The sequence below is a fragment of the Phyllostomus hastatus genome, unplaced genomic scaffold, assembly GCF_019186645.2.
Source record: "Phyllostomus hastatus isolate PE091 unplaced genomic scaffold, TTU_PhHast_1.1 phas_contig_283, whole genome shotgun sequence".
Lineage (NCBI taxonomy): Eukaryota > Metazoa > Chordata > Mammalia > Chiroptera > Phyllostomidae > Phyllostomus > Phyllostomus hastatus.
In genome coordinates, this window is record NW_025333833.1 from 13,783,497 (window position 1) to 14,071,854 (window position 288,358).

A 288,358-nucleotide genomic window follows, 5' to 3' on the forward strand; every position below is an offset into this window, starting at 1 on the left:
AGTTGTCTCTGAGATAAAAAGAAGTCATATCCTTTCTAGATAAAGAATGAGGAAGAAAGATAGCTGGGGAGGGGGTAGATATGGACATTTTAACATTAGTCAGCACATAATTTAATACCAAGTTTATAAAGAGTATGAGAGAGGGGATCCCCTTGACTAAACCTGCCATCTTTTGGGACGTGCTAGATTGAGGGCCTAGACCCTATCATAGATGGTTTAGATCTTTCCGAGACTTCTTGAAGTTTTGAGGAGAGAAGTCACCTGATAGTTTTAAAATGGATTTACTACTTGAAAGTATATATTCTTATCTCTACATTAAATCAGTATAGTAATTTTTAACAGTTGATGTTGATGGACAACAGAGAATCAAAGATTTGAGCCCTCTGTAAAGAAAGCTGTTTTTCAGGTTATCACCATCCCCAAGAATCCAACAGTTTAATATGAAAATTTAGATTGGTCAAAACTTTTTGAGAAACTTCCTGTAAGTTTCATACCTACTTTAAAACAAAGTCTAGATGGCAGAACTGATTAGAATAAGTCACAATTAGAGAAATATTGAGAATACCTTTAAGGTCTATGTGGCTCAACTGATAGGCACTAATTTCCTATGACTTAGTTTGTCTTCTTTAGAGAACTCAATGTGTGTTTTCCTCAGTGTGATTGTCTAATGGGACATTAATCTCAAGATAAAATTACGTGTAAAAATATAACTCATCAGAAATAATGAAACAGAGAGGAAGAAGCTGGTAAGGGGAATAAAAGAAAACATCGTGCATACACTAAAATGATGATAGATCATTGTTGAAAGATATAACATTATAACACTGAATAGTAAAGCTGAGGTGGATATTTTTCTTACAGTGCCTAAAGTTTTATTAAAAGGTGATTAAGTATAAAATATTTTGTCTCATTAGCTTCACTCCTTAATATTTATTAAATGCTCACTAATCTGGGTTTTAACTTCTGAGAGTTTTTCATTGTCTAAGTAAATCTATCTTCCTTAAAATGTCTTAGAGGATAGTAAAAAATACTAATTTTAAAAATAGCACTTTGCATTGTGTATGAGGTTTAGAGTGAGTTTTATTTTGGCATATGGGAAAGGGAGATGCTATGCTTCTACTAGAAGCACTAATAACAAAAATAAATCTTTAGGCAAGGTGTGATGCCCAATGTGTAAGTTATCAGAACACAGCTTTTTGGGGGAACAGTAATAGTTTCAAACCCCAGATCCTAATGAATGAGGAGTGAATAATGAGAGAGAACTCTAAGGGATACTGTGTTTGAAAGGTCTGTTTCCTAGCAATTTGGTTGTGCAGGAAAATCAGAAAGCAAGAAGTAGGGTTTTCATTCATTTAGAGGACAATCTCTCAGGACCACAACACTCTGAGGAGGGGCATGGTTAGCAAGAAGAAAGTAGAACCTCAGACTTATGATTGGAAGGTTCTGGATAATTTTTTTATTATTAGAAGACAGATTCTGGTCCAAAGAAAAGTTTCACTCTAAAACCTTGGGCACAAGTTTAGTTACAGATTACCATGAAGAATGGAGTGATGCGAAAGCCAACTGTGTGTTGAACTTTTCTAACATGACAAGACCTGGTTTTGAACCTTGGCTCTACCAGGTCAACACTGGTCATCTAGGACTAGTGCCTTATTCTTTTTTCGCTTTATTTTATTCACTCGAATTCTTAACGGTACATTTAAATAAATAACTATTAATTTATCATTTTCTTTGCAAAAATGAAGATTATACCTTAAGTTACAGGAATATTTTGAGTATTAAATGTCATAATATATGAAGAATGACTGGTACAAAATAGAAAGTCAATGAATAGAAATACCTGCCCTCTTTTATGAAATACTACTTGACCTAGACAGCTTAGTCCTCAGGAGTGGAGAATGGGACCAACCAGAGAGCCTCATATTCTAAAGCCTCTACCATCAAGACCTGTGTAGGCCAATTCATGAAATAAAGACTTCCAAAGAAACACTGAAGCAGCAAGTTGCTGCCCTGGTGACTTGTTATAAGAAACAACACGCCATCTCAACCTCAGATTCCTACACAGCCCTGATCCTTGCCTTCCCTGTGCTTACATTTGTTTTTGTTTCCCACCATCAGATGTAGTGCTATTCTGTACCTTCATTCCATAGAATTGGTGTTGGCTCTTGATCTATCCTTTTTTTCTTTTTCAACTTGAACCTGTTTCTCTTTTTGAAATTCCTCTCACCTCCCTATTCCCTGGACAGGAGTTAGCAGAGTGGGTAAACTTCTCCCGGATTCTCCCCAAACCCTTAGTACGTGCCTGTCACTGACACAAGAAAGTACTCTACACAGCCCTACTGTGTTCCGAAGGGCTGTGTGGAAGACATTTTCTAGGACATTGGTTCTCATTCCCAACATAAAGTGGCATTTGGGAACTATACTTAAGACTAAGTTCTAGGAAAAGATTGTCTAAAATATTGCAATGTTTTCTCCATTTGCTAACAAAAGAGCTGATGTTTATGGTCTATCCTTGTCCTTTTTGTTTGCTAGTAACTTTAACATCAAATCTGAAAAATGTATGACTTACACATTTAAATTTCTGATTTTGACATACTAATTTAATTTAAATGTACTTGATTCTGATTTTTAATGCATATTTAATTTTTTTGCTTTTATTCTAGTTTTGTTTTGTTTTGTTTTTTGCTTTAATTCCATTTGGATCATTTGCAGGAAGAAGCAGGAGATAAGCGAACAAATTGTTACATCCTACTATCATTCTTATTGCTTTAGTAGTAATTTTTAATGTGTTATTTCCTCCACAAGGCCTTAAATCTATTTGAAAATTTATCTTTATAGTCTCTGACTTACTTATTACAAGCCAATACCATGCATATGTTTGTGCATGAAAGAATGATAAAATAGCCCCAACATGGGGAGAGGCAGATCCTGGGCCGTCGGCTCCAATCACTCATTTATTTTCTTAAACTATGAAATAACCACAGCCTGTCAGACACTCCTCTAAGTGCTGGGGCATATTGATGTAATAAAGTACTGGAAAGATTATTCGGACTTCTAGGACAGGCTGAATGTCTTTTAATGGTAGGTGGGAAATCCAGGACGGGAAATCGGGGCAAGGGGGGCCTGATTGCAGCATGCAAAGGTGAGAACGGGTAGGCCGATACACATTGAGAGTGGGTTCACTAAGGAGCACAGGCAACGTCAAACCTTCCAGCCTCTTGTGTCATACGCAAGAATACAAATGATCACAAAGAGCCAAGATTCGTAATGTAGAAAGAATTCTTAAACATCAAAAAGAAAAAGACTAGGGACTCAATAAACATATGGACAGATAGGCATCCACAAAAGAAATACAAATAACCCATAAAAATATGGGAAGCTCCACATGCTTAGTTATCAGGTATGTGCAAATTGCAAACCCAGTATTCTATCATTTATATCCATCAGGTTGTCAAAAATTAAAAAGTCAGTATCTTGAGGGTATAGAAAAAAAATCTGTGGTTAGATAATCTATCTCTCTAAGTTTAATAAAAACTACTGAAACAGTGAAAGGCAACATGGACTTAGGATTTGAAATAAGTAGTTTTGAAAACAACTGTGAGACACATTTATCAGACCGTTTTTGCCACAAGAGTAAGATATTGGTCTATTTTATGTTCATTTCACTGTTTTATCCTTATCATTTAGTACAATCCATACACAAATAGAGTCCTGAATAATCTTTGTTGAATTATAATGAACAAAAATTAACTTCAAATGAAAGAAGTCCAACTTTATACATTTTCAATGAGAGTGCATTATCTCTTTGAAGAGGTTTATAGCATAATCTGTGTTTTTCCATTCCTACTTTAACATGGTAAGAACTTGGCAAGTGGAAAATTCCAGATCCTTAGGGATGGTTTTTTATAAAAATTAGTTGATTAATAAAATAGTGTGCTTTTAACCATTCCATTCAGAGATTTACTGCTACTAAAATGTTCTATCTGTTCTTGCATTATAAATTGTGGAGGGAAAATTTAAAGGTTAGTGTAACACAGTGATTGCACAAAGAAAGTGGTTTTAATGAAGCTCTACACAAACTGTTCCTCCTGCGATATTTTGGTTTATTCAGTTGGAATAGTTGATGCAGCACTGAATTGTATCTTACTTACTTGCCCCTGCCACCAAGTTCGGTGTAATTTTGTTTCCTTAACTTTCTCTGGGTCTTTGTTTCCTCATGGTCAAGGTAAAGACTCTCATGGCCTTTTAAGTCTGTACAAAGGCAAGGAATTGACTTTTCTACAAGGCTGTGCTGGTGAAAAAAAAATTATTTATTGTATGCATATTGTATAAATTGAATTTAGGTGGGATTTTTGGGTCCTTAAGATAACATTGCAATAATCAAAGGTGTCCCAAATTATAATTTAAATAATAGGATTTTATCTTTAGTGCACCCATTCCTTCCCAGGGTCCTTCCTGAGCTTCTACTCTGCTTTAGATCATCTTATTGAGTCATTGGTCAGACATTTGAGGGACTTTTCCTTCCTAACTTTTCTCTGAAGTTAAAAACAATCCTGTAATAAAAATCGTATTGGAGTCAAAATGTAAATTTCCAGTTTATTCATTGATGACACATCAATGAATAAACACTTTGCATGGCATTACCAATGCCCTTTCCCTCAACTTTCTGCAAATCCCCAAGTATTCCTCTTTTAAAGTTCAACTCAAATGTCACATCCTTCTGAAATCTCTGTCTCCCTAAGCCTTCTGTTTTTATATTTCTTATTTCTCTTCTCTTTCCTTCCTGTCACCTGACCAGTTAGCCATCACCGGATTGTTAACTTCATGAAGGACAGATACCATACTTTTTCACCGGTCAATTTCCAAACTGAACACATTATGACATTAAAAATAAGTACTCAAAACTATGAAATGAATGAATGAATGAATGAATTAGTGAATTGAAAAAGCAAATTGAGTTTTTTTGTCTCAAAGAGTTTTTCTTGGGTACTTTTCCCTTTTTAGATACTTATCCAATGTACTCTTTATTTCTAGTAGGCCCTTTAATAATTTGTACCTGTTGAAAAGACAAATCTGCTGACATTGAAAGGCAAAAGTTATGCTCCTGCTCAAGATGTTTACTGAGTGAATAAATGAATGAATGGATAAAACAATCAAATCTTTATCTAGATATTTATGAAGACTTTTTAAATTCTTTTGCACTCCACTTGTATGTCTATTATTCAGTTACAAGCAAATGATGCTGGGATGAGCATGGTCTTCTCTAAGTACAATGAGAATTGGGAATCTATTTTGGTAGAGCATGTGTTAATAAATGCTCTGACTTTCCCTGGGGAGCTCAGGGAAACAGCTTCTGCTGGGTCTAGAGCTTTTGGTGAGGGTAGTGAAGAAATTGTAAAAAGAACTGAGTTGAGGACCTTTCCAACCTTTCTCTTGCACTTTTGTCTCATGGAATTCTTGTGGAATTGTAGGCAGCCTATGGGAAAGTTTCTACTCAGAGGAACCATTTCTGTTCTTGCAAAACTGGGAAGGAAGTGGATCTAAGACTTGAGCTCAAAATAAAGAATAGGATACATTCCATTGGTTTGTATGACATGTTTCTTAGCTATCTAGCTGTGGTATCTTTCACTTTTGCAATTGGCTAGTCAAGGATTGTTGGATTTGTGCTTAATTACTTCTTCCAGGAGATATTGCTATTAGTAGGATGCACTCTTTTTTTTCTGGGGGGTGGGGGGCATTAAGGAATGACATGAAAACAGTGTGTTGTGAAGATTAGTCTTGTAACAGTGTTCAGGGACAGTTGAAAAAGGCTAACACCAAAGCTGAAAATCAACCAAGAAGTTGTTTTGTTGATGCAGACTGTGGTAATGAGAAATCAAACCAGTGAGTTTATGGGAATGTAGATAAGAAGAGAAATTAAAGGGAGGGGCACTGTAATTGCATAGATACAAGGAAATAAACACATTGACAAAAATTACTGGTGTAATTTACCCATTATGCAATGATTTAGACTGCAGGCATAAAATTTACTTTCATTGTAAGGAAAAGTTTAAAGTTTCAAAATATATGCTATTTCTAAGTAAAATACATAAAACATATGTCTTAGTTTACCATGTTTCTTAATTTTATATTCCTTCTATATTTTCTTATTTCTTAATTCTTTTATTCAATATTAAGATATATATTAAATACATATATTAAAAACATATGTTAATATGAATTTTAATCAACCATCAGTGCAGCTTCACAAAGCTGTAATTGGTTGGTCAGAAAATTTTATAAAGTAATTAGACTAGGAGCTGGCATGGAGTAAGTAATATGTAATCATTCATTCGCTTCATGCTTTGTGCCTTTAAAAGCACTGTATCTTGGGACTTGATACGTCTCCATTTAGGCTAAGACTTCAAGCAGTAGGGGCCAACTAACCGCAAATTCCAAAATGAAGAGTTGATGGCCTTTTGCAGGACTTCAAAGAAGATGGCATGAAGTAGTTTCCTGTCCTTAGCTCCTCACACGCACTCAGATATAACATGGTGGAAAGTGAAGTCACTTGGAGTTGACATTGAGCCTTTGTCTGAGGCAAATTCTTATTATGAAGACCTCTATGCCAAGATGCACGAGAGTCTTTTCCCCTCACTTTAAGCACGGCCAGAGAGGATTTGTGAAGATCGCTTGAAGAACTTCGTGCGCATCTCTAGGGTGAAAGGGACATAGAGACTTATGTTTGATAAATTCATAAAAAAGGAAGTTCAGAAGACAGCAGCTGGCTAAAAGCCTCCATGCAAGAGGAGCTGAGGAGTGTTTGAGAACTGTATCCCCCTCAGATGAGGTCAAAGATTGATGGATTTTAAGGATCAGGTATGGAGTCTACAGAAGAAATTTTATCCTAGAATTGTTTTGAGAGAGATCCACTAAAGAAAGTGTCTTATAAAGAGCCAGGCAAACTCAGCAGGAAGATCCTGAAATGAGCCTTCGGTTGCAGAAGGAAGCCATATGTTAGCAGATGAAGTGTGTTGCCTGCATCAAAGCAGGTGCAACATGATAAGCCCTCCCAGAGTGCTCAGCGGGGAAAGACAGTTTTTAACTCTTGTATCAGAGAGAAACAGCCAATAGCAGACTATATTGGTGTCAGTTAAGTGGGACTTTTCTTACCTCTTACCTCTGCTATCTTCCCATCCATTCTGTAGCCCCAGGCCTACTGAATAGAAGAAAGAAAATACAAGTTCTATTGGGGTTTTTACTTCCAGTAACATTGGACTAGGAAATGGAACTAATCCTCCCACTGAGAATGAGAAAGCCTGGTCAAAATATTACAATATGATCTGCTTAATGCCATGAGAAAACTAACAAGGCACTGAAGATGTATAGGGCCAACACCAGGGAGAAGCAAAAACCAGACAAATAAGCCCAGCACTTGGGGCTGCTTTTCTCTTAGAGGTACCTGCTAATTCCAGAAGAGGTGACTGAGAGGATAAGAAGATGAAAAATAGATATGGATAGTCTCTCGGAAAGATCTAGATCTAGATATATAGTTATAGACACAGATACATAGATATATTAATATATTATCAATATATAATGGAAATTGACAAGCTGATTTTATAATTTACCCCAGAATACAAAAGACCAAGAAAAGGCAAAACAAGCATGAAGAAGAATAAAGTTGAAAATTATTTTCAGCCCTGGCTGGGTTGCTCAGTTAGTTGGAGTGTCATCCCATAAACCAAAATATTGCAGGCTTGATTCCTGGTTGGGCACATACCTAAGCTGTGGGTTCAGTTCTCCAGTCCGGGTGTGTATGGGAGGCAACCAATCGATGTTTCTCTTTCACTTGTATGTCTCTCTCTCTCTCTGTCCCTTCCCCTCTCTCTAAAATCAATAAACATATCCTCAGGTGAGGGTTAATTAAAAAAAGATTAAAAAAATGAAATTATTTTCAGACTTATAGAGTGTTTGGTTTTGGCTTATATATATAAAAACAGATCAATGAAACAGAACAAAGAGCCCAGAAATGGACTCACACATCACTTGACATTTTCACAAAGGTGCCAATATAATTTAATAATGCTGGAACAAATGGACACCCCATGAAATCTTATACATGATAGACCTAAATGTGAGGGTTAGAACTCTGAAGCTCTTGATAAAAAAAAACAGAATGTCTTCTTGACTATGCAGTGGACAAAGACTTTTTGTCAGGGGGAGAATTATCCCAGATCTAAAGACAGGGGCATTAGCAGAATGAAAGTAAAGAAAATGATAAATCTAGGGACAACCTAAATGGAAAATAACTGCATAAAACAACAACAACAAATGTATTAGGGAGCATATAATATTTGAGTTAAAATATAAGATAACAATTGTATAAGTTAGGAGGAGAGTCAATAGAGTTAAGGATTCAGATTTATATTAAACTTTAATGATACAAGAGTAACTCCAGTTTATCGCTGAAACTATAATAAAAGAGCTGATAGTGGGGAAAGAAATGGAATAATATTTCAAAATTCATTCTTAAAAAAGGACAATAAATGATTCTTTTAAAGTAAACACACTGCTGCCATTCTGAGTACACAGCATTCCTGAAGCTGGGTCCCATAGGAGAGAGTTATGTGTGTAACGTGCCATGAAAATTATTAACCAGGGACCACTTAATGTAAAAACTCCTTTCTACCAACATTTATTTGACATAAATAGAATAAATTATGCTGAGAGAAGCTCCCAAAAGACAATAAATGAGGAGTATATAAAAGAGACAGAACAAGTATAAAACCAATAAAAAGGAGATTTAACACACATATTACACTATACAGTAATTACACTATAACACACACAGTAATTGCACTATAGTTAAATCAAAAACTCCAACTGAATGAAAGACAGAGAATGTCAGATTAGATAAAAATTCAAAACTTAATTACTGTTTATAATGCAAACACTTAAAATATGAAGTTATGGAAGTATCAAGAGTAAAATGATAGAATTAGATTATTCTATAAAAAACCAAAAAAATTATTATAGCTATATTATTAAATTAAGTGAAATTTATGGCAAAATTTATCATAAAGAGGATCAGTTCATATTGATAAAAGGCTCTGTTGATTAAGATAGTGTAACTCTAAATTTGAATGCACCTAGCAATGTACTTCAAAATAGATAAAGCAAACATTTGCAGCAGTATAAGGAGAAATAGGCAAATGTACAGTATTGTAAGAAACTTAACACATCTCTGTTAATAACCAGAAGATGGAGCAGGCATAAAAAGTAGAAAAGAGATCAAAGATTTGAACAACACGTTTACAAACTCAGCCTAACTGACATATGTAGAAGACAGCACCTAGCAGTTGCAGAATATACATCATTTCCTAGTACAGAAGGAATATTTGCAAACATTGACATTGTCCTGGGCCATCCACAAGTTGTGACAGATTTTCAAGATCCAAGTTATTTAGAGAATGTTCTCCGAGCACAGTGCAGAGAAACTTTACGGCGTAGCACAAAGCAGAAAGATTGCTGGAAACTCTGGGTAGAGAAACAGAAGGAAGGGGAACCTGCCCCCTCTTCGCATTTCTTCCCCAACTTTGAGGCCGCAGGTTCACAACCTGAGGTGAGGAAGGAGTTTGGAGAAGGAACGAATTTTAGCTTTAAAGTCTTTTGGCCTTTTGTCTATTCAGTTCTGGACATGTTCATTATTAAAATAAAACTATTCTAGGTAGTAAAAATTATCCTTACTATAAGAAGAAAGAGAGAAATTATAGTACCTGCTGGATTCCAGCCAATTGGGTAGAGCAAAAGGAGGAGGCAATATATAAAGCAACAATGGGACAACTGGGGGGAAATGGAATGCCATTTCTTTAGCACAGAACCATTTGAAACTTGCTGGCCCAAAGTAACAGGTACAGTATGGCTCTCTACAGCTTTACCAACAAATATGCTAAATGAGAAACTAAAGTAAAGCAGTTTTCTCTCTCTATATATATATATATTTTTTCCAACACTGACAATTCATACTACTTTGGAAGTCACCATTTGATAGCCTGGTATTTAATGCTGGCATGGTGACATTTGGTAGTAAAATGTGATGAGCAGCCACACAGAGATTTTAGCAAACCCATCCTTTGATTGGACAAACAGCATAGTTAAGTGAGTAGTGGGTAAAATACAGATTTCTTGTGTTCAAATCCTGGTTCTGCCACTTACTATGTGTGTGACCTTGGGCAAATTTCTTAACTTTTGTGTGCCTTGGTTTCTCAATTTAAAATGAGATAATAACAATAGGATTCAGTTGATGATTTTAAACAAGATAATATCTAAAAATGCTGCCATACACAAAACACTCAATTCATTTTTAACATTTTTTACCTATCTCACCTTGAGCAAATCCCTCTAAATCAATTTGGATAGCTCTAAATTTTAAATTTATTGGCTTCATATTAGACCATTGTGTGGCATATCCTCTGCTGATGCAAACCCTCAGTTCTTTGCAATCCTCTCATTGATCATGAAATGAGTTGCTATGACTCATATACTGAATCATTGAGATGAGTCCTGTCATGTAGGTACTGTGATGATTTAGAAAATTAATGTATATTAGGCAAGAGAAAGGAGACGTATAGTAGCCCCTCCCAACCACACCTTTGGCAGTATCTTCTGGGTGATTCGTGACAGTCCCTGTAGGTCGTCTACTGCTTTGGAGGATGAAAATGAGGAGAGGGGACAGCGGATCAATACTTGGCCAATAGGAGAAGTAGGGTATCTTTAATGCCAAGACCTCAATTTGCAAAGTAGAAAAATAAACCATGTTTTTGGCATTAAACCTACTTATTTTTCCTCGATTGAATTTGAAGGATTTTTCTCTCTTCTTCAACTCTTGTTTTCTATTGCCCAGACTCAAAATTCTATTGCATAGTATTCAAATAATCAAATCTATGGGCCAAATCTGTCTTCCAAATCTTCTGTTTTCTCTTATGTCCTTGCCCCTGGAACACTTCATCTCTTCCTGACATGTTCTTTCCTCAGCTTGGGGCGTCCTCTCATCTATGTCCTTTGATATGGACTCGAAGGCCAGCTTCTTCAATACCTTTTCTGTTTCCTGTTTCACTCTCAGTAGAGATCTTCCCCTCCTCTCAACTCATTTCCTACATGTAATCTCTTGTATGACTTACCAAATGCTATCTTTGGGCTTTGTGACAATGTGATTGCATGTCTTATCCTCTCAGATAAGTTATAAACTTGTTAAAAGCTAGGCATCTCTTATTCTTTAAGTAGGATTAGCATACTGCCTTTCATATATTTTATGCTCAGTAATGTTGTTTAAATAAATGACTTAGGATCATAAACTAAAAAGGGTGTAAGGTAGTCACACTTTTAGGTTAATAAATAAGAACACAAATAGGAGGAACGCCATCACCCTGCCGAATTGATTGTGAATTTATGGCTAATTAGCTGTAGTGACTAGTAACCATAGAAAATGCAAAAGGTTATTTGAATTTCTGATATTCAAAAAATGCTCAAGTTAACTAATTCACTTAGAGAACCAAACATCAAAATAAATGTATTTAGGTTAAATAAATTAATTAATTGATGTGTTCTTTTTATGGTAAAAATTTTCAGAAAAAATTCCTAGGAATAGAGTAGAGCACTAAGGCCATTTTATTTCTGGATCTGCTAAAACCATTCATGTAATTCTTTCTTTGTTCCCATATTTTAACTGTTCATTAAGCATCTTATACATAAGAGATTAGCCTCATACCTAAAATAATTCATATGCACAATTCCCAGTAGGTTATGTATTTCTTTTTGGAAAAAGAAGTAAATGTCTTTTGATTAAGTATACAGTCATTGAAAGAGCAGCACCCTTTTTCCATCCTCACCTGAGGATGTTTTTTTTCATTGCTTTTAGAGACAGAAGAGAGAGAGGAAGGGAGAGAGAGAAACATCAAGGCGAGAGAGAAGCATTGATGATTGCTTCTGGTTCGTGCCCAAACAAGGGGGCATATGGCACCCAGACAAGCGATTGAATCCTCAACCTCAGTATGTGCCCTCCCTGGGAATCAAACCTGCAACCCTTCAGTGAGGGCCCGACACTCCAACCAGCTGAGCCACACTGACCAGGGCGAGCAGCACCCTTTTTTAAAAAATGCACATTTTACATTTGCTTTTCATTTTAAGGTCTTAAGTATCTTATTACTCGAACTATTTGATTTATTGTATTTTTATATTACCATTTAGTCCCCTTATACCTCCTCCCTCTACAGTCACCCCACTGTTGTCCATGTCCATGAGTCCTTTTGCTTTGTGTTCAGTCCCTCCACCCCCTAGCCTCCTCCCCCACTGTAGCTGTCATCTTTCTATCTATGAGTCTGTCTCTATTTTGCTTCAGTTTGTTCCTTAGATTCCATATATGAGTGAAATTATATGGTATTTATCTTTCTCTGACTGGCTTATTTAAGATGCCTTTTCTAATACATGTTGAAAGAACAGGTGAGCACTCCTTGGAAGACATCTGTGCCCTTCTCTCAGGTATGTACTTTAAAAAAGAAAGCTCTAGGAGTCCCCGTGGCACTTGCAGCCAGGAGAACAGCAGGCAGCAAAATCCCTGAACCTGTCTTCAAGGCCCCTTCCTGTGACTTCCCAAGGAGCCAATAGCAACCCTGCTTTGCTCATTTCTTTGCTGCAACACTTCTAGAAAGCCAAAGCAGCCCCGCCCAGGCTCTCTCCTGTAGCTGCTTCTGTCCTAAGCCCTTCCTTGTTTCAGTGTCTTCAGGTTTCATAAATGTACTCTCAAAATTAAAAAAAAATATATATATATATATTAACAGAACCGGAAAGTTGGAGAATTGTATTAAGTATACAAACTCAGAACAATATATAGATATTACTTAAATGACTACTATTCAATTAAAAAAATCATTCACAACTGGAATGTGAGGTACTAGGCTGGACTGTGAAGTGCTTGAAGGCAAAGGTCGTGTTCGTATTTGTCTGAATTCCTGGTTTCTGATGTAATATTGCTGTTCAGCAAATGCTTGCTGACTCAATAATGCATGATTGATTAAGCAAATGAATGAATGGTATTCTTCCTGCCAGCTCTAGAATCGGACGTAACATACCTGTCAGTAGAGCGGAATAAGCTTCATCTTCAATTGTTAGACGAAAGTTAAATTTAGAATAGGAGCTGCTTCAGTTAATTATCCAATGACATTTTATGCTGTACAATTAGTTCTAATAGGGAGAAATTTCACTCTTCTGCTGTATCTATCTTTCACTCCCACCTATCCTAGCTGTTTAAAGACTTGTTTCTACTTGGGCATACATTGACTTTTGGTCAACGATGATTCAGTTGGGCACCCTCAGGTGATTCAGAGGCATGTGCTGTGCCTATGTAACCTATCATTTTTAGAATACCTTTTCCAGTTCTGACAGTGCCCAGCTTTGTCTAGAATGTGAATCTCCTTAACATACACTTATTTATTGCACATGTAAAATTAATTTATAAAATTCTAACCTTTGTGTGAAAACCCCAGAATTGTTGTTAAACATGATGAGGGTCAGTAATAAGCATTTCTTCTCTGTTCCTTCATGCCAGATAAAGACAGTGTATGAAGTCTGTTGTATTTTTATGCTAGAACTCTCCTTATCACTGTCACTCATTAGATGACACTTACTAGCTATCCACTATTTACGTAGTCTTATATAAGGGATTGACAAAATAGAAGTCCTACTTCTGAGGGCATTAAAATATCATCCAGAATACGTGACACAACACGAAAAAGTGAAAATGGCGTACATTTCCCTTTGTATGAAGTTCTAAATGAATGTGCCTCAACTATTACCTGTAATAAGGCAGTCACTGGGATGTGAGGTGCTGCATTCAAGTGGGATCAATCTTACTAGTATTGTGGACATTTTTATGAGCAGTTGTTAAAAAAATGTAATAGAATTTATTGGGCTGATATCAGTTTAAAAATGATACAGGTTTTAGGTGTACAATTCTATCATGCATCATCTGTATATTGTATCGTGTTCACTATCTCAAGTCAAGTCTCCTTCTATCGCAATTTATCCCCCTTTTATCCTCTCCTACCACCCTGAGCAGTCTTAATAGATTGTCACAGTACTTTCTGACCAAGCCTAGGAAAAGTCCTGCCACCTTGAATATTGGCCCCTGGATGCAGGAAGGGCCGTTGGATAGAAGCCACCTCAAAATCTTACCGTTATATTTACAAACTCTTTTTTTCATTTTTAAAAGGTTTATTGTTTAGTTACAGTTGCCCAGACTTTTCCCCTTTGCTTAGCCTTACCCCCACCCCACCCCCACTCCCACAGCCAATCCTCCCACATTGTCTGTGCCCATGAGTCCCCGATTCATGGTCCATGTTCCTTTGCTTGCCCCTCCCCCTTCTTTCCCCTGTTACCTCCTCTCCCCTCCCCTCTAGTCGCTGTCAGTTTGTTCTTTATTTCCAAGTCTCTGGTTCTATTTTGCACATTTTTTTTGTTTTGTTGATTAGGTTTCACTTATAGGTGAAATCATAGTATTCGTTTTTCACAGCCTGGCTTATTTCACTTAACATAATACTCTCCATTTCTGTCCATGCTGTCGTGAAGGGTAGGAGCTCCTTCTTTCTTTCTGCTCTATAGTATTCCATTATGTAAAGGCACCACAGTTTTTTATTCACTTTCTTAAATCTATATATATTTTCCTTTATTTCTTCTCATATCAATGGAAGAAGTAAGCTCCTGATATTTATTTCCTCCACTTGTATTTTAGATCCCAGAATCTTCTTTCTTACGAAGATGTGGAAGCAAGCAACCATGTCAAGGATGCTGATAGGTTAAGTAAGATGAAGACTGAGAATTGACTGTAAGGTGAAGCACCATGGAGTACAATGGTGATCTACGCTAGTTAAATTCTACTTACTTTAAGGTCTTATTTTAGGTTACTTCCTTTGGGAAGTCTTCCAGGACCCTACAAAGGTGGATTAAGAGCCTCTCAATATACACCATGCCACACCTGTCATTTTGCACTCATCCTAAGATTTTGAGATTGCCCTTGTACTTTTCTGTCTTCTTCTCTAAATTATACAAGCCTCAAAGGCAAAGATTTGAGTGTGATCATCATTATGCCCTTGCATAAAAACTGGCAGAGAGAAGAGACAGTATTTGCCAAATGAAACCTAATTGAATTGTCTATTATTTGTGCCAAAAAGCCATCCCTGCCACGGTTTTTTTTGTTTGTTTGTTTTTTAAAGAGAGTGGATAACAGGGAGTGGTCAGACCTGGCATGTGTAGTGACACATCCTTGGATGACAAAGACTCATATTTTTTACAACATTTGGCTTAATTTTTATTCAGAGTAGCTTGTTTCAGAGAAGCTTGTTAGTATAATCTAAAGTGAGTTTCTAGTGGAATATTTAGGTGTGCCCATTACCTGGGGGTAGGAGAGAAACCCAAAGCCAGCAAAGGAAATTACTGAGCAGCTGTCATTAGTCAGCCATGCCTACCTCAACAATACCTTATCAATGGAGAGCTTGTAATTTTCCTAAAGTTTTCATGGAAGAGCTGTTAACCAAGGAAATGAGATGTGCAGAGTTCAGTTTCACACATCTACTAACTGAAAAGCTGTCCAAGGCTTCTTCGAAACCAAATGTTTTAGTTAAAATCAAGACTTATAAATTGGTTATCTTATTATTTATAAAAATTTATATAATTTTAAAAATATTTCCTTTGGAGTAGAAATATTTATAAAATAGTCTCTAGAACTATTACAATAGTACTTTAATTAGCAATTATGTGAGAATGTTACTGATAATTTCAAGATTAAGTAGTAACTATAGTGGTCTTAAATGACACACTAGATCAGATGAATTTAACTGACATCTTATGAGCATTTCACACCAAAGCAGCAGAATGTACATACTTTTCAAGTGCACATGAAACATTTTCTAGGATAGACCACATGTTAGGACACAAAACAAGTCTCAATAAATTTAAGAAGATTGAAATCACAGCAAACATCTTCTCTGGCCACAATGGCATGAAACTAGAAATCAATCACAATAAAAAACTGAAAAACACAAAATGAGATCAAGAATGAAACCAAAAGTTACCTTAAAACAAATAAAAATGAGAAAACAACAATCCAAAATCTATGGGACACAGTGAAAGTAGCCTTAAGAGGGAGATTTGGTGCATTACAAGCTTGTCTCAAGAAACTAGAAAAATATCTCACATAAGTTATCTAACTTTACACTAAAGGGGCTAGAAAAAGAATAACAAAACTCAAAGTGAGTGGAAGAAAGGAAACAATAAAGATCAGAGCAGAAATAAATTAAATAGTCTGAGAAAAACAACACAAAAGATCAATCAAACCAACAGCTGGTTCTCAGAAAAGAGAAACAAGACTGGCAAACATTTAACCAGACTCATCAAGAAAAAAAGAGAGAAGGCCCAAATAAAATCAGAAATGAAAGAGAAGTAACAGCTTATACCAAAGAAATACAAAAAGTTGTGAGAAAATATTATGAACAACTATTGGACAATCTGAAAAAAAAAGGATAAATTCCTAGAAATGTACAATCTTTTAAAAGTGAATCAGGAAGAATCAGATCATTGGAACTGAGAGACTACAACTAATGAAACTGAAATAGTAATTAAAAAACTAATAACATCTCCTTTCAGATCAGGAACAAGACAGGGATGTTCACTTTCACCACTCTATCCAATACAGTACTGGATGTCCTAGCCATAGCAATCAGACAAGAAGAAGAAATAAAAGGCGTTTGAATTAGAAAAGAATATGTAAACTGTCATTATTTGCAGATGACATGATACTGTATTTAGAGAATCCTAAAGATTCCACCAAAAAGCTACTAGTGCTGATTAATGAATTCAATAAAGTAGCAGGATACAATATGAATATCCAGGAGTCAGTTGCATTTTTATACCCCAATAATGAACTATCAGAAAGGGAAACTAAGAAAATAATCTCATTTACAACTATGTAAAAATACCTAGGAATACATTTAAGCAAGGGTGTAAAAGAACTGTATCTGGAAAATTATAAGACACTGAAAAAAGAAATTGAAGAAGACACAAGTAAGTAGGAGCATATACTGTATTTATGGGTAGGAAGAATTAACATCATTAAAATGTCCATACTACCCAAAGCAATATATAGATTCAAGGCAATTTCTATCAAGATACCAATGGTGTATGTCACAGAAGTAGAAAATATACTCCAAAATGTATATGGAATGACAAAAAACCCCGAGTAGTCACAGTAATCTTGAGAAAGAATAATGAAGTTGGAGGAATCATGATAACTGACATCAAACTATACTACAAGGCCACAGTAGGCAAAACAGCATGATACTGGCATAAAAGCAGACACATAGATGAATGAAACAGAACAGAGGACTCAGATATAAACCCATGTCTACATGGTCAATTAATACTTGACCAAAGAGGCAAACACATACAATGGGGTAAAGATAGTCTATTCAATAATAGTGTTGGGAGAATTGAACAGATATGTACAAAAAATGAAACTAGACCACCTGTAACAGGGTGCAGCCAAGAGGGGGGACCCCAAATAAGGATTTGGAATGGGGTCCAGAACTCAAGGTATTCAGGAAATATTAGGATGTCCTCACCCCCACCCCCCAGGTGTGAGTTAGGGGAAGGGACAAGTGGAGCAGGACCATCGAGAGCTGTTTTGCATAGCAACAGCTTTGCAGCTAACCTCTGGTGTGGTCATTTAACATATCTATAACCTTTAACTGGTTACATAGAAATGTTAAATAGCTATGGCCATGCTCTGAGCCAGGGGAATGGAAGTAACTTCCCCATCAAGATGTAACTGGGAGGCAGGTCCCCCGAGTTATAGCGCCTGCATGGGAGCTTGGAGAAGATTGGCTCCATGGCATGGGGCCACCCCTGCCCAGACTCATGATGGCAGCCCAGTAAAGCTGGAAGGATATGAGTGCTGGCAGGTGTAACTGATTGTAAGAGGAGTCGGAAATGGGGCTGCAGAGGAAGATTGGCGCAGGGATTTAAACCCAGGCGCGGCAGCCATTGAGGGGAGAAATCATGGCTTTGGCAGAGTGGGGACTCCCACAGCCCTTGTGCAGAGAGGACCACGCGGCTGGGGCAGTGGAGGGAGAACCTCATGGCCTTACCAGAGTGGGGACCCCTGCAGCTCTAGAAGGGGGAACCACCACCTGGCTTTAGCAGAGATCCTGGCGACACAGCCGATGGTACTGGGAACCTAAGGAAGCCTACCAGCCGAGATGGATTACTTAGAAGAACAGGGGGCTGCCTGAGCCACGGACTTCTATTTCTTTTCCTGAGATATGGTACCCCAGACTGGGCAAAGGGGGAAGGAAGGACTGTGTGTGTTTGTGGGTGTTTTAAGGGACTTTGGGATTTTGGTGAAGACATTAGGCCACTACTTTAAGTTTGTATAGCATTAAATAAACATTTCCTTTCCTTTTCACAAATCTCTGGCATTGAGAGATGTCTTTCCTTTGGCGGCAGACATAACGAATCTGGGGTGTTCCTTTCGGTAATAGTATATTGCCCTTGGCCCCCCCCTTGTTGTTCTGTAACACACCTTCTTACACCATACAGAAAAATAAACCCAAAATGGATTAAAGATGTAAATGTAAGACTCATAACCATAAATATCCTAGAAGAAAACATAGGCAATAAAATCTCAGTTATATCTTGTAGCAATATTTTTTTCTGATACATTTCCTCACTCAAGGGAAACAAAAGAAAAAATAAACAAATGGGGCTACATCAAATTAAAAATATTTTGCACAGCAAAGGAAACCATCAACAAAATGAAAAGATAGCCCACTGAATGGGAGAACATGTTTGCCAATGATATATCTGATAAGGGGTTAATATCCAGAATTTATAAAAACTTATAAAACTCAATACCAAAAATCAAACAATCAAATGGAAAAATGGGCTTGGGACTTGAATAGACACTTCTTTAAAGAGGACATACAGATGACCAATAGACATACCAGAAAGTTGCTCAATGTCAATAATCATCAAAAATGTAAATGAAACACCGAGATATCACTTCACATCTTTCAGAATGGCTATTAACAATAAATCAACAAACAACAAGTGTTGGCAAAGATGTGGAGAAAAAGGAACCCTTATGCACTGTTGGTGGGAAGGCAGATTGGTTCAGCCACTGTGGAAAATAATATGAAGTTTCTTCAAAAGATTAAAAATAGAACTGCCTTATGACCCAGCAATTCCAGTTCTAGGTATATAGCCAAAAAAAACACAACAAACAAACCCCAAAACAACCGCAAACCCAAAGCACTAATTTGAAAGAACATATGCACCCTTATGTTCACTGCAGTGTTATTTACAAAATGTAAGATCTGGAAGCACCCAAGGGTCCATCAGTAGGTGAGTGAATAAAAAAAGCTGTGGTACATTTACACACTGGAATCCTACTCAGTCATAAAAAAGGAAATCCTACATTTTGTGACAGTATGGACAAACTTACAGATCTCCATGCTAAGTGGAATAAAGCAGTCAGGGCAAGACAAATCCCATATGATTTCACTCATGTGTGGCATCTAATGAACACAATGAATGAACAGACTCACAGATACAGAGAATGGACTGACAGCTTTCAGAGGAAAGGGGCTTTGGGGGTGGGCTGGGTGGAAAAGGTGAAAAAATTAAGCAAAGGAAAGAAGCTCAGAAAAAACAACAAAAATAGTGATTATCGTAGGTCACTTTATTTTATTTTACTTTTTATAAGGATCGGTTATAGGTCATGTTAATTTCAAGAAAAGGAAATGCTATATGCTAATAATGAAAACTGTTCTGACTCTGGCTTTTTTAATAACACTGATTGAAGATTGGTTACGTTTATTTCTATAGATGAGAGCAGACCTTTAATTTTTAACTTTTATATAAGTTCACTTTTATTTATTTATTTGGCTTTATTGTAGGCCCTTGTTATTGATCACATCATTTCTCTACATGCTTTATTTTTATTTTTCTATTATAGCTAATTTTTAAAATTTTATTTTGCAGTTATAATTTATATAATTATATATAAATTCAAAATTACTTTTTATTAGTTTTCGGTATAGGGCACAGTGGTTAGATGACCATACATTTTATAAAGTGTTCCCTTTGCTATTTCCAGTACCCACCTGGCACCACACATAGTTATTACGACATTACTGACTACATTTTCTAGGCTGTACTTTACATCCCCGTGACTATTTTGTAACTGCCGATTTGTACTTCTACTCTTGTCATCTCCTTTACCCAGTCCCTCACCCCCTTCCTCTCTAACAGCTGTCAGTCTGTTCTCTGTGTCTATGAATCTGTTTCAGTTTTGTTTCATTCCGTAGATTCCACATATAAGTAAAATCATATGGTATTTACTGTTAATTTTTAATAGGCTAAGTCCCTCTCTTAAAAAAAGCATCTTTATCATACTGAGGTTTACATTACAAATCCATTCAATTATACCAATTTCTCTTGCTGATATCTCTCATATACAGACATGATGTATATATAAGATCTAACATATATCTCATATATATGATATATAAGGCCTAATATGTATTATATAATGATTATGTTATTATGTTATTACATATGAGTAACTTATATATAATTTATATCTCTATATACATACCCCCCCAACACAATTGTTGGGTGTTGTCAAAGAATTCCAGGGACCACTCCAAAAGGAGAGCCTGGAGCAAAGGGGAGAGACCAGATGGAGGTATACACGTACATCAAAGCTATAAGACTTGCTAGGTTGATCATAACCATATAGTGTGACAAAAATAATAAACTATAAAAGCAAAAGTTCTCTAAAACTATTAAACAGTGGTTTGTAGAAGAACATCAGGAGTTACTACAAAGTACGAAGGTTCATTTTTCAAAACCAAATTGCCAGAAATTATCATCTGCCTGAATATTGGGCACTTCAGAGAAATAACTTTGGCAGCTATGTAGTTCGATAGTTCACTCATTGTTTGTTCAACATTATCTGACTTCTTTGGGAAATCTGAGTAGGGCAGTATCATTTTAGTTATTTTTTTAATATACTAAGGGAATTAATGTACTAGAAAATATTCATTTAAATGCATTGGTATGAGTGCTAAAAATTCTTTTATATCTTTGTATTTATGTAGACTTCCTTAAAGATCTCTGTAGTAGGGTTCTGGCTTGAAAATATGAATGGACCAAAAAACTGTGGTACATTTACACAATGGAATTCTATGCAGCAGAAAGAAAGAAGGAGCTCCTACCATTTGCAACAGCATGGATGGAACTGGAAAGCATTATGCTAAGCGAAATAAGCCAGGTATTGAAAGACAAATGCCATATGATCTCACTTTTAACAGGAATCTAATCAACAAAACAAACAAACAAGCAAAATATAACCAAGGACACTGAAATAGAGAACAGGCTGACAGTGACCAGAGGAGTGAGGGGAGGGAATTTCAGTGGAAGCGGGGAAGGGTTTGTGGGAACAAGTATAAAGAACACATGGACAATAACAAGGGGGGAGGTGGAGATTGCAGGGAGGAGGGGGTGGGCTGGGCTGGGGGTAAAGGACAGAAAACTGTACTTGAACAACAATTAAAATAAAAAATAAAAAAGAATATGCTAAAAAAAAGAAAATAGAATCTTTGATCATTCTACTTGGATGAGATTGGGAAACACTATCAGTAGAGTTCACTTTAGGGTACACTCTGCTTACATTGCTTTTCCCTGCTCCCCACGCCTTGGGCCCAGGACTCATGCCATAGAGACAAGAATGGCAACATCCACAAACCAAAACACAGGCAGACAAACCAAAACACCAGCAATGACAACACAAACTATGACCTTATTATCAGAGTTTATACTGCCCAGCATAAAGTAGCCTCTCTCTACACCCATCCCTGTTTTATTTTCTGTAGTTTTCTCTCAGGCTTGCTCCATCAAAATTATCTCCTTGTCTCTGTGATCCTGCTACTTTCCTTTTCCCCAAGGATTGTTGCTTCTTATGAAGATGTGACTTGTTCACTCCTTTATCTTGTGTGACCAGAATAATGCTTAGCATACACTGAGTGTTCAGCGAATATGAGTTGAATAGATGAGGAAATAAATCAGTAACTAAATAAATATAGTGCTATTTACATTATTGCTTCTTTCAAAATGCAGTTGGCTTCTGAGACAATACTAGAGACCAGTAAGATTTTGTAGTCACTTCCATAGCAACCTCAAGGATTTTCACTTTTATATCAGGTTATGCTCACCTTCCCCTACCTCCATTCCCAAATACCTCCCCAGTTCCTTTTTGAACACACTCTCTAATAATCACGTCTTCATACTAAGGTTTACATTACAAAGCTGTAAAATTAGACTAGTATCTCAATTTTTCTTCCCCTGTTTCTCTTTCCTCTCTGCCTTTCCTCCATCCCTACATGCTCCTGCGTCATCTTTCTTCCATAGCAGGTAGCAACTAAATACATATCTAAACAAACTTTTCAGAAAGGTACTAAATCCCACCCTGTCCCCACTTCCTCTTTGAGTGTGGGCTGCACTCACCGACTGGCTTCCAAAGAATGAAACTTGGGAAGAGGGGAAAGCAACATTGGAGTGGAAGAAATTGGCGAAGGCTATGCTAAGGTTAATGTCAAGGCTAACGTCCTCCCTGATGTTGATGCTGATAGTGTGCACTCTTGTTATGTGATCAGGGTGGCCCTTCACCTCTGTGGCAGTCTTCCCCAAAACCCGTAGCCCCAATCTCACAGTGAAAAAACTGCGGTCCCTCCAGAGTGAGGGACATTCTGTAAAATATCTCAGTTTCGTCTCCAAACTGCCCAGGTCATCAGAAATAAGGCAAGACAAGTTGCCACCTACTAGAGAAAACTAAGGAGGGATAATGACCCAATGTAATGTGGGACCCTGGATGGGATCCTAAAACAAACAAACGAACAGAAAAAAAAATTAGGAAAAAAAACTAGTGAAATCTGAATGAAGTCTGGAGTGTAGTGGTAGCAGTGGTAGCAGTGTATCAGTGCTGGTTCTCGTGGCAAATATACCATCATAATCTAGGATGTTAACAACTGGGGAAACTGGATGTGGTATAGGTGGAAACTCTCTGTACTATCTTTGCAATTTTTATGTAAATTAAAACTATTCTGTAGTTTTAAAAAGATTATGTTAAATAAAAGCTACTGAATTCTAGCTTGATGTCTCCTACAAGTTTGCAGACATATATGGCAAAATAATACAACTTTTTACAACCCTGTTTCTGTGGTAAATATAATGTAAAAGTCTGTTTTCTGGGGAGGTAATAACTAATATAAGAATCTGGTACACATACCACAGCAAATGTCCTCCAAAAATCAGCAAATTAAAAAATTCTACAAGGACTGTGATTTCTATGATTCAAGGTCTTGTATATTTAGCTGATTGTTGCCCTTTCTCTAGGAGCTCTTAGGACATCAATAAAATCCCAAGTTAACATGCCATTTTAATATATCTGATACTTTCATATGTTAATCCGTCATGCAGAGTGTTAAATCAATGACTACATCTATTGATGGAGAAAGAAGAAGGAGGAAATTGTTAGCTTTTCTTTACTGACTTCTTATTCAATTTTCTACATAAACTTGTATTCTTTATGGAATATTTTTAATTGATAAAAGTAATATAGAATGATTATAGAAATGTCAATCCAGACAAATTGATCATGAATAGCTCTATCCTATTAATGCAAATTAACTGTAGCCTGTTTTTAAAGGGAATTCCATAAGAAATTAATATTATAAAAAGAAAAGAAAAAATATTGTTGATGGAAAAGAAGCAATTGCTTAAAACTTGCATTTATATTTAAAGCTCCATCTGTGAATTAATTGACTGCATTTATAGTATCCTAGGATGACACAAGTTTGTAAGGTTTTGGACCTCTACTTTGGTCTTAGTTAATCAGTAATTTTTTTTGCTACGTTAGTTCTTTTTCAGTTATATTTTTTCCATTAGCAGGAGCTCTCCAAGGAATAATTATTTACGGTTTTGAAAATTGCTGGCTTGGTACTATTTGTATTCATTAACTGCTAAACACCCAGGGAATAGGTGCCCCAGGGAACTGGGGGTAATTGTCCATGCCGACCAAGAGCAGCGATAAAATGTTTGACAAATAGAAGTTTCCACTTCTGCTTCCCTGGTAGGAAGTTTATTAGCATTTACAACCACCATGATGTTAGGAACCAGCACTTATTAAAAACCACTTTGTGTAGAGACACTGCCAACTTCACGCCGGCCGAAGACTGAAGCAATTCGTTTGCGCTGAGCACGAGTGTGCTTTGTCCTCAGTGAAGACACCTTTAGGTTTGAGCTTAGGAGTGACTACACTCGTTAACTAGTTCACCAGAGAGCTAAGGCGGGCAGCCAGGACTGGCGAGACATTTCAGGGGCGTTTGAGAGTCTTGGCGAAAGGCTTTGCTCATCACAGGGTATTTCAGAAATGAGAGGTATTGACAATATCATACAACGGCCAGGCTTCGATCTGAGAGCAAATGGTACTGTGTTTCCTCTGGCAGAAATGAAAATGTATTATTTCTCTAGATGTCTGTTATAAGGAAGTTGTATACATCACATAGCTATAAAATGGACTATATTTGAGCTTAAACATTGCAGTAATTGGGGGACATCATTAATGCCTTTTAAGTTTCATTTACCTTATCTCTAGTAAATGGGGAAAACAGCACATCTCACAGATCTCTGTAAGGGAAATAAAAAATGATGTATATTAAAATTCTTTTAAAAATGTAAAATGCATGTTGAATCTTTTTCCTGAAATATTATCTGGTAGGTACAGGAGAAGGAGAGAAGACTGCTTTTTCATCTTCTCTTTTCCCTGCTTTTGCCACCTGAGCCACGTGTATAATACCAGATTGCTGATTTGTCTTAATCATGAACAAAACCATCCATCCATTGTTAGCCTCTGCTAAGAAAACTGAAACAAATGACTCAGTAGAAACCCCTATGTTTTCATTATTTCCTTTGGTATACAAAACCTGTGGGTTTGCAAAGACCCTGGATTCTAAATATTTAACTTAATACAAGGCATTTGGATTGGTATTCCATTAAACACATCTGCAAGATTAGTGCCAAACTGGACTTCTTATTACACATTTATTTTTTCCATTTGGATCTCAGAAAAAAACCCCAAACTCCTGTTTTTGTTGTATTTATGCATGTTTGTGTATGTCTGTGTGGGTTTGAGTGTTTTAAAAATATTTGATACTTAGCAGATTTTTTTTTTACCAAGCAGATGTTCATCAACCACGTCCAATAATTTGTACTTATCATGATTAAACTAGCTTAAAGAACATCATGTATGATGGGAAACAGGTATCTTTACTATAAGAAGAAATGTATAAATTCGCTTCAAAAAATATAATTCTTTAGACCTGATGAGAACTTACAGACTTTATAGAGGGTTATGCTAGTCAACACTTCTGGTGGCTTTATTAAGCAAAAGTTTCAGGTAAGTAAAATGTTCGAATGTGAATTAACTCAGAGTTTGTCTGCATCATGCCATTATACATGAGTGACTTTTTCCTCTCGAGTTGAATACTGCTGAGGAAAGAGTGAAAATAGGGAAGGGCAAGATGGAGTCACTTTCACCACGCTGCTGAAATTACTCACATCATGAAGGCTGAGACATGAGGAAAGACTCTGGCCTGAGAACTGAACCTTTTTGAACTTTTCAGTCCGTGTCAGCACATGGATATACATCTGGACATGTGCTAGGCCTCCAGACAGCCCTCTAAGCAGCCAGTTGAGAGACTCACATGGCCAGACAGCCTGACACCCATTACCCAGACTGCTTGACGTGTGACTGATAACAATCTCGGTTATCAGTCAGCATGCTGGGCCGGTTATTCTCAAGGATGCGCTTTTGACTGTAAGAACTTTGAACTGTTCTGTCTTCTTGGGAACACTTCTGTGTCTGTGCCTAGCTGTGTTCCAAGTTCGTGAATTTTAAGACCCTTCCGTGTACCTGTATCAGTCATTTCCAGCCAAAGCCTCCAACTCTTTTTGAGTGCTTTCCACCCAGTCCATTTGTCAGTCACAGACAGACCAAATCCTTACATTCCTTTTGTTTGTGCCTCGCCTTTCCAATGGAGATGAGGTGTGTGCGTTTTTTCTTGTTGAGAACAATAGAGAAAGGAAATTTCAAAACGTCAGAGTCCTGCAAAATATGTAGCAGAAATATGTGTGTAAAGCACTGCACTAAAATTGTTCACAGTCATTAGTAAATGTGTATTTATTAACTGCTAAGTTACCAGATTCATGCCACTCAGCTTACTGACTAATAAGAAATCAGCACTTTTAATAAGCATTATGGCATTTTCTGATGTGGTCATAAAAGAGTCAGGTGTCCACACGCCCAAGGTGAGTGCTCGTGGGCACCTCCCAAATTCTTGCACCACCTTTCCTTCCCCTGGGAAAGGGTGAGTTAAGGGTTAGAAATATAGAGGATAGCAATGTCATTGGAATTTCGAATCTCCCTGCTTTGTCTCTCCAGAAATTGACACCAGGCTGTTGCTTCTCATTTGAGAAGTTGAATGATGCCTTTCAGGGAACTGACCATGAGCGTGGTATCAAAGCCACATTCCAGTTTAAATCCAAGATTTTAAAACTAGGAGCTACTTGAGAAAATTACTTGCCCACTGCAGCACACTGAAAGTTTCAAGCGATTTATTGGTTTCCTAAGATCCACTACTGAATAGCGTGTGGCAAACCTGGCTTAAGAAACATGATATTTCAACTTAAAATCCATACCCTTTAGTTTGGAGTATTCGAATTTAGGCTCAGCACTGTTCTCCTCTCCCCCAGGAAAGCAGAGTTATGTAAAGCATGAATCCTATCCTTAAAGGCCAGCTTCAAACAGAACACATCCATGAGTGCTACAAGAAAGTAGTTAAGACTAAAATTACATACTCATCTCTTAAGAACAAGCAGGTTTTAAGAAACTGAAAGATACATATGGGAGAGGATCAAAAAGAGTTTCCTGAAAAAGTAGAGCCTTACAGAGGGTATTACAGAGTGAATAAAAGTCAGTAGTTCTTAACTCTGGCTATACTTGGAGTTGCCTAAGGATCTTTTAGAAACTAGTTGTGCCCTACCCTCAGAAATTCTGATTTAATTGTCCTGGGGTGGGGCCCAGGATAGTTTAATAAAGCTCGCAGGTGATTGTAAGGTGCTTGTAGGGTTGAGAACCTTGGAGTAGGAAGAAAAAAGGAAAAGGGAAAGTAAAAGTTTAAGACCAGGTGTCAATGGGTTCACCTTTACTCACGTAATGAAAACATTTATTGAATGTCTACTCAATGCTAGTTATTGAACTAGGTGATGGGTCAAACTGAAATGATCGGGAAATGATGCTTGGAATTTTTCATCTAGTAAAGAGATTCATGTATAAAGAAGTTATTACAATATTATCTGAGAGATATGTATGTATACATATAATCTCTCTCTCTCTCTATATATATATATGATCTCTCCCTCTATATATATAAAATCACATCCTGTGCTTCAAGCACCTTATAGGAGAATGATTTTGTTGTTGTCATCGTCACTTAGAGTTCTGCTTCTTAAATTTGTATGCAAATTGGGATCATCTGAGGAACTTTATAAAATATTTCTTTATTGCATTCTGGGTTCCACACCCAGATATTCTGATTTGATTGGCTTTGGAATCAGAATTCAAAGCAAAACAAGACAAAACCCAAACCCAAAAACCTCCCTAGGTCATTTCAATGCACAGAACGGAAATGGGAGGACTGGCCTAACAGAAGTCAAAGGCGCATTTGGGAGTCAGGTTGAACGGCTGGGCAAACCAAGACTTGGTGAAGCCTTGAATTCTAGGCTGAGGATCTGGGAATCACTACACTGAATGATTGGCTGTCTTTGAAGGTTCTCTGTGATCCAATGAAAGGGAAAGTTTTAGAACTGTGGTCTGGCTTGTGCGCGTGCGCACACCGCCCCCCCCCCCCCCAAACAAAACAGAATGGAATATGGGAGAAGGTTCCTGAGGGTAGGTTATCATTAGGCAGAGTAGCCACAGAGCTTAGGGTCCGAAGAACATATTTCAATTTCTTTTAAAACTTAGGTCAAAGAAAAAGTTTTAATATGAGTAAAGACCAAAGCTAGGGACTACATACATAGAATGGAGTCATTTTAGCCAAGCTGCTAAAATTCATGAAGTTTGAAGTGTGACAACAGACTGTACTCTTATCTAACTAGCCTGGGAACATTAACTTTTAAAAAATGTTCCATCCTGTATCAATACCTGGATACGTCTGGACCTCTAACTAACCTTCAGATTATCCCCTGAGGCAAACAACCAACCCAAAGGACTCAAAAGTACATCCACCTGACGTTCATTATCCAAACCACGGGGACAGATTGGGTCTCCTGGCACCGTCTCCCACACCACCTGGCTGCCTGATGTCTGACTGAAGACCGTCTGGACCCATCTCAGGGCTAAGAATGCAGAACCAATTATCCTCCAGAATGCACTTTTTTCTATACGAACTTTTACCATTTTTCCCTACCTCTTTGGAACACTCCTGTGTTTTCGCCTAAGCCATGTTCCCAGTTACCCACTGAGCCACACCAGCCAGGGCTGCTCTGAGACCTCGAGTATACCTCTCTCGTTTATTTCTAGCAAAGCTTCCAGACTCTTCTTTTCAGTTTGCCTGAAAAATATGACTGTTAAGGAAAACACAAAGGCCCCAGCAAGGACCCATCATTCCCTGAACTCTTATCTTGAACATGACTTTGCATAATCCGGCACATGCTGAACCTATTCGCCTGCCGGAGTTGGAAGAAGTGTACACCAGCACTGGCCACACACCTAAAGAAACATGAAGAACATAAATGAATCATTCTCAAACCTATGTTAACTGCTGTTCATAAATTTTTCTGCTCACTGATTCATCTGTTTATATTTAAAATATTTGTTCTTTATCTCCAGGCTGATCGGACTAAATATTTGGTGGGTCATTTGTATTTTCCAGGAAGCACCAAGTTCCAAAATGCTATTTCAGCTGGGGAACTTGTGTACAGGCTGGTTCTATTAAAGAAAGAGGAATATTTGAGTTATTTTTAACCCAGGAGCTAGTTATTTTGAATCTAGCCCCTAAGGAGAGATGACATTCATTGTAAAATGGTCCACTTCACTTGAATGTTGTCATCAGTTTGCTAGTGTCACCTGTCCAGAAGTTAGGCTGTAGCTTTGTGACAGTGGATACAGCTTTGGGTCAAAAGTGATCACCTCAGAAAAGTGGTTACTAAACTGAGATTGAGAAGAAAGGCAGGAGAATTTGTTCATCTGAGTTGAGAGTTTTGTGCTTGCTGTAGAAAGGTCTAGAGAAGGAAATAATGGAAGAATAGATCAGGTAAAAAGGCATAGAAGGAAAAAGTGAAAAACGTAAGGAACAAATCGTGTGGCAGGTGGTGTGTCAGTGTGTCGTCATAGAATTAGTGGACCTTTAGGTTCCAGTGGGAATTCGGTATCACATCAGCTCTGAGAATGCTAGAACGTTTTTAGGCTGACTTGAAATAAGTACGTAAGGGCATTTTTTGAAGTAAGATCCAGGGAAGATTGAAAACAGTCCATGGTCACAAGAGATACGGTGTGATGAAAGGCCCCAGGAGAGACAGGGGGAGAGTGGCGGGTGTCACGTGTTCGTTGGCACAATATTGTGTATCAGTCTGGTGAGAAACCAGGGTATTCTTCATGTTAAAGGGACATTATTAACTTTCTGTGTTCATAGCAAGGGAATGAGACAGAGATGTAGGCAGAGAATTCGAGCTGAAAGTTACCCTGGAGGTCATGACACCAGGCATCTCGTTGTCCACGTGGACAAAGAAGCACGGTGCAGTGGTTACGAGCACAGACTCTGCAGGCAGACTACCTGGATTCAAATTTGAGTTTTACTATTTATTGAGTTACTTAACCCTTCCCCAGTGTCTCCAATAGTGGCACGGGGATGACAAGCAGGGTCTGCCTTCATGTTAGAATGAAACGAGTCAACGCAAACAAAATGCTGAGAACAATTGGCTGGCCCCTACAAACTGCTCACTAAATGCTAGCGATGTTCATTTTCGTTGCAGAAACTCGGGTGTGCATTAGCAGGTATGCGCGGACTGATCTCCCAATTTCCACTGCCGCCCCACGCGGACCTTACTGGTGTTGACGCACCAGTTAAGTAACAGAGCTTCCAGTCTTTGTCCCATTTTTGCTTTTTACATTTTGGGGGGTTTTGGTGGTTTTCTGGTTCCTTGTATCGTTTTATTAAATCATTTATTAGAAAAATAGTTGGATTCTTGTTTGACAAACTCTTAACTTTATTTTAAAGACTCTGTAGAAGTTATTATATTTGTATTAGTGGCAAAATCAACCAAAGCAACCAGTGCACTGAAATCCCTACATGTGACATGGTCTTGACAACTAGCTTTCTTTATTTGGGTCCCCTGGCAACTGGCAGCCCTAGGGCCCCTTGCAGGAGCAACCTGGGCTGAAAAACCCCTCTGTAGAGGCAGAGTCCAGCTGAGAACTCCAACCGGCCAGCTCCTAACCCCTGGGCTTAGAATCTCCTGCTCTTTGGGAAATGAAGAACCTGAATATTGCCAGGGCCACAAGCCACACACACATGCACACACGCACACACACACACATACCACACAGCCACACAAATACATACTCCCTTATACCTGTGAGTAAACTGTGTGTAGGAATTGTCATTAAGGACACACAACTATAATCTGTATATCAGCTGGGGCCCAATAAGAAATACTGCACAATCAAGTTGAGTGACTTAATGAGACTTTATTTAACAAAGGATTTATTTAGGGATTATGTATGTATTTATTTTTAGAGAGGGGAAGCAAAGGAGAAAGAGAGGAAGAGAAACATCCATGTGTGGTTGCCTCTTGCATGTGCTCTGCTGGGTACCTGGCTTGCAACCCCGGCATGTGCCCTGACTGGGAATCGAAGCGGCGACCCTTTCGTTTGCAGGCCGGTGCTCAATCCATTGAGCCACGCCAGCCAGGGCTACCCTGTGCTCTTTGAACAAGTGATTTTATTTTTCCAACAACTCTCAGGTTTCCATTTCACCGAAGAAGGAACTGAGCCATGCTGGTGGAATGGCTTCTACAGCAGGCCGCTGGAAGCTCAGCTGGCAAGCCGCAGAGTTGGATTTGAACGTGGGTTTATCTGATGACAGATCCCTAGATCTCAGTGAATGCACCACCCTGCCTCTCCGGGGAAATAGATAGTACTATTGGACAGGGGGAGCTCTGGGATAGTGGAAAGTGCTATTTTCAATGTAAGAAATAGATTTACCTTCTAGTGTGGATCTTGGTTTTTGTAGTGTGCCCTGTACTTTTCAGGGGGAAAAAAGAAAAAAAATTAAAGCCCTGTGTTATGATACATCTATTGATTTATACTGTTACTAATAGGATGCTGACCTATCTGCCTACTACCTACTAGATGCGACTCTTCATTTTGTGTAGGAAACACCCCACAGACAGTCTCATGACGTTGTGGGCTCCCTAGACCTGACATTGTGTCCAAACTCACCTGTTGCAAGGGTACGATGTGCGCCTCTCTCCAGTAAGAATAAACCACTGATCTGCTCTTACGTATCTTATAGTCAAATGATTAATTCTATAAACTCTGTCTTCCACACTGATGTTCCCTCAGGGTTGTTCTTGGTGGACCAAGTATCAAAATATAGACAGCAGGAAATTCTGCAGAAACAAATTTCAGTACTCTAATATTTTAAAATGTAAGAGGCTGTATGATCGATTCATGCTCTCTTTAAGTGTGACTAACATTTATTGCTGTGCTGTTTTTGCTGAACTCTTATTGGATCTTATTCTGTTTGGACTTGACAATTTGATCAGGGCGCTGTCTCCCTTTTGCTATGAAATGAATATATATCTTGACCATTGTACAAATGCTTAAAAATAGACCCTACATATCAGAGTTTGAGTTTTGTCTTGGAATACCTTGTAAAGGTTGTATGATATGTCAAAAAATATAAGTGGAAAGATGAAACTTTAGAAATCAGTTAGCTAAGTGAATAATTGAGATTCCTGCTTTTTTTGATGTCTGCTCTATAACAGATTTAAACACATATGTTCTATAGTTATATCTGGAAACAAAGACTATTCATTGAGTCTGTTGACGAAAGAGACCTGGTTCTTCTTGCTGACACATGTAAAGAATTATATATCAGCAAATCTAGTAGTATGTAGTCAGTTTATTAGTGGTCCACTTCCATGGAAGAGAACAGGACTGGGTAGAGTAGGGGGTGAAAAGCAAAGTTTCAGGGCAAAGCAGGGTGAGAAAAGCAAGAGGGGCTGAAGACCAGGGTGGCAAGCCCCTGGGCAGCCTAAGGCCGGGTGACCACAGGATCTGTGGCCCAAGAGCCAAGAGCCCCCTGAGCTCCCGAGAGAGAGACAGAGTCCTTTGTTCTCAGGACATATATAGCTGGTGGGATAGGAGGGAAAAAAAGTTACATATTGATTAATGGGTAAACGTGGCGCCAGTTTTCTTGGGGAAATGTGACTACCCAAATTTAGGGATGAATGGGGATCTGCCCGCCCAAATTCTTATCTTGCTCCAGACCCTATTTGGTCATCCTGTTGTAAAACAAATACGTGACAGGAGGCAGTTAATTAAAATAGGGGCAATTTCCAAAGTTATTTATGGGCTCTTTCTGTAAGCATCAGGGACTTTCTTGTAAGACAAATAGTGACCAGAGGTAGGCAATTAACCAAACTCGATTTATGGGCTCTTTCTTGCTAAGACAGTGTTTCTTGTGATATTGAAACACCTGGCAATATTATCACAACAGGCTCAGGACTGCTGAGTTAGCATGTGAGACTTGTCTCCTTCCTCCTCCCTGCCTTGGTTTACCATTTATTCTACCTAACTGGTAAAGGGAGTTTCCTGGCAACCAGAGTGCTAAATGCTGGCCAGTGACAATATTGCAGTCTCAGAGTTCTTCCTATGCTCTCTCCTGCTTCAAGTCCTCTACCATTTGTCACTGATCAATCGTATGTCTATTTTCTTCTTTTGTAAAGCAGCTTACAGGTTAAAAAAAGGCTGCACAATATTATTCATTCACATTTAATCATAGTTAAAACCAATTTAGACTAGCTTGGATACCAAGGAAAGTCACTGATTTTTATTATGCTGGAGCAACCCCACATAAAAAAAATGTATCAAACCAAGAAGCACGCAAATAACCTTGCCACCAGCATGGGGAATCCTGTAAGATTCAGGAAACCTGAGCTGATGTCTTAGTAACCACAGCAGTGTTATCGAATGTAAACACACCAGGCATTCTCCTGCCGGTGAGTCTGGGGACACTGGGATTTCCTACCCAAGGCTATATTCACTGCAGCCAGCGTTAGCAGGGGTGAAAAGTTCAAACAGTAAGGAGCACTGCAGAATAGGACTCTGAAGTCTCCGAGTCTCATCCTCTTTTCTCTTTTCTTATTGTCATTGGTGTTTCTGACATAGAGGCTCACGTGGCCTCCTCATGCCTTGGTTTACAAAGCAAACTTGTAAGAAATTACTGAACTATTTTTGAGTTATGTCTTAGTTCATTTTTGAGGTTCACTGCTGGAGCCCAAGTACTAAAAAAAGCCATATTAAATATGATATGACTTTGTTATTGTCTGATTACGTTTACGAGAAACCTTTAGAAAAGGTAAAACCCCAGAGAGGGAACACCCCTTCCAGGGTGCCTGGGGCTGGGGGTGATGCAGGATTTAGTGCAAAAAGGAAGCGGGGACCTTTCTCAGGGGCCAGAAGTGTTCCAGCAGGAGTGCGGTGATATTTGCACTGCACGACGGCCTGTTGGTACCTAAAGCCATTGAACTCTATACTAACAATGGTACCTTAATTATAGAGCAGTGAAGGGGTAGTTCTCCTGCAGCTCCTGCTTCCCTTAAAGGAAAGGCAAAGTCTTCGTCGTGGTCCCGAAGGCCTGGGTGATCTGGTCCCTTCCCTGCGTCTCTCCCCTCACTTACCTGCTCTAGGCACATGGGCCTCCTCACTGCTTTCATCATATCACCTACCTGCCACCTCAGGGCCTTTGCACTGGCTGTTCCCTTTACCCGCAACACTGTTCTCCCAGGTACAGGTGTGATTCTCACCTCCTTCGGGTCTTTGCTCAGACATCGTCTCCTCAGGGCACTCTATTTAAATGACAGCCCTCCAGCTCATTTCCCCTTACTCCCTATTCCCCTCCACAGTTTTATTTCTTTTTTTTCCCCTTTTTATTGAATTTATTGGTGGGGGGTGACACTGGTTAACAAAGTTATACAGGTTTCAGGTGCGCTACTCTACAACGCATCATGTGCACTCCCCATTGTATGCCCACCTCCCCAAGTCAGGTCTCCATTGACCCTCCTCTACCTCCCCATTCGCCCCTTTCCCTGTCAATCACCTCACTATTATCCTTTGTCCATGCATTTCTCTCCCTCTTTTTTCTCAATCCCTCCAACCCCTCCAGCCGCCCTGCCTCCGCCCCCAATTTATATTGTTTATCAGTACTTACTGTCATCTGACCTGCTATACATTTTCCTTACGTACTTTGTTCACTGTTTGTCTCTGTCCACCCTCTCCCCACCATCCCACCCCTGCCTTCAACTAGACTAAAACTCCAAAAGGGCTGGGTCCCCATTTTATCGCAGCCGTATCTCCAGCATTAGCCCTGGGGCAGGGCCTCCACACACATGTGCTGAGGAAATGAGTGGCAGCACCAGCCCCTGGCCACTGAAGGAGCAGGCTGGCTGGGGCGTGAGCCTGGGCCACGAGCCTGCTCCATGAGCCTGGGCCATGAGCCTCGATCACGAGACGCGGCCGTGAGACGGGGCCACGGTCCACCTCCTCTGTGCAAGGCCCCACAGGTGGGAGAGGGCGGCGGTAGCTATGGGCGCAAGGGTGACTAAGACAGAGTTCTTGTTTTGGACACACCTGTCTCATCCTACATGCAGTCTCTAGGAAAATCTGTTAAAGGGCCTGAGGGCTGAGAAGCAGAGGAGAAACACATGAGACCCCAAGGGCTGGGCGAGAAGCCAGGTTGTCTAGTACCTCCCTCTGACCACCAGGTCCAGACCCAGAGACACGGGATTCCACCCCAGCCCAGCCTCGTTTCACACAAACACCCAGCTCCGGTGCAGGGTGGCTCCCAGGCCAGCGGGGAAGACTCACAAACTGAAGGTGTGTGTTCGCGCACCTGGGTCAGCCTGAGAGGGTCAGAGTGGGCTTCCCAGGGGAGGGAACTTCTGAGGTCGGCGGGACTAGTGGGATCCATGGGGGAAAGGGGGAAACGTGAAAGGCTGTGCAAGGAAAGGGAAAGGAAGGCACACTCCTGGACAAAAAAGAGGTTCAGGGCGGCTGATCCTCCCCTAATCCAGTGGTTCTCCAGCGGGGGTGACTTTGCCCCCCAGGGTTCACTCGGCAATGTCTGCAGACTTCTTTTTTTTGTAGTTTTATACCTTGGTTTCACAACCAGCAGTTAGTCCTCATTCACATCCACTGTCTGTAGACGTCAAAAAGTGGTGACAGGTACAATACCTAAGTCACCAACGCATAGAGCTTCCCTGGTGAATCTGCATCCTCATTACATTTTCTGAACAATAGCACCTGGGTGCCGGATGGGGCCTTCTGCTACTCCTTAGGTCCAGATGGTTTTGTCCAACCTGGTGCCCATGTGGACACTGGGGGTTCCCATCGCCTTCACGGCCAATCTCCGCATCTCCCTGAGTACCTGGGGAGCATGCTCCTGGAAACCCTGTCCATGGGTGCGCTTGTGAATGTGGACGGTGCATTCTCTGCTCACTACCTCACCGATGGCTGAACGTCCCTTCTTCTTCTCTCCACCCTTCGCTGCGGGGTCCATGACGCTGAGCCCAAGCTGGAAGAGTGGTGGGATGCAGAGGCCGGGGATGCTGCCATACAACCTATTGGACCATGCACAGGACAGCCTCTGATGACGAGAATTATCCAACCCAAAGTGTCAATAGTGCCAAGGCTGGGAAAGGCTAGTCTAGTCTGAAGAAGAATCAGACCAGACAAGGCCTTGACCTGCTAAGGAGTTTATACTTTATCCCGCAGGCAAAGCGATAAGGATTGGAAAGTTTGGAGCAGAGCTGAAATGAGAGATGATCTGTTTGTGTCTGGAAGCTCAGGGCCGTCTGGGTAGACTGTCTTCGTCTCTGACCCACCACCACCCAGCCACCCAATAATCCACAAAAATTCAGAGGGAAACTTCCTTTTAGCAAGACTGGGAAGCCCCTGAAGGCAAAGTCTGAGTCTTCATTCCAGCACTGATTCAAAATGTTTCTTGACCTGCCTCAGGGACAGGCTCGGGTTGGGGCTGTGACGAGATGCAGACCAGGTGTGTTAGGCATCATCACACCAACCTCACGCTGTGTCCTCCCCACGTGACATTATTGGCCCCTTGTCTCGACTCCCTCGGCCCCTAGAACAGACCTTTGTCACCACCCTAGTCATCTAGAACGGCAACTCTGTTTTTACATCAGTCTCTGCTCCCACTCCTCTGAAGGCAGGAACAAGACTGGAACCATCTTTGTGGTCTGTCCTGGTTCAATCCCTCCATTTACCACTGCAGAAACGAAGCCCCAAAGAGGGAAAGGACTTGCCCAAGGTCACACAGACAGTCAGGTTCATCCTCCCTGTCCCCAGTCCTCTTCCCTGTGCTGGTGTTGACATCCCCGTGGGGGTGTCCATAGCACTTTGCCGCACTCCATGGGTTCCCCAAAGGCTAGAAGGTGACTGCTGAACTGAGTGGTATGTATGCTCTGCAGCTCCAGTTTAGTCGAGGAGGTGGGGCGTCAGAAGTCACCAGCACCTGGACAAACTCCTCCATAAGACTAGTTTACGCTAAAAGCGCACCCATCCTGGACTTGACCACCCTGGGCCAGCAATGTCCGGTGACTTCTACATGGGGTGGATCCAAAACTGGGTGACTTTCTGCAAGTATCTTACCTTGATCTCACTGTTCCTGGGATTCCCATCTGTAAAATGGGTCTGTGGGCCTCCATGAGTATGCCCTGACCCACAGTGACTACCTACTTTCTGCAGAGCTAGAACACTCCCAAAGAATTATCGCCTACACCACAGGACACCACACACACTAAGTGTGAGCTTGAATGTCACGCCACTCTAAGAACGGTTTTGGAATCTGGAACTTTTGAGTCAAGAAGCCAGGACATCTGGGTACAAGTCTGTGCCCCTCTGTGCCCCTGTGTCCTCAGCTCAGCAAAGAGTGTAGTGGCCACAGACACAAGTCCGTAGGGGACCCAACGTGCAACAAGGTCCTGCTCCCAGCACTGTCTGTCTTCCCAGGGATGAAAGGTCCCTCTGGGCGAGGGAACCCCCTGCCTGGGGTTCTGAGGAAAGGGGCAGGACATGACTTGTGGAAGGTCCCCTGCTTGGGGAAGAACCCCACTTCTGCCTTTGTACCTGACCAGCGCCACTTCTGGGCCGTGTCCTGCACCACTGACTTCTGGATTTCTCATCATATTCCTTTTAATGAACCTAAGACCCTCACTGTAGCTTGAAACATTGTAGTATGGTATGCATTGCTGTTCTAATTTTCCAAATTTCCCCTAAATCAGTAGAAATCCACACATAAGGGTAAATCCCTCCCTTATCTCAGGATAATACAAGGTATGGTCTCCCAGCTGGGCATATGGCCACCGGCGGTGTCGGCCGATGGAGTCTTCGCTGACACAGTGGAAAAAGGGCTATAGACACTTCGTGGGATTTTCTCTCTCACAGCACTTCTGACCGCGATGCCAAGTCATCTCACCTCGGAGGGAAGGCTGTGGTGGGCCCGAGTTACAAGTGCTAAGGGTGTGGAAACTATATAGGTCACCGGAGGTTATTCAAGGGTGTGGGTCCAGGTGTGCTGATTTAGAAATTTCCTCTTGAGACGACCTCCTGCTGCGTTAGAGAACAGTGACTGATTTCCTTCTGTTTCTGTTCTCATGCTTGAGCTCGAGTAGGAGGAAGGTTGAGCTGAGAGCTTCAGATTCATTTTGACTAGGTGCTTGAGAGCACTTTACTTATTCATAAACTCTTTTGCTTTCTTATTTCTTTCATAAAAACACCTCATTTCTATTCCTGATGACTATACTCTGAAACTTGTCGTCATCCTCCAGGTCTGCTGACTTACCTGAAAACTTCAATTCACTCACTCCACCCTCTGACCGCAACCTCTTAATCAGTTACACACTCACCATCTGTTCTATGACCTCATGGGAACTTGTAATTCTAGGACCCCTTTACCTACCAGGTATTTACCTACCAGGTGTTTCCCCCCCCACCCCCAAAATTCACCCTTTCTTTCCAGCTATGATTTCATGGGGGTTCACATTCTAACCTCTCCTGTCCCCACTATTTTTGATTCCAGTCCATTATCATCACTTCCTTGTAAGCCTCCAAATGTGAATGAATCCCATGTTCCCAGAATTACACAGAGGAAACTTCTACCTGATGCCTCCCCGACTTTCTCCTGGTTCTTAGAACACTGTAGTACTTATCTCTTAGTTGGCACACAGGGTATCACATAAGAGCCCTCTCAGTATCTGTCTCTAAATCTAGAGATTCACCTGCATCCTTGCTTACTTTTCTTTTAAAAGTAGTGGTGCTCCTCCTCCTAAAGTTAATCTTCCTGCCTGAGCTCTGCATTTCCATTCCACCTACCCTCTCGGGGACTTACCTGTTAATGATCCCACCTGTCTCCTATATTCTCAAACTCACATTTTTATTTGCTCCTTCCCGTCAGCATCAAGCTTTCTTCCATCTCTCCTCGTGCTGGATGTTTCGGCATGCCTCTACTCCTGTCTTTCTTTCCCACTAAGGTCACGTCTTTGAATGAGTTATCTGCTCACGGTTCTCCGCTTCCCCCAAAACGCTTCAGGCTTTCTACATTTCTATGTGGTTTCTGTCTTTACAAGTCTATTACAATGATTTCTTAGAGTGAAATCCAGTGGATAAATATTATTCCTTGTAACATTTTCTAGTATCCAACATGGCTCCTCACTTCCTTTCTCCCCAAATCTTTCCTCCCGTGGTGTTTGTAACACTATATACTCTTGTGTTTTGTTTTGGTTTCTTTCTCTTTTTCCTTGCTAACTACTCTTAGTCTTTTTTTTTTTTTTTGGTAGAGTGACTTCCTTTGCCCATTTTTCACTGATGTTGATGTTTCTATGGGCTTCATTCTCCGCCCTCTTCTCTTGATTATAGATACTCTTTCCAGTCAACCCCATTTAGTTCCATAGTTTGATTTTTCACCCATGTCCTGAAGACTCCCAAATCTGTATTTCCATTCCAGTGGCTCTTCTGAGTAATAGATTCATACGTGCAGTGCCTCTGAGTCTGCTCGGGCCACCGCGACAAGACCATAGGCTAGATGGTTTAAATAATAAAAATTTATTTCTTGGTTATGGAGACTAGAATTCTGAGACCAGGGTCCAGCATGGTTGGGTTCTGGGGAGGCCTGCTTGCTGATTTGCTCTTGCAGAAGGTCATGTTGTCACTGTGTCCTCATGTGAGGAGGGGCTAGGGGGAGATCTTTGTATACAAGGCCACAGTCCTGTCAGGCTAGGGCCCCACCCTTATGATCTCATTTACCTTTGAATATCTCCACAAAGGCCCTCTATCCAGATGCAGTCCCATTGGAGGTCAGAGCTTCAACATACAGATTCTGGGCGGGGGGTGGGTGCAGAGAGAGGGACATGATGCAGTCCAAAGCAATGGCCAAGACTGAATTCATCGGCTTCTTCCTAAAACTCCATTTGCCCAATTTTAGTGAATGGCACCAGAGACAGTAAAATATAGCAGTAAAGAAAACAGGTGTCCTTGGGCTCAAATCCAGTTTTCTATCTTTTACTATTGATTTGCTTTCGGGCCTCAGTTTCTTTTTTTCATTTGTAAATAGGTCTATTATATGGCATCTATCTCAAATGAGTGTTGTTAGCATTAAATGGGTTGATATAATTCCAACCATGCCAGGCACATGGATATAATTAGTAAAACAGTGTTCAATGGACATCAGCTACCATTTGGTTCTACCATGGTTGAACCAAATGTCTGCCAGCCACCCTTGATACTTATGTCTCCTTCTGTTTTGGCATTTACTTCATTATCTCTAATACTCTGGGGCCGATTCCCACTCCCTATCCCTACCTTTTTCCCGGGCTCATTTGACCACTGCTCTGTTCTGGATTGCTACAGTAACAGATTAATGAGTCTCCCTAGCCCCTGGGCTGACCTGCTTCCCATCTATTCTCACACCACATCCAGAGTAATTTTCCAAAAATGCAAGTCTTTTCGGTTGTCTGCCCAAATCCACTGAATGGCTCCCCTACGTCTCAACAGTGGTTTACAAGTTTCTCTATGGTTTTTCTGTGCTTACCTTTACATCTTCATTTCTCTTCTCTCACCAGTTTCCACTCGATGTGCTGTGCACATCCACTACTTTACTTACTATGAGGCACTGCTTGCCAACATGTGGAAATGACGATCTGTTCATGGCCCACTGGAGTAAACCAACGAGTGTGCTTGTGTCTGGGGGCAATGGACCCGAGATCTTAACTCATCCCTCCTCCACAGAGTAAGAGAATCAAGATTTAAACATATTTGTAACTCTTTAGGCATATAACTAGGGCACATTAGCTTGAATGCTCTAATCTACCAGATGCCCTCAATTACAGATTGCCACAACGATGCCATGACCCGCACTGTCCCTTTCTACAGTGGCTGGAACCTCTATCAAAACTCCTCTGAAGAACAAATGAATCCTTCACATCGCAGTTTAGAGGTCGCTTCCTCCAGAAGCTTTCACTCACCCTTCGTGTCTGGGTCAGATTTTTCTCCTATGTGCTCAAAATAACAGCTTAGAACTCCCCTTTCGTAGCTTACATAAAAACATGCTCCTAAGGGAACTTTCTGTATATGCTGGTAATATAACAGTAGATTAATACATACAGGAACTAATGCAGGCATAGAAAAAGGTCTTCAGAGAGTTTACAAGAATCTAATACTAGTATAAAATTAGTTTTCCAGAGTGCCTAAAAATTCTGGCCATGTTGTGATTTCCTGTACTTAATTAGGAAGAGTCTTCATTGACATAATAAAACAACTTTAGCATAATAAACCAAGTCCCTTTTTAGCTAATGCAACTGCCTGCCTTAGGTCCCAAAATAAACTAGCAAGGTAACTGCTTCTCTGAAATAAGGGAGATGTAACTCTGGATATGCTTGGCTCTTGGCCACAGCACCAGATTAAATCTGACGAAATGGTAGCTATTTAAATTGTGGGTTCATTTTGGAAAATATGTAAATGCTCCCAGGCATCAGAATCTACATATACAGATATACATGTACTAAATCTTCTAGAAACAAATAGATCATAAATGCATGATTAACTTACCCTTTTGGATTCTTCCTTCAGGTCTATTACAAACTGTGAATAATTGATGATTAGCTTGGCATCAAAACATCTCTATTCTTGAAATAACAATGCTTACACTAACGCCATGGTGCTTTTCAAAGATAAACTCACTTTATTTACCTTTAAGATCCTGTTGTATCTTTGGGGCTTAAGATATATGCGAATCCCTGTTCCTCCTTTGAGCTAATATATCTGATTTTGAATTACCACCTACTTTTAAACAAGACTTTTACTTGAGAGAAACATATCAGGTATGAGAAAAGTAGTTTTGGAAATTTAGAATTGTAAAATAAATTCTTCCAAATAGGAAATTTGGGGGTTTTCTACTAATAAAAATAAGAAATCTCATAAATTGAATTACTCATTATATAAATAATGTCAAAGGAAATTTTAGAAAAAATTTCTTAGGTAAGACCCTAAAGCCAGCTCACTAATGAACAAAGTCACTTTGAAACCTACTATTACACTAAAAATTTGGCTTCTAGTGTCGCAGGTTCGATTCCCAGTCAGGGCACATGCCTGGGTTGCAGGCCGTGACCCCCAGCAACCGCACATTGATGTTTCTCTCTCTATCTCCCTCCCTTCCCTCTCTAAAAAAGAAAATAAATAAAATCTAAAAAAAAAAAAGAATTTGGCTTCTTATTCTTGGAACAAGAGGGGACTGACCAGATGATGCTTTGAGGTTCTGCCGAAGGTGTGTTCTTGCTGTTTATGTCCGTTTAGCTTCCTTTCCCACCCACTCATCCCCTCTTCCTCTGCACTGCCCTTTTTTTTGCTTCTTTCTCCTTAGCTGCTAACATGTTTAAATGACCCACACATCAAGTAACAATAACAACAAACAGACATTCCTTGGTCCTGCTTCTCCTCTGTCCCAGCTTATGTCCCTGCTCTCTTCGGTCAAAATTATTTACACGGCAACATTTTCCAAGCGTTTATATGTCTTCAACTTTTATGCACGCTTCCACATTACAGTCTGCACTTTACCGATCTTTCTGAGAACCTTTGTTATTACATCTAGGCCTGTCTTCCAAAGTCCAGGCCCACGGAGCCCACTAACTGTTGACACATCCACCTGGATGCCCAGGAGACCCCTCAAGTAAATGTGGCCAAGAGTGACTTCCGGTAGTTCTGTTTCTGGTGACATAGCAGACCGAGTTAGCGGGGAGCCCTCCCAATGATTAGAGGAATACAAAGCAGCTATGGCCTCACACCTCTAGGAAGCAAGCAGATGAAACCAGGACACCCCAGTAAAGCTGGGCACTGGGCAGGCCAGCCACTCACCAGTTGGGGGATGGAGCACCGGAAGGAAAAAGGAGACACACCCGGGAAATCAACACTTGCAGTTTGTGCCTCCAAAGATCTGGAGCCCAAATGGTGCAGTGGCACCTTAGCTGGAAAGCAAGTAAAAACCAGCTTTAGGACAATAAAATAAGGATAATAGTGCACAATTTCAAAAACTTGGGTACCTTGGGTTCCTTAAAAAACAATCCCTTGTAAAATCAATTTCACAGTAAAGGGAGTAAATCACAAATTGGTGACTCAGGGGCTCAAGCTTCGTGGATCTCACAAAATGTCATCTTGGAATCCTTTTTTTTTTTTCCCTGAACTGTGTGGAGTGGAGAGAGTATAGCTGCTTTTTGCTGCCTTGGACTGGAACCGACACATAACCTTTGCTCACCTCCCATTGGTGAGAATTTGTCAACGGCACCGCCTACATACATGGGGTTGGGCAGCATGGTCTATCAGTTTTCCCAGAAGAAGGTAACAGTTTTTTGAGCATATAGCAATTATCTTTGCTACTTTGTCTTATCAAATACATTAGTGAAAGTTATTGATTCTTCCTTAGATGGCATTCATTAATCCATCTTCTCCTTCCCAAGTTCTTTACACTAGCTTAGTTCTTTCCATTGAAACACTGCAACAGCCTCCTGAGAAACACGCTATTTCCCCCTACCACCGTTAGACTCCTTTGGTTGAGAGTAACACTAGCTCTAGCTAACTTAGGAAAACTTGGGACATTAATATACAGGAAGGTCTCGGAAAACGAGACTGAGAGAGTATCAGGACTGCAGCCAACTGTCAGGTATCCACAGTTGGCCCTTCTCTTCCTTGGCTTCTATGCAAGAGAATGTGTTTCTCCTCTGATTCTCAGTGGTGTGTTTTATACTAAAGTTGCAGTAGTATTCAGTTGCTTTTCCTCTAATTCATCGGTAGGCTTGGTATGCAGGTAATTTCTAGATTTCTCTTCTCTCTGTAAGGGCCAGGATCCCACTAAGTCATCTACTTCTTTTTATTCTAACAGATCCGAACTTGAAATTTGATACAATGCAGACAAAGTACTCAGCAGTATTGAACAAATCAGCGAAGAGCCAACAGGAGGCCAATTTAAGCCACTGTGAGCATGTTGTTAAGCACCTCTGATCCCAGAGTTCTTGTGCCCATTTAGACCAGAGCATCCTTTCTCCTGTAAGAAAGTATCTCATGATGTCTACGTCTCTAAACAGAGAGAGCGTTGACCCTTTATTTTCTTGATGTTATGCTCCACCAGCTGCCTTAACTGGTTGTGGCATCACGCCTTGGCTACATCCTGTCCTGTGTTTAATCCCTGAAGAGAGTTCTGTGTATTTGTCCTTCTGCAGGTCTCTGTTAACTCTGAGCTTGCCAAGTGTTTTCATAGGCACTCATTATGCAGACTCAAATTTTTCTTGTAAAAATTAGATATTATTAATAAAATTTAGCTTAATAACTAATTAGATATCGTGTTTTAGAAACGGCTTTACATGTGTTAATACGTGATTTATTTTTTTGGTCTTATAGCAATCAGTTAAGTAGATAAGGAGAGAACTAGTATTTTCCCCAATTCATTTTCCACTGACGTTTTCTCAGAGCTCAAACATGATCAATGATTTTGTTACCAAATCCCACATCATACCACTGTCCGACACAGCAGGAGTGGAATAGTTCTCTTGCCAGAAGAGTATGTCATCAACAAAAAGGAGAAAACGATCAGGAGGCAAAGTAGAGGGGTGGTAACAAGTGTGAGCTCTAAAACCACGTGCAGGGGACCAAATCTGAGCTTCCCAGCTCATTAGCTGTGGTACTTTAGGTAGGCTAATGTACCCATAAACACAGACATAATAACGGCACCAACCTCAGAGTTTCAAAGTTTGCCGGCAGGACTATATTAGGTAATGAATGAGAAGTATTTGGTACAGTGTGCAGAGACACGGGAAGCACACGATGCCCATCGGGAAGGCTGTACGGGCTGCCGGTGCAGAGCCTACCTCTGGACCCATGACACGAAGGTCCAATGCCCAGCTCTAACTTTTCCTACCTGTGTGACCCTGGGCAAGTTACTCACGTCCTCCGTGCTTTAGTCTCCTCATCTATCAAAAGTGGAATCACAGTAGCACCCACCTCACAGAGTTGTTGCACAGAATACATAAGCTCATGCCTGTAAAATGCTCTGTAAACTTGTTAATTGAAAATTGTTTCCTGTGAGGGGAGACCCTCAAGATTTTTTCCAGTGTTGAATACTCCGTGTAGTTAAGCCTGAGTAATTTTGTTATGTATTTTTTTTTGCAGTTGGCAAGTTGATGCCTGTGTGTTTGAATGAACTCCAATGTTTCCAAGTATATTTATCATTTTTATTGTTGACTTTTATTACATTCCAGTTAAAGTTATTATGCTCACTCTAAGCAAGGAGAAGCAGCCGAGGGAGACCACCTACTGCCTAAACTAGCATTACAGATACAGCTACGCACCCACTCACTAGGAAGAGGGTCTTTGCTTCTGGAAACTGACACTTCCTATTCTCGACATTGATATTTTGGTTGCTGGGGTGTCTGTTTCCTCCCAACTGCTCCAGCTCTCTGGTGTTTTGTTTGCATCCAGCCTTCTGCAATGTGCCAGGCGGGTGTTGCCGTGAGGAATTGCACACACACAGGGTCTGGCAGAAGTAATGCCTGCTTGAGTGTGGTTGGTAGGGGAATAACATGGTGTAATAACTTAGAGTTTTAATTTGAACATTTCACCTAAAATGTTATATGGTGTGCTTGAGTGTGATGTTGTTATGTTATAGAATTTCATGCTTAGGATTTTGTAATAAAAGATTTTTGTAATAAAAAAGGGGTGTTATTTGTGCTGGGCCCTGTATGTTTATTATTTTATATACATATATAAAATATATATGTGTATATATATATAATGATGCAGGAAGTAGAAACAGCTGCCATCTGCAAGATGTCTTTTACTTGAAAATGTCTCATTATATTATTCAATATCAGTTGAAAATAATTATCAAAATACAGAGACATTTGAAATTAAAATCTCCAGGAGAAATGAGGAAATTTAGGCAGCACCTTTGAAAAAAGTAAGGAAATATTTTCTCTTTGGAAAACCAAAGCAATGAAACTGTCTCTGTATTGGGAGTTGACTCTGCTCTCAAATGTCCTGGGTGCTTTAAAAATTCTCATTAGACTCCCTGTTGGCTGGGCCAAAGAGAAGACCCCTTGGTCTTCTGCGCAAGCTCTCCCTGCTTTATCTGTGCTGCTGCAGCAGACCCCTTCATGTAGTCCCAGGCCGAGTTCCTGGGAGAAGTCTCCTAAAAAAATAGTGCAAGTCTTCCTTCTGCAAGGGCCCTGAAGCCCTCCTTTGACATAGGAGAGGCTTGGACTAGGTGATCCCCCATTTCCAGCTGTAGTGATCTCCGATTCAATGCGTGTGCATATGCTTATCCTCAGTCCATACTATGTGCTTTCTTTAAAACTTCTTACCGTGTTTTAGAACATAACACTTACTTTACTATACATTTTATAACTGCCTTATGAATTTAAAAATCTGTTATTTATGTTACAATTTCATGAGAATTCCCACAAAATGCATAACCAAAAACAGGCAGTGGCTATGCAATGACAACCCCTTTGCATGAGAAGACCCCCGTGCTGACAAATGCAGCTCGTGACTTGGAGAAGAGGTCAGAAGTTGGTTGTTACATATTTCTTGTCAATTGTCGCAGGCTGATTGTAACCACAAAGCTTATGTGACAGGCTACACCTTGTCCTGGCTTTCTTGCCCCATGGCTCACCCCTCTGTACCTGAGGAATTTGGGAGCTGCAGAAACTGCTAGGGAACAGGCCGAGACTTCAATGCAGAGAGCAGGTGCAATGAGACCCTGTGTTTCAGAGCTAGGGAGGAATCTTAGTGGTCGTGTAGTAAAGATGTCCCGTTTTTCAGATAAGGATACCGAGATGCAGAGAAAGGAGTGAGTTGCTCAAGGCTATGTGGAACGCACGTGGCAAATGCAGCCATCTGAGACTAGAGAGAGGCCTGCTTTCTCTCCCAGAAGCTACTGCTTCTACACGGCAAGTTTTTGTCAGCCTTCCACTGCAAGGATTCACCATCTGCTGGCTTCACAGTTCTGGGAGATGGAGCTCTGGGGTCAGCGATCATTGTTTTATCAGTTGGAAATTCAGATTTGCAGCCAGACTGGCAGAGTGGAAACTGTACGAATTCTAAAGGAAAATCCCAGGGCTGCTACATACTAGCTGGGTGAGCTTTGTTTGCTAAATAACATTACCACTTTGGGTTCAGTTTCATCATATACAAAATACAGATGTCAGAAAGTTACTATATTTTTTTAAATTGCTGAGTATATGACTAGTCTATTTTTTAAGATTTTTTATTTATTTATTTTTAGAGAGGGAAGGGAGGGAGAAAGAGAGAGAGAGAGAGAGAGAGAAATATCAATGTGCGGTTTCTGGGGGCCGTGGCCTGCAACCCAGGCATGTGCCCTGACTGGGAATTGAACCTGTGATGCTTTGGTTCGCAGCCCGCGCTCAGTCCACTGAGCTACGCCAGCCAGGGCTCAGAAAGTTACTATATTTTTTAAAATTTTTATTTACTTATTTTTAGAGAGAGGGGAAGGGAAGGAGAGAGGGAAACATTAACGTGTGGTGGCCTCTTGAGCGCCCCTACCGGGGATCTGGAGAGAAACTCAGGAATGTGCTCTGACTGGGATTTGATAGGGTGAAGGTTTGATTCATAGGCGGGCATTCAATCTTCTGAGCCACACCAGCCAGGGCTGAAAGTTACTATATCATACCTAGGACTGAATACTCAATGTCTTTTGGCTGGTTCCCTCCCTTTGTTTTTTCCCCTTGGGCTTCCATGTCTTTTGTCACAGCTTCTTGAAACAAAATGAAACTAGATCAGCTAACTAGTATGCATGCATGGTTTTAAATGACTACCCTTAGGAGAAGTACTTATATCACTCATTTAATAAGTAATGCCCATGTCCATTTTAGGCTGGGCTGAAAGAAAGCATTGCTGCTTTATCTTTTACTTGAAATTACAGTGTGAGCAACCCTGAGTTTGGAACAGTGTGATTATTCAGATAAGAGATTTTTTAAATTTCTTTAATAACCTCTCGAGTTTGGTTCATCCTGTTCCTGTCCCCAGGAAAAAAGGAAAAGGTAAACAAGTTGAAACAAGTCTCTCCTCGCACCCGCAAGCATAGTTATACTGGCCTTAGTATTTCTTGGTCCGGAAGGGACTTCCACAGTACACCCCTCCCCTTTTCCTGCCCAGTTGCTGCTTCTTAGGGGACCAGCCCCACTGGTCTTGAGGCATCTCTCTCCCTTGCCCCCAAGACTGGCCTGTTTTCGTCTTCCTGCTCCCCCTTTGTCTATAAACATGTTAACATCTTTCTCAATATAAACAAAGATAAAATTAGTCTCTGCTTACTCGTTCACAAATCTTTCATACTCTTGTTTTGTGTCCCTCATAGCCAATTAAAAAATGATTTGTTTTTCCTACTCTGAGGTCCGTTATAATCTAACCTCAGCTTCACACACTTTCTTGAAACTATCCTTGATAACGCTGTGTAAGACCTTGCTATTGCCAAAGCCAGAAGTTCTCTCCAGTCCAGATAGAACTTGGTTTCTGTTTTTGCATTTGATACCCTTCCCCGTTTCTTAAACTTTTAAAAACATTTTTTTGTTGGGAACCGCCCTGATTGGTATCAGGAGCTGAAACCCCCGCCTAGGCTAAGGCTAAGGGAATGCCCTTGGAACCGTAAGCCAGCAAGGAGACAAAAGCTTATCTCCCTGGCAGGAATGCTGCTTCTGCTGCTTCATTCATAACTGAACCCCAAAAAGCTTGGTTGGTTAGCCAAAGACGGGTAAGATTCCCCACGGGGGGAACGACCTAAGCCAGGCACGATCACTTTGGGAGGCCCCCCAAAAGAAGGACTTGGGGGGCTGCAGCAAAAGGGGGTGATGAACCCTCGCTCCTCGGCTTTGACGTAGCCTGAGTTCTCATCATCTGGGAGAAAATCTCCTTATCTCTTGGTTGCCTTAGTTCCCTTGCTCCACCTAAGCCTGAAACAATGACAGGGTGGTGCAGCTCTGTGCTGAGAAGTGCGGATTCCTCGGGTGATCAGGCCTAAGAAAGAATATGTAAATTACTGTGAAACCTTCTTTGTTTAGAATGCTCTCAGTTGAATGAGAAGGGTCTTAGGAGGAAGTTATTTTGTTCCTCAGTCTTACAGCTATTTGACCCTGACTCAATAGACCGGCAGAGTTCCTTGTTTTCTATGGTCCCTTACTTCCCCCTAATGAGTACTGTACTTTACCTGAATTATTATGCAGAATGAGCCCAATAAAAGCAGGTATGGACGGTAAATCAGCACGCTCCCCACTAGGAGGGGTGGCCATTTCGTCCCTACTTTCCCACAGAAACTAGTTTGTCTCTGCATGTTTTTTCTCGCGTGTTTTCGGTGAGCCATCCGCAGTGTTCCGTGGTCACTGCTGGCCGGAGACCCACACATCATTTTTTAATAAACACAAACTAGAATCCTATTTTAGAAAATCAGAAAACACAGAGAAGCAAAAGAAAGAAAAAATCAGCAACATTCCATTACTTAGGACTAACTACTCGGAATAGGTGGGTGTTTAGCTTTAACCTAAAATATACACTCACTATGAACACACACACACACACACACACACACTCCCCCTCACACAAAAGATTGTAGTTGATATTCTGTTTGCTCATTGATGCATTGTGAACTTTACTTCCCATGTCAGAAGACATAATTATACTTTTTCCAATGTTTGAGAAGTTATTTTTAAATTTATAACTCTTAGGTGTATAGCTTAGGAATCTTTTCTAACCAATTGTATATCATGCATACGACAATAAAAATAAAGCACATATAGCTGTATTAATATTATACCAGATAAAATTGTAAGCAAAAACATTTACAAAATATTATTTATGGCCAAAGAAATGGCCAATAAGCACATGAAAATGTGTTCAAGATTCTTAATTATTAGACAAAAAGCAAATTAAAACTACCAGGTGAAATCACTACATAGCCATTAAAAAGAAGACTTGTAATTAAAATTTTCAATTTTAATTTCATTAAAGTGAAAAGACTTGTAATCAAGTGCTGATAAATGTTTAATGAAAAGGGAACTCATACATTGTTGGAAGGAACGTAAAATGGTACCTATTTTGGAAAAGTGGTAGTTTTTGAAAGATTAAGATATATGAGTGCATCTGCTTTATGATTCAGCAAGTGCATTTTTCTTAAGGCCTGTCTACTTCACTGCAATGAAATCTACCTCCATAGAAGCTTTTTAAAAAATGGCACAAAGCACATGCTAATGGGGAATTAGCATTTACAACGTTAGAAATTTCATTTTTCTTTAGATATTCTATCAGGCAGACAGACTGTTGTAAAGGACTACCCTCTCCCCTCACCACCTGAAATCCTTCAAGATCTCAAGTTTTCCCCTCCTCTTACCCAGCAGGAGGTCAACGCGCAGCAGAGAGTGACCGACACCCAACACCCACGCTGGAGTTTGGAACACACAGGCACGGTTTACCCTGGCGAGTTCCGAGGAAACGTGGGGATCACCTCCATGCACACTGCTCTCTGGTTTCCCTGATCCACTGTCATTGGGCTAACCTCGACTGTGACTCAGTGTGTTTCTGTTACGTTACAGCTGATTTCCCCATATCACCCACCCAGGGATTGGTCGCTGAGTCTTGCTAAGACACACTTCTTTCTGGTTCATTGATTACTATTATTTTTTTTGTGGTCACAGCGGTCTTTGACGTGGCATTTCTCCTGGCAGAAATTTTAAGGTCCTAAGATTCGTGTATAATTTGTGACACAGGTTTTTGTTACAATCCATTCTTATCACTTTCACTTTTTTTAATTTAAAAAATTTTATTTATTTATTTTTAGAGAGAGGGGAAGGGAGGGAGAAAGAGAGGGATTGCCTCTCAATGTGTGGTTGCCTCTCATGCCCCACTACTGGAAACCTGGCTGCAATCCAGGCATGTGCCCTGACTGGGAATTGAACCAGTGACGCTTTGGTTCACAGGCCCACGCTCAGTCCACTGAGCTACACCAGCCAGGGCATCACTTTCGCTTTGATCTACTGGTTCCCAAGGAGAGATGTAACTTTTAGTTTCCTAGGCTACATTGAAATTCTACTGTAGTATACTATTGTGTTTTGCATTATGGTTTCTATGTTATTATTTACCCATCGTATGGGGTTGACAAAATGGCACTAATAAGTAAGTAGTTATACTGTAAACATTGTGCCCTAGGTTAATGTTAAATATGAACTCTGAGACCTACAGTCTAAAACAATTTCTGTTTGTTTGACACAGATATAGTTTATAGAGAGAAGATAAGGCATCTGAAATTCTTTTTGCTATAATTTCTAAGTATGTGCATTGATAAAAAGAGAGATGTTTTCTTACTGGGGAAGTTTGACTATGGTAGCGACGTGCTGAGTGTTTCAGGAGGTACTTCCTCGCTGTGGTGTGCTGCTTCGCGTTGTTTGGGGTTTTTAGCACTTGAGCAAACACTGGGAGACCAGCACTGTTCTGGTTACGCAGGGAACAAACCGATGAATGAAGTGGGTTCTAAAATCCACTCATTCAACATCCTGTGAGAATGAAACGTTTGAGGGGTTCTTTGTTTCCTGGCCCTTCTTGCACTTGTGAGTCTTTGAATAGAAAAGAAATGCGTCAATGAATAAACTCCAGTGTAGCTGAACTGCGGTAATGACCTCTATTAGAGACCTGGCGGTGGAAGATTGGAGTTGCCTGCAGCTTAACCTCTGGGATTTACATGCTTGAGAGTTCTGGAACATGTTTTCCATTCAGAACTGAATGCGGTTGTTATTCTTTAATATTTATGTATCTGGGCAGCCAGAGCCTGATGGAACGGCCTCCCAGCGCGCCCACAGGTCCGGCTGGCTGAGAGACGAGTAAGTCACAGATTTAACGTCACCTCTCCCACAGAGCCTTCTCCGTTGCACCCTTTTCCTCAGTTTACACCAACCCTGTGTTTTGTACATCATGTCAGATTTACACTTATTAATACACTGCATTTATATTTGTAATAGTGTTTTTGAGATATAATGCATACGCTATAAAGTTCACCCCTTTCAAGTATAAGCATTGGTAGTTTTTAATACATTCCTGGAGATGTGTAACAATTACTACAATCTCATCTTAGAACATTTGAACACCCCCCACCCCAAAGAAACTCCGTAATCATTTAGTAGTCTCTCTCCATCGTCCTCCTGGCCCCAGCTCTGGGACCACGAGTCTCACTTTAGTCTCTGTGGACTGGCCTCTCTCGGACATTTCTTACAGATGACATCATGCCATGTGTGGTCTTTCGTGACCAGCATCTCTCATTAATATCATGTTTTCAAGATTCATCTGTGTTGTAGCATTTAGCACTTCATCCTCTATTATTGCTGAATAATATTTTGCTATAGTTATATATGACATTTTGTTTATTCATTTATCAGTGGATGGTTTTTTAGGTTATTTTCAGTTTTTGACTGTAAAGGGTACAATGGCTAGGAATATTTGCGTACAAGTCTTTTTGTGAACATGTGTTTTCATTTCTCTTGGGTAGATACGTAGAAAGAAAATTACTGGGAAATATGGTAACTCTATGTTTAACATTTTGAGGAACTGTCGAACTGTTTTCCAAAGTGACTGCATCGCTTTCCATTTCCAAGAGCAGCACTGTCTGAGGGTACCAGTTCCTCCACGTCCTTGCCAACACTTATTAGTGTCTGTCATTTTGATGAGAGCCATCCTACTGTGCATGAAGTGGCAGCTCATTGTCACTGTGACTTGTGTTTCCTTAGTGACTGACAATTTCGAGCAGCTTTCCATGCATTTATTGATCATTTGTATATTTTCTCTGGAGGAATGTCTCTTCAGTTCCTTTGCCCATTTTTAAATTGGTTTATTTGACTTTTATTATTGAATTGTGAGAAGTGTTTTTATTGCGTTTTGGATAAAAGTCCCTTATGAGTTACTTGATTTACAAGCACATCACATTTAAAATATTGTGCCCACTCACAACTATGACCTCCTGGGAGATTAGGGTGACTTCTTGCTTCCCCAACATTCTCCATAATTAAGCACTAAACTTGTTATGAAATATGTGCCATTCATAAAAAAATTGAGTTGCCATAGAAACAAGTGAAAGTTGGAATCAATCCTGTATGTTGTCACCACATCTGCCACTGAGTTTGTATTTTTCTGCTTTTCTAAACATTGCCATTTCTGGAATAACAACTTTAATGCCTCTCACACAATGCTTATGGTTTCTTCTCTACCACTTTTTCTCACTGGTTCTCTCTTATCTCTAGGATGGCAGATATCTCCCGGTGTTTGTCCCCCTTTAAAAACTGTCCATCGAGAGTAGCAATCATGTTTTGTTCATTTCATTTCCACAACAGCAAATGTGTGTTGAATGCCGCACACTATTTCTCAGACTTCCAGAGAGCACCGTGGTGCAGGGCCTCTTAACTGTAAGCGTCATAGCCCCTGGTAGCGAGAAACAGAAACAGATTCTGGTTAAATGAGGCCGGGAGAAATTCACTGTAAGGCTAGGCAACACTCCCCCAGTCATTCATCAGAGATGGACAATCAGCCTCCCAGATACACATTCCCACAAAACCACACACAGAGGAGGAAGGAGAACTTCCCCCAATAAGACGATTCCTGTAGGAAAGATGAATACATTCGGAACAGCAGGAAGTAACTGTAAATATTCCCGGTGATTCACTTTCTATTCTCTCCTTTACCATGGCACCAATGCCATTTCTCCGGAACTCTCTTTCTTCTTGGGAACAGATAAGACCCCGCCACAGATCAGTCCGTTATCAACAGACCTGATGATGGAGATGCCGGAGATAAGAGGTCAAGGATGGCAATCAAGTGTATGTGTCATTCCCTGAAAGAGGGGACACCAGGAGAGGATCGGGGATGGCGTAAAGGTTGTGGGTTTAACTGTTAGTGACCTTGAACTTCGGGGCTTTTAAGACAGATAAGTGGAAATGTGAAGAAAAGAGTAACCTAGAATTTTTAAAAGCTTGGAAAGCTAATGAGAGGAAAGAATTTTAGCCTACTAAATGTTATAAAGGAGGAAAACAACTCCTGCTTATGACAAGGAGCATTTTATCAAAATTAAATTTGATACTCACCCCCTAGACTCATTCACGAAGTTATAATAAATTTCCCAAACTTTCCAGAGCATGTTAAGAGTGCAATAAGAACAGTTCAAATCAATAGTCAACTTCTTCATGAAGCCTGGTCAGACTTGTCTCTCTTGGCCTGGTCACTTCGGTCTCTGCAGCAGAGAATTTCTTCAGCGTCTATTCCCACCCTGCTAGTTCTTTCCCTTTCCGATCGTCCAGCATTGTTATGATGTGTGATGTATTCACTCCAGAGCTTTAGTCATTGATGAGTTTGCACTTGGGTCAGAAGTGTTTCTATGTACTTGTGTTTTTCTATACTTTTTTTTCCTATGTTATAAACTGTTTGTGGAGTAGACAAGGCTGTTGCTCTTTACTTCAGTAACTACATAATTATAAAGACGCAACAGACCCTTGAGTAAAAATTTAGAATTCCTCAAAGAAAGTAAAAGAAGGAAACAGAAAATTCAATAGGTCGTGTATCTCAAAAGCCTAAATAGCCATATCACTATAATGCCCATGCGAAGTCTGCCTACTTGCTAGGTTCAGTTTGCTTTCTGGTTTCCAAAGCATAAGTAACTATTTTCTTACCTTATTCCTCTTTGTTGGGTTTGAAATCCCTTGGAAAGAGGAATAGTCCCATTCAAACAATTCTTTACCAACCCAGAGACGATGTGGGAATTTGAGTAGGAATCATAACTCATTGTAAATGCAATATTTGGACTTAAAAATGGAACTTCTGACAGTATTCAATAGTGGGAAATTTTACAGGGGCAGGCTCGGAAGTCAAAATTTTAATTTAGGCAGGAGGAGCTAGTATCATATTCTCTTAAACTTTGACGAGGCTCAGAAGAGGCCCCCCTACCAGATGTGCTGCTTTGGCATGCAAATTACTGTGAGCTAGAGGTAATCAAGACCTCCAGGCTTCAGCACAAACTTTTACCACTTCCCTAAACAATTTGAATGGAGTAAAGTACATTATCTCCAGAAATAACATTTTATGGCCTACCTACAGGGCAAAGCTAACATCTGGTCTCTGGACACCTGCTCTTTTATTGTCTGTCCTACAAATGACCTTCCACCCGCTGAAGCCCCAAGTTGTCTGACCTCATCCTTAGCTCAGACCGTCCTATTCCCACATTTCCCTGTCTGTCTCTGAACCTCACCTGTATGTAGGGGGTCCCCTATGTATGTATGTAACTCACTTTGGTTATTTTCTCATGTTAATGTAATCTGTCTCACGTAGATTTAACTGTTAAATCAGCTGGAAGAACCAAGAAGGGCAGGGGAAAGTTTCTTCCTCCTTCCCAACTTTAATATTTTTTATTGTAGAATAATACTTTTATTTTACACAGCATACACTACCTCAATTTCTAGGGTTTCTCTCTCTCCTCTCTCTCTCTCTCTCTCTCTCTCTCTCTCTCTCTCTCTCTCTCTCTCTCTCTCTCTGTCTGTCTTTCTCTCTCTCTCAGCAGCTAAAGGAACTCAGAGGTGCTATGGGAATGAAGTAATGAATCATTTTGGCCTGGATCACACAAATAGGGTGAGCCAGAACTAGAGCTATACGCCAGGACTCTTCACTCTTAATCCAAAGCTTCCATAGCCTCGTGCACCTGGTTTTCAGACTGTGGGAGAATGTGATATAAAGACTAGGGGCCATGCACACGTGTGTCAGTAATCATCTCCGAGCAATGCGTCCGGAGCCACCATTAGCATTTTTTCCACTCATTCCGCTGCCGGCCCAGCTCCCAAACCTTTTCACCTGAACGAACAGTGCTTGGAATGCCACCATTAGATTTTCATTTATTTCTACTAAATTTTATATTTCTTGGTGCAAATACTTCCAGGAATGGTCATTAACCAAACCTAATCCTTCAAATACACTTTAGTGCGACGACGCGATAATTCCCTACTAGGGGTGCTTGACCACTATGTGGTAAAAAAGGATCTACCTCGGCGCTGAGGATTCCAGGTGAGAGAAGGCAGCATCTATGAGAAAAATGAAGGAAAGACTCAAGGGAAGGGAGACAAGTTTCACAAGTATTTTGCCTAAAGCCAGGGCTTTACCTTTCTTGTAGAGAATGTCATTTTCAAATCTCTTAATCCTTTTTTTCATTTACAGATTTTAATACTTTAGGAGCTCCGATTTAAGATTATTCTTATTGATAATTGAATTGCCAAAATGAATGCAGATACACTCAGTACAAACATCTCTCACGTATGACCTTGTAGATAATTTGGGGTGAAACATTTGTTTTATTTAAAAACTGTAGGACATCTTGACTAGATTGTTTATGATGAGGGGAAATCACAGGGAAACAAATTTCTTTGTTTCTGTTTCTATAACTGACTTGATAATAATGGATATATCTTTCAAATTAATGAGATTTTGTATATTTTGGCTGTGATTTAGCTTTGTATCAGTGATCTGAGAAACATTTTCAACTGACAGAAGAAGGGTCAAATAGGATGGAAGGTGGGTTAAATTAAAAGTACTAATCTGGACTCATTAATTATATTATAGTTAAATAATTAAAATCATGCCAATTCATACCAGTAATTACTGAACTGGAAGATTCAGAAGTTGACTAATCCCTTTTCAACTCAGTCTTTGAGTGAATAACACATTGTAATTTATCTATAATATTATAAGGTTAATAATACTATAATTTATCATATTATAAAGTTACTGCCTTGTTTTAAAAGAGGTTTTTGTTGGTTGCTGTTGCATTGTCCTATTCCTCCTTTCCATACCCCTCTGCCTTTTCCTCTCCTTCCCTTGCCATTTCCACCTCCCCTCCCCCTCTTGCCTCTCTTCCTGATTTACTCTTATAATCACATGAGCCAAATTGTTTGTCTACTTATAGATGCTCATTCAGTCTCTCTGCTCGCATTCCCCCTTCTCAAACTTAGAAAATGCCCTACGTGAAAGATAGTGAAATAAAGATAACACTTTGTATTTGTATTCTAGCTTCTCCCTTTGTAAAAAAGCATGAATATTCTTATTTGATGTATCATCATGTTACAATGCAAGCAAGGATGCTATCACCTAAAGTACTTATAATACTTAGCATAATTCGTATATAAATATTCTATAAATGGTACGTGATTGATGAAGAATATTTTTAATATTACAGGACAATTGTGATTACAATATTATGTAACACGGCATGGCATTCCAAGGATAGCGATGTATATTATCTTGCTAGACTTTGATCAGCTTACCTGCAAATCTTTGTCATGTATCCAAGCGTGACAAAGGCTGATTTGCTGCCGCTGTTATGGTGTTATGGAGTTATGACTTCGAGGACAATTAGACAAAGGAACGGGGTAGAGATTTATTGTGCACGGAAGGTGACACGGTTGTGTTTCCTCAGTGCTCGTTCCTGTCCTCCACATTGGTTTCTGGGTCGCAGATGCCCGCATTACTGCACTCAGACCATTGGCTTGAAGCTGTCCAACTGAAAATGCTATCGCATTTATTGTGTTCTGTTAGAAAAATACTTTTAAAACAATATCTCTTAAGTTTTTCTTGCTCCTGCCAAATAACATTTTATCTGCTCAATGACTTTTAACTTGTGTTTGTTTGACTGATCGTATTTTGATAGGAGACATCTAGGTACTGAGCTTTAATGTGCTGACAGTTCCACAAGATGGTGTATCTTATCTTCCTCTACCTTATAGACCCCTTCCACCCTTATTTCTGGCGGGAAGCAGACACTATCAATTCCAGGGTGAGATTACAAAGTGGCAGCAAAGGATGAGCTCTGAAGAGTGCGGTTACATGGACTTTAATCTTTAGACATTTAGAAAGATCTTTGACCCTTGAAGTAGCTTCCTGAATATTGCAGATCTTGGAGATGACCAAATTAATTTTATTTAATTAGTATTTTTAAATATATTATTTTTATAAGATGTAAGGTAATTTTATTAATTGCTACAAAAAACACAAATATTTAAATATTACAGTGTATAAAGACATAAGTATGTATATTGAATATTATATATAAAACAAATACATATTAGATAGTTACACTTAAGATAACCAAAACAAAGTTAGGGTAAAAATGTTATATTTTAATATAAAAATTAGTACACTATAGAAGATGAATTATTTATTACAACTTGCTCTTTGGTTGCCTTTCTGGAGTCTAATGAGCCCAATGTTGAACAACAAAGAGAAATGTAAATAAGTGAGAAAAATTATGAAACATGGCTGGTGCAAAAAAAGAAAAAAATTAAAACTCAAAAGTTACAGTTAACTAAAAACACACCAGTGACTGGTGACCAGTGAGGTGGGATTCATGTAGTCAATCAATTTGTTTTCTTCCTTTTTTTTGTGTGCTACTAGTATAATAAAAACTTGGATGAAGAGAACGTTATAAACAGGCAAAAATAAAAAACACACAAGGAATGTGCAAATGAAGTCCCTCCATGATCATGAATGCAAAATGCAGAAAGATACTCACTAGTGATGCGTTTTCTTTGGATTCTTCGCTTGGCCTAGTAGATCAAAAGAATGCTTAATTTGCAATGCATTCTAAATCTGCTTTTTACAGGACTATTTAGCAAAAGTCCGGAAGGATCCCTTTCTCTTTATTGAAGTCAAAGGGAATTTATTTGGTTTTATTTTCATTTTTAAAGATAACGAAACAGTAAATACTCTAAGAAAAGGTACCAGACTAAAGTATGTCACCATTGTCTCTTTTATACTTTACCTGAGATAAAATTAAGAATAATTACAGAACATCAGTGCTACTGATTCCTTCTCTCTCTACCTGTGAAGTTGCTTTCTTTGTTGGAAAGGTTTGTTATTTATCTTCAGTCAGTTACAACTTTTCTCTTTTATTTGGGGTTCTGAGGAGCAGACTTCTTCTCCCCTCTAACAGAAGTACCAGAGAGACAAGTGGCAATTTGTAAAGCTCCTCTTCTTCCACGTGAAGGAGCTGCCACATAGGGAATGGCCAAGACCATTGCTATTGACCTGCTAGACGGAATTTTTTAAGGGTCTTCAGGAATAGCTCCCAATTCAGAAACGCAGTGATAAGCCATTCCTGGTCAATAATGCTGGGGTGTGTCTCTCTTGTGAGGTTTCGGCCTCTGCTCACGGGGCCTTGAGCGGCCTGCACTGAGGGACGTTTTGAGAGCAACATTTCTATCCCTCTCTATGGACTCCTCTCCCCGCCAGAAAGGAGATGCTACTCTGACGGACCCTGCTGGCGTGAGTGGGAGCGACATTCTTCCAAAGGGTGAAATCATCCCGTGAAAGGCAGATGCCCGGTTTTGGCCATTTCTATCTTTGTGTTGCTACCTGATCTCATTCCTAGCTACTTTTTACACGGAATAGTCTAATATTTTGTAGGTCAGATAATATGCTTATTTGAGGATATATATAGATCAGGGAGAGGAGTGTTTTGCAATGAGAGCAGGTTTTGGATGCCTAGGGTGTGAAGCCCTTGGGGCAGAAGAGATAAGTGGGGTGGGGAGAGGGGAGGAAGGCATTCGGCCAGACAAAAGTTTTGTGCAATCTTTGACCTTTTTCATCCAAGCTCCTCTGCATTCTGCTTTTTATGGTCCACAATTGCTTTCCAAAGAAGGGGCTGACTGCTTGGTGATTACTCATAGAAGTGAAGAGGCTGATGTGAACGAATGTGTCAGGTTTGCAATGAGTCACTGAAGATGTGTCTCGTGTGATGGGGCTTATTTTGAGCTAAAAGCAACAGAGGCCTGTGAGCTCGAGAGAAACTTCTGCCCAACCCCACCCATCCTTAACTAGATAGAGGTATTTAAATGAGGAGTTTTGCCCCAAATAAGAGATTATCACAGCTAATGTTTTTTTGACTTAATGTAGGGCAGGGTAAACTACTAATCACTGAACATCTGCTCTACTTAACACCCTGCAGATGGCCTTTCTCCTCCCTGGAGTACCAAGGCTCCTGACCTCATCCTCACTTTAGAATGTCACATGCGCCTCATTTTCCCTTCCTGCCTCGGAATCTCTCCGATAGGCAGCGTGTCTGACTGTCACGTAGGTGAGGTTCCCTTGCACGTAAAATTAAATTCGACTTTTTTGTTGTCAATCTGTCCTGTATGGATTTGATTATTCAGTTAGCCAAAAGAAGCAGAAGAGGGAGGGGCAATTGTCCCCTCTCCCCACGAGGGTTTGTTTTTATGTAGCTATTTTCAGACCTATTTCTCCTTCTTTATTGAGGGATGAGACTAGAAAGTGTGGCCCCAGTGGGCAGTGGAAGGAAGAATGGATGTTACCGAAGGAGATAGGAAAATGATGCAGGAGACGGGATAACAATGCAGGAGACGTGGGAGAACCTTAAAACCTTCAAATTTGACAATTTAATCTTGTCGCTGTTTGTCATTATTTCCTGGAGAAAACGAAATCAGTCTGTGTCTTGGTTCTCCTGAACTAGGACTATCAGAACTCACTGATACCTTGGTGTGTTATAGAATGCACTAAAAACCAATATAGGAGGGGAGAAACTTTCCCCTCAAGGTTCTTTGCACTGGTGTAATAACCAAATAAACATGAGACAGATTAGCAAGAGAAAATAACCAAATTTAGTAGATACGTATAGATGGGATCCCCACATATAGGAGCCAGAGACCCCACATGCACTAGAGGTTTAGAGACAGAAAGAGAATATGGGTCAGGAAGACATCTTGAGCTAAGGATGAGGTAAGGTATCCTGAGGAGGCATCAGGGGTTTCAAAGGGTCATGACAACGGTTTAGTATATCAGAGTTACACTGACCAGAATTATGCTAACAGTTGTCCTGGCCTACAGACAGGTTAAAAGAGGTGACCTCTGATAATCTCCCATCATGAGCAAGGCTCCAAGTTCAAGTTCTCTGAGGTTGTCAAGGTAGGGGCAGAACTTTCTCCTGAGTCCACAGCTAAAGTTGCCCTTAGCTCAGGACAATCCATGGAACACAGAAGCACATCCCCAGGAGACTAGCTGTGGACACCACACTAATACGCTGCACTTTTTCAAAATAGTCTATAACTTGAGGCATTTATGAAAGCACACTGGAAACCCCGTTTGGAACAACGCAGCCGCACACACCACAATTGCGTCTTCTGAGCGAGCAAGGGTTTACTCTTCAGTATGTGTGTCAGAGGCCTGGGTCCCCATAACAGAATATTGCAATTTGGTAATTCCCCTGGGGAAAGGGAAATAATCATGTTGTTACTCTTTAACCATGAACAGGCTTTGAGATGACTGAGTAGGGTATTCAGAAACCTAATGGACTATGCTGTTTCAAGGGAGAACTCTGTTATTACGCAGTCAGCTTCTGAAGGGCACTCAAGATTATTCGCACTATTGCCTTCTTAACACCCAGTTGTAGTGGTGTTTTGTTTTTTTTTAACAGTATTCACACTGAAGAAACGTAACAGTGGGGATTCTTAGGGCAAAACAAATGGTTTGACATAACTATGTTCCAGCAATGTGAACATTAGTTGCTAACTATGTGAACCTTCTTTGACAATATATAATGAATCAAGTCATCATAGAAACATTCACAAGCACCTAATACTGATATTTCCAAGGTTATCTATGTTGAATAGATAGACAATATATGTTACTTAAGTTGGCTGTGTATATTTAGGTGTAGTATTGGATGAAAAGTTAGGTTAAAGAAAGGAAAATTTTATTCATACTTACAGATTCTTTTCCTTTGGAAATGTTAACCTTTATTCAAAAGTTTATGAATTGGCCTAATCTGTCCCCCTTGTGTGGGGAAGAAGAAACTTTCCTCTACCCTCCTAAGTTCTTTCAGCTAGTCTAAAATTTAAATCAACAGGAGGCAGATTAATCAGAGAAAATCAAATTTAATTACAGACATATCCATGGTTACTTTGCAACCTTGAGAGAGTCAGAGACCCTGTGCACACCAAAGGTTTGGAGGCAGAAAGGAAAATGAATTATATACAACACTCTGAGCTCAGGGTGAGGTCAGGCACCTGGGGGCTCCCACAGTCACTGCAGCACAGGAACAGCAGAATTTCAGTGATTAGTAGTTTGCTCGGCCAGGTGGATAGGTGGAAAGTTTGTCTCTGATAATCTCTGATTATGGGCAAGGCCCCTAATTCAAATTCTTCTAGGTAGTTAAGGGAGGACAGAAGTTTCTCTTGAGCCTACAGGGCATTGGTTGCCTGTAGGTCAAAATAATTTGCTTACCACAAAATAATTTGCTTATCACATCTTGGGGTGACTCATTCTGAACCCCTACACCTAGGTCCAGATTGCCTCGCCCACTTGAGCAGTAAAATAAGCAAGTTGATGAAAATTGTTTCCATACTCAAAGTAAGTCACAGGTGGGTCAGAGCTTTGTTTATCTATTAATGCAAAGGACATTTTGCAGTTAGCTTCCTATGTTCTCTTAAACACCTGCATTGCTAAATTTGATTGAGTTGCCATCATCTGGAGGGGGTGTTAGTAGGCGAGGACGAGTGTTCAGATTGGGGCACGACAACACTGAATGTGGGAGTCCAGTCTCCTAGTTTCCATGGCAACAGAAAGAGTGGCTAGGGTGCAGGCTTTCCCCCCACTAGTCTTCCTCAAGTAGTGTTTGCTCCCTCTGCTCACTATTTTTATTTAAACAAATTGCAAGTTGCTTTCTCTTATATTTGCCTCTTACTAAGCATTTTAAATTTGTTCTTAACATGTTTTTTTTTTTAACAATTAAAATGGAAAAATCTTCTGCAGCCTTAGGCTCCTCACTCCTTACCCCACCATCGCCTCTCCGGCCTGTGCACCGGAGACTCTACCCCGACTGTGTGAACTCTCCCAGGTCTCCACAGGGCACGACACAGGGCCACTGTCTAGTACGAACTGTGCCTCTCTCTACTGGACTTGAGTTGCACGGAGGCAAACCTTGCCTATTTGTTAGTAACATGCCCACTTCTCTTCAAGCTGTTATATCGCTACCCTCTGTGATGCTCTGTATGACATGAGAAAGTCTGTAGTTTTCTTAAGTTGATTTTTTTGTTTACTTTGAAAAGCATAAGAAAATCCATTCAATCATATTTTAAAGTAGTTGCTTTTTGTGACAGTGACAAATAAGGACATGTTTCTAAAATACAAGCTAAGAGTTTTAAATATATTTATTGTGATATTTGACTTATAATATATGTATATACGTGTACATACACACACACATGATATATCTTTATGCAAATGACCAAAATATATTTTTCATATATATTACGTCATCATCCACAGTTCCTGGCTTGGAGCTTCCAAACGCTCGGAATTTTCTGAGCAATAAGAGAAATGGGAACATCATTTGTTACAATATTTGGCCTCTTGTCCTCAGATCCTGAAACTTTTCAGAGCCATGAAGGTGAAACGGGCTGATTGCCCAGGGAACAACGGACAGAAGGGTTGGAAACCTCAGTCCCATCCCCTGTTTTCCTGGGATGGCAGCGGGGCTGGAGGTTGAACCAAGCCCCAACGCCCAATGAGTTCATGAATCATGCCCGCGTGATTAAGCCTCCAGAAAAACCTAGAAGGAGGGGTTGGGGGGCAGCGGGGTTTCCAAGGCAGGGAACCGGAGCGCTTCCGCGTTCCACTGCGCCACACCCCAAATTCCAGGACGACACAGGCTCCTTTGGTTGGGACCTCGCCTTACATATCTCTTCATCTGGCTGTTGATTGGTATGCTCTAAAATCCTTTCGAATAGATCAGTAATCCAGTGGGTACGTGGGTTTTCCTGAGTTCTGGGAGCCACGCGAGCAAATTAATTGAACCCGAGGAGGTGGTCCTGGGATGTTCCAGTTTGTAGCCAGTTGGTCAAAGCACAGGCCCGTGAAGTCGAGGGGAGTCTTGTGAGACTGAGTCCTTTACCTCTGGGTGCATAGCGTCAAAATTTAGTTGAATTTACAACTTAATTGCTGGCGTCCGAGAATTGCTTGTGGCTGTTGGGAGGGTGGTGTACGCGCACGCACAAACATACACTTTGGAATTGCGTCCCGGAACCTCATTTATTTATGTGGCAATATGTTCATTTTGTATAGACATCTAGGAAGGTAGTTCTGAGAATCAAAGCAAAACATTTAGTGAATGAAAGAAAATTAAGTAAGAAGTTGTCATGGATGAATTTCATCGGAATGCTTTGCTCCTCTAGAGATCTCTTCTGCAACTCTGGGAGCTTGTTGAAAGATAGGAAGGCTGGTGAAGTGACACCCCCTGCTGACCTGTGAGAGAATGCTGTCACCGCCCAGAGCCCTTTCTCAGACAGGACTTTTCCATCCACCATTACCACAACTGATGATGCATTATGGGCCTTTATCCACATCACAGGGAACGTTGGTAATGGCAGAAAGTTTAAAGGCTGGTTTGAGACGCTTACACATTTTTACCCTACACTGTCAGATTCTATGACACTGAAACTGTCCTGTAATTTCGCCATGAATGTGCTGTCTTAAAATTACACTGTATTGCCAATTCTGGATAACCCCAAATTATTTAAGCCAGTTTTATAGACCAGTTTTACAGACACAAAAACCAAGTTTAGCAGACAAAACAGATAAAGCAATACATTGCTAAGTCTAGAGAAACTAGCTTTTCATTTGCTGTTTTGTTTGTTTGTTTGTTTATTGGCTAGACCATATAGATTAGTGTGATGGGTACACACGGATGTCTCCATAGGATCTAAAAGTCTTTTCTATTTTCAGTTCCCCAAATTACCAAAGGCCCACTTACTAAGCACTTCCACAGGGGAACTCTGACCCAGTAGCCTTCTGAATAACTCTTGGCTTAACACTTGAGTCAGCTCTGGATTTTCTTTTAATGGATACAGACCTGAGGTCATTTTATGCACTTCATTTCAACATCCTTCCTTTAATTTTCTAAAGCCCCCAAAAGGGAGTGAGTTGCATTAGGCGACACGCAAAGAAAATAATGAAGCTGGAACTAGAATTTGGTTCTAAGCTTATATAAACACCTTGTCGATGAGAAATGGATCTATCTTACTACCTCTGCTTTGTTCCCAGGCCAGCGTACTTTTTTTCTAAACCCTTTTGTTCATTGCTTTGCCAGCTGGAGGCATTTGTGCTAGGAACTGCGGAAATTTCATTCTATTCACAGTCCCTCAAAAATGTTGGCTTCATTACAGTTTACCAGTGCTCGTCATTTAAATGTAGATACTTTGGATTTCAAGTTACTAAGAGCATTTACTCAATGTATTCTGCAGAAAAGTTTTTTTCACGACATTACAGTGTCCGTGTAAGAAATCTCTAAACCTGCAGAGACTTTTAGGAGTTTATTTGAGCCAAACCGATACCATTGCTGAGACTGAGATTTTGCCCCAGACAATGGCAGTTGTACAGCTTACTTTATGCGTTGGAGTCAAAGAAGGAGACTTACGGAGGGTTACATGGAATTCACTGGTGGAAGATTAAGGGGACAGGAGAAAGCAGATCAGGGGAACCTCTGAGGTTGGATAAAGAGTAGAATGGAGGGACACCTGCTTTTTTTACTTTGGCGGGTACAGGATAGTTAGCATTTACAGCTCACAGGAATGGTGGGTCAGGATAAGATAACAACCAGTATTCTCAAGTCTTGTGCTCTGGTGGGAAGTCGTGATCCCCTGAGGGGTCTGGGAAGGGGGATCACTCTGACATTCCAAAGGTACGTTATCTTAGATGTAAAAAGACAGTAAAACCAACTAATGTAAATATTGATCATTATCAGGGAAGCTACAAGCCTAGGGTGTGACTACCCGCCCTGATTCGCTTTTAGTTAGGAATTTTTATGTCAGACCATCCTAGGTGGTTACTTCATCACTGAGTTTGTAGGGTCTGCCGTGCTGGCCTCCCCTGGGCTTGTCAGGTTTAGTGTGTGGCCATTTTTTCATTCACAATAACCTTTCCTCTTCTTTTACTTTGGCACCTTTACATTTGCCATTGAAGTAAAAAAAAAAATGTCAAATTCAGATTGAAAGTAATTTGGTTCTTAGAATAGGACCTGGCAGTAGGAAGAGCCCACAAGCATTAGCTGTTATCAGAATGTCTTAGAGCAACAGTTCTTAGAGTGTGGTGCAGGGATAGTTGGGGGTCTCCAAAATCCCATTAGGAGGTCACCTAGGCAAAACATCTTTATAGTAAGACTTAGGTATCATTTCCTTAATAGTTATTTAACCGTTCCTAGAAGTCATCATGCTTCACCGTTTAGCTATTGTACTCCACTAATACAGTTATTGAACTCTTTACCACCGTGCAATTGCAATTAAAATAAAGTCAGTGTCACTTAAGAATGCCCATTATGAAGTAGTAAAAACTCGTTATTAGACCTCAACTCTTGAATATATGTCTCTTTACTATTGTGTGCGATGCAAAGAAAAGAACACATAAAACACTTCTAATACACCCTGAAGTACGACAGCATCTTGGGAAAGAGCATGTGCGCGACTGAGTTGTGAACTAAACTACAGACATTTTCCTGAGATACATTTTTAGTAGGCCACCTGACAGACAAATTATGGCTAGCTAGACTTTACTATTTGGCATTCATTGTCTCAAAATGAATGGAGTGAGCCTGTCACTTCAAAGAAAATAACTAATGATGCTGTTTGGTGCCAATAATAACATTTGAATTTACAAATGAATATTCACTCCTTTGTAGCACCTAATGAACACACTGAACTAACAGGCACAATGGAAACAGGCTCGGAGACAGAGGGCAGGCCGACAGCCCTGGGGGTGGGGGGTGGAGGGATGGAGCGAGGAAGAAAAAGGACTTGGGCTCGGATAACAGTGTGGTGACTGAGGAGGGGGAGGGCGTGAGCGCAGGTGGGAGGGGGTCTAAGCGGGATCAATGGTGAGGGAAAATATAATAAAAGTAAACTATTGAAAGGAAAAAGAATTTTGGAAAACTTACATAAACCAGGGTGATCTGACAGCTGCAGAATACTTAAAGGCTTTTCTGAGGAGATCGGTAGTGACATTAACAGACGTGATTCTGTTTTCTGGAATGAAGGCTGTCGACCTTTTAAAGAGCGGCACAGCTCAAGGACGAATATTTTCCAAATGACAAACATATTATACTACAAAATCATGCATGGGTAAAAGATCTATTTAAGAGTAAGACCAGTGTATTTGAATATAAAAAAGTTAAAAAAGTTTACTGATGTTTGGTTTCACAGTCCATGTTTCAACTCACCTTCAAGAAACTACCACTTGTTGGGTTTGGGTGTGGTATCAGATGTAATTTTTAAAATGGGTATTAAAAGGTGTCTCTTTTTCCAATGACATATTCTGTGTGAGGTCACACTTTTCTCATAAACTTTAACTGAGACATATGTTAACAGACTGATTACAGAAATGGCAGGAGAATTCAGCTATCTTCTCTTCAAACAGACATTAAAGGAATTTGCAAAAATGTCCAAAAATGCTACTCCTCTTATTATTTTTTGGATGGAGAATATTATTTTATTATAATATATTTATGTTAACACATGTGTTTACGATTGTCCTTTAAAAATGAATATATGGATCATTATCTTTACATATTCTGTTTTTATATCAAATGCAATAGGTACCAATAACTATATGCCATATAATCAAAAGTTCTGTTGGTCCTCAATAATTTTAAGAGTGTAAAGTATTCTTGAGACCAAACAAATTCTAGGGCTCTGGAAGATAGGATGAAATAAAATAAATTGGACTATTATAATAACACACTAATCAGAAGTGATTCTAGAAATTGCTTTGAAATAAGGAAAAAGGAAAAATTTTTTGTGACTAAATGTACTAATTAAAGAATAAAATGGTTTTGGGAGGTTATTTATGATTGGATTTCAACTAGAAAGTTGTGAAGCTGCTGTTTACTGTTCTTGTCCCTATAGGGAAATTAAAAAGTACCCAAGATGACATTTTTACCTTTTAAGTTGGAGTTATCAATGAAGAAATAACACAAGGTCTCTCTGGAAAAAGTCCAGCCATTGTTAATGTAACAAGAACGGTTTGCACGACATCAACATAACCTGTAGCCAAGGAGGGTATACTGGAATGCTCATTCATGAACAATGATGACTTCACTGTATTAGTCAGTGGGGGTGGTAGACACCATTGAGTGAGCAAGTGTACTGTGTGGTCATCGCATTCAACATGACTGAGCGAGTAGAACAATGAATCTGTAACAAATTTTGCATTAAGCTTGAACATTCTTCCTCAGAAACTATTTGGATGATTCAGAAGGCCACAGCTATGGGCAACTGGTGATTGGCAACTTCATCACGACAACATGCCCACTCATGCATCATGTCTCGTGCAGAGTTTTTTGACAAAACATCAAATCACCCAGGTGACTCAGCCCCCCAAGAGCCAAGATTTGATGCCTTGTGATTTCCATCTTTTCCCAAAACTGAAATCACCTTTGAAAGGAAAGAGATTTCAGATCGTTGATGAGACGCAGGGAAATACAACAGGGCAGCTGATGGTAACTGGGAGAACTGTGTGAGGTCCCAAGGTGCCTACTTTGGAGGGAACTGAGGCACCATTGTCTTATATACAATGTGTCTTGTATCTTGTCTTCTTCAATAACTGTCTCTATTTTTCATATTACATGACTGGATACCTTCTGGGCAGATCTCGTAGATCTTAGTAAGTTCAAAAAAATTTTTTTGGAATGTGCTTGAGACCATGCCTATTACTGCTAGCTTCATAATGGCCATTTCTTAGATTGCTTCTCTACAAAGCACAGTAGCTTCCCTGAAGTCTTTCCTTGTTCTAATCAGTGAGCCAAATTGTATTGTCTCTTTTACGTAAAGTTATTTCACTTTTGTCTCTTTCTCCTTCATCCCCCTTGCCCTCCACCGGTCCAGGTGGCCATCACTTAGTGCCTGGATTTGCACAGCAGCTACGCAGCTGATGTTTCTGCTTCTAGGCTCATTAAAAATCTGACCAAAGCAGTGCTTTGACTTTGTCATTTCTGAGCATAAAACCCTCCAGAGGCTCACCATCCCCTATGAAATAAAATTCTTCAGCCCAGCATTCAGAACATTCCACCCTATTATTTGTCCACAGTCTACAGATTCAACCGTTTTTGTCTACAGCTCCTCGCTCCCTTTATTTCTGGGAAGGACACCCTCCCGCTGTGTTCCATAAACATGTCTTTTAGTAAAACTGGAGCTCTACCTTTGTGACTCCCCCCACATGTCCCCTCCCTCTTCTAGTTTCAGGGCCCATTCTCACTCCTTGTCCAAAGTTTGGGTCCCAACTTTTCTTTGAAATGTACTCTTTTTCCCCTATAGCATTGAAAAATAAAAATATCAATAGGTGTTATAATTAGAATGCTTCCTAAGTGCCTCAAGTCCTAACACTGGGTAATGTAGGGGGCTTGGGATGGAGAATAATGCCCTAGTTTTTCATTGTTGAGAGGCAGTGTGGTAAGCAGTAGGCTTTGGAGTTAGAAGACCAATTTGTTTATTTATTTATATGAGATTTTATTTATTTGTAGAGAGAGAGGAAGGAGGAAGAGAGGGAGAGAAACATCAATGTGTGGTTGCCTCTCTTGCACCCCCAACAGGGGACCTGGCCCACAACCTAGGCATGTGCCCTGACTGGGAATTGAACCCACAACCCTTTGGTTTGCAAGCTGGCACTCAATCCACTGAGCCACACCAGCCAGGGCTGAAGACTGATTTAAAACTCCAATCATGGTTAAAGGAACGTGGACAACTCATTTCAACTTTTTGTATTTGGCTTTCTTATGTGTAAAATGGAAATGATCATAACACCCACCTCACAGGATCGTTGTAGGATCAAATAAAAGAATGTCCCTTGAAAATGATAAAGACCCATAAGAAGGTTTATTATTATTGCTATTATTGGTCTTGTCTCTTGTGTGAATACATTTTTACACACCCAGTTAGGGGATAAGCTTTTGGAAGGGAAGTGTTGAGCCATTCTTTACTTTGAAATTTCCCCTTAGAATTCCTGAAGATTTGAATAAGACTTACGACGTGCATAAATAAATTTTGACAAAAAAGAAATTACTAGGGTTGTGGTAACCCACAAACAAATTTTTATTTTATTAAGAAAAAAATGCAGGGTGAAAGATTAGTAATGTGAAGATTAATGCTGCTTTTATAGAGGGATTGTCTTACAGTGGCGAAAAATAAGCCTATTACTAAAATCTTTCAAACTGCAAGAATTCTAAAAAGATTCCAAGATTAAAAAATGTGCAGCTGATCAAGGGAGAATGAGGTCAAAATTCTGCAGGGAAAGCATGAACCAGGAACAAGGAGACTCAAGCATGAATCAACATGAAAAATTGAAAATTAGCTAACTTCTGGGCAGATGGCATGCTTCTTACACAAAATAACCTACTAAAGAGATTAAAGTTGAAATATCTATATATTTAAGCTCCTAATATTCAATCAAGTGAAGGATTGTCAGCTTTCATGAACAATTTCAGTGCTATAAGGAGACCTGTATAAAATTAATAAATTTTCAGTCCTTCCAGAATGATGAGAAATGCTATTAAACCTCTGACAATAAAATACTGTCTTATCACATGTTATAACTGAAATTAAAATTCTGATCCAACGAGAATGTTCAAGGTTATGAGTAAGAAAAGGAATACAGCACCAAACATGCGTATGCATGTGGGAAGGGAGAAAGAGAGCGAATGAGCCTCATCAATAGAGGGAGGGGGCCAGTACGAGGAAACCACCGAGTGCACCTAAGAGGCTAATATCCTGCCTGTCTTCTTTCACTGCCTTTCTCCAGCCTTTTTCTGCCTAGGCCTCATCGGTCCCTATGTGCACTGCTCAGCTGTGCTTTAGTTTCTGCAACCAAATAAAGAAAAATGTGATAAGCCCTAAGTTCATAGTTTGCTGACATGGCCTCAAGTAAAAATTCTTACTCATCCATCTCTGACTTTGAGTCTTACCTAGTTCTCATCTTCCACCTCCTATATGATCGAACTGGGTCCTCGTTTTTTACCCCTTATTCCTGGGTTTCCAAGCCGTGGCTGATTTGGCTTCCTGCTCAGTTACACGTTAGCTTTTGCCGTTTCCCTTAGTCAAAAACATACAAGTGGTTCTTCTAAGTCTTTTCTGCTTTGCAGTACAACATAGGAAAATAAATGACAAAGTTATAAACCAGATACATTTAAAAAGCACCTGAAATATTATAAATTAACATTTTCCCATTGAGGAAAGAACGGGCTTTCCCCATTAAGAAGTGGAGGGCAGTTAAGGAGAAGGGTGGACCCTTTTCATCCCCGGGCGCTGAAGCACAGGCCCACGGCACAGCCGTCCGCATGCAGCCCCGAAACAGGCGCAGGCAGACTGGGTGACGCCTCCACTACGGAAGCCGGTGCCGGGGAGCTGGCATTTCAGGATCACATTCGAAGCTGTTGGAGGAGTGGGCGATCTGGTCTGCGTTCCACAAAACCCTTGGATATCCAATTAATTTACTTTGGTCTTCAGTGAAGTTTTCTTGAGCACTTGCTGTATACCAAGCCATGTGCTACTAGCTGTTAGGGATTCACGGATGCGTGAGACTGGGTTTCTGCCCTCAAGGAGCTCGCTGTGTCGGTGGGTGAGGCAAGAAGAAAGGGTTGTGGTTTTTTCAATGGAAGAAAAATGATTGAGATGAAGAGATATAGGATTAGGTGAAGCTCAGCCACTCTGAGTAGTCATAACAACAAACAAACTTGTACAATGCCAGTAGTAACTGGGATGCAATTTTATGTGAAAGGTTTACCTTTTTTATCTCTTGAAGGACAAATCATAAAACTTTGATAAAAGAGAAGTGTACCAATAATAAAGAGATCAATGATAATAACCTGTTTAAAGCATTTGTGGTATAGAAAGGGAAAACATATACACGTATTCAGTGATATAAAAAATTAAAATCGACAGTACAAATTACCATGTGATACAGGCGACTAAACTAATAGAAGACATGATTATAGGGAACTCTCATTTGAAGGTGATGGGAGAAAACTTTGAGAGCACTTTAACCAGAACCTGAAGATGATGATGAAAATAAATGTTGTCCTACAGCCACGTCTAGGCGATGACTTACATTAAGGCACAGTGACAAACATGAGTAAGTTTGATTGAGAGATGACAATTAAATGTTGGCTATAGAAGAGGGGTCAAATTGTTAATTAATAGAATATGTGTTACAGGTTGAAATGGGGAAGATACTGGGTGACCTTGAATCACACGGATCTAGGGACTTTTGTGGCAACCAGCAGGGCAGAGCGTAAAAATTTAGAACTGGGAGTTTGCTAAAAACAGGAATCTAGCAGCTCTGCGAGTCTGGGAAACAGGAACTTATGGTCAGGAAGCAGCTGGCAGAGTAGAGATATTCATTCATGTATTTGCTCATTCATGAATCTAGTGTTTATTGATACTTGACCAGGTTTCAAGGAATGTTCTATTTAGGCACCGTGGATGCCATTGGGAATAAAACAGATGAGGCCTCAAACCTTATGGAACTTAAATTATCGTGGAAAGAGTCAGAAACAAAGAGATAATACAAATGAATAATGAGAAAACTTACCAGATTACAACTGCAATGCAGAAATTAAAATGAATAATATTGAAAAGAGACTGAATTGTTTTTTTTTAAATTTGGGGGTGGAGAAGTGAAGTGAGTAGGGAAGGGCTCTTTGAAGGTGTGACATTTAAACAAAGACCCGAGGTCCAGACGAAGCCACACACATACACCTAGGGACACGTGCATGGCTGAGGTCAGCCCAGACTGGTGGAGTAATTCCAGTGGTCAGACTACGCCCCAAACTGTATGTGGATGCTGTGTTCAAGAGGAATAGGCCAATGGCTAAGCAAGCAAGCTGGTGAGGACCCTGTGGGCAAGGATCTCAGCAACATGAACCACAGTTTGAAGCTCTAAAGAAGCAGAGAGCAAGCTCCGAGAAAAGGGGTCAGGGACTGAGTGTGGGCACAGGTGTGGGATTCAGTTATTGATAAATTGGGCAAATTTAGAATTCGGCAACCACTTGCTATAGGAAATGAACCCTAAATTAGCTTGGAATCAAGGCAGTGTTTTCTGGTGTAGGTCTTTATAATAATGATAATGACAATAATTGTTATAATAACCTACCCATTTGTGACAGCCCCTGTGTCCTTTCTTTGTCTTTCTTTTACTTATCTTTGTCTGTTAGTTGAAGTAGGGGTCCCACCTTCCTTGACCCATCCAACTCCCAGATCTTGGTAGAGTCTAGGCATCCTTACTCAGGGATTCCCTAGTATACAGTGTATTATTATTCTCACATAGTCACATTACTTCCTATTTTTATTTTTGTATTTTGCTACTACGTGTGGTTTTTTTGGGTGGGTGGGTGGGGGGGTTATGTCTTAATGTTCTTTATATCCCAAGTAACTGACATAGTATCTGACACAAAGAAGAACTCAGTATATGACATTTGACTGCATAAAGGAATGAGAGAATGAGTAGACCATGGCTTACTGAAATCCTTTGTGTAATCAGGCAGGGCAAATACAAAAAATAAGAGTAGTCAAAAGGTATGAGGATGTGATACATGCCAGGTGCTTTACAAGTTTTTATGAGAGGCATTCTCACGGCAGGTCAGTGTGGTGGAGAATAAAAAATCATCTACTCTTTAGAGCTGAATAAATAAAGCGTAGCTCAGAATCAATAAGAGCAGCAGCAAGGCCATACTCCTGGTGACGAGAAAGGCTGGGAAACAGCGCTGGATTCTTCCCGCCGCCGCACATGTCCCATGCAGTTTGCCCAGGACCGCAGCAGCAATGGTGTGGAGCTTGCAGATATGCGTGCAAGAAGGAAACGTCCCGCCAGGACGCAGACAGCCCCTGATTGCTATGAACTTTTTTGATTTATTAGGCAATGGAGAACCACAGAAAATTTTTTTTGAGTGATAAGAAAAAATGTAAATTGCTTTGATGGAAATGAACTTTGAGATGGTAATTTTTCTCTCTATTCTGGCTACTCTGTACAGGCTGAATTACAAAGACGGCAGGTGGGAGTTTAGCATAGCCCCCCAGGTCTGGAGTTATGAAGAGTTTGACTTAGGGCCCTAGAACTGGATAAGAAAGAAAAAGAATTTAGGTGATATTGAATAGGGAAAGAAATGACAGAACTTAAAGTCTCATTAGATGTGAGATAAGAAGGAGAGAGTTCATTCAAATATGACTCTCAGATTTTCAGTCTACAGATGTTAAGAGCTTTATGGGGTTTGGGGTGGCACCTAATTTGAGAAATGTGTTAAATGCTGCTTAAAATTCATTACATTTTTCAGATATCCTCATGGTCACTGAAAAACCTGGAAATGGGTGAATGCCAATCAGTGCACGATTCCTATACCAGTCCCTCATCTTTGAACTGGTAAGGGTTTTCTTAGGTGATTTCGAGGGTCGTTGTCCTCTTTCAATGTATATGATTATTGGAAATTGAAGCAGTTTCCTTCCTTTGCATGCTCCTGTCTTTCCTCCCCTTTATTCTATTGCAAAATGGTTGTCCTGAAGGTCATCATTATCTGTTAGAACAAATACGTGTAAAAAGAAGTATCTCATTAGAAATCTTTTCCTGGTGTTGTACACATAAAGTGCATTTTTTGGTTTGCCAGGCTTGGAAATGTTTGTGACATGACTAGTGTGCACTGCTCCACACAACCACCCATTTTTTTGAAATATGTTATTTATTTATTTCCAGAGAGAGGGGAATGGAGTAAGAATGAGAGAGAAACATTGATGTGTGGTTGCCTCTTGAACGTCCCCTACTGGGGACCTGGCCCACAACCCACGCATGTGCCCCAACTGGAAATCAAACCCACAGCCCTTTGGTTTGCAGGCTGGTGCTCAATCCACTGAGCCACACCAGCCAGGGTGTGTGTGTGTGTGTGTGTGTGTGTGTGTTTAATTGCTTGGCATGGGGCTAACTTTCTCTTGTGGTGTCCTCCACGGCAATCATTTGATAAAAGTCTTCTGTTTACCTTAATGCCAATCAGTTCAGTGTAGCACACCTTCAGAAATGGCTGGGAAATTCTGCTGTTGTCCACCATCTGGTTGAGACATGTTGCAATCTTAGAAGTTTATTCTAGAACCTCAATGTGGGAAATGCTAGTACACCAGTTTGTATTCATTATGCCCCAGAGTTCATTGTACCTTATCTTAAAAAGAAGTTCAGTGAGAATTTGGAGAATATGATTCTGTAACACAAAGGAAAAGCATTATAGAAAAACACAAAAAATAATATTTTAAATTCAGAGTACTGGAGCTTTGGAATTTGGGATACCTAATTGGTATGTCAAATGTCTTTTGGGTTAATGAAGAGGACTTTTTGAAACCAATAGCCAGAACAACCACAACAAAAAAGTAATAAGAGAATAGAGCTGAAAAGGATAAGCAGAGGGAATTCATTCATTTGAAAATATGTATTGAATGGCAATTATTAACATGGTCAGGCATCATGTTTATCATTAGTCACACTGCAGAACACAAAATAGACAGCTCCCGCCCTCCTGGACTTGTAGTCTAGAGCCATAGGTAATGTAGGCATTGCATGAATGATTAGAAGCCTTAAATATGGAGAACTGCAGGTGGAATGGAAGGAAAGGAGAGAAGCCAGACTCTGGGTGGAGGAAGAGGGGTGTTGACCTGGCGAGACCCTTTTTAGGAGAAAGTCATCTTTAAGTTGAAAACTGCAGGTTAAGTAGGTGTTAGCAAGGCAGAGAGGGGTGTTAGGAAAGGAAGGTAATTAGATAGTCAGGAGTATAAGGCATTGTGGGAATTGAAAGAAGTCCAGCCCTGGACAGGTGGCTCAGTTATTTGGAGTGTCATCCTATACACTGTGGGTTCGGTCCCTGGTTGGGGAGCATATGGGAGGCAACTGATTGATGTTTCTCTCTCCCATTGATGTTTCTTTCTCTCTCTCTCCTCCCGATCCCTGTCTCCAAAATCAATAAACATATCCTTGGATAAGGATTAAAAAAATAGAAGTCCATTTAGCTTTGGAGTATAAGAGACAGAGATAATTAACTTGAATCAGGACATTCTGACACCAGATCACAGAAAATGGGTAGCATCCGAAGGATGTGGGGAGCCATTGAAGGGAAGTGACAAAGGACGTGTGCACTGCTGTGATCATGGTCATGCCGGCTGATGTCGGAAGGGAAGTGAGTGGCAGTGGTGAATGTGCGTGTGTACGTCTCCGTGTGCCTCATGGAAGACGTGTCTACTTGCTCTGAATCTGGGTGGTAGGGAAACGCCCTTCGGTAGGAAGAGCAAGGGGAAGTTTAGGATGACGAATGATCACAGCATGATGCTGCCTGGCGAATACGTCCTTCTTGATGACAACAGATATGCTGTGACACTGCAGCCATGTGTGTTACTGTGAGGGCTTCATGAGAGCGAGGCACCCTAGCCTTCCTGAAAAGGGCTCTGAACCACGGCTCCCAGACTTTCGGGCACCCAGACTATCAGGGAATCACTGCCCTCCCCTCCCCCTCCAAGAACAGTAACCCAAATAAAAACTTAAAATGTCATCTTAACACCGTAATTTAACAAGAATATAATCTCACAACACATGGTAACACTTCTACTTCCTTTGCAAGGACAATTAATAACATTTTTGTGCATATGATTTTCCTCATTTTTCGAGATTTTCCATGAAGTGATAACATTTTATTAAAGCCGAAATGGCAGAGAGGCTGAATTTTGTAAACCTCAGCTCCACCTGGCACAGAGACGGGATGAAAACCACGGCTGCCTTTACCTGGGAACCAAATATATCCAAGGTCATTTAAGACTGATATACACAACATTAGGCCACAGCTGTGCCTTTTAGGATAGACTAGGAGGAGCCTTAGCCTCCCTCACTGACAAAGCAGGATTAATTGTTTGTGCATCGGAAGAAAACAAATGTTTCTCCGAATATTTCTTTGCTTGATGGCTACTAGATTTGTAAATATACCGCTACAAAAAATAGCACGATCCTGATGAGTCACCATGCTTTCACATAAGGCGGTTGAAAAGTAACCTCAGAATAGGAACAGAAACTGAAAACCTATTTTGACTTCCCCGATTTGTGGTACTTTTCTAAGGAACATACGAATAAAGTAAAATAGCTGTCTATGTATATATTAATTCAGATTAAAAGTATTAATAAAGATCCTGTGAGCATCTCTGAAAATGTTTGGTTTCTTTTGGTAGAAATCGTGTTTTTAGTTTTACAAATTAGAGGGGGAAGAGAAGTAATAGGTGATGGGAAAATTTTGATGAGTAATGACTTCTTTTGAACTTTATTATTTTGTAAAAGATTTTATTTATTTATTTCTAGAGAGAGGGGAAGGGAGGGAGAGCAACATCGATGTGAGAGAGAAACATCAGTTGGCTGCCTCTCATATGCACCCATACCAGGGCTCGAACCCACAACCCAGGTATGTACCCTCACCAGGAATGAAACTGGGGATCTTTTGCTTTGTGGAATGATGCCCAACCAACTGAGCTGCACCAGTCAGGGGTTTCTTACTTTGTTCTTAATTATAATAATGTGTCTGGTGGGACAGAGCTTTGGTTATAGGAAATGCAATTTTCATCTCTGTATAAAGTGAGCTTTTGAGCTTAGTCTTGATTTGGAGAGGAGAAACACTAGCACACTTTTGGCTAGCATAACAAGAATTTTTCCAAAATAAACAAATGGGACTACATCAAACTAAAAAATGTATGCACAGCAATAAAAATTAACAAGATGAAAAGACAACCTATGGAATGGTTGCAAATATTTCCAAATCATATATTTGATAAGAGGTTAATATCCAAAAAATACAAAGAGTTCATATAACTCAACAGTGATCATCTTCATCATCATCATTATCATCCAATTAAAAATGGGCGGAGGATCAGAGGAGACATTTTCCCAAACAGGTACGCGAAAAGCTCCTCAACATCACTGACTACTAGAGAAATGCAAATCGAAACTCTGAGGAATCACCTGGTGCCTATTGGAATGGCCATCATCAAAAAGACCAGAGATAACAAATGCTGGTGAGGATGTGGAGAGAAGTGAACCTCGTGCACTGTTGGTAGAATTGTAAACTGGGGCAGCCTCTATGGAAAACTCCATGTTGAAGAGACATCTGCTCCCCATCACTGCAGCATTATTTACACTAGTCAAAACATGGAAACAACCTCAGTGCCCATCAGAAAAACAAAAGCCATGGTGTTTGGAAATCGGGAATATCCTATACTACAAATTACATGTACATGCATAAAATTAAAAAGCAGAATGATAGGCAACCAAATGGTAACCACTGTTGTCTCTACCTGGTGGGGCGTGTGCTTTGTATTCTGTTTCTCCTGAGCAACTTGCTGCGGCGGCTATGACGTCTACCACAGTGGATGTAAGAAACGTCATCTGTCCTTTTACTTTCCTAAATCAAAGCTAAACTGCTCCTGAATCCCACCTGGCTAGAAAATTTAATTTCAAGTATTATTTAAACTTTTTCCCACTTACAATTCTCCTTCCTTTGAGTTTGTGCAAGTGTCCTGTGGCTCTTGTAAAGTTCTAAATATTTAAGCAGAATACCCTGATTTTTGGTATACTCTGGTTACCAATGATAAGCCCATAGGCACATCATGCCTTAAAATCTAAGAGCTGTTCTTCTACCTTTGTGCCAAGCCTGAGTCTAAAAGCTCTGGAAGGTCTAGTCCAATGTTACCATGGGCACCATGTACTTCATGATACCAAATCTCTTCAGTCTTCCTTAAATCGGTTTTCATATTTTCATAGAGCAAAACTGCTTCCAACTAAGAATAAACTGGCTTTCTTGTTCAGGAATTAATGTATGAAGTAAGTGGCAATGTGGAGATTAAATATTAATAAATATTATTAAATACTTCATATGTATTACTATCAACTACTTATGTATTACTACATAATATGTATTAGTTACTATGTATAAGGCACAAAAGTCCCTCATTTTAAATGGAGGCTCTGATGGATCAATCCTGCACAAAGCATCTTCACCCAGCATTGGCCAAGTAGCCCTTCTCCAGACGTCTTGGCTCCTGCTCTCTCTCTGAGGCAATGAACGGCACTGATGCTCTGTAAACCCACAGGTTATCCGACCCTTTCTACTTTGTCTCCCAGTTTGCTTCTTCTCATAATTCCCTCCAAGCACGTGGGCTTTGCAAACATAACTGGGAGGGGGAATGAAGGGAACTGGGGGGTGGAGCGTAGTCATCTCCCTGCTTTATGCTGGCTGCTTCCGCAGTCGCACAACTGAAAGGGTCCTCTGTTGGTGGAACACAAACTCGGGCTTTGGGACGGAGAAGAGAAAAGTAGCCGTAACTAGGAGGACTGAACTCAAAAGGATGGAATGTGCATTTTCAAAGTGACATTTAATATGATTTTTTAAAAGTTATCAATGAACAAAACAAAGCATGTGCACATAAAACTCTAAATTTCCTAGTTACTTGGGAACTTTTTTTCAACTTCTAAGGCTCAGTTAGTCTCTCTGAGAGTGGGCAATGGGAAATGGCTCTAGAAAAGATGTGTGATTTAAGGTCAAAGGTTGGGTTTCCATTCGACTCCGATGTTCGGTCTTTGGTGAATCACCTCCTCCCCGAGAGTCTAGAGTTTCCCATCCTCCCACCGGGGTGATGGCAGTGTAGGCTGGGGCCAGGCCAGCAGGACCCCGGGTCACCCGAGGTCACACACTGCTCCAGTGCATGGTGTCCACACACTGGCAAGACCTCCTTCCCTCAGCACTCACGTTTAACAGCAGAGGGCACATTTTGTAACCCAAAATCTCTTCTTTTCCCACCAGATTGTTTTCACAACTTGCAGGTAGCAAGATTCATGAGGTAAGTGATATACATTTATGAGGTAAATAGCAATTTGAAGTGTAAATCTTAGTAAAAATGATTAAACATGTTCCCCATATAAGAATTAAGTCCTTAATTCTAAATTGAGTCTCTGAATCATTTGTCTTATGAAGGTTATCTTCTCCTATTGTGTGGTCTGGTTTATTCCTGTGTTGATTCTGTCAAAGAGTTTCAACCCTCCATTTCCATCTTTTCCATCTTGATTGGTCTCCTCCTCTATGAAGTGCATCATATCTTGTTCACACAGTAATCAGTGTGGTGTTCTTCCTTCCTGTATCACTGTTTCCATTCTCCGGCCTGTCCTGCTGGCTTCCAGAATCCCCATGAAAAATGTCATTCCCCGTTAAAATCCCAGAATGCAATACTCACTTCCAAAAACAATCAACTGCCAAAATTAAAAGAAAGCGGTGCAACTAACCACCGTCATCTTTCATACCTGAAAAGTTTCTTATTTCCTACAAGAAAATGTCTAAATCCTTCAGTCTATTATTCAGGAATTTTTAAAGTCTCACCCACAAAATACATTTCTAAGCTTCCTTCCTGTTAATCTCCCCATAAGCTCCCCTTTTCTCCTATAATTGCCTTTGTACTTCCTGCTGACCGTTAATTCCTACCTTTGCCTTTGCTGCCTACACTGTAACTACCCACCTAATTGCATTCCTAATGTCAGGGCCAGTTTCAAGTTCAGACTCAATGCAGCTCTGCCTTATCTCTCTTTCCCCTCTCTAGTGCTTCCTGTTTGAGAGACTGATGATGGCTTTCAATGATATGCATCTTTCACAACTTTCTGTGCTCATACTTTTTGGTTCTTCTGTTCGGAACATTCCTCCCATACTCAGTTTCATGGCTGCTCATTCTCTGGAGGCCTTTCTAGAACATGTTGTCTTTGTTGTTGCTTTTTGAAGCCATTATCTTGTTTAACTTGTTCGTTGCCTCTCCTGTCTACTCAAATATAAACTCCATGAAAACGTGGGGCTTGTCTACTCAGTTTGCTCTCTCTGCAGTGCCTTAGTGCAGTGCTAGGCACGTGATAAGCGGGCAAGACTTCTGGGGCACAGGTACATGGAGCTCTTGGTAAAGTTAGATTATATCTTCAGGGGTTCCCGAGACCACACAGAAACAACCAAAAAGCTTCTCATGTTGAAGGGGTGAAGAACTTGGCCAATGGGCCTGTCAGTAATAATGTGTGCTTATTGAATTTAATTTTTGCCTCCCCAAGTAAGCTACAATTTTTTTTATCGATTGGTTTTTTAGAGAGAGAGAAAGGGAGAATGAGAGAGAGAGAGAGAGAGAGAGAGAGAGAGAGAGAGAGAGAAATATTGATTTGTTGTTCCACCTATTGATGCATTCATTGGCTGATTCTTGTATGTGCCCTGACTGTGGATCAAACCCACAGCCTTGGTGTATCAGGACGACGCTCTAGCCAACTGAGCTACCTGGCCTCAGCTAAGTTACAAAATTTTTAAAGGCTCTTCTAGCAAAGAAATTTTAAAATCGTTGTGAATGATTGATCAACTTAACAAATCATACTTACTAGGTGATTGGATGCTAATTATTAAATGCATATTATATCCAAAAAGAATGCTGTGTATGGGTTGGTGAAATATTCCAAAACAAAGGACTTATGACAAATGGTATATAACTTCAACCATGCATTTATTTTAAATGTCAGAAAGGATATTAAGGAAAATAGAAATAGCTAGGAAACCAAATCAAAGGGAGATTTGGTTCCTAGAACTATTATAGTTAGAAAATTAGTCATACCCTCTTCTTCCCATTTTAGTGATAAATCAAACTATTATCTGATATTGCAATGCTTCTTTAACTGTAGCAAATTATGAGCAAGAATGGACTACAACTGTTTAGGATATTAGTCTTTTATTTTATTCAGTTCTTAGACAGTCTGCTATTATCAAAAAAGTAAGGGTATTGCCCTGGCTGGTGTGGCTCAGTGGACTGAGCATCAGTCTGCAAACTCAAAAGTTGCTTGTTCGATTCCGGGTCGGGCATATACCTGGGGTTGTGGGCCAGGTCTCAGTTGGGGGCATGAGAGAGGCAACCCATCGAGATGTTCCTCTCACACACTGATGTTTCTCTCCCTCTCTTTCTCCTTCCCTTTCTCTCTCTCTAAAAATAAATAAATACAATCTTTTAAAGAAAGTAAAAATATCTCAATAGGTATTAAGAAATCTTTATATATCTTATGTCAGCAATATTTTCCTTAATGGTCTCATGTGCATGAGCAAAACAGTTGGATCATTTTGTTAACTTGGAATAAACTTGATTTGGACAAATGCTTTTGTTTTTATTTTTTCATAGCAATTTTTGGAATTACGTTGTAGTTTTGAATCATCTCAAATTTTACTTCACCCTAAAAAATTAATTTGGGACAAACTGAGATTCAAGGCTAGATCACAAGTGTAATGAGATTAGCTTCTAGTACATGACTTCCTTTGTCATTTGGGTGAAGATTAAGAGTTACTTGTTTTTCTTTCTTGTGCATCTAATCAGAGAAAAGTGATATGTATATATATATTATATAGGTATTATAAATATATATTTTAAACACATGTAGATTTCCAAAGAGAAATTGTTGGATTTGACAATTTATTTGAACAGTCAAATTTAAAATAAAGCAACAGTACGTGTGAAGCTCTTTAGCCACTGATTTTATAAGAATTATTATCTCAGTCTTATGAAAACCCTCTACCGACATCTATCAGACCTCAATAACCTGAGGAACTCTGGGCATTCACCTGGCAGTAAACTTCCTACTCAGAATTACTTTCTAAATAAAGGATATGGGCTCAGACTCTCTCCTGGTCACCGGTGTGTTTAAAAACAAGAATACAAGTACATTTTAAAAGCCTGTAAAGTACCTGTAAATTTAGTTTCTGAGCTGTGAATTAGGCTTGTGCCCATTCTGACAGAATTGTTGAAATTAGATAGGTACTTGTTTTTTAAAAATTTAAAAAGATTTTATTTATTTTTAGAGAGAGGGGGAGGGAGAAAGAGAGGGAGGGAAACATCAGTGTGTGGTTGCCCCTCATGCACACCCTACTGGGGACCTGGCCTGCAACCCAGGCATGTGCCCTGACTGGGAATCAAACCAGCAACCCTTTGGTTCGCAGGCTGGCACCCAATCCACTGACCCACACCAGCCAGGGTGGTGCTTGTTTTACTAACTTTAGAAGGATCTTGAGAAGCAGAAAACAACTTGCTGAATCATTGCCACAAGTAGGTAAGATGTATTAGGACAACTTGGTTTTGTTGAAAGTTCCTGAATATGGTTTGTCTGTAGTCAAAATATTCTACTGTATATTCAATCATATTAATGTTTGACTGCATGATCTCTCCATTCGTATAATATAAGTTTGCAATTTGTGATAAAACCTGTGGGGGTCCTGATTTAATTGTCGCTTCTACTTTATCTGCAAAAGAAAAAAAAGATATTTTAAAGGTATTTTGTAGAAATCAACAAGTAGTGAGAAAACTTCATGGTATGAGTACCGCAGTGCAACGATCTGACTTGCATCAGACTTTATTTATTTGGGAAGGCAACCTAGCATGATGTTAAGAGGAAGCAGAAATGTACGAGTGTATCCCTTTTGATAGTATATGCAAGTAATAGTAATGCAACAGGATAACTTAATATTTTCACAGTAAAGTGAAAATGAAAATGTAGACATAAAAAATCTGAATGTAGAAACCCAAAGATGGATGAAGGAACTGGGAAGGTCAGGAGGGGCAAGGCAGTTACCATCACTGAGGAGGAAGAGGACAGTGGAGGACTCCTCGCCTGGGTGCTTAGGGGGCTTTATTTTCTGTCAGTGGCTCTGCTATCAGGAGTGTGTTATGGGCAGGGATCTGCCTGACTGCGGACACAGCCCAAAAGATGATCAAACCGAACTTGCTGTAAGAGATTGTATAATATGCTGGAAAAATGTGCAGACCTGGGCTGAAAACCTGGCTTCACTACCGTTTTGTGTGCTCAGGTGATATCAGGATTCTAAGCGAAGATGATGAGGCCCAATTACATGACTGTCGTGGATAATGATACTGAAAATATAGTGATAATACAAAGCACTTGGCTCTCAATAACGAATAACAATGATATCACTAGTGCTTTTTTTGTTATAGTTCTCTTAATAGATTTTTAAACATTGAGGAGGAAAAGTTTAATAGAATAGTAATAATCTACCTAATGGTTTCAGTTAAAAAAGAAAAATTGAGAGAAAATTATTGCTCTCACTTTGCAGGTCAAAATATTATTGGAACTGTATGGATGCAGTAAATTTACTTCGGAAGTGTAAGTGATAACTTCTGGTAGATATTTAGCTATTAAGATACAGTGCTCATTGTTTGCAGATACTCTTCCCTAGATCTGTGCTTTTATTGTGACACTTAATATCTATATTCATCATAAATATATCTTACTTAGTGTTCATTTCACTCTTCTCTCTGATTAGCCTCATGTATCCAGAATTTTATTAGTATGGATGTAGGGTGGGGGTGGGGTGGTCTTCAAAATAACCTTTTTCTTCTTTAGTAAAGATGAAATGACAGTGAAAATTAGAGTGCTAAGTCAAGTTTATGATATCTTTCAACCCAATGTGTTGCGCGTGGGTCACCGGCCAGCAGTGACCACGGAACGCTGTGGATGGCTCGACGATAAACACGCGAGAAAAAACATGCACAGAGACAAACTAGTTTCTGTGGGGAAGTAGGGACGAAATGGCCACCCCCCCTAGTGGGGAGCTCGCTGATTTACCGTCCATACCTGCTTTTATTGGGCTCATTTTGCATAATAATTCAGGTAAAGTACAGTACTCATTAGGGGGAAGTAAGGAACTATAGAAAACAAAGAACTCTGCCAGTCTATTGAGTTGGGGGGTCAAAGAGCTGTAAGACTGAGGAACAAAATAACTTCCTCCTAAGACCCTTCTCATTCAACTGAGAGCATTCTAAACAAAGGAGGTTTCACAGTAATTTACATATTCTTTCTTAGGCCTGATCACCCTGGGGAATCCGCACTTCTCAGTACCGAGCTGCACCACCCTGTCATTGTTTCAGGCTTAGGTGGAGCAAGGGAACTAAGGCAACCGAGAGATAAGGAGATTTTTTTCCAGACCCTGAGAACTCAGGCTATGTCAAAGCCGAGGAGCGAGGGTCCATCACCCCCTTTTGCTGCAGCCCCCCAAGTCCTTCTTTTGGGGGGCCTCCCAAAGTGATCGTGCCTGGCTTAGGTCGTTCCCCCCATGGGGAATCTTACCTGTCTTTGGCTAACTGACCAAGCTTTTTGGGGTTCAGTCATAAATAAAGCAGCAGAAGCAGCATTCCTGCCAGGGAGATAAGCTTTTGTCTCCTTGCTGGCTTACAGTTCCAAGGGCGTTCCCTTAGCCTTAGCTAGGCGGGGGTTTCAGCCTCTGATACCAGTCAGGGCGGTTCCCAACACCAATGTCATGGATAACAGATTTAACAAACATCCTTTGGGCTCCTAATTGTTATGGGTTTGGGTTTGGGTTTGGGTTTGGTTTACCAAGATAAAGAAGGCTAGTCTCCCGGCATCATGGAGCATAAAATATCTTGTCTTGTATAGCCAAGTATAATACAAATTGATCAGTGTTGTATTAAATGTTCTTATTCAAGTGGAAGGATTATTCATGCTGAAAAGGGGAGTGGGTGGAGACATTTTCTACCCAAGGTAGTAATTGAGTTAAGGCTTCCAGGATGCATAGGATTAGTTCAGTGAAATTTAAGGGAAAGCTGTGCAAGGAGAATGGTCTCTGTGTTGAATGAAAGATGAGGGTCGAATAGCTTGATGCCAAGAAAGTTCATAGGTGAGAATTACTTCACTTTACTTTGATTCAGATGTCTCAACTAACTTGACTCTGCTAATATATAAAGAGAGGAATGACTCACATTAATGATATTCACAGACAAGTACTAAGAACTTAATATTTTACCATAAATATACTTGCATTACAGACCAGAATACTCCAGCATAGCAGTGGGTAAGAGGGACATATTATTATAAGCAAATTGTTTAACTGGTGGCCATTGAGAATCTTCTCTATGTTCATCGACAATCTGGATTCCATTTTTCTATTCACTGTCTTTTAACACCTTACTAGAATGCTGATTAGCATGTCAGGTAATTATTTTTATGGGATGTGTGGATTTTACTATCAAATAGTATTTCATTCTTCATGTCCAGGTTTATGGGCAACAACTCACTTTTGTGCAGTTTTAGAGTACAGGACAGATGAAGAGAAGGTCATAAAAAGAAAACAGAAGCAACTGTGTATGTAATCATGAAAACACAAGGTTCTTCTTTACTGCTTTTTGAGCCACGGGTTTTGACAAGTAGGTATTTCCTTGTTAGTTAACTCGACCAGGTTTGAGGCTGTTACTTTCGCTCATTCATCCAGTGCTAAAATTAACTTACTATTCTCAGTCTAAAAGTCTAAGTTGTTGATCATTATTAGCAAATGGTATGAAACTCGCTGGCAATAATGCAAGAGGTGGGATTGAATTTAAATTAGAGACTGCTACAATATTTCTCAGTTTCAGTTGATTTCTGCATTTATTCCTTCTCCTAACTGATCTTCACTGGGGGACAGATGAAGGAAGAGGGTTTTTCAGATTGAATTGATCTTACTACTATCTGAGGTAGACTGTGAGGGTATGGTCACTCTTACTTAAGGTGGAGGCAGAGGTTCTTGGAACTAGTAGGCTAATACTGGAAATATTTTTTTAGGGGGCATTGTAGTTGGACAAAATAAGGACAATAAATCTGAACTTGGGTTGTGCATCTTGGGGTCTATGTGAACAATGAGATCATAGGTAGGGAGCCAAAATGGTAGTGGGCGCAGAGGCCACAGAGCCACAGCCCGGGGAGTTGGGAGGGGTCCTGCACCAGCTACACGGAGGGCGAGACACGCTTGCAGAAGGCTTCATTCACTGCAAGTCAGCCTGATTTAGTAAGCCTGCAAAGAGGCAAACATCTTCCCATAAGTTTTAACCCTAGCCATAACATACTCTGAAATTTTCTTTAAAAGCATTTAATAAAAAAAATTTCCTTATCTTTGCTCTGGCTGTTGTGGCTCTGTTGGTTGGGCATCGTCCTGGGTCATGGGTTTGATTCCCAGTCAGGACACATGCCTGGATTGTGGGTTTGGTCCTCAGTCAGGGCATGTGCAAGAGACAACCCATCAATGCTTCTCTCCCTCTTTCTCTCCCTCCCCTTCTTTCTCTCTCTCTAGAATCAATAAAAAAATAAAAACAAAAAATAATTTTTTTCTTATCTTTAACATGTGACACAGTGTTGGATATCCTCTTCAAATATTGGGAGCGAAGACTTTTTATTATCAAACTGATAAGAACACATGAAGCCGTTTTTCAAGAAGAGCTTTCTTCCATCTGTCTTAGGATGAATATGTCTTAAACACATATTTTTTCCTTCACCTATTGTACCTGGAGGAAAAGGTGAGAAATATCAGTGTACTCTCTGCTCCTCTCCTTAGTACATATCGCCTTTTAAGAAATTCAGGGTCTTCTTTGGAAAGAGAGATCTTCATCCCCATTAGACACCACTGGCCTGTCTTCAAGGAGAGACTTATAACGTATCAGGTAGAATTTATGGGAGAAAATAAAAACAAAGGGGGGTTGAATATTGAGCTCCAGAAAGCAGAAAATCCAGAAGAACGGATGATGGGATCTGCAGAAGTCATCTTCTTTGAAAATGGTGTAAGAAAGCTAGGAGAGTGTGCTCAGCACTTGATGCAAGGTGAAAATACATGATGCTGGGCTTGAAAACGAGATACGCTAAATGAATCAATCTTTCAAGACACAATTTCATTCCAGAGAGATCTGGGTAAACGCAAAGAACACCTTCTTGGTTACAGTGGTGTGGGGTATTGGAATTTACGTTGCAAAACGGCAGTTTCACCTGGCTTGGTCCCCCCCACCCCCAGATATCAACATAAGTATTACAGTCTCTGATATGCCTTTAATCTTACATTTACAAAAAAAATGGTTATCAATTCACGTGTTTTAGGTTTGGGAAAGAGATATTTGAACAGATTTGATTTTTAAAGTGGTCTTCTTCTATTGTTCATCTTCAAAATGTACTCATTTTATATTTTGGGTCGTACTCTTTGCCTTTTTAGGAATATGAGAATGCTCTAGGTTGTCCATCTTTTCCATTTAGTTCTCATTTGCTTGGAAAAAAAGAGGAAGCAGTAACTGCTTAAGGACAAGAAGTAGTTCCAGACACACACACACACATACACACACACACACACACAGAAACACACACACACAGAGACACACACAACAGCCAGCGTCCACATAGTTTAGGACCTGTTAATCCCCATGTTGTTTAAGCACGTGTTCTGACTTCAAACCCCTGGTTCTGTTAATTGATCACGTACATTAGGATACTAGCTTCTGCAGGGACAAGGCTTCCCCTCGCTTCCTCTTTCATTCCACCTTAAGACATCTGCGAAGACTAAAGGAAACCAGCCCACGTTTTAGCCCCTCCCACCAGGGACAAGGCTTAATTTCTCAGTGGTAGCCGGCTGAAAAAGGATCCCGACAGAAAGCTAGAGGCATAAAGGAGCCCGAAGAAGCTCATGTAACTCTGGGAACTGTAAGCAATATATTTACTCTAACCCCCACCCCGCTCCGCTGCACTTCTCTCTGCCACCCTCCTCAGCTTTTAGTCTGTGTCTTACTTGGAAGGAGCCCAGGACGCAGGGGAATCCTAGTGCGCATCGCTTTGAAAAGTCTGCCCGTTCTCTGCCTTTGGATCAGGGAATTTACTGTTCTTCTAACAAATGCCAGTTTTGATTTCCAGGGTCTAATTACACCAGGGGAGTCGAAAGACAAGGTGTTTTCTTCACTTACAGCCGCGAAAGAAACCAACCCCACATTCAAAAAGGCAGCGTGGTGGCGCTCCTTAGAGCTCCCCACGTCCCACGTGAAGCCAGCCACCCCTGGGTCACAGATGCCCACCCTAGAGCAGCGTGCAGCCCTAACTCTCGTTAGCCACGGAATGTGTGGACTCACCTGAGTTTTGATTAAAAAAAAAAAAGTCATTGGGTACTTATGCAAAGCATTCCTGGGTATTTAATGTGCTGCAGTGTTAGCTGCGGGGGGGGGGGGGCGGGGGGCGGGGGGATGGGGGCGGGGAAGACAGCATTGAAAAGTTAACTGTAAAACAACTGGTATTCTCTTCGCCTTTTCCCTAAGTTAGTGGGTATGCTGAGTATAACAGAGTCCTACACTGAATCCTGGAAAACACTTGATCAAATAATAATAAAGTTAAGTTTTAAGTGTGAATACTATTTCAGTAATTTTGTTTTTGAAGAAACAGTAAAAAAAGGTATTGGATTTGAAATAATAGCGGCTTAGCATAGCTAGGTCTCCTACACTACGTAATCATTTTAGTCTTAAAAATAATGGTTTTTCGCCTTAAACACTGTTCTAGAATAAGAAATGCTCTTCCTATTGGTTGATGATGTAAGCATTTATTCTTCTGATGCACACGGAAAGTACTAGAGGCACATCATTTGGATGGGTGTCAATTCTAAGTCAATTCTAAGATATTTTCATATTTAACACTTTCAAGGAGAATTTGTGTTTTAGTTGATTTCTGTTTCTTTCATAAATGTAAAATTGCAGCCCAAGACATATCTGCAGAGTACTGGTGCAACAAACCCTGTTCAGAGTTTTTAAATTATATTCCAGAGGTGCTTAGACCTTGCCAATCAAGTTTGATGTTGAGATAAGAAACATGTATTTGCTTCTTTCATCGAGTGGAGGAGGAGTTAAATTTTGAATTAAGCAATAATTGTGAAATGCCTAGAGATGTGTTTAATCTGCATTTGCTCACAGCAGCTTTACAAACTTCCTACAGGGGAAGCACGTTTTATAGGACAAGAAACTCAGAAATCGATTCAGTAATTTTTCTTTTCCTTCTGAAACATAAGTGCAATATACTTCAAGATTGATTTACCATGTTAAAAAGAAGTCACTTGTGAACTATATTGCACTTATGTTTCAGGAGGAAAACAACAATTACTGAATCGATTTCCGAGTGCGTGTAGAAGTTTATAACACAGAGACACTTGGGCCTGTTTTTAACAAGTCGGTATCATGCTTAGTGTCATTGCTTGGAAAGCAAAGTCACGAAACCAAATCATTTGCATATTAAAAATAAGTTCCAGGAATAAAAAAGAGGAAGACAGAATTAGCTGTGGTTCCTTTTCCTCTCTTTTTGCCTTTTATTTACCATCAGGTTTTTTTCCTCTTCTTGCTTTCAGACTTTATAGCCTCAGTTATTCTCAACTTTTTAAAAACCACAGATCCTTTTACAGGGAGTACGAAGGCTGACCCTTCCCATTGTAAGGCACACCTGCTCCCCAAAATGCACAAATTTGGAAACAGCTTTAGGAAGTTCATATCCCTCCCCCCAAAACAATTCATGTCACATGAAAATGCAGTATATAGAACTTCTGAGTTTTCTGATAATATCAAATAATTAACAAATCATTTTATTTATCAGTAGGGAAACACGTAACGGTGAATATTTCCATGGCCATGTTCTTCACCTATTTGTTACTGTTCTGGAACTCTGAGCAGTTTGATGTAATGGAAAAATTACTTGCCTGGCAACCAAGTGACCTGGATTCTAGACTTAACCCCAATAATAACTGGCTGTACAATACTAAGCTTGCCATTTTCCTGTAACATATATTTTCAATTGCTGAATGCACTAAGTAAAACATAGTAAGAAAACAAGACACTAGTTATTTTTAATTGGATTATGGGATGTCTATATTTGCTCTTATATTTCAAAATTCCTAGCTATGTTTCTCGGCATGATAATGTTTTATAGTATTCTCAGTTACTACAAAAGTAATTCATGCTCCGTGTTTAAATTTCATTAAATATAGAAAATTAGAAAGAAGTAAAAGAAAAAAATTACTTATAGCTCCCTAAAGGGATAACTACTTGTAAACTTGTCATTCATTCATTTATTCAATCAACAAATATTTATTGAGTGACTAGCATACATCAGCAAAGAGACAGGAATTCCTCTACGTACAACTCTTATGTTTCTAGACATTTTTACATACCTGTACTCACATGTAGATGTTATAAAATTATCATACAGGCTGAAAGATAAACTGAGGCATATGGGAAACGTTAAGAATGTACTTGAGCAAAAATTGATTGGGATGAGGCCGTGCAAAACCGGAAGTGATTAGGAGCGCGTCACCAGCGGATCGCGAGATACAGAGGAAAAAGTGGAAGCGCAGTAAGAAAAGTATTGATCAGCTACAGCTTAAAGCCTAGTTGGCCGTTTGTGATTGGCTGTCCTTAGGTCTCAGTTCTGTAACGTTGAGGCATTTGCGGGGTCAGATTTCGGTTTGGTTTTGTAGGCCTCCACGGTCTTCAAGGCACCTCCGTGTAATGGCCTCCTTGTTTAATTAGTTTAATATACCGTTCATGCTGTTTTATAACATGCTTCTACCTCCATCATGACATTTTCTGTTAAACTGTGATTTTTTGGTACTTGTGCACTATATTGTATTTGTTTATTTCCTAAACAAATATTATTGTGTAACGTATTACTGTGTGTTTCACACTGTGCAAGTAACAGCAGTCTATTCATAAACAAGAGTATGGTTCTCACCATGATGTAATTTTAGCCTGTGGAAATGTTGCAGTGGCCTATTATCAGTTGTTGGATATTTAGATAGATTCCAGTTTTCCATTATTATAAATAATGTTTCAGTTAGGACCTTGTGTGTAAGTGTACACATCTTTGCTTACTTCCTTTGGGTAGACTATCACAATTGTATGTCACAAGTTCTAGCAGAAGGTCCACTTCTTACCCATTGTGAGATAAGTCAATAATTGCTTTAGCAAAATGTTCTTTTCTCAACCATAAAATAGAAATAATAATAATAGATTATTTGGAGGATTCCTAAAAAATATTTAGCAATCTATCATGGAATGCTATTATTATTTTTGCCATTTTATTCTCGAGACAGATTGTACCTGTTTATAAGCAGTATGAGAGAGCAGAATTTCCCTAAGCCAGCATTGTCTTATCACAACAAACACCAAATTAAAAAGTTAGACAATTGTTATATGAAAACGGTATCTCGCTTAAATTTGCGTCTCTTTCAGAACTAAGGTTGAACAATTTTCAAAGTGGCCACTTACGGGTCTCTGTTTATAAATTACCTCTTTCAATGTGAGCTTTAATTTCTTTTTCTCTTCTAATGGCTAATTTGGTAAATATTGATAGATATGACTCACATAATCCAAGGCCCTTTGGGGTCCTCAATTTTGAAGAGTGTTCGGGGTCTTAGCGCTAAAAGGCTAACTTTTGAAATGGAAATATAGATTCTGGGAACAGTGCTTTTCTCAGTGTTGGAGGATTGACCTTATTGTTTCCTGAAAACGCTTTTTTTGGAAATGGGCGAGATGCATAGAAAAATGAAAGTAAGTCATTTTCGTTCTCACGGACGGTCATATTCCACAAAATTAGGGAAATTGCAGGGCGTTTCGAGAAGAGGACCAAATCCTTGTGGACTCTCCTACGCGCCCAAGAACAGCCGGCCCTGCCTAATGCAGAGAAGGGCCGAGGTTACAGGATGATTCCTTATACAGGTTTTGTAAGAAAAATAGTGTTCATGTTTGTCCCGAACCAACTTAGAGAAAATGAGTTTACATTTCAGTCCACTCTTCATCTTCTCCTCCTTGATGGTTTGGGCATGACCAGTTGGGTGAAACAGAAAGCTGTTTCTTGGATTTCAAAGAAGATCGTAAACAGAGCAGACCGCGTTCTGGTCTCTCGATACCATCACTTGCCTGAGAAAACAGAGGTGCACCAAATTTCTGCTACTCTTGCTGTGCGATTCTGTTTGAAAAAACTATCAGAGGGCCAATGATGCCTTTCATTTGAACGGCATTTTGTGGTTTACGAGGAGACTGCTTGAGAACTTCATTTCAACAATAGCCTTGTAAGTTAGCGGAGCCGGTAGTCCCATTTTGCAGGTGTGAAAAGGGAGATGTTGATATATCAAATGGCTTATTTAATGTCCCAGTTTGAGGATTTCCAGCTCGATGCATTTTGAATGCTTCAGTTGATTAGTTGGTTTATATTTGCAGTTTGAATGTATGTAATTTTTACGGCTGTCAAGTTCTTCCTATTTTTGTTAATATTGGAAAAATTATTGGGGAAGATCCAGTACAGGTTTCCATGTTAGCTCAATTGTTCTTCTCTTTTAACTAGATCACTGGTGGGCCTAATCGAGGAAGTTGCATAAACATTTAAGAATGATTTAAAAAGTGAGGTATGAAGAATTTCATATTTTGGAACTATTTAGCATTTAATATAGGTATATGCCACTTTAAAAAGATAAAGTATATAAAGTTTTACCTAAAAGTAAAAAATAAACACATTAAGAGTTATAGAAGAAGTACTAATTTTTCCAAAAGTTGTACCTCCATTTGGGGATAGAGCATTCTCTTAGAGCCTGTAGCTCTTTTTGGGCTCTTTTTATTAACCCTAGAAATTAGCATAAAGCATTTGCGTAAAAATGGTTACTCTGACCTTGGATTCGTCATTAATAGAAAAAAAATCATTATTATTTTACCTCTCTAAACAATTCAGCAACATGGTAAACCATATACTTCTTTTCAGGGATAAAAACTTACATAAGTTGTAATATGATTTATTATACATATGTATAACTTGATAATTAATAATACTAGGTCAAGTTTGAGTGCCTGATGCAACTGTGCCACTAGAAATACTAGTTCAGTGGATAGCTTCTGGATTTCAGTCAGTAAGTTGACACACTTCCTCTTTGCCCCATACTTTAATGCCCACAGCTTCAACAAGATAAGCAAGTTGAGTTCAGCATGTAGGCAGTGAGTGGGCTGGGAGGTTACGCCCCTTGTGGGAGAAGACATTCTTGCTGACTTCTTGGATCTGTATCTCTGGAAGAGACAATGCCTTCCAAGTAGTCTAGGGGTGGATGAATTGTGTCTTCAAGTTTTCTTCAAGCTCTTATATTTATTTATGGGAATAAAAGGGTAATCTATTTCATGGGCTTTTACATGCAATGTTTGATGTAATATTATAAAAGTACTGAGAAAAGTAATTTAAAGCAAGTATGTAAGAATTTCTAGAAAGGCGAGTAGGGGAAACGTGCCCAAAGATGCACGCAGCTGTGGCGACCTCCTGGGTAGGCTCCTGCACCTGCGACTAGGATTTTGTAATAGCCACAATCCCGTGTGATATCTACCCCAAACCTCAGCAGGTAGTGACTTTCTTCCCACTCAACTGCCACAGAGAACAGACACACGAATTTAAAATTATGGCGGTCATGAGCTTAGATCTCAAAGAGATAACCCAGAGTCACTGCCACAGTTCAAGACCGTCTCATAAGTCACTGCTTTCAAAGTGCAAGGGTAATTCACGTGCAATGTTGTTATGTTCCTCATTCTCAGAAGAAGAGGCTACTAACGTGTATTTTAGGAAGATTCTCCTAGGAAAAAATTGTAAATGAAACCTACCTTGTGGTTAAGAACTTAATTATAAAATATTAAGGTGGCTACTTCTGATCTACCATTAAGCACTTACTTTTTGAGGTGGCAGCAACCAGGAATTTGTATTTAAAATATATAAAAGTTCACAATATTTACATGCTTTTTCTTTTATCTTTATCACCAATAATGCCTCTTTTGTCAATGAAGGTATAAAAAAGAATTAATTTTGTGAGATTAATTTAGCATTTGCAGTTCTGTTTATGTTTGTGTGTTGACACGTTGACTTGGTTGTTTGATATCTTATGAGCTGTTGTCAGAATGTAAAGAACACTCCTATAAGAATGACAGTTTTCTGTGAGAAAAATAATTTCTACATACTGTTTTATTAATATGTATAATATAGCTAGAAAAATAGTAGAAAATAGTAGAAAAATAGTAGAAATAGTAGAAAAATAGTAGAAATAGTAGAAATAGTAGAAAAAGTGTTTTAGAGATTCCATTTATTTAGTTTTAGAGGGGGTGGGGAAGAGAGGGGGAGAAAGATTGTTCAGTTGCTTTTTACATGCCCCCAACTGGGGACCTGGCTCACAACCCAGTCATGTGCCCTGACTGGGAATTGAACTGGTGACCTTTTGTTTCTCAGACTGGCACTCAATCCACTGAGCCACACCAGCAGGGCAAGAAAAGTGTACATTTTTTAATACTTAGAAAAAGAACAGATACTATAGGAAGAAATTAGATAGACTGTTCTCTTTTTCACTTAACAATTTCACCTATTAGGTAAAAAATATGTAGATGCTGATATCAACCAGGAATCGGTGCTCACTGGGCTGTGTGCATTTGTTTCTTCACCAATTCAGTAAGTTTTCATTAATACTGGCTATATGCTAGGCATTGTGCTACATTTGGGGCATACCTCTTGGAGGAGAGAGACAGTTATTGAGCAAACAATAAACAGATAATAAAGGAAGCACATGAACTTTAATAGTAGAAAATAGCCTGGGAAGGTGAAGGACGGAAAGGTTTTTCTGAGAAATAGAACTTAAGCCACGGTGTGAGGGATGAGAAGGCGTGGTGAGAGGTGATGGAGTGAGGGTGGTGTGGTGGTGGGGGCGGGGGCGGTCCAGGCCCAGAACAGCATTTGTAAATGAGCCCGCAAAGGAACAACCAAGGAATCAGATGGAAAACCGGGGATGGGAGCCCTGTCCTGGAAGCAAAGGGTGGAAGGTGGCCCAGAGACACAGAGGGCAGGAAAGCGAGGCTGCATGTGAACACTGGGCGGTTGTTAGAGGTCTTGATTAAGGGCGGTTTCGGCGGACAGAAGAGAGTGAGAAGGCAGTGCGACCCAGATGCCAAGCGGGTGGATACAGTGTGAGCAAATGGCCCTTTGAGGAATCCGTCGGGGAAACAGAGTAAAAATGGAGATACAGATGGGCAAAAGGATAGGGACTAGAGGGGGACCAACAACAGCTTTGCAGGTCCGTTTATGCAATAGAAACCAAAGTTTGCTGATTCAGAAAAGACAGGCATGGAGAGAGGGATTTTGCACCTGGAGAGGCATTGTTGAGGGGGCCTGGTCTCTAACAGGAACTCTGCTGCTTTGTGTACTTGTAGAGGAGTTAGTTTGCAGATGCAGATCTGGTGGTGGGAAGCTGAGCAACTTCCCCCTGGCGCCTTCTGTTTTCTCAGTGAAGGGAGATGAGCTCATCAGCTGAAAGTGGGGTGCAGGTGGGGGCGGGGTGAGAGACTTGAGGGGAAGAAGAAAGTCCTTTTCTAAAGTGGGAATGCAAGGTCGCCAGAGACGCTTGGAAAGACGCTGTATAGTGTTGAGAGCCCCTTTGAGTTTTGAGAACGTGAACCTAAAAATGCAAGCAGTCTGCCAGGTTCTGTGGTTTTTTCCCAGCTGTGTTAAAAATGCTAGGAGCAAAGCCAGAGAAGCTAGAACCGCCGAGTTCTTCTAGAGCGGGAGTTTTCATAGAAGGAAAGAAAGGAAATCTGGAAATCCTTAAAATGAACGATCAGTGAGTACACTAAGCAAAAACACAAAACAGAAACAAAACATAAATTCATAAAACAGAAATGCATATGCATTCGAGAGCACGTGGAATACATATCCCTTTGCCTGCGGTAATTATTAACTGGGAGTTCCAGTGTGCTATAGGCAGAAATTGAATCCTCGTTCCTTCCAGACGCGGGTTGGAAGTTGTGAGGCCCACCTGGATTCCACACCTCAGCCAATCTCAGTGCCTTTACCTGTTCCAAGAGTCACGTGCTGGGTCCTTTTTCTTCAAGTCCTGGCCTCTAGATTTGTTATTGTCCTTTTCAGTTCTGACCGTTTAAAAGCTGCCTCACCTCCCTTTATTGGATGCCTGGCTAAGTTCCTGTGTCTGGTTTGCGTCACGTGTCTCAGCTTTTTTTTTTTTTAGCTTTTGCCTACTTCTCCAGGTTCCTTGAGAGCCTGTTAGTGCTCCTTCAAGAGAATGCTCTGTACAGTTTGAACGAAGACAGCTCTACCACATAAAGATGACTAAAACATTTAATTTTAATAATTGATCATCGACAAAGAGGGTCTTTATAGCCCTGAATCTAGGGTGTTCCTTCTCTGACCTGACATACATCCCTCCTTTTGCAACTAAAAGTCATTTCCTTTTCTTTTTCAACCCTTAGAGCTTTAGAGAGCAGCTTGTATTAAAAAACAAAATTCAACTGCATAAATTCGAAGATCTAATTGGCTTTATTCAACAATTTATGGATTGGGCAGGATCCCATCAAACAAGTAGAAAGGAGCTCCTAGGAGCTGTAAAAACTGGAAGGTTTTTATAGGCAGGAGGAGTGGGAACAGGAAATTTATAATAATAAGTGGGTTGCTGCAGCCAAGGTTGCTTTCCTTAGGGTGAAAGGGTGAGGGTCTGTTATGCAGATTACCTGACTAATGCTGATCAAGTAATTCCACGCTGACTGGTTAAGGGTCACATCCCTGGGAGACTTTGGAACTGCAGTTAAGTCTTGGTTTGCTGATGTGGGGCTTAGCACGAGTGACTCCATTTTGTACCTGTTGTTTCTTGTTAAACCCCGGTTACCGTAGTTAAAATGAGATGTGTGAAGAACTAAAATAATATTAATTGAACTATGGGCTCTATAATTCCTCAGCTTTAAAAACTCATGTTTTCTTTTTAAAAAATTCATTAGCCATTTTTCACAAAGACTCTTAACATTAAAATACTTTAGTGTTTCACTAATGATGGACAAGCGCTTCCATGAATGGAAGCAATGAGTTTGTGTGGGTTAAGCTGGGCAGCGTGGTGAGACAGGGAAACTCCTTGTGGTCAGAGGCACTGCAGTTTGCACGGGCCTCAGTTGCGCCCCAGATGCACTGCCTGGCACTCTGAGGGCCCCTTGCCCTCCTTTCCTCCTGTCTCGGCGAGACACGCGAACTGCAAACTCATTCTGCACTTTGTTTCCGACTCTCCCCGTATTTGTCGGGCTATGGTTTAGGTATAGTTACCCAGCTGCCTCCTGTCCAAAATGAAGGAGACATCTGCAAAATGAAGGGGCGAGCACAACATTGTTTTTCCTAATTCCATATTTTCACAAAGCCCACTGAGGCGTTCCATCTCACCAGCAGAAGCTCAACTAAAAAACATTCTTACAATTTGACTAATGTCCTTGACACTGTTTTCTAGCTTGCTGATCCATGGTTGAGAACATGTGAATTTCACATTTTGGAGAAATGACAGTGTTTCTATGTCATTTCAACCTGTGTTTATTATATGTAACACTTCAATATTCAGGTTGTCCTTACATGTTTACTTATAGTGCTAGCTGAGGTTGATGGTATCAACATAACTTAGCTTCCTATTATTTTACCCATTATTGTATTGTAAGTTCTTCTGCCCTCAGTATTCTTACACCAGACTTTAGAACTGTACAGGTGTACCCCATAGAAGTAGAGGGAGACAGCGGGATGCAGAGCTCTGGCAGGGGTGTCCAGCCGGCAGCCCAGGAGGGCTGTGAATGTGGCCCAGCATAAAATTGTAAATTTATGTAAAACATTATGAGATTTGTGTGTGTGTGTGTGTGTGTGTGTGTGTGTGTGTGATTATGTGTCACAATGTATTTAATGCATGGCCCAGTGTGGCTCAGAGATGCCAAAGGGTTGGACACCCCTGCGCCTAAAGCATTGTATGCATTATCATTTAAGAGGTTTTCTAGGCTGCACCGACTCCATGTGTTTCGACACAGTTGGTTTCCTTTGTAAGCCAATGTTGTATTTCATGAATTTCATAATGTCAGACTGTATCCAGAGGTCCCTGGGCTTCAGCCAAACTGCCAAAGTGGTCCATGCTATAAAAAAGATTGAGAACTCTTAAGGATACTGTCTCAAATGCGTGTTTTATATTTACAGGGCCCTTAACATGGCAAAAAAACTGGGTTTCCTGTCCATTTCAAAAGTGAATTTTCATTCCCAGTACCTAGAAGCATATTTCAGAACTTCTTCCAACCTGACAAATGAATGGTGAACTTGAACCCCTGTTACGTATTTCCCACTGCAGGACTGTAGAATGCTCCTCTGCTACTCACAGTAACTCACACCCGAAATGGGCAGATAGACAGCTGGCTTGCCTGATCTTCCACCACTCCTGCTGTTTTTCTGTCCATTTTTTTCCACTTCAAGATCATAGTCAACATTCCTGTGTTAACTACAAGATCAGCCTCAGGATCGTGAAACATTAAAGCCAGTGTGACGGTTTTCCCGGGGGGTTTTCCCGGCATTGTTTACTTTAGGGGGAAAAAAATGGCTTTCCCTGCTGTGGCAATCAGGGGTACGTCATGAAAGAAGGCAGCAATTACAGAGGGAGTGGAAGTCTCAACAAAACACGAATGCTCCCTCGGGGAGAATATTTGCCAACTGTCTGGTCTGGAGACAGGGAGCTGTAGAAATAAAATGCGCTTCGCAAAGCACACTCTTTTTCCTAGCCTTTTGTGCGACATTGTTAGTTAGATTTAAAAAATGCTAGCACCAAATGCATCACTGTTCTCAGTTTCTTTGAAGCAAAAGGTAGAATGCTATCCTACATTCTCTAAAAATGAACATAAGATAGTTAAGTATCCATGGTGGCTTGTGTGGGAAGAGGAATTCTGGGAATAATCCACCTAGTGTTTGTAAGTAAACATCTTCTAACTATTATTCAAACCTAGGAAAGCACAGAAGATGAAAATGACTCTTCTTAAGTTTTATTTGACGAAGCAGAGGGAGAAATTCAGTTATTTACTTCCCTCAAAGTCGTATCTTGAGCCTAACAACAAACCGTAACTTGGCAACTTTAAATTTGGGTCAAATTAAAATTTACTTATATGTTCTCTTTTATTGTGGCTATATTTCCTTTTGGGCTGCAGGGGAGAGCCGAGGGTGTGCTGGCAGTATAACGAAAGCTCCTAGCTGAGAGCGAAGAGATGCATCCAGCCGCCCCCCGATACTCCCAGTACCCACCTGCCCCAGACATAGTAGTAGAATATTACTGACCGTATTCCCTGTGTTGTACTTTACATCCCCGTGACTGCTCTGCAACCACCAACGCGTACTTCTTAATCCCTGTACCTTCTGCACCCTGTCCCCCTCTGTCAGCCGCCCGTGTGTTCTCTGTATCCATGAGTCCGTTTCTGATTTGTTTGGTTCTTCAGAGTCCAGCTTCTGTAAAGTACATGCCTGTCTAACCACTATGCTGTACATCTGAAATGAACATAGAAAAGTTGTGAATGTAAACCGTAGTTGGGGGGAAAAAAAAGAGATGTGTTATGCCGTTTCCCTAACTGGAGTGAGCTTAGATAAATTTGTTTACGTCTTTAGCTTCAGTTTACGCATGTGCACGTTGAAGTGCTGTCCGGGTGGCGATTGGGAATATTGTCTTCTAGTTCCAAAATTGAGTGACCTAAAATAGAGCCCAACTGGCTGCTTGTGATTGGCCACCCAGAGGTGAAACCGTGGAAAATAACAATAAGCCGGATAGATGGGCAAGGGAAGAAAATTAGGGAACTGGCCCCTGGTGAGGAGACGTTCTCGCTTTGTTCATAGGACTGTGGTGAGGCTGTACCAGCCCGTTTCCTGGCCCTTAATATACGTTCCCGGGGACTAGCGCTCGGCAGTTGAGAAGTGGTAGAAGAAACTACGTTGTGGGTGGTGTTCCATTTCTACAGAATGCATGTGTGCTTTTCCAGTAGCCAGACGAAGGAGGCTGGCCCATTTCAACGTGCCATGCGCTCTCCTCGTTTCACTTCCACGATCCGAGTTTAGGAGCATGCTGAGTCACCCCTGGGCCACTCTGGCTGGTTGTGTCCCTCCCTCCTCAAGCAGGACTTTTCTCCATTCACAACGGAATGCTTTGTGTAACTGCTCTGTCTGTGCTATTGGCATGTCATAGACTGAATTGTGCCCTCGTCCCATCCCCGATTGGTGCAATGAAGTGTCCCCCTCTCCTCCCGCCACTGTCCGTTCTACCCGTGAGTCCATTTGGAGAGAGAGCCTTAATAGAGCTGGTAGAGTTAGGGCCCTTAGCATGGACCCTTACCAATCTGGCTGGCGCCCTCATAGAGGAAAGTTGGACACACCAGGAGACAGCAGCGGTGTGCGGGCAGAGAGGGAAGACCATGTGAGGACTCAGGGAGAAGGTAGCCATCTGTAAGCCAATGAAAGAGTCCTCGGAAGAAACCAAATCTGCTGACACCGACCTTTCCCGCCCCTAGAACTTTGAGAAAGGAAGTTTCTGTTGTTGAAGCCACCCAGTGTGTGGTGTTTTGTTATATGACAGCTCTAGCAAACTCATACAAAGTATCACTTCCATTGGGCTGGCTCTCTGCCAAGTCGAATAACACTACTGTTTATTGTATAATGTCTCAAAATCCCTCCTGTCCCTTAGGATAGAGCGGCAGAAGGGTGTAGAAAGAAAGGGTTTGGCACGAGGCAGGGTGTCAGGATCGCAGGCCAGCTCAGGCCGTGTGAACACAGATGACCCCGGGGAAAGTGCTGGCGTAGCCTTTCCGGGAGATGCTGTTCTCGGGCCGAGGGTGGGCCGGGGAGCCGTCTGCCTCACTCTGAGTTGTCACTTGACAAATCCCTTAACCTTTCTGAAGGTTAGTTGTTTTTTTTAATCTCTAAAATGTTTACAATAACCCCTGCTTTGTTACGAAGAGGAAATGAGATGGCGTGTATGAATCCCTTCACATAGTACCTGGCACCTGGGAAATGATGAATACATGTGAACTTTTAAAATTAAGTCCGCAAATTAGCAATTGCTAAGATGTCTTCCAGTTTGTCATCCTAGGTTCCATAAATAGGCTCTACCTCCCCTGGATTATTTCTCAACACAAGGCCTCCTCTATGGTCTGGCTATTTCCGCCCCCCAAAACTCCATACAAATTCCCAAGTTTGTTCATGCATCCTACCGTCATTGGGTGATGGCGTCAGGGCCCGATAGGAAGACAGGGAGAAAGAAAGAGGCAGAACTGCCCGCATGTTGCTCACAGCTAGGGAGACACGTACCCCTTACGATGGTATCGTGTGCATGCCATTGTGGCTAGGGATCTGAGGGAGAAATATAAGGGTCTTGACCTAGCAGATAGCTTAAAAGACGGTTTGCTTTAGAAAGTGAGCATATTGCACAGACCCCTGACGGATGGGCAGACTATCCTGCAGAGAAGGTATGTGTTGGGGGGAAGAGGCGGCGCCAGTAAGAGCCCGAGGTGGGATGGAGCCTCCTCAGTGTGGCCACGGCTTCCTGTTCATGGCCTTTCCTGGAGCAAGTCTGCCTATTTCCCCTTTCTGCACATCGACGCCCATTCCCCGTTTCAGATAGCAGCGCAGTCATTGACCGTTTCTACCAGGCCTCTTCCATGTAAACCACCTCGGTCTTCCCATTCTCCAAAACAGGTAGGTGATCCACACATACTCGTCTGTGTAAATAGTGCATGTTGAATAATAATGCAAATTTAAGAGATAAAGAAGGACCGTCAGGGACTGGGGAATAAACACGGAGCAGAAAAGTCAATTCTCTAGGAATAGCGTGGACATCGGCCGCTGGGATCGGGTGTCCGTGGGGCACAGGCAGACCTGATTACTTCACAGTGCCTCTGCACCTGGTGGCGTGTGCTCTGAGATTGCCTGGGGAGCAGGAAAGCTCTCTTAGCAGTTTTCTGTACTACACTGAGAGCGTGGCTTGAGAGACATGTCTAATATAAAGCAGTGCATCTACTTATCTTAATTCCTCTTGTTTCTTTGTTTTTTTTTGTGCCTGTTGGAGATATCAAACCCTTTGCTTGGGCTAGATATTTTTTAAATGCCAGCAAAGTAATTTAAGAATTTAAAATTTTGGTAATGCCGTCGTGGCTATATATCTGTATGAAAAGAGGATGATGGCCCTTTTCACTGCGCAACCTCTATAGTGGCAGGATGGAGAAAGCTTTGAAACAGCAGTATTTCTTACTCTCTGTTAAAACATGTTGTCAAAAATGAAAAAGTTCCATCTTTATAAAAGATGCTCAACAGATTTACCCACTTGAATTTGTTAGCACTCTCCAAAGAGCCGCATAAGCCTTAGGAAATGGAAGCCATTTGAAGAAAAGCATCAGTTTCATCCACAACAATATTAACAGATGATACATTTTGGATATTTATGACCTACTAGGTACCAGGCTTGACGACTGACATACATTTTCTCATCCCGTCCTCCCACTGCCTCTGTGAGGGGTGGGGGTCCTTTCCCCATTTCCCAGAGAAGGAAGCTGAGGGGCGGGATCGCCCTGTCAGAGCAAGGGGGAGGTGGGCCTGGACTTCCCTGGGCCCGGCGCCGCCGGAGAAGCCCGCCGTGACTTCAGGGCCGAGACTCCGGCTACCTCCTTTGCTCTGCTCCATGGTCAAAGGGCGGGCAGGGGCAAAGGCCCCTCTCTGTTCCCGTCCTTCCCTCCCAAAACCACAGCCTGACAACGGCCCCTTCTTCTATTGTCATCTCTACATGGGAAAAGAGAATCAACAGAACCCTCTAGGCTGTGTTTCTGATCCTGGTTCACTTTTCCAGGGAAGTCTGTCTTGCACTAACTGCATGAGCAAAGGGGCTTTGGACAGACCACACACTGACAGGCATTCACTGAGAGCCAGCAGTTGCATTGCACAAACAAGTGTGTGTTGAAAACATATCCCAAATTCCCTCTCATTAGTGTTCAGGAAGTTTCTAATCACAGGGCAGTCAAAAAAAAAAAAGTAAGGGAAGAAAGAAAAAAAAAAGAAAGCATAAATTTTATAGCTCTTGCTTCAGAATTAAAAGATGATAGACTCACCAAGAATAGTTATTCAGCTAGTTTAAAAAACCCCAAAACTGCTCTGAGAATTCATGAGAATGGTTGTGCAACCTCATTGCAATAAGACTTCCAGGACTGAGCTAATTGTGGGGGAAAAACGTTCTCTTGGTTTACTGTGGTTAGTTTGACAGAAATGCCTTAATCACACAGAAACCTAAAATACCGACTGCTACTATGAACAGATTAGGAGAAAACAAGGACAAACGGGCGCCCGTTCGTAACTAGAATTGGAAATGCCATCACTGGCTGGCAAAGATGGCGAATGATTATCCTGAGAAAAGGGAGCCTTATCCGATACGACTGCCTGGTTACTTCTTTAACTTAACTTCAGAATGAAAATTGTACATGTATGAATATATCTGTATTATTTTTATTTGCCAATTACAGTTGGCATTCACATTATTTTGTATTAGTATTAGGTGGACGGCATACCGGGTAGACATCTGTCTAATCCACGAAGTCTAGAACCCACCTGGCACTGTGCATAGTTATTCCCATGCTATTGACTGCATTTCTCATGTTGGACATTACCTGCCCATGACTGTTTTGTAACTACTGAACTTTTAAGGGGACTTCTTTAGTGTGAAATAATGTAAGATAAGAAATTACAATAATATTACAGAGAATTTCCATATGGCCTTTACCCACATTTCCCAATTGTAATATCTCACATAACTGTCCTACATGATAAAAACCAGGGAACTGTCATTGGTACAAAGCCACTAACTAAACTACAGTCTTTATTTGGATTTTATTAGTCCTTTGTATGTATTAGAGTTTATCCAATCTGGCAGTCTCTGCCTTTTGATTGCAGTGTTAAGTCTGTTCATATTTTATGTTGTTATAATTACAGTTGAATTTCCACCTGCCGTTTGGCCTTCGATTTTCTCTGTGTCTCATTTCTTTTTTGTTCCTCTCTCCCTTGTTTTAAGTAGATGTTTTCTAATGGACCATTCTAGTTTCTTTGTTGAAGTTTTGACTACATTTTTAAGTGATTTTCTTAGTGGTTGCTTTAGGAGTTATTTCTATATGCACTTTAATTTATTATAATCTGTGTATATCAATAAAAGTTCCAGTATAATATAGAAACTTTGCTATAATATAGAAACTTTGCTGTATTATAGATCCAATCCATCTCCACTCATTTGTGCTGTTGTCAGAGTCTATATATCTTATAATAGTATTAAAATATAGTATTTTAATTTATTGATTTACATGTTTTATGTCTTTTAAAGAAGCTTAGAAAAGAAAAGAGGCAAACTAGCTGAAATACTTTGTTTTGACCTACACATTTACTGTTGTTGTTTTTTTTACCTCATTTGAGGACATTTTTTCATTGCTTTATTAGAGAGAGGAAGTGAGAGAGAGAGAGAAAGAGGGGAAGAGGGGGAGAAGGAGATGTGGGGGAGAGAGAGAGAGAAAGGGAGAGAAAGGGAAACATCGATGTGAGAGAAACATTTATTGGTTGGCTTCTTGTATGTGCCTGACCACCAATGGAACCTGCAACCTGGGCATGTGCCCTGATTGGGAATAGAACCTGAGACCCTTTGGTTATGGGATGATACTCCAACCAACTGAGCCATACCAGTCAGGGTCATATTTGCTGTTTTTAATACTGTTTATTTCTTTCTCTGGATTCAAATACTGTCTGGTGTTATTTTCTTACTCCATAACAGTTTTATTGCTTCCTCATTCTTTGTACTATTATTTTCATATGTGATACATCTTTAAATAAGCCCAACAATACAATTTTATAATAATTTTTTTTGCAGTTGACTTTTAAAACAATTAAGAGAAGAAATGAGAAGAAATATTTTTGTTTATACCAAGTTCTAAATTGTCTATATACTTCCTTTTTTTAATCCTTTCTATTTCTTTGTGTGGATTTGAGTTAACATCTGGTGTAACATCTGTTTCAGCCTGAACCTTCTTATAATGCTTGTCCCACAGCAAAAAATTGTTAGTTCTGACTATTGTGGGAATGTCTTTATTTTTCCCTGTTTTTAAAGGACAATGTTTTTAGATATAGCATTCTTGGTTGATAGTTTTGTTCCTTTAGCACTTTGACTATATCATCCCGTGGTCTGGATCTTTTTCATGCTGCTGAGGTCCTCACTAAGTTCCTTGAGCATCCTTGTAACCAGTGTTTTGAACTCTGCATCTGATAGATTGCTTATGTTCATTTTGTTTAGTTCTTTTCTGGAGTTTTGATCTGTTCTTTTATTTGGGCTATATTTCTTTGTCTCCTCATTTTGGCAGCCTCCCTGTGTTTGTTTCTATGTACTAGGTACAGCTATTATGACTTTCTGTCTTGATACCATGGTCTTATATAGTAGGTGTCCTGTAGGGTCCAGTGGCACAGCCACATATATCACCCAAGGTACTCAAGGTGTACCCTCTGTGTGGGCTGAGTACCCTTCTCTTTTAGTTGAGCCTTGATTGCTGTTGGCAGATCAATGGGAGGGATTTACACAGACCAGTCAGTGGCAAAGAGTGGCTGTGACCACTGACCACCAACCTCCTTCCTCCGTGAAGGATCAGCTGTGCGGGGGCAGGAGGTTGGTGCTCTGATGTGGTCTGTAGTTGTCCACTGGTTGTGCAGACTCTGTGGTTTCCCAGGGGTGCAGGCCAATGTCAGACACCACCCCTCACCCCTGTGTTCTACCTAGAGCCACCCTGCATGAGCTACAAAGCACTCTGCAGATGGCTGCTAGCTGTGCTGGGCTTGGGGGTTCCCAGGTGAAGTCAAACTATGAACCTAGGCTGGCTGCTGCTAGTGCTGGGCCTGGGGCCACATAGCAAGAGGTACAGGGGCTGAAGGATCACAGAAGGCCAGCTGTTGCTTGTTTGCGAAAATTTAGGAAGTTATGAAGCATGAGCCAAGACCAGCCATTCATATGGGAAAACCACTGTTAACAGCTTGGGTGGGCCTGTAAGTTGGGTGGGGCAGAGCCTCAGGGAATTTCAAGTGCAGGGCAAACAGTCTTAGCCAGGTTGATGGAGTCTCAGATATGGCACCCACGGCTCTGTGGCTCTGTGGGGAGGGTTCAGAAAAGGGACAATGGCCTCTGCCCACCTTTATGTCTGGGAAAGAGCTGCCCTCCAGCTCTCACCTTGATGCTAGATACTTCAGCCTCTCCCAGTATGCCACTGGAGCCTTTCAAGCTGCTACCCCAGTGCTGGAGCTCAGAAGGAATGAGTCTGAGTAAGTCTGTGTGTGGGTTCTTTAGGAGGAACTGCTTGGGGCTCTAGGAGTATCTTCTACCAGCTCAATTGCTGCTGGTTTTTGCAGCCAGAAGTTGTGGGGACTTATTTTCCTGGCACTGGAACCCTGGGCTGGGGCCCCTGGTGTGAGGCTGGGACCCCTTGCTTGAGATATCACCCCTGAATTTTTATCCACACCTCCTACTAGTCTAGGTGGATGTGGTTTCTTTAATTCCATTGTTGTCTGACGGTTCTGAATGATCATTGTTCTATAGTTTAGTTGTAATATTAATAAGGTTGTATGAGGAGGTGAGCCGTGTTTACCTACATCACCATCCTGACTGGAAGTCTTCAATTACGATTTTTTTCTTTTTTGAATTTTTTGATTTAATCTCGATTGTATTTTTTTCCCTTTGCCATTTAGTTCTCTCATAACTATTCCGAGCAATCACCACACTGTTGTCCATAACCATGAGTCCTTTCTCCTTTTTGCTCAATCCCTCCACCCCTTAAACTCCCCCCAACCACTAGCTGTCATCTGCCCTCCATCTCTGAGTCTGTCTCTGATTTCCTTATTAGGTCAGTGTGTTCATTAGATTCCACATAGGAGTGCAATCATATGGTATTTGTCTTTCTCCAACTGGCTTATTTCACTCAGCATGATGTTCTCCAGGTTCATCCATATTGTCACAAAGGGTAAAATTTTCTTCTTTTTTACTTTTAACTCTTCAGTTTACATTTGATCATTTTTTCTAATGTCTCTGTCTCTTCATTACTATTCTCTGTTTGATTATTGTGTCATACTTTTCTTTAAGCATTGTTTTCTTCAGTGTCTTCAGAACATATATGTAACAGTTGCTTTGAAATATTTGCTAGATTTATAATCTGGAGTCCTTCGGGGATAGTTATTACTTCCTCCCTCTTACCCCTCACCCCCCTGTGTCTAGCTCACACTTTACTACTTCTGTTGTTGTTGTTGTTATTGTTTTTGCTGCTGAAAGTTGAAAATTTTAGGTCATATATTGTAGCAACCCTGGATTCTGATCTTTCCCCTGGGGGCATGGGTTACGGTTGCTTTTTGTTTATTTGTTTGAATGACTTTCCTCACCGCATTCTCTGGAGTCTGTCCCTCCCGTGTTCAGCCTCCAATGTGCCAGCTCAGTTTTTACTTTCCATCGTGTTTTTATTTTTAATCCTAGTTAATGAGTTGCCCTTGGCTCAGCATCACTTACCTGTCAGCCTGAGCTTAGCCAGAGCTTTGCTTTCACACTTGAGAAAGTAAGTCTTCAGCCTTTGCTGATTAATCTGCGTATGGCCTGGGGAATGCTTTCAAAGTACATGGAATTTACCAGTCATCCCCGGTCTTTGCTTTCTGAACGCACAGAGCCACGTCTTGGTAAGGTCCCCTGAGCTTTCTTCTTGTTATGTGCAGTCTTGCATATACAGTGTCTTCCAGACCACCAGGAGAAAGTGGGGCTGGGCAAGGCTGTCTCTGCTTGTCTCCTCCAGATCTCCCTGTGAAATTTCTGGCTGGTTCCCCTTTTTTTTTGCTTGCCCCAACCAGTACAGATCCCATCCTAACATTAAACTTTACTCATTGCTTGCTACTGCATCTCTATTGTACTTGACAACATCCCTGGACATACAACTTTCCATGCTTCCTGGCAAATACATTTATTCCCCACCTCTGCCCCTTGCCTCCTCAGGGCTGCCCTGCCTTCCAGACAGAATTTCTATCCTGCAGAACAGAGCTGGTGGTAATGGTGGGAGCAGCTTCCTGCTAAAGTGTCACAGTCTCCCACTGTTCTTATTAAAATTTAGTAGTTTTTTTTAAAAAATGCTTTTCATGTTTTGCATGTCTTTTGGTCAGTTTCCAGAGTTGTTGTTTGTGACAACTCTGGCCACTTTTTTCCGTGCTTTTTGCAGAGAGGATTTTCCAAGTTTCTCATTCTGCCATTTTGGAAGTTGGGCCACCTACTTATTGAAATTGAAAGTGGAAGTGTTGATCAAGATCCTAGATATAAGAACTGAGATATCAAATACTAACATGGGTTGTGATACAGCCTACTCCTTCATGTTTTGAAGAAAGCAAGTGGTTGAAAATATTATTTAACTCTGAAACCCCACACCTACTTCACAAGTATAAAAGGCTTGGGATGGCAGGGACATGGGGAGAACTTCAGAACAGTTGTTGTTGTTTGTTTATTTTTTTAGGAGGAATATACTTTCTAACACTCAATCAAGAGAGGGGTCCTTAAGGAGACTACTCAGGAAGTTTATCAGAGTGTTTAATACGTGTCTCCTGCTGTAAGCTCGTGTCTAGTCATGCTTGAGAAATACATGGGGACACAAGGAGCAGAAGAGTAAATTCGTTTGGCAAGTAAATTCATTCTTAGGGGTTGTTGCGAGCTAGGATACACTTATGAATATTCTCCATGGACTAAAGAGAATCCTTTAGTCTTAAATTCTATACAAGAAGTTTGCTTGGTAGACTGAAAGAACGTCAGAAAGACCTGTGGGAGTAAACTGCAGGATGCACTGGGGCTATGGAAGAAAGCATCAGCTAGGAGAGAGGTGTATTGGTTGGTACATGTCAGAATATGGGGAAGAGCCCTGGCTAGTGTGGCTCAGTGGATTGAATGCTGGCCTGCAAACCAAAGGGTACTGGTTCAATTTCCAGTCAGGGCACATACCTGGGTTGCAGGCCAGGTGCCCAGTATGGGGATCTGGGGTGTGTGAGAAGCAACCACACATTGATGTTTCTCTCCCTCTCTTACTTCCTCCTTTCCCCCTCTGCCTAAAAATAAATAAATAAAATTTTTTTTGAAAGAGAGGACAGGGAAGAGATCTCAGAAAAATCCACAAGAGCACCCACGAGTGGAAAGTATCAGCTTGAACATGTACCAGGCTCAGGGCTCACAAAGCTAGTTTACAATAGTACAGTGAAGTAATAACTTTTCCTCCTTCAGCATTTTCCAACCACGAGGGGTTAAAAATCAGAGCTATCAAGCTTGGGAGGTTGATGGAGAGAGAGAGAAGTCAGTGACCTCACCGTTCCATGCATGCTCTAGCTTGGAGAGGAGAAAAACCTCAACTCCAAATCAGGCTTCATTCTGGATGAACACACAGACACAGCATTTTAATTTCTGAACTTATTTTATATCTATACATATGTGTGTGTGTGTAATATAATTATTAAACAGGAAAATTCTGAGGCTGACTAAGGTTTCAGCAAGGTATGAAAAGTACCTGCCCTGCATGGATTTAAAGAACAAAGGAGAGTTTATGTAGGATTCAGTGTCATGAGTAATGTTTGTTTAATATCTATTTACCATGCAGTTTCTAGTAGACCTGGACAGTTAGTCATCCGAAGCATATTTCCTGTTTTTGGCATTGACATTGAGGGAGCATCTCTCCGGGTCTTGCCGCGAGATAAGTGGTGATGCTGGTTGGTGGTTGACGGTCGAGTGAACACAGCGGTTATGAACGGCCCTCTTGGAAAGGAGAAGACAAAGTTGCTGACATTTTGAGTACTAGTCTCACCCCTGCCCAAGTGGAATTTCACTTGTTCTGCTTTTTACATTTTTAATTAGAGATTGGTATTTAACATTCTTTGATATTAAGAACATTTAAAGCCCTGGCTGGTGTGGCTGAGTCGGTTAGAACGTTGTCCTGTAAGCTGAAAGACTGCGGGTTCGATTCCTGGTCAGGGCACATGCCTGTGTTGTGGATTCAGTCCCCGGTCAGGGCCAATATGAGAGGCAGCCAATTGATGTTTCTCTCTCACATCGATGTTTCTCCCCCACCCCTCTCTTTCTTCCCCGCTCTCTCAAATCAATGATCCTGTCCTCAGGTGATGATAAAAAAAATAGTTAGGAATGAATAACATAGACCTCAAAATAGAATGCCAGTACTATTCTGTGAATTTCCTTCATACATACATGTGGCATTGACTAATATTTATCCATGTAGCCATCTATCCACAGATATTTATGCTGAAACTACTATATTTCAGGCATTGCGCTAGGCACCAGGGATAACTCTATGAACAAGAGAAATGTAGCCCTGACTCTATGCATCTTTAGTTCCTCGGGAAAGGCAGACGATGTGTAAGTAAAAGGAAAGGCTTGAAGGAGAATTACATGGTGCTAGTGGAGCCAGGAACAGGCAGGCCACACCCACTCTGAAGGTCATGGGAAGCTCTTCTGGGGAAGTGGCATTTTCCTTGAGTCCTGGAGCATGGATGAGTTGAATTTAGGTGGGCAGCAGTTGCCTGCAAGGCCCTGCAGGATCTGCCCCCGACCTCTACTTCCAACATCATCAGAAGCCACTTTTGTTTTTGCCACGCATTCGCTAGACACGCCTCTTCTCTCAAGTCCCCGAAAGGCCTGCCCGGAACAGTGTACTCCAAACCCACTCCTTCCCCACCCCCACGGCCAGCTCCCGGAGCTCAGACCTCGGGTCATTCTCTGGTTCTGCTTTTTGCTTGTTTCCACCACATGATACACATTTATTTCTAAAGTTTTCATTCATTTCTTAGATTTCTTGTTTTCTGCCTGCCTTCTAGAAATGTAAGTTCCAAGGGGGAAGGAAATGTATGTAACTCCTTCAGTTTGGCCTCTCCAGAGCCTGGAATGCTTGACACAATGGAAGTTGTGTCTTAAATATTTGTTGAGTAAATGGATGGAGGGAAGATGTTGATTATAACCCTGAGTGGAGGAGCGTAGGACACTTTTGAAGAAAGGAAAGAAAAACAGTATGGCTGTCACATAGAAAGAAAAGAGGAGGGTTTGGGGATAAGGAGGGGAAGTAGGTAGAAATCCAATCTTCAAGTCATTTATTTAGACCAGCATCTTCACACCTCTATTAGTTGGTCATGAAGTCAATTTACAGGGCTTCTGCTAAATAAAATAGAACAAAATCAGAGTACATTGTTCTTAGTCGAACTGTTACGTCACACGCATTTTCCATATTTTACCATTATATCACATGCATTTTCCATATTTTATTTATATGTGTGCATATATAAATATTTGTGTGTTCTATTGTGATGTAAAAAGGTTTCGTGCTTTGGTTTTTAGGAAATAGGTATGAAAGCCACAGTGTAGACTGTGCTAAAGATTTTGACTCTGTAGTAAAGGACTAGGGAGTCACCGAAACTATGTTCACAGAGGACTAGGTTCCAAGATTCCCTTCCAGCTCTAGACATTAATCATAGAAAGTGGTATTGCGTTCAGCAATATGTGAGCATGGAGTCTGGGCTGCTGGGGTGCCACTCCTGGGTTCCTTACTCTGCTTATGGAAGGCAGAAGCTATGCCTTGTTCTCCTTTGCATTCTCCGTGCCTGCCATGCGTTCGATCTCTTGTGTGAAGCCACCGTTTGTGCCCTGAAAGTCTGTAGGTCCCCACAGATGCTCTGCTGCTCTGCCTCTGTCATTGGCACTATTTTGAAGATGGAAACTTTGGGTGAGGGTGACTTCCATAGTCCTGTTTACTTTTTGAGTTTCCACTATCGATACTATCAAGTAAAGAGCTCATAGAGCCACAGTTTTCATAATACACGCCTGGATGGCTCATCATTGGCTCCCCAGCCCACTGCATAGTACATAGGATGTTGTGGGTATTCGTTTGTTGAATGATGAATCCACTGAAATTTTTCCAGGTTTCCAGTCACAGCAGTGGTTATAACAGACGGTACGTTTTCAAAGTCAGTGTCTAGTTATTAGTGGTCAGTCCCTGTAATCGTGGCCAGAAAAGGGGAACTTAAGTGTGTCAAGTGTCCACTGTTGGACAGGCATCTTTCACAGTCATTAACTCATTAGTCCTCACTACAGCATGTGAGGTGGCGATAGTCACATTTGTTGGTCTTAGAATGTGAAACTGGAGTTGGAATCAAGGCCTTTCTGACCCCATACTCAGCGGTATTTTCGCCAAACTACGCTGCTTCGGTGAGGAAATCACGGCTGTGCCTCAGACACGAACCCCTGACAGGAGGCGATGCCCCGGCATGGGCCCCCAGGTGCGCCGGCGAGTCAGCTGCTGGAAAGGGAAGCGGGACCTCAGGGATTACTGCAGACCCAGGGGCTGTATGTGGCCGGCTCTGTGCTGGAAAGCAGGATCCATACTAAGAAAGTACTTCACTTTTGAGGGTAAATATAGGGGATATGGAACGTTAGAGTGAGGAAGAGGCAGGCAGTTTTCATACGATATAACCCAGAAAAACATATTCTACTAGCAGCTCTAGAGCATGGACACTATTCTGACCCGGGAACTGATGAAGGTGTAATCTGCATAGAAACAATAGCCATCCTGGTAGATTAAGTCCTGGCTGAATCTTTGGAACAAGATGTGATAGAAATACCTTAGAAAATTCTGACAATGAGAAGTGCTAATAGTTAACATCATGCCATCTGATGTGGATGCATATTTCTTGCATTGCAAATACAAACAGCAATTATTCTATTGAAGTTTTGCCTGTATCTTCTTATACTGTTGTTCCTTTAACATGAAATTGACCTGGTTGCAAGAATCCTTCGCACCTAATCAAAGGCACAGTGTAGGATGCTGGTAAATAAACAATCATGTTTGTATTATGTTCATATGATTTCTGTAATATGAGATTAACTAGGGGGAAAGAATGAGATAGAAAAGAGAAACTCATGCCGGTATTGGTGAGCGGAGTGATCTAATGTAGAAAAAAAACAGAAAACAATGCAATTTATGGGTGAATAGAAAATGAACCTTCTTTTAATTGGGTAAAATGCTTTAGGGTCACTGGGCCTAAAAATTGTTTCTTTTGCTTGACATTCAGTCACTCAATGAATATGTATTAATTGGCCACATGCACCTACATAGGAGCTGGGAATGTTACACAGAATAACACACACACACACACACACACACACACATAAAATCTGCCTTCATGGAGTTTATGTTTCAGTTAAGGGGGAAGAGAGATAGACAAAAACAATGAAAACTATATAGTAGATGTAGATGATAATAATCAAGAAAACAGGGTTTCTAGGAAAATAACACAGTTAGGGAAAACTTCACTGGGAAGATGACATTGAACTAAAGATCTGAAAGGGAAAGACATCAGAGACAGATCCAACCAAAATAACAGAAATGTAATAACTGGGGATATTAGTGATTGGATAATTATCAGCAGTTATTTTTATTAGGCTTAACATAAACAGAGATCATGGCAATTTATTACGATAAAGTCACACTGGTGGCTTAGCCTCACTGTGATTTAGAAAGCTGCCTATATTTTCATCCTCATGAAGATGCACTATGAGAAGAGAAAAATAATCAAGCTTTAGAAGCTTAAGAAGTGTTGTAAGTGATTAAAGTAAATGTTTTATTTTAAAAATAGCTTTTTTCCTCCAGTAAAAATAATGATTCTTGATGAGGCAGAATGAAGATTGGGGATTGTCATTTATATAATTTTTAAATAGGGGCTATGGGTGACTTTTACCTTTCTTATAGTATCAACTTATATTTTTTTACATGAAAATGATAAAGCATCCTTGGTGAAAATAATTTCCAAAGGGCTGCTATTCAAACTATTTTTTAAAAGATTTTATTTATTTATTTTTAGAGAGGAAAGGGAGAAAGAGAGAGAGAGAAACATCAATGTGCAGTTGCTGGGGGCCGTGGCCTGCAACCCAGGCATGTGCCCTGACTGGAAATCGAACCTGCGACACTTTGATTTGCAGCCCACACTCAATCCACTGAGCTATGCCAGCCAGGGCTTCAAACTTTTGAAAAACCTCTTAAAACTCAACAAGAAAACAAAGAACCTAATTTAAAAAATTGACCAAAGATTTTAACAGACAACTCACAGAAGAAGAAGATATTGCAGATGGCAAATAAGCACATGAAAAGATGTTCCACATCATACATCACCAGGGAGTAGAAATTACAACGATGAGATACCACTACACACCCATTACAATGGCCAAACTCCAGAACGTTGACAACGTCAATGTTGCTGAGGATGTGGAGGCACAAACTCTCATCCACTGCTGGTGGGGATGCACAGTGGTACAGCCACTGTGAAAGACAGTTTGGCGGTTTAATTTACTAAAACTAAACATACTCTGATCACACAGTCCAGCAATGACTCTTCTCGATACTTACCCAAAGTAGCTGGAAACTCTCTTCCCACAAAATCTGGCACACAGATGTTTATGGCAGCTTTATTCACAATTGCCAGAATTTTGTAGCAACCAAGATATCCTTCAGTAGGCGAATAGATAAACAAACTGTGGTACATTCGGAAACAGAATTTACTCACTGCTAAAAGGAAATGAGTTATCAAGCCGTAGAAAGACATGGAGAAAACTTAAAATGCATATTACTAAGTGGAAGGAGATTATCTGAAAAGGCTACATACATGCTGTATAAGTACAACTACATGACATGTTGGAAAAGATGAAGCTATGGACTCAGGAGAAAGCTGGGTGGTTGCCAGAGATTGGGGGGCAAGGAGGGGTGACTAGGAAGAGCGTACGGGATTTTTAGGGCAGTGCAAACACTTTTATGACATAATAATACTGGTTACATGCCATTATATGTTGTCAAAACCTATAGGATATTCTACACCAAGTGAACCCTAAGGTCCACTGAGGACTTTGGATGATTGTGTCAGTGTAGGCCCGTCAGTTGTGACATGTGTATCACTCTGATGGAGGACATCGATGATGGAGAAAGTTGATAATGGGGGAAGGTAATAATTGTAGAGGAAAACCAAAGTATAGAGAAGTTTTCTTTTCCACGAAAATATTTCTTAACTGCTTCCAAACTAAACTGGTTCCTTAGTATGAGCAAACATTTCTTTTAAAATGTCAGCATTGAAGTTGAAATTCAACATGAATACATTTTTAAAATTTTTAAAGAGTTATGGTGAAAAACATTTCTTTGTTACTGTGAATTTGTATAACACTGACCCAACTGAGAAAATTAACAATGGCATATGGCTTTTTAATTATAAATAATACAATTTTTTTTATTTTCCGTAATTTCAATGAACTTCTCATAAAACACTTGGCAAATGCCAAAACGCCTGGAGTTTCCTAATAATTACTCATACGATAAATTTGAACAAATAAATATAGAAATTAAACAGTACTATCAAAATATGTTTGTTCTTTCCCTAAATTCTATGTGTAAACCAACACGTATAAACAATTAGGAGCTCAGTGTATCTGGTCCCCTCGGGTAGATTTTTATGTCCTAAGATTCATACCCATCATCACGGAGCTCTTGGAACCACATCCAAGGGAAACTTGACAATGATTGTTTATTTTGTAGGTTTTAACGAAGCCAGAGTGCCAGCGAAGACCTTTGAAGTGTGAAGAGATTTCCTGTAATTGAAACCAAGATGTCATTCATAGATCCTTATCAGCACATTATAGTAAGTCATGTACTGTTTGTAATTCCTTGTGGGAGGAAGGCCGGTGCATTTCTGTGCATGGGTACTGCTGGTGTTGCTTGTAAAGTAAAACTCTATGACGAAGTCTGAACTTTTACAATGCATAATAAAACGAACCCATTCCTTCGTTTGATCACTGCAAGTTTCCAGAAATGAGGTACTCAAAGGGAAAAAAAAATGCCAAAACGTCTGCAAAGGTATTGAACTTCCGTGGAACTAAAAAAAAAAAATATGGTTATCACCTAGCCATTATCAGCCTGCATGCCCTTCACATGGATTGGCGAAGAGGAGATAAAAGAACTATTGAGATGAAGGTTATATTTTGGTATGCATTTCAGGGTAACTGATTCTGTCAACTTCCCCTTAGTTGGAGATACTTAAACAAACTTTTCTATGGGTGGTTAACTTTTGCTAAAGAGTTGGGTGGAACCTAATCAGCAAAACAAACAAATGAACAAAATAGAAGCCGAGACTTGGAAATAAAGAACCAACCGACAGTGACCAGAGGGGAGGAGGGAGGAAGGTACCAGGGAAAGAAGGGGAAGGGCAAGGAAAGGAACATGAACAGAGGACTCCTAGGCACAGGCAATGCCGGGGATTGACTGCAGGAGTTGGGGGCGTAGGGCTGGGCTGAGCAGTGGGGAAAAAGGTGGGACACAACTATAACTGGACAACAAAGGGGTTTATTATCACCAAGCTATTATTATATGAAATGTTAAAAGGACTTATCTGAGAAAAGGAAGAAGATCAAAACTAGGAACAGTAAAATGACAATGAACTCACAAGTATCAACAACTGAACCTAAAAACAAAACAAAATAAAAAACAAAATAAGCAAACAACTAGAACAGGAAAAGAATCACAGAGATGGAGATCACATGGAGGGTTATCAGTGGGGAGGGGGAGGGGGGAGACTGGGGGAAAGGTATAGGGAGTAAGAAGCATAAATGGTGGGTACAAAATAGACAGGGGGAGGTTAAAAATAGCAAGGAAATAGAGAAGCCAAGGAACTTACATGTACGACCCATGGACATGAACTAAGAAGGGAAGAATGCTCGTGGGAGCTTGGCGGGGGGGTGCAGGGCAAAGGGGAATAAAGGGGGTAAAAAAATAGGACAACCGTAATGGCATAGTCAATAATATATTTTAAAAAGGCAAAAAGGGAAAAAATAAATAGAACCAAAAAAAAAGAGTAGTTCAAATTTTAAGTTTTAATTTTTCAAACTCCATTGGAAATATGAATTTTCTCTTCTGATAAATAAAAAGCAGAGGAGAAATTTCTCTGCTGAATTCAACACTAGAGATCCAGACAGGTCTATTGGGAGCAGAAATAGTTTTTATGGATATGAAGGAGTAATCCACAGTCTCTTTTTTACTTAAAATGAAAACCTGTTCTTGGACCCCACGTTCCTCTCTAGGCATCATCCTCTTCCCGCCCCCCGCCCCCCCCCCCCCGCCCCCGCTTGGACAGCAAGGGTTGCTGTGTTAGGATTCTCTGCAGTAGTTTCTTCCCTGCCGATCACAGCCTGAATCATGGAAAACTGGTCTCATTTCTTCCCCCTCACAGAAAGGTCTCATTAAGAGCCTCTTCGGTGTTGAGGCCAAAGGAATCTTTAGTTCCCGCATCCCACCCCCACCCCCACGTCTGCTGCTCCGTCACTGGTTCATTTCTCTCTGGTTCTGCCTCAGATTTCTCAGCTGCAGTTTCTTATTTATTTGTTTTTTGCTGTTGATTCCTTCTCAGTTTTCTTTGGAAGCTTCTCTTTCTGTTAGGCTTTTTAATATTGAAGTATGACGTACATAAAGAGATTAAATTTTAACTGCTCAGCTTGACGGTGTTTTATCATATGTATTCCACACATGAAACTATCATCCAGATAAAAAATACAACATTGTAAGTATCTCCTGAAAGTTGCTCCTGCCCCTTCCCCTCAATCAACTCCACTAAGGTAACCACTATTTGACTTGTATTACTATAGAGAAGTTTTGCCTGTTCTTGACCTTCATATAGATGTTCGCATTCAACATTACATCTGTGAGATTCATTCATGTTGTTGTTAGTAGCAGAATCTTACACTTTACATTGACACATAGTACTTTATTATCTGAATATAATGCAAACCGTTCATCTCATCTGCTGATAACTGTCCATGCCGTGCTGAATGGCAGTGGTGCCTCGCTCTGCACCAGGCAGCCATACACGTGCGTGACTTGGTTTCTATTCTGTTGTTAGGCTGTGAGTCTGTGTTTGCCCTGTACCGACCTGTCTCCATTTCTCTGGCTTTGAAATGTGCCTTTACCTGTGGTAATGGAAATCCTCCAGCTTTTCCTTCTTCAAGGTTGTGTTGGTAATTTTCTGTCCTCTGCATTTACATATACATTTTGGAATCAGTTTGTCAATTTACACACACACACAGACTGCTGAGATTTTTATTGGTACTGGCATAAGTCTATCGATCAATTAGGGGAGAGATGACATGTTAACAATATTGAATCTTCCAATTCATTAGCAACCCATGAGTCTAATTCCAAACTAATATTATAGATCATCTTTAATTCTCCCAGTAGTGTATAGTAGTTTTCAATGAGAAATCTCTTGTATCTTTTTATAGATGTATTTTTTAAAGATTTTATTTATTTTACTTTTTAGAGAGAGAGGAAGGGAGGGAGAGAGAGAAGGAGAGAAACATCAATGTGTGAGAGATACATTGATCAGTTGCTTCTCACATGCCCCTGACCGGGGACCTGGCCAACCCAGGCATGTGTCCTGACTGGGAATTGAACCAGTGACCTTCCAGTTCCCAGGCCAGCACTTAATCCATTAAGTCATACCAGTGAGGGCTAGATGTATTTCTTGATAGTTGATGTTTTAGTGTCACTGTAAAGGTAATTATAAGTTTCATTTTCTGATTAGTTGTTGCATTTATATGGAAATTGATTTTTTTGTAGATCTGTTATAGAACAACAAGGGGGGGGGGTGTGCTGGGACGATATACTATCACTGAAAGAAACCCCCCAGGTTCGTTATGTCCGCCACCAGAGGAAAGACGTCTTTCAATGCCAGAGATTTGTGAAAAGGAAAGGAAATGTTTATTTAATGCTATACAAACTTAAAGTAGTGACCTGATGTCTTCATCAAAATCCCAAAGTCCCTTAAAACACCCACAAACACACACAGTCCTTCCCCCCCTTTGCCCAGTCTGGGATACCGTATCTCAGGAAAAGAAATAGAAGTCCGTGGCTCAGGCAGCCCCTGCTCTTCCCAGTAATCCGTCTCGACTGGTAGGCCTCCCTTGGTTCCTGGCACCTTCAGCTGAGTCACCGGGATCTCTGCTAAAGCCGAGTGGTGGTTCCCCCTTCTAAAGCTGCGGGGGTCCCTACTGTGGCATAGCTGGATGGTTCTCTCTCCCAGGGCCATGGGAGTCCCTTCTCTGCTAAAGGCCGAGTGGTTCTCTCACATGTCCGCAGCTGTGTGGCTCTCCTTTCTCTTGCTACAGCCGCATGGTTCTCTGCAGTGCCACAGCCGAGTGGTCCTCTCTGCACAATGGCTGAGGGAGCCTCCACTCTGCCAAAGCCGTGTGGTTCCTCCCCACAATGGCTGCTGCGTCTGGGTTTAAATCCCCACGCCAATCTTCCTCTGCAGCCCCATTTCCGACTCCTCCCACAATTGGCTACACTTGCCAGCACTCTCATATCCTTCCAGCTTTACTGGGCTGCCATAGTGAATCTGGGCAGGCATGGCCCCATGTTATGGAGCCAATCTCCAAGCTTCAATGCAGGCACTGTAACTTGGGGGATCTGTCCCCCCAGTTAAGTCTTGGTGGGGAAGTTACTTCTATTCCCCTGGTTCAGAGCATGGCCACAGCTATTTAACATATCTATGCAACCAGTTAAAGGTTATAGATATGTTAAATGACCATGCCAGAGGTTAGCTTCAAGGCTGTTGCTGTATGAAACAGCTCTCAATGGCCCTGCTCCATGTGTCCCTCCCCACAACCCACACCTGTAGGAGGGGAGGTGAGGATGTCCTAATATTTCCTGGACACCTTGAGTTCTGGACCCCATTCCAAATCCCTATTTGGGGTCCCCCCCGTTGGCTGCACCCTGTTACAGATCCAGTGAGCTTACTACATTTCTTTACAATTCTAATATTTTTGAGATTCTTTTGGGTTTTCAACTTACACATTCCTCATATCTGTAAATAATGCCAGCCTTCTTCCTTTTTAATCTTTAAATATTTATTTTCTTTCTAGTTGAATTAATTTTTGACCCCCTACTTTAGGAATAGCCCATTAGTTTGGAAATGTCATATTTTCATAATTGCTTAATTAAAAATATTTTCTAACTTTTATTGATTTGTTCTTTGACACGTGGGTTACTCAGACTTGTGTTTCTCAATTTTCAAACATTTGGTAAACCTGTGTAGTTGTCTTTGTCATTGATTCCTAATTGAGTTCCACTGTGTTCAGAAAACTTACTGTGGGTGCATGATTCTGTTGGTAATAGGTTCATACATGGGTGTGGCTCAGCATCTTGTCTATCTTGGTGCAACCTTCTTATACAACAATATAATCCATATTCAGTGTTGTTTTGTGAATTTTGAAGATAGGTTATTAGTGCTTATAACTTCTGAATTGTATATATTTCTATTTCATTGGTGTTTTATCATTATGATAGGCCCTTTGTATCTCTAACAATGACTTTGTTTTAACTTTCACTTTGTCTTTTATTAACATAACCCCTTCTAGTTTCTCTGATTATTATATGCATCCTTTTATATGCAATTTATATTTTTCCTTCTCTTTAAAGTGTTGTTCTTATGAAAAGCAAGTAGTGAGTTTAAAATGACATAACTATTCTATTCTGAAACAATATCCTACTTTTACAATTATCATTTTTCTATAGATGAATTTAAACAGTGAAAGTATATTCTTTTCCATTGTTTTTTCCTTATTAATTAAGTTTCTATATCTCATGTGCAGATTAATTTTTCTCACTGCACCACCTTCAGAGAACTGTGCAGAAGCCACGTATATGTATCACATTTTCTTTACCTTACCCAGCAGTGGAGTGGAACACTGAACCAGTCTTTCAATTTACAGCTCTTTTAAATGCAGAGATCCTAAGAGCTTTATAGGTTTGCTTATTCCGTTTATTCTTGCTGTGCATCTGTGAAAAACTGTCCTTGTGTGTGTGTGTATGAATTTTTTAAGGGGCAACATTCCCTGCTATAGTTTTCACAGAAAGGTACTTATCAAAATATACATGCAAGCACACCCAACAGAGAACAATTTTAGTATAGAGAAAAGATGGGGAAAACGAAACCAGCTAGTTAGGAATGAACGGTGCCAGATGGACCAACACAGTCTGGGTTTCCTCAGGGCACAGAAATTGGACTCATCTTCACACATGTGATGCATCCCACATTGGAGAATCCCGTGGGCTAATCACGCAGAAGTTCAGCCAACAAGTTCTCTGGCTCCCAATGGTGCTGGCTTTTAAGGAAGTGGTGAAACATGGAGTGATAACCATGTGGCAGAGTTCAGTTTCCATATGTCTAGAGTTGTTGTGAGGTGCTCTCCAACTTGAAGAGTATTTGTGTCTCCAGAACTTACTGAGGTTTTTTGGGGTCAGGGAGACATCAATTTTGCAAGGATAGATCAAGTATAAAACACTTAATACAAATTTCCATCATTTTACTCTGAAAACATGAGTCACTTTCTTGGAGTGAAAAAATATCCACATGTCTTCCTACCACTAATTAGCCACAGGGGGGCATAGCCCACATCCATAGAAAGAAGGGCTGTCTTCACCTTAGAGCCAGCCAGCCATGTGGGTTTCAGCACGACCGCTTGCTAAAATACAGGGAACTTTGAAAAATGTCATTGTAAGATGACTGGAAAATTTACCCCCAAAGTATAAAGATATTATTCTAGATGATTACGGTAACACAGGAGGGAAAAAAACAGCACTGGATACGTAGTCAAAGAACTAGTGTTCTAGGGGGAGTTTCAGGCTCTGGCTACGTGCTCACGAGCACTTACGCTCTGAGTCTTAGCTGCTTCACGTGGAAAGCAGGGGTGAACAGTACCCACTGTGTCTGTGTCATGGGGCTTTTACAAAAATAAGCTGTTGTGTGTACAAAAGTATTCCTGAGAGACTTCATAAGGAGAGGTATTCCCAGGAAGCTTCCGGAGATGAGACTCGGCTACTGGGAAATCAGAAGTAAAGGCGACAGAACTGCTGTTACAACAGCACAGTCCACAAACAAATAATGAGTTTTATGGCCAATAGTATATATATATATGTTTTTAAATTTTATTTTTATTTTTTTTAGAGAGGGAAGGGAGGGAGAAAGAGAGAGAGAGAAACATCAATGTGCGGTTGCTGGGGGTCATGGCCTGCAACCCAGGCATGTACCCTGACTGGGAATTGAACCTGCGACACTTTGGCTCTCAGCCCGCACTCAGTCCACTGAGCTACGCCAGTCAGGGCTCCAATAGTATATATATTTTTTTGTGAGTACTAACACGTGCTAGAAAAATGAGGACGAGAACAGGTAACCTTCACCCCTTCCCTGATACCTGTCAGTCCCCGCCGCAAGGCTCTAACCTGGGGCCAAAGTCCACGCATTTCAAGGGTTGCCCACGCGTCTGCTGCTTTCCCATGAAACATAGGTCAGAAATCCCTAGCAAGCCACCAGGTTTACCTCTCCATTCTTAAATTTCTGTTTGGTTCTTTAAAAAATCTTCTCAGCCACTTTTTTCTAACAGTTTCTAGTCCCATGTAATCACACTTGAGCTTGACTTCTAGTTCCTTGCACTCCAGTGTGGCCGTTTCGTGGATGGGTCCGTTTGTGTGCCTGTTAATTCACTGTGCTGGTTTGTTGTCTTGGAGCCACCCCTTCTTCATTTCCTAATTATCTTTGATTTTGCTGGATTCTGCTGAACATGATCATGAAAAATTGTCTGCACAAATAATTCTTCGGAGGGAGATTTATTTGCTTCTGCCAGGCTCCTAGGGAAGCTGGTTGTCGGGGGCAAAGGTCGCTCCAGTTTTAGGTGAGTCGTTTTCTGGGCCCTCTGGATGGCACTGAAATGGGCTGCCTTTCCAGGGACGGGCTGTTCGTACTCATTCCTGTGGGACTTCTGTGGCGTTTTCAACTTGAAACAAGGGGGTGTCTTACTAGGGTCCTTATCTTCAGAAGGCTTGCCTCCTTCACGGTTGCTCAGTCTCTAAGTCTCCTTTTCTCTGAACCACCAACTGCCCCCTTGGCAAAACAGCACTCGCCTTTCTGGGTTTCTGTGTGCTCCTTGATGGCTGATCTCTGTCTTGATGGTGAAGGCCTTCCTATCTCGTTAGTTTTTTGTTACTGGATTAGTTAGTGTCCTTCAGAAAAACAGAATTAATGGGAGATAGACAGATAGATAGATAATGTACATACATACATTCATACAAACATAAGGTCTTAATTCATTAAAGTTGCTATAACAAAATACCACAGAATGGATAGGTTAAAAAAACAGCATACATTTATTGCTCACGGTTCTGGAGGCGGGAAAGTCCAAGGTCAAAGCATTAGCGTGATTGCATTCGGTGCGGCCCCTCTTCCTGGTTCACAGCTGCTGTGTCCCGACAAGCTAGGAATATCTCTGGATTCTCTTTTATAAAATATTTTATTTGCTTATTTTTAGAGAGAGGGGAAGGGAAGGAGAAAGACAGGGACATCAATGTGTGGTTGCCTCTTGTGTGCCTCCTACTGGGGGCGCAACCTGGTCTGCAACCCAGGCATGCACCCTACTTGGGAATGGAACTGGTGGGTGACCCTTTGGTTCTCAGGCTGGCGCTCAATCCACTGAGACACACCCGCCAGGGCTGGATTCTCTTTTATAAAGTCACTAATTCATTCATGAGGGTTCCTTGCCCCTTCAGTGCCGTTGCTAATACCCTTATGACTTTTGTCTGTGTCTTTTAGTTATGAACCTTTCACTTACTGCTCAATGAAAAGAATAAGTAAGGCAGAGAGAAGGTTTTTAACAAGTCCCTTAAAGTAAGAATGAATTATTCAAGATGGCATCTGTAACTCTCCCTGTATTTCCAAGTCTGTTGGATCTACTAAACATTCACCTCTGAACGTCATCAATGCAAAGACATCTTTTAACAGGTTTAGATTTGAACGACCATGACATGTCACCTAGGTCAGTAATTTCTAAACCAAAAGGATCTCTGTCACCCAAAGGGTCTTTAAGAATGTGTGAGGACAACTTTTCAAGTGCACGTGCTACTTCATGTGTTGTGAGAAGCCCTTTGAGGGGGCTGGGGAAGGGTACCTACCCCTCACTGTCCTTCACTCGGCCACAATTATTCCTGGCAGAGTGGGGATATCTTCCGGAGTACCGACGTAGGAGAAACAGCTGATGTTCAACCTTATTTGCATGGCACTATGGCTACTTAATTACTATTGGGCTAGAATCTGTATCTCACTTAAAATTTAGGTGCTAAAATTTAGCATGATTGTTTTATTATAGGTACCTTGAAGATAAACTGTCATTGTAAGTTCATGATGAACCATTAAATCAGTATTTTACACCCACATTGTCATCATCAAATATGATTTTATATTGGTTTTATTGCCAGAGCCACCCCAGTAATCCTGATTAAAATAGGATTTAAAGTCTTCTAATTTCAGTGAAAATAAACTCTGTACTTTATTTTTAAAGACATATACATTATAATATAAATATATTATTATCATATTTTATTACAAGTGGAAAGATTTTTATTCGCAAAGGAAACTCAAGACACATTTCTGATTATTATTTTCTTTTAATGATGTATGCTGGAACTAACAAATTGTTTTGCCACCTTAGGTGTTTTGGACATTAGGATCACTTGTATGTATAGCCAATCCATGCCTGAGAATTTGTAAAGCAAGGTTAAATAGCACTGTGGATTGCAAATATATAACGTGATTGTTCTTATAAAAATGTGGGAAAACAATAGCACACAGCCTGTACCTCTTAAATGTATTAGAATGAAACTCCACACCACAAAACCAAACCAAAAATAAACGTCTTATTTTAAAAAGTATCATGACTCTTGGGTAAGGTCAGTGCAGCAATGGGTGGAGGCAGTCGAAAGGGGTGGGAATGGGAGCAGCTGTATTAGTGTCAACAATGCAAATAAAGGGGGGGGGGAGAAAAAGAAATAAACCTTCATTATTCGACAAAAAATAGAAAAAGAAAAAATTCATTTCTGAACCCCGGCTGGGTGGCTCGGTTGGTTGGAGTTTCATCCTGATGCACTGGGTTTGTGGGTTCGATCCCCCGTCAGGGCACATGTGGGAGTCTACCAGTGAGTGAATGAATGGCAGAATGATGGGTTGATCTTTCTCTCTCTTTCCCTTCCCCATCTGTCTAAAATCAATACATAAAAAAATAAAATTATAAAATCATTCCTGAGATCTGTTGCTGCTGACTGTGGTGATCACAGTCTCTGTTTTCAGTACTGAGATTCCTGTACTCCTTATCATACTAACAGTCTTTACTTTTAATTTGAGTTAGAAGTAGGAAATGGCAATTGAACGGAGAAAAAAATCTTGCATGCAGAAGCTACCTTCTCCTCTATTGGATTTGTTTTGTGATTATTTCTTTGGTTCTTTTTCTACCAGTAGAGCTTGTAACAGATTAGGACAATCATCAAATTGATTTTATACAAATTGACTGATTCTTTTTTCCCAGTGTCCAATCATTTTAGTTACAGATGTCAATATAATTCTTCAGAATGAATTTAATGTAGTAGCTATTTTCATAATGACTGGGTTATTGTAATATTGAAAAGAAAAAGTGTTGTGATTTTCACCATGGAAAATATTATAGGTGAAGAAAGACCCTCAAATTAAGGTAATCCAAGACCTGAAGGCAAGGCTTACTCTTGGTGACTAAGTCAGTATACTGAGCTTATATTTGACATCTCAATTGAAATGTGGCATCGCTTTTTGGGCTGAGTCATTAGTTTCCTTGGGAACACTGGTTGTGAATTCAGTAACATCATTTCCTCTGGCACCATCTCTGAGGCAAAATGAAGAGTCTCCTATTCAAGTCAGAAGCTAGCTCTGTTCATGCTAGTTTGAAATTTTATGCGATACTGGCCCCAGGAACATAGCAAGGGATTATCAAAAACTATTTAGATAATCATTGCTCGAAACTGAGCCCTTTTCTCCAAGAATTTGCATGTACTTTATACATACTTTCTTAGTAATCATTATAGCTCTTAGAGATTGGCCTGATTTTGAAACTTCTGTTTCAAAAATAATTTACAGGTGACTTGAAGATTTATGATGTTTCCAAAATGAACTTGTAAAAAGTCAGGAAAGAGTTGCTTTGCTCCTTATTTCTTGTGAACAGTATGCAAATATTTCATTGGTTATATGAGGAGTTAAAAAGATTTAAGGCCAATGGAAATAAAGGCAAGTTAAATGTAAAGCAGAATGATAGGTAAAATAACTCAATTAATAGATGGAGATTAGATCAACTACAGATATAACAGACTGATTAGGTTATAATTTTCTATACCACTTTACTAAAGGAAAACCGTACTAAATACTAAAGTGAAATACTAAAGGTATTTCTATTTGTATTATTCTTTGTGCAAGTTAAGGAATGCAGAAAGAGTAAAATATTGGGAACAGCAAGACTGGATTCTAATTCAAGTCTAACTTGCACTATTTATAAGATACTGGGAAATGGACCATTTAAAATCTTACATTACTCACCCTTAAATATAACTAATAACACCTGTTTTATAGGGTTTGGGGAAAATGAAATAAGAATTTGCATCTAATAGAATGTCTAGCATATGGTTTATGCTCAATGAATCCTTAAAATAACAGTGTCTTTCTCTGTGCATGGCATTAATAAACACTTGACATATGAGTACATTTGAAGCAATTTCAAAAATTGTGTTAAATAATAGATAAAATATTGCCAATAATTTATGTTACAAGGGAGTTTTTGACATTTGAAAACCCATGTGGCATTAGAAGTTCTAGGATATGGAAAAAGATCATAAATAATTTGGGGTGGTGTGCTATTACATGTAATAATTACTAGTGATTTCTCTTTAGTGGAGAAAACTAATCCCTAAATTGGGTCTTGAGAGCATCTACATACTCTCTTTCAAGCCCTGGTATCATTTGTCTAGAATTTTTTTTTTTCATGTGCATGTCTAGTTGTTCCAGCATCATTTGATAGACTGTCTTTTCTCTATTGTATCATGCTTTGCTCTTTTGTCAAAGATCAGTTGACCATATTTGTATCATTTTATTTCTGGGCTCCCTGTTCCATTCCATTTGTCTATTTGTGTGTGATTTGACCAATATCATGCTGTTTTGATTACTGTAGCTTTTTAATAAGTCTTGAAGTCAAGTAGCATCAGTCCTCCAATTTGGTCTTTATAAAAAAATTTTTAGAGAAAGGGGAAGGGAAGGAGAAAGAGAGGGAAAGAAATATCAATGTGTGGTTGCCTTTCAAGTGCCCCCCTACTAGGGACCTATCCTGCAACCCAGGCATGTGCCTTGCCTGGGAATCCAACTGGTGACACTTTAATTTGCAGCCCACACTCAATGCGCTGAGCTACACCAGCCAGGGCAAACCTTGGTCTTGTTCTTAATATTATTGGCTCTTCTAGGTATTTTGCTTTTCTATATAAACTTTAGAATCACTGTATTGATAGCCACAAAGTAGCCTGCAGGGATTTTTATTGGGATTGCATCGAATCTGTAGATCAAGTTGGGAAGGATTAATATGTTGACAATATTCAGTCTTCTATCCATGAACATAGCATTCCTCTCAATTTATTTAGATCTTCATTGCTTTCATTCATTAAAGTTTTGTCACTTTTCTCACAAAGACATTATACACTTTGTAAAAATGTTTATGTAAGTATTTCAGTTTCTGGAGGGGTACTAATATAAATGGTATTGTGTTTTTAATTTCAAATTCAACTTATTCATTTTTGATATGTAGGAAAGAGATTGCATATTAACCTTATATTTTACAACCTTGTTATAATTACTTATCAATTCCAGGAGTTTTAAAAATCAGTTCTATTGGGATTTCTCTATAGACAATTATGTCATCTGTGAACAAAAGCAGTTTTATTTCTTCCTTCACAATCTGTATATATTTTATTTCCTTTTCTTGTCTTATTGCATTAGCTAGAACACCCAGTACAATGCCAAAAAGCAGTAGTGAGAGGGGATATCTTTGTCTTGTTCCTGATCTTTGTAGGAAAACTTTGTTTTATACCATTAAGTATTATTTTGGCTGTAGGGTTGTTATACATATTCTTTATCAAATTGAAGATGTCCCATCTATTCCTAGATTGCTGGTAGTTTTTATCATGAATAGGTGTTGAATTTTTTCAAATAATTTTCCAACATCAATTGACATAATCAGGTGATTTTTCTTCTTGAGTCTGTTGATGTGATGATTTATAGTAATTGATTTTTCAATGCAGAACCAGCCTTGCATATCTGGGATACGCCTCTCTTGGTTGTGGTTACTAACTCTTTTATATGTTGTTGGATTTTATTTGGTAAATTTGTTGAGAATTTTTACATGTGTGTTTATGAGAGGTGTTGGTCTATAGTGTCCTTTTTCTTGTAATGTCTCTTTCTAATTTTGTTATCAGAGTAATGCTGGCTGAGAATGAGTTAGGAACTATTTCCTCTGTTTCTATCTTTTGAAAGAGATTGAAGAGTATTGGTGTAAATTCTTCCTTAAGTGTTTGGTAGAATTTATCAGTGAATCCATCTGATAAATCCATCAGAAAGCTTCTTGGTGGTTTCTCTTTTGGAAGGTTAAGTATTGATTCAATATATTTATAGATATAGTTCTATTCCAATTGTCTTGGTACTTATGTGACTTTTGACAGATTACATCTTTCAAAAAATTGGCCCATTTAATCTAGATTATCAAATGTTGGGCTTCGAGTTGTTCCTTTATTATCCTTTTAATGTCCATAAGACCTGTTCTGAACTTCCCTCATTCACTTATATTTGTAATTTGTGTTCTCTATCTTTTTTCCCTTATTTACATGGCTAGAGGCTTATCAATTTTATTTACATTTTCTAAGAACCAACTTTTTGGTTTCATTGATTTTCTTTATTGATTATCCAACTTTAATTTTATTCATTTCAGCTCTAATTTTACTCTTTTTCTTCTGCTTACTTTGGACTTAATTAGTCCTTTTTCTAGTTTCCTAATGTAGACTCCTAGATGATTGCTTTTAGATTGCACACACACATATACGTGCTTTAAATATATATTTTATATATGTATAAGTATGTGTAATATATATTATTTAATGCTTTAAATTTCCTACTGAGCACTACATTCCGTGTATTCCCCAAATTTTGATAAATTGTAGTTTCAGTTTCATTTAGTTCCAAACATTTTAAAACTTCTCCTGAAAGTTCTTCTTTGACATGTGTTATTTAGAAGTGTGATATTTAATCTCTAAGTACTGTTTGATTCCCAGCTGTCATTCTGTTACTGATTTCTCGTTGGATGCCACTGTAGTAGGAGAGTCACCGTGTGAATATTCCATGTGAACTTAAGAAGAAAGCGCATTCTGCTGTTGCTGGATGAAATAGTCTTCAGGTGGAAATCATGTCTAGTTGAAAGATGGTGATGTTGAGTTCAATTAGGTCCTTAATGATTTTTTGCCTGTTGGATCTGTCCATTTGTGATAGGGGGTATTGAAGTCTCCAACAGTAATAGAGGATTCTCTCTCTTTTTCCTCTTTTTTTTCCTCCCCGGGGGAGTGCATGCATGTGAATTTTAGCTATAGTTTATGGCCATACACTTTTTTTTAAAAAAAGGTTTCATGTTTTCTTCATGATTGATAATTTTGTGTGTGTAGCATAAAACTCTGGCTACTCAGAGCTCTTTAAATACAGAAAGTATTTCTCTTGAAATGTTTTACATGCTTCTCTGCCTTTATAAATAAAATAAGCTCATCATTCATGACTTCACCTCTCCTCAATGCTGCATTATGAATCTGGACATCAATTACCCTATGACAGAATGACATTTTGAGAAAGTGTGAATGCTGTATAACTTTTAATCCCAGTAATTCTGGTCTTTATGACTCTGTTTTTACCATATCTTTCTGCTTCTTTGTTTTTAGACTGTTATTATTCACTTGTCAGTAATATTAGTATTTTAGCTTCTTTTAATCAATTACAGAGTTTTTAACCAGTTAAGCAAGTGTATTAAAAATAAGAATGATAGGAGTAGCTTGTAAATGAGGGCCTTTTCTAAGAAGACAAAAATTCTTGAGCTTTAGATGAAGGCATGTAATTTTTCAGTTGTTCAGAGAACTGTGGGTGTTCCCGCTTCCCCATTCTGTGTGCCGGTTAGAGTTGTTCGATAACTCAATCGCAGTAAGGTGTTTGATAAAGCCTTCTACCTGTTCATATTTATGGTGTGCGTGCAAACTATTAGGCTAATAGAAACTTTTTAACATTGTTGCAAATGTTTTATAACACATGCATTACCATTAATATAAGGAGGTTTCTTGTTATTGCCTTGGGTCCAGAGGATTTTGAAAACCACTCTGGAAATGTCTTGCCAAAAAAAAAAAGATTTTCATTGAACAGCAATGATGAAAACAAACAAACCTACATAATGCAAACATCTTGCTCTGACCTTGCTTTTCTAAGGCAGGGCTTCTTAGTCATCCAGGACAAAGCCTGATTGTGCTCTAGGACTGTAGTCCTGATTTACATGTTTTTCCAAGTGCTTGGTAAACCTCACAGCAGAGGACTTCTGATAGTCGAGCTGCAGTGACACTTCAGAGCATGATCTAAACTCCTCACTAATTCTATGATGGGAGAGAGGAGAGAATCAAGAAAGGGTCAGCCTGCGGATCAAAGAATGTTTCTGGTGTGCATGTTACTTCCTTTCAACTAGAATATTTTTTCATTAGACTCAAGGGAACGGTGAGACTGATTTATTTGGATTCTATCTTAGAAGTTTGTTTTTCATCGTTGCTGTCATTTTCTTTCCAGGTGGAGCACCAGTATTCCCACAAGTTCACAGTGGTGGTGTTACGTGCCACCAAAGTGACAAAGGGCGCCTTCGGGGACATGCGTAAGTGCCTGCATTTACTTTTCTGTTGAAAATGCAGAATTAGCGTTTACTCAGTTGCTTGAGTTCCTCCACAAGCCAGGGGCTGTGTCTTCTTTAAATGTGGTTATCTTTTTCTAGATCTCTGAATGGTAACATTTTGAACAATTCTCTGATGCTCTGATGTCTTTTGGAATAAGATTTTACCTTCACTTCACATGAATTGAGAGTGCCTGAAGTCAGACAAAATGAATGTCTTCTACAGATCCTTAGAGTTCTAAAACATTCTGTTTAACTCTATTGTGGGAAGAGTGCTGAGCTGACTTCGAACAAGCCGCCTCTGGAAGTTACTGTGACTATAGGATATAAAAAATGCAGTTTCTCTAGTTCTCATGCCCCTGAGTATGTTTACCATGTGTGGCAATAGCTACAGAAATTGGTGATGACAGTTTGAAATGATGTGAACCAGAGCCTGAGAACAGTGTTGAATGAACTCTTTGGCAGTTCCCTCCTCCGTGCTGTAGAAAGCAGTTTCCCGGTCCGTCTTGCTTCTCCAGTGGCTGGCGGTCACTGAAGTGGGAATACAAAGACAGATGGATAAATATGATGATGATGATGAATCTGGTGAAGTTTTAGATTCCTTCTAAAGTGCACGAAGGGCAGTCTCTCCCTCAGAACAGGTTTTGGAGAAAGAACGGGGAATTGAATTGGTCAGTGTGGGAAACAGGGAAGGCTTCCCTGCTGAGTGACAGGGTACTTGAGGGAAAAGCATGTGGAGGACGAGAACAGGGCGAAGACCTAGAGAAAAACGGCATGTTCAAGGGCGGGAGGCAAGCAGAGCGCTTGTAAAAACTGAGAACACGTCCAGTGTTGTTAGAAAAGACACTAGGTCAAGGAGGACACCCACGAATACGACAAAGATGAAGATCTGAGATTTTATCAGAGATGCATGCCATGGGGAGAATTACACAATTGGATCTTTAAAAATGATTTTTTTCCTGGCCAAACCCTGTTAAACGTATTGGAGGCGAATGTGGAAATATGCTTTTTATTTTGAAAAGCAGGAGGGGCTTGAGCTTGTTGAAATCACAGTGAAAATGGGCCAGTAGAGAGGAGCTAAGTACTAAGAAAAGAAGAACGTGGGCTCGACGCTCCAGACTTCAGTGGGTGAAGAAGGGCATCCAGGCAGCCGGTAAAAGTCAGAGAAGGAAAGAGGTGAACCGGAAGTAGAATTTAATGCAAGACCCTGGGTGAGCGGTGGTTTGCAGGAGAGGTGAGGGGAACAAGGGCCACGCTTTCAACTCTAGTCTGGACCGGGGCTTATATTCTGAATTTGATTTCCTGCCTCAGCCTTACCCATTTAATCACTCCTAACGCTTCTCTTCAGTTATTCTTATTTTACTCTTCATAATTCTTTGCATGCCCATCATTCAAATGAGAATTCACTGGAAGGGAGGCTCCTATGAAAGAGAAGCCACATTAGAAGCCACGTTTCAAAAAGGTTATCCTCCATGACCTTGAGAAAGACCCAGGCTGTACGATTCAGGAGGTCATACTGTTAATTAGAAAAGCCAATCTTAAATCAACCAAAGACTATATCAGTAACTTACCAGGCATGTAAGTTACCGACTTGGTGTGACTTTAGAAAGATATAGTCATCTCTTACTAAGGCAGCAGCAAGCTCAGTCATGCAGTGACAGTGGGTGTCGCTGCCCTTACGATGAGCCCAACAGCAGCGCAGGTGCTCTGTGTGAGTCTCCTGCAGCCGCCCTGGGTCTGACTGCTCCACTACCTCACCAGAGGCGGCAGGCACCTTGGTCCTGGATTCTTATACTTAGCACAAGGGAGAGAGGAAGGCTGCAAGTGTCTTTCTAAATCTATTTGCGTTGACATGAAAAATGAGCATGTGACATTCACTCGTCTCACGAAACAGGGAGCAGGCATATTTGGGGTCCCCACAGGTAAGACCCTTGATCTCTAGAACCTTCTTTTTTAAGGTGAAGTACCCATGGAAGGATTAGTCACTGGAGATTAATCACTGGGAGAAAGAACCATGCTAGCACATTCTGTTGAACTTTTCATTCAGCATTTGTAACTGGATTTTATTTTGTTTGAGTTAAACATTTTTTTTTTGGTTCAGCAAGAGGAAGGAATTGTTGCCAACCCTTTATATCACCTTAATGAGTTTGCAGAAAGTCAGGAAGAGATAAGAAGAAAGAACAAGGGAGAGTCTTAGGGAAATAAATTCTACAGTTAGTATGAAAAAGTAAAAGGACACGACACAGCACCAACACTGTACTTTCGAGAAGTCGGAGGGGGGTTATAGTGAGAAAAGGTGTAGGCGTGAGCTGCCACTTTTCTAGGAGCAGTTAGGATGGCATTGCTGGGGGAGCTTGATCTATGTACAGAGTACCAAGGTCAGCTGAGTGGGGGGTGTTTGTGTATCAAAGTTGTTTAAAGGCTGGGAAAAAATGTCTAAGATAACAGAAACCTGTGCTCTCTTCTGTTGGTGATAGTGTCTGCATTCATTTAAAAAGGCAGATTTCCATAAAGCTTTACATGTTTGGGAAGAAGAATGGCCTTAGTGTTGGGCTTGTCAGCTTCGCCTACAGGTCTGCCCAGCTGGCAATGGGCCCAGCTCACAACGGGCCTTGTACGCTTGTCAGCTTAGTGTTGGGGGCACCAGGGCGCCACCCAAATCAAATAATTGATTCCTGGTAAAATACCCATGTCTGCACTCTCTCTCTCTCTCTCTCTCTCTCTCTCTCTCTCTCTCTCTCTCTCTAAGCATAAGATTATATGCATCTCATCTATCTTTTATTTTGTGCCTGGATAAATCCTATTCTGACTAGCTTCATTTAGAAGTACCATACTGCATTTCTAAAAAGCATGGTAAAATCAGCAGCACCCCATAAGCTGTCTTTGGCGGGGTCAGAACGAACATTTTAATCATAACAACTCACTCGTTTCCTGGGTTTTAAAGCCTGAGGGCACGGGCCGGCCAAGAGTAGACGGCACCTTCCCAGACAGAGCCGCTCTTCCCAGGATGCTTGGATGTGCCCGTCATACCCGGCGCCACCCTCCTCATGCTCTCACGTTAATGGCATATGAAAAGAGAGTCTGAAGTTCAAATTTGCACCTGAGTCACCACAGTCTTATTTTTAAAATAGGTAGTTTGCATTCATTTGGCTGTGTGAATAGAACTCTCACTTTGGAAGCTCTGGGAGGTTGTAGTCGATGACCTGTAGTTGTGACCTGTAGTCACACGTGACTAACAGGTAACGAGAGCAGAGAGCAGCGGGTCAGCATCCTGCCAGGTGCTGAGTGCTGGGCGGATGCATGCGGACCTCTGTACTGTTCCCTCCCTCTTCTGACAGACCATGTATGTTTTCAGAATGACCTCAGTGACTGTGACATTTCAGTTGGTAATAAAATTCGCTTTGTGTGTATGTGAAATGAAACCCATATCCATGGTCACAAACCTCATTTTATAACCAAATGAGATAGCTGGAAGGTGGTGGTGGCTTCCTCACAGTTTCTGCTGCTTCTGAAACGTGGTGGGGAAAATGTAGGTCACGTGTGGTAATGGAGGCTAGTCTCAGAATTCAGAACTAAATAAATCAGAAGATGAATACCATAGTGTTTTTGAAACTTTAAGATACCATACCTTGATAGATACGTTCAGTATCCCAGTTATGCGTATGTGCTGAGGATTCTTGTCCGGTCTCATTGGAAACTGAGCTCTTTCTCTTTTCAAAATTAGCACCATACACATTAGGTCTTTTAGGGACAGCTGTAGGATTGCAGGCAGATCTACTTTCCTTAAGGTTCAGGGGACAACAGAGCTTAATGCCGACATTTAAACTATAAGAATAAATAAATAAATATACTTGGGAGAACTATGCAATTGTATTTGAACCAGTCTTTATAAGCTTATAATCTTCATAAGCTCAATGTCTTAAGGTACCGTTTTATGGCTTTCTTGAAAAACTTCAGTTTCTGCCTTTCATAATTTCTCTGTCTGTGCATAAAAGATGTTTTATTTCAGATAAACTTATAGCAAGATCTGTATCAGGTTCTCAATTTTTAAACGGCTGAGCCATTTGCAGGACTGAGGCTGACCTCATCTCCCCAAATGGTGCTTCTCAAACTTGAAGGTACATATGAATCACCAGGGCATCTTGTTCAAAATGCAGATTCTGACTCAGTAGGTCTGGGGAGTAGATTCTAACATACAAATAATGCAGACACTGCTGATACATGGACCACATTTTGAGCGATAAGATCTAGGCATTTTTTTCCATTTTGTGTTTGTGTAGCCTGAGTCTGTAGAGCTTATGAGCAGAAAAGACTTGAAATATTTTAAAGTGAAACAAAGATTCTAAGGTTTTTGGGTTTTGCTGATACTACTTTTTTAAAAATGAAATAACCATAATCAACTTAATGCTTTTCAGTTTTTAAATTCCTGTAGAGGATTAATGACCTGACTTGGTACATTATCTTTGAGAAGAATAATAAAAATAAACACAAATGCCTTAAACCTGTACCACAATGACATTATGCATGAAATTTCAAATTCTTCTATATGGTGATCATGATTATACCAGATTGCAAGCAATGAAAAGAAGTGGGGGATATGTTTTTATTGTCTCAAAGGTCACAGTGCATACTTCAAGTTAAATGATCAAATGTATGGAATGCACCATAAATGCACACACATTCACAGATATGTTATTTCCTTCCTACACACAAAGATATCCTCCACAAGTATTTTAATATAACTTAATTCTCCTTCTTTCTAATTTGTGATTTTGTGACATTTGAGACATCACTAAGACCCGGGCAGGGTAACTCTAGGGAGTCTGCTTTTCATTGAACAGCAACGTTGGGACATACTATTTTCCTCCTGTCTGCCAAGGGCTGTTGTTGAGATGTGGCACACCTGTGGTGTGGCACACCTGTGGTGTACCGTATGTTGACTGCATACCATTTAGATAAATGCTTATTATTGAAAACCGGGTCGTGCTCCGAAACAGAAGTTTAAAATGACACCTCTCACATAATGTCAGAGACTGTAGGTACAAAACGGGGCGATTCGAAGGGAATGGGAGAATTTAAAATGTTCTAGGCCATCTGACTTCTCGCGGGATTCATGGAGAACCTTGGGTTTGTACCATCGGTGGTCTTGAGGGAAGAAGAGACACCTGGGGCCTCACCTCTCCTTCAGAGATGTGTGGTCTGGGATGAGCCAGCAACCACCTGGCATGGGACATGGGACCTGTGACACGAGGGATGCATATGGGGCATATGGAAGATGATACGAAATAAACATGGAAGTTCCCTTGCAAATTGATTCTTACTACATTTTCATATACAAAGTAGCTATCAAGTACTAATTATTGGCATACGCTCAATTTCTCTTATTGCACTGAGTTACTTTGTAAGGCTTTGCTGTTCTAGGGAGCAATTACTCTAAGAGCCAGCACATGCCGGTGTGGTGACATGGATCATCTCCACAGCACCCAGATCCATAAAACCTCGCCTTCCCTGATTTAGTGAGGTCTAAACCTCACTAATCTGCACTCTGAGCCCTCCGTCACTAGATTAGGTGGGAGAATGTGGGTGAGCCCCCCCTCCAAGGACCCGCAGGTCTGCTAGGCACTACGTAGAGTTGCCTGTAAACGAGGAGCAGGGCCTGTCGTGAGGGTGGCTTCCATCGCTGGCGTCAAACCTCTGATTTCACGGACCCTGGATTCCACTCCCGGCTGAAATGCCTCTCCAGTAGTCTTCCCGGTGATCCCCAGCCACACCCGGGAGGCCCGACCCCTGCGTTCAGGGTGACGGTGCTTCCAGTTCAGACTCCCTGGCCGCCCTGCAGTTACCATCCCATGCCCAGTGCACAAGGAGCATGCCTTTCCAACATTTGTACAAACTAAAGAAAGTCCAAACCCACGCAAGTTTTAGGAAAGGTACACTCTTTCCTCCAGTCTCCAATGCAGCCGCCACAATCTGCTCACCTCTGGGGCAACCCAGAGAGTTAAACCTCTCCAGGAAACAAGAATCTCAACACAACGTGTTAATAATTCTGTGGCAAGGAGCTTAGAACTCCACCTTCCCATTTGTCCATATTGGAAGACAGACAGGGTGTTGGGTATGTATGTAAAGAAACATCATCTGTGGAATCTTTTGAGAATCGCTGTCAGCAGCAAGACTGATGTTGAAATTGGTATGAAAATATATTATCCTCTCTAATAGCCATTCTTGAATTCTGCAGCGATCAGCATCTCCAAAGAAGAGGCAGGTTTATGAAAAGTCACGTTCTCTAGTGGCAAAACACTGCTCCCCAGTCCTGTGTCTCTGGGCGAGTTTCCTCTCTCTGTCTTCCTCCTCTTGTCTCAGCGACGTGAGAACTCAGTGAGCTGATACGTGTGAAGCACTTACGTGCCTGGGGCATAGAAAGCACTCAATAAATATTATCTCTCGTTGTTCAAATATTTCCGATATCAATATAAGACATTGATTTCTTATATATAACCTTCATATGAGCCAAAGACTCTTCTTTCTGTGCATGGGGATAATTTTCAGTTTTTCACCTTGAAGACAAGAAATTTCCAGCCCGAATTTCTGTGTTGGGCGAATTAATAGATTCTTCTCTCTCTTTTTTTTTTGCTTGAGAGAAACAAATGGTGAAATGGCCCTTCCATTGTCTAGTCCGATGCCCCTGGGCACAGCTCCCTCTTGGGCCGCCTCACAGACTTCTGTGTAGCGCTTGTCACGTGGCAGTCTGTCCTTGGCCTTTCAGGACCCGGCCCGTGTCGCACTCCCTTTTCAGGAAATCGGTCCCTAGTCTTGAGTCTGGCCTGGTAGCGAGATCCCAGAGAATTTTAGATGAATTAAAAAATACATATATTTTTATATATGTACATATACATATATGTAATGATATCTTTACATATATTTTTTACATATTTTTATATATACATGTAATTATATCTTTCTTCTTGGCTATTGCTTCTTTTTTTTTTGCTTCACTAGAGAGAGAATTTTGAAAATAATTTTATACTCCATTTCTTGTGAATAATTAATACCTCTGGTTATTTCTATCTATGGCTATCTAGAATTTTCTCGGGTTTCAATGTACAGAGACTCTGTAACACTTTTGATTAATCAGATTAATCTTTTATTGGATTAACTGTGCAGTGTCAGATACTATTCTCTATAAATGGCACTGCTGTTGGCCTACAGCCACCAGCTACCCTGAAATGTATCTTTTCTGAATCAAATATTTCCCCAACACCACCCCTCGGGTTGTAATTAAACATGAGTTTTGGTGTACTAATATTTTTGGAATGTTTTTGAGCATCCACCCAAGATTTTTAAAATTCTAAGTTCAGAGATATAATTTCCCAGTGGGCTATGAAAGGTAGTTTTCAAATGAATGAGGTGTTCCAGGATACGTGTCGACCTCTCGTCTCACCTCTCGCCTGTTTTTCACGCAGTTGGGAGATGGGATGTGTCGGGAAGGCACTGCTGCTTGCTCACCGATTTAGAATGTTATGCAGTTTTCTACGTCGTGAAATGGTTTACGAGTACAGTTAGTCCTTTTCCTTGCTACTTCAATTGTATTCGATTTTGTGTTTTTGCTTCGTATGTATGTGTGTTCTATGGATCTGATGAATCCCATGAATAATACTGTCCTGCGATATTCTGCTAATATCAATAGGCTATTGGGTGGATTTTCACCACATTTATTCAGCAGGATACACAGAGCTGTATTCCAGTTGTATGTTAGGCAGTGCTGCTTGGCGAGACAACAGAAGCAGGTGCTGTCAAAACGAAGAGCACATTGTCGTACTAACAGCAACACGAGTCCCATCGTCCTCTTCTTTTTGTCAAGACCTGGCAGTGATGGACCCTACTCATTCAGTTCTTTACGCATACATCTTAAACTTGAGCTTCTTCTTCTTAAAATACTTTTTTGTATTTTTCAAATACATACTTTACCATGTTAATGTTCTACCAAATGAGGGAAAACCTCAATTTAAAGCTGAGTGATATGCACCTAGTTTTCATATGCTAAGTAAATTCTGTTTACCAAAAATTATGTACCACTTTTATATTGTAAAGGCACAATTAATGTCTAATGAAAATACATTTAAAATAGGTTAAATGTTTAAATTTTTTAAGAAAAGTATGCTCTTCAAATTTTTATGTCAGAGAGAACACCTCTGCTGCTCTAAAAGTTCAAGTACTTATGTGAAAACAATAATATGTTATTTTAGTATACTTTCATATATTAAAATGTACTAAGAGTAAAAATTATGTGACATGGAGATTTAAATGACTAATTTCTTTGCTGAGGTTGTGTCTGAGGGTTTTTGTCAATTTTACTGATTCCTTAGATGCTCTTTTCGATTCTCACTCCTCACTTAATATGTTTTTTTAATGAAATATTTTAGATAAAATCTAGGCAAAGTGATTTGAAATTGAGTACAGGGGCAATCCCAATCTCTGGATACAAAATGAAATACCAGTTTTAAAATTTTAACTTTGGAAAGTGAACGTCACAGAAATACAACCCAGTGCTCATTCCAGCAAGGCGCTCTTGCTGACGTCTCATCAGTGAGTGCTGATTGAGCATCTGCTATGTACTTACTGGTCACTCAGTGCCTTAACGAACTGCCAAAGCAATGGGCATAGTACTTATGGCAGACAACCTGACTGAGTGCCTGTGCTATGCCAAAGGGGGATAGCGCTCAATGGTTAGAGCCAGGAGTCTGGCCGGGGCTGGCTCGGGTTCCACTCTCCCTTTCACTACCCATTAACCATGCGCATTGGGCAACCTAGCTAGCTTTCCCAGGCCTCCATTTCCTCAACTGTTAAATGGTGGTAATGATGACATCTCCCTCGTAGGTTTTATTTTATGAAGATTAAATGAGATTATGGAGTGTTTGGAAAAGTACTTGATACATTGTGTATACAATAGAAGTGTTTGTTAAATAAACACATAAAAATGCCAAGCAGAGGTCCTTGGGACTTTTTATCATACTTCATTTATTCCCTTCAGTAACTCTGAGATATGTGCTGTTTTTATTTACATTTTGCAGATGTAAAAATTTATTTAAAGACATTAAGTAAAACATCCAAACTCCTGCAGCTGTTATGTTTTGAGATTACAACTCAAGTGTGTTTCTCTCATGTCTAATTGTGTGGCAGCTTTGCCTTCAAGTGACTTATGGGACTAGCTGGGGAGATGAACTGGGTGAAAATACATCTTCGGAAAACCAGCCGCAGAGGGCATATACTCCGTAATGGTGCATTTAGATGATGGAGCATTACTGGTTTTAAAAATGGTTGGCAATAAGCTTGACTTCACAATCTGAATGCAGCTTGAGAGTTTTATAACTTAGAGTTTTCATATGTGGAGTGGATAGGGTACATTTCTATTTGGAAAAAAGCCATAAGAAAAGGTTGTAAACCTGGGACTGGAGTACTTGGCTATTTTGTAATGATTCATGCTGGTGATTAGTGTCAGGTAGCAAGGATAGTGCCTTGCTCTAGGGCTGTGGTTCTAAACTGTGGGTCAGTTTTGTCTCTCGGGGTGTGTTCAGCAGTACCTGGAGACATTTTCAGTTGTCATAACCGAGGTGACCTATTGGCATCTAATGGGTAGAGGCCAAAGACAGTGTCCCAGAGCCAAGAAATCCAGCTCAAAATGTCAAGGTTGAGAACTCCTGTTTTAATGAAAAAGGATTATTTTTGCATAGAGTGTAATCCATATGTATAGTTAAATCCATGTAGTAAAATGAATAATCTAAATAAATATGTTTTATAATATTACATAAAAATTTCTGGAGAATTATTACTCTCCCTCTCTTGAACAGATTCCAAGAAACATCCCTAGATTATAAACCTTTTTTTTTTAAAGATTTTATTTATTTTTAGAGAGGGAAGGGAGAGAGAGAGAGATAGAGAGAAACATCAATGTGTGGTTGCTGGGAGCCATGGCCTGCAACCTAGGCATGTGCCCTGACTGGGAATCGAACCTGCGATGCCTGGTTCGTAGCCCGCAGATTATAAACCTTTAAAACATTCCAAGCATAGATACTGGTGACAAAGATATTTTTATTTTCTTCCAAAAAGGCATCATTGAGATTTGAGTAACAGGGCAATATAAGCAACAAGAAAAATTTCAGTTCTATTTTGGATCTACACTTTTATTTCTTAATGTTGTTTTGCATGTATCTTTCTTTGGTTTCTCATGAATATCAACATTTCCTACAATGTAATTTTTACTATATGCCAGATGGTAGCCCGCCCCATTGATGTACACAGTGCACCAAGTCAGTTCAAGAGTAGATAATATTGGTCTCTTTTCCTGACATCCATTTGACTGGTGGTACACTGTGATAGTTTCATGTCCCTTTATAAAAGGAAACATGTGACCTGAGAAAGCACTATCTAGATTTGAGCCTGTGAGAAAAAGGAAAAAGAAAAAATAGAGTTTAGATTGGAGACTTTGCTCGATAAAGGGATTCCAAGATAATGTTGATAAAACTGCTTTGTACTTTCAAACGAGAAAAGTACTCTCTGATTACTTGAGTTTCTAGGCAGTGTCGTTGTGGTAAGGGCTTTGCTCATCTCTTTCCAGTATACACAGAATCACTGCCAAAGTTGTTTTACTAAAAACCACACTGATTCTTCCCCAACTTTTCCAGCTCCCGTATTTCCAGAAATTTGCAGGGACTTCCTGTCAGCATCTGGAGCCATAACAACTCCCACTTTGAGCCTCCTCTAGAGCGAGTAGGGTCTGGTACCTATAAATAAGTCCCCTAGCATGCTACCCTGTTCCTTGGAGTTATTCAGACAGGCAAATTGGGATTTGAGGATATTTTTAAAATTATTTAGCATTTATTATTTGGAAATAAAGCTTAAATACAGATGAACTTGGAAGAAATGGCTGACATTGATATATCTTAAAAGACAAAGGCATGGGGGGTGAGACAAAGCACCAGGAAGGGTAAGATGTATTACCCAAGAGTGAAAAGAAGTTAGAGGAACTGTTGTGACTATGCCAAAGGTCGCCTCTTTTGCAGTATTGCTCAGGGCCGGTTCACCATCCATGATTTCAATAATATTTATCATGTTCCTCTAATGGTTCAGGCTCTGTGCCACACTATTGGACACAGTAATGCGTAGGAGAGATGCGGCCTCTGCCATTATGGAGTTTATAGTGTAACAGAGGCAAAAATCAGTATGAGTTATTAATGTCGGTATGAATGAAAGAGCAAGGAATTCGGCTGCAGAAAGACTAGGTTCAAACCCTGTCTCCAAATGACCTTACTCCCGAAATGCCTCTGAGTCTCAGTTTCAGCATGTGGAGGCTTTCTGTGGAATTATGTTTATTTTTATTCAAACTATACATGGATCTCTAAGGAACACAATTCACAGTGGCCGATTATACCAGAGAGGAAAACAGAACATGTATGTACTAGATAAGGAGTGTGGAGAGAGAACATCGCGATCCACTCAACCTTTAAGTGTACATTCTTTGGACCCTTATCTTGGATATTCTGAGGACGAGGACAATGACTTCGACCGTGTTTAGTTATCAACTAAAACATACTGATACACTCCAGTGAAAGAGAAGCGATGTTCCCTGAGGCAGAACAAATGCTTCTGCCTTCAGTGGGACTGGGTGAATGTTTGACGTGTGTGAATCTTGGAGATGCTTCGTGGCCCCCGTGTGGACTTGTGAGAGCGACCCCACAGTGCTGGGTGCAGGACAACCACTCCCTGGCCGTGACCTGGGGTCTGGTGGCAGGGGCCCTTCTCGGCCTTTCTGGCCGCCTTCAAGCCTGCTTCACGGGCACTGAAGGTCAGAAGCGTGTTTCACGAAGACAACTGCGGCGGCATAGCGGGAAGGGGCTCGATTGTGAGAAATGAAGCAACTATAAAATGATATGACTGGTCCCGGTGAGGGGTGGCGCTTAGCTGAACGGGGGCACCGATCACTTGAGAGGAGCGAGGAGCCAGGTGTGAGGGGCCTGTTAGAGGTGAAACAGGTCAAACTAGGAGACGTGGACTGGAGGCGCTGCGAGGAAGAGAGCAGCTCTCGTGGTTCTGGCTATGGCAGCTAGAAATGAGGGTGCCTTTAAGTAAAATGGGAAGGTTGGGAAGAAGTGTAAGGTCTTACTTTTAGGGTTTTTTTTGGGGGGGGGGTTGCTTTTGTTTTGTTTTGGTTTTTCTTTGTTTTCCTCTTGTACATTCAGGGAAAAGAAGCTGTGAAAAAATACATTTGTGGTGATTTCAAAAAAATGGAAGGTACTTAGTAGGTGTATGAGGTATTTTTAAGGCTTTCAAGAGCAGATGGAAGATCTCAGAGTAGAGGTGGGGCTACTCAGATGCAGCTTTGAGAGATGATAATACTTGTGTGCCAGCCAGAGCCAAAGGAGAGTAAAGGAAAATCCAGGACTGATCAGAATGGCTATAGAAGGTGGAACCCTTTAAAAATGTACTTCTCAGCTTTAGATTACATTTGAACATGTAACCAAGACTCTCCTGTTTGCTGTGTTTGTGCCCCTCGTGCTTGTAGCCAGGAGGAAATGAAAGAATGCAAGATGGCTGCCATTGAACTTGGAGCTGATGGGCTTTAAAGCATCTGAGATTAATTAGACGATCAATCAAACTACAGGACTGATGCCGCCATGTGCCCTGAGGGGGGCATGCTGGGTGTTCTTAAGACTACCAACATAACTGTGATCATTCTTTTTTGAATCGCTTTTGACTACATGAACATTACATTTTTTAAATGGTCCACTTCCTTTTGAAAGATTTGAATAGAGGCTTGCAAGACATAGGAAGAGGAAGTCCACAGTTTAGTGGTGAATTAAGGGAGGGAGGGGGTTACAATGATAAAAGAAAAGATACAATGAAGAAACATTTAGAGAAGCAGGGAATCACAAAATAATGGTATCTTGGGCACAAAAGGAGAGACTTGCACAATGAATGTTGCATATATACCAAATGAAGTGAAACCTGAGAACGAGCTTATTGAATTTTATCTTGAAGTTACCATAGGGACGTAGCAATTGGCAGGCACTGGGGGTGGGGGGACGTGCAGGGGGGTCAGGAGAGGCTGTTCAAAGGGTGCAAACTTCCAGTTGTAAGATGAGTAAGTTCTGCTGATCCTAATGTACAGATTGGTAATGATAGTTAACAATATGGTCTGATGGGGTGTCCAATCTTTTGGCATCTCTGGGCCACACGGGAAGGAGAAGAGTTGTCTTGGGCGACACATTAAGTATACAAACACTAATGAGCAAAAAAAAAGGTTTTAAGTAATCTACAATTTTGTGTTGGGCTGCCTTCATAGCCATCTTAGGCCACATGCAGTCCATGGGTGGCAGGTTGATGTATACTTGAAGGTTGTTTAGAGAATAAATCTTAGGTGTTCTCACTGCAAAAAAAGAAATGGTAATTATGTGAGGTGAAGAAGTTCTTAACTAACCTTACTGTGGTAATCATTTGGTAGTATATAAGTGTATCAAACCATCATAGTATATACTTTAAACTTACACAAGTTTGTATGTCGATTTTATCTCAATAAAGCTGCACAAATGTTACAATAGAGAGAACAGCCCGATAATGGTAATAGTAGAAGAGGCAGACCACAGTTGGAAACTCATGGGATGATGAGATGACATTTATTTTTCTAAAAGCATTGATGGAGGAGAGTAAAGGTCTTGAAAAACTGGCAGACAGTAAAGTTGCATTTATTTTTTGGGGTAATCAATGTGTGTTTATACTTACAGGTTGAGAGAAAGTAGCCAGGGCAAAACAAATCTGTATAGACTAAATTTGGACTGGGGAGAAATAGATGAGAAATCTATGAGAGAAGGTGGAATGGAGTGTAGAATTGAGAAGAGGGTATATGGGTGAATACTTTTTCTTCTAGGACATGGGGAAGAACTTAACTATGAATAAACACACTTTTAATGTATTTACATTAAATATATTTTTAAAGTCTAAATATATATTTTTTAAGTCATGGAGTATTTGCAAGGGAAATCGAAAGAGTGCATCCAGTCCTCTCCTTTTATTTCCCAGTGGAGTGTGGACCTGAGTCGTGTCCTAGGTGAGTGGTGAGTGGGGCAGGTGACTTGGGGAAAGCAGTGAATGTTTGAACAGTCAGGTGAAGAATGAAAACCAAAAAGAATAGGGATTCATATATGTCTGGTCAAGTTCATAATTAAATGGTCATCAGACTATGCTGAAGTAAGTGATAGAATATTCATTTCCTGGAAGGGTGATTTAGGAAACACAGATTACATTCCTTTTTAAAGCGTCTGAAGGATTGAAAGCTGCTGAGTGAACTGGGACTTGAGAGACCAAGGTCTCATGGAGAAGAGAAGTCCCTGAAGTGGGCCCAGTTTTCTGCAAGCCGTGTCCCCCCTCCGCCCACTACTGGGTCTAGGTAGATTTGGGAGCTGATAGGGATGTTCCGGGAAGTAGCTAATCAGTGGAGACAGAGAATCTGCCAGAACGTTGGCAATCTCAAAGGACTTGGGGACATAAAAGCTGGGTTTCAGGACAAGGTCAGTTAGAATTTGAGGGGCAAGATCCCCAAGAGAAAGGGAAGCATCGAGAATCCCGAAAGTTGGCGCCTTTGCTATATACATGCACCAAATTCTCAATCTGTGCAGGGCAACGGGCTAAGCGCAAGCATAAAATACCCGAAGACAGAGCAGAGGTATCAGCAGTCCCACAGTGCTAAGAGGAGAAAACGGTAGAGATCAGAACTGCCAAACGACGAGGAGTCCAGTGAGCAGCCTGGGCTCTCGGTTGAGGAGGTTCCAGTGGGAGTGAACAAGGAAGGGGTGGGCCGAACCCTACAAAGATTATAGTCAATTCAACTTCTGATTAAATGGAGGCGATCCATGCTATTCACACTTCCTGCCAGAACATAAGATGGGTCTTCTGTTGAGGTAGATCTAACTACTGCCCCCCAACTTTCTATAAAAAGGTCTGGCATTCAGTCCGGAATTGCCAGGAATAACAACAACAGCAACAGCAACAACAAAAATCAGGAAGAACAAATAGATCCACAAGTATTGAATATGGACTTTCAGAGAGTAAGATGGAGAATTTTTTTAACCCAGGAAACTAGATACAGAGAAAAAAGTCAAACGAAAAATTTAGAACTAAAAACACAGTAACTGAAATTTAAACTCAGCAGATGGATTTAGCACAGTTTGAACCTACTGGAAGAGAGAATTAGTGAACTGAATAGGACAGTAGAAAATATCCAGATTGAACCATGGAAAACAAAAATGGAAATAAAATACAGGATAAAAGCATAAAAATGATCTGGGGCATGATTTCAAAAGCATTGAGGAAAAGAGAGAGAGTGCGGCAGAAGTAACATTTGGAGATATAAAGGCTGAGAATATTTTGCAGCTGATAAAATACATCAAGCTATATTTATGTATATGTACACTGAACCTAAGGATAAATACAAAGAACACCAATCTTATGTATATTGTAGCAAAACTGCTGAAAAACAGAGACAAAGGGAAAAATTCTAACAAGCATCCAGAGAAGGGCATTCAACAAAGCAAAAAACTGAGAGTGGATTCCTCAACGGAACAGATAGAAGCCATAAGATAATGGAATGGTGTCTTTGAAGTACTGAAATAACTAACTGCTGAAATAATCCTGAAGATGTTAACGAAGAGAATTTATATTATCTGATATCAAGACGTATTATAAAATTGTGATGGCTAGGACAGTGTGGTATTGCTGCAAGCTTCATGACTAGACTGTGGACTAGTAGACTAATGGAAGTCCAGAGACAGGCTCACCTTTATACGACCACTGATGAATGCAAATGGAAGGTTTAAAAGCAGTATTTTCAGTAAACGATGCTGCCTATTGGTTGTACATATGAAAAAATATCTTAATACCTATCCCACACCATACACAGAAATTAGTTCTAATTGGATTTTAGATCTAAAAGTAAAAGGTAAAGTGAGATTTTTTGAAGAAATCAATGAAAACTTTTGTGATACTGAATAGCTAAAATAGTCTTAAAAGAAAAAAATCATGAAGCATAAGGAAGAAGATGGATACATACACTGGACTATATTGAAGTTAGATTATTTTAAAATCAAAAGACATCATCAAAGTAATGAAAAGATAAGTCCCATAATGGGAAAATATATTTGCAATATATGTGTATCTGTCAAAGGATTCATATCCAGAATACATAAAGTACTCTATAAATCAATATAAAAAACAGGCAACCAATAGGAAAAGCATGGGCAAAAGACTTGTAAATGCCCTTCACTCAAGGGAATCTGCAACTGACCATTAAAAACGTATGAGGAAGCACTGGACCTCATACAGTCATGAAGAATGTGTGAATTAAATCCACACTGAGATACCATTGCACACCCATCGGGTGTTTGAAATGACCAGGCTGGCAGTATTAAGTGTTGGGAAGCATGTGCTGCCATGTGACAGTCAACATCAGGGTGCACAATGGCATGACAATTCCATGTTCAGATAGTCCCATTCTTAGAAATCGCACAACAGAAACATACACGTGTGCACGCCAAAAGCCACGTGCAAGAATGTTCGTAGCAGCACCATTGGTAATAGCTCAGACTGCAAAAATCCAACTGCCTACTAGCAGTGGAAGCCGTAAACAGTTGATGGCATATTCACACAGTGGGAGAGTCTGCGTCCATAGACATGAATATATTATTCTGCATGTGTCAAGATGGATGAATCTTGCAAACTTAAGAGTCATCAAAAAAAGTCAGACCCAGGAGTATATGTTGATTCTATTTAAGTAAAAATAAAACAAAAACAGGTAAAAATAGTTTGTGGTGATAGACGGATGGCAGGCTGGTGTCTACCCTCTGAAGGGGTGCGAGAGAGGCCTCTGGAAGTGCTGGCCATGATCTCTATCTTGATCTGGGTGGTGGCATCGGGATGAGTTCAGTTTATGAAGATACAACCAACTGTACCGTGGCAATCTTCTAACTTCGCTGCATGTTTTCGTACCCTTCAATAAAAACTACATTGAAAAATAACTAAGTTTTTGCCTTGACTGTATTGGCTCAGTAGGCTGTGTCATACTGCAAACCAAAAGGTCGCTGGTTCGATTCCCAGTCAGGGCACAGGCCTGGGTTTTGGGCCAGGTCCTCTGCTGGGGGTGAGGAAGAGGCAACCCAGTGAAGTTTCTCTCCTTCTCTTTCTGCTTCCCTTCCCCTCTTGCTAAAATAAATAAATAAATAAATAAATAAATAAATAAATAAATAAATAAATAAATAAAATATTTTTAAAAAAGAACTAAACTGTTGTTGAAATTTATACATTTATAGTAGGCCTAACCACCACTTTCCTAGGGCGAATGCCAGCATGGCAGCAAGTATAATACAGGAAGAGTGAAAAGGTTGCCAATCATAAAAACTTGAAGTTTTTAAACCTTCCCACTTACAAGCTTTAATTTCTCCATGTAGTTAGCATTATCACTAACTCATAAATATTACAAAGGAGTGGCCACATCTGAGAATAGTTTTCAGAGGCATTACTCTCAACAAATGGCTCTCTGAGATTCGGTCCTGCTCTGGCATTCCTGCTGTGATGGGGACTGAAGCAGAACGCTTGAACCGATCAGCCCGTCCCCTTGCACAGATTTCCAACCAACACACCCACCTGGCCTTTATTCTTAGATACGTTGTCATGTGGCCACTTGACAATGCATTTGACGAGTGGAGAGCAATAGAAGTGAATTACTGGGTTTGCCTAACGTCCTCCATGAGCAGAAGAACTCCAGGACAGAATGCCAGCAAGGCTGCTGACTTTTCAATGCCAAAATATTTCGACTTTTCTGTGGGTGTTATTATACCATTGTTCTTCTGTTGATTCTGATACAATACTTTCAAGTCCCACTTTTCAAACTGGGGTGCATGAGACTTACCTGGGCACATTGTTAAAAAAGCGTTTCCAAGCTCATACTGAAGACTGTGATTGCATACGAGAGGTGTCTGTATTTTTAACAGTGCACATGATTCTGTGAAGACATTTTACTGGACTGCATTTTGAGAAACACGGCTTCAAGCTCACCGCCAGAGTATCATAGCTACGCAGAAGGTGATATTTTGACTGTGAATCTGGGAAGACTTTTCCTTTTGAGATTTTTTTTGCCGTTTAACACAAGAATTGTAACAGGTTATGGGTCATTTTTTTTTTTTTTTGAAACAAAGGGTTTAAGTTTTTACTGAGCGAAGTGGGCATGAGAAAGAAAATGGAGACTCTTTAAAACAGAACTCGGAGTTTAGGAGTTGCCGTCAGCCCCTAATCATAAAATATAGATTTCTCAGACAAAGCCAAAACGACAGACAGACTTGTTATGAATTTAGGCAGGCGCTCCATGAACTACTCAGGTTTATGAAACATTTTACAACTCTGGAGTTCTGAAGCTACGCTGGTGTGTGATCCCACACCCCCGGCATTTTTGTTTGTAGTTAAAAGGATGAGATGTAAGAAAGCCTTTGCCCATATATCACATCGTTGCTGTACTACCTGTTTGACTGGAACTAATCAAGGTGAAGCCCAGTCTGTGACTCAACACCCAGTTACCCAACAGCATTAATTCACAGAGCTGTGGGAGGAAAAAAAAAAAACATTTCTTTTCCTACATTCGACTTTTCTTTAATGCATTTCTAGGAACTTCTCCAAAGCATTGGGCTAAGTTTTGCTGTTGAAATGAATTGCTTTCCCTTTTCTAAGCTTTCGTGTGTTGCCATGCCAATGAAGATGATAAATTATAAAAGAAAGTGAGCTGAGCTATGTGATTATGGCAATCCCATTTTAAACCAGCCTCCTAAAACTTCTTTTCATCGGGCAGTGCCTGCCACTGCTACAGATGTTTCTTGGAGTGCAAAGATTAGCAAATACGCAGATGGCAGCATCCAGGGTTTCACTGTCCAGCACTCTTTCACGTCCTTGAAGCCTCTTGCTAGTGAAGCAAGAGGAGAACCTAGAAATACTACCACTCATGGTAAAAAAAAAATTAGAATATTGACTTTACTTCAAAGTAAATGAACCCAAAGTGACAGCATTGAGCAGGATTTCAATTTTGTTTTAGAAAAAGGTCTGTCGATGCTTTGATGGATAAAGGTGGTGTTGGCATCTAGAGTGCAAGTCTGACGGGAAAGATGCTTGTATCACTGACTGACTTTGCCACTTGAGTACGTGCGTTCATTTTCTTTCCGGTTCCTCCCAAGGAACTTCATCTTCTGCTTTCTCTTTCTCGGTTGGCCCAAGAAAACCTCTCCCTTCACCTCTTCCAAGACTCAGATGAAGACCAAGCCTCAAAAGACAATTCCCCCACCTACGGGTTGACTTTGTTTAGTAATCTGGGTGACAGAGTTACTAGTCATTGGCTTAATGTACCTACTTGTCTCCCACTTACCCGTGCCTCTAAAATTAGGCTATTAGCATATGACTCACTTCATTATTCACATCTGCAGTTGGATGTTTGGCTCCCAATCAAAGCCCAACTGCTTCTTGGTGAGGAGTTCCTGGCGTATAAGAGACACTCACATTTTTGTTGAATGAACCAATATTTACCATCTGCATGACTTCCCCTTCCCACTCACTTGTTGTGTTTTGCCTGGTTTTCCCTTGGTTTTGTTTTTTCTAGTGTTGCAGGGAAACAGATAAAAAGAAACAATAGCTCCATGAGAATATTAAATATTCTCTGTAAAGTCAAGTATTTACTTCTATTCCAAAGAGGAAAACTATTTTTCTTTATAACCTGCTATTCTAAACGTGTAGTTTTACTTTTCATTTGCAACCTGAGCACTAGTGGTGGCCGAAGTGAGGAGAAGGTCCAGTCATCTCCTCACTGAGGAGGTGGGTCGAGTCCTTCTCCTCTTAGGCTCAATGGCCAGCATCACTACTCTGGCACTTTGGTACCATTATTCAGTAAGGTAAGGACAACTTGAACACAAGCATTGTGATACCATGGCCATCGATCCGATGAGCAAGGTACCTAGGGTGCCTGAGGGGTAGGGAGCAGACACACTGTGAATATGCTGGACAAAGGGATGATTCCCATCCTGGGTGGAATGGAGTGGGGCCGAGGGACAGTTCATCACACTGTTCCAAATGGTGCAGAATGTAAAACAAGAATTGATTATTTCTGGAATTTTCCATTTAGTGTTTTTAGACTGCATTTAACTGTGAGTAATTAAAACTGTGTAAAGTGAAATTGCAGACAAGGGCTACTAATGGATAGCAGTGAATTAGAAATGATATAAAACCAACACATTGTACACCTTACACTTGTACAATGTTATTGTCAATGATATCTCAATAGAACTAAACAAAAATTAAATACAATTTCAGTAACTAACTAGTTCCTTTTCTTTTCTTCCTCTAAAATGGGATATCAAAAACGGGAACAGAAGGTGACCTACATCAGTGTCAGGTAGAATATTTGTTTCAAAATGCAGATCCCTAGTCCCACTAGACATGTACTGATTATGGGTCACAGGAGGTGAGGGTCAGGGGTCTGTATTGTAACCAGCACCCTAGGCACTTACACTGCTCTCTTGCTTGTGAGGCCCAGCTGCTCTTGACCGATGATATATGAGCTCCAAGTGGGAATATTAAATTAAAGATATCCCCAAATGCTTATACCTCCTTTGTAGATATTCCCACAATATAGTAAAAAGCACACCAAAAAAATCCAATGGTCACCTAAAAGAACTGTATGTCCATATGTCTGTGTTTAAAAATGAAGCAAAGGCCCTGACTGGTGTGGCTCAGTGGTTCTCAGTGTCATCCTGCAAACCAAAAGTTTGATGGGTTTGATTCCTGGTCAGGGCATGTGCCTGGGTTGTGGGCTGGGTCCCTGGTTGAGGGGGTGAGAGAGGCAGCCCATCTATGCTTCTCTACTCCTCTTTCTCCCTCCCTCCCCCTTTCTCTAAAAATAAAATAAATAAGGCCTCTAAAAAGAAAACTGAAGCAAAGGGCATTGATTATATTATTTGATAACCATAACTACTATTGAAGGACAACGTATACTTTTTGAAAACCAATCATGAATCAGAACTATCATTTTTACTTTTCCTTGGTTTTTAATTTTTGCATCTTTTCACATGGAGACCCCTGCACCGTTTTTAATCCCTACTCCTTCCCTCTCTCTTCTGTAAATCTCTGAGTCCAGCTCCTTTGGCCATAGTGACCCGCACCATGGGTCACTGTCATTAGTGACCTCACTTATCTCATCTCATTATCTCACCTCATCTCATCTCATCTCATCTCATCTCATCTCATCTCATCTCATCTCATCTTTGGAACTTATGAGCATGTCATCTCTAAGAGACAAATTCTTGCAGTCAGAATATTTCTCTTACACCTACCATCTGGGTGACATTGGCCTGGTTGGTGGCTTAATGTGTCAAAGTTCCTATTGCCTCAATGCTAAAAAAAACACTTACACTCCTGGTTGGCGTAGCTCAGTGGATTGAGTGTGGGCTGCGAACCAAAACATCGCAGGTTCGATTCCCAGTCAGGGCACATGCCTGGGTTGCGGGCCATGGCCCCCAGCAACCGCACATTGATGTTTGTCTCTCTCTCTCTGTTTCTCCCTCCCTTCCTTCTCTAAAAATAAATAAATAAAATCTTAAAAAAAAAACAACAACTTACCTTATAGCGCTATTGTGAGGTTTGAATTAGACTAATGTGTTTAAAGTGCTTACATAAGAAATCCTAGCAGTCATCATTCAGTTGGTTTTTGTTTACAAATGATCATGGTCCCATGGGAAAAGATGTGTTCAAGAGAAAAGTTGAGCCCTCGAATTAGGAGACAAATATTGTGATAGTTGCTAGGTCCTGAAGATCTAAAGATCAGCAGGACCTGGTCCCTGCCCTCAGGTGGTTGACAGTCTTGTAGGAAAAGACAGACGATAATTTTACTTATAAAATAGGGGGTGTGCAATGCTGCAAGATAATGCAGGTTTCAAGGAAACCAGTGAAGGAGTGATTAATGTTTTCACTGTTCGGGGTCAGTTGCCTTGCTAAGTGTGTACACAGAGGACAGTGAAGTCTGGAAGTCGGGCTGAGATGTTGGCCACAGAGAACGTGCTCTCTGAGTGGGCAGAGGAATCTGAACACATCACCTACACATGAATCCCTCTCATGGGACTATTACAGGGGGCAGAGGCATAATATATAAAACAGTATATAACCTGTGACGTTTTTCTGTTATGTATTGCCTTGCCTTAGACGTTTTGAATACATTACTGCAGATTCATTGAAAATAACCTGACCTATTAATAGAAGCAAATTAGGAACCATGAATCCCACTTGCCTCCTTCTCACTTGGGTTCAATGTCTGCAGTTGACACTCCAGATCCCTACGTGGAACTTTTCATCTCCTCCACCCCTGACAGCAGGAAGAGAACGAGACACTTCAACAATGACATCAACCCCGTGTGGAATGAGACCTTTGAATTTATTCTGGATCCTAATCAGGAAAATGTTTTGGAGGTAAGTGAATCCTCTGGGACTGACTGCTAGAGGGTTATCATTCACTTGCGGTAGATGCTTCAGTTTGTCCCTTTGGTGCCTTCTTTCTTCTCAGTCAGATGCAGTGGGGATTAGCTGGGCAGCATGGTAGACCAGCTTCTGGCTGGTGTGCATCAAGTTATATGGGCCATGCAGGAGTTAGGTCGGGCTGGGAAGACTCTTTTATTCTCCCCATGGGCTTTGGAGAAAACATTTCTGTTATAAAGAGGAGGATCCAAATACAATAGAATAAAAGTATTTTCAATCGCTGTTAAAATAAGGTACAAATCTTTCCCAAAAAGTTGCGTGGATTTTCTCCAGTAATTTATTACTCATATTCCAAAATAGTCTTTCCCCCGAGAGGGGATAAATTTCCTTTTGTGAATGCACAGTAATGAGTAGGTCAATGAGGAAAATGAAAAAAATTATTATTATTTTAGTTGAAAATATAGTGCTTAGGAAAAAGTGTATTGTTAGCAATTGAATACTGAAGATCCCAAATGACTATTAAATGTCCTCTGAGAACATTAATTTTTTCCAGTGTGGTGGGGATTTTAGATATAATTTTCAGAGGTCCACGAGAAATTTTATATGCGTGCTCTATTTTTTAATTCTTATAGATCACCTTAATGGATGCCAATTATGTCATGGATGAAACTCTGGGCACGGCAACGTTTCCCATATCCTCGATGAAGGTGGGAGAGAAGAAGGAGGTTCCTTTCATTTTCAACCAAGTAAGTAATACGGCAGATTTCCTTTTTTCAACTTTTTATCAGGTAAAATCTATTGATTCTTGAGAGTAGGATTTGACACTTGGACGTTTTTTATTGATTTATTTAGGTATTTATAAAAATGTTGTATTTTTTAAAGAGAAAAATAATTTTCCCTTTTGCTTCTTGACCTATCTTCTATTATTCTGATCTATATCTCTGTCTGTCTATCTATCCATCCATCCATCCACCCACCCACACCCACTGTGGCTGAGGCCTCACACCAAGTCCTGCAGAGGCCTCAGGCTCTTCAGTTGCTTCAGACGAGGACACCTGGGTGCAGCAGTGGCTGCGACCCCGTTGGCACATCCAACAGCAAACACTGGGGAGGAGGAGGAGATGTAAAAGCTGAGAGGGCTGGCTCAGAAAGAGAGAACGACCAAGGGAACTTAAAAAAAAACCTGTTGGGACACCCAAACTATTCTAAAATTACATGTTTAGTAATAAATGCAGCCTGCGTGGAGGAGTATTTCTGTCTCAAATAATCCTCGACTAATTAGAGCAGAAGCATACAAAGGTCAGCAGGGGTGCTTTTGGGGTTATTGTTATCTTTACGTTTCCAAGTTTGCTGCATTCTGAAGTTTCTTTTTTATACTTTTTTAAAATTAAACGTATTGGGGTGACATTGATTAATACAATTATGTAGGTTTCAAGTGTACAATTCTGTGGTGCATCATCTGTATATTGATTGTGTCCCCACCACCCAAAGTCGAATCCTCCGTCACCCTATATGTGGCCCACTTACCCTTTACTAGCCCCCTCCCCTCTGCCCCCGGTAACCACCACACTGCTGTCTGTCTGTGAGTCTTTGCTTATTTTTATGTTTGTTCATTTGTTGTTTTCAGTTTTATGTCCCGCCTAGGAGTGAAATATGGTTCTTGGCTTTTTCAGTCTCACTTGTTTAGCTTAGCATAATATTTTCAAGATCCATTCATATCGTTGCAAATGGCAGTATTTCATTTTTTCTTAAGGCTGGGTAGTATTCCATTGTCTATATGTACCACATCTTCTTCATCCAATCATCTATGGAAGGACACTTTGGTTGTTTCTGTGTCTTGGACACTGTGAATAATGCTGCAATGAATACATCTATTTTTGTGAATAAATGTTTTCAAATTTTTTGGGTAGAAACCCAGAAGAGGGGTTGCTGGGTCATATGCTAACTCTATTCTTAATTTTTTGAGGAAGCTTCATACTGTTTTCTTTAGTAGTTGGACCAGTTTACAGCCTCACCCGCAATGAATGAGGGTTCCTTTTTCTCCACAACCTCTTCAACACTTGCTATTACCTGTCTTGTTGATAATAGCCGTTCTAACAGGTGTGGGGTGGTATCTCACTGTAGTTTTCATTTGCATTTTCCTAACAGCTAGTGAAGTTGAGCATCTGTATCTATATCAATTGGCCACTTCTATGTCTTCTTAGGAGAAGTTTCTGTTCAGGTCTTCTGCCCATTTTTAATTGGATTATTTGTTTGTTTGGTGTTCAGTTGCATGAATTCTTTATACATTTTGGATTACGAACCCCTTGTTAGAGCTGTATGCAAATACCTTCTTCCATTCTGTTGGTTGCCTTTTTGTTCTGTTAGCAATTTCTTTTGCTGTGCAGAAAGTTTTTAGTTTGACATAGTCTCATTCATTTATTTATGCATTTACTTCCCTTGCCTTTTGGGTCAAATTCATAAAATCTAAGACCAAGGCCCATAAGTTTAATAACATGTTTTTCTTCTATGTAATTTATTGTTTTAGGTTTTAGGTTTAGGTCTTTGATCCGTTTTTGATTAATTTTTGTATGGTGTGGTGACAAACAGTAGTCTAGTTTCATTCTTTTGCACGTGGCTTTCCAATTTTCCCAGCACCATATATTGAAGAGGGTTTTTGTTTTCATTGTATACTTTTGGCTCCTTTGTCAAAAATTATTCACCCATATACATGTGGATTTATTTATGGGCTCTCAACTCTGTTCTAGTCGTCTCTGTGTTTTTTTCCTGCCCATACCATGTTCTTTCAATTATTGTTGCTTTGTAGTATAATTTGAAGTCACAGAGTGTGATACATCCAGCTTTGTTCTTTTTCTTCTCAGGATTGCTTTGGCTACTTGGAGTCTTTTGTAGTTGCATACAAATCTGATAATTTTTTGTTCTATTTCTTTAAAAAATGTCATTGAGATTTTGATGAGGATTGTATTAAATCTATAACTGAACATAGTTATAATGTTCACATTACCCAAAGCAATATTGTCTAAAATAATTGGATCATATTGTTCAGTCCATGAACACAATATCTTTCCATTTCTTTGTTTCTTTTTCAATCTCTTTTAAAAATGCTTTGTAGTTTTCAATATAAATGTCCTTTACATCCTTTGTCAAAAATTATTCATCCATATACACGTGGATAGATACATATAAGTTTATTCCTAGGTATTTTTTTTTGTTGTTGCGGTTGCAAAAGGAATTTATTTTCTGTTTTTTCCCCTGAAATTTCGTGTTAGTATATAGGAATATAATGGATTTTTGTACATTGATTTTTGTATTCTACAACTTTACTGTATTTATCAGTTCTAATAGTTAATAGTTTTTTTGGTAGAGTCTTTAGGGTTTTCCATACAAAGAATCATGTCATCTGTAAAAAAGTGACAGTTTTACTTCCTCATTCCCAGTTTGGATGCCTTTAATTTCTTTCTCTTGCCTGACTGCTCTGGCTAGGACTTCCAATACCATGTTGAATAAGAGTGGTGAGAGTGGATACCCTTGTCTCGTTCCTGATGTTAGAGAAAAAGACTTCAGTTTTTCACGGTTGAGTATGATGTAAGCGGAGGGTATGCAACATACAGCCTTTATTATGTTGAGGTACTTTCCTTCTATACTCATTAATTGGGCATTTTAATCATAAATGGTTACTGAATCTTCTCAAATGCTTTTTTTTGCATCTATTGATATGATCATATGATTTTTACACTTTATTTTGTTAATGTGGTATATTGCATTGATCCATTTGTGTACATCAAACCGTCCTTGTGCCCTGGAATTAACCCCACTTGTTCTTGATGTACTATTTTTTAATGTATCATTGTATTTGATTTGCTAGCATTTTGTTTAGGATTTTTGCATCTGTATTCATCAGAGATATTGGCCTGTAGTTTTCTTTTTCTGTATGCTATCCTTGACAGGTCTTGGTATCAGGAATATGTTGACCTCATAAAAAATGTTAGGAAGTATTACTGCCTCTTCTTTAATTTTTTGGAAGAGTTTGAGAAGGATAAGTCTCAAAATCTTCTTTGAATGTTTGGCAGAATTAAACACTAGTGAAACCACCTGGTTCTGGACTTTTTCTTTTTGGAAGTTTTTGATGGTTGTTTCCATTCCCTCACTGTTGATCAGTCTATTTAGATTTTCCAGGTCTTCCTGATTTAATCTAGAAAGGTCATATATTTCTAAGAATTTATCTATTTCTTCTACATTATTGAATTTGGTGGCATATAGTATTCTGATATGATCCTTTGTATTTCTGTGATGACTGTGGTAACTTCTCTTTCATTTCTGATTTTGTTTATTTGAGTCTTTTCTCTTTTTTAAAACCTTCGTGAGTCTAGCCAGAGGTTTGCCAATTGTATTCATCTTTTCAAAGAGTCAGCTCTTTGTTACATAAATTTTTTGTATACTCTGTTTTCTCTCTTTCATTTAATTCTGCTCTAATTTTTATTATTTCCTTTTTTCTGCTGACTTTAGGCTGCTTTTGTTCTTCTTTTTCTAGTTCTTTATATAATGTTAGCTTGTTTCCATGGGATTTTTCTTTTTTCTTGTTTCTTGAGGTAGGCCTCTAATGATGGAAACATCCCTCTTATTATTGCATCACTGCATCCCAAAAGTTTTGGTGTACTGTATTGTCATTCTCATTTGTCTCTATATATCTTTTGATCTCATGTGTTATTTCTTCTTTGACTCAGTTGCTTTTTAGTAAAATGTTGTTCAATCTCCACCTATTTGTAGTTTTATCACCTCATTTTTGCAGTTTATTTCTAATTTCAAAGCATTGTGGTCAAGAATATGCTTGGAATGATTTCAATCTTCTTAAATTTGTCAAGATTAGTTTTGTGTCCCAACACATTGCCTATCCTTGAGACTTCTGTGTGCACTAGAGAAGAATGTATAGTCTGGATTTCTGGAATGAGAGGCTCTGTAAGTGTCAATTATGTCCATTGGGTCTAATGTATCATTTAAAGCCAATATTTCTTTATTGATATTCTGTTTGAATGATCTATCTAGAGCTGTCAGTGGAGTATTTATGTTCCCTACTATGATTTTGTTTTGATCTGTTTCTCCCTGTCATACCTTTAGTAGTTGCTTTATATATTTTGGTGCTCTCTGATTCGATATGTATGTATTGAGAAATGTCTTCTTTTTTTGTACATTTTTAAAGATTTTATTTATTTATTTTTAGAGAAATGGGAAGAGAGGAAGAGAGGGAGAGAAACATCAGGGTGTGGTTGCCTCTTGCACACCCCCTACTGGGGACCTGTCCCACAACCCAGGCATGTGCCCTGACTGGGAATCAAACCAGCAACCTTTTAGTTCGCAGCCCGGCACTGAACTCACTAAGCCACACCAGCGAGGGCTGTTATGTCTTCTTGTTGTAGTGTCTCCTGTTTATAAAATGTCCATCTTTGTCATTTGTTACCTTTGTTATCTTGAAATCTATATTGTCAGATACAAGTATGGTCACCCCTGCTTTTCTGTGGGTGCCATTTTCTTGGAGAATCATTTTTCATCCTTTTACTTTGAGTCTAACTTTGTCTTTGCAACTCAGAAATAGTCTCCTAAAGGCAACGTATGGTTGGGTTTGTATTTGGATCCAACCTGCTACTCTGCATCTTTTTTTGGCGATTTCAGTCAATTTACATTTATGGTAGTTATTGATGGACCAGGATTTCCTGTAGCTATTTTATCTTTTGTTTTCTGGTGGCTGTGTGGCTCCATTGGTTCTTTTTCCTTGTGTTTCTGCCTATTTTGGGGGGGGATGATAATCTATAATTTATCCTCTGTTTCCTGTTTTGTTTTGTTTTTAAATTTTGTGTCTCAGTTTTGAGTTTTCTGGTGTGCAGTTACCATTAAGCTTGTGCAAAAGAACATTTCATGTATAAATAAAGCAGTCCTCTTTCTTCTGAGTGCATTTAATCTTCTTCCTTCTTTGCAAATTCAGATCTTTACCTTCTCCTCTTTTATGTTTTTGTTGTCCGAATTATCCCTCTGTATGCTCTGAGTTCATTTCCAAATTGTAGTAGCTATTGTCATCTTCCTTCTTTTTAATGTTAATATCTTCTTTAACTTTTATGTGTTATTGAAGTGTATAGTACCCTGTTCTTAAATAAAAGGGTTATATCATGCTTCTGTGTGCCAGTCAGTGGTTTCACTCCTAGTTTGTGACCTTTTGTTCTTTATTTTCAGGTAGAATAACCCCTTGAATATTTCTACAGTGGAGGTCTTCTGGTCGTATATTCCCTGAGCTTCTGTATGTCTGGAAGTCTTTATTTTTCCTCCATAGCTAAAGGATAACTTTGCTGGCTATATTATTCTTGGATGGTGATTTCTCTCTTTCAGTAGTTTGAATATTTGCTTCCACTCTCTTCTAGCTTGTAGGGTTTCTGCTGAGAAATCCACTGATAACCTAATGGGATTTCCTTTACAGTTTTCCCTGGCTGCCTTGAGAATTCTTACTTTGTTGTTAAGTTTTGACAGCTTTAATACAAAGTGTCTCGTAGAAAGCCTTTTTGGGTTGAGATAAATTGGTGTGCTGTTTGCTTGTTGAGTTAGAGGATCTAACTAACATAGGTTTTGGAAGTTCTCAATTATTTCTTTGAATAATTTCTTTCTTTCCTTCTCCCTGTTTTCTTCTGGTATGCTTGTCATTCTTACATCACTCTTTCTGATGGAGTCAGATAGTTTTTGTTTGGTTCTTTCTCTTTTTTTTAATGTTCAAGTCTCTCTTCTTTCCTCTGCGTCATTGCTAGATTTCTATTTCTGATACCAGCAGTCCTTTCCTCTGTCTGGTCAGCTCTATTTCCTAGGCTCGCTAGTTCATTCTTTATCTCTTTTACTGAGTTCTTCGCATCCAGAATTTCTGTTTGGTTATTTTTTTTTAAGTTTTGCTCTCTTTGGTAAAGCACGCATTTTGTTTATTGATTTTATTTCTGAGTTCATTAAACTGCCTCTGTTTTCTTGTAACTTGAGTTTTTTGCAGAACTGAGATCTTGAGTTCTCTGTCATTTAAATGACATATTTCCATGTCTTCAAGTTTATTTTCTATAGTTTTTTTCATTTTATTCGTAAGCTTCCTTGTTACCTCGATTATTCGTAGTATTTGATGGAATCCTTTTTCTGTCTAGGCATCTGTGTATGAATGGCATTTCTCTAGTAGTTTGATAAGAAGGAGTCTTCCTATTGTTTTCTAGTAGGTAGCGCTGAAGCACAAGTGTTTTAGTTGTCTTTCACTGTTCTGGCTTTTTAGATCTCTGGGGGTTGCTGGAAAATGTCGCATGTTCCCTGTGAAGGTGGGCATCTCCTCTGTGTTCAGGTTGTCTCAGTCTCAAGGAACTAACCTTGCGGGGCAATGTGGTGTGCCATTGGCTTCCAAATCTGAGCAATCTTGGTGCTGTCCCCTGCAGCCAGGTGCTACACGGGCAGTGAAGCCACAGTGGGTAAGGGTGGGGTGAGCTGGGGATGCTTGCTGCTGCCTTTGTTGCTTTGTTCTCCCTGTAATGATGACTGGCAGCCCTCAGCAACCTCCATCTGTATCTCCACCCAACCCTGGGATTACGCACAGAGTGTGCCTGTTGCTCAAGGGAAAAAAAATTTTCTTCCGTACCTTTTCTCAGGTTTGCAGATAATGTTCTCTGCAGCCCAGTACTCACCCCAGCAGTCTCTTCTGCAGCCCACTGCGGGTTCTGGGAGGGCGAGAGGAGGTGAGCTGTGGGAGGGAGAGGGCAAGTGGCCCAGCTCTGTGGCTTCATTTCTCTGTCTGGAGTGGCTATTGCCACATATCCATGACCGCTTCTATGCGCTTCATCCTATCCAAGTCACCGGGCTCAGTCACAGTGCGTACTGACCGCTCCCACAGGAATTCTCACTGCAGCTCTCTGCCCCTGCACGCTGAAGGGGGTGCTGGAGCCCACCTGACTGCTCCCCTCTTCGGGCTGAGCTCTGCGCTGTGAGCTCCAGGCTGCATCTCTGGCGCCATCTCAGCTCTTCTCCTTCTCCACCCACCCTGTTCATTCCCACCTGCCCAGCTCTGGTTATCGCAGTGCACAGATCTCTCAGAGGTGTTTGTTTGTTAAATAGGAAATCTTTTGTCGGATTATATCTGTTCAAATTGCTGAAACTTCAAGGAGAGGGACCAAGGGGACCTCTCATGCCACCATTGCTTTGACATTACTTTCTCTGAAGTTTCAGTAATTTATTCCAGAACAATAAAACCCTGGAAAAAATTTTTATACAGACCAAACTCATTGGATTTTGAATTTTATAAGAAACCAAGTGAATAGTTTCCAGTGAGAAACAGAAGCCCGTGGAAGATAGCATGCAGAAGGCTTGGATTTCTTCTTGCGGGGAGAAGCTCTGTATTTTGTCCCTCCTCAAATTACCTTTTATATTCCTCCGCTCACCCAAATCTACCTATTTCTTAACTCTCACCTCCTTTCTGATTCTTATCATCCCAAATGACCCCATTCTCCCTCAACCTCTGCCACAATTCTCTGTGGTATTCGTTGGGACTAAACTATTTAAACTGTTCGATTTTTCATTTCTTAGCCTCTGTTCCCATACACTGAAATCCTATGGGTCAGGAAACTGCAGTACTGAACGCATGTGCCTAATCACAGAGTTAATACAGAATTTATATGGTTTAATGAATATATAGTGTTTGAGAAACCAGCTTGAGCCCAACGAGCTACCTGAGCAGTTTATGCTTCCGGAGCACCCACATGCCTTGAGGCCACTCCGGTCACACACTCCCTGCTGGTCTCTGCAGCTGCTCCAGGAACCATGCCATCTATGTGTCCTCTCTCCAGTGCCTAGGGACAACACCGTGCACATTTCCGTGGATCTCCTTTAAAGCTATTGCATTGGTTCCTTTTGCAAAACTTTATTGAAGTTTATTAGATTTTAGCCATTGTGTTTCATGCAAAGACTAAAATGAAGATAAGGCTGAGGAAGCTCTGATCTCAGCTGGGTTCATCTGGGATGGAGGTGAGGTGAGGGTTGGAATGGGAAGTGGATGAGGAGATACACGCACGTGATGGAAAGGAACCCCAGTCCAGCGAGGTTAATATCCATGTCGTGTGTACAGAGTAGAGTGGCAAGGCTGAATACAGACAGGTTGTGTTGTGAGAGGAGACCAGGGATGGCGCTATAACACCAGGTGACTTTGAACGTATTGAACCCTGAACATCGTGGTGACTACCTTGGTATTTGGAAGCCAAGCACTTTGGTGTTGAAATTCCAGCTTTGTCCCTTTCCAGCTGCTGCATCCTGGGGAAATCACTTAGTTTCTCTGTGCCTCAGTGTACTCATCTATAAAGTGGAGATAATATTTCATAAGAGAGTTATTATAATTTATATAATATACACATCATATAGTGTGCATCACATGTAAATATATTTAAATAATCACATATGTAATTATAATTTCATATAATTTATTATATGAAATCTAGATTACGTATTAGTTATATATTTATTAACTATACAATTTATTTTGTACTAAATACATAATGATAATTGGTTATAGAAATATGTATGAAGACCATACACATATAGATGTATGGAAGCATACATATAGTGCTTACAACAGTGCCTGGTACACAGTAAGTATTCCATAAGTATTGTTTTCATCGCTGCTGTCATTATGCCATGAGAAAAGTACAGAATTTCAGCAGGCAGAAAAGCAGTCCTGAGCATTCTAAGCATAAGAAACTGCAAAAGCATGGAGTCGTAAAAGTAGGAAGCAAGTCGGGGCATGGCGAGCTACAGGCTTGGCAGCCACATGCCGTCGAGTAGTGGGGAAGAGAGGTGGAAGGTAACATCCTCAGACCTTACTTACGGCATGCAGCTAGGAGCAGCTCCCAGGAAGTGTTTTCGAGGGCTTTGTAAGCATGAATTGGCCTTTCCAGAGAAAAATGTTCTTTCCGCCCTTCAGTCTATGACACAAAGACTGATGATAAGAAAAGATGTTGTAGGAAAACAAGCATTTCCTCTCCTCTTGTCATTTCCTATGGTTAGGTGTATAACCTCAAACCCTTCTGCATTCCTGCATTTAAAGTAGCTTACGTAATTTATTTTCCTTTGCGTCTGAGCAAACAGTTAGCCAGCTTTTTTTCATTACTCTCTTCTCAAAAGACCTCTGCACTTTTTATCTGAATGACAGTTCTTTAGGCTGGTGGCCTGCGATGGCAGTGGCAGGTAGGGGCGGTGCAGTTGAACACACTAAGTCTGCTTGGAGAGGGCCCCGCCTGCTCCGGTCCCACGTCCTGCCCTCAGCAGGCCTCCCAGCCTCTCCTCGTCTCTGACTCCCCATCTTTCCGAGGAGGACAGTCGTCTTTGTACGGGGATCACAGAGGTTGTAAGAGAGGAATCGTGTTGTGAAGGAACCGTGTGGGAGAAGAGATTTTTAAACAACTCTTGGTGGGTACAGCCGTCTGGTCTAGGAAACACGCTTGGAGTTGGCAAAGGGAGAACCCACGCTTCCAGCCAAGACATTATTAGCAACAATTCCTTCAAAATTTTGTCTTCTAAACGTTAATACTGAGTCAACACAGAGTGATTTCTATGGCGAGGAGCCAGCAGGAGAAAAAATAGGAGCTTCTAAAGGGAGACAGCTGGGTTCTCAAGGCCCGTTCTGCCCACTGGGGGCAGGAACCGGGAACTGGGAGACCGGACTCTCATCCTGTCTCTGTCCCTAAGCTCCCTTGGACGTGTCTTATTTTTCTTCAGCTCTACAATGAAGATGTTCATTAGCTCATTTCTAAGATCCATTCTCATTTACAAAATCCTGTGATCTAGAAAGAGTACTTTTTTTCCATTCAAGTTTTTTTACCCCAAAGTCTTCAATTCTTCCCACTTTACAGATATGGAGACAGAATAGTCATGATAAAAATCTTTGCTATATAATTTTAAAATATTGACCTGTCAATGGATGATTTTTAATGTAAGAATTAAAGCTTTTATTAGGCACCTGACACTGTGCTATATAATAAGAAAGCTATAAAAAGTTTCATTTTCAAAGAAGTAATAATCTGGAAAGAAGTAGACATTCATGTGCATATAAATAACTAATATAATAAAGAGCATTATAAGGCTTCCATTCATTGATTTGCTTACTTATGAATTATTATTGAACACTTGTTGTTTTCCATCCTAGGAGACAGGCAAGTAGTAGGGGACATGGCAGGTGAGGTCCCGGGAGTTTGCATTCATGGGGAAGGCAAATAAGCCACAAAAAGCAAAGAGATAATCAACACAGCATCAGCCAATGATAAATAGCATGAAGAAAATAAAATAGAGGGAAGCGGCAGAGAACACTTGGTAGTTTATATAATCAAGGGAGGCCTTTCTGAAGTATTATAGTTCCCCCAAATTTTATTATTAAAATTTTTGAGCATATACAGAGTTGAAAGATTTGTACATCGAAAACTCACGTAACTGCCGCCCTTATTCTACCATAAACATTTTGCTGTGTTTGTTCTGCTACACATGTCTCCATCCGTCTATCCAGCTGCCAAACCGTAATGCATTTAAGAACAGATTGCAGACGACATTGTGCCTCATCCCTGAACAGGTCAGCATATTCACTAGAGTTCAGAATTTACATATTACAATTTTAAGTGCCCAGGGAATAGTGCTGACAGTAGGTTCCGTGAGAGTTATAAAAAGAAGTTATTCACCCATTCATTCATTTCACAAGCAACTACTGAGCGCTTGCTGTGTGGCAGATGGTCTGTGGGCACTTTCCATTCTGCCGTGAACGAAAACAAGAATTGTCACCCTCATGGAACTTATGTTCTACTTAGTAAGACGGACAAGAAGCAGGATAAGTAAGAGATGCTTGTGTTAGATAGTGATAATAAGTGCTAAATAAACCAGGGAAGGAGGAGGGGAGAGTTTGTGTAGTGAAGGGGGTTGCACACGAAGTTTAAAAACGGTGGCTAAGAAAAACATCTCTGATGGCATCTGAGTAGAAAGGTCCTGAAGGAGCTGGCCTGGCGTGTTCAGTATCAGCAAGGGGGAGAGGGTGGCTGGAATCTGAAGGTGGTGGGGAGGGTGCTGAGAGATGAGGACCGAGAGGCCAAGGGGGGCAGGGATGCAGCAGACCGTCGTGGGGTACAGTGGCCATCAATGGTTTAGGCTTGTCCTTAAAGGAAGGGTGCAGCTGGATCACTAAAGGGGTAAGAAAGGCTGTTCTGGTGGAGCGCACAGCCTGCATCTTTGCTCACAGTCACCGGACTAGACAGGACAGGTGTGTTCAGGAACCGGTGTCTAGACAGGTTATAGGAGCAGAGCACGGGATAAGGAAAAACAGGTGCACTGGGGATTGGGTCATCGCAGAGCTCACATTCAAGATGTTGGAATTTGCATGTTATCTTACTGACATCAGTGAGTCATGGGAGGTTTTTGACCAAATAATGGGGGTTTTAGGGAAAACAGGATTTGTCTTCTTCCTCAGAAGTGTTAGTAAGCAAAAGTCAGTAGGTAAAGTGATGGAGAGCATTTGACATGGAAAAGAGAATGTTGGTGCAACTTTAGCCTACTATCCTGGGAAGCAATGAGTCTGGGAACAGGGTTTCGAGGAAAATGAGATCAGCAGCAGTTTAATGTGTCACTAAGGGTTGAATTGAATGGTTGTTTAGTGGCAGTGAGGGTCAGCTGACGTGGAAAACAGGAACTTGCAATGGATCCGGATCTTCTTGAGACAATTTGTCACCACTCAGCTCAACTTTAGAACTCTGCTTTTTGTTTTGTTTTGTTTTTTTAGGAGAAAACCAATTTTAGGGCTAGGTCTGTAGATTGTTTTTCCCCCCAACTATCATATATAATCTGGGTTAGGTTGTGTTTGCTGGACCCACACACTTAAAGAGCATCAGCGTAGTCTTTTGAGAGACGCTGGTGGGACCTGCTGCCTTTGACCCCAGGCTCAGCATCCGTCAGTCATGCCTGGGTTGGAATCATGAGTCTGCTACTTATTCACAGTCTGATAGTAGACAACTGTCTTTTTCCTTTTTGCCACACATCCTCGTCTGTAAATCAGGGTTACAGGTATGCATAGTGCCTACCTCTTAGGGTTTTTCTTATGGTTAAATGAGTTAATGCAAGAAAAGTTTTAGAAAATTTTACCTGGCCTGGTAAACACTATATAAATGTTAGATATTCTCATTGTAATTGTCTCCCATCCAAGACGAACCAGGCTTGACCCTGCTTAGCTTCTGAGATCAGATGGAATCGGGTGCGTTCAGGGTGGTATGTCTGCATAGACTCATTGTGATTGTAATTGGCCAGATTTAACTATTTGTCATGTGCTTCATGAATCTGACTTGACTATTCCACTTAACTTATTTGTTTGAACTTACCAAAATCAATTTATTTACATATAGGTAGAGCCAATAAACTTAGTGATCACGTTTTGATGCACTTTAAAATGTACTTTAAAAGTGCTCGTCAGCCATTATGGAATACAAGTGTGGTTTGGGGTTACTTGTGGAAAGAAATAGTACCTTCAGAATTAAATGTGTTTTGTGCAAACGAAGTAGTCCTCTTCAAGAGAATCATGAACATGCCAAGGTTTTGAAGTAAGACAGAGAAAGATTACCCTTCCTCATTCTCTAGATGAAATCGGTTTGTTTTCAAATACTTTGAGGATGGTAGCCTCTAAATTTATAGGGTGCAGCGTTTTAATTTGCCACCTTTATTTAGAAGTTAGTGTTATGGTGTAAAAATAGCCATGTCTTCTGTGGTATCTAATTTTGGCTGATTGCTTTTTTTGATTATTACTCATTCGTGATTGCAACTCGAAAATGAATAGGGCAGTTCTATAGGAGAAATAGTGACAAAGCTTTAAAAATGGTAGTTTTGATGGTGAGATCAGAATATGAAGATAATATCAGGATGATTTCATTGGGAAATTATGCACTGATGTGTGAAGACAAAGACTACAGTTTAGCTAAGTGAATGAGACAAGGCAGAGTTTGGAGGGAAAACAAGAGAACTATATAATTTTGTGAGAAATTTGGGGGATGTTTGGCTAAGATGTGAATGCCATCAGATTGATGCAGATCAGAGTTCAAATGTAGGTCAGACAATTCCTGCCTTTAGAGAGGATGCATTTTTATTTTGGGATACTACCAATGGAAGCTTAAGTGAGTCTTTTTTTGGACCCTTCTGCAATTTACAAGTTTTAAATTACAGGGCATTTTGGACCACTCTTGTGTCCTTGGGGTCCATGGCGGGACCTAAGTTCCTCCAGGGAATGGAATGCATTCAGTTCAGTCACCATTGCATGCCCAGCCCAACCCACACTAGTTCCCTGAATCATTTCTGAGTGAATGGGTAAATGACTACACTTGTAGAAAATACAGAAAAATTGGGAAGTGCTCAGACAGGTGCCATGAAAGTCGATGAAGTGTGGAAAAGAAAAAAACTAGAGCGTCAGAGAGATTCCCACTTGGAGAAGCAGAGAGGATTGGTTTGGTAGCTCTAGGAAACTGGGTTTGTTGGATGATGGCTAATGATTTTGCAGTTCTTCTAGAATTCCCAGTGTCCACTGCAAAGGAAAGAAGACCTTAAATTAAGGAAAGAAAGAATCTCGTCCAATGTAAGGAGGAAAAGTGTGGGTGATAGAGTGGAATATGGCTATAGAGGAGAGAGTGTATTTTGGTTTTTGTTTTTCAAATCTTTGAAAATTGTCTGGGATTTGGGGGGGCACAACTATTTCAACTTCCTGGGTGTTGAATTAGATGATTTCTGCTAGTAAATGCTAATTTTATTTCATTAAGAAATCATACATGTTAACTAGACTTACTGTGGTGATCATTTTGCAATATATACAAATATCAAATCATTATGTTATACTGCTGAAACTACTGTAATATTATATGTCGATTACACCTCAATAAAAATAAATGTTAGTATTATAAAAATATGTATTTAAAATGATTTTAACAGTGTCTCATTCCATGTTAAACAGGAAAGATTTGTTTAAATGTGACCTAGTTTGTATTGGCAGGGTTGTAACTTCTGCCATGCACTTGCATTGCCTCCTTCTTAGACCCACATCTGGTTTAAACTTATTTGACTGTTCGCATCTTCCTGTAATAATAATTTCAAAGGACCTCCTTAATGCTAGACACTATTCTTGTTATCTTAGCTTTAGTGCTTCAAAACGAGCCTGGAAAGTTTGCAAGATTACTAGTGGGTTAGATACTTCCAGAAAGTATTTTTAAGCCTGAAATGGCTCCGCTCTGGTTTCCCTTCCCCTCCGCCAGTGGTACATCCCCGGGGTAAGCACCTGAAATTGTTTTCATGGTGGAATTGAAAGCGGTTGTTGTTTCCCCACAAGAATGCACAATGAGTACAGCCTGCTTCTTACGTTTTCATTCCTAGAAGAGGTGGAATTCTCATTTGTTCTGGTTCCCAACCAAACATTATGGGCTTGGGGAGAGCCGGGGTGGAGTCCGGCGCCTTTCCTTCTCCTGACTGCCTTGAAAATGCAAGCGGCCCGGGTGATGGGAACATAGAGATGCTTCACGCCATGTGTGGGAAGGAGTTTACAATAATTGTTTAATGCCATACAGGAAGTACATATTTTTGTGGCTATTTGATCTGAATAACATGTTCCAAGTAAAAGGTGTGGAGAGATTGTGAGTGTCAGTCTTTGTGGCATGTGTGAACATGGCGCCCCAGGGGCGAGGGTTTACTGCTTCCTCCTGGTTGTGGGTGAGGCACTAGGGCAGCGTGTGCCAGGAAGGATCCCAACCCCCGCGACAAGACCCATGGCAGTGCAATCTGGGCTCCTCCACATGGCAGGAAGATCCTGGGTCTTCTCTCCTCCTGCCTTCATTGAAAGAGTCATGTCAGTCTGTCTAGGAACACGAATGTGTTAGCCAAGAAATGTTGTGGGTGGGTGTGGAAGGGATATTCTTAGGGAGAAGACAAATATGACCCCAAACATAGCACAGTTGATTTTTTCTTTCTTTCAGTTTTCAAGAGCAAGTAGGCATGAGATATATTCAGGCATTGAATATTTTAATATACAAGCTGCTTGGAATCCTGCCAGTAGGGAAGCGAGCTCCTCCCCGAACACTTTCTGTCGGGAGGTGCACACGGGAAGAAGAGCCCGTTCCAGCTTTGGATCTTTCCACTCGTTAGAAACCTCCATATTGACTTGTAATAGCGTCTTTTTCATTTCCATTCTCCCGTGGTGCTTTTGCCCTCTTGAGATAAAAACAGTAAATCTAGTCTTATTTTAATAGCAGTTTTCCTGTTTTTTTTTTTTTTGCAGAAAAACAGACCATGTTTTAACCATGCCTTGTTTTTCTTACTAAATATCTCAAGTAATCTCATTTCATATATTTTTTCAGTCTCTCTTTGGAAAAGACTCCACCTGAAAATTTGAAATGGGTGCTACACATAATGGGCTGGGATGTGGTCTGGGAGGTGTTTTCGTTGATAGAATAGACGCCAATTACATTATCTGCTTAGAAGCCAATGACCATTTGACTTATAACTGAACTATGATTCATCTGGGCATGTTTAAAAGATAAAAACCCTTTGTACTGAGATTCTCGATTATGTATTAACTTCGAGGTAATAATTATATGTTGTGTTATATGACTGAATGTTCATAGAATTTCATCCATAACAAATACTGTCTAGGTTGGACCAGCCCATGATTTTATCTCAAGTAGAAATGAGATGTTCTTGATAAGAAAAGATTGCCTGATGAGCTCTCTCTCACATACACATGCACAATATTTCAACAAATATTTATTGATTATATGTTATATGCCAAGTAATAAACTAGAAATAGAGACCTAAGTCAGACAGTGTAGAGTTTAGTGGAGAGGAGAATTTTTGTACAGATGCCTTCAATACCTTATTCTTACTCATAAAATTCAGTACTGAGAATTATCCATGAACTTATTTTAACCTTTTGAAAGGTTCCTTCTGGTTTGTTTTTTTCCATTCCCTGAAACCACACATAGAAAAAAACCAAAGCCAAATATCTATATTTGTGTCCTAAAGAAAGTCCTCTTCCTGTTTTAAGAGGCATATTCTAGTTCTGTTCTATTCATGGGTATTGAGTAGATCCACTCTAACTATATTCTTATGGTAACGGATTTAACAAAAATAATAACACCATCCTACAACTGCATAGCAACCTTCCAAACACTTCTTACGTGGTTCTCATAACAACCTGTGGTCCCATTATTTATAACTAACGCAAGGAGAGTATTGAAAAGGTCTTTCTAAAGAATAGATTCATGTTCTTGGAATGATACTTAAATATCCCTCTGCTTTGTGGGTATCAGTCACTCTCCTTTCTATTAAACCGGATGGTCCCATTGCAGGATGGGTTCCCCCATAGGTTTGGTTGGCTCACATAGTGTTGAAAAATAAAACACTGAGCCCCACTTTGCATTTGGAGGTGTTTCTTGAGCTGACCACAGTTGGCGGGTACCTGGGCCCTGCTGGCCACCTACTCACAGTTGCTGTAGGTGTTCAGTCTCCAGTTTACTGTCGCCCACGCGTGGTACAGGTGTGCACGTGTATACATTGTCACCCAAGCTTCCTTCAGCCTCCTGGGCACTTCAGATTCTGGTTTTGAGGCATCGGGACAGCTACTGACTAATCAACACAACATCTTTATAGTTTTTAGATCCCAGGCAATTTTTATGTTTCGTGAATAATGGTTATGGAAGTGAACTACTACTTTAGAGTAGTGAAAGAAAAAAAATACCATGTAAGGCAATTCTTATGTTTGCTAAAATGACTTAAGTAGACTTATAAAAAAACAGCAAAAATGTATTGAAATACACCTGTAATTTAAGGTGCTCATGGAGCTATGTTACTTTTATTTTTAGGGTTTTTGTTTAGATTAAAAATAATCCACCACTCAAAAATTATTTTGACTTTGTTTGTATTATATATATAACACATTTACTTATGACCTAAACTAATATATTTCTTTTAGGTCACTGAAATGATTCTGGAAATGTCCCTTGAAGTTTGGTAAGTGCATTTACTTCATTGGGTGGAAAATGTTATGAATAATCCATTGATTTATTTTAATTGTTAAAAATATTCTTTTAATATATGAAATAATTCTAATAGCTCTGACTGTAAAATGCATTCAATGTACTTTGCTTTTCTTTAGCTCACTCTTAAGAGCCACAACATGGAAAAATAAATCTAATATTCTTTGCTTAAATTTCCTATAGTTTGCAGGTTAAATAATATATGTCAAAGTGAGGGCTTTTAGAAAGAGGCCACCTTCAAGTTATACATTTATTCCCGTAGAAATGAATATAGTTATTTAAGCCTATTTTCTGTCATTGACATAGATAGATGTTCAGAAAAACATGAACTTGAACAGGGAACTGGAAAGAGGGAAAACTGAGAATTGAGGCTGACTCGCCGTGGCCATCAGCAGGACTCCAACAGTAAGGTTCCGTGAAGAAAGTTGCTCTTTCAAAGTGGGTTCTGAAAATGAAAGTTGGAAAATCATTTATTTACTTTCGAATGCTGGCGCTCAGGGGAGTCCTGCGTGCCTTGGGAATGAGCTGATCTCTTATCCAGCACAGACTTGAGTGGGACGCACTTCCCACTGCCTCTCTACGTCTCTTCGGACCTCCCTGCGCAAGGTTCCAGGACGGATTTTACGTGCACAAACACCACACCAGTGGAAGTCGCATTCCGCTATCTTGTGATTTGCCAAATGAGTGATTGTGATACCTTGGCATTAGGCTTAGACATTTCTTCCTCTTGTTTTGATCTCTGGAACACGTTGACCTGACTTTGTAAATTATTGGCATAAATTATTGTAGTCCCTCGGCATATGGCAGGAAACCTCAAAGGAGAGTTCAAGTGACTGGATTGCGTTAACTTCCATCACATTAACCCTTGTTTAAAACTGACTTAATTCCACAGTGATTAGAAATGTTTTTGCTATTTGACTATGAAAGTAATGATATTTATTTTAATGGGAAAAGATCTTCACTGATACAATTAGAGCCATAGTGTATAACGAAACACAGTTATCAAAAAGTGTAGAAAAAACTCAGCTAAATAATGTATACAAGTCCAGAAGCAACTTATTATATGTTTATAATAAACTTTAATCAAACTCTATTTTTGTATGTAAAGTTACACCTTGATTCTAAAATAGAAATGTTTTCTTTAAAGAAAGATTCAATTTCCCATGGTAGATTGTCTATTAAATATAAAATAAAATTAGAAAAAGAAAACAAACTGAAGATTATACAAAAGACATAAATGAAACATACTTCTGTTACCGTATTTATAAAGTCATTCAGCATGTAAGTTTTTCCAGATATTTGTTTCTTTTTTAAAAAAAATATTTGTATGATAAAATATATTCATACTTTAATAGTTATCAGGAAATAAAATAACTGCAAAGTTAAATGATGAATAGGAAGAACGCCTAAAGACCCTTTTAGAATAGATCTGCATATTTGGTATTGCAGGTATTGTTAGTGGACATCAAGTTCATTTATAAATTTAGATCATTATATATAAGTACAGCATTTAATCCATTCATACACCATGGCAGATGATGGGAGTCGTTTTTCAGGAGTCTTTGAATAGGCCTGCAGATGATGAGTTTAAAGACTGATTCTCTGTGTGTTCAGAGGGTATCAGGTTTAACACGGCTTTAGACACAGCTACAACACCTGGGGCAAGGGTCATGTTTCTGGCTTACTGGTGGAGAATCTGAAGTCCAGACAAGGCATGAGTAATTTGCGCTGAATACACAGCTAGTAAGTGACAGGGTTGGGAGCTCTCAGCTTTTCACAGCAGCTTCCACACGAGCTGTCACAATTCCTGTCTTACCTGTCTGTTTTCTTGCCTCTAAATGACTGTCATATGAAAGGAGATGGGACTGTCTCAAAAATTCGGAGAGCTTCCAGGAATACCTTCCATTCCCAATAGTCAAGTTCTTCTTTCCAGATACGTACTTATTGACACCTTCTAAACATCTCTGTTCATTGCTCTGTTCATAGATTTTTTAAAAAAATTATGCTTCTTGTGCTCAATGTAAGACAATAATGATGATAATAGTGTATTAAAGGAAACGTAAATCCCAGAACGAGAAGTCCTGGATTTAAATGTGTCACTTGCTAATTATGTTCATGGTTGAAAGATTTCTAAACACTTTTTTACTCATTAGTAAAATAAGAAAAGAATACTTTATATCTATTATGATGATTTAATGAGATGTTGTTTCCAAAGAGCACATGTTATAGGAAACTTCTCTACATATATACCACATGTTCATAGTGGTACTCTTTGTAATAGTTAAAAATAAATTGGAAGCCATCTCAATGTTCCTGGATAAGCAAATCATGCTATATTCATATATTAAACATACTCCACAATTAGTGAAAATGTTTGAGTCCTAGTTACATAAACAGAGATGAATCTCAAAACCAAAATGTTCAATTGGAAAAAGTAATTTGCAGAATACACACACTTAGTAGCATTTATATAAAAATTTTAAACCTGAAAAATGAAAACCTGTATCTTGTTAAGGGACATAAATATATATTGTTAAATTATAAACAAATTCATTGAAATAAAGAGCAAATTTATGGTAGCAGTTATCTCTGAGGGCTGGCAAAAGAAATAAATTGAGGATTCATAGGGACAATTGTGCAGGTATGATTTCTATTGCTTTAAGTGATTAGAAGATACCAAACAATATGAAATAATAGATAATAATAATAGAAGAGAGGTACTCCAAAACTTTACTTTAAAATTGCTAATTCACTATCTTTCTTTTTCCTGTCTTGTTACATAATCTTTTTTTTTTAATCATTGTTCAAATACAGTTTTCTCCTTTTTACTCCCAATCCAGTCCCCCCCCCCACCCCACCCCACTTCCCTCCCATTACCACCCTCCCCTTGTTACATAATCTTCATTATAATCAAATTTAATAACTGTGTAACCCAAAGCTTTGGTACACTATAATTTTATAACCTTATTATATGATAATACAGTTAAATGATCTTCTCGATATTTATGGTTCTTATCCTTAAGGCAGCTATCCAGAAAATAGAACTACTAAATCAAAGGAAATATACATTTTAATTATTTTTGGTGCCCACTGGCTAATCCCTTTTCAAAAGTTTGTTTGCAAATTGACATTTCTAAAATAAATGTATAAGAATGACTGTTACTTTACCTTTTCCAGTGCCCAAAAATAGATATTTAAAATATTTTTAAATTATTAATTTAATAGTCTCTGTATTTGAAAAATTTGCTAGTGAACTTGAATGTTTATTCATCTACCTTTCCTCATTATTCATACTTGCTGTCTTGTGAGTTCTCTATATCTGCTCTTCGGGAAGTTGTAATGAAAATAGTTGCAGTGCTCAAATATTACTAAGATAACATAGTTCAGAAGCATTGCAGTCTTTTCTCTCATTCTGTGTCTTACCAGGAAGAAATATATTGAATGAACAGAAATGAGCCTAAAATTTAACCCACTCTGAAGGGAAGGACTTACTTTTATGAGTGACATAGACAATATTCTATGAGAAAGGCATATAATCGAAGGTTTCTTACTGTGCCAAACACGCAGCAACGGGTGTCTTTTCTGAAGCGCCTCTCAAAAGGGCTATCACTACCATAACGAACAATCGATGGGGGGCTGTTTGTTTGCCTGTTAGTTCTTTTCTAAAACATTTCATACCGCTTGTTTTCTGAGCGCATGCTTTGGAACATGCTTTGAGAGAGCCATCCTTGCGTATCTTGTTGAAGGTCCCTCCGAGGAAATGGCTTGAGGGGAGCAGTGAGCCTCAATCAGTGGAGCTTCAGGGGCTTGTGGGGCCTGGATGAGGTATATAGGAAGGCTTCTGGGGGCCGCGGCTCAGGACTCTGTGTTTTATATGCAGTTCCTCCCCGGACCTGCGCTTCAGCATGGCTCTGTGCGATCAGGAGAAAGCGTTCCGACACCAGAGGAAAGAAAACATAATGGAAAACATGAAGAAACTCCTGGGTCCGAAGGAGAGTGAAGGCTTGTGTTCCACACGCGATGTGAGTTGGAAATTTTTCCGGTGTTATCGCAATTTATTAATCATTTTATTTGTACTTGTTCTCAAATTTTACCCAAATATAAAAACATTAAGATTGAGCATTATGTCTTCAGCCCTTTAAGATAAGGTAAGTATTTCATAAATAGAAACTCTTTGAGGAAGGCCATCACAATGCTGCCCGTATTTGGAAATAATTATCAGATGCAGTTATTAAAAGAGGTGTAGGCATACCTATGTACAGCAAGGTGTTAATTTTGTTAGTAGGAAAAGTTTAGTGTCAGATGTAAGAGAATCATTGAAGTAATTTTAATATAGACTAAGATTAAATAACTGTGGGATTGTTATTATGGAGAAAGAAGAAAATGTTATAAATATTGTTAATGATAACACAATGAACAAAAACAGGTATAGACAGAGGGTAAAAGAAAATGTTCCAAATTTTTAATATTTCACAGCAGAAACTTAAAAGATATCATTCAAAATTGAGCAATTAGCTAAATATAGTGACCTCCACATTTTAATGTTTTTCATAATACTAATTTTAAAGAGATCTTAAAATTAAAGTATTTTTGTGAACAAATGTTTAAGGTTCACTCTTTTCATTGTCTTTCCTTTTATTTTCTTAAATTGCAGTAAAATAAATGGCATTTATTATTCAATAACTGGTATTGTGTAATCCACCTTTTGGCTGCTTATTCATTCAATACCCCTTTATCTATCTGTCTATCATTTATCCACTCATCCATTCATTCATTCATTCATTACATATTGGTTTATCTTTCTATCTGAAATCTGTAAAAATTGCTTCTATAGTTAATATTGTGTTGCATATTTGAAAGTTGCTCAGTTAGTAGGTCTTAAAAGTCCTTATCACAAGAAAAAATATTTTTAACTATGTATTCAGATGGATGTTAACTAGACTTATTATGGTGATCAGTTCACAAGATATACAAAGAGTGAATCATTATGTTGTACACTCGAAACTACTATACTGTTCTACGTGAATTATACCTCCACAAAGAATTAAAAAAATTAATTGCTATGGTTATGGGCATCAAGTGGTATGATGGAATTCTTCTTAGTGGCATATCAGCTCATTATCTTTACTCATTTCTTTGAACTTTCTGTTAATTGAATATTTTAAATAAACAAAATTTAGTTTTACTATTTTTATTTAAAGCATAAGATACTATTTTTATTCAAAGATACTATTTTTATTTTAAGATACTATTTTTATTTAAAGCATAAGTAAATATATATGCATACATTCCCATATATGCAAACTCAGACCAGGGATTCAAGATTATTGTAAATTAAATTGTAAATTGTAGTCTAAGTACCATTGGACATGAGATGTGAATTCTCAGTAAGGGAGCCAGAGGGGCGCCCCGTCCCGCCTGTGATGCAGGTATCCCAGCGTGTTTCCAGGTGGGCGTAGGGCTGGAAAGCTAACCTGCTGGGGCTGACAAGACAGCTGTTGTTATGGGAACAGACTCCGAGATTAAAATGTTGCTTATGGAGAATTTTTCTAACAGGAAGCTGAGAGGAGAAGCAAAACCTCCATCGAAATTTCTATTAAAAAAAAAAAAGGACCAGACTTCTCTTTAATCCTACCTTACTGTCAACATACAGATCTCGGACTGCACTTGTGGTTGATTATGATCTCAGGTTAATTAGTCCTTGAAAACACTTCCTTCTCTGCATATTAGTCAGAAGTTTCTAGCTTTCTGGGAAATTTTATTTTTCCTGTAGTAAACCTTTCAGTGGCAATTCTACAACCTTTTTTTGGTTCCTCAAAATGAGAGGGAGTTTCTTAGTGAAGCGTTGAGACAGAGAATGGGCTACTCCACAGGCAGAGCAGCCCCCCTTGAGTGGAACTTGCTTCCTTTACTGAGGTTCATTTAATTGGAGGTGGGGGCATTAAAGGAGGGAGAGGAACATTCAGGGTCTTCCTGGGAAAGGGGTGGAGATTTCTCAGAGGACCTCCACGGGCCATTTTGCATCCTTATGTGGGCTTGCACTTTCCGATCACAGTGGCATGGGCTGTGTCGTTTAATAAGCTGATGCAGTAGTACAGTGGGTGTGTAAGGAGGCTAGGGGTTACTGTTGGATGAACACAGTCGCCATGTTGGGTCAAGCTGGTCTCTGTCTGCCAGTTTGAAGCCACAAATCCAGTGGCAGGGGTGGGGGAGCAGTCTTGCTATCTTTCTGACAGTTCCTGTCGCTTTTATCAATTGCAGCTGATCCACCGCATGCCCTCTCTCAATAGGACTGACATGCTCCATAAACTGTGCATTTCCTTTTCCCCTTCCCTGTGAGGTCGGTGGAAGAAGTAGCCTTTTTCTCTCAAACACAGCCCCACACTGGGTATGGATTGCAGATCCAGTTAGGAACCCCAAATGTCCTCATCCAGCCTTCCCAGGTCCACCTCTATGTCTGTACGAATTTTCCTATGAAATTACAAACATGTTCTAAACTCTGATATAAAGAGAAAAAAGGAATAAAAGATAGCTCCCTGGATTGTACATTCCCTTCTCCTTTCTGCTCTATTTCTCCCATCTTCACAGACAAACTTCTCTGAACTTTCTGCACAATCTACTACTCATTCTACTTCCTCCCTGTGCTCAGGCTTCTGCCCTCTATTCCACTGCAGCTGCTCAGCTAGTCGCCAGTGCTAACTCACAACTGCAAAGGATCTTCCTCTGGGCCTGTCTTACCCGACCCTGCAGCTACAAATGGCAAATGCCTTCCTACTGTTTGAAACATTCTCTCCCCTTCACCTACCACCTCATCTTTGTGTTCATCATGGCCCTGTGGTTCCCTTTGCCAGATCGTCTTCCCCTGCGTGTTATTTGAACACAAGAGTTCTTGAAGACTCAGTCTTCGGCCACCTTTGCCCTCAATCTGCACTCTTCTCAGGAATTACTCCTCTGTTCCGTGATGTCGCCCAGCACCTGCGGGCTAGGAACTTTCACCTGTCTACCAGCGCCTTTGAACCTCTCTTCTGAGCTGCACTGTGCATGCCTGTACACCTGTGTGAATTCTGTACTAGTATTCCTGACATCTCAAACTCAGCGTGTCTACACCTGAGTGCAAAACCCTGTCTGTCTCTTCTCTGTAGTTTTATTATGCCTGTCCTCTCCCTGCTACTTCCTGTTCACAGTGGATTCGGAGGGATCTTTTTAAAAACATAAATCTTCATTCTATCAAACCGAAGCTTAAAATGCTTCCACTGCCCTAGGGATTGGCCTCACAGCATCTCTCCGGGTTCATTTTTTGCCCGTTTATCCCAAAATCACTGCCCCTCCCTACTAGGTGCCTCTTAGGCCCCTGTCTCCCCAGAACCCTTGCCCAGTTGGTGCTCTTGCACAGTTTCTTCTCACAGCGTGCACATCCCCATTGCATCCTTCTCTCCACCCGCCCCGCCCTTCTGGTAACTTTGATCTCTGCAAACATCACTTCTGAGATTTTCTCCCTCCCTCACCAGCTCCTTCCCAACTCCCGACTCCCCAGTCCCAGGTTAGTTGTCTCAGTTATATTCTCTTATGGCACAAATATGCACATTATCTTTTTAGTGTTTACCACAATCACACCTAAAAATTACTTGTGTAAACTATTCATTTCATGTTGGTTCTCTCCATTAGAATGTAAGTGTCACGAGGACCAGGACAGTGTCTGTGTTATTCACCTTTATATCCCCAGCACCCAGCCCAGCTCCCAGCAAACGATAGATCCTCAGTAAATCTTCTGTTGTGTGAGTCAGGGCACAGGCTTAGGCAGTGGCTCGGCATTGCATGCATGGGATGAATTAGTTAGAATGAGAGATGTCAGGGACTCAAAATTGAGAGATACTAGTGTCAGGACTCAGGAGGAGATGCAGGTTGAGAAGAAGGTTTGGATGAAAAGAGTACAGTTTGAGCTGTTCAATTAGAATTGTAGGTGGGGCATGTTGTTGCACATACCCAGTCGGCCTGTTCTTTGGTTGTCCTTCTTGAAAGAAGAGTTGCTGTCACAACCCCTGGGCACTCCTTGTTTTGTGAAAAGGGATCTTCTTGGGAAAACGAAATTTGGCCTAATAGTCATGCAAATTAGGGTGTTTTTTTTTTTGCAACAGGTGGAGAATGGGGTAATTGTGTTTTTCTCTAGGATATTCTTCAAAAATATTAAATTCATGTTTATGGAAGTTATTCTTAGAATTGAACCTTTTGTTGCAGTTTTGCTTTTGCTTTTGCTTTGGTTTTGCTCTGCCTAGAGAAGAAAGTCAGTTTAGATATATTCAGCACCAGCCATTCCCATAACACAAGTAACATTTTCCTATTTTTATATTACTCCTGGGCCAAGGGTGTCTTCAGCTCCCACTTCCCTTGCTCCCTGCCAAGATCTTCACTTTCTATTCGGTACTAGCGACATGGCCTCTCTAAGTTCTGGAGGGGCATGCTGTTATGACAGCTTGTTAAATAAGAACATTTCTACTCAATTTTCAATGCAGACATTGGTCTGTCTTCACAGTTTTCAACAGATAGCATCTAGTTTAAGATCTCAATTTTTCACAGAACTAATACCAATAATTCTGACATTTATATGCAACCACAGAAGACACCAAATAGCCAAAGCAAACTTGAGAAAGGAGAACAAAATTGGAGGTATCACACTCCCTCATTTCAAATTATATTGCAAGATTATAGTAATCAAAACAGTATGGTACTGGCACAAAAAACAGACACATGGATCCATGGAACAGAATCAAAAGCCAAGAAATGAACCCATGCTTATATGGTCAATGAATCTTCTATAAAGGAAGCAAGAATATGCAATGGGGAATACAGCCTCTTAAATGGTGTTGGGAAAACTGGACAGATATGTGCAAAAAAATGAAACTGGACTTCTTTCTGACACCATATACAAAAATAAACTCAAAATGGATTAAAAACCTAAATGCAAGACCTGAAACCATGAAACTCCAGAAGATAATACAGGAAGTAAAATCTTTGACATTGGTCTTAGCAATATTTTTTTGGATATGTCTCCTCTAACAATTACAGTAAAAGCAAAACTGAACAAATGTGACTATATCACTCTAAGAAAATTTGTACAGTGAAGAAAATCATCAATAAAACAAAATGGTAACTTACTAAATGAAAGAAGATATTTCCAAGTGATGTATCCAATAAGGAGTTACTATCTAAAATACATATAGAACATATACAACTCAACATCAAAGACAACCTAATTAAAAAATAGGCAGAGGACTTGTATGGACATTTTACAAAGAAGACATACAGACGGCCAGCCTGCAGATGAAAAGACGCTTGATGTCACTAATCATTAGGGAAATGCAAATCAAAACCACAATCAGATATGACCACATACCTGCCAGAAATGGCTATTATCAAAAAGACAAAAAAAATGAACATCTTCATGAGGATGTGGAAAATAACATCTTGGTGAGGAGGTGGGGGTAAAAATTGGTTCAGCCACTATGGAAAATAGTATGGTGGTCCCTCAAAAAATTAAAAATAAAACTACCACACAATCCATCAGTTTGACTATGAGTATTTTTCTGAAGAAAATGAAAACACTAACTAGAAAAGATATGGACACTCTTGTGTTCATCGGATCATCATTTAACAATAGCCACAATGTGGAAGCAACCTAGGTGTCCACTGATAGATGAATGAATAAAGAAGATGTGGTACATATATTCAAAGGAATATCATTCAGCCATAAAAGACAATTACATCTTGTCATTTGCAACATTGTGGATGAACCTAGAGGGTATCTGAGAAGTAAAATAAATGAGAAAGAGAAAGACAAATACTGTATGGTTTCACTTATACATGGAATCTAAAAACACATGAAAAAGAAAGACTTATAGAGAACAAACTGTTGCCAAAGGGCAGGGGGTTAGTGGGGTTGGCAAAAAAGGTGAAGGAGATTAAAAAGTACAAACTTCCAGCTGTAAAATAAGTGCCTCATGGAGATACACTGCACAGCATAGGGAATATGGTTAATCATATCATAATAACTTTGTATGGTCAGTTACTAGACTTAACTCTGTTGGTTACTTCAGAAGGTATTGGTGATACTGTAAAGATTCACTGGCAAGTTATTATATTCAATAATTGTCATTCTGTAAAATAGGTAATGACCTAGGATGCACAACTAAGCAGTCTAAAGCCTAACCAGTTTTAATATTGTGATAATCACTGGAATCAGCTCATTTAATCATTTAAAGAAATCAGTGCTACTTTTTGGTTGTCTTTTTACACGTAGGGTTGGCTCTTGAATGTTCAACTCAGCTTCTCCACCTTTTATAAGTTGGTGAGACGGGAGGGGTGCGAACTAGCTTTTGGCCACCTCCTTGAAGGTGTTATGTTCTGTGCTTTGGAATGTGGGGTCGTTGGTACTTCGGAAAGTTGACTGTCAGCAAAATCACAGGGAAAAAGGGGTTCTGTTTTTACATTTGTGCCAGGTTTTTCTCCAAACTGGCAAGAACATAGATGATTTGGGCACATCAGAAAGAGGATCTAGAGGTCAATTTCAGTAACTTGGAGTTTGTGACAACTTCATTCTTTATGTGCCTGATCTTATTAATGAGAAGAGAAAAATAATTTATAAGAGATAATTACAATAACAAAAAACTGACAAACACTTAAAAGCTCAAGTGATTCTCACCAGCTGTCTATGATACTAAGGAGAAAATTCTGTTTCTCAACTTGTTTCGACTCACAGTCCCCTTTCATAATAATGAATAAAATGATAAATTCTCTTAGAAATTAAACAAATTATTTAACAATTTGACTAGGTATATTAAAAAATAAAGCAAGTAAAGTATTTTAGGTCAATATTTTACTGAATACTTTATTTTTTAAAATTTTACTTATTTATTTTTAGAGATGGGGAAGGGAGGGAGAAAGAGAGGGAGAGAAACATCAATGTGTGGTTGCCTCTCACACACCCCCTACTGGGGACCCTGCCTGCAACCCAGGCATATGCCCTCACAGGGTATCGAATTGGCGACCCTTTGGCTCACAGGCCAACGCTCAATCCACTGAGCCACACCAGCCAGGGCTGAATAATTTATTATGAAATATATTGTATATAATATTATTATAATTATATATTGAGAATCATGTTTTTCCTACTTTACAAGTAAAAAGTTTTTGTTAAATGAATAATTTACCAGGGAAAATGTGTTCATAAGTTTTCAGCATTATTTTTAAGACTAGCTAGTTGAAGCTATAGAGATGTTTATATGGTTTTCTCTTGCCTGTTTAAAACATTAAATGGGGCATGGCTAACTTAACGAGTCAGCCTGAAGAGTGATTTTTAGATGAGATTAACATTCGAATCATTGAACTTGGAATAAACAGATTGTCATCCGTAATGGGGGTGGGTCCCCTCCAATCAACTGAAGTCCTGAATAGAACCGAAAGGTCAGCCTCCCTGAGCAAGAGGGATTTCTCCAGCGGAATGCTTTGCGACTTTGCACCATCATTTCCCCCGGTCTCTGCCTGCTGGCCATCACACTGGCAGTGCATTATTGACTTAACCATGAGTGGCCGAGTCACCATGTGACCTGAGCTGACCGCCATGAGCAGGGCGTTATTTGAGCCACCAAGCCAGAAAGTTGGTGTGCGCAGATTCACTCCATCATCAAATGGAAGCGATGTATATGAGATTGGGCTGAACACGTCCTGGAGATGTAAGTAAGTGATGTGAGCAAGTGCCCAAGTGCCCATGCTGCTCACTGCTGTTCCGGTCCCTTCTTCCTTCCGGTCTGCACTCGTAGCCTCATGGGAGAGATCCCTGTGATCAGGTGACAGAGGAGCTAAACCTTGAGCCTTGTTAACAGCTGGTTCTGCACAATGTTCAGGCTCCACGTGAAAGTGGACGGCTGCAGGGCTCTCCTTTTCTGGGACATCCTTGAAGGGCAATGGGGAAAGGAAATATTACTGGGGCGGGGAGGGCAGTGCAGAAGTTCAAGAAGTACGCCTGGTTTTGCCTTTTGCTTGAATGGAGACAAAAGATGCAATTACATACAGATTCCTGGTCTGTGGCCCGTGGCTGGACTGTATGTTTAGGGACTTTGGAGATACACAATCACAAAATTCGTGACAAAGAAGCTTCTCTGAATGGATGAGAAATGTGAAGACATTTGTGTCCTATGTCAATGCTCACCGAAGGGTGGCCTCAGCAGAGAAGGATTTGAACCATCAAGTGGATAGCATGACCCCTGTCCTTGACTAAAAGGGCCATGGAAATAGTGGCCACGTGGCCGGGATGGAGGTGATGTCTGGACTCAGGACACAGACTTCCGTTCACCATGGCTGATCTGGCTACAGCTGCTGTGGAGAGCTCCGTCTGCCCGTGGCAGAGATCAGCACCGAACAGCCCATATGGCTCCACTCCCCAGGGTGATCAGCCAGCTACCTGGTGACATTGATTACATTGGGCCAGTTGCATCTTGGAAGGGGCAGTGTTCTGTTTTTATCTGAATAGACACTTATTTTGGGTACAGATTTGCCTTCCCTGCACTCAAAGCTTCTGCCAAAACTACCATCTGTGGACTTACAAAATGCCTTGTACGTTGCCATGATATTCCACCCAGCATTGCTTCTGATCAAGGAACTAACCTCAAAGCCAACAAAGTATGGCTGTGGGTCCCTGTGATAGAATTCGCCTGTCTGCTTATGTTTTTTTCGCCATCCTAAGGAAACTGGCTTGATGGAACGGTACAATGGCCTTTTGTAGGCTCCTGGGTCTGGAGCCCACTGGCCCATACTGCAGCTTTGAACTTGTCATTCTTCATAACCATATGAGCCCTAATACAGGAGCCAATGAGGAGAAAAAAGTCTTTATATAATTGTCAGACCTTAAAAATTTATGCAAATGTAAAAAAAAAATCTTTGAGCTCTTTAGAATTTTCTTTTGCAAGGGAGGAAATTAATAATATCCATCAGCTCATACATCAAAATAATTTAATCAGAGCCAGAAGGTTTTTGGTAAATGAAAATTCATTTCCTATAATCATGTGAGAGAAGTATGAGAAATATTCATTGATATCATTTATACATAAATAATGTTGCTGTTGGGTCTACATATAACCTAAAAACTCTCAACAGCATTATTTTTTGAGTTAGATTTAGAGCCAGGACTCACAGCTGCACCTTATAACTTCCCAGTTGTGTTTTGAAAGTTATCTCTGAATGAACAAGACTATTAAAATGTTCAAAATTAGGTGTCATTTATTGCATAAATTTGTCCTGATACCATCTGAAGTGATACATGGATCTGAACCTAATTTAGCTAAATATCAAATGGTTTTTCTCAGTAAAGATTACTCAGTTTCTGAACAATGAGAAAAGGAAAGAGTATAAGTTACGGTATCACTTCACATCCTGGTTCTGCTACTTGTTTCAGCTATCCATGTGGGCCAGGTATTGTATGTGCACTGAATACGTCTTCCTCTGAAAAACAGAAACAATATGATCTCCTTTGAGGGCTGTGAGGGTTAAATGAAATAAATTGAGTAAAAGAGCACATTTTAACCCTGACCTGTGTGGCTCAGTTGGTTGGGCATCATCTCAGAAAGAAAAAGTTCGCTGGTTTGATTCCTGGTCAGGGCACATGCCTGGGGTGCGGGTTTGGTCCCCGGGCCAGGCATGTACAAGAGGCAACCAACCAATGTTTCTCTCTCACATTGATGTTTCTCTCTCTCTCTAAAAAAATAACAATAAAAATAAATTAAGAAGAGCCTATGCTAGTGCCAGGCACAACACAGTATTTTCTAGAGAAGTCTAATTTCCCTTTCTTTTTGATAGTTAATAAAAACTAATTTTTTAGTTCTACACCTCATTTTCTGTATGAGTTATAGAATTGAGAATGTTACTAGTAGCCAAAAGCTTCAAATGCATTGTTAATTCCACCCATTGTTTTTACATATAAATAAGCTGAGTGCAAGGAGGATTTTCTGTGCCTCAGGTCACGGGGTTAGTTGTAGAGAAAGCTGTGGGAGACAGAGCGGAGCCAGAGATTTCAAAGCTTTGGAGCCTGGCAGACCCAACTTTGAATCTACAGGAGACCTCTTCATGGCATTGCCAGAATAGAGAAATTAACTCTTTTGTGTTGTAATTACCTGTTTCTTTTAAGTGGAGGTAATATTTATTCCATACTGTCGTGAAAATTAAATGATATGATGCATAGAAACAGACTAACTCATGTGCAATAAATAAAGGTGGTAATTATATTCTTAGAAATCATTCAATTATTTGATTATTCTATTTTTATGTGCAAATATCCAACATTTTCTCTTACCTGACAGCAACCTGAAGTATTTGACTTAAAAATCTTACCTGAAAGCCCTCTCTAAGAATTACTGCAAAGCAATAGTGAAAACAATGGGTTAGATAACACGTAAATTCCTGTTGAATCACTGTCTGTTTCCAGAAATTTTCTAACAACATGAAATAAGATCCATAAGTTTGTGTTGGGCTACTGCCATGCGAGGAACATCTGAGAGCTGTTTTCTCGGGAATAGAGGAGGCCTTACGTTCAATCTTCCAACTTCTCTTATTAAACCTTCCTCTGTGCTGTGTTGAAATGAACAGCGTGATCTGTTACTAAATTTTTTCCTCCAAATGACCTGATTTTATTGGTAATTTTCAATAATGCAGTGTTATAAGGAACCAAATTAATGGGTTCAAACGCCCCTCAATTTTTTTTTAAGATTTTTTTTAAAGATTTTATTTATTTATTTTTTAGAGAGGGAAGGGAGGGAGGAAGAGGGAGAGAGAGAAACATCAATATGCGGTTGCTGGGGGTCATGGCCTGCAACCCAGGCATGTACCCTGACTGGGAATTGAACCTGCAACACTTTGGTTTGCAACCCGCGCTCAATCCACTGAGCTATGCCAGCCAGGGCTAAATTATTTTTAATATAAACAATCCTCTTCTTCCTATAATATCAACCTTGACTTTTTCCCCTTTAAAGCCCTTCAAAATCTTATTTTTTCCCATCTCTCTAGTATACTCCTGCTACTGGTATTTTGGTCCTCAAATCACATCCCCTTTCCTGCTTAGGCCTGCCCTGGACTGCCCTTAAGCGCAATACTTGGCACATGGCAAAGATAAATGTTTGCTGTATTATTATTGCTACTATTATTATGATATTGTTTATAAATGTAAGTCTTCTTTCCAGGCAGATTCCTCCTGCTTGTTCTAACCTCCTCTTTGGCTTCCTTACACTCACTCTTGTGATGAACATTCCAGACAAGGTTTTAGGAGCTTATATTTTACTTTACTTACAATTTTAAAATCCATGTTCTGAGAACATTCTGTTCGTCTACATACACACAGGTTCAAAGCTGTTTAAGTGATCCATTGAACTGAACTGGTGGAATGTGTTTTCATGCATGAGGTCCCCAATTCACATCTCATTGGACGGCAAGGGTTTTTCTGTTTGAGGCCACTCAGTTCTGGGGAAGAGCCCTGGGTTAGGGCGTCAGTTCTGGGTGCTCTGCCCTGTCACTGCTCTACTCCACAGGTTCCTTTGCCATATGTAAGAGTTCTGTAGTTTTTTTGGTCCTCCTAGTTCTAAACTTGTGTTTATCACATTGGTAAGTGAACACCCCGGGGTTTGGGTCCAAGTGCTTGGAACACAATACATTTGTGTTGTGTATTCTGCATTTCTGAGGTCGATGATGATATTTCTCCTTTAGCCTAGTTTTGTAGTCTGGTACCGTCTCCTGGGTAATGACGGCATCCTCTGCTATGAGGAGAAGTAGAGACTGTACCCATCTGACCACACTCCTTCCTCATTTCCTCCTAGCATCGGACCTGGTCACCAGACATTAAAGGTTCTCCATATTCATCAAGGTGCCTTGATTCTATGAATTGGTTTATAAGCTTAGCTTTCCTGGTAGAAAGGTGGAGGGATCATTGCATCCCATTCACACCTCAGAAGAAAACTTAAAAATGGGACTCATAGAGATAGGATGGAGCTGTTCGATGTACCCAAGCTCGTCTACGCACGCACACACGCACACACACGCTGCGATCCATATGTTTACTCTTAAAATCAGACTTTTGTCACTAAAATAGAAAATAAAATCTGATAGCAATGTGAACATGTTGAGAGAACTCGAATGTGATGCTCCAGCCACAGCATCCTGTCCTGGTTCAGCTTCTGCCTCCTGACCACGTGCATCTGTTTGCTCATCTCTTACGGAGCTTTGGGCTGCTTTGGAATCTAGTATCTTTTGCTCCATTAATCACTGCCTTCCATCCATAATTTTTGTCTCAATAATTATTATTATTGGAAAACAATGTCAAACAAAATGCACCCCCTCTCCTCAGCAATGTGACCGTACCTCTGCATCAGCCTCTGACTGTCCAGCAAATATTTCCATCCATCTGCTCCGTCGTTCCTGGTCCCTTCCTGTCTCCCCGCTGCCTTGTCCTCAGCAGGCTCAAGATTTTTCCTGCTGTTGGACTGCATTCATCACATCCCTAATGTCCTAGGGCAGTGTCTATTCAACTTTTTGGTCTCAGACTTTACACTCTTAAAAAATGTCCAACACTTCTTCCCTGGCTGGTATAGCTCAGTGGATTGAGCATGGGCCTGTGAACCAAAAGGTCGCCGGTTCCATTCTCAGTCAGGGCACATGCCTGGGTTGCAGGCCAGGTCCCCAGTGGGGGCATGTGAGAGGCAACCGCACATTGATTTCTCTTCCTCTCTTTCCCTATTTTTTCCCCTCTCTCTAAAAATAAATAAAATCTTAAAAAATATATCAAAGACTTCTAAGAGATTGTGTTTATATGGGTTATATCTATGAATATTTACTCTATTAGAAAGTAAAACAGGAAATTTATTAAAATATGTGTTCATTTATTTTAAATCCGTCAATTTCATTTTACCATAAATAACATTTTTATGAAATTAACAGTATTCTCCAAAGCAAAAATAAAGTGCGAAGAGCAGTTTTACATTTTTACAAGTATCTTCATTGTTCAACTTCACAGGAGACCACTGGATTCTCACATTTGCTTTTGAATTCAGTCTGTTGCTATATCACACACATCATGTAGTCTCTGAAAAAACTCCATTGCACACTCATGAAAGCATGAGAATGAGAAAAGATGAATAACATTTTAGTGTTATTCTGAAGGTAGTTTGACTGTATGGACCCCCTGAAAGCTACGCACATTGAGAACTGGAGCCTTAGGGTAGGGAAAAACAACCACCTCTCTAAAGCAATTGTGAGTTGAGGCCACAAAGAAAATGACAATCTCTTCCTCTTCAAACAAGCACTCTTGTGTTATAGGCATGCCACAGACAGCCCGTGTTTCTCCATTTTACTGTGAAAACCCTTCGTTGTCTCATGTTACTCTTATTTGCCAGAACAGCCTCCTTCCTGGTCCTCCCCGTTGAATAGGTGTGCACTAAAAGTTAGGTTCAGGTTTGCCCTTTGTCTGTGAAGCTTTCTCCACTGAGCCTGGATACCGGAGCCTGGGGTTCGACTCCTGACTTTGCTAATTGGTTGCATGACCCTGAACAGGTTTTTAAGGTCTTGGTTTCAAGTGCTTTGGTTTCCTCATCTCTAAAAGAGAAACTTCATTGGAATTTTGTAAAGATCAAAGACCATTTCTGTAAAACACTAAAAATAGTTTCTATTAGATATTAAGAGCTTAACAAATGTCCTTTATCCCTGTTTTTTATTGTTGTCATAATTTTACATATCCACCTCACCTAAATACAGTGTATTTCCCAGGTCCACCCATGAAACATAGAGACCACTTACTCAGATTTATTGGGTGAATTCAAGAATAGAGTAATAAACTTTGTAGGTATGGTTAAGTTAATTAAATTCTGTTTTCTAGCTTAAGTAATAGCATATATTTTGAAATAAGCCAAGCATAAAGGAGCGTAAGAATTCTGAGCCAAGGAGGAAAAATGCTCCCTCAACTCCAGACCTCCAGCTAATGGATCTTATCGAAGTGATAGTGTCCTTTCAGAACATCCATCCGCAAAATGAACAACTGTTTGTTTGCTCAACCTTACAGGATTTTTGAGAGGATCGAATTAAAAATGTGCACCCAAAAGCAAGCCAAAAACTGCAAAGGGTGGGGCACGTATACAGAATTTTTGTTGTTGTTATTATCAAATAAATAGAGCTGGTTGGTCGTTTTAATAATACCTGCTCTCGAAGAGATGTTAATTCTTGATTTTAGTGTAGGAAACATTATTGTCTTATAAAAAATTAGACATTGTCAAGGTATAAGTGAAGTTATTTCTTTATTACCAGGTATGGAACATACAACGTAAACATTGAAACTCAAAGGAAATGCATTTCGTGACCTTACTTTGCACGTGATCTCTGTGTTTCATCTTTCCAGGTGCCTGTGGTGGCCATCCTGGGCTCAGGTGGGGGTTTCCGAGCCATGGTGGGATTCTCCGGAGTGATGAAGGCTCTGTATGAATCAGGAATTTTAGACTGTACTACCTACGTTGCCGGCCTTTCTGGCTCCACGTGGTTGGTATACATTTTAAATCTTAGTTTCATCATCCTCAGTGTTTAGCCTTAATCTACCTGAAACATTAGAGGGAAAAAAAAGAGTATTTAGAAAAGTGATGAACACTAACTGCAGATTATTGAAATAGTCCAGCTTGATGCAGTAATTTGCTTCTGAAACTTGTTTTTTAAGGTGAATTCATACCTAATGATGACCCTTGTCACAAATCCATTCCCTTTGAGCCTTTTTGCAACTTAAAATGTAGTGAAACATAAAATTAAAAATATGTTAATTGAAATAATTTCATATAAATAGCACAGAAGTGGAATAACCCACTTTACCCATAATTAATTTAATCTTCATATAGTTTGCTGAATTGTACTCTTTCCGTGACTCTGTCTGGGTCTACATGATTCACTAGATATTTGTATTCTTTTTTAGGGCAAATAAACTGAAATGCAAGTTACCTTAATACACAACAGAAGGAAAACAACTTTTGAATGCAGAAATACAGTAAATATCACTGACTTGTATTGAATTAGGAAATTAATCCTTTAAATGTATTTAGGCTCAGCTAAACTTGGCTGGAGAGTAAAAACCTATTTATATATGATATTTGTACATTCTGGATTTGCCTTTTCCGAACACAAACATTTTCAAAGGAGCGACAGCACACATTTTGGCTTGCCTACCACAGTTAAGCACATTGAATATCTACGAGTCCTTGCTTAGACGTGTCAAACCAAGGTGTCCCCTTATGACAAGTGTCTGACTTGGACTCACAAGGCCTTCTAGTCACTCAGCCATAGGCAGGCTAATCTCTCATAATATGTCTATTACATATGTCTAAAATTTTAAAATGTCAGTGCCTTTTCAGCCTGTGACATGGATATTAGCTTCCTCTCATGTTTCAAGAAAATCTGACTCAGAAGCCAAAGGATTTATCCAAGATTACTAGCAGAACCAGAATATAAATTCAGGCTTTTGATTCCCTATTCTGGGATTCTTTCAACTCAACCATAACCTTCCCTTGGATGCTATTTATTCTATATAGAGGTTCATATTTAAAGAATCTATAGTGTCTTAAACATTTTGGACCAGACTCTTTAGCTAAAAACAAAAACCCAGGACCACGGGCACCACATTCTTGGTATGTACCCTTCAAATAATTTATCTGACTGGGAGGAATGGTGTAGCCCACTGTCCTTTTCCTTGGAGGAAAAAGCAGGCACCTGCCTGTTTAATGAGTAATGTGATGAAAACACTTGGACCCTCAGATTAATTCGCCTACTCGAGTGTTTTATTCTTACTCTTCGGGTGGTTTTCATCCTCTGTATTCACTGTGTGTTAGGTCCCTGTGGTCCCTCGCTGGCTAAAACATGGCAAGATGCTTACTTTCCAAAATTCACGTAGTAAAGAAAGACCGGGCCTTGTGTGCTGGTCCGGGGGTGTCATAGTGTGTGTTTGGGCTTCATTAGAGCTGCGGGCATTGCTTTGGTTGTAGATTCGGGGCAGCATCTTACACTCTCCTGTCAGGGTTCTGAAAACAGGTCCTGCGAAAGGTCATTAAGAGAACTTTAAGTGTTATAGGCCGATCATTTAAATATTACATGCCACGTGTCCGTGTACATAAAAACTTCTGCTCTATCCCTCAATGTCTAACTTTCTCTAAGATTACTCATTTATTCCATTTCCTTAAAAACCGTTCACTCCTAAAATCTTTACACATCAGTTTTCACACAGAGACCACCTAATTTCCAACTTGAATGGTGGTTTTGAAGTGTGTTCCCCTCGGTTTGGGGGCAGTCAGGGAGAGTGAGGGTGGGGGTTGAGACCGTTCACACACTGACTTGTCCCTCCGTTGGGTCCCCTAGCGTGCCTGTGGGTGTGGATTGCACCACGTCCGATTGCTGGCCCCTCTCCATCACAGCTTTTCTCCTTAATGGGAGGTTCCTCTGGGGCCTGCCTTCTGTCCCATGGTAGCTACATGCCCTCCCTTGGTTCTTGCAGCACCTTCTACCATTTCAGTTATTGACACCAATAATTGAATTCACGAAACTCTAGAACATTCCAGAAGTTAATGGACCACCCCCCAAAAAAGAAAGAAAGAATGATAACCTTAATGAACAATGTAAAGTCACTCTCAGATAAGAGAATCAAACTAAAGATGAGTTCCAGAGATTAAGCGTGAAGAGCGCTTCAAGCATAGTGGGTATTTTGATAGAGTCCAGATCCATGGGAAGTTCAGCTTAGAACTGGGATCGGAGATCTTTAGTGGTTTTAGCAAGAACCACTAGATATAGTAAACAAAGGCTACATTTGATCATGAAATTTCAAATAAGCAGCAAATAGAAGGTGAAAGGAAGAAAGGTGGGAACACGAATATATTATTTCAAGGGCAATATGGGACCAGGCAAGGGTTTTTGTTTTGTTTTCAGAATACAAGAGATTTGAGCACTTTCGTAAAAGTCTGAGGTGAAGGGAACAGTGTAGAGGGATAGATGGATCGTGGGTGGAAAGAGATTCCGGCGGAGGCAGGACAGGAGAAGAGAAAAAGCAGTCATGCTGTTAACCGTGGAGGAAAGATCCACTTCCTGAGTGGGAAGAAAAGGTGGTCGGGGTGAGGTGACTCATGGTAAAAATTCTCTTGAAGAGTATGAGTGAGGAGGTAAAAAGTTCAGAGGAAGGAATTCAAAAAGACTTGGAAAAACAAATTACACTCCGTGTGTGCGAGTTTATATTGTGCTGATACATGACCATGACTCGGCCCCAATGAGGTAATACGAAGTGTCTGGAGCAGCTCTGGACCTCCCCAAAAGTTTTCTGGGATCACAAAAGAGAATCTTATGTAGGACAAAAGCTTCCCTTGTAATTGTAATTGCTACTACCTTTATGATAAGTGTTCCTGAAATTGTTTTTGGATGATACTGGTTATTTGTTAAACATACATATTAGCCAAACGGAGAGCTGACATGAGTGGGCTAAGAGAATCATGGCAGGAAGCCTGGGTTCTCTTACTCAGCTCCCCTCTCCCCCTCAGTGCAGCCGTTCGCACGTGGCATCCTAAGAGGCTGCTGGACGTGTGTGCATGGTAAGGGCATCTAAAGAGAGATGGGCACAGCTCTGCCTGTCTAGACAGTGGAGCCCAATTCATTAAGCTGACCACCATGGAATTTAAGAATGAGAACTTCCAGATCGACAGTCAGAAGAATTCCTGGAATATTGAAAAACGAAACAACTTTAACAGAAGTTGTCATGTAAGAGGTGACAGGTAAAAGATCAAAATGTCTGTTAGAGAAAATATGTTCTTTGAGGGGAGGACTATTCTTGTCTTGTTCTCTGATGAATCTTCCCCACTTATTGCGTGTTTAATGACTCGATGATGACCTGCATACAGAACTGCATTTGGGGGAAACAATTCATCTAGGGGTTTCTTTATGGTTTCAGGATAATTGCTTCACACATGTCGAAAGTCTTCTCGAGTCATTTCAAATATTAGTTGCCTTTTTAAAGCACGCAAGTTCTAAAGGTTTGCCCCTGAAGATTCTGATTTGGCAAGTTCTCGGGCAGGGAGGCAGGCACTGATATTTTAAATCATTGACTATGTGACTTGGAGATAGGGATTGAACTGAGAATTTCTTCTCTCCGGCATAGATTAGCTTTTAAAATTTTGCGCTTAACCTAAAATGCGTTCATATGGAGAGTACAAGGTGTCCCTTCATATAAAACTATGTTGAAAAGTTAGAAGCAAATATGTTCAGATGGAAAGCCCTGGCTGGCACAGCTCAGTAGATTGAGCGCAGGCTGTGAACCAAAGCATCACAGGTTCAATTCCCAGTCAGGGCACATGCCTGGGTTGCAGGCCACAGCCCCCAGCAACTGCACATTGATGTTTCTCTCTCTCTCTCTTTCTCCCTCCCTTCCCTCTCTAAAAATAAATAAATAAAATCTTAAAAAATATTTTCAGATGGAGAGATAAGTAGAGGACCCTTTCATTTATTAATTAACAGTTCATAGAGGCCCTGATATGTCTAAGATGCTTAGTTTTTGAAACTTGATTGGTATGATTGAGAATGATTTATTGTTAAAGAGATTAAAACGAAGGCTTAACTATAGAGATTTGGGGTGATGTTCGTGTACCTCGGATGACTGTGCATCCCCAGAAGCCAGTAACAGCGGAAACCTGCCTGCCGTGGTGCAGCCAAGGAAACACAGAAGGCCGTCTCAGGAAAACTGGCAATTGTCCCCCACTCTATGTTTAGCTCTCACTGAAGCCAAAACCCAAGTCTTGGATGTCGCCACAATGACATCATGAAAAATCTGTCCAACTCACATTAGTGAACTTAACTGAAAGAGCAGAGAACCCCAGACCAATGCCAGCAGCTGAGATACTCCAGTCCGTCTGTCTCTCACTGGGGCTCGCATCCTCACACCAGTTGCTTCATGAGAGGGGAAGAAATAGAAAGGGGGGAAAAGAGAGACTCCCTCAGGAAATGAGTTTATTTCAGCCTTTAGAGAGCAGAAATGGACTGCAACCATTCTGCATGGAGGAAAAAGAAAAAATATACATTTTGAGTCCTAGCTTTTGAGTAAGCCCCCAACCCAGAGGAAGCATTTTCTTAATCTAGATCCAACGGCTGACATGGGAAGGAAGAGAACTTTCAGATCTTGCTGGAGGCGATCCTTGGGCAGAGGAATTGATAGAATCATATCGTAATTCACTTAAAGACTAGCCAAACGTACCAGTAGAAGGGAAGTCTTAAGTAGTGTAAATGAGATTTGAGTAATTACATCACCCTGCTAAACAGTTAGAAATGACAACTCCCAATAGTAGAATGATTATATCATTTCCTTTTTATCTACCTTCATAAAAAATCACTGTGTCGAAATTGAAGTGTGTCCTGAATAGTTCCAGAATTGACCATTTATGGGCTCAAAAGGATTTTTTTTTATTTTCATCTTTTTATTATGTCCAAATGAAACCAATAACATCACACCAATGTGTGCCTTTACTTAGAAGTATGAAGAAGTCCAGAAAATCAGATCTTTGTTGTTTTGGATGAATCATGTGTTAGACCTGAGGATAACTGTAGGAATGGGTAGACTCTGTATCTCTCAGGCAATCTAATATTTTTTAAATAGATATTTTGTGATTGTGCCAGGTTTGAGTTCAGAGCAAGTCCATTTGATTTTTCTTTACCACACATTTGTGGGAAATGTTATGAATCCAATTTGTGTGATAAATACCTTCTAAGAACTTAACATGTTTTTTTAGGCATGTGTTCCATTTTAGGTCTATTATTACTCTCTACATGTTAACTTATAATTATTCTTAATTTGTCTCCAAAGAACTCTGAATCCAACAAGAAATGCCAACTTGATGGGGAGTGGAAATAGTTTAGTCTCTGTGAAATAAAATCTTACTTAAAAGACTTAAAAAATAGCACCTATCAGGGGAGAGGACAAATTTTAAAGTCCAGTTCTTCTGTTATTAATTGGAGAATTGTGAACATGTTACTTAAATTCAGCAGTCCTCTCCTTCCTCATTTTTAAAATAGAAAAATTAAAAGCTATTGCCAAGCCTTCAAGACAATAGCTTAAGGGCAATTAACCAACACAGGCCTAGAACAACCCTGAAGGGAAGACAAATCATTATGGAAATTTGCTTTTCTGATGGAAAAGCAAACCATCAGATTGCTTTTCTTATGGCTTTATTTGAGTGCCAAGGAAACAGGAGATTAAAATATGTGCTCTTTTCTCTTTGGTCATATTGTTACAGAACAAGGGGGGGCCTGGGACGATATACTATTACCCAAAAGGAACCCCCCAGGTTCATTATGTCCACCACCAGAGTAGAGACGTCTCTCAATGCCAGAGATTTGTGAAAAGGAAAAGAAATGTTTATTTAATGCTGTACAAACTTAAAGTAGTGACCTGATGTCTTCATCAAAATCCCAAAGTCCCTTAAAACACTCACAAACACACGCAGTCCTTCCTTCCTTCCCCCTTTGCCCAGTCTGGGGTACCGTATCTCAGGAAAAGAAATAGAAGTCCGTGGCTCAGGCAGCCCCTGTTCTTCCCAGTAATCCGTCTGGGCTGGTAGGCCTCCCTCGGTTCCTGGCACCTTCAGCTGTGTTGCCAGGATCTCTGCTAAAGCCGGGTGGTGGTTCCCCCTTCTAGAGCTGCGGGGGTCCCCACTCTGCCAAAGCCTTGTGGTTCTCTCTTCCAGGGCCACTGGAGTCCCCACTCTGCCAAAACTGTGTGGTTCTCTCCATGCGCAATGGCTGCTGGGAGGGGGGTCACCCCTCTGCCAAAGCCAAGTGGCAGTTCTCTGCTAAAGCCCCATGGTGATTCTCTCTCATAGGGCTGCGGGAGTCTCCATTCTGCCAAAAACCATGTGGTTCTCCCCTCAGTGGCTGCCGTGTCTGGGTTTAAATCCCTGCACCAATCCTCCTCTGCAGCCCCATTTCCAACTCCTCCCACAATCAGTCACACCTGCCAGCACTCCCACATCCTTCCAGCTTTAGTAGGCTGTCATTGTGGGTCTGGGCAGGCGTAGCCGCATGTCATGGAGCCAATCTTCCTCAAGCTCCCACACAGGCGCTGTAACTCGGGGGACCTGCCTCCCAGTTACATCTTGGGTGGAAGTCAATCCCATCCCCCTGGCTCAGAGCATGGCCACAGCTATTTAACATATTTATGCAACCAGGTAAAGGTTGTAGATGTGTTAAATGACCACACCAGAGGTTAGCTGCAAGGCTGTTGCTATACAAAACAGCTCTTGATGGCCCTGCTCCATGTGTCCCTTCCCCCAACCCACACCTGGGGGTGGTGGTGAGGACAGCCTAATATTTCCTGAACACCTTGAGTTCTGGACCCCATTTCAAATCCCTATTTGGGGCCCCCCCTCTTGGCTGCATCCTGTTACAATATGAAGTGGTGGAGTCTTTCTTTCTTTCTTTCTTTTTCTTTCTTTCTTTCTTTCTTTCTTTCTTTCTTTTCTTTCTTTCTTTCTTTCTTTCTTTCTTTCTTTCTTTCTTTCTTTCTTTCTTTCTTTCTTTCTTTCTTTCTTTCTTTTTCTTTCTTTTATTCTCTCAGTTCAGCAGTCAAAAAATTGCGCTTGCCATATTCCAGGCATTTGCCAGTCATTGAAACTAAAAACAAACAACGAAAAAAAAACCCCAAATTACCCCATCAGAGATCACAACTTATTAAAAGAGACAGATAGGCAAACTAATAATTAATATTCAGTAAGACAGCTACAGTTCTAGGGATATTGGTCCACAGGGAAGATGGCGATAACTGAATGTTTACTGTCTAAATATCAAGTATCAAGGCACAGGGTAATTTCTGGTATCCCTAGATGTGTCCAAATGGCTGATGGTCAAGAATCTTTACAAGAAAGCATTTGTCTTAAAGACCTATTTCTTCCAGAGTTTCACTATCAGATTTGTATACTCAGGAATTCTGAGACCTACAGTTGGCAAGTCTCGGGATTCTGCCTATTTGGCCAATGGACAATTAAAAACTGCATTTGTTAACATTAGACATTCACAATCATCATACAGCACATTTTCTGCCTATAGATAGTCATCATCGAAAGTCACATCATCAGATTGCTTGACTAGTATTATATTCAGATAAGTCTATTTATTTACATGACTCAAAGGAGTTGTGCCCTTGGTCTCTGGTAGGCATGTCCATTCCTGGAGACTAGACAGTGGACGTAGGCCCAGTAGGGCACCATCTCTTCTGGTGCGTGCACGCTAAGTCCAATGTTACCTCCGAAACCTCTTCTTTATTTGGCTTCCATTGAAGACTAGCTCCTTTCTGATCGATGCATTCTTTCCTTAAATGGGTTAATACCATCAACCAGCTAATTAAGTGAACCAACTCTACCATCCTTTATTTTTCTTATGGCAGAGAGTGCCTGCTTTCTTTGGAGATTATGTAATGCCTTTCATCTTCATGAATTATCTTCTCTTTTCTTTACAGGTATATGTCAACTTTATATTCTCACCCTGATTTTCCAGAAAAAGGGCCAGAAGAGATTAACAAAGAGCTCATGAAACATGTTAGCCACAACCCACTTCTCCTTCTCACGCCACAGAAAGTTAAAAGATACGTTGAGTCTCTATGGAAGAAGAAACGGTCGGGACAACCTGTGACCTTTACTGATATCTTTGGGATGTTAATAGGAGAAACACTAATTCGCGATGTAAGCCATGTCTCATTCTACAACCCTTTTCATGCAATAGACCATGTCTATCATAACGTCTTAAATAAAACAAAATACGATATATTTTGTAAACGTGACTCGATTCAACTTATCCTATCAACATTGTATACTGAGAGCACGTATTTCCTGCCATCTGTAACTCTTCTACGTTTTAAACTAGTGCTTACTAATTTATTCTGTGGATCATTTCTGATGTAAGGAAGTATTTTGCGTTCTTTTTCTTTGAAAAAATACACTTTTGAACTCTTCACTTCCCACTCCCCCAAATGGCAATCTCTTTAGATAAGGAGGAGAACAAAAATAGTATTTCAGTGGGAGAGGGAACATGGAGGTTCCCTGGAGAAAGTCAGAAAACACAGTGAATCACATGGAGCGAAGCCATGCGACACACGACTACAGTATGACATTTCATGGAAAAACAAAGTGGGGAGGCAAAGAGTCTGTGCCAGGAAATCTGGGGCTACAGTCTTTCGGGGCTCCTTAGCTGCCGAGTCATTCTCCACTTCACACGTAGACATAGTCCCCCGAGATTTGGTTGTTTTTAGAATGAAGGCAATTACTTCATGGAGCTTACCTTTTGTTGTTTATTCAAGACCCAGAGATTTCTAGAAGTAATAAGATTTACTTTTATTATAAAAATTTTAAGTATCTTGATTGAAGTGCTTTTTTAAATCATTTTCTGCCTGTATCTGTTTGTATCTGGCTCAGTGGATGGAGTGCCAGCCTATGAACCAAACGGTTGCCGGTTCAATTCCCATTCAGGGCACGTGGCTGGGTTGCGGGCCAGATTCTCATTAGGGGGCACTCAAGAGGCAACCACCACTGATGTTTCTCTCCCTCTCTCCCTCCCTTCCTTCCTCTCTGTCTGAAAATAAATAAAAATCTAAAAATTAAATTAATAAATAAATAACAATAAAAACCCTTTCTTCCTTTCTTCTATGGACAGAGAATGAACATAACCTTGAGTAGTTTGAAGGAAAAAGTCAATATGGCAAAATGCCCTTTACCTCTTTTCACCTGTCTACACGTCAAGCCCGATGTTTCAGAACTCATGTTTGCAGGTATGTAACTTCTTCTTTCAGAACGCTTCCTGCTAACTTTGAACTGTGACTTCTAATGGTTTTCTTTCGTGGAAGCCATGTCAGTTACTTATTTTAATATATTTCTGTAACAAAACCATTTGAAAATATAAGAAAATATAGAGCTGCGTGATTCTCTGATTGAAGAGAATATTTCAGGAGACTAGTTACTAATATACCTTCATTGATATTAGCGAACTAAACAATAAGTTATAAAAACTGATGAATATAATCAATAACTCAATTTTAATTACTCATTTCTCAACAAGATAATATGCCTGGTGATTTTAGGCAATGCATAGTCTCTTTCTTGCTGCTGGTATTTTAATTAAATTAGGTAACATGATACATGTTCATTATGCAATGCACTCTTCCAATTTTTTTTAATTCAGCACCTGAAAAGTACTAGTCTATATTTGTGGCAGCTGATGAACAAAATGCCCCTTTTTTGTTAAGTCTAAGATATCAATACTTGTTTCTTCTATAGCTTTGCTTCTCGTTCTGTGCTCTAAAATTTTTTAAAATGTTGTGGCGTAGTTCTGGGAACCTCTGCCTGCCCTGCTCTGCGGAGTGGCAGCACTTCCGACTGTGGCCAGTAGGGTCCATTGTCTCAGGGACATCAATCACACAACGAGCTTTAAAACAATCAGTGTGCATGGCATGTAATTAGCCATTTATATCCAGAATCCTTTTGCAGTTTTATTGATTCTCACTTTTTGTCCTCAACTGACCACTTACTCTCAGGCAAGAATTTCGAATAGTTGATAAAAAGTGGTATACTGGCAATTATTTATTCAATAAATGTTTATCAAGTATTTTGAGTAAAATGTTTATCATGCACCCTGGCTGGCGTAGCTCAGTGGATTGAGCGTGGGCTGCGAACCAAAGTGTCGCAGGTTCAATTCCCAGTCAGGGTGCATGACTAGGTTGCAGGCCATGACCCCCAGGAACTGCATATTGATGTTTCTCTCTCTCTCTTTCTCCCTCCATTCCTTCTTTAAAAATAAATAAATAAAATCTTAGAAAAATATTTATCATGCTTATGGTTCAGAAAGCACTTCTATTTATTATCTTTTTCAACTTTTACTACAACCCAATGAGGCAGAGATTTTTAGCTTTGCTTCATAAAAGAAAAAATAAGACATCAGAAAGATTAAATGATTCGGATATTGCCACATAGAAAGTGAACAGCAGAACTGAGACTTGGCCTCAAACAATCCTCTGTTCCTTTTGTAAAAATACTGGCTTCTCTGACTACTGGCCGAGCAGAACAGGGTATGCCAGGGCCAGCTGGAACTCCCCTCCCCCACCACAGAACATTGCCCCTGTTCTATAAAACCTTATAATCTGTTTGGGAATTTCACAAAAATTATTAAAGAAGTGAAAGCGCAAGAAGGAACAGAATGTTACTATGCACTATTCCCTTGACTAAGTTATATAATATCTTTTAGCCTGTTTCCTCTTCCGTTAAATAAAGAGAAGACTCTCCTCATCGTGTTTTGCTAAATAAATGAGATAAAGTATTTAAAGTACTTCATTAAGGTTCAGTACCTCTTAACAAGTGAGAGTGTTCTATGAAATCTGTATGACAAAAGTCATACTTCCTAAAGATGAATAGGATTTGTATATAAAAGAAATTTAATGATTAAGTGGGGATAAGGCATGCACTAGGAGTCTCGGGTAACCAGGCTGTGCTCCGCAGCAATAACAAACCACACCTTGACTGCGATGCAGTGCACAGGGAGGGTTAAGATTTATCATATAAAAGAGTAAGTGCCATGAGTAAATTATTTTTGTTTTTTGCTTTCCCGTAGCTGTTGTCTTCTGAGGTCTTGTAATGTCTGGAGATTGGCTAATAGATACAACTAACACGCTAGTTCAATCCGTGCATAGGCAAATAAGCCGTCTTTCATGTGGTCAAACTAGTTACTAGTTTGGAAGACTATCTTTTGTCCTCTAAGCTGAAATACCTTGGGCGGATCATTTTCCTTCTCTGATTCTTATTTTCCTCACCATTTACAAAAAAAAGCTTTATCTTACAGAACCATTATGACAATGCCATGAGATACGCGTGCGACTGAATAGGATTTAAACACATAAAAATATAACAGTTTAATTACTATCGTTATGATTTCACAGTCTCTTTTTATTCTGAACTTTTAGCAGCCATTCTCAACGGAAAGTCTGACTAAAATAATTAGAGAATCAATTGTATTTCATTAAATGAATATTTGGGATTCATCCAGAGTGAGAAAGGACTGTTTTGTGTTCAGTCGGTCTTAGGGCCTGGAAATGTCTGGCTTCGGCCATCTGACTGGCTGCGATGCTGTTCTGCGATAAGAGGTGCACCGTTAACCTTCATTGTTCAGCTTCTGCGATAAGGGGTTCAAGCTGTTTCTTCCAACAGGGTTGGACAAAGCCATCAAACATTAGTTATGTGGATCTTGTACCCAGATAAGACATTCAAAAGTGCAAGTTATGAGCATTTAAGTAGCTTCAGTTGTTGAGAAAAAAAGGGTGGAGACATGTCCGTAATGTATGCTTTTGAAATTTTCTTAGATTAAAAGTAGATATTCAATGAGACAAAGTTGAACCACCTGAATTATATTTCTGAAAGTCGAAGAACCGTGTTAGCTTACTGGAGTGTTGTCGGCTTCAGCAATATCAGAGCATGCTTTTCTTCCCTCTTAGAAGAGTTTTGACTGCTTTCCTCGTTTGAAGATTTTAAACAAATAAATACTAGCTGTTTGAACTATTAAATATTTTGACTCCTCCACTTCACTACATTGCTGACAGGATGTAAAACTTTCACTTTCCAATAGCCACTGGTCAGTAAACTGCATTTATTGAGCACAACTTATGAATTCAGCATCAGGTCAAGTTCTTTGACAGACACTAACGTAGTCAAACTGTAGTACTCTTCCTCAAAAAAGTTAGGATTCCACTAACAACACAAAAATACAATTTGAAAAATTAATGAGGTGAAAAAGCATCTTTGAGTAAAACAGTATGAGCGAATACTCAGAAGGGAAGTCCAAGGTTCACTTTGGGGAGAAAACAAAAAAAAAACAAAAACCACTAACCTCAGTGTGAACTGGTGAGGTGTAGGTGGTATATTTGGGAAGACCATTATAAATTTAGTGCTAAGCAATAAAAAAAATCTTAATACCAGACTGAGGTTTTCATCCAGTTATGATGGTAATGGAAAATAGTGCTTTTGGGCAGGGCAATGCAATTCTTTCAGTAGTGTTTTTGATAAAAAGTATTTTTATGATTCAATGGGTCGACTGGCAAGGAAAGAAACTGGAAGCAATTGATGTCACTGTTTTTGTAATAAGGTCCTGGGAACTAAGGAGACACTGATAAGGAAAAAGTGGAGACGATAAATGTGAAAAGCCTACAGGTGGCTGGTGAGGTGTGCTGATGATTTGACGTGCTGTTAAAAATTTTTTTTTCTGGGCTGTGATGTCGTGGTTTACAGACACAGGCACGCTCGATGGGAGGAGAAGTGATACATTCCTTTCCAGGCAACGATAGTGGGATGTGATGACTGCGTATCCAAGTGCAACAGGAAGTCGGAAATGGGTAGATGGAGGTGTAGCAGAAAGTTCCAAGTTTGAAATGGACGAGCTAACAGCAAAGGAATGATCGTCGAATACCATCACAGCAAAGTCTTTAGTAGGGAGTAGATAGCAAATCTTACTCTTTGAGAACGTCTGTAATTATCATGGACACAAGCCACAGCATTAACAAAGAACAGATCACTAGAGAAGTAGGAACCAGGAAATTATTATGTGTCAGTACCCAAGGCAGAGCTGTGAAATTCAGAGATAGATTACTTGTAGTGATATAGAAGTTTTCCTGACAGCCTCTGATTCACCTCCGGTCATGTCTCACTAACTCCATGTAAATCACTATGAACACTACCTGATCGAGGGTGTATGTGCCATCGGCCTCGGTTCAAAATGAATTATAAATATGTTCCCATCATAACTGTGATTTCATTACCTCCACAAAAGCGGAACGTTCTGATCTATCTCTGAGTCAATAAGAAATATACATCCACAACTCCTTTTCTGATACTTTGGGGACAGATGTTTTAGAATTTAGAATATTTTAGATTTTAAAGTTTAAAAATATTAAGACTATATACTGCATAATATTCCCACTGGGGTCTTATAATTAAATAGGGTGATTTCTCCAGGGTGGTGAAATCAAGGGTGATTTCTAATGGAGGTATCAATATTCAGGTTGAGAGGGATGTGTAAAGATGAAGCCTCACAGCATTTCAAGACTATTTTTTACTAATTGAGTTCAGGTCAGGTTTTCATCACCGGGAACCGAGGGAACCTTGTGGATTTTGGAGTTATTTGGATTCGGAGTTTTGGGGTAAGGCATATGTAGACATGTTAACATTGCAGAAATGGAAAAATTGAAAGAAAAAATAAGGGAAGGCAGAAGGTGATTCATTGTTTATACCTGGGTGGATGGTGTGGGACTTCATGCATCGTGGTCCGCAAAGACCTTAAATTAAAGGTTAGCAAGAAGCAGCCTTATGCATGCAGAAGGGAGCAGCAAGCACGAAGACAGCGAGGGGAGAGTGAGCGTGATGTCCATAAGGACCACCAAGGCCCCTGTGGCTAAAGCGGACCAAGCAAGACCAGACACGACAGGGGACTGGGTAGGGCACGTGTTCAGACAGGGAGTGTGAGGCAGACCATCACGGCCACGTCTTTATTGGCAGGGCAGCGGGAAGCCATTGGAAAGCCTTCAGCTGGCAGTAATGGGCTGTGACTCGTATTGTTAAAATATTCACTCTGGCTACAGGGTATCCAAAAGACAGTAAGGGAATAATAGAGGAGAGATGTTCTAGGAGGCTGTTGTGGAGATACGGGGAAGAAAATGTCATGTGTTGGTCTTGGTGATAGGTGGATAAGTAGCCAGTTTCTAGCCATACCTGATGATAGAGCCCACAGAATTTGGTATTTTGCATGTGAACTGTAAAGCAAAGAGGACAGCTAAGGATACTTCTAAAGCAGGAATAGCGGTATGAATGTATGAGAAGCAGCACTATTTCCCAAGCAGGGGACGACTGAGAGAGTGGCAAGTACCAGGAGTAGGGTCCAGAAACCCGGAACTCCTTTGGGATCCATCAAGATTCAGATGATAATTAGACATGTTACAGCCACGGACATACATGAAGTATAATATGGCTACCATTCATTGAGTGATTAAAATGTGCTGTGCCTCCTTCTGAGCCCCTCACATTTCTTAACTCATTAGGTCCTTGCAGTAATTCTACAAACTATCTACTGATTTTATTCACATTTTACAGATTGCAGTCAGTAAGGTGGCAGTCAGTAAGCAGGAGAACGGGGTTGGAACCCAGGGCTCTGGCTCCAGGGCCTCTGCTCATAGAGCGTACCCTCCATGGACCCTGCTACCTTGTGTTTCTTCAGATATTAAGCAAAAAAACTTGATGTTGTAATCTTGTGAGTTAGAATAATAGTTAATAAGCAAAATCGAGGAAAGATGAAGAAAAGCAAATGTTAGGAACACTTCCTTCCATTTTCATAGTTTGCTTGCAGTAGTAGAAAGAATTTAATTTCTTCCATCTCCTTTGTGGACTTTAAATCTGAGTCAGTGGTTTTCAGTTTTCCACTCTTTAGAATTAAGGTAGCTTTATAAAAGACGCCCGTGTTTTTAAATGCAAAGGGGTATTCACTTTGTGCAAATTAGAAGGGGTCGTTTTGTCTTCTCATTTTACTCATCTATAAACTCTTCTCCCATTGTCTAGACAATGCCATTTGTATAATAGGCCTTTGGTTAATTTTTTCGAATGCTCACCTGAAGATATGTTTATTGATTTGAGAGAGAGGGGAAAGGACAAGGGAGGGAGAGAAAGAGAGAGAGAAAAACATCAATTTCTTGTCTTCGGTGTGTGCCTTAACCAAGGACGGAACCTGCAACCTGGGGGGATATGCCCGGACCAGGAATCAAACCTGCAAACTTTTTGGTCTGGGGGATGATGCTCCAATCGAGCCTCTTGGCCAGGGCACATTTGGTTAATTTCAAAAAAAAGTATTTTACATAAACAAATGATAATTATGGTACTGAAGTGATCTTTAACAGTGGCACATGTCTGTAATATTTTCTATTAATGGGCTGAATTTTTTTAATGCTTTCAGATTGGGTAGAATTTAGTCCATACGAGATCGGCATGGCTAAATATGGTACTTTCATGAGTCCTGACTTATTTGGGAGCAAATTTTTTATGGGAAAAGTTGTGAAGAAATATGAAGAAAACCCCTTGCATTTCTTAATGGGTAAGTGATCAAAATCTACCACTCGTTGGCCTGACTATGTCCAAGTTTGCTGCGTTCTAAATTATTCTCTGTTTTTGCTTTATTTTAGGTGTCTGGGGCAGTGCCTTCTCTATATTGTTCAACAGGGTCTTGGGGGTTTCCAGCTCACAGAATAAAGGTTCCACAATGGAGGAAGAATTAGGTATTGTAAAACCATGCTTACATTGATATATTTCTCTCACATGCATATATGGAGAAAATTAAATCCTCATAAAAATTATAATTGTTCTCAAGTTATTGAAAATTTGGTTGGATCAACCTACAAATTTTCTAGGCATAATGTATGTACTCCTTCTTAACTACAGAGCCACATTCTCCGAGGTCAGCAACAAGATGAAGTGTGTACTGCTGAAATGCTCTCGCTTCATTTATAAATGTGCATTATATTCCAGATATTATCAACTCGAGTTTTGTGTCCATAACTCACTCTTCTCTAAATTACATGAAGATTTCAGGACAAGGAAAGAGAACAGAATAAAAGTACCACAGGTTATGGGGCCTGCCTCTCTGTACACCTTCTCCGTGGAATAATTCAAATAAACCTAGGGTTTGTTAGTTTTTCCTCCGAAGGCAGGAAGAGAGTAAGACTGAAATAACACGTCTGAAGGTGAGGGAGGCAGTGGCTGGAGGCCAAGACAGAGGAGAATGTTTATACTGAATAGTCTTGAGACTATTCTTTGGGGTGAGGCGCACCCCTGGAGGCCAGTGGTTCGGCAGTTTATTTGCTTTTGCTGTGTGTCAGACTTAAGGAGAATATCATGACCTTGAACGCTGGGCAGCAGGATGCCTGTCACCTCAGATTAGAGACGGGTTTCCAGAAATGAGCCCAGCGGGGTGGCTGAGGAGAAGACTTCTGGTGACTCTTTCATCTGCCAGCCAGCCAAAGTCTACCTCTTCAAGGGGTGCTCAGAGGTGGTTTTTTTTCTCTCTCTCCCTTCTGAAGGAAGACTGTGAAGTCATTGGACGACAAGCAGATAAATTAAAATGAAGTAGATAAATTCAGAACATTTAGGTATTTATATCATAAAAACTTCCATATGAAGAAGGTAGTATTTTGGCAAACCACCCTGTTAAGTGAAAGTATCAAATATGACCCCCAAAAAATGCTTCAAGAAGGAAAACTTTATCCCGCCAAAGTGCATGTTGGACTAGAAAGACACCTGATGCACATAATACCTGAAGTGGACCATTTCTTAACATGCCCCCCCACAACAAAACTACTTTCTTTAATAGTCATGCAGTGAGATGGATAATATTAGCCAGCGAATGGTTTTCTTTACTGAACTTCATACGTGCAATTATACCAGTAAGATTAAAGAAGTCTAAACATTAAAAAGTCAATTTGCTGCTTGAAGCCTTTATTAGCCCGTCCATTCCATGGTCTAGATCATTTACATACATGACATTTCTGTAGGCATAGTAAACATACAGAGTGACATGGAAACACCTAAGGATATACCTATATTTCTCTGAGTTTAAAGCCCCAAAATGATTCTATTAAAGGAAATTATAAATTCGAAGTCAGTTTCTTAAAGTAAAAAAAAATATTGACTAATTGAAAGAAAAACACATTATGATTCAGAAAGTAGTTTTATGTAAACATCCAAAGAAAGTTTGATTTTTCTATAAATGATGATTATAAGGAATGGTCTATGTTCATAAATTAGGTATTTTTACTTGGAAAAAGACAACTAGTGTTTGTTTTAGATTTTACTGCCATTGTTGTTTCAAGGATTTGTGGTTTCTATCTTAGTTTTTATAAATGCTCTCTTAATGTGTTCCGAGGAAGCATAAATTCTCAACACAAAAGGCACATTTCAACAATTTTCAGTGTCATTGAAAATGAAAATAAGTGATGCTTTCATTTATTTTGATGAAACTGCTCTGTAGCCCCCTGTGGCTTTTGGTTTTACCCTGCGTTTCCTTCATAAACACCACTTCAGCATATTTAATCAAGGAAATATATTTTTTGTATAATGAGAAGCTTTCTATAATCAAGTTATTCTTCCTTTCAGAATTAAGATAAACAAAACTTCTTCCCTCTAAATCATGAATGAATAAATTTCAAACTAAATTTGCATGTCCTGGGAAGTTTTGTTTTCCAATGAAAAAAAAAACTGAACTAAATAGGTCTAAACTTTTTCCAGTAACTGATTTAAATTTATACCAGTAACCTAGTAGATCTCACTCCATGTTTTTTTTTTATTTAAAAGATTTTATTTATTTCTTTCTAGAGGGGAAGGGAAGGAGAGAGGGAGAGAAATATCAATGTGTGGTTGCCTCTCCCGCTCCTCCTGCTGGGGGCCCGGCCTGCAACCCAGGCATGTGCCCTGACTGGGAATTGAACCATGACCCTCTGGTTCACAGGCCCGAGCTCAGTCCACTGAGCTACACCAGCCAGGCTCATTTCATGGTTTTGCTGAGGCTCCATCCATGTAGTAAATTTAACTGTGAGTCTTGACACCTGAGATCCTCCAATTGTTTTGTTTTCTTTCCACAGAAAATATTACAGCAAAGCATATTGTGAGTAATGACAGCTCGGATAGTGATGATGAGTCCCAAGAGCCCAAAGGTAAGAGAGCTGGAACCTTCTCTGGTGAAAGTCCGTTAGGCAACGGTTATGAGCGATTCGCTGACCTCACACTCAGGTGCGCATGGTCGTCTCTGCTTAAGGCATTGAGTGGCAGAAGAGTAGCTCACAGAGAGAGAGATGATGCTGTAGGTGTGACCAAGCATGCAGCACAGAAACATCCCTTATTTCTTTTCTTTTTAATACCTCAAAAATATTCTTAGTTGAACAAATGAAGAACAAACGGAGCTGTTAGAAATACCAAATTCTGTTTTAAGTCTGATTATATCACTGGACTTTTCGCATGGAAATAGTGGTTTGAAAGCAGTTTTACATGGCTTTTAAAAAGTCAGAGTTTTTCTTAAACAATGTATTTTTAAAATTTAAAAAAATAATGTATGGATTTGAGAGAGAAGGAGGGAGGCAGGAGAGTGCCTATTCAGGGCCTTTGCCCATTTTTTAATTGGGTTGTTTGTCATCCTGGTGTTGAGTCATATGAGTTGTTTCTATATTTTGGAGATTTTTTAAGTATATTTTATTGATTATGCTATTACAATTGTCCCATTTTTCTCTCCTTCATTCCCCCCCACCCTGTACCCCACCTCCCACAAGCATTCCCTTACCTTAGTTTATGCCCATGGGTCATACATATAAGATTTTGGCTTCTCCATTTCCCATACTATTCTTAACCTTTTCTATCTGTTTTGTACCTACCATTTACGCTTCTTTTCCCTACACCTTTCCCCTCATTTCCCCCTCTGCTCCCTGCTGATAACCCTCCATGTGATCTCCATTTCTGTGATTCTGTTCATGTTCTAGTTGCTTGCTGAGTTTTTGTTGTTATTGTTGTTGTTGTTGTTCTCTTAGGTTCAGTTGTTGATAGTTGTGAGTTGGTTGTCATTTTACCATTCATATTTTTGATCACCTTCTTTTTCTTAGATAAGACCCTTTAACATTTCATATAATAAGGTCTGGGTGATGATGAACTCCTTTAACTTGACCTTATCTGGGAAGCACTGTATCTGCCCTTCCATTCTAAATGATAGCTTTGCTGGAGAGAATAATCATGGAAGTAGGCCCTTGCCTTTCATGACTAACCCTTTGTCCGATGTACCATTGGCAAATACGTTCTCCAATATAGGCAGTTTCCTTTTCATTTTGATGATGGTTTCTTCAGCCATGCAGAAGCTTTTTAATTCAGTGTAGTTCCATTTGCATATTTTTCCTTTATTTTCCTTCCCCTAGGATATATATTGGCAAAAATATTGTTATGTGGGGCATCTGAAATTTTACTACTTGTTTTCTGCTAGGACTTTTATGGTATCACAACTTATATTTAATATTAGCTCTTTTTTAAAAATATATTTTATTTATTTATTTTTAGAGAGGGAAGGGAGGGAAATAGAGATAGAGAGAGAGAAACATCGATGTGCAGTTGCTGGGGTTTATGGCCTGCAACCCAGGCATGTACCCTGGCTGGGAATCGAACCTGGGACACTTTGGTTCCCAGCCCGTGCTCAATCCACTGAGCTACGCCAGCCAGGGCTTAATATTAGCTCTTAATATGCATTTATCTTCTTTTAAATAGACTGTTTTTAAACTAGTTTTAGATTACAGCAAAAGTTCAGCAAAACGCACAGAGTTCTCACAGATCCCCTGCACCTGTACACACACGGCCTCCCCAACTCTCAACATGCCCCACTAGAGCGGTGCGCTTGTCACAGTCGGTGACCCTCCACTGACACATCACCACCACCCAAAGTCCCAGCTGACGGCTTCACTCTTGGTATTGCACATTCTAAACATTTTCACAAATGTAAAATGACAGGTATCCACCATTCTGGTATCATACAAAGTAGTTTCACTTGCCCTAAACATCCTTTGTGCTCAGTTTACCCATCGCTCTCTCCCCTGCCCCCACCCCTGCAACCACTGATCTTTTCACTGTCCCCGTAGTTTTGTCTTTTCCAGGATGACATATAGTCGGAATCATACGGTACAATAGCATTTTCAGATTGGCTTCTTTCACTCAGTGATACGCACTTAAGGTTCCTCCAAGTCTTCTCATGGTTTGATAGCTCATTTCTTTTTAGTGCCGAATAGTCCATTGTGTGGATGGACCGCAGTTCACCCATCACCTACTGAAGAATATCTTGGTCACTTCCAGGTTCAGACAATTATGAATAAAGTTGCTATAAACATCTATATTCAAAGTTTTTGTGTGGATATAATTTTTCAGTTCTTTTGGGTAAAAACCAAGAAGCATAATTTCTGGATCGTATGACAGGAATATAATTTAGTTTTATAAGAGATTTTCAAACTCTCTTCTAAAGTGGCTGTGTTCTATTTTGCATGCTCACCAGCAATAATTGAAAGTTTCTGTTGCTCTACACTCTTGCCAACATCTGGTGTTGTTAGTGTTTTGGATTTTGTCATTTGTAGTAAGTGAGCGTGTTATCTCAGTGTTGTTTTCATTTGCATTCCCTGATGACATATGATGTGGAGCATCTTTTCATGTGCTTACTTACTTGCAATTTGTATGTTTTCTATGGTGAGGTGTCTATTAAGGTCTTTTGCCCATTTTGGCGGGGATGTTTGTTTTCTTATTATTGAGATTTAGAGTTCTTGGTATTTTGGATCGCAGCCCTTAGCCTTTTGCAAACCTTTTCTCCCAGTCAATGGCTTGTCTTCTCATTCTCTTGAAGCTCCTTCAGTTTTGGTCATGATTTTGAGCAAGGTCTTCAGGCATTTTTCAGCTTTAGCTTCTTCAAATCTATGCTGCCATCATTTTACCTACTCTCACAGAATTGCTGTAACTGTCAAATTCAAAAATGTATACAGAGGGCTTTCAGTTGCGAGAGACGGCAAACAGAAGTTTACTATTGGCAGTATAGCTGAAAGCAGTTGATACCATTTCTCGTGGATCCGTTGACTGCTGTGTTCGTCCCACCACTGATGCCATTGCCAAGTACATCTTAGGGAGAGGATATTCTCTGCCGTCAGAGAAGTGGGGTTTATTTCACAATTGTAAATAATAGTGATGGTGATGATGATGACCATGATTGTGATGATGGAGCAGCTCCAAATCTTTGGAAAATAATTGAATACTTTATTCATATCCTGTGTACATGGAGATATTAATTTGAAAGCCTGATTGGTTCTAAAAAAAGATTTTCTCCGTCAGATTTGACATTAGACAAGCGTAGCGGTAGAGAAGGGTCTGTTTGGTGTTCAGTGGACACGTGGTTATCTGGATCGGTTCCCGAAAGCAAGATCACTCCGTTTACTCAGCACAGTTACACTAATCTCTGTGAATATAAAAATGTGTCTTTATTCTGGTTTTATGTGTGTTTGGGTAACATTTGTTGGAAATTCTGAACTTTGAACATAGATCCTCATTTCTCTCAACACATGCACCCACACACATTTTTCTGTATATTTCCATCCAGAGTTCCCAGAAATCCGAACAAAAGGGTACAGGCAGGTGGAATCCCATTCTACCGTACAGTGATCTCGGATTTGGATTGCGAATGAATAATATAGGCAAAGATAGTGCTTATGCTGCTGCTGCTGCTGCTGCTGCTACCACTGTTTCTACTATGGAACAATATTTATTAAGAATTTAATACAGGCCTTGGCACTTCCCTGAGGAATTTGCTTGAATGCACTCACTCAGTTAGTCCTCCCAACAAGGCCAGGAGGTTGGGGAAGTGAGGGCTGAGGAGGGTTCACGACTGGTACGTGGGGCCGAGAGGCCCGGGATCCTGGCAGTGCGCCTGCAGAGCCAACAGTTGCTCTCCAGCAATTACCCAGCGGAGCTTCCCAGACATTGTGATGTGTGCATGGGTTTTGAGGAAAAAGTCATTCAAAACTTCTTCTTTGGGAAGATTACCAAATTTTAAAACATTTGAAAGCATGTGTTTAAATTACAGGGCTTTAAAACCCAAACTCTGTAAGTAGGAATGGAATAACAGTTTACAGGGTGTTTATTGAACGGGAAATTCACGTTGGATCCTTTGGTCGTCTGTTCTCTGTTTGCATGATTTATGGAAGTTTCCTGGACAGGACAGAGAAGGGAATTTAGGAAACGAAGAGGACAGGATTAGGGACTGTGGATTTTCCGCGGGTGTGAGTGTGTGTGCAGGCAGGGCAGAGGAAGAGGAGGAATTGGGGAAGGGGAGAAAAGAGGAAGTAAAAATTGGCCTGGAAATCGAACAAGAGACCAACTGACAATGTCAACAATACAGTCTTACAGGGAAAGGGTAAAGTGAGAATATTTTAAGGACAAAAATGTTTAATGGAAATCTTTACTGTGTTAATTTATGCAAATAAACATTTGTTCAATCGAAAGCCATAGAACTTCATTGTTAGTTTTAACATTCAGAGAAGGTCTTTTTCTTTATTAAAGTGAATTTTGGAAACTGTAGAATGATACTCTCCTTTTCCTCAGGCACTGAAAATGAAGATGCCGAGAGGGAATTTCAAAATGATAATCAAGCAAGTTGGGTCCATCGGATGATAATGGCCTTGATGAGCGACTCGACTTTATTCAATACCAGGGAAGGGCGCGCTGGGAAGGTGCACAACTTCATGTTGGGCTTGAACCTCAACACATCCTACCCGCTGTCTCCTTTCCGAGACTTTAACACACAGGAATCCTTGGATGAAGATGAACTGGACGCAGCTGTAGCAGGTAAGTACCGAAAACGCAGTCGGCGGACGCTAATTCAGGAGATCTTTCTTCTCTCTCTGGGAGAAAGATTTTAGTTGTTCATACTTACCCACTTATACTCAATTACAAAAACTTGCATTGTATATGTGTAGGGTTTCAAATTACTGTGTTTTGGGGGGTGGAGACACATTGGGCAGGAAGTAGCAGAGTTGTGTCAGCTGAGAAAATTTCCATTGAAATGTTGAGAGGGACCTTAGATCCTCTCGGTATCGGTCAAGTTTCGCTCCGGGAAAACAGGCCCCTGCTCCCTTGTTTAACTGAGAGTGGTTTGAAGCAAGGGATTCAGTGTTTACAAAATTGTTCCAAGGCCTGGAGGAGCAAAGCGCCAGGCTGAGCTTCCAAAAATGATTTCAAAAACACTTCAGAATCACCCATTTTGTCAGTGTCAAGTTTAATTGCGAAAATGATGGCAGATCGGCCTTGGGTGGTTGGCGCACAATGCAATACACAGACGATGTATCATAGAACTGTACACTTGAAACTTATATAATTGTATTAATCAATGTTACCCCAATACATTTGATAAAAGTGCTTATGTTGTTTTTTAAAAAGGACCGCATTTTAGACTGAATCTACTGAATCGAAAAGTGCTCTTTTAGATAATGGGGTTACTACGATAGACCCTGTTTCCCTCCCTCTGGATATTGCCAAGTTTCAGGATTACCTTCTGCTTGGAATGAAAAGTTAAACCAAATGCCCCCACAACTGTGCCTGGTAGTACAAATAGCAAAAACGTAATCTCTACCTCGTTTCCTCCCTCAGATCTCACGGGGGTATTTTTCCTCAGCAAAGAACAGGTCTCAGCAGATCCAGACTCGGACTGGAAGGGAGGCTGGTGAACTTCGTCCTTAGCCCGACTCTCCAATACAGGGCCATACTGCACGCAACGCAGGGGGTGGAGTGGGGTCAAGTTCACCAGTGTGCCGTGCTCATCCGGCTGTTTACTGTATCTAGTCCTCAGTTCTCAGAAACATTATTAACTTAAGTCCACCTGGTAAGAACCTACTCACTTTTAGGTTTGGCACTTAGCCTAATTCTAAAAATAATTCTTTTTACGTTTCGGTTCATGCATGTTTCAAATGAAAAGTTAAATTTACCTTAGTGACTAATCTATACATAGCAATCTTTCTTGCAATGTTCCTGTCATCTTAACTTACTCTGTTTCATCATACCATCATTTTTCCCTTAACTGCTCACATGTCATTTCTCAGTCATTTCTGCCTGAAAACATTGACAGAATGCTCTTAGAAACTTCAATGGGTTTTTTTCCAAAAAACTTTCTCCCAACTGTTTGTTTAAGCATTATACCCATGTAATATTTGTACGAATCAGGATAAGGCTTTACATTTTGTTGTTGTTTTGGTGGCGCTGTTTCTCTCTGTTGCTTGAGCTTAATGAAAATTGCAAAACGAAAAGTTACCCCTGTTATTTAAACAAGGGGAGCAGAAACTCACTATATCGTGAGTTATGTTTATGGCATCCACGTCTAAAATGCAAGCTTATGTCTGGCTATACACCTTCAAACCCTTTCATGTGAACTAGAATGAAAGTCTGTTTGTGATAAAGTCAGTATCAATTTTTAAATTCATTAAAAAACCCCCAAATACTGGACCTTACAATCAGCGACAGTATTTTTCTTGTGTTGCAATACATGATTATATTTATTTCTATTACAATACCAATGAAATGTGTCTTTTTTAGAAACCTAAGCTTTATGGATGAATGATGATGGGCTTTAAATAATCAACCTCGCCTTGGAGGCAATTTGGAGCTAAAAAAAACTGTAGTAATTTTACTCTACAAACAAGGAAGATTACAGAAGATAGTTACCGTCTTTGCCTAAACTTACTCAGCCCGTCTGGAGTAGAAATGGGCCTCTTCACACTCCTCAGAAGCCTTTCCCTTCTGCTACACTCCCTTCCTGCCAGCCCTTGGTGTCATGAGTCACTGTTTTGCTGATGTAAAAGTGGAAGTTTCCTTTGGGAGCGCTTTGCTACATCAGTTTTACGTATTGGTTTGATCGCTCCACCCAGCAGCACGCTTGCTGTGCTCCGCGTTTTAACAACTTCCTCCCCGGTAAACATTTTACGTAGATTTGGAAGGGATTTGAAAGGTTTGCTACATAAAATATAGCATTCCCAGTTAAAATTGAATTTCAAATTTATTGAGATATTTTGAAAGTTTTAACCTAAAATTGTTTTCAATGAATGATCCTTAGAAAGGACTTTACATTTTATTTCTCAGAGTGCCTCCAATTAAAATTCAATTTCACTCACTTTCTACTTACCCAAATTAATATCACGTACATTGTACGTGATATATTAATTTTCATAAAAAGCAGTTTGTTCAGTGTTGAGTTGATTCAAATTTATTATTTACAGACCCACCTTGCTAAAAATGACTGCAGTTTAGGCTGGCTCTGTTGAATTCAAAAGTGCTCTATCAGACATGCCTTTCCTTAAAGATACATGGTTTGTCTCCCTCTGGTTACTGCCAAGTGTCAGGATTACCCTGTGTGTGGGCTGAAAAGTTGAAGAATGAACATAAACTGTGATTAACTGGGGCATGAACTCCTTATTAAAAAGTCCTGTTATACAGTTACAATATCATCCTTTAATTAAAATATCAAGATAATTTCTCTTTCATCTTTGCACTCCCAATGCAAAAAAACGATTCAGATTTTTATCTATTCTAGACACTATGTTTGGAAAATCTTACATTTTAGTTTACCTATGATGACTTTGTGTGCTGCTTACAATATGAGCATCTTAGAATTAAAACACTCTTTCAACCTAAAATTAGTGCACTGTTCACAGACAATCTTTTGGAAACAAGAGAAACAAAAAGATGCTAAAATTACCCTCATTTGTTTACTTCAAAGTGGTTGTATACCTGTAGAAACTAATTTTGGAGACACTGCCCATGGGCACATGATTTTTTTCCTGTTGACTTTCGTGCGGATGCTATTTGCTGTGACATGTGCCATCTGGAGCAAGACACTGAGACATGAGTTCATTTAGGCCAGAGTTCAAAACACAAACTTCCAAATATTTGTGTGTTCTAAATTGAATCTGTGTGATTATACAATGCCACCGGAAATGTCCATGGCTGAACTGCTTTAAGGACATGGTCATAATTACAAACACAGCATGCTGCCATACCCATTGGAAAACCGGATGAACTCATTCTCAGACCTGAAAACCACGTATGCTCTGAATTATGGGAATGGATATTCTTTGATAATGACAGTTTAAACTCTCTATGGCATTTTAATAGATGTTATGTAATAAGTTGGGTTCAAAGTTCAAATACATTTAGAACAGCTAAAAACATCATCCCCTTCTTCACAATGCAATGGGATACTCTAATGAGTTTGAGAAGCCCTGCTTGAAGGCGCCACGAGTCTAGTACTTGGCAAGCAGATTGGCTTACCGTGGACTCCTGGCTGGGCCATTCATGGGCTGGACAGTCTTGAGCAGTTACTTAGCACAAGCCTCAGTTAATGATGATACGAAAGGAGAGTAAAACAAAAAAACAGGAACCCTGATCCTGACGGAACTGTAGGTTAGTGAGAACACAACAGCGTTCACATTTTTACTCCAAGTTCACTGTGAAAAAGTGGAAATAATAGTGAGGGTGAAGTAGCATATTCTTTGTTGAAAAGGCCCTGTTAAGTCCGAGGCATAGTAACAAGAACAGAGAAAACACAATATAATTGTCTATTACTTTAAACTGTTGAATTTTACTTATATTTCTCAAATGCATTTGATCATGAAACCTTATTTTGTGTATAGAATATCTGTTAAAATCTTGCAAAAACTATTTGCTTTGAAACATAATTAAGAAACACTACTTTCTGCCAGTTTATCTGGCAGATTGGAATTAGGGTGTTTAGCTGCATGCCAGGCTTGGGAATTAGTTCACATCATGACTTTTCTCACAAACATAATCTTGGATTTAAAAGAGGAAAATAGAGACTTTGGTTTTATGATGAGAAAGGACAAATCAAATAGAATATGGGAAAATGATCTGTTTTTGGTTAATCTTTTAGCTTAAATTCTAAAAGCACTAAGTTAATGAAGCCAAAAAAAATATGTGTGAATTATTATTCCACTTTATCATTATTATATAATGATATACCCTCATTATATTAAAAATTGTTGTCTTGTAAAAAGTGTCTCCATTAATGGGTTTTAAATTGTTTTAATTGTGATAAAATGCACAGATTAATGTCCGTAGTGACGATTAATAGATGGGTGTGCACATAGCGACTCGGCATTGCAGTTACTGCTTCCTCAGTCATCCATCTTAAACCCGTTCAGTTTTATGGCCATGACACTGTCTTAAGTGACAGTGTGACCCTGTGCACAGGGCCTAGACTTTGTGCACCTGGCTTGGAATCTTGACTCTCACTATCTATGTGAAACTGGAACTCTTTGGGCCTCAGTTTCCTTCCCTTTAAAATGACACTAATAGCCCCGGTAGGTACGGCTCAGTGGATTGAGTGGTGGCCTGTGAACCAAAGGGTCGCCAGTTCGATCCCCAGACAGGGCACATGCCTGGGTCGCTGCCCATGTTCCCAGTTGGGGGCATGTGAGGGGCAACCACACATTGATGTGTGATTTCTCTCCCTCTTTTTCTCCTTCCCTTCCCCTCTCTCCAAAAATAAATAAATAAAAATCTTTTTTTAAAAATGACACTAATAATACAATCTCTAGGTGGCCACCTCAGCATGATTAATCCAGTCTCAGCTCAGGGCCTCCTTCTCAGAGAGGTCTCTCCTGTCTACCCAAGTGAAGTTACTCCCTATTACGTTATCCTCCTCTTTCTTTCAATGCATTTATCACTGCCCAAACTGTCTTTAACTATGTTTGTATACTAGTTTATCAGCCATGCACTCGCATGTAAGCTCTGATAGAGCAGAGTTGGTACGTATCTTGTGCGGCACCTTGAACAGTATCTGAATAGTCACGGACAACCCACATTTGCTGAGCTTGTTGGCTGGATTTTTTTCCTGGATTCTCATCACCTAGAGAGGCGCAGGGAGACCCATTCAGACTCCGCCACTCCCCTGTTGTACCACTTGAGAGGAATTTATTCTATCCTCCATTTATAGAGCTCCTCTACCTCACACGCCCGTTGTAAGACTTAAGTAAGATAACGTATGAGTGAACATGTGTGTTTAAGCCAAAAGAGACCCACGTAATGTGAGGTAATGCCACTGGACGGATCGTGCTGCACAGCTGAGAGTTAATACCAGGGCCTGAGCTAGGTACTTCCCAGGCATTGTCCATACGTTAGTCCCCCAGCAGTCTTACTTGATAGATGCTTTCACCCTGATGTTACAGATGAAGCAACTAAGAGTTAAAGGCAGCAATCCATTTACCCAATGCTGAAGTGTAGCAGCTGTGTTTGCTTCCGAAGCCTAGCCACATGGAATTCCATCTCACAAATGTATATAATAAGTATTTTTATATTCTAAATACTGTTAAGTGATTGTTTCATTCATTATTCTTTCTTTCTTTCCTCTGAAAAGATCCTGATGAATTTGAGCAAATATACGAGCCTCTGGATGTCAAAAGTAAAAAGATCCACGTGGTGGACAGCGGCCTCACATTTAACCTGCCTTACCCCTTGATTCTGAGGCCTCAGAGGGGAGTCGATCTCATCATCTCCTTTGACTTTTCTGCCAGGCCAAGCGACTCCAGTCCCCCGTTTAAGGTAAGGAGAATTTGCACTGCATTCCATCACCTACCACATTCTTTTGCATGCTTGCGGATATCTGAGTCCTCCCGACCCCAATCTCTTCTCTCATTAGCTTATTTTCTACACTATTATGCATACTATTTTGTAAAGCACAGATGTGATTCCCATGACCCACATTAAAATTCATAGTCCTGAGCAGGACGGTATCGGAAGTTCAGGAAGGGAATTAGGCCGAGATTTAGGAGTTAGCAGGTGAACGGTAAGTAAAACCACACAATGGAAATATGTACTGTGGGAAGAGAAGAGGAAATAAAACAGTATCGTGAGGATTCAGCAACAATATTGGGGAAAAGGGCAAAAACCGAGGAAGTGTGCAGTGTTGTGAAAAACAGTTGAAGATACTTAACGAGGAAGTTCTTGGTGAGCTGCCCCAGAGCAGTTTCGACAGGGCTGTGAGGGCGTAAATCATGCTGCCGTGAGTGGAGGGATGAGTGGACGGTGAGGGAATGGAGACTCAGTTCTGCAGACTCCCCAGGGAAGAAGGAGATGGACTGTATCTGCAGGAGGATGTAGGGAACAGGAACACCGGAGTGGTGGGGTGTGGATAGAAAAGACTTGAGCTGCTGATGTCATGGGAGAATGGAGGGATGCTGTACGTGATCGAGTCGCATCCCTGGGCAGGCCCCAGGGGTGAGGGGATGTGAAAATGCAGGTGGAGAGGATTATGGAAACGTCCACACTGGGACAAGAGGGAAGGATGGAAATGACAGCCATGGAAAGGGGTTTGCGGTGAGGCGTGGAGAAGGGAAGTGAAGAAAGCACTCGTCCGATGGCTTGTAACTTTTACGGGAATTAGGAGTCGTCAGTTATCTTTGGAGGGCGAGAGGATAGAGGTGGCGAGGCCAGGGCTGGGGGGCAGGGAATAGAAGTCTGCCTCTGTGGAGCAATGAGCAAAGAAGTTTCTGAGCAGGCAATACGGAAAGATGGCTGGGCTGCCCTGTGGTCGCACCCGGGTGAGAACGAGACGGTGACTGCTCCCTCCGCCTGGAACACCTCCAACTGTGTTTAGACCCGTCTCAAACGTGATCTTTCTTGACCTCCACAGGTACAGTTTCCGTATGAAGGACGTAGTGAATCCTGCAAATACAGCCACATTCATGCCGTCTTGTCTGCATTGGTTTACATATATATTGCTTCTACTGTCTGTGAACTCCATGGGGAGTTCTATTTGTGTGAGTGCTATTTGTGTGTGTGTGTGTGTGTGTTTGTGTGTGTTTTGTTTTAATCATTTGGCTCTCATTGCCTTATAAGTGCCAGCCAAAATACACATAGAACAGTTTTGTGGGTGATTGAATAAAATACTGTAAGAGAGAGATGGAGTTATCCATGTTTGCTAGATTAAGAAACAGAAACGTGAGTCTAAAAGGCAGTGCTAATGCAGGTCCTCTGACAATTGGTTTCCTTTCTATTTTACTGTGATTAAACTGCTCTCAAGACTAATAATGGTTATAAGTCTCTGACATATATTTATATGTGTGTGTGTGTTCCCATGAATATATATATTCCCGTGTGTGCATATATGTAAAACCTCCTATTTTAAAAATGCTCTTATATTTTATCTTTCTTGAGGCAGTTAGTGGTGTTCCGCCAAGGAGACAAGGGTTGGTGAGATAAGCGATCTCTTCCTCGCACCCACAAGGTAAATGAGGCAGTGGGTGAAAAAGCCTCGCCCAGGACCTGCCTGGGCAAGGCTAGGTGGGAAGTGGTCAAGCGGGACCACAGCCGCGGCTCCAGAGTGAGGTCTAAAGCGCTTTCCCGTCCGCAACCACCTCCTCCGTGCACACGCGGCACAGGAGCTCATTTCTGCTGGGTGCCGGGCGCCAGGTGCCGCAGTCAAAGCTAACATGTCAGCTTTTGCGGGGAAAGAATTTTAGGCACCACAGTCATTTGGAAGGAAATTGAGAAGCTTGCTGTTAAAAAGTAATTTGGACTTATAGAAGTGTGCGGGTTAGAGGAAATCTCTCTAAGAACAGATTGGGGTGTCCTGGAGCAGAGGGGCAGGAAACAAATGGAACAGGGTGCAGACGGGTACAGATGGACCTGGCAGTGAGCACGTCGGAGGACCTGGAGCGACCTAATTAGAGGGGCAGCTATAAAGCTTGCAGGAGGAGGGCTTTAGGGGGAATTTAAGACTGGATACAGAAGAGAGACACAATGAAAGGTTTCAAGCAGAAAAGTGATTGGGTGTAATTGGAATTTTAGGATGATTAATTTGACAGTGGAGAGCAACGATTAAAATTAAGGAGGATTTACTGTAATCCAAGCATAGGATAGGGAGGCACCGCATCCAGGCAGGTGACGGTGAAAGCCAAGGGCAGGACGAGCCCAGAGCAGCGACGGGCAGTGACTGCCAAGGCACGGCTCTGAGACGATAGCTCAGGAGCTCGTTTCAGAGGTGGAATGAGTATCCTCCATCTAGTCACCTCACCTGTGGGAGTGGGAAGTGTCAACGCCATCATTTTACGTTTGCATCCACGCTCCACCACCTCAATGAGCTGGTGCTGGAAGGAGGTTTTAGAATATCCCTTTGTACCTCTAAAAAGAACCATTGTAGTTTGTTAGTTTGTAAATGGACTTTGATTCATTCTTTCTAATTAAGAAGAGTATGTATTCATTGCAAAAAAAAATTGGAGATCTGTAGTATACATCACATGCTTCTGCTATTCAGAAACAACAGCTGCTGATATTTGGGTATTTTCTTTTAGTCTCTTGTGTGTGTGTGTGTGTGTGTGTGTGTGCGCGCGAGCACCTGGGTCAGATAGTTTTGCAGTGATTTTTCCCCCATGCCATAAAAACAACTTAAACATAATTATAAACACAGCACAGTATTTCTATTGTGAATATTTAAGAATTTATTTAAGAATGCTTTATTTTTAATTTTTAGAATATTGCTACCTTGTCACTTTTTTCTCCAGTGATCATCCTTGCGTATGAATCTTTAATCACACTTTTCATTATTTTGTTAGATGTGTACTAGTTTATGAAATATTTCATTTTAGTTTATGAAGTATTTTAAGAAATATTTCCAGATTGCTTTCCAAAAATAAGCTGCTCCAATTTACATTACCATACCAGGTTGCAGATGCAGATCCTTGTTTTACACAGCTTTATTGGCATGAACAAAAATTAAAAACAAAGTTAAAAAATGTACAATGTGACAGAAAGCAAAATAAAGACATTTTTGCTTCAATTTTCAACCTTTACTTGTAAGATTAAATAGTTAAGTTTATTGTAGATTCATATTTTAACATGGCTTTTAATTGGATTATTAGTGTTGCTGCTATCATTAATAGGTATTATTTTATATCTTAAAGATATTTAAGTTTGTCTTATCTTCACAAACATGATACCATTTTATTTCTGATGATTTTAATATTTTAGCTACTTATATAGTGATTTCTTCCATTGTTTTCTTCTTGAAATTAAGACTGCTTATCAAGATCAATTACATATGGATTGAGAGTTTCTTTTTATGGTATTTTAAAATACTTTAACTCATTAATCTTTTTTAATATATGAGGTGTGTAATAACACAATCTCTTAACTATTCTGACGTCATTTGTGAAGATTTCTGTACTACTCAGTATTATTCGAGAACAGCAGGTCTGTGTGGTGTTTGTGTGTTGATTCCAGTGGTCCTGGAATCAAAGAGCTGACACCCCGCAGCTCTTACCTCGGTGCCACGCTGTGTCTGAGTGCTGCCTGGCCCTTTACTGTGTTTACTGTTGCTACGCGTCTGCAGCGGACCCCTCCGGCTGCGTGTGCTCACGGATGTGTAGTAAGGCTATTGTGTCAGTTCCTTCCATCCCGCCTCGCCCCCCACGTGTGTAGCTCCTTTAGTTATTGGCTTAGTTTAGCATGAAACCTATTCCTCTGGAAAGAGTGAATTGTATTTTCGGAGCTAAATAAAAAGAAAATTGAACTATATTATATGCAATACATTTTTTTCTAAAAATGAACTTCACAAAGTTCACAGTAAAAATAAACTTTTCAGTTTATTTTCCAATATTTGAGTTATTGGAAATGATTCCAATAATTATTCCAATAATTATTCAATAATTATATTATTGAATATTTTCCAATATTCACTCAGAATATTGGAAATGATTTTTAAAACTTATGAGCATTGTTATGATTGTTATTTCAAAAATATCTATTTCTACATAGATCTAAAAGATTACCCAAATGTAATGTTTAGATTGATAAAAATATTATACTATTGATGTTAAAGTAGATTACTTATTTTAAATACAATATAATAGGATTTAAAAATTAATGAGAAATCTACATGAAGTCTTAATAGGAAAGGAAAGATTTCAATGTAATAGCTGAATATATGCAATAAGATTTTATTAAAGTGATTAAATAATGAATAATTTTCTATTTTTGAGAATGACATATAGATGCCATTTGTAATAAAAAAGCATAAACTTTAGGCAAAATATTAGAAAGATTAACTTCATTTCACAGTTATTGATATAAGCATTTCATTAGTCTAGGTAAAGTTCAAATCTTGTCAGGGAGATAGAGAATGATGGATATCATGGCTATTGATAAAGGCAACTGCTTTATTTATTGTATCCACATCGTAACTAGCCTTGAATGTTGATGGTGCCAATGCTGGGGTTTTGTGGAGTTTTTTTTAAGACTTGCAGACACATACTCTAATAAACAGTTCATGTATAAAGAGCCTCATGAATCCAGATACTGTATTTTGTGGTATATAATGTGCACCCATGTTTTGGTTAAAAATTTGGGCAAAAAAGTGCACATTATACACAGCAAAATATGGTAATACTCTTATTATTCGATTTTTAAAAAGCAGTTCTGTGTTTCATCTTATCATTTCTTTTTGTTAAACATTTAATAAGTTAGATATATGCCATGCAAATTTAATTTACTGTTAAGGTCCATTCAAGAATTCTAATAAGATCTGTCTTTAATGTTGGTCACAAATTTAAGCCAAAGCCTTCATCCAAAGTCTAAGAAATAATCAGATTACAAATTTAGGGGGAAAATCTTGAAATATTTTGGGAAGCAAGCAAGGAATGTAGGAGAATTCAGAGTTTACAACTGGAAATTTTTTCCCCTGTACGTCCCTAAATTTTAGGGAGAGTAAAAGTTTTGAATTGCTGTGTGCCATAAATTATGTTATTTTATATTGGCATATTATGTTGCCATATATTGGACATAAATCTAGCTCAGTGATTAATGCTTAATGAGCAGGAGCCAGAACAATGGGTTTGTTTTCCTAGAACAAAAGGAAAGGAGGAAAGAAAGCAATGAGAGGAGGAAACAAAGAGAGAAGGAAAAATTTGAAATGAGTCCCCCTTTGCAAATGATAGAAGTAATGTATTTAAATTAATTATATCTCCCTATATATTACCCAAGATAAAAATTCCACTTAAACCTACAAATTATAGAAAAAGAATCTGTGGTTTTCCATGGCTGACAAAGGGAACTGCATGTTATTAATTGTAGCATTTTCAGTTTACCTCTTGTATTCGTTTCCTGGGGTCATCATAACAAGTGACCATAAACCTGGCTTTTAAAACGACAGAAATGCACACTCTCACAGTCCCGGGGGCCAGAAATCAAAAGGAAGTAGCTCCAGGCTTTCCCTGGCTTATGGCTGCATAACTCCAGTCTCAGTCTCTGCCTTCTCCTCCGTGTCTGTATTCTAAAAGCCCGTTGCTGTCCTAGAAGGACATTTGCTATTGGACTCATGGCCCACCCGAATAATCCATGATGGTCTCATCTTCACACCCTTAACCCCATCGCATTCACTAAAACCCCTTTTCCAAATAAGTTACATTCCCAGGTCCAGAGGAGGGGGCATAAGGCACAGGCTTTCTTTTAGGAAGGCCACTTCTCAACACACAACCCACGGTACCTGTGCTGGTTATTGAGGAACAGATATAACTAACATTATGTGGTGAACAGCTGCCCCCAACATTCATTTTTCCTGTGTATTTTTTATGAATTTATAGTAACCTTTTAGTGAATAACAGCTAACATGAATGGCAAAATGCTATGTAAATTCTATACACTATCAGATATAGAGAATTATTTTCATGCCCACTATATTATAAAGCTCTTGGGTCCTAATACCAGCATGCTTTTATTGGAAATGAGGATGGCCCAAACCACAAAATAATGGATTCTAAAATATAGTTTCTATCTGTTTTATCTTATATTAGTTGCTTCAATAATTTTTAAAGATTTTTTAGATTTATTTACATATTTACATTCTGTACCTCTCCTTAATCTGAAAATTGCTTTTAAATGATGAGAAACATCTTAGAAAGCACATATCCTAGGTTTGTACAGAAAAAAACCCTCTTTTTTATAAAGAAAAGATAATTTATAATAGATGTAAATATACTTGTATATTCATAAATATATTGCTTTACATATATAGACAGGTAAAATGAAAATATGCCATTCACATTATAGTTCGACTGTATTTCTGTTATTTAGATTGTTCCTGTCTTTCAGGAAGTTTCAGTACTAAAATGAGCATAAACGTTTTACAAACATCACTTTGAAGGATACTGTCCAATTGTCGTCCGCACAGAAAATATTTTAGCTGGTAATCTCTAGATTCACCGTGCATCCGTCTGCGGAAACCTGGAGTACCCGAGGCGTCCAGCAGCAGCCCAGATGGAGCGTTACGCTAGGGCTCCGTGCTGGCACACTGCCAGTGTGTGGAGCCGCAGTTTCTTTGCTCACTGCATTCCTTTCCGATGCTCTTCGAACTCGTCTGCTCTGCTCGGTCTGTGTCACTGTTTCTGTCTTTACAAGCCGAGAAATGAGGCATGGTTTTTCCATCTCGTAATCACTGCCGTTGTCGTCACCGGTGAAAAATCTCTTGCACACCAGGATCCCATAAGGAAAGGGAAAGTTTCCATCACTTCCTAATTCCGGCATCAAATATCTCTCTAAAAATAGCGTGATCCTTTACCTTCCGCCGTTCCCTTTTCCTCTTTCCCCACACATCCACCGGTCGTTGCTCATGCCGCTGAGTCATGTTGGTAAACACGGGCAGGCTCTTCTCTCTCCCTCTTCTCACGCAATTGATTCACAGTGTAAACTTTTGGTTTTATTTTGATGTTGAATAGTCTTGAGTGAATAATTGTGAATCGTGCCAGACAAGAGACAGCAAGCTGAATAATTCAACTGAACAGGGAAGGAAAAGGAGTTAGTGATAAAAGTCTTCTTCAGTTGCAAACAAGAAAGTATTTATATGTGTATGAGATTCTCACTGAAGCAGAATCCTGCAGGGGTGGGTAAAAGTAGGTTTATAAAACGTGGAGTTTATTCTTGTATTATGATTTAATTACTGTATTGTTTTCCATATGAACAACTATAAACCTACTTTTGCCCAATCCGTACTTAGCTTAGTAGTGTATGAAACAAATGCTTTAATATCCATCAAATCGTTTGTCCTCCCATACTCTTATTTCTTTGTAAATGGCTTTGAGAGAGAGAGTTGATTGACTTAAAATTCATGACCTCCCAGAAGCATCAAGAACAGTGGAAGTTCAGTGAAAAAGCATTTTTCCTCTAAATGTTAGATGCTATTCTAAAGTGCTTCTTTTCTTAAATAGAAACTACTGAAGTTTCGAGAATGCACTGCCTTATTTAATCCCCACAGCAATCCTGAGAAAGAAAACAGCAGCAGCTTTATTTACAGTGATGTAAAATCTGAGATGCTGGGAAACAAAGAGCGGGTGGGAAGCAGGTGCGAGGGGCTTGGGAGCCACAGCTTCAGGCACAGGGAGCAGCCCGACCTGTTTGTTCGTTTGCTTGGTCGGTTGTCATTACTTATGACCCCCAAGGTGCCATCAGGGGGGTATCACTGCACACTTCCTCCCCCAGACAATTCCGACAGCAGTCTTACGAGACATGTATTATTATCACCATTCTCATTTTATGCTGGAGGTATTGAGTGTAGAAAAAAAGTAACTAATGCATTCCAGGTCCCACGGCTCGCGCTTCCACGCAGGCCGTCCGGCCCGGCGTCTGTTTCCTATTTGTCCCACTGCCTTCAAGCTGCGTGTAGACAGAAATGAGCTCTGTTCCCTGCACCTCTGCATCTCGATTTATTGTCTCCCGTTTAAACATAGGACTTGGTGTGTGTGTGCTTACTTGCTCACTGCTTGAGTCAGCCTCGCTGCAGAAGCAAACTGAAAGTCCCAAGGCACCGGCAGCAAACACGTACTTCCTTGTCATGTTGCACGTCTGCAGCCGCCAGTTGGCTCCTGTGGCTCTGCCCCACGTGGCTGCTCGTTCTGGTGGGGATGTGTAGTCCTCTTACCAGGAAGGCAGCTCATACGTGAAAACAGTCACACAACCTGCCACGTTCTTGGCACCTCCCTGCGGCCCACTGTTGGCCACGGCGCGTGTAATAATAACTGGCCGAGGCCAGAAGCTCAACTTCTTTTCATAAACAGAGGCAAAGGGGAAAAAAACAAGCTGATTCACAGTAAAATGTTTTTGCACACATACGGTTTATCAGCTATAATTAGTTGTGGAGATGATATATGTAGGAATTTAGTAACAGAGTGTCCTCACTCTGCTTCGTCAGATTCTTTGACTCCTGAGGGTTAAAAAAAATTTAAATGACTTATGAATGCCCAGATCCCATAGTATTTTTCCCCTGTAGCAATTGCATCTCTATGATTTTATTCAGTTCAGTTCATTAATAAATTTTCCAGTCCCTCGTATGGAGCTACTTTTGAACCAAAAATTAATATTATCTGAGTTTGATCCTAGAGTACTTTTAATTTTTTTTGAGCTCCTTGAGAACAGGGTCATTGTTCATCCTAGCAAGAAGCACATTGCTAGCACCTAGAACACACCTAATGAATAGTGAATGATGTGGCCGGGCCAGCTGAACAACTGAAGAATGAAAATCCCCCAATGCATCCTTTTCTCTCTTCCATAGGAACTTCTCCTGGCAGAAAAGTGGGCGAAAATGAACAAGCTACCCTTTCCGAAGATTGATCCTTATGTGTTTGATCGAGAAGGACTGAAAGAGTGCTATGTCTTTAAACCCAAGAACACTGACGTGGAGAACGACTGCCCGACTATCATCCACTTTGTTCTGGCCAACATCAACTTCCGGAAGTACAAGGCTCCAGGTGCGCTAGGAATGAGTTGTGTTCTCTGCAGTGGAAATCTGGTACAGGAGCAATCCTGAAGTCAGGCTGGTCCACACTGGCACTTGCTGTGCCAGCTGTGACAATTTCCAGTGCTCTCCGTACCTTGCTGAATAGCTGCTATCCTGAGGCCCCCCAGAATTCCACATCTTTCTCACTCCAAGATCACATGGGTTCTTCCCAGGTTAAAAACTAAAGGTTTAACTAGCCCAGTGAAAGTTTCTGGAGCTTTACTCCAAAAATCTCTGATTATTTATGTTTGGATTGGTTGTAACCCTAATCATAAGGGTTGGTAAGTATTTTGAATATCACTATTTAAGAGACCTCTTGTCTCGGAACAAATCATGCAAATGTTCTGGGTATTTCAGCTGACCACAAGATGAATGTTATCTAATCGCACAACATGGCCGATAATTTCATGATGCTATGGTTTATTTCATAGAAAAAAAAGGTCAAGTTCAAAGCAGGTCACCCTGTTGTACCACATCCAGAGGAGCCTATAAACTCTTCAGTATCCTGGAAGACATCGATTAGCAAAAGGAGATCTAGAGATTGACAGGCAGGATGCCGAAGGCCTAAAAATGGTGTTATTTTAGGACCAGAAAATAAAGTTATAAAAGGAAAAACAGAAAAAAATAGTCATGGAAGACTTAACAGGGGACTGTGGCGAAGAATGTGATCTTTTTGTAGATGGCAGGAGAAGATAGAGCAAGGATCAATAGAGGGATGGAAATTATTATAAGTCACATTCCAAAACAAGGGAAGGAAGAATGACTGGCATTTCTAGTTCTTGAACAGTGAGCGGAGGACCTGAAACCCAGAGAATTTTCTATGGCTTAATTCTCAAGGAGAGGCTGTAAAGGGGATTTCTGTGGCATGAAGACAATTAAGTGATGTTTGGTTTGGGTTCCCACAAAAGCAAAGGATTCTTAGCAAAGGATTCAAGTGCAAAGAGCTTATCTGGGCGAACTAGAGAAGGAAATGATGAAGGGAAGGGAGGAAGGCAGACACAAAGGATGTGTCAGTGAGCTGGCTACAGGGACAAGAACTTGATCCTGTTGGGAAACTCTAGGAAATGAAACAGAACCTATGTTCTAGAACCGTCTTTCCCCTCACACATAGGAGGCAAGGGAACTCGGGTGTTTACAGCCTACGTCCTTAGACTCTGGTGGACTGCTGCTAGGGGTGGGGTGTTACTTACGAGTGCCCAGCCTGCTGCTACCCGATTAAGCAGCTGTCCGCTTGCAGGGACAGGCAGAAAGCCCTTAGGCGCAGAGTTGCAGGTGCTGGCAGTTGGAAGTTGCCCAGGTGAAATGGAAATCTTCACCCAGGGAATTCAGGTGGGGACACACCAATGTATGCTAACGGCTGCATGACCACACTGGAGGTTCCCAGTGTTGTGTTTATGACTATTTGCATGTGTTATTCCCTGGGGCTTAGAGATATTTTGTAGTTTTCCAAATACCTCATCTGAGACTCTTCTGATATTTAGGTGTTCCAAGAGAAACTCAGGAAGAGAAAGAAGTAGCTGATTTTGATATTTTTGATGACCCTGAATCGCCATTTTCAACCTTCAACTTTCAATACCCAAATCAAGCATTCAAACGGCTGCACGATCTGATGTATTTCAACACCCTGAACAACATCGATGTAAGTATCTCCTACAATCGCTGACAATGTCAAATGTTTCATAGCACACGATCATAGCATTCTTCTTTTTCGTTAAAAATTAAAACAACATTTATGAATGACACTACCCAAATTGTACTATTTTATTTGTCATGAATTATTTTTATTAATCTCCAGAAGAACCCTATAAAATTCCCTATAAAAGTAAGAAACTAATGCCTCAAAATTGGCAGAGCCTACATTTTATACTGTTATTTTATTGACAGATTGGTTAGTACTCAGCTTCTTCCCAAATAGCTAATGTATTTGTCACATGATAACGTAAATTTAAATAGGAGGAAAAGTGGTAAGAAAAGTAATATAAAAGTAGGAAAGTGAACGTAACCTGAGATGTGGTTAATGAATACACTCATGCTTTCAAGTATCTTTATTTTTCTGGGTCATGGGAATGTTGCCAACAGTTTCCATTTTTAGTCCCAGAGATATCAAGCACCCTTTGATTTAGAAACTTTAGAAACAAATTATTCCCTTCCGTATCATTCCTATCACTGCTGCCAAGATTGTGTACCTATGTAAAATTCTTTCATCTCGAGCTCACCACTGAAGAACACTGTTGTGTAATTGGAATCGTGTTGGCTTGTAGTTCCAGATCCTTATTGGACTGATTATTATCAGTTGTGAAAGCCCAAGTTCATTGGCCACACTGGATTTTGCACATGAGGAAACAGTAAAACAAGGGGAAAGGAAAGAAACTAAATGGAGAGGGAAAGGCATCGTACTTGCCCTGACTGTATATAACTTGCCAGTCTTTTTGGAGACAGTGTGAATGGCTCAAAAGAACACATTGTGTGTGGAGGACTGTTTTTTACATATGGGATTTAATTAGGTTTTTTGAGCTGACAGAATTCCGGCACATCTGGTTTGCTTGTTTCATTAGTTGGGCTTGAGACTAGTAATGATCAATTGTGAAGAGTTATAATAGTTCCACTGTAATATGTTTGTTAACCAATATCTTTAGTTTTTGTAAACAGGAAATTTTACCCAATAGGCTTCAGTTCCTACAACTCTAAAATGCGTTCTTGTTAGCCTTCATTTATGAAGAATATATGGTAATTCATGTAGACCATGCTTAGCATATTTTATAGCGTATATCATTTTCTAAATTATGTATTCCTTTTTTCTTTTATCTCACAAGTAGTGAACACTTGAAATTCATATCCTATATTGTTTCTGTTGTGATGGTGAAAATTTAAAGAATATTAAGATAAAGTCAGTATTTTCATCTGTGATTTATAAGGAGCAAGCATTTTAAAAATAGAGCCGTGTTTTATAAAACCCCCTGCTGTTAAAAATGACCAAAGGGGTAATATCGACATAAAACTGTTGTTCCAGTGGGAGCCAATAAACTCAAAACTAAATATTCTTTGGGATACAATGTATTACACTTAATCAGTTATCTTCAAATGAAAAAAAAATAGATTGTAGGAATATATAAATACCTTATTGGACTTGAGAAAATAAAAGATACACACACACATAGAGGGGTTGGCAAAAGTAGGTTTACAGAAGAAGACAAAACAAAAATTAAAAAACAATGGTACTAGAATAAACTCTGTATTTTATTCACTTGCAACTGTAAACCTACTTTTGCTCCCCTTCTACATACATTATACATGTGTATATATATGGGTGTATATGTATATTTATATATATGAAAATATATGTAACAAACATTTCTCTCATTGCTTCCAGTTCTGGTTTATACAAAACCTGCTAAACTACTTGCTATTAAAATGATATAGTTCCATTTATACATTTTCCAAACAATCTTCATAGGCATCTGTTTGACACATAGATGAAAAAGTTAAAGCTGGAACAGAAATAGACTCTGTACCAAAATAACCGTCCTGACTTACAGCTCACCAGATGTTGAGTCTTCACAAACCACTGATTGCTTCTAAGGACTTTCCTGGCGCAGCCTGTAGAAGCGAGGTCCTGGGCTTTATATCATCGATAGACTGGGCTACTGGGTGGCTGGATAAGTCCCTGGGCGACTTAAACATTTGGAGCCTCAGTTGACTCATCTCTAAAACACCAGTGAATACCTATCACACTGGCAGTAGTGAGCCTTGAATCAGGCGATGCAGGGACAGTGCTGGGCAAACAAAGCTGCCCAATAAAGGGGAACCTTACCCGTATGTGTCTGTACCCTATGCCAGGATGGATACACCTCAAGATCTTTGCAAACGCCCAGAATTAAGAATATAGACAGGTCTGCACAGGTAACAGCAGTCTGGGCGGTAAATGAACATTCTTTGAATGAATGAAAATATAGGCTTCCTCTTAAATTGTATGACCACTGAGACTTGTGTTCAGGTGTTTCTTGGTTGTGTGTGTGCATGTGTGTGCACCTCACACCCTGGTAAGACTCTCGGTTTTCACTGACATTTCATCTCTCCCCTGATGACCTTGTCCCCAACTTTTTACCAAGAAAACATATTTTCTCAGAACCCAAGTTTCTTGAGAAGTGTGGATAAATAAACAACACCAACGCTGCTCAGATAGGGTGCTGGAGAGTTCACTGAGTGCAGTCGTTAGCTAAGTCACCCTTTCCCACCTCATTTGAATACGCCAGGTTACTCATTCCCACTAGAGCGACGCACGGGTTCACTTGCTGTGGACGCTCTGAGCTGCTTGAAACAGCGGACACTGAATATCATCTCTCCTAATGCAAAGACATTTGACTGCCAAATCCTGGCCATGGCCTTGTGGCCCAAGGCAAATTTTCATCTTCACTTCACATGCGGTTGTATATTTTGACCCTGAAAAGGCTGCCCTGTCTCTGACAGCTGTGTACCTCTGTGGCCTCCCCCTCCCCCCGGATCTCCTGGCCGGCCTGCTTCGGTGAAGCTGAATCCCAGCTCACCTCTAGAAAACCTCTGTTTGTGCTCACTCTGTGACAGCAGCTCAGGTTTGTCCTTAGTGTCAGGCTTCCGCACTTACTCAACTTTCCCAAATTCCTTTTCACTGAACCTTGCCTCTGTTCCTTCACATTGGCACAATTTCATGGCTGTCTTTTTTTTTAAAGATTTTATTTACTTATTTTTAGAGAGAGGGGAAGGGGGGAGAAAAAGAGGGAGAGAAACATCAATGTGTGGTTGCCTCTCACACGCCCTCTACTGGGGACCTGGCCCACAACCCAGGCATGTTCCCTGACTGGGAATCAATCCAGAGACCCATTGGTTTGCAGGCTGGCACTTAATCCACCGAGCCACACCAGCCAGGGCTCATGGTTGTCTTGTTTTCCAGACACTGTTAATATACAATGACTTATACTGGAGGACGTGTGGTATGTGAGAAATGCAGAGACTCTGGAGTTAGACCAAACTAGGTGTTCAAATCCTCGCTTGCTGCCTCTTGAGCATGTTGGTTAACCTGTCCAGATGTTACCTTCCTCATCTGTAAGGGGAAGCAATGCTACTTGTCTTATGGATCAGGATGAGGATTAAGTAAAACAAACAATTTAAGGGCTTGGCATCTACGAGACACTTGATAAGCTGAATCAGCCAATGTGATAATGATAAAAATTATTATCTCTGTTGATGTTATCTTCTGCTTTTACTTGAAAATTTAAATCCATGAAAACCAATGACTTGCCTTCTTATCTTGTGTCCAGAGATGCTAATCACAGTGCCTGACACCTGAAATAAATACGCAGCAAAATTTTAAAATGTCATGAACTTACTGGCTGAAGCTGTCAAAGAATTTAACGAGACAGGAGGAGGGGATAACAAGGGTCCTGGTCACAGGCCTGGCGGCAGCATTCCTGACCGTGGAGAATCTCCACGCAGTGTTTGCCTGCCAGCGAGCGGGGGCTCGTGCTGTGCTCATAAACCATGGCTTTGATCTGGAGGGAACGCACTTTCTGAGATCTCTTTCCTAGGGCCTAGTTGGTTCAGCTATCACACACACACATACAAAGTATTGTTACACAGTCTCACTCATTCAATTTACTAATTCAGCAGTCATATTCTAAAAACCTGTGTTTTATGTCAGTTTATTCAACATATATCAATGGTGCATAATAGTGAACTTTTAAATGTATTCTCAAACAACTCTATACAGTGTTAAATGATAGATGCTAATTAAAATGAGGACAAGCACCTGTCCAGAAGAACTGGTACTTAATTCTCAATTTATTGATATTCCATCATCATGATAAAAGTGCTGAGGTCCAAGTTAAAGTTTTTATCTTTTAAAATAATTTAGAAGCTTTGTAAGTGTCATGACCCAATCAATGTATGAGGCCCAAATTCATCTACCTTTCATGCTTCCTGACCTCTCTTTCCATCTTATTTCTTCATTAATTCAACTTGTTTATTGAGTATCCACTGTGCTGGGCACTGTTTTGGGAACTAGAGACACAACAGCGAACAAAACAACAAGAGCAACAAAAACACAAGAGAGTTTTGAGTGTTCAGTATAAACTAAATATCTCTCCCTCAAGTACTGAACACTCAAAGCTAGCCTCTGAGGTAGGGATTTTTATTTATGTGTGAGGAAACTGAGTCATGGACTATGTAGGCAGGTTGCGGGAAGTCGCAGGCTGATGTGAGGAGCGGAGGTGGGACCACGGGCTTTTCTTCTCTCTCCTCACTTTCAAACCATCCGTGTCTCAGGCAGACGCGGTTCCTAGCATTCCCCAAACAGAGCCTCGTTTCCAACCAGGCCCGTCCCAGGGGTTGCCTGTACCTGCCACGACCTTCCACCATTAGCCGTTTTGTAAGATTATCCTTCTACTGAGCATGCCCAGTCTTTCTACTCCTCTTACAAAATGCTGCCTGCCCTTCAAGTCAGCCCTGATCTCTTTGTTCCCCATGAGCTGAAGTTTCTCCTGTTCAATTCCACCTTCCATGATACCCTTCTGTGCATTCATTCATTTTACAAATATTTGTTGCTCCCCTTCCATGTGCTAAGAGCTGGGATCCAAAATGATGAGACTCAACAGGTCCCTGCTTCCATGGCACTTCAGTATTTATTAGGAAGGCAGAAATTCGTAAAAAAAAATTCACAGTAATTTGATCAGAATACCTTCTTTTCCATGTTTTCCATATTTATATACTTTTATTTTTCTCTCCAAATATATACTGTAACTTCCTCTTTGGGCTCATTTCTAATTTCCTGTTGTGGGAATTCAATATTTGCTTGTGGATTGCTTCCAAACTCACGTTTCTAAATTTGTTCCTTTGGGGAAGAAGATCAACTTTTAAGTGTTTTCTTTCCTTATTTTCTGCCCTTATTGCCAAAGATGGAAATGTTCTGGATCAACCATTAGGAGGCCCTTGAATGGCACTAGTGAAGCATGGCACAGGTCCTGTTCACGGATGGAGGGTGGGCGCAGGTCCCGTTCACGGATGGAGGGTGGGAATGTGAGGGTCACTGCTAGCACAACTGGCAAGAAAGGTTTGGAATTTTAGTGAATTTCTGCAGTGAATGAGAGAGGAAGTGTGATACAAGTATTACTTAAGAATACTTCTAATTAAAAAAAAAGGAAGACTTAAATATAACACGTTGCTTTTCTGGAGACATCAAGCTGTACCATGTATCATGCTCGAAGGTTTGAATTTAGCAGCTGATGCAGTACTGAGTTTAGCCTCTTCTGTTTGTATCACAGAATTAGAAATGACAGCAAATGGGTATTTTTTCAGCAATGTGAAAAAACATGGCTAATGGTTTTATAGTGTTAATGCGCCACCTAGTGGTTGAACTTCCACATTCTCATTTCAGATGATTTGGGTTTTTCAGAGTTGTGTAGATTCTTTTCCCTTTGTAAGAATGGCCTGTTTACTAGTAACACCTGCCAAGGTTATAGTAATTATGCTCATTATTGATATTGGTATTGCTGCATGTTTGTGCTCATGAATTCGTTATAAAGGAATCGACAGTCATCACTATAATTTCCCCTGTGGTCTTTTATATGTTAAAGCTTTTTAGGTGTTTGGAAAGTAAAAAGCTGATTTTTGTTGTACTTGGGCACTTGTCTGCCATGCGACTTGATGTACCCTGAGCTGCTGTAGTGAAGGAGCAGCCAACTGAAAACTCGGTGACATGATCTCCACAAAGGAGGGAGATTTTTTTCCTTTTTAAAACAGTTTCAATCGCAGTTGACATTCAGTATTATGTTCATTCTCTCTGTGGCTTCTTCTTTATATCCTCAGTTCTAGGAGTTCCATTCAGTTAGTCTTCAGATGGTTCTCCAGGTCGACTGCTCAGTAGTTTGTGGTAGTTCTGATGTGGTCAAGGGAGGAGTGAGCACAGCTTACCTGCTCCGCCATCTTGACCGCAGCATCTTGAGCTTGAACTGCAGCAGGGAGATTATTAGAAGATGTAGTAAGACACGTTTTACTGCATAATTAATTTGCTGACTTCTACCAAATAATAAACCCTCTCTTGGCTGTACGTAGTGTTTCTATTTCTAGTAAACCTTACAGCCTCGCATCTAATTTAAAGCTCCTAAATTTTCTCACATATGGACAGTTTGAAAATAAACAATAAATGGATGTGCTTGTTATGAAATGTTTCCTGTGTGCTGGCATGGCACACAGTTGGGTTTTTTTTATCCTCACCTTAGGACACGTTCATTGACTTTCAGAGAGAGGGGAAGGGAGGGAGAGAGAGGGGGAGAGAAACATCAACGAGCCCTGACGGGGTGAACCTGCAACCAGGCATGTGCCCTGACCAGGAATCCTGCAACCTACATCCCTTCGATGTATGTGACGACGCCCCAACCAACTGAGCCATACCAACCAGGGCGTGCAAAATAGTTTGTATAAATGATCCTCAATCCCTGCAAAAGCCAAGATTAGTGTTATTATTTTTCATTTTGAAGAAGGGGGAACAAACTCAAGAATTTAAGCTAATTCCCCTTGACCTCACCTAGTCAAAAAGCATAGTGCCTGGAGGCCCTTGGTCAAGGCCTGTTTCCTAGGCCCGAAGCTCCTCTACGGCAGTAGACTTCATTATGTCTCCCTTACTCGTGAAGAAATGGGGTCAGCAAATATCTGCTTTAATAAAAGACTCGGTAACATCGAGCCCATTTTTCCCAGAAGATAATTATTTATACAGGGGTGGGCAAAAGTAGATTTTACAGTTGTTGGTATGGAACATAATACAATCATTACTAAATAGTAATACAAGAGTAAACTCTTTTGCATACTCACCACCATAAACCTACTTTTGCCCACCCCATAGATAAAAAATTTCAAAATTATAAAGCAAATAAATGTGTCACATTGCTGTGAGGAACCCTATTTCCATAATACAACTGCTCGCCATTTAAAGTTACTATCGGAGGATGGAGGAGCCTGCCCGTTGGGCCCGACATAAAGTCACAGAATGTTACCTGCATGCCCACACCACCCAGGCCACACGTCTCCCTTCTCCAGGCCTTGAACCCGGCTTGCCCAGTGAGGTCAGATGTGGAACGGGAAAGCCCCTCAGTGCACACCTCTCCAAGGCCAAGGGCACCACACCAGCTCTGGGTGGTGGGGAGCCACAAGATCCTGCACTGCCTAGACTTGCCAACTATTCCTCCCCACGGCAGCATGCGGATAATCCCTTAATGTTGCTCAGAGATCCCTGGGGTACAACTAAAGGGGGATTGTAGGACACCCCTGTGACTTGCCTCTGTGTCCTGAGACTTCTACCGCAGTGGCCGTGAAGATGAAATTCTGGAGTCCCACCCTGAGGAATGAAGTCTTCCCGATGGTGCCAAGGTTATAAAATAGCAACAGAGCCAAGATTGCTATTCAGGCCTCCTTTCCAAAGCCCATTCCTGTTGCTCTGCGATAACTTTTTCGGCCAAACCCCAAATCTTCTCTTTTTCCCAAAAGTTTCCAGCTAGGTTAGCTTCATACCAGAGAAGCACATGATGACTGCAGTAGAAATTCTTAGAGGCAGCAGTCACCATGCAATTTCTGAGTATGTATAAAGATGGATCTGAGTAGAAAATAGCCATCGCCACTAAAATCACAAAGGTGGTGTTTTCTAGGCAAAGGACGCCCATGTTTTATGACGGTGTTTGTTTAATCAAGACAGCAGGTGGGTTGTCAGCATCGCCTTCTCTCCCTAGGCTTAGGAAAGTCCTTCCCTTCCTTGTGGTTCTTCATTTCCACTTGTCCACGCATGGTAACGAACATCAGTTCAAGGTTCAGTGATTAATGTATCTTCCCTCTGATCACCTTCCCAGTGAAGGATGAATGGAGATAGATTTACCGTGTTACAAGTATTTTATTCCCTGTTTTATCAGCACAAAGTTTGGAACTCCCAAGAATTGCTTCTTCTCTGGTAGGGGAGGGAAGAGTGTTTGAACATGCGCTTAATGGGAGTGAAATGGCAAGATGTTTCATGGAAATATCCACATGCCTGACTCAGAGATTTCTTTCTCTATTTCAAAAAGAATCCTGTAATGAAAAGATTGATTCGATTTTTGTGTTGACCAAACAAATGTTTAAATGAATTCAGAGCAGCACTGACTTTCCCTCTTTGCCCCTGTTTGCAGGTGATCAAGAATGCCATCGTGGAGAGCATCGAATACAGAAAACAGAATCCGTCTCGTTGCTCTGTTTCCCTCAGTAACATTGAAGCAAGAAAATTCTTCAACAAAGAGTATCTAGGCAAACCCACCTCATAGTGTGCGTCCTGGGGGCGGGGGGGGCAGCAATTTCTGATGCTGAGGCTGTTTCAAATTCCATGACAACTGGATTCAAAGCACAGGGCAGACACTGGTACTTACCATGACAGGCTGGTTGATGCTCAGATTTGCAGTTATTTATGTAAAGCTGCGTGAGAATAATACCCTTATAAGTTTGTTTTTAGGTTAACAGATGATGCTGATTATGTAAAAATATACTACATTTTCTGTCAGTACGAGTTTCCTGCTGCAAATGTGCGGACCTAGACTGTCTATGTAGACTTTTGCTCACCAATGACATTACGTGTCCAGTTTTTAAAAACGTGGTTTCTTCTTAGAATATTTAACATTTTAATCTCAGTAAGTAAGACCTTGCATTGCGTGTGAATGTTATTCACTGACTGGATTTATTTGTGCCACAAAAACAACACTATTTTTTATTTATATGTGCATTTATACTTACATGAAATAAATACATGTTTTGCAAATTATCATGAGGTAACTGAGTTTTATTATTTTTAATGAGATATTGCATTGTTGCTATGAAAGATTCTCAGATCCATGGCTTTTAAACACAAAAGTTGTTAATCCTAAATTCAAATGTGAAACTTACTGTAAATCATTGTTATTTTTCTTAAAAGAGAAAATGTGTATAGATTATTGACCAAATGGTATATATATTTATTCAGCGAGTGGAAGAAACTGTAACCACTTCTAGTTTAACTTTTTACTTTGCTAATATTACCCTGGACAGAGTATCCTACAGAAAGCACCAGAGAAAATTCTAGAAGAGTGGCAAGGGCTGAATATGCAGGACTTGTCTCCTCATTCTTCTTTCTTTAAATTATCTTTCTTCAAGCTCTCTATTCATTTGTCTTTTTTTCTTGCACTTTTCATTTACATTTCCACCTGTGAAAAAAGACCAAAAAAAGGAGGAGGGGACACTGGGGAGCTGGATTCTTCACTGGGGGATTTATGCCTTTGACAAGTGAGTGCTCCCAGCAGGGCATCCGGCACATCGCGCAGGGTCTGGGGCTACCGCAGGGGACAAAACTGACCAAAGTGCCTGTCCTCGAGGACTTTCCATTCTGGTGGAGATGACGCATGATCAATGAGAAAAATATGTTTCTAGAGTATTCCTCACATGTGCTAAGGAGGGAGGGGAGGAGATGGGAAGTGTTGGGGTGTGTAATTTTGAATGGGGTCCTGGGGAAGATCATGGTGGGAGGGTGACATCGGAGTCAAGCCGTGAAGGGGCTGAGCGGGAAGGACCTCTGGGTGCTCAAGGGAAGAGCATTCCTGGCAGGAGGAAGAGCAAACACGAGTGCCCTGAGGTTGAGCATCAAGCGTGTTCCAGGAAGAGAGAAGAGACCAAGGTGCCCTGAGCAGAGTGGGTGATGATTCTGTTTAAATTAATTATGTGAAGACCCCTGGCTGGCATAGCTCAGTGGATTGAGCGTGTGCTGCAAACCAAAGTGTCGCAGGTTTGATTCCCAGTCAGGGTACATGCCTGGGTTGCAGGCCATGACCCCCAGCAACCGTACATTGATGTTTCTCTCTCTCTCTCTATCTCCCTCCCTTCCCTCTCTAAAAATAAATAAATAAAAATATTTTAAAAAAATTAATTATGTGAGGGAAGAGTTGGAAAGAATGTATCGAATTACTGACATGCTTTGGGTGGGGCTGGGGAAGAGGATTCTGGCCTCAATCTGCCACCATGGTCTAATCTTAAGTGTGGGGAGAGAGCAAATGGAAGAATCTGGTGGTTTTCTTTCTCTGTCACTGTCACGGGCTCTTGGGGGAAAGCAGGCATCTGCCAATGTCCAGGACTGCACCTAGAAAAGGGCCTTAGCACCCTGAAGCCAGGTGTATCAGAACTCAAAAGCCTAGCTTGGCGGGACCGCTATGAATGCAGCAAGAGACATTTGGGAGCACTGGTTCGCTGAGACTGGGGGTACCCATCAGACAGTAAGTTCAAAGGGGCCTGCTGCGGCTGCTGCCTGCAGGTGATTTCAGGGTCAGCCCCCTCCACACTGGACTCTAAGCCAGAGGATCCTGGCCACCCCAGGCTGGCTGAAGAAAGGGGAACTCCACAAGCAATGCAAGCACAGTACAGGGGGCCCAGGAACCTGGAACAGGACACTAGTCCAGAGAGGCCTGGATCTTGGGAACACGAGGCAATTGCCTCATCCCAAACCCTAAACTACACGAATACGCACGTTGCCCCGAAGGCAAAGCTGTTGATGGACACCGGCTTTGTCTTGCCGGAGCAAGAGGGGAAGGCTGGAGGGGAATGATTTAGTAAGAGACACGTGAGACCCTCAGGCAGCAGGCCCAAGTGGTTGTGACTGCCCTTAATTTGCAGCTTCTGCCTCCGAGTGTCTTCAGCGGATGAACTCCCCCCACAGTGCAGACATTGCAGGAGGTTGGGGACAGACTCCCCGCTCCATAGGCCTGTCCAATGCCCGTGGTACAACGCCAGGGGCAAGTGAGAATTGCGCATGCGTAAACAGTTCAATTCAAGGTGGCAGAAGTGGAACCCGGCTTGATTCGGGACTGGCGGGGCCGAGGAGCAGGAACTGGGTGGTGACTGAAGGCAAGCCGGCTTCCAAGCCCTGAACTACTCCCATGCGCAAATGCCTTCTGAACGTGCCAAGAGAATACTGGCCTGCCTCGCCAAAGCAACCCGGGCGTGCTGACTGGTACCATGTACTAGGAGGCTGGTTGTTGGATTCTGCATAGGCGCTGACAGTCATCAATTTGTAGCTGCCACTAGAAGAATGGTTTTCCAGTTGAGCCGCCTTTTCACTGGAGACTGTGCTGGTTGTTCAGGCCCGGCTCCAGCTGCACAGGCCTGGAAGGCTCAGGGCTGAGTTCTGCGCGTGCGCGTGCTGATCTACTTGGGGTGACAAGGGATCTGGAACCTGGGCATAGTTGGGCGCAGGAGAGCTGGGGAGGTAGGTGTCCGAAGGATGGCAGTGGCGTTTTCTTCTGTCACCCATGAGAAGTTGGGTAGAAGCCTGGCCCCTGCAGACAGTGTGACTGTCGCCAACTTACAGGTATGCCTGTGAGTGATTTCGGGGTTGGGGGAAGGAGAAGCGGAGATCCTCCCACAGTGGAGACCATGCAGGCCAATGGGGTAGGTAGGTCCCCAGTTCCACTGACAAGGAAGGCCCAGGGGGCCCTAAGGCAGCTGAAGAAAGGCAGACTGCGCATGTGCGGACAGCAAAGTTCATGCTAGGCAAGAGTTAGGTTAATAGTGCAGGATCTGGGGACACAAGGCATCTGCCTACCTCTAAGCTCTAAACAACACAAATGTGCATCCTTGCCTAGAAGGCAGAGCTGGAGGATGCTGTCCTGCCTTGCCAGGGCGGGGCGGCGGCGGTGGGCGGGCTATCAGCCAACTATAAGCACCTGGGAACCCTGGTTTCTGGAAAACCGCGGGACTCCATAGGCTGCAAGTCTACGCGGGGACTGACGATCACATTTGGTAGCTGCCCCTCAGGTGATTTTTGGGAATGGGCCCTCTCTCCTTACCAGAGGCATAGGAAGTGACAACTATATACCTGAGCCGTGAGAAGTGGCCAGGGGACTAAAAGAGGCCTTGGGACCTCGCACTAGGCAGGTCCTGAGTGAGAGGCCCCGTCACAGGATGGACTTTTGGGGGACAAAACGTAGTCCAATTCCCAAGCCCAGAAATACCCAAATAACAACATTCCCACTGAATGCAGAGTTCATTTTATACATTCAGAGCAAGAAAGAATAATAATGGTGATGGAAAATTTTACAGAGGTGGTGAGACTTCCCTTTGGGCTTGGACGATATGTAGAATTAAGAATGCAGAAAAAAGTATAGAAGCATACTGATGGAGGAAATAGAATGGTATTTTTAAGAGACCAGTGAGGATGGAAGCTTGACCAAAAAGGAAGAATTATTGAGAGATGAAGCCCCATAGGTACATGGGAAGCTGTTCACAATTGCAAAAATTGGGGAGAATACCAACTCACATCCCCAAGGACAGTGGATGAATAAACTGGGAAATGGTCAAACAAGACTATTATGCAACATTCAATAAATGAACTATGATGACATGCAGCTTTATGGATGAACCTTAACATAATATATCAAGACACAAACACTAAAATAAAAATGTATGCCTTTAAGCAATATATAAATAGTATGTGCATTGTATACCTGTACATATGTATAGTATATACCAACATAACATGTGTGTGTGTGTATCAGATAAAACCAGTGTGAGAGAAAGCACACAGTGTTTAGGAAGATGGTCACCTCGGGAAGGGAGCAGCATTTGGATGGAGTGGGAACCGCACAGCTAGAAGTAACTTTGTTGAAGTCTGAGCTTTCGTGTTGGCTATTAGGTACACCACAGGTGCATTTACATTATTAAAAATACACATGTACAGACATATATACATACGTAAGAGAGAGCCATTCACAGACCACCTGTAAATGTTCCATGAACCAAGGGTTAATATTAATCCACTTCTGTGACCTTGAGGTCCTTTACAGGAACACGCACAAGCAAAGGTGCAGAAATGTTTTGCAAACCCATGTGCTTCAAAAGCCTTATTTTGTATACTCATTCATAAAATGAAGTGCAGAATAAATATTTCTTCTGTGGCAGGGAGCAGTCCTCCTCGAACCTTTAATGTGCTCTCCCTCATTTTCCCTTCCTCTGCCGCTAGCCCAGTGAAGCGCAAGTGGGTGTGGTGTGAGTTACTGCAGAGACAGGGCAAGAAACGCGGTGTTACTGTGTGACACCACTGGGGTGTGGAAGTTGTTTGTTAGCCTGGTCTATCATAACAAATACCTTTAATTGCAAAAACCTCAGACATTCCAAATTCCAAACTTAGAAAATAGATATTATTCACATCACATTGAAGAGTCATAATGTTACCAAGAGAGTTCATGATAAAACCAGTTTCTAATGCACTGAGAAAAAAGAACCCTAGAACTGAAGCTTTCCTGACTTGAGTCAATTCTTTACATGGTGCCCTGAAGTGAGTTTCTTATGTTATGCTTCTGTTTCTTCATCTATAAAAAGGGGACAATATATTAAATATATTTACCTTATAAGATGTTCTTGATTATCACATGATATAGGGTATTTGAAAGCTTTAATAAATATAAGGTCTTTGGGGAATCTTATATTTCTTTCTCTCCTTGAGAATCAAGAGGCCAGATATAAGAATTATTAAAAAATAAACATTTAAAAGTTTTAAAGCTTATTTAATCAAAAGGAATTTGAATCAGGCAGCATCCAAGAGCAGGTAGGAAGAAGCACTGTAGTGCTACCCTGTAGTGTAGCACAGGTAGTACGAAATGAGTTCCATAGGCGGAAGGGAGGAGGAACACAGAAGTCGTATGAGGCCAAAAAGCAGATTGATTGTTGCAGCGTCACTTTCCGTTCAGGATGGCAGGAGTCTCTAGGGCTGATTATCGAACCACTGCTGATCAGGAGGCGGTTCCGGATTAACTGCTTTAAGATTCCACCCCTGGGAAAACAGACGCTGTAATTAAGCCTTGGTTTGGTGATGTAGGGGTTAGCATAAGGGACTTCTTTTTGGGCCTGTAGTCTTGTTTTTAACAGACTTAATTGATGGAAAAGAAATGTTTATTCAATGTATAGAAACTCAACTCACAAATTTTCAAATCTATCGAGTACATGTAAGTTTCTCAGTCTGACCACTAGATGGCAGTCTTCTTCCAAAAACTGTTCTACATCCACAAGTCCTCAGTTTGTCTTAATGCAAATATAGTTTATTTCTGCAATAAGATGATATATCTTATTGCAGGACATATCTTGCACTTAGACACACACATATAATATTTTGTAATTGAATTGTAATAGTGTAACATATTTTTAAAAAGGGATTTGTTTTCTGCTGCAAAACAACTGAAAGACACTCAGAAATAAATTGGAGTAATGAGAAAGACATCATGGAAACCTAGGGCTGAATGACCTGCTCAATGCACGACAGAGAATCACCACCCAGTTTGTCACCCCTTCTCAGCCACAGCTTTATACACGTTATCCTGGCGTCTGGCATTTGTTTAAAATCCCAGCTTGTCCGGGTGCTGCCTGACCTCACACTTTCATCCTCCCCTTCACGGTAAAGGCAAGGATAAACCATTTCCCCTCTGTGGTCTTCCCTGTGTCTGGTCTCCCAGTGCGTATCTCCATTAGAGACTTCCCCACTGCCCAGTGATTTATATTTCTTCATCGGTCTCCCCACCTCGCTGCGAACTTTGGAACACAGGGAGCAGGGCTCCAGCCTGGCAGAGGTACCTGTTCCATGCAGGGAAGCAACGACTGTTTACTGAATGAATCTCAGACTTACCCATGTGTACACTCTGCTGCCCATTGGACCAAGGTATTATAATATTTGGCCCCAAGTTCGTCAAATCAAATGGTCTTCAGTGTGCAGCTGTGGTCCCCAGCCCATGAACACCCACCAGGTTCTCCTAGTCCCCCAGATGTCCAGACCTGGAGCCAGAGGCTGATGGGTTCGCTCTTTCTTCTGTCACTTCAGTGCCATATAAACAGTATGGCCCAAATATCTTGAGTTTCATTTTTCTTGTTTGAAAAATGAGTGTATTGACATCTCTCCCTCTTCAGTTTGACAAGGTTGCTGTGAAATACCCAAACACTGATAAGTTCTTTTGAGGTAGTAATGGGATCTCTTGAAAATATGTGTGCGATATAATTGATTTTGTAGACTTGCAAAGCCAGGATCATTAATTATTGGGAGAGGAGGGGGTCATTTAGTTATAGAGTCCTTAGTTCAGATTATAGATTGTTTAAAGCATAGGACCTGAAATCAGATAAAAACAAATTTTAAAACTGCTCAGCCATTTGCCAGTAGTGTGACTTTTGGCCTATTATTAATATTAATTACCATGTGTGTCTGTTTTAGGGGAAGCTTTAAGTTAAACAGTTGACAGCTTTTAAAATTTTACTTTCATTTGCAGTATAGATAACAGACTTTAATAGCTGCAAACTGACCCCTTTTTGGCTTTAAAAAAATCTTTGAACGAAGCTTTGTGTGAAATTAGCTACTAGAACCACACTGCGGCAGTCTTTGCTTGTGTAAGACTGTTCAGTTCAAATTTTTCTCAGCAAATCATATTTTCTAAAGTGCTGGGGAATTAATTGTATTTTCTTACATATCCACTAATTTAATCATTTACTACACAGTTTCGTAAAGATGAACATAATAATCCCGAACAACTGAAAAGTAAAATAGTCATCACCTTGACATTGCAATACCAAACTCAGAAAACACTATAGTGTCTTACTTTTGATTATGTAAAAAAGTCTGTGTGAAAAGCAATTTAGTAACAGAAGTGCAAGATCGTGAAGACTCCAGCAAACTTCCTAAATGACAGTCCCCACAAAACCGAGCACATGAGCCAGCTGACTTGGTTCCCAGAGGTGCTTTCTCCTAATAAGCTGTAACTAGACACATGGAGTGTATGACTTACCAGAAACAGAAACAAAATGATAGCCTTTATCTGAGAAGAGGTGGACCAAGCAGCAAATAATATTTACTGAGGCCCTCATTATATTCGAATTACTGGAATCTATTAAATCCAGATGTGACCTGCAAATCCCCATCAATGAGACATTGCTTAGAAGTATTTCATGATTTTTTTCCCCCACCAGGGACTGTCAATGAATTACATGGACAGAATAGATGGTAGTTCCTGGAATATTTAAAACAGTCTGGACAGGGAGGTACGTGAGCCTGTTGGACAGAGAAGCAGCAAGAAGACTGATTTCTCAGGGAATCTAAACTAGGGATACCCCAGAGAGATAGAGAAGGTGTCCTTCTTTGCTTTGTCAGCTTAAGGGAAGGCTGGTGGAGGACCACTTGCATTGATCTGGCTCTGGAACAATCTGCAGAAATCTGAACGCCCCAGTTGCTCTTAGCACTTACAGATTTCAACACGTATTACAAACCCCAACGTAATTTATTGAGCGCCCGCCTTTTCAGACACAGAGTGTTGGGTCCTGAGCATAACCACTGTGTGTGTATAGTTCTGACCTCAAGAAATAGACTCACAAAAATGAGACTACACACCGGCGAAAATAACCGTAGAGGAAACTCACCAGTTGCAAGTTCCTGACTGAGCGTAACACACACCTGTCAGCTGTGAAGTTATTTCATCAGATGCTCAAGTGTATATTATACACTTTTAAAAATCATAATATTTATTTAATATTTGCTAAGTGCTAGGTGTCATGATAACTTCTTTATACAAATAGTCATAACTCTTACAAAACTCCTAAAGGGTATATATTTACATCCTTATTTTACAAGTCAAAAGGGAAGATGGGTTAATCCATCACAAACTGAAGTCTGTCTAGTACTGAAACTCGCGATACTTGAACCTACAGTACCAGGCATTCTGAGTCCAGCTGCACTGATATTTTCACTGTTTGAAGGACCACAGGAGCACCAAGTGACACTGACTACTTCTGACTCCATGGGTAGAAGAAAGGGACACAGATGGGCCAAGGACATCCTGACTGAAGGAGCATTTTAAACAATGGCTCAATGAACAATAAGTTCATCAGACTTGCTTCCAATCATTCTTTAAGAAGAGCCTGGACCCCATTCTCCTACATTGGGCCACACCAACGACTCATTCATCCGCTAAGTATTTTAATGGTTGTTGATGGCTCTGTGCAGAGCTTCAGTGAGGCACGAGGTCCGTGTATGATAGTGAGACAAACATCAGCGGAAATGACTCACCCAAAGGGATGATCCTCCAGTGGTTTCTATCGCATTCTGAATAGGACCCAGTGGTTCAAATACCCATCTCTTGACCAGGTACGTCTTTCACCTCATTTTATGACATGTTTCTCTTGAATGTTCTGTTCCGTCCACACGATCTGGAAATCTGTCAAACCCTCTCTTGTATCAGGACCTTTGCACGTGCCTTTGTCTCTACCAAGAGTGTTCCTCGCTCAGATACCTGCTTGGTGAGTCTCCCTACTTTCTTCAGGTGTCTCTCCTCACGCCACACTCATCACTGAGCATGACCACCCTCTGGAAAGTAACAACCGAATGCCACTTCCTGCTTCCCTTAGATTACTTTATTTTTCTCTAAAAAACTTGTCACCATCTAAATAACGCACGTACGTCTGTTGACGTGCGTGACTGTTGGCATGTTCAGAGGGGGCAGAGCTTGCTTGCCTTGTCCGCTTCAGTAACCTCAGTGCCCAGCATGATAAATGTTCATTGCTGGAATAATTGGGATTATTTTGCTGATAGTGTGGCCAGTTTGTTCTCCCGCATTTCCATTACAAGACCATGGTGTCATTAGTTAAATAAGTTTTGAGCACTGACTGTATGTGCTAGTCACAGAAATCGATGCTGGCACAACCGCAGTGGTCGAGACACGTTTTATACATGTTTGCAAGATTCTTCCCTCTCCTCGGTGCTTGGCCCATTCTCCTCCCTCTCACACTTCCACCTGATTCCCGCTCAGCCTCCTGATATTTGGCCTATTCTCCTGTCCTGCTCTTGACCTTGACTTCACACTACCTCCCTTTCCATCAAGGGCGGATAAGCCCTGGCTGGGTGGCTCAGTTGGTGGCAATGTCATTCCATACACCAAAAGGTTTGATTCCTGGTCAGATCACATGCCCGGGTTGCGGGTTCAATCCCTGGTGGGGCACCTTCAAGAGGCGACCGATCTATGTTTCTCTGTCCCTTTGATGTTTCTCTCTGTCTCTCATTCTCTCTCGCCCCACCTTCCTTCCTTCCTCTCTAAAATCAATAAACATATCCTCAGCAGCAGTTTTTTCAAAAGAGAGAGATAACATTTCCACCCTTGCTTATCATTAACTCGACTGAAATTCCAAATCCTATATGTTGCTCCAAGACCTGAAATACCTATCAATTGAACAAATAAACTTCCCTTTACAATCACTAATGGTGTTCTAGCTGCCTGATCACTCCATACGTACTTTGCTGCCTAGCCCATTAATAATTAACTCTATAAGATCCTAACAAGCTGGGGGATGATGTTATACAATAGGTAGGTTTTTTATATTTCCTTCCTAATCTTACCTATTTCACTTTCAAATAAGGGCCACTACATTCTCTAGCTTGATATTGCAATGCTAAAAGTCTGAGTACAAGTACTTAGAATGTTTTGCTTATTCTAACGTGTATTGGTCACGGAATGGTTTATTATACATGAAGGGCTCCTCCGAAGTCCTTTTCTAGCACCTGGAGGAGAGGGGCAGCGTGGTCATCACACCTGACTGTGTTCGCCTCTGAATGCCACTTCGAATGATGATTGCTTTTTGTTGTTTAAACATATGTTCAGTGCTCTCTGTGTACCAGCCTCTGTTCTAAATATTTACTCATTTGAAATTCAACACACTGCTATGAGATAGACGCTATTGTTATGCTCACTTCATAGGTGAGGACACGAACTTTTCTGATCAACAGAAATATTGAGTAACGTGCTGAAGGTCCCCTAGGTAGTTAAGAGGCAGAGTTGGACTGGGGCCAACTGCTCCAGAGCCACCACATGTTAACGCTGCTCCAGAGCCAACCAAGGGGCCACTGCTCCAGAGCCACCACACGCAAACCCTGTCTCTGCTCTTAGAAGGGAGTGAACACTCTCTTGTTCTCAGGAGGATGCCTGGCAATTGGGTTTGAATGTTTGGATTTCTTTTTTTCCCTCCCCAGAACATTCTTTTCTGCTATTAAATAGGGTCTTACATATTAAAAAGTGATTATGAGCAGTTTCAATAGAAAAGTATTTCTTAGCTCTGGCTGGCATAGCTCAGTGGATTGAGCATGGGCTGTGAACCAAAGTGTTGCAGGTTTGATTCCTAGTCAGGGTACATGCTTGGGTTGCAGGCCATGACCCCCAGCAACCACACATTGATGTTTCTCTCTCTCTCTCTATCTCCCTCCCTTCCCTCTCTAAAAATAAATAAATAAAATCTTAAAAAAAGAAAAGTATTTCTTGAAAGGATGTTGCGTAGCCCAAAGAATTATCAGAAATTCTAAAGGATTCTTGGAAATGGGGCAGGGAGGAGAGGGGCTACGCAGTGACCTCACACCCCAGAATCAGTCCAGTGGAGACATTCCTGCTGCTACGGGACTCAGGATGCCAAAGCTTCCGCTGCCGGGCACCACTGTGAAACAGCCAGTGTTGCCATGGAAACTTGACGTTGCTGCTGCTGCTGCCACCACTGACTAAATGGATCCTCCACTGTTCCTGCTTTTCTGAGTCAAGATCTGGGCCAGTTTATCTAATTGGTCCATCTTAGGCCACAAGGTCATCCTGGGTGCCATTCTAGCTACACAGAAGGCTGGCAAAGCAAGTACCTTGCTTCTAGGGTTGCAGAATAAAATACAGGAGTCTCAATATTTGCAGAATTGGGGGATGTACTTACTGGGGATATATGTGACATTTATGTGAACTTTAAATTCAGCTGGGCACCCTACAGTATTTTTACTTGTTAAATGTGGCAACTCTGTTGCCTTCTTAATCTCTATATTCAGTGGGAAATAAACATTCCTATGATGGATAATTTTCAAAACATAAGATGAGGTTCTCTGTTGAGAAGAAGCAAAAAGATCCTTTCTTCTAACATTTTTTTTTTTTCACACAGTCACAGCACAATAATTTTGCAGTGGGGAAAAACGTACTTCCTGTCATCAAACCAACACCCAATCTACTGCCAGACTTTTTTAAACCTAGTTTCTACCCCAGTATTGTATCACAATCAATTTAATTTTCTACTAATTTGAGGTTAGGTTTGGGGTAACATGATTTTATTTCTAACATAGTTTCAGCTTTTATTTCTAACGTAAACCTTGTCATCAATAATAAATGCAGCCCTTGTTCCCAGTCTTAAAGAAGGCATTTCATTGTTGTACCCTCTCCAGCTATACACAATATGTAAATGTGCTGTATTGCAAAATACAAGTCAATGAATCTGTGTCACGGAAAGTTCACTGCCCTGGATATCACTGCCTCATCTTTACTTTCTGACCAAAAATATTTATGAAGCTCGTCTGACACTTCTACAGGAAAAGGGGATTTTGAATGTACAAAATATTAACAGCTTGGAACAAAATAATTAGCCTCATAATTCTCCTTAAACAAAATGTTTCTGATAAATTCACCACAGAGTCAAAGAAAATAAAGTAACTGGCAAAATTATTTGATTTCGTTTATAAAATTCTTCTACATTTTTAGTTTATATATCACATATACTCAATGTTAAACTCTTAAGAAGAGGAAAAAAGCAGTATTCCAAGAATTAAATATTTTCAGCTAAAGCTGAAATCAGAAAGAGAAATTTACTTATTTTTTATTATAACATCACTCTAATCATTTAGACTTCCTGTACTGATTTGATATAAAAACATAGACTTTACCAATATGGATACATTCCATAATCATTGCTGGAAGAATACTTATCACTACTCCCATATTTGATCAATAGTGCGAAGGTAAATCGCTTGGGTTTTAGCAGAATAAAAGTCTTTCAAAAGTTGTTTTTTAACCTAAAAATAGTAACTTACTAGAGAATTCATATATGCATACTTTATTATGATTTTTTAAAATTATAGACACCCTTTTTAATTTTTGTGTTTATTTCCTAAAGCAAAAAAGCAGGTTGTGTTTGTAAGCAGGGGTTGCATGGCGGAGGAGAGTGGTGGGTGCCCAAAGGGCAGGGTGGCTGTAACGACCCTGGTTCTCTAGACTGTAGCGAAGATCCGGAGCATGCCCTTGACAGTTAATAAGCAAGAATTCTAACTCTCAGATACACGGTTTACACCCTCATGTTCCTCTGAATATTTGTACGTAGTACCTTATGACATACATGTGAATGGTTTTTACCTTATAGAAACAAAGTATTTTGCTCATAGAAAAATCATTGAGCTTAATATTTCAAATCACATTACCTTAAAAACTGGCTCTTCACGTGGTTTAAAACCCAGTTTTAAAAAGGCAAGTATTTAAGTATCCTTTCAGATATCCAATTTCTGGTTTATTTTGTTTTACACTAAATAAAATAAATATGTAATTATTAAAAATCCAGCCCTGGCTGGCGTAGCTCAGTGGATTGAGCGCGGGCTTCGAACCAAAGCGTCGCAGGTTCCATTCCCAGCCAGGGCACATGCCTGGGTTGCAGGCCATGATCCCCAGCAACTGCACATTGATGTTTCTCTCTCTCTTTCTCTTTCTCCCTCCCTTCCCTCTCTAAAAATAAATAAATAAATCTTTTTAAAAAATCCATGCAATACAAAAATTACATATTAAAGTCCGAACATTCCTGTCTTTACTCTCCCTACCAATCCCAAAGAGGTAAGTAACCGCTGGGCATGGCCCTGTGTGTCATGGCTCGGGCAGAGATCGGGGTCACGTCAATGAAACCACCTCCTTCATTGCGTTCTCTCTTTGAAATAAAAGACCACTATGTAAAAACACTCCAGCGCTTCTTAAGCTCTTCTTTCCCTGTCCCTCTTATTCTCGTAGCTCTTAGACCTTGGCGCTTTGTTCCACAGACCCGCTCCAAAACTCCCCCTTCACACTGGCCCACCTGGGATCTTGGGTTTTCTTCTGCTTTGATGTTCGTATGCCACTTTTTCACTTTTGTAAGAATGAATTTTCACTTTTTCTGGTGAAACCCCCAAATCCACTTCTCCTTCCCGCTACACCCTCACCCCTCTCAGCCCATCCTGATCGGACAGACAAGACTGAGATTGCTCCAGGGCTTAACTTGTTTAATCCTCAGGACAAAGGTATGGGGTGAGAACTATTATTTTACCAATGAAGATACAGAGAGGCTAATTAACTTGTTCAAAGAGGCACAGCTAACAGTGGATAAATCTGGAATTCAAATCCAGGCAGTCTGCTTGTAAGACTATAGGCTATTCACTTTTTTTCCCTTATCATTTGTACATGTAAGAAACACATACTGTTCAGTTAGTTCTAGTTCCTCTCCCTTTCTTATAGGTGACGTATCAGTTAGTTCTCTTCCAGTTGCAGATAATAGAAAAATGCAGTTCTAACTACATGAGGATGGCAAAGGGAAGTGTGATGGCCAATGACGCTGAAAAGTGGTCCAGGGATAGGGCTGGTTTCAGATGCAGCTTCACTTCCGGCTCAGATACTCCATCAGAGCTCTGACGTTTTCTCTGCTACACCATGCTGCCCTTGGTGTGCTCATTTTATTCCCAGCCTTCACATGATTGCTAAATGATAGCAGAGGCTCAAGTTCAAATTCAGTTGGAAAGAGAGTGTCTTTGTTTAGGTGGCTCTTGCTAATGTTCTCTTATTTACTGCACTTGGATCAACTTAAGACAGAGAGCAGCAGGAGCGTGAATCCCCAAAGGAAAATCACAATGGTTGCCAGAAGATAAATGATGACTCCTATTATAATTCTCACTAATATTTCAACTGTAATTCTTAGGTTTGTTCATCCCATACTTGCATCTCCTGTCGCCCCATTTTCAAGTTCACTTCTCTAATAATGTAGGATTTGGACAAAGGAATCACTGTTTTTTATTCCTCCACCCAAACTTCTGCCAGTCTTCTGGGAGATTTCAGTATTTACATAGGTGACTACCCACTAGTGTGGTTTGATATTACTGGGCTTCAGTGAACCTTTATCTCCCTATACTGAATGCAAACTGTTTATATAACATTTATGGCACTTAACTATTTGTATACTGTTTTCCTCCAGACCACGTGTTTTTTGAGTTTGGGGTTGTGTATTTCATCCTCACGTATTAACTGCTACATCATACTATATTAATAAATACCCCTTTCAACAATACTTGTCAGCCCGGGGCTGGAGTGGAGAAAAGGACAGTTGAGTTGGCACTGGCGAGTTGTCTGTGGCAAGTTGAGGGAAGGAAACACTAAAAATGTCATTTGATTATTTTATCAGTGAGATTTGGATTGAGAATGAAGTGAATTGAAGGAAAAGTGAGAAAACAGGGCACTGTGAAGAGACCAAAAGTTGTGGTGAGCTTGAAAGGAAGGTTTAGTCAGAACAAGTGACAGACGAAAGGGAAGAAGTCGGTAGTCGTGACTAGAAGTTTTACAGTTCAGTATTTCAGAAGGGAATCAGATTGGGCAATGAGGAAGTTTATGCTACAAGGGCTTGGAAATAAGGAAACAAATTCAAGTTGAGGTGAAGATTATTAGGAACCAGCATAGCATAAATATCAATAACTCAGCTTTAGGGGATATACCTCAACTCCCTTGTTTAGCATCTGTGAAAATGCAAAAATGGAAAACCTTGAAATCATTCATATATGGACAATAATAATATCCACTTCAAGTTTCTTGTAAGGACTTGTACTGGGCCATAATGAGGTAAACATTGATTTATTATTATATCATTACAGTAGAATGGATTGGAAAACCGTAAGAGTAGAGACCTTGAGCCCTAGTCATAGGTCCTTGGGCGACAGGAGAAGCCACCCCAGAGAATAAACAGTGAGCCATATACAAAAATCACCCACAGACAGAAATAGCCTGGAAAAGCGGACAATGGAGCTAAGCTGGTAGCAGCTAGAGGCACGAGGTTCAAGGAAGCAGCTCTTGTTGAGTGAAGGTGGTCACCAGGGGCCTGGAAGCCCCAGTGAGAAGCCGGGCGAATGTTGGCCTGTCCTCATTGCCCCAAGGTAATGAGCACAAATCCAACCAGTCTTTGGTGTAATCAAACGTCATGAACTTCAAAGGAGGGAGGAAGGTGTTAATGAAGGTGAACATGAAATAAAAGCGCTAATAGTCGGGCAGCTAGCCGTGCTTATTGTGCATTTGGACCGTGCAGTTCCTGGGAACTAAGAAGGTGAGAACTTCCCATGGAGGGTTTCCAGGAAAAGCATTACCCTCAAAGGATCCAGGTTCAGTTATAGAAAGGAAATGGGGCGATGTCCTAGGAAGAGGTAAAAATAAAAATCCAACCCAGATTCGTTCCATTAGAAATTCAAAGTTTCCAACATTTTAAAATATTGTCTAGTGATCATTTTCTTGGTCTTCATTTTCAGTTTTCCCTCACTCATCTTAGGTCCCCCCTTACTTTTATACTGCTCCAAATGTTTTTTTTTATTATTTTTTATTTTTTTGGAAAGAGAGTGAGAAGCATTCTGTTATCTTATAAATCCTATTTGCACCTTGAACCTGCCTTAATCCAAACAAATGCCATCTGACTATTCTTTACCACAGGCTAAATATATTTCAGCAATCTAGACCAGAAGTACTTGGAAAAACTGGTACACTAAATTATTGATGGGCATTTCCTGCGATTACTCTGAATTGATTCATGACTCCCGGCTATTATGTTGAATGAAAACTTCTCATCAGTCACTGTACCAGAAAGAGCTTCGTTTCTATAGCCTCACCCAGAAATGGAATCAGGCAACTTGTTCACGCTCCTCTGCCCTTCTTGAATATTGTTCAAGCAAAAAAAAAAAAAAAAAACCACCAAAAAACCATTTTTCCTTAATGGAGGCCTAGGAATCATAGTTGTCATGTATTAAATGGACTTCTGCAGACAAAGCCCCTTCTTTTTCATATTTATATCTTCTTCCTGCCTCCTCTCAAAAGATTATATTTAGAATAAAGAACTAGTCATTTTTCAACAACACGTGAGTTATTGCAGTTCAGGAGTTACATGTGTGATATCAAAAACATCTGAATGTGGATACAGGGGTGGACAAAAGTAGGTCTACAGTTCATATAGAAAATTACACAATAATTAATCAATAATAATACAAGATGAAGCACTGTGTTCCCTGTACTCACAACTCTAAAGCTACTTTTACCCACCCTTTCAAGAACCTCTTCATATTTTGTGGGCAGAATATGGTTGTTTTTCATTCTTACGTGATCCATGGTGGGGTACCACATTAATATCTACTATTGCAGTTATAATTTTGGGTACTGCTGCACACTAGTATAGTGATTTAAAGGTGAGAAAATTGACAGTTAGAGAGGTTAAGTAACTTACCCAACCGGCACATCAAGTGAGCTGTAGATTCAGAATTCTAATGCATGCTTCTTTTCTCAGCAGAACACGGCCTGTAACTAAAACATTAATGACCCAGAAATAAAATTGCAAACATTCTATGAAAGACGGAGAGCCAAACAAGTTTAACAGGTATTTATTTAAATTAATGCTGGTAGAGTGGAAAGACTTTCGACTTGAAGTTTACATTTAGATGATGATCCCTTCATTATTTTTAAATAATTAGGGGGAAATGCAGCCTGATTTAATTTCCAGCTAGGTTTTTCCAAGATGATAGTGAATGAGAATGAGGCACTGGGAAAGTCAGAACATCAGTTAACGATTTAAATCAATTTAGACAACATTCAGGAAGCAGGACAATCGGCTTTAAGACAAAATTATTCAAACTATTTTCACGTATCTTCAAGGATTGGGGCAGAATTACTGAGGATTTACAGACGAGACATTTCCAGGTCCTGTTTTCTCACTCAGCCTCTTGAGTGTTTCAGAGGTCCGTACATTTCAGCCTGCTCTCTCTGCTCCAGAGCTTCCTCTGGTCCCAGGCGTAGAGTCAGCCGCTTCGGCGCCACGTCCCAAGCTTTTTCCTTGAGTCTTGACACCATCGTCGCCAGCCCCTTCAGCTGTGCCCTCCTCCCAGCCACCTATCACTCTGCGTTTTGAACTTTTAATAAGGTACATAGAACGGGCGGTTTGTGGAAGTATTTTTTTGAGGATCACAGTTTTGGGTAATTATCCTTCACAAATGAAACTCTGGTCATTTCAAGTCCAGTTCAAATAACACCAGTTACTGAGAAGTTGAGCAATTGTAATAAATTTGCCAAATAACACCAATTACTGAGAAGTTGAGTAATTCCAGTAAATTTAAAGATGCTATTTTGCACCCCTAAATTAATAGTTACGCAAGTTCTTTCAAGATCTGTAATTAGTTGTGAGAATCAGTTTGGCCCAAAGCAATTCAAAGTGAGTTCCAACTCTAATTCACTATTGTGTTATTTCCGTGATCTTTCTGCGGAGCAAGATGAAATATACCACCACCTTCAGGAACCCCTCTCTCTCCCAAGTACATCTTTAAAACATAGTGGTGTCACAATTCATGTAACCTCTCTAGGTATTATTGTCAGCTCCTGATTTTGCATGCATCATTAAATTTGATGGATTGGTTGCAAGGGAAAACCTGAATGGCTCTCATGTTGGTAATAATTCCTTAGGTGTAAAGAGAAAAGTTCCTGTAGGTTATGGAAATGCATGTTGGGTCAAGTTTAACATCTATTTGGGTTTAATGCCTCTTAAAGGGAAGTAAAACATTTTCTATTCATTATTATGGTTTTCGATCATTCAAGAAACTTACTACTTCAATGTTCATTATTATGGGTATCTATTATAATATATTTCCTGACTTGAGTTATTTTCTCTGTTTTGAGATACATCGGCAAATTCAGCCAATGTCCAAAATGAACTTCAGAGAGAGAGGACTGAAGTGAGGGTGACACTTAAGAAACAATGGCAGGAGTTCAGAGGAAAGAAAGTGAGTGCTGGGATGCAATCAGGGTCACTGGTATGGAGATAACCAGTACTGTATTTTGGGGATGCAAATTTGGGCTAATGTTGTATTGAGTACTTTTTTTGAGATCTATAATGCTGAAATTATAAAAAACAATAATTTTACCTTAAATAACTCATTTGGAAAAATAAGAAAGTTACAAGATATAAATTTGATTCAAGAAAAGTAGACAACTCATTCAGTCTATTTCAGAAATGTTTGCCTTTTCCAGTTAGTCATTTTTTTTCTTGCACCACGTGGATATCCTTTGGACATAATATATTTTCCATTGGTGGCCATGACACGTCTCTCAACTCACATGCTCTTCTTCTGTATGAACTTGTCACGCCCCATCAGGAGGTTTTGTTTATATCCTTCGTCTTGAGACTGGGTGGATCTGTGTGTCTATCATCATGTAGTGTAGATGTGATGCTAGGTGACTCCCAAGATTAGGCCATAAAAGCAGAGACAGCTTCCTCCTGGCTCTTTTCCTTGGGATGCTTGCTCTGCAAACCCAGACTTCCTGCTATGAGGAAGCTTGCTCCACAGGCAGAGAGGCCTTGCATAGGTGGTTCTGGCTGATAAGCCCAGCTGAAGTCCTGAATGGCAGTCAGCAATGATGGCAACTCATGTGAGAAGGGAAGTCTTTGAGACGACACTATAGCTGACACCACTGACCGCAATTTCCAGAGGTCCATAGTAAGAACTGCTAAGGTGTGCCCAGTCATCTCCCAGAATGGGGAGACATAAGAAGTGATTGCTGCTGTTTTTGCTGCTACAGTTGGGGTGGTTTGTTACACAAGATGTCAGAACTGGACCCACCTAAATCAAAGCCCTTAAGATAAAAGTGAATACCTTAATTGTAGGAGAGGAATGCTTTATTGAAATTAATGTCTGAGAACACTGTATGTTACAGTATCCCGTCAAAGTACAAAAGGTGTCAGAGTGCATAAGAACAATGATGATGTACTTGTTCTGTGTCTCCCCACTGGGTAGTTTCCTTTTCCAGGAATTAACTAGAAATGAGAAACACCCCTACCGGCATGCCTCCCCCAGCAGCAGCCTTTCTCATCTGTTATTATACCAGGGCTTGGGTTCAAAGCAGGGCAGCCATACTCAGGGGATACTTGCGGGGGAGAGTCCCTGTCCATATCTCTGTGGCCCCATGGTTATTGCTGATGACACCTCTATCTTCCATTTCACTCTGACAAGCATCCTAATTTGGACAGTAAATTATATAGTCATTGTGGTTTAAGGGAGCAGACCAAACACACAGCCACATAAGTCACTATTTTCTAAAATTTTCTCACCCAAATTAAAACAATGGTTAAAGTGTGAAAAATTGTTTTTTGTTGCGCGTGGGTCACCGGCCAGCAGTGACCACGGAACACTGTGGATGGCTCGACGATAAACACGCGAGAAATAACAACATGCACAGAGACAAACTAGTTTCTGTGGGGAAGTAGGGACGAAATGGCCACCCCCCTAGTGGGGAGCGCGCTGATTTACCGTCCATACCTGCTTTTATTAGGCTCATTTTGCATAATAATTCAGGTAAAGTACAGTACTCATTAGGGGAAGTAAGGGACCATAGAAAACAAAGAACTCTGCCGGTCTATTGAGTTGGGGTCAAAGAGCTGTAAGACTGAGGAACAAACTAACTTCCTCCTAAGACCCTTCTCATTCAACTGAGAGCATTCTAAACAAAGAAGGTTTCACAGTAATTTACATGTTCTTTCTTAGGCCTGATCACCCCCGGGAAATCCGCACCTCTCAGTACCGAGCTGTACCACCCTGTCATTGTTTCAGGCTTAGGTGGAGCAAGGGAACTAAGGCAACCGAGAGATAAGGAGATTTTCTTCCAGACGCTGAGAACTCAGACTTTGTCAAAGTCGAGGAGTGAGGGTCCATCACCCCCTTTTGCTGCAGCCCCCCAAGTCCTTCTTTTGGGGGGCCTCCCAAAAGTGATCGTGCCTGGCTTAGGTCGTTCCCCCCGTGGGGAATCTTACCCGTCTTTGGCTAACCGACCAAGCTTTTTGGGGTTCAGCAGCAGAAGCAGCATACCTGCCAGGGAGATAAGCTTTTGTCTCCTTGCTGGCTTACGGTTCCAAGGGCGTTCCCTTAGCCTTAGCTAGGCGGGGGTTTCAGCCTCTGATACCAGTCAGGGCGGTTCCCAACAGTTTTTGTGTTGATTAAACTAGTGAGGCCACATCACCAGGTCATGTCCCCGTGGAGGGCACAATGGTTAGGCTTCACCACGTCATGATCAGGGGACCCATGAACGTTTGGGGTACGTGGCTGTCTATCACAGTCATACTGACTTTGCGAGGGTTATGTATCCACTGCGATGCTATGGTCTAATGAAGCGTGATTTGAGATGTGGGCAATAATCAAGGGAGTATCAAAGCCACCGTGCAAGTTTCATTTGTTCCAGGAATGCCATGTAAAACTCGCAGCTTCCTTCTACGGGCATTGCTCTGCAACTCCTGATAGATGGCAAAGAAATAAGAAGACCCTGAAGTACTGAAGCCCTATGCCATCATTTGCTAGCTAGCCTGGATTCAGCTTTGCTACAGAAAATGGAAAGAAAAGCCAAACGTCAAGAGAACTTGCAGAATGCCAATGTTAATCTTGTAGCCTTAGACAATGTTACGCCACAGCAAAATAAAAAGAAAACTCCAAAGTTGTGCAGAACAGAATCCTCTGTTCAGGAAGAGGTCCAGACAGTGCTATATTCAGCTTTGAAAGGATAAAGGAACAGAAATTCCACTGTTTTTATCTTATTAACATGTTTCAAGGTCCAAAACTTTTTAACAATCACAAAAGTTCTGTTTAGACACACACACACATTTTTTCAAAGTGACTGTATATTGTCACTTTGAAAAAATGGCCTTGTGTAGACAAAACACAACTGATTGAATTTTTTACTAAACCTAGTTAAAATCTTTAATAGATCTAGTTACTTTTAAATTTCTTTTATGCCATTCAAGTCTCTCACATTCCACCTTCTTTTTTACATTTAGACTATTTGGGATTAATTTTCAAATCAGATAGTTTCCTTAGTTCTCTGCTTCCTTCTGGCAAAACACACAGAGGCCTATGCTTTCATCAAACTATTAATTCATTATTTTAATTTAATATAATTGCCCATTATAATAGGCATATAAATGCAGTTTAGAGTGTTTTATGTCTCATACAAACACATTTATCAACAGGATACGCTGATTATAAGGAAGGGCTCCATTCATTAGTATTCACACAAAATAATGTGCAACTGAAATGCCCTCAGCTTTTTGCTATTTTCAGAGATCACATCCTTCAGTTCAAATATTTGTGACATTCTGTTTGTTTTCTTTCTTTTTTTGAAACAGACTTTATTTATTTTTAGAGAGACGGAAAGGGAAGGAGAAAGACAGGGAGAGAAACATCAATGTGTGGTTGTCTCTCGTGTACCCCCTACTGGGGACCAGGCCTGCAACCCGGGCATGTGTCCTAACTGGGAATCGAACCAACAATCCTTTGGTTCACAGGCCTGCGCTCAGTCCACTGAGCTACATCAGCCAGGGCCTGTTAGTTGTCAATATAGTTTGAAATTGTTTTAAGTATTCACATTTCCGTAAATATTCTAAAATAACAAATATACTAAAGTCATATGTGTAAAATTTATATGTGTGTGTGTGTATTCACATATACATATACACTAGGTACACATATGTAGAGCATATGAAATTGGAAGAGCCTGGATACTATAAGAAACATAGTGAAATTTAACCAGATTTCTATATCTGTGCTTTCTTGAAAATAACAAAAACTATTGCCATAGAAAATGCTTTGCTGATCAGCATTGGTCCATATCTATCAGGATCCATAAACACGAAATATAGAATCCAAAGCATCTGATTTAATCCTTATCATTTCAGAAGAGCTATTTCTTATTTTGAGTGTTTTGCTCTATTTTCCGAACAATATTAAATAAGCTACACTTTTTTCTAATATAGTCCATAGGCCAATATTATATTACTGCACTTTCAGTTCTTTGTTTCTGTGAGGGGACGATAATAAATAATAGAGCTGAGAAAGGGAGGACCAGGAACCACCAACAGCACAGAGTTGGCAGGGAGAGTGATTTATTTCTTGTTGTCAAACATCACCGTTGAAATCTGTCAACCAGCTTGAAGGTCAACTATAAAAGTATCAGTAACCATGAACCCCAGACTTCATGCTGGAGAATGGTAGAGAATAATCAGAAAACATTCATTTCCTTGGCTGAGATAATGAGGCACTCACCGAGACATAATAGTTTTACCTGATTTTCTTTTATGCGGCTCCAAGTTCAAGGCAAACACTCTCTCACACTGCGGGAATAATACAAGCTTTGTAATAACTTTAGCCTAGGACTGAATAATAGGATTAAAATGGTATCAGATTTGTTTAGTTGAACAGCATGTTCCGAGTTTGCACTGTAAATAGAGACTTTACTCTAGGCGAGAAGAATTAACTTAAGGGCAAAGTGGGGGAAGATGAAGAGGGATGGGAATCAACCAGGAGACAGCAGAGGTCAGGGCAAGTCCTGAGGGAGGGACTGAACTTGCAGCTGGAGGATTCGGGGAAATTCTTGCTCATGTAGCGAAACTGTCCCCCATGTCTCAGGCCTCCCTCCCATTCTGCCCATGGCTCTGGCTTTTTTCAACCCAAACTTCAGAGAAATCTTAATTTCCTGACTTCCTGTTATTTCCTCTTTTCTTAGCCTTTATGGAAGATTGGGGTCACAATCAAAATCCAGCATACACAAATGCTTAGAAGATACATACTAATCTCTAATTTTTCCTCTTTACCTGCCAACCACATCACCCAAAACAAATACTAAAGGTATAACTTAATGTGGTTTCTGGAAATTTTTGTATGACTTTTAGCATAGTAAATTTGCAAATCAAAATTATTATTCTTTTAGGCTTTGTGACCCAAATTTGGGGTTTAGAATTTATGATCACCACAAATCCATCATTAAATACATAACGGCATTTGACTTTATTTTTATATCAATATGAGACTTTTTATATTTATGGACTCCAGGCATTAATTCATTGGTTAGAAAGTATATATAATGTAAGTGGTCACAGGAAACAATAGTCTAGAAAGTGTGTTTGCCACATATTAAATCTGCTCCCACTCCTGGAAATTCAACACAGGCGGATTGCTGTTGAGGAGGTTCTGGTGTCCCGAACTTGATGGAAAACCCCGGAGGGTGGGGCTTCCTATGTTAGAAGAGCTGGAGGTCCTTCTGTGATAGGTTTCTAGAATTCCATCAGGGTCCCTCTGTTTTAATTCAATTTATAATTCCTTTATAAGAAAGAAACTTCTTCCTCATGAATAGAAGCTGGGCTTTCAGGGCTGAGGCACTGTGAGCTGCAAATATACTGATATTATAAAAGATGTAAGTATTTGGAGGTCAAATATTAGAGTTCCAAGTCCTTAGAGGCCATCGAGTGCCACTTGCTGCCCAGCCTTGGAACCCCTGGTTTCTTCCAGCCAGGCATCACCACTCATTTCACAGCCCTTTCTGAGAAGTTAATGAGAAGCAGGGACCCCTGGCCCAAACTCCTGCCCATACAATGTAAAACTTAACATTCGAGCAATAGGTTTGAACCCCCATTGCCAGCTACTCATCTGCTGAACAGGTATTCCGTCTGTGCTAGGTGCCGTCCCGGGCACTTGGAAGACAGGACTGATTCCCTGCCTCCGTCGGCCTGCCGTTCTGTTGTTCACATTGATGGGTTTGTGCTGGTGCAGATGTAATGTTTTGAACATTAGTGCTTAAATTATACAGTTCCAGAGGAAGCCAGGAAAATAATGAACTGTTGAAACATGTCGAGTTGTGAACTATAAAAGTAAGAGCTCTGTCGTGATCACGTAGGGGCTCCTTGCTGGATCCAGGGAGCCGTCTGCAGTCTCTCACACCTTGTCACTCTCGTTAGTAGCCATGTTGTTGAAGTCAACCGTATTTTTGCTGAGCAACCCATCTGGCAGGACTGGTCTGGGTGTCTTCCAGGGTTATTGTGAGGGTTAAAAGAGACGCTCTAGGTAGAGCCCTCAGCACCACCAACCTGGTGTGAAGTCCTTTAAGCATGGGCTAGTGTTTTGGAAAAGAAAACGTATAATTCAAGTTCATAGACTTGAATAAAGTCCGTGATTTATTCAGTCACAGCACTGAATAAATATGCAACATAATGTGGAATGCGTATGTGTTTCTGTTTTTTATATTCATTTTTGCTCCTTTGCAAGGAAAAAAATATGCTAGTTTAGAGGTGTGTTTTCTCAAGTTCCACATTTAATTATGATCCCTCGCTGTAGGACTTATCCACACTAGATTTCATTGAAAGAGTTTTATAATACAAAGTTCCTCAATGAATTTTTAAAAAATCATTTGGAAATAGATTGACTAGACATGTCCTAATAGTCAATTTATTCTCAGGTGCGATGATATCTTGATTTTAATGATCTGGGGTGTTCTGTAATGGGTCACTCAGACATCCCCCATCCTGTTTGTTTCAGAAGCTCCGGTTCTCCAAGTCTGAAGGGAAATCTCAGCATTTTAAGAACGTTTATCTGGTTTTTTCAAGTCCTTCAAGTCACCCATAGTGGATGGAGTGCACTGTGCCCCATATTTCTGCCATTTCCCCATCTATTTCAGGGCTTTCTGTACAAGAACAGTCTGCAGGACCTCAATGATTTCAAACACAATATTTAGGTGGGTAGTAAATTGCATTTGATTGAAGATCGCCTCAGTGATAACTTTTCTTCATCATTTAATGTAATATGGCTGTGAAACTTGACAGAAGAGTACAGTCGGAAACTGGTCATTGTCTGACATCTTTACAAAGTGTTAGCTGCCTCCTTATTCCATTGCTCTTCTCCTTTATCCTCAGCTTGGCATCCTGAGTGTATTCTAACCTGTAATACGGCTATGGCCTCGTCTTTTAAAATAAGATTTTCTAAACTTACATTCAAAATGTTGCCAACAAGCTAGCATCTGTTAAACTGCGTAAAGCAACATAATCAACTTAAAATAAGGAACATTTACATTTCTCTCACTCATTCATGACCCAGCACAAGGCCTGGCTCATTGTGAGTACCAATTTTAAAAGTCCACGTATGACTTGTCACGTATAAATCTCCTCATAACTTCTGCCTTACACAGTATGGCATCACTTTCAACCACTGGTAACTCACAGCAAACGGCACGCCACTGACGTCACGCCTCTATTATAAATAAGCCCCAAATCCCAAGAAACCCATGTGTGGATGGTACTGAATAGGAAGAAACTGAGGACCAAGAAGCAAACATTTTATTCATCCTGGAAAGAAAACACAGAAAGTCAAAACCTCGCTAGTGCGGACATGTGCGAGTCTCACAATCATTTATTACACTTTTCACTGGAAGCTTCCTCCAGGTGGAGTCATGTGATTAGCGTGTCTTAGGAGCCACCTGTGCTCCTTTGAAAATACAACCCATAAAATGATAAGATCGACGCCTGAAGCTAAGCTGACAAGTCTTCTAAAGCCAAATAACGGCAGAGAATATGAAGATTGGGCTTTTAGGATTCAAAACAAGTCTCACCATCACAGCGCTGAACGGTAATTCAGGCTAAATTGTTCCCTCTACCTTAAACATAATGTCTCATGCCATGCAGGGCCTTTTAGCATCGAGAACTGAATGTCTATCATGTACGTGACTGATACCTATGAAATGGAGTCAACTTGGGTGCTTGGGTATTTTGAAGGGGAATTTTTGTGTTACATTATTTTTAAGTAGAAGAGGCTGTTGTTAGCGTAGCCGTGGCTTTTCTCATTGAGTGTGTGTTGGGTCCCTTTTTGGATGAATGATTGTAGCTCTTTTCTAAAGTTTTGAGACTGTATGAGTTTGGCCTTTTGTTTGGACGGAAGACTTCACCCAAAGCGTCAGTGCCAGCTCTCAAGGCCGGCACCAGGGGTCCTGTCCCGTTTAGTTCACCATCTGTCCCCACACCACAGTCAAGCATCTTCCTGTTTCCCAGGCTGGAATCACTCCCCTTCAGTCCGTGATAAAACAGCACATTGGGCATTGCTGTGCTTGCGGATTCTCTGCCTTCTGCAGTGCAGCGGTTTCACCATAAAGTGCTGGACAATCAGTTACACACTTTCTAAGATTCCATTCTTGGTGCTTTGGTCCTATCACTGAATTATAAAGTGGGAAATATTTTTAAGGTCATGAATTATATAAATTCAGAATGTTGCTTTACTTTTTCTGGATGAGTTTTAGTTAAAGCTGAGTCGCTGTCATTAAGCCACTAAATATAATGTTTGTGGTTAGTCCGAGGATGCCAGCCAGAAACACCCTGTCCCTGGGTACCTGCATGGCACGTGGCTTCAGGTCACACCCCAGGATCATCTTTGCAGAAAGGCCTTCTCTGACTCCCCCGCCCCCTCTCCCAACCTGGCACTCCGTGTCAGCCCCATCTGGTACGCTTGTGACAATACTACATCTTACAGTATGACCTATATGTTTATTTGTTTAGTTGCTTGTAGCCTATTTCTAGTGTGTTTAAGGGAAGGACTTTGTTTTATTTTCTGCTCTCTTCCCAGTTCCTAAAACTACCCTTGACAAGGAGTAGGCACTCCAAAAATACTAATTAAGTGAATGAAGGATGAAAGAGGTTAGTTCTTCACAGATCCATACTTTATTCTGAAGACTGACTATCACACTGTCCCCTTTGGTTCATTCCCTGTTTTGAGGATAAAAGTCTCCGTGAACAGAGGGTAGCTCAAGGAATGGAATTTAATGATAACTTCTCAATCTGTAGTCTTAAGAGAAATGCAGTTTGACATCCCGTTACTGGAGAGATGTGACATATAAAATATATTTTCTTCAGATTTATCATCTAATTCCAAATAGTTGTTTGTTTCAGTAATTTCCATCCACAAAGGGACCTGACTAGCCTTCTGGATTAAATTACTATTTGCCTAATGACATAGTTAAGTAGGTATCATGGTGTGCATTTGATCTAAGAGCTGTGCAAATTTCAGCAAGGACGAATTGGCTTAAGCTGAGTGAATGGACTGTATTAGTCACAGCAATACGTTTCCCTCACCACCATACTGATTTTAAAAAATAAAAATACAAACTGCATAGTAACAATTGTCAGCTAGTAAGTCCTAGCTGACTGACCTAGTGTGCCTAATGTGCCTGACCTAGTGTGAGGAGGGTTCTGTCCCACGTGAGACTCCCTACAGCCAAGGGAAGGAGATATTCCTGTTCCCATTTAACGGGTAAGAAAACAAAGGCTCGGAGAATGTATGAAGCCTGGCTAAGGTCATTAGCTAGGACTTGGCCGAAATGGACTCAAAATTCAATGCTCTTCATTCCAAATTCTGTCTTCCAGACCTACTCACTCTCCGTATCTGCCGACGCGGCGACTATTGAGAGAGGGCACGCCCCTATCTGCCGGGTCAGGCAGAAGTGACGCTGTCGAGTGCGGTTGGTGGGGCAGGGGAATGTCTCGCACGAGGTGGACAGCAATTTGAACATTTCACCTGAAATGTCATATGGCGTGCTTGAGTGTGCCACTGTTACGTTACAGAACTACGTGCTTATGATTTGCAATAAAAGATTTTTTATGTAATAAAAAGTGGGTGTTATTTGTGCCAGACCCTGTATTTGTGGGAGCTCAACAAAATAGTTATATTGAATTGTCTTGAAAATAGAAAATAGTATGGCCTGTTCAAATGCGTAAAAGTGGTGTTCCTTCCCCAAGACTTGGTTTAGACAGACCACTACTCTGTATTCTCATTACCTCCCTGCTTTCTCTGTGTGCTCGCTGCAGTTTCTGCCTGAGAGCCTCTAAATTGAAAAGATGACATTAATGGCAGAAGTGGGGAAAAGGGCAATCTGTCGTATATTTCAAGTTCATGATAATAGACTAATCCCACCAATGGAAAAGTTTATCATAAGCCTCTTGTCTCCTTATCCCACTCCTCCCACAGAAACAACATCCCTCACTGCAGACTTACTGAAGTGTTCTAATAAAAAGCAGTCTTTCTGAAACCCTTGAATTTGGAGATAATTTTAAAAAAAATTTTTTAAAGCAGGCTATAAATCTGACCCATTAGTAGCCAACCAGGAGATTTCACCCATGAACTTGCTCTGGAGTGGTCATTTGCATTTTAAGTGCTTTTTGACGATGGAAAATAAATTGGGAGAGAACAATATGGAAAAATGCAACTGGTGAATTTAATTGATCAGTCTGATTTAACAGAAGCTAAAGTCAAAAAGGATTTTAAAGGTACTGTTCATTAATCTTTTTATTTTTATTTTTTGTGAAGTATATTTGGCAAAATTGTGGGAACACTAAAGAGACCAGTGGCAGCCAGGGACTGGAGGGGAGAGAGAAAGGAATAGCAGAAATAGAGAATTGGGGGCGGGCAGTAAAATGCTATTTGTGTGATATAATGATGGGTACATGTCATTTATACTTTGTCCAAACCCGTGGATTGTGAGACAGGTTATTAGTTGTAACAACTGTACCACTCAGGTGGGGAATGCTGATAAGGAGGGAGGCTGTGCCTGTCTGGAGGATGCAGGGAAAATCGGGAAATCTCAGTAACTTCCTGCCTTTTTAAAATATTTTGTTTACTTATTTTTGGAGAGGGGAAGGGAGAAAGAGAGGGAGAGAAACATCAATGTGTGGTTGCCTGTCTCGCACCCCCTACTGGGGACCTGGCCCACAGCCCAGGCATGTGCCCTAACCAGGAATTGAACTGGCAACCCCTTGATTCGCAGTCCGATGCTCAGTCCACTGAGCCACACCAGCCAGGGCTGTGTACCTTCTTATTATTTTTACCGTAAAATTTAAACTGCTCTAAAAATTAAAGTTTTTTTTTAACTTTATGTTTTTTGTTGTTATTAGAGAAGATAAAGCACCTGAGAGTGAACTCCAAAGTTTGCTTAGGGACCTGCCCTGCGCGTGCACTCTGTAGCCCCACGTGGCCATGGCCAGTCCAGACAGCTGACATGCTCTCCTGCAGAAAACGTTTGCTCTAAATCCCAGGTAAAACCAGGAGGATAAAAATGCACAAGCTGGCAAGTAGATATTTACTTGTTGCAAATGAGCACAGCTTATTCACAGATAGTACTGAAAACATCACAATTTGACCAGAAGCAAGGTAACATTACTGGGAATTTCCCCAATGGGAATAGAAATATGTATAGGATAATTTTGAATGAAAATAGTTGCCAATGTCAATAATTTAGGTCACTCTTTTAGCCTCTATTTTGAGGTATCATCTCTGTATATAGAAACTTTCATTAAATATATCTTGAAATTAACACCTTTTTATGTGCGATGGAGTGGAGGCTAATACTTAAGGCAAACTCTTATTTTCGATGTCTATTTATTGACTGACTCATAAATTATTATTATAACTAGCTTTATTGGTTTCCTATTATTGTTGTAACAAATTGCCACAAACTTAGAGGCTTAAAACAAATACAAACTTGTTATAACGCCAGAGGTCAGAAGTTCAAAATGGATCCTCAGGGCTGCAGTCCTCTTGGAGATACGAGGGGAGACTCTGGTTCCTTACGGTCTCCGGCTCCAAGAGGGGGCGTGCACTCGTTGGCTTGTTGCCCCCTCCTCCATGTTCAAGGCCAGCAGCCAGCGTAGCATCTGCCAGTCTCTCTCCCTCCTTCCCTTGTCGCATCACCTTTCCTGACTGACCCTCGTGATCCCATCTTACCAGGACCCGTATGCTAAAGCTGGTCCACCCTGATAACCCAGGACAGTCTCCACGTCTCAGCATCCTTACATTAATACACCTCACAAGTCCCCTTTTAGATGTAAAGTAACGCACATGTGTGCTCCAAGGATTAGGACATGGACATCTTTGGGGACCATGGTACTACCTGACACAGTGCGTGAACTGTTAGACAGAGGTGCCTCCTGAAACCCGTGCCGGCTGAGTCTAAGCATGCCGAAGGACTTTGTTTCGTTTTGTCACACAACTAGCAATGAGTGCGTGAATTTATTCTCATTGTAAAATATGTAAACATGGTAAAACCGAGTCTTACTTGACTATGACATTTAGTTTCCAGGCCCTCCATCCAGGTAACCGTTATTGTCAATGAGCACTGCATGTGCTATTTGCATATTTGCATTAATAAATATCTCTCTAAAAATGATACAGCGTATCAATTTTTAAAGCATAAATAATAATATACTGTACATTTTTATGTCAAATCACTTTTTTTCCACAGTATACTAGAAGTTTATAAAATACACATCCTATGGTGGTATAACCACCATTTCTCTGTGGATATATATTCTTCTTATTTCTCTTTTTTTTTAATAAGTGTTTTTAGTTGACGCTGCAATACCTCACACATATCTCTTTGCACACTTATTGGAGGGGTTCTCTGGAAATCTCTGGGACTGGAAGTGACAAGACATAGAAAATGTGCATTCAGAAATCTAACAAATGCCACAAAACTGCGTTCCAAAGGAACTGCACCAGTTTACAACTAGCAATTACGGAGAATTTTCTTTTTCCCATTTAAGCTCAGCAGCATTTGACATTATCACATTTTTCCTTAATTGGGTTGTTTTTTAAAAAAAGTATGACATTCTTTCTTCAATTTCCATTTCTTTCCTGATCAGTGAGGCTGCGAGTCTTCTCATGTTCACAGGTTTCTTCTTTCGGAACTGCCTGTTTACAACCTGTTCTCATTTTTTGTGAACCTTTAAAATGTAAATTTGTAAGAGTATTTTTTATATGCTGGATACGAACTTTTTGCTTGTTATGTAAATTTTAAATACATTTCCCTTTTCTGTTGTTTGGTTTAAAAGTTAATGTATGGCATATTTTAGCATAGATAAGGTTTCAATTTTGATGTCAAATTTATCATTCTTTAATATGTTGCTTTCATATCCTACTGAAGATAACCCCCTTTATTCCACAATTACAGTATGTTTTGTAACTATCTTACAAATGTCTTTATATTTATATTTTTAATTAATATAAGTATTTAATTAAAATTCATATTTTAATTAATTTGTTTTTTGATTTCTATGAGGTAGGGTCTTTCTTACCTTTATTGTTTTTAAAGTTAATACTCAGATGTTCCAACCCCACTTATTGAATATGTATTATTTCCCCAATACCTTGAAACACCAACTTTTTTTTTGTTTTGAATTATTTTTACAAAATCTCCATAAAAAAATGGATCTGCTCCTGGATTCTTTGGACTTATTGGTATGCTGTTCTATTCTTATTTTAATATCAGTCAGGTTTAATATCCCTGTGTTGTTAATAGGTTTAGGTATATTTGGAAAAACCCCTTTATTTTTTTTTCAAAAAAATGTCTCTATATTCTTATGTTGAAGGCCTTCTACATTCTGCATTCATTTTTACATCGACCTACCATTTTGATGTGGATTATGTTAAATTTAAGAACAATTTTCAGAGAATTATAATACATTTCTTCATTCAGATGATCATTTCTGTCATTCTGGATAATTTTATTATAAAAGGAAAAGGAAAGGAAAGGACTCATGGGCACGGGCAGCGAGCAGTGTGGTGACGGTAGGGACCGGGCGGGTGGAGGCAGAAGAGGGTGCCAAGGGGGTAAATGGTGATGGAAAAAACACAATAAAGATAAATGAGTAAATAATCTTTCATAGTTTTAGTTAATATCTATTTTAGAGTTTTAAAAATACTTCTTTATTTATTGTCTTAATGCTCTGACAAAACACCCCATTGCAGTATTTTAATTAAGAAATGATAGAAGAGAAAAAAAATTTTGCCTAGTTTCCGATTTTCATCCAACATTAAGTATGAGGTTTACTCTTGGTAGTTTATGAATATCTCTTATCAGTCAATGTAGTTTCTTTTTAACTTTTCTGAAGTAGACATTGTTGACTTGGTGTGTAATAATTTATTTAGGTTGTTTTTTTTAAATAATTGTGTCATTGCCTTTTAACTGCAGTGGCCTCAGTGAGAAACTCTGAGCTCCGGGCTCTGTGGTCTTTAGAACCTGACGGATGTCGCCAGACGCTTGGGAGACTGCCCTGCTTTTCCGAGCCGTCTTCCACGTTCCTTGCCCTACTCAGGGAAGACCCCTCTGTGCTTGCTCCTGTGTCTCCGAGGGACGAGACAAAGGAGAGGGGAACCGCCTGGCTACTTCTACTGAGTACCCATGCTAAACACCGGAAAGCTCCCAGCCTTGGCCCTTCCCCGTGAGGGTTTAAAAGCCTGGCCTTTCTTTAATTCTATCCCATCTGTCAAACAAAGAATGCCTTTAGTAAGTTAAAAATAGATTTAAAAAGTCTTCTTTGTTTTCTGAGCGTTACGGATGTGTACATTTTTTTAAAAATCTCTCTTTCCTAGTGATAATGATGGAAAGATATAGCAGCATGCATGCAGTTTGTTCTTTGATGGGAACGTAGCGTTCAGGAGACCTGTGAACGTTGTTCCGTTTTCAGTTTTTGAATATGTGCACAGCACGGGCCCTACAATAGACCACGTGACCGTGTAGCAAATACCCAGTTATCTTTGTTCGGTTAGCATCACACCAACATCACTTCCGTTGTCATGCTGTTAGCTAGAACTCAGTCATACGTGGCATGATTAAACTAGAAGAAAAGCTGGAAAATGCGGGTGTTCCGGAAAAAGAGGAGACAGGATTTTGGTGACTAGCCAGCCGTTTTTTCCATAGTTAGTAGATAGCACACCCAGAATTTAAAATCAAGTGTTCTGTGCTGTTCTTATTTACACCATAATACCCTTTATTTCTTACTAAAAAGAATCAGAAATGAGTTATAGTGCAGAATAAATGCCGTCTTCTGAACCTTACCAGTTAAGCGGCTGCCGCAGAGAGAGGCTGACCCGGAGCTGGCCATGGGCACTCTCTCCACCTTGTAGAAGACCGCCTGTCTTCCTTTTCCCTGCCTGAACCCCCAGGCCTGTGCAATATTTCCATTTTACTCTCAGTGTTCCTGCATCCAATACCTAAGTCGGAGCCTTGTCCTCAGCCAAGCTCACAAGAACAAGTTTCCCTTTTGGCTTCCAAGTTAGCTTCCCCGTCACTATCCTCTGCCACAGGGGCATTGCAGTTGCTTCCAAATGGACTCCTAGGGGGTCATTCTTTGCCCAGATTGTGCCTGGAGGTTGCCAAGACCAAATGGAAGTGTGCCCACCCCCCAACCCCCATGATGTGGGCATGTCTCCTATTCCAGTTCTTTCCTAGTGGACAGGTTTCCGGTCCTTCCTCATGCTTTCTGTGTTATGTTTTGAATTAGCTGCTAGACCCTGCTGGGAAGTCCTAGTAATACAACAGCATTCTAACCCTGAAACCTGACCGCAGGGAGTCTGGAAAAGCTGCTGCGTGTTAATTTTGCCAAGGTGTAAATCACGCCAGCTCTAACAGACCACTAGGGCTTTATCGCCCTCCAAGACAGCCCCACCAAGATCTTTGCTAGCTTTCGTTTTGTGTAGTAAAAGATACACCACTGTGAACTATGTTTATGAGCTGGCTGAATTAAAAAAGCGTCCGAAAGTGTATTCTTAAATATTGATATTTATTAACCAATGTGCTACCAAACTAGCTATATATTTTGGAAATCTCGACTGTCTTTTCAGTCAATCCAGAGGTTATTTTAGTTATTTTTGTCATTTTAACTTTTTGAAACTGTGACAGACATCCTCCATTTCCTCTAGAGTCCTTTTACTGAGTGACTATAAAAAAATAAGATGTATGAAATGCCCATAAGATGTAAAAGTTTTCTACTTGTTTTCATTTTTTTATTGTCATGATACAGAAACTCAGCGGGTAAACTGAAACAGGGAGCAACAATTAATCTAACTTATTATCTCACACAATATGAGACTGGGAACATAATAGGACTAGGTATAAATATACGGGTTTCTTTGCAACTTCTAACATCTTCCTGTTAGAGCAGTTTAGGAGAACAAATCTCCGGGGTTCTCGGAGCCACTGAAAATCCAGGTGCAATGTCATGAACTCTATGTTGCAAAACTGGGAGCTAAAATGACCCCAAGTAAACTACTTACAATGAAGTCTCTTGTTGATGTGATTTAGGGTCGGTGTTTTGCTCGTTTAGACATCCACTTAGGTGCCCGTCTGATGCAACGCCGTGTGTGTTTGTGCACGCTGCTATGCTGGTGCTGCTACTACAGTCAGTGGCCACAGCCCTCGTCCCTGCGTGAAGGATTGCTAATGCCCATTCGTCCTCTGGGTGCCTACCATGTGCCAGGTGGCATTTTCCCGCTGTCACATGCCCCATGGATCGGTAAGCGCAGCTCACTATTTAACTAGTTTTAACTCACTATTTCACCATTTAAGTTCAACATTTTGGTGTCATGTATTAAAGACACTTTTGGCTTTAGTGTTTCTTAAGAAAATCTGACACCTGGTTATACATTGCAATTTGTAAAGAAAGATTCAGGTCTGAAACAATTTGGAGGCAATTTGCTTTAGGCAGCGAGGATAGTAGGTGCCAAGGCTCTGCGGGAAGAACACACTTAGCTTGTTCTGTGAGCAGGAAGAAGCCAGCAGGGCCTGGGCCAACAGGCCTGAGTCAGAGGGGGCGGCAAGGTGGGAGGGCTTGCCTGGGCCTAGAACACTTCAGGGCTTGGAGACCCTGGTAAGGAGTCTGGGGGTTTCTTCTCCATTTGGGGGGAAGGCACTGGAGCAGTGTAAGTACGGGGGTGATGTTATCCGTCTCAGTGGTGGCAATGTTTTCAAAACATGCATCTGGATGAAACAGCTGTGTAACAAGTTGATTTGGTAAGGAAACCAGACTCCAAACCAATAACCAACGCTTCGTGGTAGATACTGTAGGCACAGATTACTATTATAGTCAGAGATAACGCACGGAGATTACTACTTTTACTTAATGCTATTTTAAAGATTTTAGCTACATTATAAGGCGAATAAAATAAATGATTCATTTTAAGTATAAGTAAAAACTTCAATATCATATTTAAGTAAAGATAAATAAAATGTTAAATGTTTATTTTATAACAGGTGTAAGTATTGGAAAAAGAAATGAAACGATTATTTGTAGATAACATGAGTGGAAACTAGGTTATTCAAACAAATCAATAATCACAAAGTAAATATACTGGAGTTAAAAACAGTAGTTTCCGAGCCCTGGCTGGGGTAGCTCAGTGGATTGAGCGCGGGCTGGGAACCAAAGTGTCCCAGGTTCGATTCCCAGCCAGGGTACATTCCGGGGTTGCAGGCCATAACCCCCAGCAACCGCACATTGATGTCTCTCTCTCTCTCTCTCTCTCTCTCTCTCTCTCTCTCTCTCTCTCTCTCCCCCCACTCCCTTCCCTCTCTAAAAATAAATAAATAAAATCTTAAAAAAAAAAGTGACAGTAAAAAAAAAACACAAAAAGTTAATTGTAAATATAGATTTAAAAAAAAAAAAACAAAAAAAGTAGTTTCCTGCGCATCAGCAAAGACCAACTCAAAGGTATAACAGAAAAAAAAACCTACGTAAAATAGCAATAAGAAATATAAAATGCTTAGAAATAATTAAGAAAATGCTTAAGAAAGCTAATGAAGGATCCCTGAGCCACATGAAAGAAAGCCTGAGAGGAGAGACACACCACATTCCCGATGGGAAATCTGCATATGTTCAGTCTGTCAGTTCTCCCTGAGTAAATTGATAAATTTAAGGCAGTCTCAAAGTCGCATGGGACTGATGCACAAAGAGAAGACTCTAAATATTCAGACAGCCTATCAAAAAACATCTCTAGCTTCTCTCTCAAGCAAAAGAATGTGCAAGGACAAGAAATATATTATACCTTTGACAGATGTGGGGAGAGAAGGTCAATCCTAAGAACACTCTAAGGATGAGAGCCACTGGTCATTAGGTGATCAGCTAGAGAGGCAAGTGCTACATGTAAATTTGCTTATGGGGAAGTATCTGGAAACAGCAGAGAGAATTAGGAGAATAGTCTATCAATAAACATTTCAAGTGTTGCTGTTACATTACAAGATAGTCTGTGTTTATCTTTGTAAAAAAGGTTATAAAACAAGCCCCAATTTATGTAGTTATGGACAACAGAGACAGGATACGTCCAGGATAACGAGAAAATGATAACCAATACATAACATTTAAAAATAACTTGCTCAAGGTATAATTTACACGCAGTGAAAGGCGTCCGTTGTAAGTGCACCACTAGGTGAGTTTTGACAAACGTGTGACCACCCGCACAGCCGCCACCCCAGCCAGGACACACAGCCCTTCCTGCACTTCCTGCCCCTTTGCAGCCACTCTCTGCCACCTGTCTCTGCAACCATTGACGCGCTTTCTGTAATTGCAGACCCGCTGTTTTCTTTTTCCGGAATTTCACATAAGTGGATCAACGATGATATAAACAGTAGCCCCCCTTATCCTCTTGAACTTCACCCTACTCCTCCATGCCTTCTTCTCCAGCAACAGACTCAAAGGGGATGCTCAGCCAATTTGGGGAACCTTTAATCTGAGAATGCCTTCCTCTCTGTTACCCAGCTCTGCAAACCAGTCACCTCCGTCTCTTTTTCAGTTCTCATTGATATGGTTATTTTCTGGGAGGGGGTGTGGGGGAGCTCCTTGCACTGTGATCCAGAAACTGCCTCCAGGGCTCACCTTGCGTGTTTCTTTTTCCTCAGGTAACTTGGTCCTGCACTGCCTGTTCCGCACCGTCCGGTCCGTTGTATGGAAAAGTAGGTGTTTAATATATGTTGTCCTGTTTCGGGTGTTTACATGGGGAGAGTAAGTTTTCTTCTAGTTGTCGAATCATGGTCAGAATCAGAAATTAACACACAGGTCTTTAATGACCTATGTCACTTAGCACAATATGAGTTCATCCATGTTGTCGCAAATGCTAATCTTTTATCTTTTGATGGCTAAGTAGTATTCCATTTCAGAGAAGTGCCGCATCTTTACCTAATCCTCCACTGAAAGACACTTAGGTTGTTTTCATGTCTTGGCTACTGTGAATAACACTTCCATGAACATCCTGACTATTGTCTTTATGAATAAGCATACTCAAATCTTGGGGGTAGAGCCGGGCTTTGAAAGGGCTCAGGCAAAGCAGCTCATTTACCCAGAGTGCAGCGCTCTGGAGGTCATGGTAATGGGTGTGTTTCCTGTGTCTCTTTTATGCCTTCTTTCCGAACTGTGGACACTCAGACTGTGCTGTAGGTATATAGGCTGCTTTTTTTGATTTACAAAAGACAGTATGTGTGCACCGGGATTACCAGCTCGCTGGGACACCAAAGAAAAACGTCCTCAAAGCATCATGACGGTGGCATCAGCTTCTGAGTGATGCACAAGGATGACTGCAGGAAGGGCCGTCTGGTGTTTTGGAGAGGATGACATGGAAGAAAAACACGGCACCAGGGAAAGCAACTCCCCAGAAAACAACACTAGTGACAAAGTTTTCTCTTCTCCCCACTGCATTGTCCCTTTCCGTTCTTTTCTCAGTTTGTCCGGGCACCAAGCTTTACGCATTAGTTACTAAAGGAGTTATTATATTGGAGTTCCTGCATTTGAAAAGAACATGTCTAGAAGTAAGGCATTTCAATAACAAAGAGATAATAATAGAGTTTCCTAGCAGCAGTAACAGACTTTTATGAGGGATATTTCACCTGTGAGTGTGTGTATTCCAAAGCTTCACTTCCTGAGAGGTGAATCATGAGAATTCCATGTATTATTAGGTGTATCTACACAATAGAACACTAAACAGTCACTAAAAAGAATGAAGTGCATTGATATGCATACGTTTGTGTATAAAAAAATAACAACAATAACAGCATATACGGAGAAAAGATGGAGGAACATGATATGTTATATCCTATAGCAGTGGTCATTTGTGGAAGGTAGATTTTTGGTGGGGAGGACATTCCTTTTTAAAGTTGATTACTCCTGTCATGTTTGAATTTTGTATAATTTGAATAATCAGAAAAATAAAAAATGAACCTCAAGAGGACTGCCGAGTTTGCCTAAGTGGAGACTGTCTGGTGGACCATAAATCAAGAAACGTAAAACACATCAGCTTCCATGTTTAAGTATTTCCCGTATGCTCAGTTAAGAGAAGGTGCCTCTTATTGTAAGACTGTCAAGCTGAAGAAACCAAGTTATAGTTTCTGTTTTAGAAACATTGGTCACCTCACTTGTAATGAGTTCATAGAAGCTTCACAGAGAACGGGACCTTGTAGAGAGAAAGGGAAAGGGCGTGACGAGAAGCAAGGGTGTGCTCCAAGAAACGGGTGCAAAGTTGGACCAACGTGTTGGCCGGTCTTGAAGGGGGTCAATAATGACGACAACAGTGACAGCAATCACAGTGCCTGAAGAGCGTGTGGAGCACTTCTCATTTCAGTCCTCACCACAACCCTCTGAGGACCCTTAATCTCCTTGAGTCTCGCACCCTTCTTTGCCAAATGGGTGATCTAACTGTCTAACGCACGGGCTCGCTGCGAGAACTAAAGGACACGATGGGTAGACAACACTGAGCATGGTATTTGGCACACAGTAGGACTGGTTAGCCCTGGTGATCATCCCCACCCCCGTTTGACAGAGGTGGGGGTGAAATCTGAAGCTTGCTCGCCCAAGGGCCAGGAACTAACAAGTGGCAGAGCCCGTGTCTGAATCCGGGCTCCTCCGTTTCCGAGTCTGATTCAGTATTCCTGTGAAAAGGCTGCGTGTGGGCATTCTACACACCCTTTCTGGGCACTCCACGGTTCTGATGCTCGCTTTGAGGGCAGTGATGGACAAAGCTGCCCAAATGAGGCCTGCTGCCATAGTAGACAAACGCACTGGTGATGCACACATTATTAAAGACATCAACAAAAACAGATCTCACATTTTCTGAAGACAAGACCATGTTCTTTAGGTAGAATTTTAAGGTTGGAATGCGTTTTTCTTAGAATGGTACCCCCACACGGAGTGTGACCATCGTGTTTCCAGTGCTGGAAGGAAGGAACAGCATGTTGCCCATGCAGTGTGACTCTGCCACCAAAGTGACAGATGGCCTGGTCCAGGCCCCAGACTTCCTGGCATAGTAACCTTGCCAATGTAACGGAAACTGCTCTAAGGACAAGCTTATCATGAGATGGAGCAGGGCAAGGTATTGCTTGTGCTACTGCCCATTTGAAAGGATGAATCAAGCAAAGTCACCTTCACCAGGGAAATAAATTATCCTGGGGACTGGAGAGGAAATCAAAGCTATAGAAGCAAAGCAGAAAGAGCAGCCTGTCTGTGGGCAGAGGTCAGTGATGCCGAAAGCTGGGCTGCCAGGGCAGGGAGCATATTTTAAACAGGCAAACCCACCCTGGCTGGTGTGGCTCAGTGGATTGAGCACTGGCCTGCAAACCAAACGGTCACTGGTTCGATTCCCAGTCAGGGCACAAGCTTGGGTTGCAGGCCAGGTCCTTGCATTGATGTTTCTCTCCCTCTCTTTCTCCCTCCCTTTCCTGCTCTCTAAAAATAAAATAAATAAAATCTTTAAAAAACAGGCAAATCCATTGTCGTGCGTGTTTGATGGGAAATGCAGAGCCCAGACGAGCAGTGAAGCATGGTGCTGATCTAGTTCAGCTTGTTTTAAACGAAATTGATTTCCTGGCTTTGCGTGCTAAAGAGAAACTCCTGGTTAAGTTATCCAAACGGAAAAAGAGCATGTCCCCTGAAGGAGCAGGGGGTGAGAAGTGAGGGGTGTAGAAAGAGGAGCAAGGATGGGGCTCACAACGCAGATATTTCAGAATCAGGCCCATATGCCTGGCGTAGAGCGAGGGGCATGATTGGAAGGCTAGCTTTACTTGAATGTAACCCAAAAGCCAGAGCAGGTTGGTTTACCCCGCTCATCTCTCCTGTCTGTCACCACCATCTGGCCCAAGCCAAACTTGCTGTGGGACACAGTGGTTGGTATGTCACTTGGTGTGTACCCGTCTGTCCACAGTTCACAGGATGGAATTTAAGGCAGAGAGAAAATTCTTAAATTCAAGCCACCCATGTCAGGTGGGCTTCTGTTTTGCCAAATCTCTGGACAGAAGGAAATCCTGACCTTGTAAAAATAACAGGGGGGTGCCCACTCACATACACACATAAGAAGAACCTGGTTCTCTCATCCTCAGGTGGCGGCCATGATGAGGGACAGACCTCGGAGTCTGTGGGGCTACCAACCGCAAGAATGACGTGAGGATGACTCACCCTACACAGTCAGAGGGACACAGGGACGGTGTTCCCTGGCCCTGGGAGGAGGGTTTGAGGAGAGAAATAGGGGAAAAGAAAATCAGAGGAATGTATATAAGTAGGGAGGTGTGTTTGCTGGTGGGGCCTGGAATTTTCTAGAGTATGCAACTGTAGCCACTCTACAACCACTAAAGATCGGATTCCTCTTTTGCTATGGACTGAATGTGTCACTCTAAAATTCGTCACTAAAGCCGAATCCCTAATGTGATGGTAGTAGGGGGTGAAGCCTTTGGGAGGTGGCTAGGTTATGAGTGTGGGGCTCCCGTGAATGGGATTAGCGCCCTTCCTAGAAAGGGACTCCACAGAGCTCCTGGCTCCTCGTCACATGAGGACACAGTGAGAAAATGGCTATCTGCACCCTGGAAGGGAGCCCTCCCTGGAGCCCAACTCTGCTGGCGTCCTGGCCTCCAAGGTTGGGGAAATAAATTTCTGTTGTTTACAGGCCACCCGGTCTCTAGCGTTCTGTTACAGCAGCTCCAGCCTGACTGGGGCACTTGTATTATGTCAACACAGAACAGTGACTGTGTATGCCAGTAGGATGATCGAATGATGTGGGCAGGGTGCCAGATATTTTTGCTTTTCTCTATGACCTAGTCTTTTTTACAGTGGATATATATTAGCTATATAAGTAAATAAATGGAGACTTCGAAATAGCTTGTATTGAGTGGTAGCTATAAAGAGCAAAAACAATCATGAGCGGTTATCTTGGTCTCTGGGCCTTAAGGAAATCTAAGAAGACCTTATTCCCTCTCCCCTTACCCCCCAGCTCACACCCTATTTCCAGTCAGTTCTCAAAGAGCCCGTTTATGCGAACAGGAGAGTGCAAAGGATAGTGCATGGTTCTCGCTTTGATTTGGCACAAGGTTCCTGTTCACAAAAGGCATTAGCAGACACAATTAGAAGGATGTAACCTACAAGAGGGTCTGTTACTGCTTGGCACGTTCCAAGCAGTTTGGGATGTTTATGAACATCTTCCTGCCTCTCCTTGGTTCCAGCAAACTGAATACTGAGACAGTTGTCCTTGAGGAAGGCCAGCACTGTGCCAGACGCCAGAGGAAGCATTTTGCTTAGACATCTTAACACGATTGTACAATTCTTTGCTGGGTAGCATCTTTGAGTGACATACAGTACGACTGTCTTCCAGCACTGAGGAAAAAACTTGCCAGCAGCCCGGCGCAAACCTGCAGCAACAACCTGGAGGAGACAGAACCTGGGGAGAGTCCTGCTGTAGAAGATCAGTACGCTTTGTGCTCTGCGTATATGGGAGTCTTGGCTTCACATCAGAAGAGTAAGTTCAGAGATACAGCACTACAGTTTGTGGTTATTAGTTGTGCATTAGAAACTTTTCCATTTCATGGTGCCTTGAAGCACCAAAAGATATTGATAGAAACAAGATTTCTTATACCATCTAAGGAACCTAATTTGTGGCAAATTAAACTCACTGTTTCTCTCTGAGACTCTTTCAGCTATTACAGAGTATAATCCTCACTCGAAAAGAGAAAAGGTTTTCTCAAAACCCTCAAATTCTAGGTTTTCTGGCTGCTTTGATTCCAGTTCTTTTAGAAAAACAACATTGCTGGTGCTGGAAATTAACAAACAGATGAACCCATTAAAAATCTTCCATGAAGCAGAGGGAACTTGTTGCTTTATTATAAACAAGTAACTGTGTACAGCACAGAACAATGTGCCTTTTGTCTGGCTTGCCAGTGGCCTAGAGAAGGCTATGCCATCCCTCATCCACTCTCTCTGGCAGCAGCTCGGATCTTTCCACCTTATTAAGGCCACAGAGAAAGGCTCCACTTTGGAAGATTCCGAGAGAACCAGTGTTGAAGTACTGAGTATGAAGGACTCCTTGGAGGCTGAGGATGCCCTCATTGTTAGCCAACGGAACACTCATTTGATCCAGAAATGCGTATCCACTCTCTTCTGACTCTTCTCCTATTTGTAGCAGAAGGCAAACTGGTGGGCGTCTAAGAGCACAAGGAAGGGTACGAATCCATGCATTAATGCATTGCTTTCATCTGGCTTTCCAAACGATTTACCATCCCAGCTGATTTTTCCCCTGGGAAACTGGAAAAACGCTTCCACTGGCCTCTGGCACAGTGCTCGCTCCCTTCAAGGAGAGCCACCACAGAGACACACCTGCACTCTGGCAGGACGGTGCTCGCCGGAACAAAGGGGGGGCGGAGAGCCATCCTGAAACATTCCAAACTGCTGGAACACGCTGTGTACTCATGGACCCTCCTGCGTGGTAGATCATTCAAATCACAGTGTCTGCTAATGCCTTTTGTGGACAGGAACCTTTGAGATTTTAGCAAGGAGAGGTAATGACATCAACAGCTTTTACTAGCCTTCAAAAATATATCATTATCAGCAGCATGACAATTTTTTTACATCAGTAACAAAATGGTTGTTTTTTGGTAAATAAATATGGGAAACTGCTTTTACATTTATTGGCAAAACATGAATCAAAACAGATATGCAGAACATTTGCTTTTGGAAGCTGGATTCTTAGCTGTCTGCACAAAGGTCAGGCAAAACAAAGCAGAAGGAACATAGTAGAAGACAATGCAAATGTCTAGTGGAAGGTCTTGTCAAGAACTGGGAAGGGTCTGCGATTTTCCTCTATGTACAAGCTAATAAGCGTGCCCGACAGTTTCATGTCCGATGCTGGGAGAAGGCATGGGGTTCCTGGGTCAGAAACGAGAGCCTGTTTTTCACTTATAGCAACAGCAGTAGCCAGAGTGTCTGCATTTTTGTGCTGATTCTCTGAGGCCCTCTTCCTACAGGGTGATGCAAAGAGAAGTAAATAATACCTGCCTGTACAGTGGGTGGCATTGAAGGAGAGGAGTTCTGAGCTTTGGGCCCCGAATCTGCTATGAAGGGCAGTAGGTATGCTTTCCTTTTGCTCTTGGGTTAGATGCTACCTTTATCATCCTGAATGGTAGTCATGCCAGCCTTGTGCTTTAGAACATTATCTCTGTCTTACAGGGTTGTGACCAAAACGTCTCTTAGCTCTTGAAAGAGACATTATCTCTATCTTCTAAGGCTGTTATACTAGACAAACATCCTTAAAATAATAGTCTAGAGCAGAGGACAGCCACTGACTTACTTGCCAAATGTGTAGAAATGTGAGGGACCCATGGAGAATTGTCTCCCGATAGGAATATTTGTGATATTGGATTGTAGTCTTAACTGTTAGCAGGTGACTTCAGACATCAACCATGCACTTATTCTCCGAGGCACTCAGTCACACAGGCAACGAGTCAGTAGTCATTTAACAAATATTTACTAAGTGATTGCCATATACTGGATTCTGTGTTAGGGAGTAGAGAAGCAGTATATATCCCAGAAGAGATTACATGGGAGCGAAAGAAGCAGTGATTGAGAAGATGGTAATATTCAGCAGAGATAATGCTGTATATCCAGCACAGTTTTCTCTTCCTGGGAACACATCAAAACTATATTTTCAGCCTTCCTGGTACTTGTCATTAGGCTGCTGTCATGTGACTTAGTTCTGGTCGATTGGACATGACCATTTTCAATGTAAGCTCCTGGGGTACAGTCCTTCCAGACATCACATAGGACTCTGAAGCTCTCCCTTCCTGGGCCATGGAGCCTGTGGAAGGCTGCCAGAGTCACATCTCATTTGCATGAGCAAGAAATAAACCTTTATACCTCCTGTTACAAGTGAGGAAACAGAGCCACAGGATAATGTACTAAACATAATAGAGATATGAGGTTTTTAGTATCACATACAAACTCAGGGCAAGAATACTGAGTTGTTTATTTCATCCGTGGCTCTTAGCATGGGATGTGGTAAAAGAAATATTCTTCACTTTCTAGTCCAGAAGATTATTATGACAATTCGGGGCATTGAATCAAGGAAAAAGCTTTTTATTTGTTTAGTTTAGTTATTTTTATAGAACAAGAAATGTTTGATTATATCCATAGGTCAAGGGAATAAAAAATGGGAGAGATAAAGTTATGGAAAGGAATGTCCTCCAGACAGGATAGAAAAATAAGGTCTGGAAGAGCTAGTTAGTCCAAGGGGAAGTAGCCTCTTCTCCTCACCAACACGATTGTAACAAGGAGAAACGAGCGTTTGAGTGACAGCTTTGGGAGAGCTTCTTTTATTGAAGGCAGGGAGGTGGAGAGCGCATTCAGAGAAGAGATTAAGCTGTAGACTCCAGCCCTGGCCGGGTGGCTCAGTTGGTTGGAACATCATCCCATAAACCAAAAGAATGAGAGTTTATTCCCCTGTCGGACACACACAGGAGGCAACTGATGCTTCTCTCTCCCTCTCCTTTCCTCTCTCTCTCAAATCAATTTTTAATAATATCCTCAGGTGAGGCTCCAAGAAAAAGATATAGACTCCAGGCATTAGCAGGAAAAAAATAGTATGTATTGTCTTTCTACACTCTGTTGGAGCGTTCACAAGTGACTCATTTGACCCACTCTGTATGATGCCAGGCAGTTGTCATATGACTATTGTCTTACAGAGGAAGTACCGGAGACTCCTAGAGCTGGAGCGCTTACCGAGGCTGCAGAGCTGGCCAGTTGTAGAGCCAGGATTCAGATCTAATCCACCTCTGCACTGATTCTGCGCTATGGCAATCTGACGAGAGGCACCTAAGGAACTAATCACGTTAGCACCCTTGGAGAATCGAAAGCAGATTCACCCTGCCTGCTCTCTGGGGTGGTTGGTGATCTGCCATGGATCTGTGCTCAGTACCTCTGATGGGGACTCAAGAGTTGGAAAATTTTAGTTTAAGGTAAAAAGTTATAAGCCTAGCAAGTAATGTGTATTTTAAAGCTTCTGTTTCAGAAATTACAGATAAGACCTGTCCTGGCTCCTGGGAAAACAGGTGACCTCCTGGGGCACTGCTAAAGATTACTGCCTGGGGACAACTGGAGGCATCTGGGATTTTGTGTTCCAGGGAGACACAGACAACCACCCTCTCCTGGGAACAGCTAGCTGCCCAGAACAGAATGTTGCAGCTTCTCTCACCTAATCCTCCCTGAATTTCAAAGCCCTCACCGCACCTTGTTTATTCCCTGCTATAAAAATGTTGACTTGGAAAGAAAAGACAAAATGGTCTGTTAGGGTATGAACCTACCATCTTTTCAGATCGCTGGCCATCTTAATAAAGTGCCCATATAGATTTAAACACTGTCATTGCTTATTGGGTTTGGTAGTAACACGTAGCCCTGGACACCGGTATCTTTTCCAGTTTCACCTCCACATAGACATTAAAAAAGCTATGACAAGGTTTGAAAAGGGAACAATTAAGTCAGCCAACTGGCTGTTATGGAGAAGTCAGCTCACCAGTTTTCACCAGTTTGGCCCCATGGAATTAAGTAATTTGAATGGTGGTTTGTTCAGATACCAGTTACAGCCTCTCCGAGGGGAAAGCCAATAGAGAGGGAAGTAAAAGGTGGCCCCACACCTTGACTATCTGGGCAGTTGCATTGCTGGGGACAGTTACTATCCCTGTTGTAACTAGCCTGGTTTTTCTGATGAGAGAGATTTATCAAGTTGGGGTCGGGGGCTGAGGCCAAATTAAAATTTTGGAAAACATTTATCTTGATTTATTAAAATAACAGGTAGGATCTGAAATTATAGATCTGTAATCGTATTTGTTCAAATAGGTTATATGCCCTGAAGCCAAGAAATACATTAGTTTGTAGTACATTCCAGAAGTAACCTTTAAAGTAATGGAATAAATTAATATCAGTAGTGACATTTGCACCCATGCTGGGAAGCTGGAAGGATGACCACAGAAAAGGTTTGGTGCAGATTTCCTGGAAGGCACCTGGAGCATCACAGTGAGCAGGGTTCGGCAATGGGAAGGGGTAATACATTAAAATGTGAAGTGAATGGACAGGATTTATGACATGGGCTTGGCTGTTGCCTTCCTTCCTGCGCCTTAGTGACAGTATGTCTGATGTACCTTCCTTCCACAAGGCACTGCCTGCTCACTCCAGGTTTTCAACCTTGGGGAGATTCAGGTTAAAGTGGCTCATCTGATGCAGCATGATGCATTCCCACAGCCGCCCAGTGAAGGGACCATGCCTGCTCCTGGGAGCACACTTTGCCCAGAAGGGTTCTCTGGGCTGGCAACGAGGCTGAAAAGGACCCAAAAGCCTTTGTACATTTTGTGGCTTAGAGATAGGATCTACGTGCCAAGTACAAGCCCTGGACGGAAAGAGGCCAGATTCCTCATCGAATCCTAAACAGCCTCTCCTGGGGATTTACCCAGGTGTTTCAGGGACTGTGCCGACTCACCGCAAAGAGGCAGAGGGTCTGAAAGTCATCCTTGTTTCAACATCTGCCTTCCTGGGTGGTCCAAGTGCACTAGTCTGTTAATGCTTCCAACTTCAGTCTTGCTTCCTGGAATCTGAGTTCTGATGCTTGCTCGGTTAACTTCCTGTTGACCGATCGGAGCAGTGTTCTAAAAATTAATTATCAATAATAGTTAGAAATGAGGAAAGTCAATCTGTTTGACAACTACAGTTGCTCAGTACAATGTAGTAAGTGTACCAGCATTCTTAAATCTCTTAAGCACCTAATAATTGTTCATATTCTTTTATTAAGTCTATAGTTTAGGGTAAGAGTCCAGACTCAGCAATGTCCAGCCTCACACATGGCCAGCAGATGCCCACATGCTGTTCTCCAGCCGTGACGATTTCCTTTCAGCGCATCCAACAGCCTGTACTTTCCCACCTCTAGGTTTTACTTCATCCATCTTGGAGGTTTCCTTCTCGCAAAAAACTTTCCCAACCATCTATCTGTCTTTCAGATCTGATTTTTGTACCCCACACTGTTTCCATCATGGATTTTATCCATGGATTTTACCGCGAACTATTTATTTTGTGGCTTCCTCATGCCTCAGAAGCTCCAGGAGGGCACTGCCCACTTCAGTTTTAGCCTTTGCACTATGCCTCCTAGCCCAGCGAATGCCCATCATTGGTAAGTAGCACTGCACGCGGGAGATAGGATGAATGTGTGTGAGAAGACCTGTGTTTAAGCCCAGGTCCCCCTACTTGTTGGCTGTCATTGGCAGTTTCCTCACCAAGAATGGTGTTGAAAATACACCCTGCTCTGAGGGTCATTGCCAGGATCAGATGAAATAGTATAGGTGACAGTGCTTTGTAATCCCTGAAGATGTTAATTATTCCTCAGTCCTCTTCACTGTGTTTGCACTAATTTGCAATGTTAATTTGTGCTGCATTTTAGCACTTGTTTGGGATTCTTTCATATGCAAATGTTTTCCCTAAGGAAATGATAAAGAATAGAAAATTTCATTTATCATTTTTTTCTTCTGTAACAGTGCCTGGCACCCCAAGAAAGTTATAGAAAACTTAAGGTACAGTTTTTGTGACCTATCAACTGCTTTGTTTTTATGATTTCCACATCAGCGAATATTTAGTCAAACTGTATTTTCAGTTTGAGAAATTTTATTTTTCTATTTGGCACGGTTAATACCACAAATAGAAAATTATTCTTTACATTTATACCAAAATTGGATTCTTTGAGTCCATGTCCATTGACATTGCATCTCTGCTATGCGATCCAATAAATAATCAACTATGTAGATCACTTGATTATAATAATGTTGGGGTTTTTATGTACAGAATTAAAGTGCATTATTTAAAAAGCAAGTATGTAATTTATTTCTTAATAAATACCTGTTTGTAACTATTAAAGGTGTTTGGGAGAGAGACCATATTGTGCTAATTGTAGATTTTGGGTATGAAGAACAGGTCCTATCAGGCCAAATAAAATATAGATAAAATTCAAAAAAGAAAAACAAGATCATACACAAAACCCCAGCTGTTTAAGTGGATTATAGACAAGTAAGCAGAGAGAACTCGTGCAGTCAAGATTTTAGAGAGAAGGGAAACACTGAGGTAAACCCTATAGACCTACTACTTTCTCTGATCAGATTATTTGCCAGTTCATACTGATGGCGGCCTAGAGGCTGAGACAAGTTAGTTGGGCTTATAGAAAGGGAACAGTAGAAAAGTTACATTCTGCACAAAATCTCCCTTCAAGGGATTTACCAATTCTTAAATTATGCATGTGAGGTGAGATGTCAAGAAAGAATCAAAAGTATAGCTAAAGGGTTAAAAACCTAAGCTCAGGACTTTCGTTGTTGTCGTTGTTGTTGTTGCTGCTGTTGTTGTTGAAGTGTTATAATGCTGAGGAGCTAATCTGACTTTGTAACCAGAAAAGACACCGGTGTTCAGGCTGCCTATCACCACCAAACCCAATAAGCAATGACAGCAATTGAATCTTTATGGGCGCTTTATTCAGATGGCTGGTGATCTGAGAAGACGGTGGGTTCTTACCCTAATAGACCACCTTGTCTTTTCTTT

At 40.5% G+C, this 288,358-nt stretch overlaps 1 protein-coding gene across 3 annotated transcripts; it reads left to right on the forward strand.

Moving 5' to 3' along the window:
* The first annotated feature begins 88,518 nt into the window (after positions 1 to 88,518).
* Positions 88,519 to 239,579, forward strand: PLA2G4A (phospholipase A2 group IVA). 3 transcript variants are annotated; one of them, XM_045838531.1, is made up of 18 exons: positions 88,519 to 88,621; positions 116,413 to 116,515; positions 131,609 to 131,690; positions 154,090 to 154,238; positions 154,877 to 154,990; positions 172,255 to 172,292; positions 176,199 to 176,340; positions 190,737 to 190,873; positions 198,849 to 199,071; positions 200,039 to 200,153; positions 206,360 to 206,497; positions 206,586 to 206,678; positions 209,037 to 209,108; positions 213,556 to 213,798; positions 219,374 to 219,558; positions 228,554 to 228,749; positions 230,260 to 230,417; positions 238,957 to 239,579. In XM_045838531.1, the coding sequence occupies exons 2-18, from the start codon at positions 116,483 to 116,485 to the stop codon at positions 239,086 to 239,088; spliced, it is 2,250 nt and encodes a 749-aa protein (XP_045694487.1). In that variant the 5' UTR covers positions 88,519 to 88,621; positions 116,413 to 116,482; the 3' UTR covers positions 239,089 to 239,579. The 3 variants fall into 3 exon arrangements, with proteins under 3 accessions (XP_045694487.1, XP_045694488.1, XP_045694485.1); XM_045838532.1 differs by lacking the exon at positions 88,519 to 88,621 and adding an exon at positions 102,367 to 102,469; XM_045838529.1 differs by lacking the exons at positions 88,519 to 88,621; positions 116,413 to 116,515 and adding an exon at positions 131,346 to 131,483.
* The last annotated feature ends 48,779 nt before the right edge of the window (positions 239,580 to 288,358 follow it).

What these genes read in the sequence shown, in the direction of transcription:
- PLA2G4A (XM_045838529.1), top strand. Translation starts at nt 131,424, where the DNA reads ATGATGGGAGAGAGGAGAGAATCAAGAAAGGGTCAGCCTGCGGATCAA. An exon ending in TTCCTTTCATTTTCAACCAA is followed by an intron (nt 154,991 to 172,254) that starts GTAAGTAATACG and finishes TATTTCTTTTAG; the next exon opens with GTCACTGAAATGATTCTGGA. An exon ending in GAAATGTCCCTTGAAGTTTG is followed by an intron (nt 172,293 to 176,198) that starts GTAAGTGCATTT and finishes TTTTATATGCAG; the next exon opens with TTCCTCCCCGGACCTGCGCT.